Consider the following 282,870-nt stretch of genomic DNA (forward strand, 5'->3'; position numbering starts at 1 on the left):
TCGACTAATTAATGAGTTTATATTGCTAGGTTGTTTGCTAGCATTTGGAGAAGGTTGGCCCGGCCAATAACCACCATGCTTTTCAACACTCAGCTCAGCAAGGCCTGGAGTGGTGGCAAATTGATATTTTATGGTACATAATTACGTTTCTTGAAGTTGTTGGTTTGGCAACAGACGTTAAGCTCCCAACTGAAATCCAGAAAAAAACTAAAAGCTTTATAAATCTCGGTGCTATGGAGGGGTCGACCTTTTGTTATCAATCAAAAGTGAAATAAATAAAAATTCAATAGATTTTGTCATCATTTAGTCTATTGGTAAGGCAATGACAAAGAATCCAATTAAAATTGAGATTGATGCGCAATCGGACGCCCATTGTGCGTCGGATTTGAGTCTCGTTTTGGTCAGAATTAATGTTTGTTTTGTCCGAAAAAAGTCGACGGAATTAAGGTTTTTCGTCGGAAATAATTGTATTTCCGACCACACTTTTGGTCGTAATATCTATTTCCGACGACGTAGTTTCGACCACTCATTTTGTTGTCGGAAAATTTTTTCCTATGACATATTTTCGACCAAAAACTTCGTTGGAATAAATATTTCCGACTAACTACGTACTTTTGTTGGGAATTAGTATTTGAGTATTTCCGATTACATATTTGCTTTATGGGAATTAATAATCATTACAGTCTATACAAATGACTTTTACCGATGAATAATTGTTGTCACAAACGGCTCACCTCTTGTGGGAATAAATATAGTAAATGAAATTACATTTGATTTTAATTATTAGAATTTTTTCACAAATTGAATATTTATTTTCTGGAACTTGAAGAACTAAATAAATGTAGTGAAGATTTGAATAATTGATTGAATGCAAACTACATAGTCTTAATACATAGATAAAAAACATCATCCATGACATTAGAATAGTACGAGAGAAAATACTAACCTAAAAACAAATAATAAAAGATTACATTTGTCAAACATGTCTAAGCAAACTAATTGCCACCTAAAAGCCCAATACCTACTGAAGTTAGTAACTAGAATCTCCACTTAAGCATGATTGAATAAACAAAGACAAACCTATTGTCTTCATTTCTTCCCCTTAAACTTTGCAACTGCATTCCTCAATGTCTCGTCCTATAGCCAATCCAACATGTTGCAAATTACTATAATATCTCACAGGAGGTATGAAAAAGAAAACAAATACAGCATGTTTAACAGTACATATAAAATGGGTCAGTGCTAGGCATTGTAAACATAATTAAACTTAGCATGAAAAACATATGCAATTTCAATAATGGAAGAGGTGGCACGTTCCGACAAAAATTGACTGACTTTAAACATACCTCTTTCCATAAATCTCTGCATTCATGCCATAGCCTTTTTCTCCTTTGGCAGGGCCTCTACCTTTCCTCTTGGTAGCCTCAGTTTCCAGCCCTTCCACCTCTTTGTCACCATGTGTTGATTCATTGGGAATGTCTTCAGACTGTGAACGTGTGGAAGACTCGAGATGTAAAGTGCTTGCTGCCCTTTTATGTCCTTTTCCTTTCTTTGGCATGACTGCAATATAATATGAAGATACACACGAAATTATATTGAGTAATATTGAACTGTAGGCATAAATATCAACCATGACTTAAAAGTCTGCTACATAGCGGCAAAACCTGCCCAAATGGTCCCAATTTTTGCTTCTGTACTAGTAGTTCAGCCAAATATCTGCTATTATACCAGCTGAGTATAAATGATCAAGACAATGTAAACAACAGTGGATAAGAACACCACCAAAAAAAAAAAAAACACACACACACACACAGAAAAGCACTAGCAAAGCCAACAACAAAAAAAATATACTAAATAACAGCAACACTACAATTTGAGAAGATAGCAACTAACCAATCTCTGAATACCTAGGAAATTGATGCCTATAAGGACTCCCAGAATTGAACTCTATCGACAAATTACGCTCCTCCCTCACATCTAACCAGAATACACTGGTAGGGAATTATTTCCAACTTTGTCAACATTCAACAAGCAGAAATTAAAGTAATAAGATTTAGGATGGCTAGATTACTTCTATGTTAGATGACTTAACGACTAACATTAATTCTAAACTTCACTTCTCCCCTGCTACAAAACAATATCACCAAAATCCCAAATTCCAATCAACAAACTAGAAACACAAACACAACAGATATATAACAAAAACCCTCAAACAGTATCCCCTAAAACCAAATAGCCATTTTCTCTAAGTTATGAGAAAGATAAGCTCTAAGCATACAAGGAAGTCAAGTGAAGCCTTAGATTTTGGTTAAAAGAGAATTTTCCGTTGAAGTCTAAGATAGGATTGCTGGTAATTGTCAAATACGTGTTGCAAAGAAAAGATAACTCACTTACCTCAAATCCTAAACAAGACCAATCATAGAATCGATGCAAGGCTCTTGTACTATTGCTCAACTGCCAAACTTCTTTCAATTTTTGTTTCCGAGCAGATCTGGAATGGAGGCACACCTGTAAAGAAAGACCAAGAGGATTAGAGCTTACATTAACCAGAAGATATAGAAGAATAAGACGTGCTGAGACAGAATAAGAGGAAAAAAGGAGAATTACGCGAGAGAGAGAGAGTGATGGGCAATGGAAGAGAAGCCGTGAAATTTTAGATCTTTTAGGTTTATTGGAGTTTCATCGCTGGGGGTAGTAGAAGAGTAGCGTGTAGAGGCTCCACAATTTTAGGGATATGGGCAGGATGATCAAATATTTGAGGCAAAGGAAAGAATTTTAGTGGCGGCAAACTTAAATTATTTTTTTTTTTTAAATATTTATTTATTTTTAATACAAATTTCAAACCCCAAACCCTAAATCCTAAATTCCTAATTGTTATTTTGTATTTTTTCTTAGGTATTGTGTATTGTGAACTAGGATATTTTAGACGGTGATTTATGGACTTTGCAGGTACGTGTAGTCCAGTTATATGATTACTTATATCAAACAAGTTTAATTGCATAGAATAATATCCACTTATTCAGGATATCTTGTCGGGAATAAGATATCTTGTTCAGGAGTAGATGTTATGTCGAGGAAGAAATATCGTATCAAGGAGCAGATATATAAGTTGGCAATGCAAGGAAGTGTTGAGAAACACATATCTTGACAAGTTAGAATAGGAACCATATATGTTGTGTAGAAGTGAATATCTAGTCTAAGAGCATATATATGATTGAGGAGCAAATATCGCATCTAGGAGGGAATATCTCGTCAAGAAGCATATATCCTGTTGAGGAAGAAATATTGTGTCTAGGGGGAACTATCTCGTCCAAAAGCATATATCTTGTCTAGGAAGGTACCTTTCTCGTCTAGGAACAAATATCTTGTTAAGGAACAGATATCCTGGTGAGGAAGAAATATCGTGTCTAGGGGGAAATATCTCGTCCAAAAGCATATATCTTGTCTAGGAGGGTACCCTTCTCGTCTAGGAACAAATATTTTGTTAAGGAACAAATATCCTGTTGAGGAAGAAATATTGTGTCTAGGGGGAACTATCTCGTCCAAAAGCATATATTTTGTCTAGGAGGGTACTTTTCTTGTCTAGGAACAAATACGTGTTAAGGAACAGATATGACTCAACCATTGCAAGACAAGACTCAATTATCTATCTTCTCACTTCCGGGTAAAACTATTGGCACATGTGTATTGACAGTAATGACTGAAGAGCTTCATCATGCTGCCACCCATTATGTCCTGACAAATTGTGATGAGTGTTTGCCTTTTATTGAGTACATAATCCTATCACCATAAGTACTTAAATTTATATATGTATGTGATATTAATTAATTTATAAGGTGTTCTACGTGCAGAGAACATAAGGACATTCTTCGTATACAACATGGTGATGATCGGGTGGATGAGTTGCACAAAAAAAATTTGTGGAATGGTTTTCTAAGAAGGTAATCACCATTTTGATTTGAGATATAACTGTTAATAGCTATATATATTTAATATTTTTTTATTAAAAAGTATTACATTCTTCACATGCAGATCCAACAATTGTATGTAGATGGAAAAGTGAGCGCTCAAATGCGTTCTTTGGCCCAACGTCCTGGAAAGCAAGCTGTCTACTACAAAGGTTACAATATCCATGGATTTCGGTTCCATACTGTACAACATGACGTGACGAAGAAAACACAAAATAGTGGCGTTATGGTCAAAGGAGAGAACCAAATTAATTGTGTGCCTTGGTATGGAACCCTTACAGACGTCGTTGAGCTCTGGTATACAAATCACAATAAAGTTGTCTTGTTTCACTGTAATTGGTTTGACATAGCTACCAAAGGCAAAGGTTATAAGGAAGATCGTTATGGCATACTAAGTGTCAACAATAAGGGTAAGTTGAATACCCAAGAGCCATTTGTGCTGGCATCCCAAGCAACCCAAGTTTATTATGTTGAAGGAATAAAAAACAGTGCTTGGAGTGTCGTGGTGGAAACCAAACCTAGAAATGTTTTTGAAATGCCTACTGATGAAGAGGAACCGTATCAAGAAGAAGAATCTTAGACGAGTCACACATATGCAAATCGTAACGAGGAAGAAGATAATGAAGAATGAGGTATTGTGCTTCAAGTCCCTACTGATGATTTGAATGTGTATATTCTCTTTTTTCACATATAAGTCAACAAAATAACGAATTGCTTTGTGATTGCAGTACTGTCCATTTGGCAAGGTTGAAGTCTAGACATCTGAAACTGCTGGCAAAATTTAGGCCTATTAATGTGCATTGTAATGTATATGTTGGTGTTCACATAAATTTGAATTGTATCTCTTTGTTGTTTTGTGTTCCTTGGGAGTGGTTTTGGTCTAGTCCCCCTTCCATTTGTATTTTTTTTTTATCAATAAAATTTCTAATAAGGGCGAAGAGTTAGCTCTTATTTCGCTTCTTAAAAAAAAATAAAAAAGGATTACTACTTACTATTTACTTTTTTACTATTATATGACCTTTCTAATAGTGGCTATACTTTCTAATGTCGGCCTCTACCGCCGCCGCTCTGTCCCACCGTCGGACCACCAGAGGATGACGACATCCAACTCCACGATCCCAACCCCTCTGGGCTTTGCCAGTTTTGTTCGTCAGATGTCCGGGAAGCTCTCCACGCCGGAATAGGGTCTGGGATCGCCGGTTTTGTTTGTCAGATGTCCGGGAAGCTCCGAAGCTCCACACCTGAATCGGGTCTGGGCTTCGCCGGTCTTGTTTGTCAGATGTCCGGGAAGCAACGAAGCTCCTCGCCGGAATCGGATCTGGGCTTCGCTTGCAGGTCTCGGACGACGTCAAAACTGAGGTCTATTGGGGGGCAATAGACAGATTATTGTCCCCCAATAATTTCTTAACAGTGGTTAATTAATCACTGAAATTAGAGTTTTGATAAGTCTTATATTGTTTTGAGTTTATTAAAGTACAATAATCTGTCAATGATAGAAACTGGTGATTTTTGGGGTGGTCTATTGGGAGGCAATAGACAGATTATTGCCCTGCAATAATGTCTTAACTGTGGTTCATTTATTACAGGTCATTTCAACAAAAAGCTGCTAGATTCATTAACCAAAATAATTAGGTTTATTGGGTGGTCATAAAAAGTTTATTGCCCCCCAATAATTTTTTTATAGATGGTCAGAAGTAACTCAGTTTGGTTTTAAATTAGTTTACAAAAGTACAGGTATTCAAATTCAATACTTGGTGAATTTAAGTCCCCAAACAATCAGGTTATGAGCGCCCATTTTGGCACAACGACCACAACGAATTGGCTTTTTTTTCACACTCTCCACTTGACTTGAACCGCTTCACCCTAGGCCTCCCGGGTGGCCTCTTAACAAGAATAAATGCACCTAACAACAAAAGGATCACCCATATTCCTGCAAAAAATAACAAAACAAATATATTATTGCCCCGCAATAAACAGATTATTGCCCCCCATTAATATATCATAAATACCAAAACACATTAGAAGCAGTCTTTAAACACAAAGGAAAATATCACTGAACACAATTATAGAGACTTTATAACAATTAAGACACATTATTGCCTCCCAATAGGAAGATTATTGCCCCCCCCCCCCCCAATAATCTCGACTCCGGTTGACGATTTTGCCCACAATTCCAGTCATTTTGCAACAATTCTGGTTGACCATTTGCCTTCACACTGATTTGACTCCGATTGCAACGACTCCGGTTGCAGCCCGGGACCGGAGATACAATCAAGTTGCGATTTCCGTGATGATCAGTCGCCGGCGAGAGAGACAGAAGCAAATCGAAGACATACCCGATTCTACTGGCGGTCGTCGATTCCTTCAGAAGGTCTAACCCGGCCTCGCCAAGCTTCTTAGCGACGAGGACCGTCAGCTTGGCGTCGAGCCTGGCTGCGAAGAGCACGGCGACGAGTTTCGGCGCGGCGATGGTGAGAGCCGGCGTCGTGGGCGACCAGCTGGAGGGATGGAGAGAGGGAGAGAGAGATCCGACGTCGTCTAGAGAGAGAGATAGAGAAATCGGTGAGGGGGAGAGAGAGAGACTGAGAGGAGAGAGATTGATCAGGGCAAAACAGTCCAAAAATATGAAGAAAACAGGTCCAACTCTTAGTGTTTTGGGTAAGTGGGGTTTAAAAATAAAAATTGTTGTGTAAGTGGGCAATCTCTTAGATTGTTTGGGTAAATGGGGTTAATTAACCCCAAAATTGGGTAAATGATCATTTCCCCTATTTTTTTTTATCTAATAAATTTCTTCATTTGCCATAATATTTTCTTTGAATGGACGATGATTGGCTGACAAATTATGTTGATAATAAAAAGAATTACAATGTAAACAAAGTGAGTTGCATGAAAAAAAAGTATCATATGGGTGACACGACAACTGATATCGAACAATCTCAGTTATGACTATACAAAATGAATGATCCATTTCTGGAAAGAATTAAGAGCAAAAAAGTTGGCAGCGATCTTACGTACTGAAATCTAAAACAATGAATGGCGTAAATGATATGATACTTGGTCGATCTGGTGGAGACATAATAGTAAAACGGTGTGACTGCATGCCTGACACAGGAAGAAAGTACGTGAAGCAATAATAATCCATGCATGTGGTGTGATGATATATGCAGAAGGATCTGGGTAGGCAATTATGGAGTTCTCTGCATGCATGCATGATCAGTCTATATATAGTACGGATCGATGGAGTAACTGACTAACTACCAACCATAACTAATCTGACAATGCAATGTGAATAATGAGCCACCAGTATTCCCAGATGAGGAACATGATTGAGGCCGGTGGTCTCAGATCGACTCTCAGCCAGGCGCATCACCTAAAAAGAGAAAACATATTGACTGACCTCACTTTTTAAATTTCTTTGTTTTTTCATGGTTAATGAATACTGGGCTCATTCCCTAAAAGCACTGTTTATTAGGGAAAGAACATTAAATTTAGTCACCAGAAAAGTACAATGTTACCAGAAATTGGTTGATAGATGGATCATCGCGCGTGATAATTTAAGGAGGACGTACTAAGTACTAGCTAACCACAAGTATCAATCAAAGGAGGAAATAAATCCCTATGAAGTTTTTTTTTCTTTTCTCTTTTCTTCCTGTTAAACATTGTTGCATTATTAGTTGGTACTACTTCCTATTTTTCAACAAGAAATCTTCGTTATCCTGCAGTTAAAATGCTTCTATAAAGCTCAAAATGAAACTGAATAGTTAATCTAAGAAACGAAAGGAAAATGTTGAGGAAGACAAAATCTTCACCCCATCTCTCTCTCTCTCTCTCTCTCTCTCTCTCTCTCTCTCTCTCTCTCTCTCTCTCTGTTATATATCCTTCTTTTAAAGAATACACTAGGCAGGTAAATGCCTATTTGATTGTAGGGAGAAGAATTTCTCGGAGGTAAGTCAAGTTGTAGATGATTGTAAGGAGTATTTGGATGTTTTTCAATCAATTAGAATTCGGTAAATAGTGTATCAGATAGGCTTGTTCACCTTGCTAGTAGTGGTTCTATTGATGATGTTTGGTTAGATGAGACACCTGCAATCATTCAGGATACGAGGATTATTGTGGGTGTTTTTCTGTAGCTCGGGGTTCAGGTTTTATATCCCCCTGATGCAAAATTCTACTATTAATATAATAAATGGAACCGGACGTGGAGCTGAGCCTCCCAGCTAGACTGGGTTCCAATTTCCAAACCCCTTCTAAAAAAAAAAAAAGATAAGATAATAGAAACCGATGATTAATTGAGCATAATAGAAACCGATGATTAATTGAGCATTAATAAAAATAAGAGTGAGGGGGCAAAATGTTTGGAACATTGCAGTTACATACTACTGAAATTTATAGAGATATAAATTTATCTTTTGAAATATCTACGTAAACTTAATTTATCTTTTGAAATATCCACGTAAACTTAAAGATGATCATCATTGCTCACGCCAACTCCTATCACCAAGAAAATTGAACTTGTTGAGAGTCATTGGTTCAACTATGTATAAACAAGCAATTTAGCCCTCAGAATTATCAAACTCATTTATCACATTGTACAAGGAAAGTGATAAAGCTAGCAGCCTAGCTAGAGGAAATGAACGGTGCAAAAATCAAGTGGGTTTCAAATGTCATATATTACTTTATATTTTGGTCTACATGTGTAACAACACTGTCAAAGAGGACAAAAATGAGTCAGCTTGTGATGCCCTCCTACACGTACGAGTGCACAAGCTAGGGCCAAACAAAGACTCTTTTTCTGTCTTTTTCATGTCTGGTTGTTTTGTACCTTTGTGTACAAGTTACCTAAACTTTTGTTTGTTTAGTACTGATCGACCCTTCTCCTTTTGACCCAGATTGGCATCCTCCTCTTCATTCTTACAGTGGGGAAGTTTACAATTGTGTCATCCTCAGCCACCCAACTGCATATAAATTATAGAACAAAATTTAATATTCCAACCTCTTGACTCTTGTAAAATATTGTGAGAAGCAGGAAAAGAAGAAAAGAAAAAAGAACAGATTTAAATAACAGCAAATGGTTTTTCTTGGTATTCATGGGAGAAGAGCAATGTTGAAACTATAAAACTTGGTACTGTAATTAAGCCTTGATTATTACGATTAATATGGGAAACAAGTACTAGTCTTATGTAGAGAAATCTTGCAAAATTCAAAGCCAAGTGAAGTGGGTGGATAAAGAACGTACTAGACAAATTGAGGGATAAGATATCTCTCAGTTCCCTTGGGTATGGGGAATTTGATATATTATACATAGGAAGAGGTGACCTCAAATTGAGTGATTGAAAATTAATCAATCTGGTGAATCACATGTGCACTAAAACTTGGGAGTTAGGTCTAGGGAACATCATCTGTTCCCTCAGAATTAGGGCACCTGCATTCTGTCTTTTTCTCACACATGGATGGATACCCATGTGTGAAGCCAATCACATTTTGCTGATAGCAAAGAAGGGTTGGAAGTATCTTTAGTATGTAAAGGTGAATAACAGAAAAAGGCTGAAAACAAATTTCCCATAGATGCAAAAACATCTAAAATTTAGTTAATGGCACTACTTAAGAAGACTAGAAGAGTGACTCTGATATTTGTATATACCTGAACTGAGTGATAAAGTGGTGTAGGAAGATGGAAGCTTCCAGCCTAGCCAAGTCAAGCCCAGGACAAAGTCTTTGTCCACCTCCAAAAGGAGTGAAGTTACAGCTGCTTATGTCTTTGTCCTAAAGATCAGTACCCTCAAATTAATCCATTACTCAAAAATCAAAGAGAAAAGTAAGAACAAGTTGAAGATATATAGTACGGTGAACTGGTGATCAATTAATCCTTACTTGCCATCTCCATGGATTGAAGTCATAAGCCCCATCATAGTTATTCTCATCAAGATGCACTGATCTAAAGTATGTGAAGACACACCACCCCTTTGGTATTTGATAGCCTTTTATCTCAACATCTTTCATGGCCTTCCTCATCACCCCATTTATGATGTTTCCCATCCTTAGAGTTTCTGTAATCACCTGAATACATAATTACAAGTGTAAAGAACAGATTACATAAATGGACTCTGATAAGTTTTTGAAGACTGTTCATTTGAGGTGTGTGTATAAATAATTTACTTACATTATGTGTAAATGGTAAGGATAAGTAATCACTCCAACACAATGGCACTCCAAGCTGCTCTTTGAGTGTTTTTAACTCCATGTTCTCCTTCTGAGTTCATCAAGATTTCAATTGTTAAAAGACCACAGCCAATTTGATCATCAAAATTTGGGGTACTAATCAGTATGGAATTGTTTAGTGTTTTTCCTCTAGCAGATTAGAACATAAAGTATGATTCTGCATACTATTATTGTCATATGTGCTTCTTAATTTCATCATCATGGTGAAGACATATACCATAGTGAGGACAAACGAACCAAAATGGAGCAGCACATATCTTAGAATTCTACTTTCCCCTAGAAACCTATGAGGCTAGGACAGCCACAAGTGGAACGTAAATCTACTTAAACGACAACGAAAACAAAATTGGCACAGATAAAAGTAGTCAAAGAGTTGGACTTGATTGTCACAAAGTTCCAAAAAGTTCAAAAGTGGGCTGGTTTATTTAATAGTATTTATGCGGCTGATCAACCCAAATAAGTTTATACTAATGTACCACTAGGATATTTGACTCATGACCATGAATTTGTAATTTCATTTGAAAAGTATCAGTGTGATATTCCTGAATCTGATATATGTAATGCAATGGGAAGATTATCCTAAAAGTTCGAAAATCAACTTTAAGTACTAGTACTTCTGGATGTTCGTGTACCGTTAACTGTTGAAGAGCAGTGGGGGAATCTGAAAGGTATTTGATTGCAAGAGTCATAAGAAGTGGTACTGAATCCTCTCCTGGTATCATCATATCAATCATGTTATCTGCAATAAGATCATCTGTTAATTGATCACTTGTGTCATTGAGCAAAACATCCACCACATCTTGGGAAACATTGGAGATCCCACTCTCCTTTTTAGCTTGTATAATTTTCTGGACTAGCTTGACCATTTTCTTCTTGGCCTGAAATTAGGATGGCAAAAATCATCATTACAACAATGTTATAAATTAGTAAGAAGTTTAACCACAGGCAATGTTATTCACACTCACATATACAGAATAATAAAATCTAGAATTTGGAGTGCGTAATGACTTTTTGAGAGCGTGAATAACAACGACCCTGTTGATAGTTAACTCGCCTGTAATGATCTGTAAAGTCTACTTCCAGGAATATTGATGGGTATAGACATGAGGCCAGCAATGAATTCTTGGAACTGTTTCTTTAGAAACTCCATGTCCTCACCAGGATCCAGACTAATCAATGCTTTGACAAGTACTTGAAATGCAATCTGGGGATAAAAAGGACATGAGTCTTGGTAACTTTTGTAAAGGAAGTAAAAACATCATGATTATGAATCTCATTCTGCAGACAATATGATTCAAGCAAAATTACTATGAACCCCCTTGACAACTGGTTAGCTTTCTCATTAGCAAATCATATTCTTCAAATAATTAACCTAAGTAGAAGCCACAGATAAAATTCAAACATCAATGATTCCTTTGATCACAAAGAGAGGAAGAGAGAGAAAGAGACTTGTTCAAATTTTAACCAAGTGTTTAATGGGGCACTTACTTAACCATAAAACTTTTTGAGATAGAAGAGAAGAAGCCATCCTTTTCAAAAAAAAAAAAAAAAAGAGAAGAGAAGAAGCCACATACATACAAGAGAGATGGCATCTTTTGATTTTTCTTCTGTCTATTGAAACTCTTCTCAAAAAGTCATCTTGAACTTGGATGAATGAAGCAAATTTCACACTTTCAAGATAAAATTCTCTCCAGTAGAGCTGGGAAAGAGAGAGATGAGGTACTTACATTTTTGGTTTCATCTTGAATGAAAATGGGAAGGTCATCTCTCCAAGTTGCCATTGATTCTTGGACATACTTCTGCATGTCTCTGGTGATTTGAGCTTTGAGGTGTGGAGACTTAAAGAAAGCTCCTATGAGTCCATGGATTCTTCTTTGCAAGCTTCCATTGATGAGCAATATAGAAGACTTCCCCATCAACTCTGTGAGAGATTTTGGGTAAGATGGAACAAAAGCCTTAGCATCACTTTGCAGAACAAACTTACTCACTTCTGCATCTGTTGAAACAATAGTTGGACTCCCAAATATGTGTGATTTAAACACCTTTCCATACCTAGAAACACTCCAAATAAGCTCAAAAAGTAAAGTAGCTGCAACATGAAGCTGATAATTTAATCATCACTGAAAAATGCTTATTGGGTTTGTTCTTTGCTATGTATACAACAAACCCAATAAAGCATATTCATTAGTTCAACCATAAACATGAGTTGCATGCTAATAAAAGAAGCTAACTCAGCTATATGCTCTGCATGAAAATCAGACAAAGTAAAATTGCTTTTATCAATAATTTGAGAACTTACCTATGGCGACGTTTATTCACGAAGCTCTCGGGGCAATCAGAGTAAGCACAAGACACAAACTCAATGGTTTCGCCGAGAAACGGCCATCCAAGAGTGCCTAAAGGAAGTGAGAGTCTTCTGTGTTTTGATGATCTGATATTGAAACAGACTGGACTAAACCTGAAGTAGTTTCTGGAGAGAATTAGTACTGTGGACAAGAATATGGTAGTACTACAGACTAGTACAATCAGCAACAAATTGTCCATTTTGGAAATGAAGTACGCTCTTTTCTCTATATATAAGCTAGCTTTGCTGCCTTAAATAATATTCCTAATCATGGTTGTGATTGCAGAAGAATGAATGTGCATGTGTACGTGCAACGGTGCACGCGTGTGCTGGAGAGAGAGAGAGAGAGAGAGAGAGAGAGAGAGAGAGAGAGAGAGAGAGAATGTTTAACAAAGAATAAAATTGTTTTGGGAGATATGCATAATCTAGGCTTTGAACCTATAAGAATTAAGACGGATTTTCTCTGGCAACTATATAAGTTGTTAAAGTTACCTGGAGACTTCTCACACGAGTTGATTTTGGACTTCACCCAGTTAGAAAGTTTATATCCAGGCCAGCTTTCTGAGTTGGTCTGACTAATCATAGCAAGTGCTTTGATTTTTTTATTTTTAAGTACATCTATTTCATATTTAGTGATATTAAAAGAAGATATTAAAGTAGGGAAAATTCAAACTCAAGACATGGAATGTAAATGCACTTAAGTTCATAACCACTAGAGTTGCAAACTTCCGTCATGACACTGTTTAAATCAGAAAGGTCTTACTATGGGAGAAGTCCTATAGAGCTTTGTGTCTTAATCTATGTCAATCCTGGCCTAGCTAACTCATTTCCTTACCCTCCCTCACTAATTCAAACTAATCCAAGTGCTTTAAGCGGTGGTCAATTTTGCTTGAACCACTTGAAACATTAATGTTATAGGTTGGCTTACAAGGTGCCGACGCAAGGAGCCAGCAGAAAATATTTTTATCTTTATTTTATTCTACCAGTAGTTTTCTCTGTGATGCAAGTAGCAGAAAGAACTCAAAATTGCTTCATGACTATCATGATAAGCTTACAATATATGTACATATAGAAATCAATTAGGAGAGAAGTCCCCACAAGTCCATGATTGATCTTGTGGATTTGAGACAGGCCCCCCTATGCAGAAGGCTCAGCTGGGTGGCCTCGTGCGCTCATGTGAGACTCTTTAGTAACTCCAACCACACTACTCCATCATCATCATCATCATTCTCTCTCTGTGTAAAACTACAAACTAGCTAGGCCAACCTCTCAAGTCTCATTCATTCCCATCCTTCCTCTCATTTTATATGGTAGGGGCCTAGAAGCCACATGTGCTTTGCCCTCGTCTCTTTAACAAAAATAATCTTTCATTAATCATTATATAAATCCCTAGCCTCTTCATGAAAGATGTTGAGTATACCAGTATAGGCAATGCTGTCTTTTTCTGTAATGACTAAACTGTCTTAAACACAAGAAAGGGTCCTCAAATGTGATGAAAATGAGAGAGTAAAAACTGATGGACCTCTATTTTTGGTGCAGAACTTATGAACAAACAAGCCATATAACCATGTGACCATAAGGGGAAAAAAAAAATGCTAATACGATCCTATATTGTTTTTCCAACTCTCTTGCATTTCTTGAGGTATACATGACTCTTGTTGAAAGATGCATGCATAGAACAGTCGTTTTGTCGGTGTTACTTTTTTCTGCTAACCTTCAAAATTGTTCAATAATAGTTGGATTGTTAAGCATTTTTTGGTATGAACCCATCCTTTTAGGCTTTAGCTTTCTAAATCTCCCTTGACTGTTGCTTAACGATATCAAATTCTAATGATGGCTATTCTCGCCCATGTTTTCTATGCAGCCTTGCTTTATTTCCTATGTCCAAACTACCTAACTTGTGATTATCTTGCAGATTCAATATTTTAGTAAGGTTTCAATCATCATTCTGTATGTAAACTAATGCATACTTTAGCCACAGACAATCATTTGATCAAATTGTTCTGCTAATAATCCGCTCCCTCATTAATTTTCCACTCTATCTTTCAGAATCTAAGAGGATATTTTAGATATGTTTGTTTATCCTCTAAAGCTATGGAGTTTAGAGATCTTTTGAAGTATATTGTATATTCTGCAGTAGTCTACGTGTATGCTTCTAGCAAACAAAATTTGATTGGAGATTGAAAAGTACTGTATTAACTTAATCCTTGATTTACTTGGTTGGGTATGGAAGGGCTTGCATTGTATGGCTACTTTCTTAATATGCACATTTAGTGCTTCCATCTCCTTCTGGAAGGTCTTCATACGCATTAGGCGACTTAAGTTATAAAGATGTTCACATCCAATGTTTGTAAAGGAAAAAAATAAGAACCAAAAAAGGCCAGAGAAAAATGCTATACTTTTGTTCCAGTGAAAATATTGTATAGCATGAGACGAACAAAAATGACAAGGAGAGAGATGGTATTTGTCAGCATTGCTGAGCTTCCTTGTTAGAAAGGAAGGGAGAATTATGCAGTAAGCTTCACTTCAGAAGAAGACTTGGCATAGTGAAAAAAAAAATCATTCATTTCCAATACAGTATATGCAGACTATAAGTTTGTTTTGTTTACCTTCACCTTTCAATCATAGTGAATTGGTTTCCTAAAATGTTCTTGGCTCATTTTGTTATGGTCGAGTCTCAGATCTCAAAGTCATATGTGTATATTCAAGGTTCAGAAGGAGAACAATATAGTTGCATGTCAGAGGACTTCAATATAACATAGCCAGGTCAATAAGAGTTTCAAACTTTCATCAAATGAAAACGACAACTAAATTTGTGCAGACATGATCCATTTTAAGACAATCCCACAAAATGAGTAGAAACAAAGAACGACTTGAGAACCCTTGTTTTGTGGTAGTTTTCCTTTTTGAAAACAAAGCTTTAACAATTAGATTCTTGGAAGAGATTTTGCTCTGATAAACTGTTTCAGAAGGGCTTTCTCCTCATCAATCCGCTTCTTCTCTTCAGGATCCTTTGGTTTAACCTTTCTTTTTTCTTCCAGAATCCACTTGAAAACTTCGCGTTGTTGATCCTCTGAGATTGGTTCTCGCAATTTCACAGGCTCTGTGATGGTTGGCGGGGGTAGGGGTTTCTCAGTAGTAGGAGTTGTTTGGGCAACAGTTGAAACTGCAGTAGTAACTTCTTCCTCCACAACTATCTCTTTCTTTTTCGTCCGCATGAACAAGTAAGCTGCAAATTAAGTGCACTACATCAAACTAAGAATCAAATTGTCCAGGATGGAGTCCATCACTGATTACTATAATTATGCAAGAAAAAAGCAAATAAGGTATGGCAGCATTCCTCTAAACAAAATCTTAAATATGCTTCTTTTGAACTTGTTCATTAACAACCATGCCAGACACACATCCTGTGTCCATACCTACAAGTGCTGGTGTAATGCAAATTCTATGTACCCACTTAACCCCACTTATAAGAAAGCGAGATAACCATCCCTAATTTGTTGCAAACAGGAGCAGAGAATGCAGCGGGTTCAGAATTTTACCAACTGAAACATGAACATACTGGCAAATCACAACGTCTTTGTCATATGGTACAACATATGAAAAGGGGAAAAGAGAAGTTATACTCATCCAATTTATTATAAGTTTACACTCATACAGGTTCCTTTAGATAAAATTCATGATGCAGGTTGTTTTCTTCTACTTTCTTTCCTTGTTTTGTGGGGGAACAGATTGAGAAAGATTCTCCCTGGTATACCTCCACACATATCAATTAATGCAGGAAATAGGAAGCCTGGAAACTTAATTCTTATACATACTCGAAATAAGGATACAAAGAATGATTGATTTGTCAACATAAACATGCTTAACCATAAACAATATAAACCCCAAAGGACTAACCTTAAGAAGTAATTATAGATCTTCCCCTTGATCAATCTATGGATGCAACCTCTTTATGGAACCAAGATAGCTTGGTGATTGATAAAGCAGACCTAAGACTAGCTTTACTTGGTAGCCAAGTAGATAGGCAACCAATCCACTTTAAACAACAATTCATTGTTAGATTAGGATTACCGGACTCACATTACACTACTTACTCTGCAATTAATGTGTTGGGCTTAATTAAACAATGTATTGTCCAAATAATTCTTACATAACAAACATCAAAGTCGGTTTCAAGCTACTGATATCGAACTGAATACATTCATTTACTCTGTGTACATATTGATACAAAAATACACATTTCTGAATACAAAAGGAACAATGGGAAAGCAGCAATCGTATTTTGATGAGGTATCTTCCTCTCTAAGCTATCGTCATAATGTTTGTTTGGAATATGTCCCTTAACATCAATGCCAGGAACAAATCCCACACCCCCAAGTTTTAGGGTAATACACATTCCATATACCCATTTAGATTGTTAGCTCTAGGGTTAAAAGAATCATCCCTAACCTGTTGCGAATAAAAGCAGATAAGGCAAACTGTAACTCAACATTTGTTTGAAGTCAACAGAGATTACGATCTAACAACAAGACCTTCTGTGCTGGTCGAGCAAACAAAGATATTTGGATTCTTTTTTTTTTTTAAATAAACAAAATTTTATTAAACACAACTTACACAAGTAGGACAGTACAAAGTAGGGGTGTCCACTGATGCTTCATCAATAGAACAGCTAAACAAAACATCTCATAAGAAAACTTTGAAAAAGAGGATACAGACAACTAAGAGGCAACAGCCATCCAGTCCAATGAAATAGCATACAAAGAATTATCTCGAACCCAAGAGAAATTGATGCCCAAAGCCAAAGGATGAAGCTGTAATATCTACAAAACTTGAGCATATGTGAAAGTCAGGGATGGCACAGAAAGCCCTCCCTTTTCCAAAACAAAAATAGACATCCAGCACTAACTCAAAATATAACTCCTTGAACTAACCCTTGCAAAATCCCAACATTAGTTCCACAACCTAGTGTATTCTTTTTGGACACAACAATTGATCTGACATATTTATTTGCTGTGACACTTCTCTCATATCTCTTACCACTCCCTTTCAAGTCTGTCCCCTTACACACACACACACACACACACACACACACACATATATATATATATAGAGAGAGAGAGAGAGAGAGAGAATATTCATGATGAGATCTCTAGCACAACAGTAACAGTACAACCACAAGTATCATATGTACCTTGCAACTTTTAAATTGTTTATATATTTATGTAGCATTTTCCCAATAAGTTCAACATTAATCATCCATCATATAATGATAACTTTTTTTCCTATCGAAAATTTGAAGCTTAAGTGGGAAGCTACCACAGTATCAAGTATGGACATTTTAAACTTCACCCTCCAGAATATTTTCAAAAATAAAAAAAGATTGAAGAATTCTTGTAGTGAACTAGAGAAGTTAAACTCCTACTGCAACACAATAACATCATGCCCACTTTGTTCTGTCCACATAAGCAACAATCTAAGTAGACCCTTTAACAGCCCCAGTCCCCTTTGAGCATTAATAACTATACAGGGGGAACTGTACAGAGTTTATTATAAAAAATTTAACATCCAAAAGTAACCTATTTATACCAAGTTAAAGATAAACTACGGTACTGAAAACATCTCTTATCATATAGTACAAAATGTGAAAAGGGGAAAAGGTTTAAGAAAAGTCAGATTCGCCAAAGCTATTTGAAGTTTATGGTTATACACACCATTTACTTAATACAATCGAGAGGCACTTGCCTACAATGGTAGATATGCTCCGCTATAGAGGGTGAAACTTCTTCATTTACTTTATCTATTAGATTGAGAAATTGGTTACTACTGTCTATAAGTCATTGTAGGAAGTAGGAATTGTGGCAAAAATACTGCGTAACTCAGTAGAGTAGTTACACATTTTGATTGTAATTAGTGTATGGTGACCACTTAATACAAGTGGACAGTCTATAATCCCACATACAGCTCAAAGCACATGGATACTAATCACAAATTAAATTTGGACAAAATGTCCAAACATCGAAAAGATTCTAGCTTTTCGATGCGAAACAATTGGATCATGAGCAACACAGATAATCAAAGTTAATATGCTTAGAGCTGCCGACTTATACCCCAGAAGAAAAAAGAAAGAAAAAAAGAAAAAAGTTGTTGAGTAAAATATATAGAGAAACCTCCAACGCCGAGATTGACAGTCAAGAGCAAAGGCCAGAGAAACTTGTAACGGCGAGCAAACGACTCTTTGGGGAGCTGCGGCGGTGGCGGTGGCGGAGTGGAGGACTGAGAAGAGGGCATTGTTGATGATGCTGAAGCAAAAATCTGTTGATCTTGAAACTGTTTCAGGTGTGCTGTTTGTTTCCACCAAAACCCAATTAAACAATGATTCAATTCAATAATGAATAGGATGATGGGAATTGAGGTACCTTTCTTGGGTTTGTTGGTGTAGAGCTTCGGACCTTCGCTCATTCTCGCTGCTTTTACCTCTTCTTCAACTCCGACTTGGGTTACTGTTTCTGGGTTTAACCACTGCAATCGGGTTACGGGCCGGGTTGGAAACGGTTCCGGTTTTAGTTCATTTCCCGGGTCTATATATTCTTTTCTAAAAAATTTTTAGTCACCCCAACGTATGGCCTAGGGTATGTCATTGGTGCAATATTGACCTTTGGTCAATATTTCAGTCAACGTAACCAACCACCAAACTGATATTCTGAATTTGCGATTCTCGACAACTCCACAAACATCAAAGATGTCAGTTAATCCAATGAAACCCAACTTTTAGTTCAAGACCGACAGGCAATTCTCAAATTTGTAGTGTCAAGTTAACCAAATTGTAGTCAGTCAATGAAAGTTAAATATAGCCGGACTAAGAAAGAAGAGAAAGAGAGGAAAATGAAGGACGTGATGATCAATGCGCCGGTGTCAATAATACTTATCACCAATGGTCAGGAAGGCCAAATCGAGGACCAAACCAGTTCGAAACTGCCCATGTTACTAGGTGTAGTTTTGGATTTTGGGTGCCGAAATGTCACCCCAACGTATAACTCTTTCCATCAACCACAATTCTACTCGCCTAAGGAATAGTTTTAAGGAATTGCGATGAACAAATGGATCTCAACATGTTATAAATTCAAAATTTGAAATCGTAACAACTTAAATTTATGCATGCATTTATTTAAACCGACAGATCTACTTGCCCCTTATAATCCCTTAGGTGAGCAACTTTACCATCCAACATGTTTTTTTTTTTTTTGGACAACAATTAACTTCTTGTTATTTGGTGTTGCATTGAGTGTGCTCGAGATAGAAGTTCCGTATATCGTCATGACCGCCACTTAATCATAAAAATTATTCACACTTCAGACCATTCAGATAGAACTTTTAAATGTCATAACACAAGACACATTCTACTCAAATATTTTATTTTGATTTAATCCTTTGAAAGTTATAGCTGAGGCAGCCACTTCCTTATTCAAATCAGAAAGATTTAGTCCGTAAAAGTTCTATATAACTCATATGAGTAGGACACCCACTTCCTGATTCGTATCAAAATGAAAGAAAAATTAAAGATCACTAAATCCCTATTACATCAAGTTTAAAGATCGATCTGATATTTTTATGCCCATAAGTTATTGCAATAACTTGTCCATTTACCATCTTCATTTCAGGGAGTTTTCAATATCTACCACAAAGCGATACTTGATATCCTTGTTTATGAGCCTCTCAATAGCTTCATTCACATACTGAATTGGAACAACTTCTATGTTTGGGTATATCTTGTGAGCGGCACAAAAGTTTAGCATTTCTTGAATCTGTTTTGTACCACCTGCTGCGCTACCGGTAATTGATCTCTTACCTGATCACAAAATTACCTCAACTCCATGAATAAAACTCTTATGTGAAATTTAAAATGAAAAATTATATATATGAACTATTTATGTAAAATGAAATGCTAGAATAAGTACCCATAATAAGGTTTAAAGGGCTCAATTTGAGTTCACTTGGGGCACCCACAAGGACTAGAACACCAGCAGTCTTCAATAGCGGCATGTACAAGTCAATTAGGTAATCCCCAGATGCCGTGTCAATGATAAAGTCAAGTGACTTAGCCTGCGCCTGCATTAAAGAAAACGACTTTTTAGTATTGAAATTGTCAATTGGTTTTGTGTTGGAGTTTATTTTGTTGTCAAAGTGATTCTACCTTCATTTGGTCTTGGTTGGATGATATGACGAAATTGTCTGCTCCAAGCAGAGTCAGAGCTTCGTCTTTCTTTGACATGCTTGTGCTGAAAACAGTTACCTTGAGTCCCAAAGCCTTGCCGAATTTCACAGCCATGTGACCAAGACCACCAAGGCCGATCACGCCTAGGGATTTCCCAGGTTGGTTCATCTTATGGTCCATCATGGGAGAGTAAACAGTAATGCCAGCACAAAGCAGTGGGGCTGCTGAAGCCAATGGATAGTCCTCTGGTATTTTGAAGCAGTACCTTTAGTTCAGGAACAAACTAAAAGTTTACTAAATACAATTGCTCCCCATCGGATAAATGACTATAGAAAGCATCGGCCGGAAATGTAGATCAACTCAGTTAGTAATACTTACCTTTCGTGGACAACAGTGAAAGTGGAGAACCCTCCATGGGTGATGGTGCCATTGTAATCAAAACGGTTATAAGTAAGTACTGGTCCCTTATCACAGTAAACTTCTTGGCCATCGTTACAATACTCGCAATCTCTACATGAGTTGGTATAAGTTCCAACCCCAACATGGTCTCCAACTTTGAAGCGATGAACATTTGGACCAACCTCTTGCACAATGCCAACAATCTCATGTCTGTTTATAAATTGAAGTATAATCGATTAATATTACTAGATAAGAACTCAAATAAACCACTTGAATATATATATATGTATGACATATACTATTGTACTTACCCAGGCACCATAGGATAGGTTGCATCTCCATGTTTGTTCCTTGGCCAAACGACCTCAGCATAGCAAACTCCACAATGTGTGATCTTTATGGAAACATCGTCGGCTTGAACATTCCTGATGAAAAAGTGATGCAATCTTAGCTACCCAATTAACATATTATCGAGCGAGCAATGCAGTACAATGTTTGAATGCTGATCGATCTTTAAATAATCGTGTTTTTTTTTTTTCAGGGTTTATAACAAGCTTTGTACGTAGCAGCATTTTCAAACCAATAAAGACTTGCTCTTGTCACAGCATTTGGTGACCATATTGGGCGATCCTAGGCTAGGCCCTAGCAGTAGTACTCTTAAGATTGATCGAGGTTTGAGCATACATGCATACCTTCGATTAAATTTATAAGGCGATAGGACTCCGGAAGCATCTCTTGCGGCCCATCCCAAGCAGTTCCCATTTCCATTTGCTGCACTAATTTCGGAGCTCATTTTGTTTCAGTTGCGAGCAAATTGGATAGATCGAAGTAGTAAAAAGAAGACAAAGAAGGCTCAGATTCACCAAAACTCAGATGAGGGAGATATAAGCAGGTGTAAGTTGTGAGACGTCTATTTCTGATTTATGTCTATTTGTAGGGACGTAGATCGACCAGGTAGTACTTAGAACAGAGGATTACGCAAGAGCATACGTATGCGATGAACTGATGACTTGATGCACCCAGCGTACGCAGTGATGTCTAATCCTTGCGACTATTTACCATTAGATAATGAATAATATTGACCCCAGAGTCCCAGACAACGATATGGATAGATTATTGATTATTCTGCCACATTTCAACGGATCAAGGTAAATAACTAAAGAATCAGTCTCATAATGCCCATGAACAGTCGGTCAAACATTTCTCCGATGAAAGAAGTCTTTCTTTCTAAGATGTATGTCCCAAAGTTAGATTTTCGTTATCGTTTACTAATTGTTATATAATAATAAAAAAATATTTACTGTAAAAACAAAATCAACAAGTATCATTGATAGGTTAGTCTCTTCTTTTTCCCAATCTTCCACTACTTTTGCTACGCTTTTGATGATTATTTGGGCTACATGGAGGAATCGGAATGCAAAAGTGTGGGATGGGGATGTTAAACCTGCCTTCGAAGTGGTACCCATTACTCTAGGTTGGTGGGAGGAATATAAGGCAGTTCATGCTTCAATAAAGGAACCAAGACCGGTAAGGCACGAGCTGTGGACGAAGCCTCCTGTGGGTTTGGTGAAACTTAATGTTGACGCTGCATTTGATAATGTTACAGGTTGTACTGGGGTGGGTGGGATCTTTCGAGATTCCAGTGGCTCTTTCCTAGGAGGATTCAGGCACTCTGTCTCGGTTTCAAACTCAGCTAGGCATGGGGAGCTCCTTGCTTTGCTGTATGGGGTCAAGCTGGCAGTTACCCATCATTTTGTTCCCCTGATGGTGGAAACAGATTGCCAAGATCTGGTCAATGTGATTGGGAGCTCAAGCTTAACCTGGACTGAGCTGGGTTTCTTGGTGCATGATCTTGAGGGGTTGTTGAAGGTTTGCTTCAAATGCCCAGGTTCGTTATGTTCACCGTAGTGCAAACAGGGTTGCTCATACCCTCGCTCAAGAGGCCAAACATGGTTCTTTTTCTTTGAATTATTTCAACGTAACCAACCACCAAACTGATATTCTGATTTTACGATTCTCGACAACTCCACAAACATCAAAGATGTCAGTTAATCCAATGAAACCCAACTTTTAGTTCAAGACCGACAGGCAATTCTCAAATTTGTAGTGTCAAGTTAACCAAATTGTAGTCAGTCAATGAAAGTTAAATATAGCCGGACTAAGAGCAACTCCAACAGCTTCCCCATATTTTGATTTTTCCCTATTTTAGGGAAAAATGAGCCTCTTTTGCTCCAACAGATTCCTTAAAACCATCCCTATTTTAGAGATAAAGAGGAAAGAGAAAACCAAATTCCCTAAATTTACAGCAATCTCTAAAATTTAAGGAAGAATTATGGAGATTTTAGAGATTGCTATAAAATAGGGAATCTGTTGGAGTTGGAGAAGAAAAAAAGGCTAAAGTTTTGACTTTTGCTTCCCTATAGTACAGAAATGATAGGGAAGCTGTTGGAGTTGCTCTAAGAAAGAAGAGAAATGGAGGAAAATGAAGGACATGATGATCAATGTGCCGGTGTCAATAATACTTATCACCAATGGTCAGGAAGGCCAAATCGAGGACCAAACCAATTCGAAACTGCCCATGTTGCTAGGTGTAGTTTTGGATTTTGGGTGCGGAAATGTCACCCCAACGTATAACTCTTTCCATCAACCACAATTCTACTCGCCTAAGGAATAGTTTTAAGGAATTGTGATGAACAAATGGATCTCAACATGTTATAAATTCAAAAATTGAAATCATAACAACTTAAATTTATGCATGCATTTATTTAAACCGACAGATCTACTTGCCCCTTACAATCCCTTAGGTGAGCAACTTTACCATCCAACATGTTTTTTTTTTTTGGACAACAATTAACTTCTTGTTATTTGGTGTTGCATTGCGTGTGCTCGAGATAGAAGTTTCGTATATCATCATGACCGCCACTTAATCATAAAAATTATTCAGATTTCAGACCATTCAGATAGAACTTTTAAATGTCATAACACAAGACACATTCTACTCAAATATTTTATTTTGATTTAATCCTTTCAAAGTTATAGAAGAGGCAGCCACTTTCTTATTCAAATCAGAAAGATTCAGTCCTTAAAAGTTTTATATAACTCATATGAGTAGGACACCCACAACCTGATTCGTATCAAAATGAAAGAAAAATTAAAGATCACTAAATCCCTATTACATCAAGTTTAAAGATCGATCTGATAATACACCAAACAGACAAAAAAACCCTAGTACTCGAAGGCGCCGCACGCATACAAGCTTGGTCGAGATTTAGCCGAGTTCCTCTCGTCCGATGGCTTTCATCATCGGCATGGGGCTTGCCTCGTCGTCGTTGGGAGGCTGCCGGACGGGTGATGGTGGTCTACGATTCTCTGGCTTCTAGGATTTGCAGTAACCCGAAGTCGACAACGGGATCTGGTTTTTGTAACGTCCCGTATCTTAAATTACCAATTTACAAGTTAGTTGGACGGTAAACGACCGTTATTTTCACTTTTACTGTCGTTTAAGTACTTTTAGTGGCCCTAAAAGTTGACTTTTTGATCGGGCCAAAATTTGAGAAAATTTCCTTCATGAAAGTTGTAGAGGACGTTAACTCGAGCGCGTGCATATGTGGTGCGTAAAAATTGGAGTTCGGATGTGAAAGTTATAAGCGAAATAGTAAAGTTACTGTTTATTGGTAGAAAGTATAAATTTGAATTTTTACTGTTGGGGGCCGGTAACTTTCTTTTCCTCTCTCTCTCCTCCTCCCCGTGCTTTCCTCTCTCTTTCGGCGATCTGCAGCTCCGGCCTTCTCTCTTTTTCCGGCCACCTGGTGGTGCAAGCTTGGTGTCAGTAGACTCGCCTCCTCCCCCTTGTTGCATATGTGGTGGTGTTTTGCAGAGATTTGGCCGGAGGAGCTCGATTTGGAGCCAAGAAGATTACTGTAGCAGTTATCATTTCCGGCGATATCTTCCGATTCCGGCCGTCTCCGGCCACCAAACCGGCGTCGAAGGAGCGGTTTTTCCCAAGGATCATGTTGCCCCTAGCCTTGAGCCACGATTTGCAGTGTGGAGGTCGAATCGAAGGTTTGAAATTCCGAGTTACTATTCACAATTCGGGTTCAAACTTCTCTTTAATTGTTGAGGTACTTCCGCTCATTTTCTAACTTGGTCACAGTTGAAAGAATTAATGGGTGTGTTGAGAAGGTGCTACTGCCAAATTTTGGTGGCCATCGGAGATGGTGGCGGTGGCGGCGGCGCCGCCACTGTGGGCGGTGGTAGCGGTGGCTAGGGTAGCTTTTTAATTTAAATTTTTGGCTAGTTAAATTCTATAATTATCATAGAGCTTGTATGTGAAGTTTGGTGAATTTTGGAGAAGCTTGGAATTAATTATGAATTTTTGAAGTTTAGGATTTCGATTATCGAATTACGAGAATCCGACCGTCGGATATCTCTCGGTTCTGCTTTGGAACCTTTAAATTAACGAATTGGTATTAGTGGTATAAATTGGGCTGAATCCGAGGAGAATGGGAGATGTAATTTATGAGGAATTGAGTTTAGGAATTATATTAAATTGTTGAATAATTATTCACGGAATATAATCGTGTACAGGATGTCGTACCGAGCCCTGGCTCGATGAAGGAACTCGTATACGTGATCGTCGGAATAGTACTGTGAGTGGACTTTTGTTTTTAAGTAATTGATGCATGCATTATTTCTTAAAGTATGCTCTATTTATTCATCAATTTACATTTCGAGTATGAGATTATAAATTGATTTCGTATTATCTCATATAAATACTTTCATTATTGATTCGTTTCCGAAATTGCTTTTGATTTATAATCTTAATGGTGAATTATCTTATTTCCGAGGTTATTTCCGGAATTATTCTCTAATTATATTTTATTTCGATTTGAGACTTTTAAAGGAGTTTCGAAATGGGATTTCGATGGAATTATTTCTTGTTTATTTATTCGATCTTTGGTTTTGGCATTGGGAATGCCTTAGTAATGATTTCGGTTTGAGAATTGTGATTTTGTTTGATCTCGCTTTTCTACTATTGATTTGGAGATACTTTTGGCGTGTGGGACACGTCGTTGGAAATTCTTTTATGAGAGATGGGGGAAGCCTTATGTATTTTGGATTTACTGGATTTTCGGTTATGTTTCCCTGTGCCATACTGAGGGGTGATTTTATCATGCTAGCATTGATTTTCCGCCTTTGTGGCGCGGTGATGGGATCACCGTAGCCCTTCCGCCTTTGTGGCGCAGGTTACTGTCTCTGTGACAGTAATTCTGTAGCCCAGTATCCTATCGCTACACTTAGTGGCGTAAGGGTATATTACGGGAGTTATGGGAGTTCTTTAGCCTGGGAGGCTATCACCCAACCAAGCCTGAGTGGCTTATTCGTATGGCTATCATCTTCCCCTACTTATACTATTTTTGACTAGCGGGGACTAGTCTGAGTTTTCTTAACCAGCGGGGCTGGACTTATATTTTCGAGTATTGAAATTTCAATCTTTTACTCTGTTGTTGTGACTAGCGGGGCTAGTCGGTTTTCTGGAGTTTAACGTTTTTCGGGTTATTTTCTTAAGTGTTTTATAAATGTTGCATGCATCCGGATTCTTTTTATATATCGAAAAATGTGGGAAAGTATGAAGTTTTATTTTGTTTTATTCATATTAAATTATTTATTTTTGTCCACTCACGCTAACGTGTTTTTTTTTCAATTACTTTCCCCTGGGCCCTTCGGTTTCAAATGCCCAGTTTGCAGGCGAAATTAGTTGAGGTCGGGCGTACATTGGAGTTGAGGCATAGTCAACAGCCTAGCTTCCGCGGTTGCCTTTGAGTTAGGTTGTCATTATTTACCTTTCTATTAGAATTGCTCTGATTACCTATGGGATTTATGTTTTTCAAGTTGAGGTTTGTGTTTTGTGAATTGGAGATTGGTGTTGAGTTGGGGAGCAGGGTGGCTCCAGAAGTATAAGGATGATTTGATTTAGAAGTGTAAATGTTTTCTATAGGTTTTGGGTAGCTCATTTTAGGGGAAGTTCCGCCAAATTTTTGGTCGAATTTCTTCTAAGGTGGGCCCCGCAGGGCCACTTCGGATTTCAGGGTGAAATCCGGGGTGGGTCCTGTCAGTTGGTATCAGAGCATTAGGTTGTAGATTCTGTAGACTCGTTTCTATTCTGTTACCTTATATGCTAGGTGTTGCCCAGTACCTCCCGAGTGATGGCCCGACTGCAGCGGTTCCCCATCGTGTACTCTTCGGTGCTGTGGTATTCATCAAGTGTGTAAGGTACATGTCTAGTGGGTATTTCCTTCAAGTACTATGCCTCGTGTACGCCGACCTCATAGGAACTTCACTGTGTATCGGATTGTCTTCATGTCTTATACTTGTCCGGTTGTGGTAGGGTAATAGCACTCTACCTGGTTGTGTTGTGCTATGAAATGTGATTCGAGGAAATGTTGAGAGTAACTTTTCCTCGATGTCAACGGATTATTGGAACATGGTTTAGGGTACGAGACCGGAGTTTGATGGTGTGTTTCATTTCTGGAAATGAGCAACTACGGTTTGACCTATCTTTAGAGACTGTAATTAATTCAAAATCATGATTGTTGGTGGAAATAGAATCGGTAATTATGGTGGTTCTGTTTGGAACCAAGTTTAAGCAAACGTGTGTTGTGAGGTGATTGATTGTAGAGCAGTTTATAAAATACTTTGGGAAGTTGATGGGAGGTCCCTTGAGAATCTTAGTGCAAGAAACCGATTGTAGGTAAATCTGGACTGGAATTTCTTCAATTGGACAATTTATGTGGGAATTGTGAACGTATTACCTTTTGGTAGACAGCGGAGGAAAATTGAATAAATATTCTGAGTTGTATAGCTGGATGCCATGTTTTCTAGTGACTGTGGTCACTGAGGATGGTAAATAAGGAGTGGAGGTGATAACAGTGGATAGGAGATTATAAGTGGAACGAGTCATTTTGGGTTGTTGACTTGACTGAAACAATTGATAGCTTTGTTTGGATTAGAAGAATGTGAATTCTAGATACTTTGATTTATAATTGGCCAAATGTATGGGAAAACGGATAAAAAGTGGGTTTTTGAAGCTAATATGTGGTGGAAGTTTGAGGAATCGAGGAAATGATTAAAGTTTTACTATAAAGTTATGACTTCGGTCCATATTTCTAACTAGTAGAATTAGAATCAACCTTTAGTATGTAATATCGTGCCAACAGGTGTCCTTTTATTTATATGTTTATTGAGATGGTGGAATGTAATATCAGAGATTTTTTTTTTTAAGATGACATCGCCAGATATTTGTAGTATTTCGAGTGGGATTACTTTATGATACGGAATGTAATTCGAGTTTTGATTAGTGAAGTCTTGGAGATTAATTGCGATATGTTTTGGTGGAACTTTTGATCGACAGTTTGGTAGTGACTTTATAAGCATTGTTAGTAGAGTAACTTTATGGAAATAAGTTTTCTAGTTGGTTCCGGAAATATTTGAAGTTAAAGAATTGACCAGTTTGTTTAATTATATTGGGTGAAGCAAATTGAGGTTGGCATAAAAGTGTTTGCATATCTCAAGATCGAACTATGTGCATAAATTGAGGGGGACTAAATCTTAAGTGCCAAAACATTCCTCGAGATTATGTTCCATTTTGAGCTAAGCAGTTTTATATTAGAAATATCAACTGAATTTGAAGACCTCGGTTTCTTACTCACGAGAGCCTAAGTTTTTAAATTTCGTGGGATTGTGTTTCGTCCAGTGTTCTCTTAAAAAGGGTTTTTCCTTGTAGAATTGTGAAATTTCTGAATATTGATTGGACCATTGGAAGGTCAAAGCAAAGTTTGATTATTAGAAAGGTGAATTTGCAGACTTCTAGCTTTCTATTCGAATGTAATGGGAATATAAAAATTTTATGCAAAAAGGGGAAAAGTGGTTCGTTTCTGTTCCATAAGGTTTTATCCTTTCTGATCTCGTGGATTTGAAAAATTGGCAGTTTGAGAAATTATAGGTCCGCAGTAGTTGCATAACAATTGATTGAATTTGATAAGCTGCTGTCTACATTTAATTTGAAAAAGGAGTAATTTATGCAGAAAATTTTTGATCTCATTGTTTCTTATGAGATTCTATTAAAGGAACTAAGATGAGGCTTGAGATATTTGGACGTAATAATTGTTCGTGTGGTATGGTAATTGAGGTTGTCGATGTAACTAGAATTTTTGTTAAATAAGTATTATTAGGAGAGTGGATCTTTAACCACCTTATTTTTTTGTCAGCTCAGTAATAGACGGTTGTTGCCAAAAAATGTCAATTTTAAGTCAAGGATGAAGGGATGACTATGTTTAAGTAGTCTGTAGTTGGTTGTTGGATTAATACAATTTGAAAACACAAAGAAAAGGGTGGAACGCTATGGTAGCAGCATTCGTACAAGAATTTAAGCCTGATTGGAAACGTCGCACTCAAAGAGTATTGTCTTAAGATAGCCGAAGAAACTATTTGAATAGGAACTTATCGGTCTAATCAAAGTTATCCTACGTTACTTTTGACAATTGTGGGATATTTACGTAAACGACATTTGACTAGAAATCTAGGCACAAACGGACAAAATGAAAGTGTGGTCCTGTGGTGGTTAAGGAAATTGGTAGTTTTAGACTTGTGGGGTATCTGCGAATATCTTATGGTGTTTTATTAGCGGCTAGACTTTCCCACAAACCCCTATACGAATTGAGAACGTATTAAATGTGGGTCAATGTATTTTCACGACGTTGTTAGTGAACGGGTTAGATCTTCCCCGTACGAGTTATATGAGAATTCTGTGAATGCTACTGTTCCAACCGAATGGTTTGTGATGCTGATACCTTGCGTCATGGCTATTGGCGGACACGAAATTCTTGACGCCGAAATTCATGTATTTGTGAGATTGTGTTGCTACGTTATTAGGCAAGACAAGTGCTTCGACTTGAGTGTTGTTAATTTGGGGTTATAAGCATGTTTTATTCTTGTTTGTGTTGTTGGGTTTGCCGGAGATTCTATTGATTGTTAAAGTAGTTGATTTGAGGTTGTAAAAGAAAACTTAACTAGAGGAAGAGTCGACAAGTTTTGAAATTCCGACAACATCACGAATGGGGGTAAACTTTTCTTGTGGGATGGTTAAGTTCAGCGGGGTTACTATGGAATCGATTGAATTATTGTGACGGACAAGGTTTCAGATTACGAATTGTTTATTTCAAGTATTGAAATTCTTTTCTAGTTGATTAATTCTTGAACCAGATTTGGAGTATTAATTAGTGTTGGAAACCTTGTAGTCCATTAAAGAATCTGGTATATACAGAGTTGGGAACTTTCAACAATGTTGTATCTGTAATGATGTAGTTGTGAGGTTTTGTCATACAGTTGGGTGGAAATATCCTATGTAGGGCTAGTGGAGATCATCAGAGTTTTGTTGATTGCCGATTTGAGGTTACGAAAAGGAAAGTTTAATTTAAGGGAAGAGTGATAAGTTTCGAGATTGTGATATTTTTGAATTAATTGCTGTGCTGTTTATGTTCTAATCGGCATGAAATTTCGAGGGCGAAATTTTTATAAGGAGGGGAGAATGTAACGTCCCGTATCTTAAATTACCAATTTACAAGTTAGTTGGACGGTAAACGACCGTTATTTTCACTTTTACTGTCGTTTAAGTACTTTTAGTGGCCCTAAAAGTTGACTTTTTGATCGGGCCAAAATTTGAGAAAATTTCCTTCATGAAAGTTGTAGAGGACGTTAACTCGAGCGCGTGCATATGTGGTGCGTAAAAATTGGAGTTCGGATGTGAAAGTTATAAGCGAAATAGTAAAGTTACTGTTTATTGGTAGAAAGTATAAATTTGAATTTTTACTGTTGGGGGCCGGTAACTTTCTTTTCCTCTCTCTCTCCTCCTCCCCGTGCTTTCCTCTCTCTTTCGGCGATCTGCAGCTCCGGCCTTCTCTCTTTTTCCGGCCACCTGGTGGTGCAAGCTTGGTGTCAGTAGACTCGCCTCCTCCCCCTTGTTGCATATGTGGTGGTGTTTTGCAGAGATTTGGCCGGAGGAGCTCGATTTGGAGCCAAGAAGATTACTGTAGCAGTTATCATTTCCGGCGATATCTTCCGATTCCGGCCGTCTCCGGCCACCAAACCGGCGTCGAAGGAGCGGTTTTTCCCAAGGATCATGTTGCCCCTAGCCTTGAGCCACGATTTGCAGTGTGGAGGTCGAATCGAAGGTTTGAAATTCCGAGTTACTATTCACAATTCGGGTTCAAACTTCTCTTTAATTGTTGAGGTACTTCCGCTCATTTTCTAACTTGGTCACAGTTGAAAGAATTAATGGGTGTGTTGAGAAGGTGCTACTGCCAAATTTTGGTGGCCATCGGAGATGGTGGCGGTGGCGGCGGCGCCGCCACTGTGGGCGGTGGTAGCGGTGGCTAGGGTAGCTTTTTAATTTAAATTTTTGGCTAGTTAAATTCTATAATTATCATAGAGCTTGTATGTGAAGTTTGGTGAATTTTGGAGAAGCTTGGAATTAATTATGAATTTTTGAAGTTTAGGATTTCGATTATCGAATTACGAGAATCCGACCGTCAGATATCTCTCGGTTCTGCTTTGGAACCTTTAAATTAACGAATTGGTATTAGTGGTATAAATTGGGCTGAATCCGAGGAGAATGGGAGATGTAATTTATGAGGAATTGAGTTTAGGAATTATATTAAATTGTTGAATAATTATTCACGGAATATAATCGTGTACAGGATGTCGTACCGAGCCCTGGCTCGATGAAGGAACTCGTATACGTGATCGTCGGAATAGTACTGTGAGTGGACTTTTGTTTTTAAGTAATTGATGCATGCATTATTTCTTAAAGTATGCTCTATTTATTCATCAATTTACATTTCGAGTATGAGATTATAAATTGATTTCGTATTATCTCATATAAATACTTTCATTATTGATTCGTTTCCGAAATTGCTTTTGATTTATAATCTTAATGGTGAATTATCTTATTTCCGAGGTTATTTCCGGAATTATTCTCTAATTATATTTTATTTCGATTTGAGACTTTTAAAGGAGTTTCGAAATGGGATTTCGATGGAATTATTTCTTGTTTATTTATTCGATCTTTGGTTTTGGCATTGGGAATGCCTTAGTAATGATTTCGGTTTGAGAATTGTGATTTTGTTTGATCTCGCTTTTCTACTATTGATTTGGAGATACTTTTGGCGTGTGGGACACGTCGTTGGAAATTCTTTTATGAGAGATGGGGGAAGCCTTATGTATTTTGGATTTACTGGATTTTCGGTTATGTTTCCCTGTGCCATACTGAGGGGTGATTTTATCATGCTAGCATTGATTTTCCGCCTTTGTGGCGCGGTGATGGGATCACCGTAGCCCTTCCGCCTTTGTGGCGCAGGTTACTGTCTCTGTGACAGTAATTCTGTAGCCCAGTATCCTATCGCTACACTTAGTGGCGTAAGGGTATATTACGGGAGTTATGGGAGTTCTTTAGCCTGGGAGGCTATCACCCAACCAAGCCTGAGTGGCTTATTCGTATGGCTATCATCTTCCCCTACTTATACTATTTTTGACTAGCGGGGACTAGTCTGAGTTTTCTTAACCAGCGGGGCTGGACTTATATTTTCGAGTATTGAAATTTCAATCTTTTACTCTGTTGTTGTGACTAGCGGGGCTAGTCGGTTTTCTGGAGTTTAACGTTTTTCGGGTTATTTTCTTAAGTGTTTTATAAATGTTGCATGCATCCGGATTCTTTTTATATATCGAAAAATGTGGGAAAGTATGAAGTTTTATTTTGTTTTATTCATATTAAATTATTTATTTTTGTCCACTCACGCTAACGTGTTTTTTTTTCAATTACTTTCCCCTGGGCCCTTCGGTTTCAAATGCCCAGTTTGCAGGCGAAATTAGTTGAGGTCGGGCGTACATTGGAGTTGAGGCATAGTCAACAGCCTAGCTTCCGCGGTTGCCTTTGAGTTAGGTTGTCATTATTTACCTTTCTATTAGAATTGCTCTGATTACCTATGGGATTTATGTTTTTCAAGTTGAGGTTTGTGTTTTGTGAATTGGAGATTGGTGTTGAGTTGGGGAGCAGGGTGGCTCCAGAAGTATAAGGATGATTTGATTTAGAAGTGTAAATGTTTTCTATAGGTTTTGGGTAGCTCATTTTAGGGGAAGTTCCGCCAAATTTTTGGTCGAATTTCTTCTAAGGTGGGCCCCGCAGGGCCACTTCGGATTTCAGGGTGAAATCCGGGGTGGGTCCTGTCAGTTGGTATCAGAGCATTAGGTTGTAGATTCTGTAGACTCGTTTCTATTCTGTTACCTTATATGCTAGGTGTTGCCCAGTACCTCCCGAGTGATGGCCCGACTGCAGCGGTTCCCCATCGTGTACTCTTCGGTGCTGTGGTATTCATCAAGTGTGTAAGGTACATGTCTAGTGGGTATTTCCTTCAAGTACTATGCCTCGTGTACGCCGACCTCATAGGAACTTCACTGTGTATCGGATTGTCTTCATGTCTTATACTTGTCCGGTTGTGGTAGGGTAATAGCACTCTACCTGGTTGTGTTGTGCTATGAAATGTGATTCGAGGAAATGTTGAGAGTAACTTTTCCTCGATGTCAACGGATTATTGGAACATGGTTTAGGGTACGAGACCGGAGTTTGATGGTGTGTTTCATTTCTGGAAATGAGCAACTACGGTTTGACCTATCTTTAGAGACTGTAATTAATTCAAAATCATGATTGTTGGTGGAAATAGAATCGGTAATTATGGTGGTTCTGTTTGGAACCAAGTTTAAGCAAACGTGTGTTGTGAGGTGATTGATTGTAGAGCAGTTTATAAAATACTTTGGGAAGTTGATGGGAGGTCCCTTGAGAATCTTAGTGCAAGAAACCGATTGTAGGTAAATCTGGACTGGAATTTCTTCAATTGGACAATTTATGTGGGAATTGTGAACGTATTACCTTTTGGTAGACAGCGGAGGAAAATTGAATAAATATTCTGAGTTGTATAGCTGGATGCCATGTTTTCTAGTGACTGTGGTCACTGAGGATGGTAAATAAGGAGTGGAGGTGATAACAGTGGATAGGAGATTATAAGTGGAACGAGTCATTTTGGGTTGTTGACTTGACTGAAACAATTGATAGCTTTGTTTGGATTAGAAGAATGTGAATTCTAGATACTTTGATTTATAATTGGCCAAATGTATGGGAAAACGGATAAAAAGTGGGTTTTTGAAGCTAATATGTGGTGGAAGTTTGAGGAATCGAGGAAATGATTAAAGTTTTACTATAAAGTTATGACTTCGGTCCATATTTCTAACTAGTAGAATTAGAATCAACCTTTAGTATGTAATATCGTGCCAACAGGTGTCCTTTTATTTATATGTTTATTGAGATGGTGGAATGTAATATCAGAGATTTTTTTTTTTAAGATGACATCGCCAGATATTTGTAGTATTTCGAGTGGGATTACTTTATGATACGGAATGTAATTCGAGTTTTGATTAGTGAAGTCTTGGAGATTAATTGCGATATGTTTTGGTGGAACTTTTGATCGACAGTTTGGTAGTGACTTTATAAGCATTGTTAGTAGAGTAACTTTATGGAAATAAGTTTTCTAGTTGGTTCCGGAAATATTTGAAGTTAAAGAATTGACCAGTTTGTTTAATTATATTGGGTGAAGCAAATTGAGGTTGGCATAAAAGTGTTTGCATATCTCAAGATCGAACTATGTGCATAAATTGAGGGGGACTAAATCTTAAGTGCCAAAACATTCCTCGAGATTATGTTCCATTTTGAGCTAAGCAGTTTTATATTAGAAATATCAACTGAATTTGAAGACCTCGGTTTCTTACTCACGAGAGCCTAAGTTTTTAAATTTCGTGGGATTGTGTTTCGTCCAGTGTTCTCTTAAAAAGGGTTTTTCCTTGTAGAATTGTGAAATTTCTGAATATTGATTGGACCATTGGAAGGTCAAAGCAAAGTTTGATTATTAGAAAGGTGAATTTGCAGACTTCTAGCTTTCTATTCGAATGTAATGGGAATATAAAAATTTTATGCAAAAAGGGGAAAAGTGGTTCGTTTCTGTTCCATAAGGTTTTATCCTTTCTGATCTCGTGGATTTGAAAAATTGGCAGTTTGAGAAATTATAGGTCCGCAGTAGTTGCATAACAATTGATTGAATTTGATAAGCTGCTGTCTACATTTAATTTGAAAAAGGAGTAATTTATGCAGAAAATTTTTGATCTCATTGTTTCTTATGAGATTCTATTAAAGGAACTAAGATGAGGCTTGAGATATTTGGACGTAATAATTGTTCGTGTGGTATGGTAATTGAGGTTGTCGATGTAACTAGAATTTTTGTTAAATAAGTATTATTAGGAGAGTGGATCTTTAACCACCTTATTTTTTTGTCAGCTCAGTAATAGACGGTTGTTGCCAAAAAATGTCAATTTTAAGTCAAGGATGAAGGGATGACTATGTTTAAGTAGTCTGTAGTTGGTTGTTGGATTAATACAATTTGAAAACACAAAGAAAAGGGTGGAACGCTATGGTAGCAGCATTCGTACAAGAATTTAAGCCTGATTGGAAACGTCGCACTCAAAGAGTATTGTCTTAAGATAGCCGAAGAAACTATTTGAATAGGAACTTATCGGTCTAATCAAAGTTATCCTACGTTACTTTTGACAATTGTGGGATATTTACGTAAACGACATTTGACTAGAAATCTAGGCACAAACGGACAAAATGAAAGTGTGGTCCTGTGGTGGTTAAGGAAATTGGTAGTTTTAGACTTGTGGGGTATCTGCGAATATCTTATGGTGTTTTATTAGCGGCTAGACTTTCCCACAAACCCCTATACGAATTGAGAACGTATTAAATGTGGGTCAATGTATTTTCACGACGTTGTTAGTGAACGGGTTAGATCTTCCCCGTACGAGTTATATGAGAATTCTGTGAATGCTACTGTTCCAACCGAATGGTTTGTGATGCTGATACCTTGCGTCATGGCTATTGGCGGACACGAAATTCTTGACGCCGAAATTCATGTATTTGTGAGATTGTGTTGCTACGTTATTAGGCAAGACAAGTGCTTCGACTTGAGTGTTGTTAATTTGGGGTTATAAGCATGTTTTATTCTTGTTTGTGTTGTTGGGTTTGCCGGAGATTCTATTGATTGTTAAAGTAGTTGATTTGAGGTTGTAAAAGAAAACTTAACTAGAGGAAGAGTCGACAAGTTTTGAAATTCCGACAACATCACGAATGGGGGTAAACTTTTCTTGTGGGATGGTTAAGTTCAGCGGGGTTACTATGGAATCGATTGAATTATTGTGACGGACAAGGTTTCAGATTACGAATTGTTTATTTCAAGTATTGAAATTCTTTTCTAGTTGATTAATTCTTGAACCAGATTTGGAGTATTAATTAGTGTTGGAAACCTTGTAGTCCATTAAAGAATCTGGTATATACAGAGTTGGGAACTTTCAACAATGTTGTATCTGTAATGATGTAGTTGTGAGGTTTTGTCATACAGTTGGGTGGAAATATCCTATGTAGGGCTAGTGGAGATCATCAGAGTTTTGTTGATTGCCGATTTGAGGTTACGAAAAGGAAAGTTTAATTTAAGGGAAGAGTGACAAGTTTCGAGATTGTGATATTTTTGAATTAATTGCTGTGCTGTTTATGTTCTAATCGGCATGAAATTTCGAGGGCGAAATTTTTATAAGGAGGGGAGAATGTAACGTCCCGTATCTTAAATTACCAATTTACAAGTTAGTTGGACGGTAAACGACCGTTATTTTCACTTTTACTGTCGTTTAAGTACTTTTAGTGGCCCTAAAAGTTGACTTTTTGATCGGGCCAAAATTTGAGAAAATTTCCTTCATGAAAGTTGTAGAGGACGTTAACTCGAGCGCGTGCATATGTGGTGCGTAAAAATTGGAGTTCGGATGTGAAAGTTATAAGCGAAATAGTAAAGTTACTGTTTATTGGTAGAAAGTATAAATTTGAATTTTTACTGTTGGGGGCCGGTAACTTTCTTTTCCTCTCTCTCTCCTCCTCCCCGTGCTTTCCTCTCTCTTTCGGCGATCTGCAGCTCCGGCCTTCTCTCTTTTTCCGGCCACCTGGTGGTGCAAGCTTGGTGTCAGTAGACTCGCCTCCTCCCCCTTGTTGCATATGTGGTGGTGTTTTGCAGAGATTTGGCCGGAGGAGCTCGATTTGGAGCCAAGAAGATTACTGTAGCAGTTATCATTTCCGGCGATATCTTCCGATTCCGGCCGTCTCCGGCCACCAAACCGGCGTCGAAGGAGCGGTTTTTCCCAAGGATCATGTTGCCCCTAGCCTTGAGCCACGATTTGCAGTGTGGAGGTCGAATCGAAGGTTTGAAATTCCGAGTTACTATTCACAATTCGGGTTCAAACTTCTCTTTAATTGTTGAGGTACTTCCGCTCATTTTCTAACTTGGTCACAGTTGAAAGAATTAATGGGTGTGTTGAGAAGGTGCTACTGCCAAATTTTGGTGGCCATCGGAGATGGTGGCGGTGGCGGCGGCGCCGCCACTGTGGGCGGTGGTAGCGGTGGCTAGGGTAGCTTTTTAATTTAAATTTTTGGCTAGTTAAATTCTATAATTATCATAGAGCTTGTATGTGAAGTTTGGTGAATTTTGGAGAAGCTTGGAATTAATTATGAATTTTTGAAGTTTAGGATTTCGATTATCGAATTACGAGAATCCGACCGTCGGATATCTCTCGGTTCTGCTTTGGAACCTTTAAATTAACGAATTGGTATTAGTGGTATAAATTGGGCTGAATCCGAGGAGAATGGGAGATGTAATTTATGAGGAATTGAGTTTAGGAATTATATTAAATTGTTGAATAATTATTCACGGAATATAATCGTGTACAGGATGTCGTACCGAGCCCTGGCTCGATGAAGGAACTCGTATACGTGATCGTCGGAATAGTACTGTGAGTGGACTTTTGTTTTTAAGTAATTGATGCATGCATTATTTCTTAAAGTATGCTCTATTTATTCATCAATTTACATTTCGAGTATGAGATTATAAATTGATTTCGTATTATCTCATATAAATACTTTCATTATTGATTCGTTTCCGAAATTGCTTTTGATTTATAATCTTAATGGTGAATTATCTTATTTCCGAGGTTATTTCCGGAATTATTCTCTAATTATATTTTATTTCGATTTGAGACTTTTAAAGGAGTTTCGAAATGGGATTTCGATGGAATTATTTCTTGTTTATTTATTCGATCTTTGGTTTTGGCATTGGGAATGCCTTAGTAATGATTTCGGTTTGAGAATTGTGATTTTGTTTGATCTCGCTTTTCTACTATTGATTTGGAGATACTTTTGGCGTGTGGGACACGTCGTTGGAAATTCTTTTATGAGAGATGGGGGAAGCCTTATGTATTTTGGATTTACTGGATTTTCGGTTATGTTTCCCTGTGCCATACTGAGGGGTGATTTTATCATGCTAGCATTGATTTTCCGCCTTTGTGGCGCGGTGATGGGATCACCGTAGCCCTTCCGCCTTTGTGGCGCAGGTTACTGTCTCTGTGACAGTAATTCTGTAGCCCAGTATCCTATCGCTACACTTAGTGGCGTAAGGGTATATTACGGGAGTTATGGGAGTTCTTTAGCCTGGGAGGCTATCACCCAACCAAGCCTGAGTGGCTTATTCGTATGGCTATCATCTTCCCCTACTTATACTATTTTTGACTAGCGGGGACTAGTCTGAGTTTTCTTAACCAGCGGGGCTGGACTTATATTTTCGAGTATTGAAATTTCAATCTTTTACTCTGTTGTTGTGACTAGCGGGGCTAGTCGGTTTTCTGGAGTTTAACGTTTTTCGGGTTATTTTCTTAAGTGTTTTATAAATGTTGCATGCATCCGGATTCTTTTTATATATCGAAAAATGTGGGAAAGTATGAAGTTTTATTTTGTTTTATTCATATTAAATTATTTATTTTTGTCCACTCACGCTAACGTGTTTTTTTTCAATTACTTTCCCCTGGGCCCTTCGGTTTCAAATGCCCAGTTTGCAGGCGAAATTAGTTGAGGTCGGGCGTACATTGGAGTTGAGGCATAGTCAACAGCCTAGCTTCCGCGGTTGCCTTTGAGTTAGGTTGTCATTATTTACCTTTCTATTAGAATTGCTCTGATTACCTATGGGATTTATGTTTTTCAAGTTGAGGTTTGTGTTTTGTGAATTGGAGATTGGTGTTGAGTTGGGGAGCAGGGTGGCTCCAGAAGTATAAGGATGATTTGATTTAGAAGTGTAAATGTTTTCTATAGGTTTTGGGTAGCCCATTTTAGGGGAAGTTCCGCCAAATTTTTGGTCGAATTTCTTCTAAGGTGGGCCCCGCAGGGCCACTTCGGATTTCAGGGTGAAATCCGGGGTGGGTCCTGTCAGTTTTCGTTCTGGTTTGAAGCCTCTCTGTGACTTGGGCAGTCGTGGGTTTCCGGTTCAAAGGGCGGCGCGAGCTGGCTTTGGATCCAGGCGGCGACGCAGCATCATTGACAGGGTGCGGTTGATCTTTCTAGGGCATCGGGGATCAGTTTCCGCTTTGGATCGGGTCTGGTGCTTTCGGGGTTCGTTGATGGCCTCTCAGTGGTGGCAACGTATTGTTGGCGGGGTTCCTTGAAGCTGGGCGGCGACGACATGATTGGCTGATTGCGACATGGCGTGGAGGCGATGGCTGCTTGCGGTGTGTGCGCGTCGATCTGAGCGTAGGGAGGTGGAGGTGGAATGAGCTGGGCCAGCTGTTGGGCCTAGGGTGCTGTTTCTTCCTTGGGCTAGTTGGACTGTTCTTTAGTTTTATTTTATTTTTTCACCTTGTTCTAGAACCCTAGGTTAGTACTCTCTAAGTTTGTTAGGGAATTACGAACTTTCGTGCCTCTAGCAAATCCTCTAGAGTGGTAACGACGGAGGATTCTCGAGATAAGGGCTTAGGAAAGTTTTAGGCTTTCCTGGTCTTCTTGCCTATTACTCGAAATCTGGTCTTCTACTACTTTCATCTCAAGTTTTCTCTAGTTGTACACTAATTGAAGTCTCTAGGCGACTAGGTTTACTATTCAATGAGAGGTTAGTAGTGAGGCTTTGATTTCTTGTAGTTAGGCTCAATAAGTGAGCACATGTGTTAACAGTGAAGGTCACCTGTCTTTTGCTTGGCGGCTTGTGCCATCTAGACTCTTGGTAATTGACAGCATTTGATGTACGTGCCTTCTGGCCATGGAATTACTTATCTATTTTCTCAAAAATAAAGATCGGTCTGATATTTTTATGCCCATAAGTTATTGCAATAACTTGTCCATTTACCATCTTCTTTTTTTTGGCTCAAAAAGAGGGATAAGAGAGGCAAAGAAACCTCCTTACCACCCCCATGTTAATAAAGAAAAAATAGATACAAAAAGAGGGGGACGAAGCCAAAACCTCCATAGTAGAACACACCAAACATTAAAGAACAACTAGCTAAGGAAAACAAAATTGTGGAAGACCTAAACAGTCACTATTGCAAGTCGAAACAATGAATGGAGGAGTCACGTCCCACCAAACTAAGCTTGTTAAAGTAGTAACCATGATTTGCCAAGATGTCAGCAACTCTGTTACCTTCACGAAAGATATGTGAGGACCGGAAATGCATCTGAGAAATGTGGTGCAAGCAATTCATCCACTCTACTCTAAGTTGTCATGGCACCAAATGAGGAGAGCGAAGAAAATTAAGAATAATGGAAGAATCCACTTCTAGCCATATATGCTTCCAATCCACTTCTCTTTTCATCTAAATGATATTCCCCATTTACCATCTTCATTTCAGGGAGTTTTCAATATCTACCACAAAGCGATACTTGATATCCTTGTTTATGAGCCTCTCAATAGCCTCATTCACATACTGAATTGGAACAACTTCTATGTTTGGGTATATCTTGTGAGCGGCACAAAAGTTTATCATTTCTTGAATCTGTTTTGTACCACCTGCTGCGCTACCGGTAATTGATCTCTTACCTGATCACAAAATTACCTCAACTCCATGAATAAAACTCTTATGTGAAATTTAAAATGAAAAATTATATATATGAACTATTTATGTAAAATGAAATGCTAGAATAAGTATCCATAATAAGGCTTAGAGGGCTCAATTTGATTTCACTTGGGGCACCCACGAGGACTAGAACACCAGCAGTCTTCAGTAGTGACATGTACTCGTCGAATGGGTGATCACCAGATGCTGTGTCAATGATAAAGTCAAGTGACTTAGCTAGTGCCTGCATTAAAGAAAACAATTTTTATATATAGAAATTGTCAATTGATTTTGTATTGGAGTTTATTTTGCTGTCAAAGTGATTCTACCTTCATTTGGTCTTGGTTGGATGATATGACGAAATTGTCTGCTCCAAGCAGAGTCAGAGCTTCGTCTTTCTTTGACATACTTGTGCTGAAAACAGTTACCTTGAGTCCCAAAGCCTTGCCGAATTTCACAGCCATGTGACCAAGACCGCCAAGGCCGATCACGCCTAGGGATTTCCCAGGTTGGTTCATCTTATGGTCCATCATGGGAGAGTAAACAGTACTGCCAGCACAAAGCAGTGGTGCTGCTGAAGCCAATGGATAGTCCTCTGGTATTTTGAAGCAGTACCTTTAGTTCAGGAACAAACTAAAAGTTTACTAAATACAATTGCTCCCCATCGGATAAATGGCTATATAAAGCATCGGCCGGAAATGTAGATCAACTTAGTTAGTAATACTTACCTTTCGTGGACAACAGTGAAAGTGGAGAACCCTCCATGGGTGATGGTGCCATTGTAATCAAAACGGTTATAAGTAAGTACTACTCCCTTATCACAGTAAACTTCTTGGCCATCGTTACAATACTCGCAATCTCTACATGAGTTGGTATAAGGTCCAACCCCAACATGGTCTCCAACTTTGAAGCGATGAACATTTGGACCAACCTCTTGCACAATGCCAACAATCTCATGTCTGTTTATAAATTGAAGTATAATCGATTAATATTACTAGATAAGAACTCAAATAAACCACTTGAATATATATATATGTATGACATATAGTATTGAACTTACCCAGGCACCATAGGATAGGTTGCATCTCCATGTTTGTTCCTTGGACAAATGACCTCAGCATAGCAAACTCCACAATGTGTGATCTTTATGGAAACATCGTCGGCTTGAACATTCCTGATTAAAAAGTGATGCAATCTTAGCTACCCAATTAACATATTATCGAGCGAGCAATGCAGTACAATGTTTGAATGCTGATCGATCTTTAAATAATCGTGTTTTTTTTTTTCAGGGTTTATAACAAGCTTTGTACGTAGCAGCATTTTCAAACCAATAAAGACTTGCTCTTGTCACAGCATTTGGTGAACATATTGGGCGATCCTAGGCTAGGCCCTAGCAGTAGTACTCTTAAGATTGATCGAGATTTGAGCATACATGCATACCTTCGATTAAATTTATAAGGCGATAGGACTCCGGAAGCATCTCTTGCGGCCCATCCCAAGCAGTTCCCATTTCCATTTGCTGCACTAATTTCGGAGCTCATTTTGTTTCAGTTGCGAGCAAATTGGATAGATCGAAGTAGTAAAAAGAAGACAAAGAAGGCTCAGATTCACCAAAACTCAGATGAGGGAGATATAAGCAGGTGTAAGTTGTGAGACGTCTATTTGTAGGGACGTAGATCGACCAGGTAGTACTTAGAACAGAGGATTACGCAAGAGCATACGTATGCGATGAACTGAAGACTTGATGAAGTGATGTCTAATCCTTGCGCACTATTTACCATTAGATAATGAATAATATATTGACCCCAGAGTCCCAGACAACGATATGGATAGATTATTTGAGGAGATGGAGTGGTGGGTGTGGTGGAACTTGGAAGCCTTGATTATTTGAGGAGTTGAAGATTGACGAGGCTTTCAGTTTTGTGAGTGTTGTCCATTTGCTGATAAAGTGATGAACAACTGATCATGTACATCGTTTATTAAAAAATATACATTCTTTCCAAAAGGATCTGTAGAACTAATGATCCTTCTTGTGCTCAAAGCCTTGATCTTTTCTGAGTTTAATGATCCTTCTGAACTGTAGAACAGAAGGAAAAGAAGCACAAACAGCGAAGGAAAAGAAGCACAAACAGAGAGAGAAAGGAAAGAAACAAAGTGCTGTGAGGAAAAAAAAAACCTTTAAATTCACTTCTGCACAAATTTCTTTGGAAAAAAAAAAAAAAGATTAAATTGATTAACGATATTTGTACGTCTACATTCTAGTCAGGCACTCAATACAAGTTTCCGTGTTTTCTGAACAGAATACAATGTCATTGCCATGTTGGAGGAGATGGTTACTGGATTTTACTCTAAACAGATGTCAAGCTCATAACCACAAATCATTAATCAACTCCACGGACGACCACCACCATAACCCCTACCACGATCTCGAAAACCCCCATGACCTGGTCAATTACAAGTCGCAACAAAATGGTTAGTTATCTCAATCAAGACACAACAGGAAGTTGATTCATTGAAATACTGTGAGTGGACTTTTGTTTTTAAGTAATTGATGCATGCATTATTTCTTAAAGTATGCTCTATTTATTCATCAATTTACATTTCGAGTATGAGATTATAAATTGATTTCGTATTATCTCATATAAATACTTTCATTATTGATTCGTTTCCGAAATTGCTTTTGATTTATAATCTTAATGGTGAATTATCTTATTTCCGAGGTTATTTCCGGAATTATTCTCTAATTATATTTTATTTCGATTTGAGACTTTTAAAGGAGTTTCGAAATGGGATTTCGATGGAATTATTTCTTGTTTATTTATTCGATCTTTGGTTTTGGCATTGGGAATGCCTTAGTAATGATTTCGGTTTGAGAATTGTGATTTTGTTTGATCTCGCTTTTCTACTATTGATTTGGAGATACTTTTGGCGTGTGGGACACGTCGTTGGAAATTCTTTTATGAGAGATGGGGGAAGCCTTATGTATTTTGGATTTACTGGATTTTCGGTTATGTTTCCCTGTGCCATACTGAGGGGTGATTTTATCATGCTAGCATTGATTTTCCGCCTTTGTGGCGCGGTGATGGGATCACCGTAGCCCTTCCGCCTTTGTGGCGCAGGTTACTGTCTCTGTGACAGTAATTCTGTAGCCCAGTATCCTATCGCTACACTTAGTGGCGTAAGGGTATATTACGGGAGTTATGGGAGTTCTTTAGCCTGGGAGGCTATCACCCAACCAAGCCTGAGTGGCTTATTCGTATGGCTATCATCTTCCCCTACTTATACTATTTTTGACTAGCGGGGACTAGTCTGAGTTTTCTTAACCAGCGGGGCTGGACTTATATTTTCGAGTATTGAAATTTCAATCTTTTACTCTGTTGTTGTGACTAGCGGGGCTAGTCGGTTTTCTGGAGTTTAACGTTTTTCGGGTTATTTTCTTAAGTGTTTTATAAATGTTGCATGCATCCGGATTCTTTTTATATATCGAAAAATGTGGGAAAGTATGAAGTTTTATTTTGTTTTATTCATATTAAATTATTTATTTTTGTCCACTCACGCTAACGTGTTTTTTTTCAATTACTTTCCCCTGGGCCCTTCGGTTTCAAATGCCCAGTTTGCAGGCGAAATTAGTTGAGGTCGGGCGTACATTGGAGTTGAGGCATAGTCAACAGCCTAGCTTCCGCGGTTGCCTTTGAGTTAGGTTGTCATTATTTACCTTTCTATTAGAATTGCTCTGATTACCTATGGGATTTATGTTTTTCAAGTTGAGGTTTGTGTTTTGTGAATTGGAGATTGGTGTTGAGTTGGGGAGCAGGGTGGCTCCAGAAGTATAAGGATGATTTGATTTAGAAGTGTAAATGTTTTCTATAGGTTTTGGGTAGCCCATTTTAGGGGAAGTTCCGCCAAATTTTTGGTCGAATTTCTTCTAAGGTGGGCCCCGCAGGGCCACTTCGGATTTCAGGGTGAAATCCGGGGTGGGTCCTGTCAGTTTTCGTTCTGGTTTGAAGCCTCTCTGTGACTTGGGCAGTCGTGGGTTTCCGGTTCAAAGGGCGGCGCGAGCTGGCTTTGGATCCAGGCGGCGACGCAGCATCATTGACAGGGTGCGGTTGATCTTTCTAGGGCATCGGGGATCAGTTTCCGCTTTGGATCGGGTCTGGTGCTTTCGGGGTTCGTTGATGGCCTCTCAGTGGTGGCAACGTATTGTTGGCGGGGTTCCTTGAAGCTGGGCGGCGACGACATGATTGGCTGATTGCGACATGGCGTGGAGGCGATGGCTGCTTGCGGTGTGTGCGCGTCGATCTGAGCGTAGGGAGGTGGAGGTGGAATGAGCTGGGCCAGCTGTTGGGCCTAGGGTGCTGTTTCTTCCTTGGGCTAGTTGGACTGTTCTTTAGTTTTATTTTATTTTTTCACCTTGTTCTAGAACCCTAGGTTAGTACTCTCTAAGTTTGTTAGGGAATTACGAACTTTCGTGCCTCTAGCAAATCCTCTAGAGTGGTAACGACGGAGGATTCTCGAGATAAGGGCTTAGGAAAGTTTTAGGCTTTCCTGGTCTTCTTGCCTATTACTCGAAATCTGGTCTTCTACTACTTTCATCTCAAGTTTTCTCTAGTTGTACACTAATTGAAGTCTCTAGGCGACTAGGTTTACTATTCAATGAGAGGTTAGTAGTGAGGCTTTGATTTCTTGTAGTTAGGCTCAATAAGTGAGCACATGTGTTAACAGTGAAGGTCACCTGTCTTTTGCTTGGCGGCTTGTGCCATCTAGACTCTTGGTAATTGACAGCATTTGATGTACGTGCCTTCTGGCCATGGAATTACTTATCTATTTTCTCAAAAATAAAGATCGGTCTGATATTTTTATGCCCATAAGTTATTGCAATAACTTGTCCATTTACCATCTTCTTTTTTTTGGCTCAAAAAGAGGGATAAGAGAGGCAAAGAAACCTCCTTACCACCCCCATGTTAATAAAGAAAAAATAGATACAAAAAGAGGGGGACGAAGCCAAAACCTCCATAGTAGAACACACCAAACATTAAAGAACAACTAGCTAAGGAAAACAAAATTGTGGAAGACCTAAACAGTCACTATTGCAAGTCGAAACAATGAATGGAGGAGTCACGTCCCACCAAACTAAGCTTGTTAAAGTAGTAACCATGATTTGCCAAGATGTCAGCAACTCTGTTACCTTCACGAAAGATATGTGAGGACCGGAAATGCATCTGAGAAATGTGGTGCAAGCAATTCATCCACTCTACTCTAAGTTGTCATGGCACCAAATGAGGAGAGCGAAGAAAATTAAGAATAATGGAAGAATCCACTTCTAGCCATATATGCTTCCAATCCACTTCTCTTTTCATCTAAATGATATTCCCCATTTACCATCTTCATTTCAGGGAGTTTTCAATATCTACCACAAAGCGATACTTGATATCCTTGTTTATGAGCCTCTCAATAGCCTCATTCACATACTGAATTGGAACAACTTCTATGTTTGGGTATATCTTGTGAGCGGCACAAAAGTTTATCATTTCTTGAATCTGTTTTGTACCACCTGCTGCGCTACCGGTAATTGATCTCTTACCTGATCACAAAATTACCTCAACTCCATGAATAAAACTCTTATGTGAAATTTAAAATGAAAAATTATATATATGAACTATTTATGTAAAATGAAATGCTAGAATAAGTACCCATAATAAGGCTTAGAGGGCTCAATTTGATTTCACTTGGGGCACCCACGAGGACTAGAACACCAGCAGTCTTCAGTAGTGACATGTACTCGTCGAATGGGTGATCACCAGATGCTGTGTCAATGATAAAGTCAAGTGACTTAGCTAGTGCCTGCATTAAAGAAAACAATTTTTATATATAGAAATTGTCAATTGATTTTGTATTGGAGTTTATTTTGCTGTCAAAGTGATTCTACCTTCATTTGGTCTTGGTTGGATGATATGACGAAATTGTCTGCTCCAAGCAGAGTCAGAGCTTCGTCTTTCTTTGACATACTTGTGCTGAAAACAGTTACCTTGAGTCCCAAAGCCTTGCCGAATTTCACAGCCATGTGACCAAGACCGCCAAGGCCGATCACGCCTAGGGATTTCCCAGGTTGGTTCATCTTATGGTCCATCATGGGAGAGTAAACAGTACTGCCAGCACAAAGCAGTGGTGCTGCTGAAGCCAATGGATAGTCCTCTGGTATTTTGAAGCAGTACCTTTAGTTCAGGAACAAACTAAAAGTTTACTAAATACAATTGCTCCCCATCGGATAAATGGCTATATAAAGCATCGGCCGGAAATGTAGATCAACTTAGTTAGTAATACTTACCTTTCGTGGACAACAGTGAAAGTGGAGAACCCTCCATGGGTGATGGTGCCATTGTAATCAAAACGGTTATAAGTAAGTACTACTCCCTTATCACAGTAAACTTCTTGGCCATCGTTACAATACTCGCAATCTCTACATGAGTTGGTATAAGGTCCAACCCCAACATGGTCTCCAACTTTGAAGCGATGAACATTTGGACCAACCTCTTGCACAATGCCAACAATCTCATGTCTGTTTATAAATTGAAGTATAATCGATTAATATTACTAGATAAGAACTCAAATAAACCACTTGAATATATATATATGTATGACATATAGTATTGAACTTACCCAGGCACCATAGGATAGGTTGCATCTCCATGTTTGTTCCTTGGACAAATGACCTCAGCATAGCAAACTCCACAATGTGTGATCTTTATGGAAACATCGTCGGCTTGAACATTCCTGATTAAAAAGTGATGCAATCTTAGCTACCCAATTAACATATTATCGAGCGAGCAATGCAGTACAATGTTTGAATGCTGATCGATCTTTAAATAATCGTGTTTTTTTTTTTCAGGGTTTATAACAAGCTTTGTACGTAGCAGCATTTTCAAACCAATAAAGACTTGCTCTTGTCACAGCATTTGGTGAACATATTGGGCGATCCTAGGCTAGGCCCTAGCAGTAGTACTCTTAAGATTGATCGAGATTTGAGCATACATGCATACCTTCGATTAAATTTATAAGGCGATAGGACTCCGGAAGCATCTCTTGCGGCCCATCCCAAGCAGTTCCCATTTCCATTTGCTGCACTAATTTCGGAGCTCATTTTGTTTCAGTTGCGAGCAAATTGGATAGATCGAAGTAGTAAAAAGAAGACAAAGAAGGCTCAGATTCACCAAAACTCAGATGAGGGAGATATAAGCAGGTGTAAGTTGTGAGACGTCTATTTGTAGGGACGTAGATCGACCAGGTAGTACTTAGAACAGAGGATTACGCAAGAGCATACGTATGCGATGAACTGAAGACTTGATGAAGTGATGTCTAATCCTTGCGCACTATTTACCATTAGATAATGAATAATATATTGACCCCAGAGTCCCAGACAACGATATGGATAGATTATTTGAGGAGATGGAGTGGTGGGTGTGGTGGAACTTGGAAGCCTTGATTATTTGAGGAGTTGAAGATTGACGAGGCTTTCAGTTTTGTGAGTGTTGTCCATTTGCTGATAAAGTGATGAACAACTGATCATGTACATCGTTTATTAAAAAATATACATTCTTTCCAAAAGGATCTGTAGAACTAATGATCCTTCTTGTGCTCAAAGCCTTGATCTTTTCTGAGTTTAATGATCCTTCTGAACTGTAGAACAGAAGGAAAAGAAGCACAAACAGCGAAGGAAAAGAAGCACAAACAGAGAGAGAAAGGAAAGAAACAAAGTGCTGTGAGGAAAAAAAAAACCTTTAAATTCACTTCTGCACAAATTTCTTTGGAAAAAAAAAAAAAAAGATTAAATTGATTAACGATATTTGTACGTCTACATTCTAGTCAGGCACTCAATACAAGTTTCCGTGTTTTCTGAACAGAATACAATGTCATTGCCATGTTGGAGGAGATGGTTACTGGATTTTACTCTAAACAGATGTCAAGCTCATAACCACAAATCATTAATCAACTCCACGGACGACCACCACCATAACCCCTACCACGATCTCGAAAACCCCCATGACCTGGTCAATTACAAGTCGCAACAAAATGGTTAGTTATCTCAATCAAGACACAACAGGAAGTTGATTCATTGAAATACTCGTTCAAAACTTAAAAGGATTAAATACAAATGGCTTTCTACAACACAAACACTATGTAAAACATATTGGAGAAGGTCAAGTTTAGTAGAATGAGCCATATGTTTGCACTTATTATTCCCAAAATCCTATTTAGACATTGACATCCAATGTATAGATACCCTATTCATCAAAAGGGCATATCCACCGTTCTGTGCAACAAAAAAATTGTCAACAATAATTTTATCTAGTGTTCAGACTAACTGACCTGAAGGGGGAGGAGGAGCACCACGCCCCATTGCTGCCAAATCAGGACTGACCTTCTGTCCGGCTTCTTCAAGTAAGCTAATCAGTTCCTTTGCAAATCTAGCATTAGCAGCTGTAAAGAATGTGTACGCTGTTCCTTTTGCCCCAGCTCTTCCAGTTCGGCCAATGCGGTGAACATAATCCTCAAGGGATCCCGGAAAATCATAATTAATTACATATTTCACATCCTTCACATCTGCAACCAAATCAAAGATGACGCCAACAGATTAGAAACAAAGGTGTAGGCATATTGGTTAAATACATTCAAGAAATTTTGCTAGATCAACACACCTATGAACCCCAAAGTTAGCAGTTTTTCCTATCAAAGCCAAAGGCAAATCCGATGCCCGCCAAAACCTTACCTGACTCAAAGGAAAACAATTATTTACTCAAATTCTGAGCACAGATGATTACCAACCTTGGAGGGTAAGCACTTCCCCCGTGAGCAAAAATCAGCAGTATCCAGCCAGATTTGCAGGGTAATTGTTTTTTGAAAAGAATAATAAAAATTATGGTAATAGGACATTCATATTGATAAGTTTCCTCATAGAACAGATCAATGGGACAGGAAAGGACCCAATACAGTCTGAAATTTGGTAAAGATGCTTCAAATATGGAGTGGATAACCTTCATAACTCAAGAAATAATATTCTTCTTGGAGTGGATCTCACCGTCTCATAATATTATGGTGAGAAAGTTGGGAAAGAATTGAAAAAGGAATTGATTTTCTCAATAGATAAGTAACAAAAGAAATAAATGGCTGGAAACCCATAGATGACGGAGCAGATAGGGTAGATAAATAAAATACCAAACCAGTGCGAACAAAAGAGAGTTTAGTATAACAAGAAAAGATAGAACATAGAAATTGCCAAATGAAATAATGCCCATGGGGCCATTGCTGACAAAAATGACACTGCAAAATGCTGTCTACGAATATGGCCTTCATTTTCCTGAATCAATATCAGGAAATGTGATTTTGAAAAGGAAGGAAAGTAAATTTAGTAAATTAATGAAGCCTTCAACTGTGAAAAGAGATTGAATATGCTAAATTCCTGTTCAAATTAAATGGCAATACTAATGTGTATGATCAAGCAAATAACTCTTAGAGCATAGCCAAATAAGAATTCCTGCCAAGCATTCTCACAAGCTAAAAAGAAATTCCTTCCCATACCTAGACCACGAGCAGCGACATCTGTTGCAGTCATTATGGGGCTTTTGCCAGCTTTAAACTCAGAGAGGACCCAATCCCTTTCTGCTTGACTTTTGTCTCCATGAATGGAGAGGGCGGGCCAACCATCCATGCGAAGCTGCCGAGTGATCTGATCGCAACCTTTCTTAGTATCCATGAATATCAGTATTCTGCTGCCATCCATAATATCCTCCAGCAACTTTACCAATCTGGAAAAGTGAAATGAATCAGAAAGGTAACGTAAGCACATGGCAGAAAGACTAACACGTTGAAAGTACAGAAACCATGAATGTGCCATACTTGTTATATTTCTGATTTTCAGTAATGATGTCAACAATTTGGCGAATTGAGTGGTTGGCTTTCAGATCTGGAGAACCTATTATTACCTGTTCAACATCCAAAAAGAAGTAAGAATGTACTCCCAACAGTAAAGTTCAAATAATAAAATAGAGAGATTAGGCATTTAGCAACTACAATTTCAGCCAGCAATATAACTGAAACCCGACAAAATGATGTAAAAATGTGAAGATTGTCCTAATAGATGAAGGTCACTTTGGTAGTAAGAGTAAGATAGTGTACTTTGTATGCATTGTAAAGGAACTGCCTCGCCAGTTGTTCAACCTCCTTCGGCCATGTAGCACTCCAGTATAATGTTTGACGGTCTGGGCGAATCTGTATTGAAGAAAACATTAGACAATAATGACAACTTTCAACTGAACATAAACTTGAGAGCGAGCGAGATGCATGAGAAAAATCCATTGTCGCTGACTTTCATAAACAATTCATGGGCACCTTACACCCCTTGTCAAACCGATTTGAAATGACCGGCTACTTGTGTTGCCTATAAACTAAACTTCATTGATTCTTCAGCCTACCAAGCTTCTTCAGTGGGTAATAATTAAATCACTTATTACAAGTCAGTAGAAGAGTCAGTCTTCCTTAAGCAAAGTGCAAATGGCAATCCAGGACCTAACTAGTTCATATGCAATTCTCTTATCAAATACTTGCATATTGGTTTACTGGGAATAAAAAGATTCACAATATTGACAGGTAATATGAACCAAACTTTCTAGATGAAGCAGCTTCCTAGCACCAGTAAGTTACACTACTATAAGCATATACACATGGTCGAGTTGGTGTGGTGCTCAAGAAACTTAGAGAAATAAAATGCTGAAGTTTTCAACTTGGGTCACGGTAACAATACCTATCAAAACTAGTATGATTAAGATAAGGAGATTAATCATCATTGTCATTATTATAATTTATGGCCTTCCAAGACTCAAGTAGGATTCCTATCTTAAATAGAAATTCAAATATAAGTATATAACCTAATAAGCTCAACTTACAAACCAAGACTTCTGGAGACAAAGTTTAGAATCTGTTTTCTAAGTAACCACGATACCGAAGGCTTCACTTTAGAACTGCTAAAGAATTCATGTGATCTTTAAAAGGCAACCACTAATGTCTCCAGCTTTTAAACATACCAAAATTCTAGTAAAAAGCAAGTATGAAGACAACCAACCAAAGGCAAAACAAAAGACTTCACAAGGGGGCCAAACTAAGTGAAAAGATCTTCATAATATAGAAACAAAGCATTGTAGTCACATTCAAGTAATAGTAAAATCTCAAACCTGAGAAACAATCTTTCGTATCTGAGGCTCAAACCCCATGTCTAGCATCCGATCAGCCTCATCCAACACAAGATATGTGACCCTTCGCAAGTTTGTATTATGCGACTCTAACATATCAATCAACCTTCCCGGTGTAGCAATTACAATTTCAACTCCTGAGCCAAAACATTAATGACATCAACAAGAAGACAAAGCAATTACTAAAACAAGATATCCTGTTCAATTCACCACCTACAACAATAACTAATTAGTCATCTTACATGTAACCAATGCCTATAACAGAATATCAAGTACAATATGCAATACATGAAATTCATTGTTAAAGTATCAGAATGATAATACGAAGTCAACATAGTTCACCACCACCACCTACCTTTCTGCAGATCACGAACTTGAGGTCCCTTCGGAACTCCACCATAGATGCATGTGCTTTTAATTTTTGAAGATGCACCAAATTTAGTAGACTCTTGTTGGATTTGAACGGCAAGTTCACGGGTAGGAGCTAAAACTAATACTATCGGGCCGTCTCCAGGGGCTGCATGGACAATATAAAGTTACAAAGGCAGTACCAATAGCCAAATCTAAATCAAAGCTCAAAAAAATTATCACAGAACTTAAACATCTTAAAGATCGCATACTCACATAGAATTGGCTGGGCATTGACATGGACAATTGCAGGCAGCAGGTAAGCTAATGTCTTTCCTGATCCTGTTTCAGCAATACCAATAAGATCACGTCCCTTCAAAGCCATTGGCCATCCTTGAGCTTGAATTGGTGTAGGTTCAACAAATCCAGCTTTTGTGATTTCTTGCATGACATACTCTGTTATCAAGAGGAACCATTTCGTTAATTAGAATTTAGTACAACAACTTTACCAATATTCCAAAAGAACATTTTTCTTTTAAAAGAGACAGTTTTATTAGACAAAAGAAAGAGAGAATATAAGTGAACAAGATCTGCACACAAGATCAAAAGCAGCAGAAATTAAAAAATAAAAAACAAATAAGAACCTAGCACAAGCCAAGAAACCCACAAAAAAACCTGAAAGAAAAGTAAAGTCCCTATGATGCTACTGCTTTCCAGTCTGGCACAATAAAAAAACAAGCTGTAATAATTAATGACTCAGGCACCAAATCCCAAAGAGCTGACCAATATCTTGCTCTCTTTCAAAGCTCTTCCACCCCTGCACCTAAATAGGCTTCAAATTTTGTTCTATTTCTTTCATTTATAGCACCCAAATTACAGCCAGCCAACACAACCTGCTGCCCCAGAGCACTGTTGGCCTTCTTCCCTTTCCAAAACTAGAACGGTTTTGACAAAACAAAGATGAAGTCCAAGCTGGGGACTCCCAAGACACCCCAGCCTCCCCATATAATTTCTGCCTAAGATAAAAAGTTACTTCACTCTGCACAACCACATGATTCACAGTCTCTCCGTTCAATTTGCACCTCACACTCCAGTGAGGAGAGAGAAGAATTTGGCCTCCAATGGTCAAGCCTCTCGCAGGTTTCACCCTTTCATGCGCCACCAACCAGCCTAAAACCTTGACCTTTGGAGGAACCTTGGCATTCCAGGTTAAAGTTTGCCAGATGGAATTTGGTTCAGAACTATCCTCATCCTGGTGGAAGGAGTTGCAAGAGAAAGGCACCAGAAGCTTCCAACTTCCATCTCCTCTCTTACCTTCTGGAACTCCCCAAACTCACTCTTTCTACCAGCACCAGCAAATCCGATGCTTCCTTTGGGAAAATATCTGAAGTTCAGAACTATCGTCATTTGAATTCCTCCTGAAACCAAAGTTCTAATTGGCTGGGAAGGTGTTTGGAATGGCTAGACTTTCTATCGAGGTGTTACGGAATCTTGATAATGTGGAAAGTCTTGGGAAGGCCTGATTTAAACACCCTACTATCCTCCCAAAATCTCACTCTTGCCTCATTGCCACTGCAAGCTGAAAACACTCATAAAAAATTGGTTCATCCCAGCAGAAATGTCCTTCCAAGGGTTCTAGTCGATCATTCTAATAACCAGGTTATATCCCAGCCACTTTAATGGTAACCATATTACGTGCCGCGAAGATTCTCTTTCAGAGAAAATATCCAGAGTCATTTTCCAGCAATGAGGTAACCCTTGCCACTATAATCCTGATCTCCAAACCTCCTTTCTCCTTAATTTTGGAAGAGAAGCTCCACCTCATGAGGTGATCCTTCTGCCCTTCACCTCCTTCCCATAAGAAATTGATCATCAAACCCTCCAACCTCTTCGCCACGCTGACTGGAATTGGGAAAGAGACAAATAGTAGGTGGGTAGACTACAGAGAACAGCCGGAATCAAAGTCAAACGAAACCCCAAAAAAAAAAAAAAAAAAATAGAAAGCCTTCTTCCAACCTTCCAGTCTCTTCTCAACTCTCTCTATCGCACGCTTCTAAATCAAGGTGGTATATTACAGGCTAACTTCCTATCCTACATCCCAATATTGCTGCCAACTTTCCACTTTGCCACTTTCTGAGTTTATTTCTACTAAAGAGCACATAACTTTATTTATTTTAGAACTGATAGCAAGCAAGCGAAAACTCTGTATAACCAAATATAAATTAGCACAGTTCTGAAATCAGATGGTATCATCACCAAATTGTAGTCAAGCATCAACATTTTCCCTCCCTACACAGACCATCAATAGTACTGCAATCCTTGTGCCCCCTCCATTGATCTGCTTAGAACAGCTACCACAAGAATAAAGAAAAAAGGAGACAATGAATCGTCTAGTCTCAAACCTCTAGTGGCACCAAATTTCCATCTTGATCTTCCATTGATCACCACCAATTCATTTTCTCCACTGGACTCCAAAACCTTTTCTTTTTCTTTTTTTTCGAAACGCAATCCAAAACATTTGACTCAACATGGTCATAGGCTTTCTCAAATTCAATTTTGAAGACTAGGTCCTCTCTCCAATTTAGCTCTCTCATGTAAGAAATAGTGCCTTCCAGCACCTCCAGTAAACTCCAAGCCAAAACTTTGGCAATGATCTTGTACAAGCTTGTTGTCAAACTCTGAAGTCTGCAACATTAGGAAATATGTATTCTTTAGAACGAGATAAATACATGATTCTTTTGTATCTCTGTTTATTATTCCATCTGTATAGAATTCTTCAAAAGTTCAATAGCTCACCTCTTACCACTTCCCAATTTCTCTGCAGGACTGCCATAGAAAAGTCATCTAGACAAAGAGATTCATCCTTATTAAAGTCCAACTGCTATTTTACTTCTTCTTCGAAGGGCCTCTCCAGCCACTTCGCTTTTTTCTTCACTAATCTCATTCCAACTGAGGCCTTTCAAAGCCCATTCACTTCATTATTACTCAAATAAAGATTGTCATTAATACTGATAATTTCCTTCTCTGCCAGAGTCTCGTCTTCCATGACAATGCCATTGTCGTCTTCTAGTTTTTATATGGTTCATTTTTACTTCTGCCATTGACAACTCTGTTTCACAATCTTGTACTGTGTCCCCTTATTTAGCCCAAACTGATTTAGTTCTCTACCTCCAAAATTATTCATTCTCCAAGCTCTTCCAATCTCCCCTTAAAATTTCGCTACAACTCCTATCAGCCTCCTCTGCATCTAACTCCTTCATTAAATCCTCCACCTGCTATTCTCCTTCCCAACATCACCAGACATCTCATTTACCTTTTTGTTTCTCTCAAACACCTTAAGTATCTCGTAAAGTGGCCTTCCCACTCTTGGCAATCTTCTTCTCCCACTACTTCATAAAGCTTTCTTCAAAGATATAATCAAGTATAAACAGACCAGGACCCCATCAAAATTACTTGTATCCAACAAAACCGGGCAATGATCTAAAGTTACTTTATCAAGGGCTAATTCCTTACATTTGGAAAACTATCCTAACAGACCAAAGAATGTAGAATCTATCCAAAAGCCGACTAATCGATATTTCATCTCATTATGGAAATATGATGTTAGATTGTTAGGTAGAAAATTATAGTAATGTGGCTGGCACATCAACAACTGAGAATTGGAAAGTATAGCACAATTTCTCTCAAGTCTCAACAGAGCTACACTAAGTTCCACTTTCTATTTGAAAAAAATAAATAAATACAGATTTCTGGGAAGACCTAAGACTTGGAACCTACTATAGCATGCATTTGAATGAATCAATAAAAATCCAAAAGAACAAAGAAAACATACCGGGAAACCCAATGTCACGGAAGCTCTTGATGGGCTTTGGAACATCGCGGCCTTCAACAGTAATTTCCCTCCGTTTCCTATACTCCTCAACCTCCCTCTCCGTCATTCCCTCCACTTCAGGTGACTCCACATAGAAATTCTTCTCAAAAGGCGTCAAGCCATCCAAATCCAACTTCCTCGGCGACTCAGCCCCTTCATAATCCTTCCTGCTTGATGAAGACCGGGCTGAACCACCGTAGCCGGTCGCCCCACCAAAGCCCGAATCACTAAAACAGCACAAATTTTCAATCCCCGGTCAATTTCAAGAAAAACCATTTCCATATAATAATGCAATCAAGTAAACATTTGTCAGCCTTGACTTGTATAATTGTAGAACTAAGAGTAAAATCAACATAAGAACATTGAATTGAAGGGAATGAAGCTCGAATTGAATGTCCCCAATCCAATCAAAACTCAAAGAGCAACCAATTAAAGTCGTAAACCACATAATTATCACTTAGCGAACTAAAACCAAAGCAATACGAAATCAAAGTAAGGCACACAAAAATTAAACTCATCCACGTAAAATTGAAAAGTACCTTCTCCGGTCACGGTAGGAAGTGGGGTCGCCGGAGCGGCTGTCGTAGCGGCTCATGATGGGTGGGTGGGTGGTTACTGTGCGTCACCGTCGGGTGAGATTAGTAGGAAGAAATTTGAGGGTTTTAGAAGAGCAGCTGAGTTTACGAATTAGGAAGGAAGAAGGGCCAAAGCGAGAGCGCTCTCTCTAATTCTCTGCAGCTCAATAGGACTAGAAGAATCCGACTGGTTTGATGGACCAATAACCAGCAGACAAGTGTACGCTGCTCCGAGACTTTTTTTTTTTTTGGAAAGAGTCACTCTATTTTTACTTGTTCGATCTTTTTGGTCACTCATTTTTTAAATATATCATTTTGAAATGGGGAATATCGTGCGAAATTAGGTTACTAGTTGGGTATGGAGAGCAAAAAATGTGAGCAGTGGTGAAAAGGATGAATTTAAAACTGTAAATGTTTGGAGTCAAATTTGGAGTGTCTGAATTTCAAATAAAGTCAAGTTATTTCTTTGGCGAGCTTGTCATTCCTTCTTACCCTATGCTAAATGTCTATGGAGATGCCATATTAGTTCCAATGCAAGTTGTGGAAGGTTGGGGGGGGGGAAGCTGAAGAAACCATATTGCATTGTCTTAGGGGTTGTGCTTAGGTGAGTGAAATTCACATTCATTTTTTTCCTTTTTGATTGAAATTCTTACAAAAATACAAAACTAAGTTACTAAAGACAAAAATTTAAGTTACTAAAAAAAGAAACATGAAGTATGAATTTCACTCCCCTTGTGTTTATGCTAAACAAATCTGGAAACTTACTTGGCTGCACTATATTTATAAAGACTGGAAAGAGGTGTGTTTTACAAGGGATCTATTTGTTCATGTTGCTGCTACTTGTAGTGTTAAGGAGCTAGAGTTTTTTGTTGTCATTATGTGGTGGATTTGTATAGAGCGAAATAATGTTGTGCATAATAAACCAGTGCTTGAGCCACAGGTCATTATTATTAGAGCTACTGAATGGCTTGAAGATCAATGGCAAAGTTGGGAGGGAAACTATATGAACACAGCAACCCAGCCCAATCACACTACCAGTGCAAGTGCAGAGAAGAGGCACTAAGCACCACTTGCTCGACAATGGGTAAGATTACTTTTCGATAGAGCTTGTGACTTGAAAACACTGTGGTGAGTTGGGGAGCAGTTGTTAGCAATGAACATCAAGCTCTTGTGAGTGCATTAGTTGTCCATGTAAGAGCCTCTATTAGTCCTTTAACCACTGAGGCACTAGCCCTATTGAGTAGTTTGCGTTATTGTAAGGAATTGGCTGGGGGATGACAGAAATGAATAATTGGATAACATCAACTATATTTTTGTTGTAAATATTATCAATATGTGTCTGTCCACGTATATTCTCATTTGTTATGTCTTTAGAATGTAAACTCTACTCCAATATAAAGGAGTCCAAAAAGAATGAATAAGATACCTCTCTACATGTCCTTCTATCTATCTCTCTATATTCTCTATTTCTTACCAACATAAGTTTCTAGTTTATAACACGTTATCAGCATGCTTTTGCTCTTATTTCTTTTTCCTCTTAAACTCCATGATGATCCACAAGCCTTATGGTGCAACATAGTTGCCTATAACCAAGGCTAACGATCTATGAGTTTTTCTCTCATTCTCAACGAACTGCTTCATATATCTATGTTATTTCTTATATTATCGCATAACAGATATATGTATTTCATGTTTATCTTCTTTGTTCCTATTACATATGAACATCAATTTTTTTATGCGGTCATATAATTTAAACAAATTTTTTTTAATGTATAATTCATATAATTTACTATATTAACAGTAGATTTATTTTATCAGCATTATATGTATTAAGTAGTAGTACTTTTTGTGTCTCATGTGGTAGATGGTCAAGAAGTCTGTAATTGTAGAGTGACCAAGTTTTCTTAAATTGAATTTTTCTACAATTCTTCTTCAAGGTACTATATTGACTGAGATTTGATTAGACTCTTTGGAATTGATTTAGTCTTTGGTGCACACTTCAGTGATTACTAGCTATGTCTGGTTAAAATAATATTCTTGTCATAGTGAATTCTATAGATGCACAAGTGAGAGATTGTAAGACTGAATTTGGACATCAATATAATTCATATTAAACATGACAACTTAATATTAATTACAGAATAAGTAATCTGAGATCAAATATAATTCTTACTCCTTGTTTAATTGCATTTGTGTTATGAATCACACAAATATGATAGGTAGTCTAAGTATCTTGGAAACCAAGCAATAAAGATCGGATATGCTATGCTGAAGAACTAGATGGAAGGTTGGAAGCAAGAGTGGAAAGGAGAATGAATATGTTACTATGTTAGACTAATTTTATTTACACTGAGCTTGTGGCCTTAATCAAATCTTTATGTATTAGATTTACTACTATTGAACTGGTGTTGGATTGATGTTTTGTGGAATTAGTACACCTACTGATTCTAGTGTTAATTTGAATTAATTTGGAGTTAAATTCTTAATGTTGTTGAAAGAAAAATGAGCGAGGCAAAATACAACAATATTTACTATTTACTGGGTGACATCTTTGAAAGAAAGAAGAATACATGAGCATCAACGTTGTCATGATCGAGTGACACATAACTATAAGTAGTGCACCATTTTCGACATGAAACTCTTCCTATTAGGGGTGGGTTCGCGTAACCGAAAACCGAAAAAAACCGAGCCGAAAGCCGAACCGCCACCGAAAAATACCGAACCGAACAAAAACCGCACTGAAATGAAAAAACTGAACTGAACTGAACCGGTTCGGTTCGGTTTTCGGTTTATGGGTGTCAAAAACTGCAGAAAACCGAACCGAACCGAAGTCAGCCTAAACGACGTCGTTTTTGCATTTAACTCAGAAACCCTAGTGGCCGCCATATATAAAGCTAAATCCCTCGGTCAATCTTCAGTCTCTCTCTCTCGAGGTTCTCTTCAGCCTCTCTCACATTGCTCGCACAGCGATAAACATCTCAAACTGAGATTAACTTCTACCCAAACCCTAATTATGTGAACCCTCTCATTCTAGTCGTTCTCTCTTCCATCGTTCTCTCTACCATTCTAAGCAGCCATGGGCATCACTGCGTTGCTCCGATCTCGACATCGTGACCTCGCTTCAGCCCCGCTTTGTGCCTACTGATCTGTATGTTTGACTTCTTATCTCAGATTCTCTCCAACTTTTCATCTTTTTTAATCATATCAATGTTTAGATCTGCTTTGGGTTTATTTGTCACTGATTATTTGTGTATGTTGTTGTGATTAGAGAAAATTGAATCGATATGGGTGATGTCATGATATTTGAGTTGCTGGTATGATTTCAAGCTTTTTTAGTTTCAAATCTCTCTGCTCTTGAATTCTTGATGCTGGGTTTATGTTTGGGTTTATTTTATCTTAATTTCGTGGCTATTGTACAAGTTCGTGAACAAGGCTGGATGATTGGAATGAGGGAAAGCTATGTGTAATGGTGGAACTATATAACATAAATAATTGGAGGATGTTTACAAGATCCAGTAACTTTGTTATTTGGTTCAGCTTTATTTTCTTTAGTTGCCAACCTCTATATAAATCATCAAATTATATGCATCTCTGGAAATCAATTATATGTCCATAGTATGATTTTTCTGAGTTTCTTTCTTATATTTTTCCTTAAATTTTGTCAGGAGGAATGCTTGCAGAAACTACAAAGCCGGATAGATGTTGCTATGACTTTTTTTATTGTACTTTGATGATGCCCAGTAGGTGCATGTCTAGAAAGAATTGAATAGGTAAAATAGTCTTTGATTGAAAGGCTTGACAACTAAATAGTCCTTTGTGTCTGACCACATGTTAGTAGTTTTGCTATTTGGTTGTGTAGACTAGTTGTCTAGATTTGATCGATAATTTGCATTCTTTTGGTTATATATGTTTATCTGCAGGACTTGGATCCAGTGACCTCAAGGATTGAATATCATTGCACAACAGCTGGTACATCCTAATCTAGTTCGTAGTCTGTTTAGCAAAGTTTCTGATGATGATGAGCTAAACTGGTTTCAAACTCTCCTAAGAAACTTGTCTGTTAGTTGGTTGTATGATAAAGCTAGTTAAGAAGACTCTGTTTTAATTTGGAATCTAACTGGATTGTGCTAAAAATTGGGGTCTAAACTAATTTGTATGGTTGTGTTGTATGCAAAAAAAATCCCAGATTGCTTTTGAAACTGATGATGTATACGGAAGTGCTTGCTGCTCAGCTTTTTCTAGACCGAGATGGTTGGAAAACTGTAAGTCTTCACTTGTGTACTTGCTGGTTGCTGCTTAGCTTTTTCTTTAGTTTTTTATTTTGACTTCTTCTTTAGTTCTTCTATTGTAGGAGCATGTCTATCTGGCTCTGATGATGTAGATTTGAACCATCCCAATCATAAAGTTTCTGAGGTAATATTTCCCTCATTTAATTATTTGTGTTCTGGGTTTTCAAGAAGCAAATTTGTACCAAGCTCTTATAGCTCTTAAAGTATGTCAGTATCAATTTCTTTTTTGTCTAATGTAAGTGGGCTGAAGCATTTTTGTCTCACTTTGCAGGCAACAAGAACCAATTATCAAAACTTATATTCCTTCTCCAGCTGTTTTGGAGGATATATTTCTAGATAACGTTTTTAGTTTTTTTTTTTTTTTGCTCCATATCGAAAAGGCTCCAATGGCCTTGATTTTTTCTATATTGGAAAGGCTCCAATAGCCTTGATTTTTAGTTTCCTGGTCTCCAATGTAATTTATGCAAGGAGCCTAAAAGGCTAGTTAAAATAGAAAAAGAACCGTTAAATGGACCTTTGAAAAAAAAAAACATTTGTATTAAATAATTTTTATTTGAGAAAATAAACCGAATTAGGCCGAACTGAACCGAACCGACCGGTCCGGTTCGGTTTTCGGTGTTGAACTCTGAAAAATGTAAAACGGAACCGAACCGAACTGAAGTTTTGTGTGGTTCGGTTCTCGGTTTTGGCCTAAACTGAACCAAATTGAACCGAACCCACCCCTACTTCCTAGTTCCTACCCATCTCTTAATACCCGGTTTTGGAATGGAGTATCCCTTAAAATCCTCAACTGGTCGTTGAATATTAATTGACAAATTAGAACGCGACTCTCCTCGGAAGCAGTATTTGTGGCATACATCCATCGCACTTGTATTGCCAAATTGGCCAAATCAACTGACAAAGAGGTATAGGGATCAAAGCGCTTATTCCAGTATCCCTCTCATATTCATTAACATAGTCCAAATATGTATCTCTGACTTGGATACCTTATACTTGAGAACTTAAAGTGAACTTTATATCACAATGTACCCTTCACTTTGAAAACTTTGAAAGTGTATTTCGCCTAATAAGGTGACTACTTTAGTATATGAAGGGTTGAGGTGAACTCATTTTATTGAATAAGCTTTTACTGCGTTGTTCTTTGTAATGGGTTACATCTTTATATCTTGACTGTTTTACTAGTGTATTGGAATGTGATGATGATATATGTACATGTGTTTTACTTACGTATAGCTTCACACTATAAACAAAAAAGAAAGCTAAGAGTTCTTACTAGACTCATTCACACTATGTATTTATCAAAACATGAGAATTTTTTTTTTGAAAAAAAAGAAACGTGAATACACAACTGGTAGTATTACAACTAAGAATGTATACAACTATTCCGTAAGTCAAATTCAAGACTTTCTACTTACAAATTAAGTAAGCATGATGCCACTAGCTAGACCAAATGCTACTAGGCATAAGAAACTATATTTTTAAGAAGGGAAAAATTTAACAACAGTACACGACAATGGGTCCATTCCAAATTTTGGTGAATTTACTTTCGGAAATATCAAAACGGTACATGACTTTCAAATCCCAACACAGGACTGGTGCATGTCGTTACATCCACCGTTAGTCGAGGTCGGAGCTTTTCCCCAAAGAAGATGGTTGCGGAGATGAATTTCTCCACCAAAATAAATCCCATTCTGGGTTTATTTCACTATCTGGTGACAGAGTGCCAATGATCTTGATGAATTATTTCACCAAAATTTAAATCTCAAATCTGGGTTTGGTGGAATTATTTCTATTACTTGGGTTTGTCACGGTGAAGGTAGGGACAAAGGAACTAGCTTGCAATTGAAATTGGGTCGTTTTAGTATTCAATCAATCCTTAGTTTGCAACATTCAATATAGAAAATCGTATTTGAAAACATGGTTGTTATGTTTCTGGGTTTCAATGAATTTGAGGGGGGGGGGGGGGGGGGGGGGGTCACTAGAAGGACAACAAGAAGAAGGAAGAGAGAGGTGAAAATACTAAATTACCCTTTGAAAAACTAATAATTACATAAGGTTAACGGTGTTATTGACGCCAAGTACCAAAATTGGGTCAGGATTTGAAAGTCATGTACCATTTTGATATTTCCGAAAGTAAATTCACCAAAATTCGGAGTGGCCGCATTGTCCTGTACTGTTGTTAAAATTTTCCCTTTTAAGAATAGATGAAGAATGGAAATGAGAGCAAGAAAAAATGACACTGCACTTCGTTCATGCTGTGATTTCTAAGAATGATGATATATGTTGTAAACAAAAACAAAAAATTGTCCTTTCAGTTGTGGATGTCAAAAATGAACCAAGAATTGAATAACATATAAAATTATTTGATTAAAAGAAAATTTAGTATCATGCAGCTAGTAGGCCATGGTCAACGAGGCTGGTAGGGCAGTATGGCCAGAAAAAGAGACGCAGAGGGAGGAAGGAACAGAAAGGGATTCAAATTTGCTCACCACTAATACTTTGGTGTTGATACCACCACTCCATATAAAACTGTCATGTGTTATAAAACATAATTATAGTTAATCATGATGTTTTATTAAACAAATAAATTTTAAGTATTAAATTAATTCTACATGACGTGGCAAGTTTTAATTAGGTGGTGATATCACCACAAAATAAAAATGGTGAGCAAATTTGAATCCAACAGAAAGTTGATTGGTTACTAATTTGAATTTTAGGAAAACTTAAGGGGTTGTGTCATTATGACACTAGTGAACCGCCTAGTCGCAGATCGATCCGCAACGCCTTAACCTTCACCATTATCCCTAAAACTCTGTCTTTCTTGTTGTCACCTTGCCTTTGCTGCTATTGTGGCCGCCTCTTTATTTGCCATCTCATCTCTTCCTCATCATTATCCGGCTCTATTTATATGTTTCTATTTTTGTTAGAGCAACTCCAACAGATTCCCTATATTTTGATTTTTCTCTACTTTAGGGAAAAATAAGCATCTTTTGCTCCAACAGATTCCCTATTTTAGGAAAAGTGAGGAAAGAGAAAACCAAATTCCCTATATTTACAGCAAACTCTAAAATTTTAAGGAAGAATATATGAAGATTTTAGAGATTGTTGTAAAATAGAGAATCTATTGGAGACTTGGAGTTGGAGAAGAAAAAGAGATGGGCTAAATACAAATTACTACCCTGTGGTTTAGGTACAAAATCAATTCAGTCTCTGAACTTCTAATTTCATCAAAAACACCCCTGCACTTTCAATTTTGATCTAATAGGTCCAATTTGTTAGTTTTCCGACAATTGAGTTATTTAACTTGTTAATGTGGCTTATGTGGCCTATGTTTTATGATGTGGTGTCGAGGTGGTCTGCATAGTCAATTTAGGAGTGAGTCCTACTATTAAAAATAAATAGTTTTTCAACAAATAATCCAACTACAACTTGAACCCATAACAGAATATTAATGAATTGGACCTATTAGATCAAAATTGAAAGTGCAGGGGTGTTTTTGATGAAATTAGAAGTCCAGAGACTGAATTGATTTTGGACCTAAACCACAGGGTACTAACTAGTATTTAGCCCAAAAGAGATTAAAGCTTTGACTTTTGCTTCCATATAATACAGAAATTATAGGGAATCTGTTGGAGTTGCTCTTAGTAACTTCCCTTTGTTATGTGGGTACGTATGTCATTAAATTCTATCAACATGCAGTCTCATGCTCCCATGTTTCACCCTTAATAAAAATTAGCTAGCATGGCTTTTCAAATCATTTTTTTTTGCTTTTCAAATCATTACTACCAGCCCCTTAACATGTGCTCCGCACATGTCAATTGGCTTTTATTTTTTAAATTAAAAATGTTAAAGCAATTTATGTCCTGATTTTGGGGAAACTTCGACTTTTTTCATATTACAATTTCTATTTGAATAGTCTATTGACTATCTTATCCTCATATATAAATAATTTATTTATTAATATCTATATTATGTGAGGGCATATATGGATATTTAATCGAATTGGCTTAATCTATACTATTATTAAGAGAAGAGAGCTTGCTCTCCAAAACTGAATTTTTTTACTAATTTAACCTTTATATATTAAAAAACTATGAAATATAATTAATCAATTGGGATAATATAGTAAATTGTAAAATAGAAAACAAAAGAATAAAAATAAAAAAATAGCAGAAAATGTGGTAGTTGTACGAAAAGTTTTCCCACTACCTTTAACTTCTCTCCACACATATAGTGAGTGAGCCCTGCTAGTTATATAAGATCTTATAAGGGATGCCACATTAACTAGCCATGCATGTATGTAAAGGATGCCATAAAAAGCAATATTATGTGAGCGTCTTCCCGAGCCAATTGGAACGTTTAAATTTGAACAACTATTCCAATCCGGCGCATGAGTATGGGAACTAGAAATTAATAAATTAGCAACTAATGGGCGCAGTAGCCAAAGGGTTAACGACGTGTGCCTTGTAAATTGTTTCACGTTCATAATTGCTATTGGGGCCTTCAATTTAGCATACCGTTCTGGACGAGTTGTTTAGATACTATATACGGCGATGGCTATCTATATTAATATTAGGAGGCTTCCCGTATCATTTTTTGCATAGTCTCGACTACTGGGCTGCTGGCTCTTTGCTTATTGCCATGGCTATTGGCTACTCTTAATTAAATCTGATCAAGGTAGTAAAATGCTTTACAAGTTCTCTGTAATTTCTTTCGTATATATACATAATTTCTTGCCTTGCCTTATTTTGTTGCAGGGGTTTTGAGATCATTTCCACAAAACCAACTCAGTACTCTCTAAACATACAGTTTTTTAGTTCATTGGTAAGTTTTGGTGCTGACGGGTTGATCGATAGATTCAAATCAGGCGACTTTGAATCTGGAGGATGGATACAAATGGTAATTACTATATGGGCTAAATACTGGTTACTACCCTGTGGTTTAGATCCAAAATCAATTCAGTCCCTAGACTTCTAATTTCATCAAAAACACCCCTGTACTTTCAATTTTAATCTAATAGGTCCAATTCTTTAATCTTCTGTTATGGGTTCCAGTTATAATTGGGTTATTTGTTTAAAAACTTTTTATTTGATAGATTTCTAATAGTGGGACTCACTCCTAAACTGACTATGCATACTACCTCAACACCACATCGTAAAACATAGGCCCTATATGAGCCACGTCAGCAAGTTAACGGACTCAATTAAAGGAAAGCTAACAGATTGGACCTATTAGATCAAAATTGAAAGTGCAGGGGTGTTTTTGATGAAATTAGAAGTTCAAGGACTGAATTGATTTTGGACCCAAACTACAGGGTAGTAATTAGTATTTAGCCCTTACTATATTATCATCTTTTTTTTTTTTAAGATGTACAGATATACCATTACAATAAAGGCAATTAAAAAATTTGAAGGCAATTTTATATTGCCATATCAACATTCGTTCTTGTGATGCAGAACTCTACAGACTAAAAGAAAATGCAATCAGAGAAAGGAGATTCTCCAGAACATCACTAATCGAATAACCCTCCTCCTGCTTTCTTCATCAAGTTCTTAATCTGCTTCACTGAAAGTCCAATGTCTTGTAAACCATCAAGACTCTTGAAGGGCTCAGGAGTTTCTTCACGGCAATCAAGCATACATGTTGCTCTTTTCTCTACAATTCCCTTTAATCTTTTCAAATGTTCTTTGCTAGCGGTGTTTAAGAAGCTAAGATAATCTTGAACAAGAGATTGCTTGACACCAGTACTGCAGGCACTCAACGTTTCCCAAGGGCTGTTGACATTTGCAACCTCCCATCTGTCATAGTGTTTTATTAGCTGATTGGCAACTGGGGTCTTCGGTTTCGCGATGTTGTTGACATTTGCAACCTCCCAACTATCACTGTGGCTTATATCCTGACTGGCAACTAGGGCGTTTGGTTCCATGCTGTCAGTACAGAGTAGGCCTGGGCACGGGCCGGGACCGCATGTCAATTTGCTAGGCCCGAGACCAAGCTTATTCAGGCTGGGCTCAAATAACGTTTTTCAGTTATAGGGACCATGAAGGCCCGGACCGTTCAGTCCCGGGGCGGTCCTGCCGGGTTTTCGGGCCCAAAAGTCTAATTTTGATTACCTTCATTTTCTCCACAGTTTCATCATGTTCTGGGTTTAGAAGAACATCATACACATCACAAACTAAGCTACAAAATGAAGAGAATAACATCCAAACTTCATAGCTTCTTCAAAGTTACAAACAAATGAAGTTTCAAAGTTTAAGTTCGAACCATATGAATGAAGAACTAAGAAGTGAAGTTCACAAAAGTTCAAAGTTTAAATACAACAACCAACTGAAGAATTGGAGTTTCAAACAGATCAAAGTTACAAAACAAATAAAATTCCAAATCAAATAGCAAATAATGAAATAATGTTACGAACCAAGTAAACAAATAAGTAAATGACATTAATTTGCTTCCAAGCGTCCAGCTGCTGCAAGCAAATGGTGTCCAGCAAACAAGCTTCATCCTACAACCATTTCACATTATGCAGATCACATTATTAGTCTACAACAAATCACATTAAAAGCTTACAACGGAAGAAGTTATTGGTAGAAAAACTAACAAGCTGATCACAACAGAGAAACTAGCAAGCTGATGCAAAGAAGTTCGAGTTAAATACAAGATCACATTAAAAGTTCCATTGCAAGCATAGATCACAATGCACAGCAAAATGCACTCAAATGCATTAGGCACACAGTTATATCATTACTCTAACAAATGCATTAGGCACACAAGCAAGCACATATCACATATACTTAAGTTACTCCTTTCCAACAATGTCTAAGTTTCCAGTAATACCTAAGTTTCCAACAGATATCAAAATTGAAAAACCAATTAAAGCTGCAGAAAAAAAAAAAAAAAAAAAAAAACAACAACAATTCCTTGAAACTGATTAAAGTAGAGAAGAAGGAAAAAACAACACATAGAGAAGAAGCTTCGGGGTTCGAAATGGAAAACTGAAGGGGATTTGGTTTCAAGTTAGCAATCGAAGAAGGCCAGAAGGGATTGAGGGCTAGGGATTACTGGGTTTCTGGAAATTGGAAAAGGGTCGGTACTCGTTCGAATTCGAAATCGGGAAAGCTATGAATCGATTGAGGGCTAAGGGAAATTCTAGTTAGGGGGATTGGGTTTTGAAGTTTGTAATCGAAGAAGGCCAGAAGGGATTGAGGGCTAGGGATTGCTGGGTTTCTGGAAATCGGGAAAAACTAGGTACTCGTTCGAATTCGAAATCAAGAATGCTAGGGATCGATTAAGGGCTAAGGGAAATTCTAGTGGGTTCGAACTGCTAATGGAAACTAGCAAAATTGAAGGGTTTTTGTTACAAAGGGATTCGAAGAACTGAAACGAAGGGTGCAGATGCTAGATTTCCAGTTAAGGAAAGGGTCGGGGTTGCAGAAGAAGGCTGCGACTTTTAAGTTTTGAATGTTGACTGAAGTCAAGGGTCTTAGTGAAGACAATATGCGTAGGGATGTAGGATTATTACTCTTCGGGCTTTTCTTCGGGCTTTCAAGCTTATGAATATTAGGGCCCGGGATCGGCCCGTTTAAACACAAATGGTCCGGGCTTTATTTTTTTGTGTTTTTTTTCCCTCAAAGCCCGGCCCGGACCTGAAGGTCCGGATCGATTCGGTCCAGATTTTCGGGCTAAAATTCCCAGGCCTAGTACAGAGGAAGTTTTTGGATGAAGTATCTTTCTCCTCTGGCATCTTTAAGCCCAATGGAGTGGAAGAACAAAGTGATTTCATTTTTAATGCCAATTATTGTAATCGTTCACTGATTGGGGGTGATGCACCTTCATTGTCTGGGAAGTTATTGTTTTCCTTCTCGATGTCATTAACTTCTTCAACTAAAGCCAATGCATATTTGCTACTGCTATTGTCACTAGGATTAACTTCCTCAGTAGGGCCATCACCATTCACAGAAACATCCTTTTCTGCAATTGAAGTATCTTCCGCATGCTTTGGATCATCCACTAGTAAATACTCCTTTTCTTCATTTAAAGAATGTTCTGCATGCTTTGGATCATCTGATAATAACTCGTCCTTTTCCAAGATAAAGGTAGGTGCTATGGGATTCAAAGCATCTGATGATAGATTCTCAATTTTAAGTTGCTCAGTTCCTTCAGTAACATTTGAAATGGTATCTTCCTTCTCAGCTATAGAAGTTTCAATTGTTGTGACAATACCTGAGATAGCACTTGCCTCCATCGATTTGGTCAAACGCCTTCTTTCATCAAATAGTTTCCTTCCTTTCAATGCAGAAGTCGGGCTACTATTTGCTTTCTTGCAAGAAAGAGGCCCATTAACTTTCTTCTCAGAAAGAGGCACTCGGGAGACTGTTTCTTTCTTTGCTTTAGAACTGGATATATGGCCCTTATCTGATGAACGCACTTCTGATCTTGTCAGACCTTTACTTTTCTTTGTTGAGCCTGTGACAGCCTAATTGGTGTTTTGAGATGAGCGAGACACCAAGCTTACCATGTAAATGGAATCTTGGCAAAATGACGGTTTCAAGCAAATGATCATCAAAACTCTACTCATCCCTCCCAGGGAGTCTTGCAATAAGTGTGTGAGTTTGCATGTTTTCCCGATAAGGCACATGGTTTCCATTGGAACTCACTGCATTAACAACATCATGGCTTAGATTGACTTATTGATTTTTCTGCTTTCAACATGATTACCACAATCAATGCTCTTCCTTCTTGTATCTTCATAACCTGCTATGTCAATGAAGTTGAAGTTGCTGACTTGAAGGCTATCTGAATTTTCACTTCAAGATGATACATAGACTATCAATCCCTTGTGGCACCTACGAGAAGTTCAGTTGGTCCCTTTGGTGCTGGTTTACGGAAAGCACACCCACTAACATACAGTTTGCTGAATTTCGACATGGACTTCATAGACACCTGAGAAAGTCCTTTACGCCGATTGTTTCCTTGAGTGTCTCCCAGTACCAAAACTTCTGGGCGTGATGGAGCCAATATATCATAAATGTGGTCTTGATAAACCTCATACGAGGATATAGTAATTGAATAGTCATTTTTTTCAGCCATTGAAATAACTTCATCGATTGCCAGTGTTGCCAAACCTGGTTTCTCACTCGAACCCTAAAGTAAGCTAGTCTTTACAGTACCTCTAGCTCCGAAAGCAATGATAGTAGCATTACAACCCTCATGAATTCCAGGAATTAAAGGCTTTACTTCTCGCGAAAAAAATTAGGCCGTTATCCTCATTTTGGTCATGGGAATAGACCAAGTCATAGGACTCTTTCCGGCTTGCAGATTGGTCTCTTAAGGAGAGAGTGACACTCTCCGAAGCCTCTCCGGCGGGCGGGCTTATTTACTGGGATCCACGACACCGCACCGAAAAGCTTGGCCGCCAGATCTGCATAGCTGCCGATCTTTGCCACTAGTCGGACCTTTTGCGATGTGTTGGAGGGTCGTTTTGGTATTTTGGTGAGGTCGGGTTTTTTTTTAGGAAAAAATATTGTTTTAGTCACTTAACTTTCGCTTGATTGACACTTTGGTCACTCATGTTTATAAAATCTAACTTTAGTCACCCAACTTTAACTCCGACTATCACTTTAGTCCGCCAGTGAATTTTTTCGATAAAAAAAGTCACATGACACCTAACATGCCATTTTTAAGGGTTATTTTCGTCCTATAATTTCAGAAAATTTCAACCTATTTTCAAATCAAAGGTCTCACATCTCTTCAACATCTTAAAATAACCCTTGAAAAATGGCATGAGAGGCGTCATGTGACTTTTTTATTGGAAAAATTCACCGGTGGACTAAAGTGATAGTCGGAGTTAAATTTGAGTGACTAAAGTGAGATTTCATAAACATGAGTGACCAAAGTGTCAATCAAGCGAAAGTTGAGTGATTAAAACTATATTTTTTCCTTTTTTTTTTTATAATATCGTCTTTGTTTCTTCTTAATTATTTACTTCTACTTACATAGTTACATAGTATAATGCATACGTTATAATTTTCCTTTTTCTCTCAGGAAACTTGTGCTCCACCCAAAAGGAAATAAATGCAAGGGTGTGACTGATCACGTATCTCTCTACTTGGCAATTGTTGGAGCGGATTCACGTACTTCCGACTGGTTGGGAAGTATATGTTAATTTCAGATTGTTTTTGCTTGATCAGACTAGAGCCACATAGTTCTACAAGGTTTGCATTGTTCTTGCATTGATCAACTATTTATGATCTTGAAACGTGCAAAGTGCATGGTCAATCTGCTGATTCCATTTTCACTTTGTTTTTCTTTAGATGCTAATAGAAGGGAAAAATGTTTTCATGGGATGATGCTTGAATCAGGATCTATCTGTGTGAATGATATTTGCTCTCTTTTCAATGGATATATTGTTGGCGGGACCAGTGTGTTTGGAGCTGAGGTATTTGTATGTAAAGAGAGAAGAACAGGCAAAGGAGAGTGTCTGTCAATAATTACTGACTACTCCTCCAGAAGTACCATGTGGATACTTGATGACCTCTCAAACTTAGATGCTGAATTTTATGAATCAAAACCATTCAACGCTGGAGGTCAAAATTGGTATCTTTCTCAATTCCTATGTATATAATTATCTATCAAATTATGATATATTTTGAGTTCTAATTTAGTTAGTTTGCAAATATAATTATTTAACAATATGTTGATTGCAGGAAATTGAGGCTCTATCCAAATGGAAAAGCCGAAAAGGTGATGGAGTGGGCGTGTTCTCTCTCTCTTTTTGGTTTTAGCTGATCCCACACATCTTCCTCCCGTTTCAAAGGTATATATATGCTGAATTCGAGTTGAGCTTTTGGAATCGAAGTTTCTGTAAACATCGTAACTGGTTCAGTGCCTGCAACCATGAAGAAGGTTCGGCAAAGTTCAGTTCACTTAAAAATATCAGACAGCCTGGATGTTTGCTTGATGATACTGGCATTTTGAAGCCAGAGTTACTGTCCGTGCAGTTGTTAATACTCTTTAATCTTGTATTTCTTGTTTAATCTTTGTTGTGGTGTAATTTCATACCTTAAGCTACTTGCATTATCAGAATAAAGGGTTGCAGACTATTGTCCACTGTCCATTTAACAAAGATCAGACAGCCTGATTTTTTGGTTGATGATACTTGCACTTTTAAAGTTAATGTTTCTATCTGTACGTGCTGTTGTTCATGCTTCTTAATCTAGTTTAATCTTTGTTGGGGTGTAACTTCTTACCTTGTGTAAAACCAATTTGCATTATCAGAATGCCGTGATGACTGTTGTCCACTATCCATCTAGAATGAAAATTCTGGTCTGCAAGAAAATAATCCTTTCCTTTTAATGTGTTTAACACTAGTGCAGAGGCACAAGAATTTAGCCTTTTATGTCTGCTTCTGAATTGTGTCAAATAGACCACATGACTTGTAATATATGTTAGATCAAAAGTGGACTCATCACAAGTTATCCTAGAGTAACTAGGAAACCATCAAAGCATTAAATCGAATACAACATGGATCTGGAAAAGAATCAACCTAGATATCTAATGTGATAGTGTATTTATCATTGGATTAGGAATTTATTAATTGGACCACAAGAAAGTCCTAAACTGTGATGCATTAGGAATCTAAGATACAAGTCTTGTTCCATAAGGAAAACCTTTATGGGAGGATTCCTAGGACTTGAACTTATATAAATAAGAGGTTAGGGTCCCTGTTATCACCACCGTCTACAAGCATTGTGTTCTGCCCATTCAGAAGCTACAGTTGGTGAATGCTAGAAGACTTCGACCTCGACTTGTTCTTTTGTTTCTGCAGCTGCAACAATGGCCTCAACTTATGATGTCAATGGTATGTTTAAAGTTAATAATGAACATGTAATTGTGTGAGCTTGTTTGTAAATTAGTTTTACAATATAATCATAAGTTGCCTAAGTTGTATGGTTAGTTATGGGCTCATTAATTAAGGTGGATTATGCTTGCTTGTCTGTCAATAGTTTAATAAGAATGCCCAGCAGCCCAGTACCATCAATCCCTCTCATTTTTCAGAAAAAAAAAAAAAAGGAAAAAAGAAGCATCATTCCCCTCCTTTGGCTCACCAGTCACCGGCTTAAGGGCCTATTGCTCTCTAGTAGCTGCAACAATAAGCATGCAACTTCTATCTGAGGCAAAGTTGGAGAACACATTAATTATGAAAGAAACAGTGAAATAAAACAGAATTACAGATGTCTGCTGAAGGGGAGAAGGAAGTCTGTGCACTAGGCTGCCAAGATGCGGAATTAAACATTCATCAACATACTAGAGATTAATGATTCTGTAGATTGTGGTATTCTTGTCAAATTTCAGTTCCCTCCAACAAATCAAAGGAACAAGTATTGAAAGATTGAAAGCATATATGCGAATGAATAAAGTCTGATCCTCGCCTTTTGAAAGATTGGATTGTTTTCAGCTGCCAGTTACATTGCTGAAGCAGAGTGATCTATTAAGAAAACCGATATGTGAGACGCACTGGCCGCACTTGCATGTGTTTTTTTGTGGCATTAAAACTCCTCCCTATAAAAAGACATCCTGATATGTGATTCCCTCCATTTGTATCTTCTGATGCTAAGCTTTAATGCCATGTTCAAGCAATAACCGACCTACATCACAACAGTTTCTGTTCGGTTACCAAGACCCCATTCTAGATTAGATTTTGTTTTTTTTTTCTTTTCTGTTTTTTTTTGGCAAAGCAAGACCCCATTTTACTAACTAAGACTCGAATCTAATCCCGCTTATTGTGTTAATAATATAGGTGGTGTTCACCCGGTCAGTAACCGAATAAGAGTTAATAATTTAGGTCGTTCCGAAAGAGTTAATAATTTAGGTCTTTCCGAAAGAGTTAGGATTGTATCGGTGGTGTTCATCCGGTCAGTAACCGAATAAGAAATTATACGACCCTTGTATTTAGTTATTTACACATTAGTTGCATCTCAGATTTTGTTTTCTCTCTCTTTGATACACTAGTGAACCACCTAGTTGCAGAAAATGAAAATCCAAATCGATCCGCAACGCCTTAACCTTCACCATTATGGCATTATCCCTAAACTTCTGTTCTTCTTGCCGCTGTCTCGCCTCCGTTGCAGTTGCCGTGCCATTCCTCATTTTCTTCAAATTCCTCTGTCACCGGTATCATGGTTTCCAAGAGGAATATATGTCCTGTTCAGATGGAGTTGTTCCTCTGAGAGATCTTACTGTAATCATGGAGGCTATACCTATGTGTGTAGGAAAGAGAGAAGTGGATTGGTTATTTGAATTTTGGGAAGTAGTGAGGGGACACGAAATGAACACCAGGAATACGAACCATTACATAATTACGCGCCTTAATATTTTATTTTTAACCAACTTACCGTCTTTGCTCTCTTACCTTTTTCTCCGTCAACAGTTACGTCGCTCTGGTATTCCAAACACACCTCTCTGTCTTCTTCTATATATGTATATACACCACCATTCACACACAGTCACCGGAAACCACCATCAAATCTCAATACACAGGTCTTTCTCTGTCCCTCTCTTTGTTTTGTGTGTTCTGTCTTTTGGGTTTGACTATAAGTGTGATTATTTTTTTATGATTATATTATATTTGAATAAACTTACTGATCAAGAAAAGCTTAAGATCACTGATAACTCTGTTTTCCTCTTGAGAAAGGCGAGAGACTGTGGTGATTACATGTGTTTTATCTTGTTCATCTTCTCCTCGTCACTTTCATATAGTGGTATTTTTCATTTTATTTATTTATTTTCTTCTGGAAAGCTTTTTTTCATTTTATTTTAAACAATGAAAACGTCACAATCCTTCTTCTTTTTTCAACTATTGACAAAACCGAACATTTCTCCACTTTGGCTTTTGTACAAAGCGTGCCGCTTTCCCAATTCCGTTTCTTGAACTCCAAGTCTCTCTGTCTCCTCTGAAAGATAGATAATATATATGTGATGAGGACTAGTAGATCACATACATTTTTTTTTTATTACTGGATTGCAGGTTTGTTTAGATTGGCGAAATAGTACTTCATATAACAGTCAGATGGGTGATCAGTGTTGTTATCTTCTAATTCTGCTAATTTTAGCATTGGCTTCAGCAAAGTCTCACTCATGGAGTTGGTTCCCTTCTTCAGAAGAGACTCAATCTACTGATGAGAACCCTTCTATTAGTGGAACTTCAGTTGGCAGGTTTTCCATGGAAGGTCATAATGATGACCCCAAGGCAATCAGACTTGTTGAAGATGCAGAGAAGAAGTTGGCAGGTCCAAACTCTTGTTGGCAAAATGCTTATCGGCATCTCTTTTCGGGCTGCTCGGAGGTCCATGCCGTTGAAGCGAAGCGCTCAAGATTTGCTTGGCATCTGAGTGATTGCTTTCAGAAGGACTCTGCAAGGCCTCCTTTTCCTTCATGTGACCCGAAATCTGCAATGTTTAAATGCTTGAAAACTTTGAACGATGATCAGCACAAGGTGTATTTGGAATTCTACCTCGAAACCAACTCAATATGCCATCAGTTGCAGTTAAGTATTGTAAATCTCTCAAGTAAAATGACTGGATTGTTTGTCTTTCTGTTCCTTCATAGAAGCTGACAAGAACTTCGTTTTTCTTTTCATTGCTAGGGCTCGCGCATTTAAGTTTGAAACAGAGAGAATTGTGAATGAACTTAAAAATTCAGCTCAGTATGCAGAAGGCAAGTTGGAATTAATTGAAGAAAAGGCAGAGCATCTACTGCAGGGGTCAAATCAAATATCTGATTCTTTGAATTCAATTGATCTTCGAACACAGCAAGTTGCTCAGACTGCACAGAATGTGGAAGATCATATAGATGTGGTGTTGAAGCATTCCGCAGCAGTTTATGAGCAATCAAGGAAAATCCAAGATTCTCAATCTGAGCTGCAAGAAGGACAAGTAGAAATGAAGAAAAATTTGAAGGAAGGAATGGCAATGTTGCAGGATTCATACAGCCATTTGGGACAAGAAATCGATAACTTAAAAAATGAAGCTGTTGAAATTGAAAAAGAGATAACCAAAGTCGGAGACCAAATGTCGTCTAGGATGGAGAATCTGCAAGTCAAAGCAGATGACATTGGGAATATGGCAGGGCTCTCTTTGGACAAGCAAAAGCAGCTTCTAGATGGACAAACAACAGCTCTCAAGGAGCTCGACTTTTTAACCAAATTTCAATCCGAGGCACTAGAAGAGAGCAGGTAACAAATTAAGAACAAACTGTGAACTTAAGTCTGCAAAATATGTAGAATCAGTGAGGCTGATTCATTAATAAATTGCAGGAAAACCCTACAACGGTTAACTGAATATGGTCACAGACAACAAGAAGAGCTTCTTCAGAAGCAACTCCAGCTTCAAAAAGTTCATGATCACCTGATGGAAAACTCAAAGTCAATGTTGGAGTTACAGGTTTGTAAAGCTTTCGATTTCTTACTAATGAGATTTGTTTCAACTGGTATTAATTCTCATTTGGACTCTCATTTTTTCTCATAGGAATCTTTTGAATCAAAGCAAGCCAGCATGTTCGCCGCATTAGACAGGCTATTGGCTTTGCACAATGCTATGCTGCTTGAATCACGGTTGATCAAAGCTTTCTTTATTTACTCTATATCAATCTTTGTTATCTACATGTTCACAAGCACAAAGCGAACATACACAGTTAGACCTCGGCTATATATCGGTACATACACTGTCTTACTACAAAAAATAAAACTACAGAAACATATCAAGTTCATAAACTTATATTTAGTTTGTATTTGTAATTTTCTTCACAGGGCTGTGTTTGACTCTCTTAGTAGAAGTAGCAATACTTCGGCTCACAGGGCATGATATTGAACAGCAAACATGGAAGATAAACCTTCTCAGGTCTCTTTTTGCAGCGACTGCTTTAGTTCAGCTAATGCATGCAATTTTCACATACAGGTATGAGCAATGGCGAAAACTATGACATTTCAGGTCAACTTTGCATCATATATGTTATATCTAAAAGGATGGCTTTCAAACTATGCAGGGACTATGAAGTATTGAATCATCAACTATTGCATACATTGATTGAGAAGGTTAATGGCATTCAGAGATACCAGAAGTTCTCTTGGGATGAAGATAGTGATTTGAACTGGTCCTCTTGGCTGGACAGCAACTTACCAGAAGATGAAGACTGTTCTGAAGACCCTGACTACTTAGTTCCCGAACAAGTTGGGGACAATTTAATCACAGCTTCAAGTATCAAAGAATATGATCTCCGTCAACGTCTTCATTGAAAACTTTCCTACACCAAGTTAGCAAATATATATATACATGTATTGCAATTTTAGCATTTGTTTGAACTCATATTTTTACTTAAGCAGAACAAGTACTTGACCTGCATTGCTATTTTAAAGTGAGATCAAGACACCAGTTATATTATGACTTGTGCTTATTAATGATATTAACAAAGGAGAAAATAAGTGCTTAATAAGCAGGAGTAAAAGATATGATGTAAGGAATAAAGGTTGTGATCGTGCCATTGATGGAGGTGACTTGATCAAGATAATGGTTCTTCTATTCAAAATCTTAATAGAAGATGAGAGTGATATATTACGATTTGAAATTGCATGATCATAATTTTTCAAAATTTGCTTAGGTCTTGTTGTTTGTTTCGATTTAGCTAGATAATAGTACATTGTATTGCTACCTCAGTTTCATCAATGTTTGTGCTAAATGCCATATTTGTACTCTCAGCTTCTTAGTTTACTAACATAATTTTCTTTTTGACCGAAACTGATACTACCTATGTACGAAGTCATGGGTTCGAGTCACCATGAGGGCAGGAGTGAAACCCTTTGATCCTCTTTTGACATAAAGAAGAAAAAAAAAAAAAAACCTGATACTACCAAAAGCGCTGAGTCAATGAAATCCATTTCCTCCAAATCTATTGCCTCCTAAAGATTGTAGGCCTCAGCAGGATGCCCCAGTTTTCAGCCAGGGTCTGAAAAGCGGGTTTGGAGGAGTTGTGGGTACCAAAACAACAAAAAGAAGCAAGCTGATAAAATAACATTTCATTTTCATTTTCATTTTCTTTGGGATACTTTATAGTTAAGATGACCCTCAATAAGAAAATGAGTAACAAATTGAGGTCATTGATCATTAGTTGATGCAAAGCCATTAATCCTGGTGTGGTTCTGCTTATTAACTGTCTGGAAGATGAACCTAAGGCTACCCTATTTCTCATCTTTTGGAAATGGAGATAGCAAACTGAGTTTATGATATGCAAACATGTACTATTAAAAATTCATGCCGTGGACTCCTTTAGGAATATGTTTTTGTATGTGACTTTCCTGTTTAGTGTCTACTACAACTCTAGTTAGTTGCAATTTTTTATATGATAAATTTTGTGAACTGATTTATCCATATGTAAGTTTTTAGACCTTGGTGTAGCATCAAATGATAAATATTTTTCAATTTAATTGTGCAGGGAATATTAATTCCCGCAGACATTGAGAAGGATTTTATCTTCTGTGAATGCTGTAAAGAGTGTTCTGGATTCTTTCTCTAGTTAACCAAGATCCTGCATCCAATTTTCTTTGGCTCATGGATGACAGCAAGGGTAACCGAGATCAATCTTCTCTCCTAGTTGTGAAGACCCACTTTTGTATTTGTACTCCCAAGTAGATGGAAGTATGGAACTTGTAAGTAGAAACTAGTCCTCTGCTCCAACTTCCTTTCAAGTGGTGATGTGCAGTCTTTCCCCTTTCTAAGAGAGTAGATGGTGCAGTAATTGTGTCGACATGTATGTTTTTCTGTGGTGATCGCCGGGGTAGGTGCAACTCATTTGTTTTTGGATCTTAATGGTAAATGTTTATACAGGGGGAGTGAATCAACAATTGTGATCTGAGGAAGTTAGGATCAGTTTTGCATCCAAATTATTATAAAATTAGCATATCCTTAAGGAGTGTAATGTCATGGGATCTTTTGAATCAAAAGAATTATACTGTAGGTGTTGATTCGTTATAAACAAATGACTTCAAATAAAGAAAGCCAAAAGCTCTCTCTTTTTCCTGAGCTACATGGGGTGTTACAGATTGATTGTAATGAAGGTACGTCAATTATTACTTGGTTGGCCTCTTGTTTTGATATTCTATCTAAAAAGAATGTGGCTCTATTGCTTATAGTTGGATGGTTTGTTTGGAAAGAGCGCAATCTGAGAGTGTGGTCAAATCAGTTTGTCTCTTTGACTTACTTACGGTTTCAGATTAGATCATATGACATGTTGTTTCAATCTACTTTGGCTACACCACGTAGTACTGTTTTGAGGGGTAGGGCAGTTTGGTCACCGCCTCCTTCCAGCTGGCTTAAGGCCAACTGTGATGGAGCCTTTGATTTCTCCTCCAAATCTGGTGGAGTAGGAGTGGTTCTTCGTGATGCTATGGGGGATATTGTTGGTGGAATTTGTTTAAAGGTCAACTTTGTTGCCTCTCCAGATATTGTTGAGGCCATGGCTTGTAGGGCTGCTTGTTCCCTAGCAGTACAGTGTCTTCTTTCTCCTATTATGGTTGAGACAGATTGTCAGAGTAAAGTTTCTGCTATTGAGGCTGAGGGGAAGGAGACGTTCTTCCTTAAGACATGTGTATCGTGAAGCTAATATGACTGCCCATAATTTAGCTAAACTAGCTTTACATTCTTCTTATAATCTTTCATGGAGTGGGCTTGTCCCTCCTGTTATTAGAAGCTTTGTGGCTTCTCATTGTACTCTTTGATTGAGTAATACAATTCGGTTGTCTTTCCCTTCAAACAAAAAAAAAAAAGGCCAAAAGGTTATTTCATGTTTGATTATAGTAAAAGGCCAAAAGGTTATTTCATGTTTGATTATAGTTTGGATGGGCGTCAAGTTTCAACGTGAATATACTGATCGATTTTAATTATGAACATAAATTTCATTTCTCTTGTTGGCATGAATTTGAAATTGAAAGTACACATACCTTCAATATGATAACAAATTAGAAAATGTAATATATAAGAAGGTTTAAATCATCTCAAAAGAGTTATATGGACATATGTTGCATCAAATTTAATAGAGATATTTGAGGAAACTAACAAAATATTTATGAAAGCTTCCATTTTCAATCTCTCTCAGAGAGTAAAGTTTTCAACTTGTGTAGTCACACTAAGGGCTTGTCCGGTAACGTTTTTAAAAATGATTTTTCAAAAACCGATTTTGAAAATGAAAACGAGAAAACAAGATTGGATTTTTGAGATCCGAAAATGTGTCCGGTAGTTTATTCCGAAAACAATTTTAAGACCTTCATATAATAGACCAAACAAATGCAAGAGCGACGTGAGAATATGGAAGAAGAGAGCACATTCTTTTTTTTCTTTTTTTTGGAAAATATATCTCCGTGTTTTCTAAAATATGAGAATGAAAAGGTGAAAACGTCTATTTGTTGTTTTCCTGTTTTACGAGTAAAATTGCTCAATTATTTTCAATTTTTATTTTCTACATTTTTAAAAACAGACCAACGAACGCATTTTCAAGCAATTTTCATTTTATAAAATGAAAAAGATGACTTGAAAACGTTACCGAACGCCACCTAAGCCTCCAAGTTTTGGAGGACTCCGATCTGGTAATTAGCTAATATGTACATATATAAGAAAATGTTAAAAGCAAATCATGTGGAGCACTTATTCAAGTTGGCAAAACTTCTTATTGTGGTTTTTGGTTGTGGGTTTGAACTGTTGGATTCACTTGTTGCTCTTTTTCTTTCTTCTTTTTTTGCCTCCCTCTTTATCATCAAAGTTTTCCTTTGTCAATTTCTGCAGCACTAAACTTGTTATAATAATTTATTTCAAAAAAAAAAAATTTGTTATAATAATTTGATGGATATCACAATTAATAAGAGTTTATTACAATTTTCACTCTAGGCCTCCAAAATCTGATGAGGACTGTTCTGCCCTTAATATATAAAGTATTTCTCTATAGCACACAATAGAGACATATCAGACGTAAAGCCGAAAAAGAAGGGGGTCATGCAATAACAGAGTCTCTTCCATGAAAACATTGATTGATGATAAGGCCTATCCAATTCGATCAGCACTTACTATGCAGATGAAAAATCTATGGTGTTAGAATGATGACTTGGTTGCATGAGAAATAAGCAAAAAAGTGTCTAATATCTGGAATAGATATTATCATAGGGGGGTGAAATTTGCACACCCTCAATTACAAACCACACACCCTTGCATTTTTTTAATAATATTTCATCTCACATATTTTTGAACTTCCTAAAATGCCCTCGAAATCAGATTTTCTGTTTTTTTTTTCTTTTTGAGTCTTCTCTCTCTCTCTCTCTCTCTCTCTCTCTCTCTCTCTAATGAACTCTCAAACTCATCTCTCTGAGACTGAAACCCAGAAACCAGATCTAGCGACCAACACCCCAAATTGCTGTAAAAGTGTAAAGCCTCCTCCATCGATGTACTTGCTTCGACGTCGTCTTAGTCTAAGATGCCTCTATCACCTGCCCCTACTGAGACATAGGATTCCTCGAAGAGATAGAGACGACGCCGTTGTCGCCGACTCATCACCACCATCGGTTCCCAGCTTCTTAGAGACGAGCAACGATCTCTGTCCACGCCGATCTGAGTCTCTGAGTCGAAGAGGAAGACGACGACGTTTGGGATCCTAACTGCCAGAACGGGCAGAGAGAGAAGAGGTTGTCGTCGGAGCACTTTGCTGCCGTCTTGGTGGTGGCTGTTAGGAAGCGGAAAATGGCAATAACCAAACTGATTGGCTTCGGTTCGGTTCCTCAATTGTTCCAGAAATTTTTAGCGTCAAACCCGAACCGATTTCATAAAATGATTTCGGTGACAAGGTCTGCTTTGTATCCAGAAATAATGTTCCCATGTAAATTATAACTTGTAGGTGTCAAGACTAGCAATTTCCAGTTGACATGTTCTCTTTTGGGACCTGGGATATTGCAGAACTTGTAAAATCTGGGATCGAACTTTTGAGCTTTGGTTTTTTCTTGCATATCTTTATTGCAGACCTTGTCGTGGTTTTGGAGGGGGGAGGAGGGAGGAGGGAGGGAGAGAGAGAGAGAGGACTCCAAAAAAAAAAAAAATCTGATTTTGAGGGCATTTTAGGAAGCTCAAAAATATGTGAAATGAAATATTATTAAAAAAATGCAAGGGTGTGTGGTTTGTAATTAGGGGTGTGCAAATTTCACCCCCTCATATTATTCAGACAAAAGTACCTAGCTAGGGCCATGCATGCTCTTTTCAAAGGGACAAGCTTAAATTTACATGTACATTATCCTCCTGCCATCGATCCCAGCCTCTTAAACTAATTCATATATAAATGATTTTATTGCTTAATACATGGTAGTTAGTTCGATTAGCTAATTAGGCATTAGCAGTGTTGATAATTAAGTGGGGATAGAGTAAGAAACTAATCTCTAAGTAGGGTACGTAGATTCTGCTCGACTGCTCGTATCTCTACTCCCATGCTTGGCAAACAAATATACATTCATACAATCATGCTCCTTTCTTCCGAGAAAACATAGGAACGGCGAATTTCACCAATAATTTTTTTTTTTTTTTTTGGGTAAGGGAAGTTTTATTCATACCTCCCAAGATGGTATTTGGACCTCCAACAATTTTTGGAAGTTTTTAAATCCAACTTTACCCTTCTAAAAAATGAACAAAATGAAAAATTAAATAAAATCTGCACCTTCTCTTCTCCCCCCTTTCCCCTCCCTCATTCTCTTACATACATGAGGATTATTGGGCAACTTTGATTAAGGTAGAATGTTAAAAATTGCAAACTCGAATAAAGGACAAAAAATACAATTGAGAAAATAATGATCGAAAAGCAATTTCTATTTCCTATTCTTTTTGTTTCTTTCTAGTTTGGCTTAATTGCTTCACTTATGGAGTTGATCGTTAATTGTTATCTTGGTCTCTTTTTATGATTTTTTTTTTTTTGCTAGAGTAGACTATGTTGCTAGCCTGATTTGGGTTTGGGGAAATTGATTTTGATAATAGTCCTCCTGTGGTATTGTAAATTGCACGATTTATTAAGAAATAGAATGAAGTTCATAAGAGTATCCAAGCTTACAAGGTGAATTGATGTAGAACGAATGGCGATCCGAATTGAAGAACAGCTCGATCGTGGAAAAGAAGGAAAACCCGGTTTGCTGCAACTTTGGCATTCGGTATCAAAATTGTGATTGCTATACCTTTCCGGAAAAGGAACGACGCCAGGAACAAAACTCGTCGCTCTGTTGCGCTGTGTGGGCTTTTTCGGGCTTTCGGGGTCGTTTAGGGCCTCAAAACTGCAATTTACTATTTTTCAGAATTTTCGGTTTTCTAGTTTGTTTTGGATTTGTTTTGTTTTTACCTGTGAGCTTTAGGGTTTCATTGTTAGTCGTCTTAGGGTTTCTTTTCTCATATATAAGCAACCTTAAACGGCTGCAGAACCTATCTTTTATCATATTATCAATTAAATTGAGAGTTTTCTCATTTATTTCTAGTGGACTCCAGAATTCTTGTTTAGGTTTATTGCTTGTAAACCTAGGGTTACTTTCCGACTGCGTCAGGTGGTATTAGAGCAGGTATTCCCTGTCTCTCCTATTTACCTTAGTAGCAATGGGTGATGTTACAAGAGCGGATCTTGATGCTCTTACCGCTTCTCTTACCGCAGCGTTTACCACTGCCATCAACACCGTGAACAACTCCGTGAATAATCAGATTGGAGAAATTTGTGGAATGTTGGGAGGGAGGAATAACAACAACAACAATCAGAATACAGGCGGGGAAGGAGGCCAGCGAGTTAGGGCTCCACGTGGTGATGTTGTTGAGAATAATTCAGAATCTGATTCTGAAGAAGAAATTGTGCAACCTGAACAACCAATACAAGCTTATTAGGATTACAAGGTCAAGGCTGAAATTCCTTTCTTTTCAGGCAACTTGGGCGTGGAAGATTATCTGGATTGGCAGCTTCAGGTGGACAGATTCTTTGAGATTATGGAGGTGCCTAAACACAAGCAGGTTAAGCATATTGCCTGGCGATTGAAGAGTACTGCTGCAGTTTGGTGGGATAAGTTGCAGAGTACTCAGAAGAAGCAGAGGAAGCAGGGGGTTAAAACATGGCGAAGAATGAAACAGGTTATGATGGAGAGATTCTTGTCGGATGATTATGAGCAGATTATGTACAGGTTGTATATTGATTGTGTCCAGGGTACTAGGACTATGGCTGAGTACACCGTTCAGTTCTTACGTTATTCAGAGCGTAATGAACTAGGAGAAACTGAAAGTCAGAAGGTGGCTCGCTATATCAGTAGGCTGAAGTCTTCCATTCAAGAGAAAATTGGGTTGCAAACTGTGTGGACTGTGACAGAAGCTACAAGCCTAGCATTGAAAGCAGAAATATTAGAGAAGCCTTCACGAGCTTCTTCTTTCCAGAGATATACCTACCAAAGAAGCACATAATTGGTGAACGCCTCAACTGACAAGGGTAAAGCCATACAGCAGAATACAGGGAGTGCTCCTAGGGCTTCCAATCCTCCAATTACATGCATATATCCTAAGTTGGCCACCAAAGAACATAAACATGCAAAAGTTTTCGGTAATCCAAAATCAATCAAGCAATCTCACATAAGCAACATAGAAATCAACATAAAGAAATCACAACTTTATTTCAAAACATATAAATGGGCTTTAAACTTTGTCATTAACGTCATGTTAATTAGAATTCATAACTCTACAAATCAAACAAAGGAAAACAAAAGAAGGTATGAAATACACCATGAAAGATGAATGACAAAGCCTTGAGACGAAGAACTTGAAGATCCTTGAAAGCAAGCAATCTTCTAGGGATGACACAAGGGTGGATGACAGCTAGGATCTTGATGTATTGCATGACTTCTCCTCCTCCTTGGTTGTGACGCAGAGCTTCTGAAGACTAGAGAATGGAGAGAATTTTTTGTGTGTGAAAAGAATGAAAGAATTGGTGTGTGAAGTGGTCTCAATGATGCTCCTATTTATAGGAGGATGACAACTTGGTCTCCAAGCCTTTAAGATTGATCCACACAGCATTAGCCAATCAGATAATTCCACATCATCCTTCCCATGTCATCCAACCAATAAGAAGCCTTCAAATTAGCACCTTGATTCTAGGGAGATTATTTTTGCATTAATTACATGATTATTTTCTGATTTATCTCCTCAATTTCGGCCAAGGATGGAGTGTGGAGCTCAAGGAATGTATCTGGACCTGTTTTCAACCTTTTTGTTTGTTGTAATCCCTTGAATTTCTCCAGGATAAGTTCAAAACGTCACCTTCTTGAATCTTTTTTTATTTTCACGGAAAATCATGTATTTATCCCCAAAAATTACTCATTTTACCTCCAAGACCCCTATAATATCTAGGGTTCTTCATTTTGCCGAAAATTCCCAAGTATTCTAGAAGATTCTTGAGTTTTGAGTCATCTTGAAGCCACATGGTCTCCTAGTGCCCTCAGGTTTCCTAGCCTCATCAGGATTTCCTGGCTGGACCAGGAAAACTCCATTTCTTCATTTCTTGCATCCCTTATGCCTTGCCTTTATCATCTCCAACGTCTCACATCCTTCTCATGTGTCTTTAAGCTCATTTCCTTGTCATTTTCTCCGATGTACTTAGAAAATAGAAACTAAATTAAAATTTATTTACTTAAGGAAATAACTAAGTAAAATATGAGGAAATAACTATTAAAACATCGCATTAAAATGCTCCTATCATCACCTTTCTCATTAGTTTATATTGCTGTTCCTCGACATGTGGTTGATTTGATGAAGCTTCCTAAGGTTCCTGGTGTTAGTGTTGCTGCTGAGGGCATGGCTAGAGATGTGCAGGCCATTAGAGAATATGTTAAGGCCAAGTTGGCAGAAACTAATGTCAAGTATAAAGCTGCAGTTGACAAGCATCGAAGAGTTAAAGTGTTCCAAGAGGGCGATGATGTGATGATGTTTCTGAGGTATGAGAGGTTTCCTGTTGGTACCTACAACAAGCTGAAGCCAAGAAAATATGGTACTTTTAAGGTGCTGAAGAATATCAACGACAATGCTTATGTAGTTGCACTTCCTGATTCCATGGGCATTTCTAACACCTTTAATGTTGCTAATCTGCATAAGTTTCGTGAAGATGTTGTTCTTTATCCTGAAGAGAACTCGGGGTCAAGTTCTTCGGAGGTGGAGGAGACTGATGTAGAACGAATGGCGATTCGAATTGAAGAACAGCTCGATCGTGGAAAAGGAGGAAAACCCGGTTTGCTGCAACTTTGGTATTCGGTGTCCGAATCGTGATTGCTATACCTTTTCGGAAAAGGAACGACGCCAAGAACAAAACTCGTCGCTTTGTTGCGACGTGTGGGCTTTTTCGTGCTTTCGGGGTAGTTTAGGGCCTCAAAACTGAAATTTACTATTTTTCTGAATTTTCGGTTTTCTAGTTTGTTTTGGATTTGTTTTGTTTTTACCCGTGGGCTTTAGGGTTTTATTGTTAGTCGCCCTAGGGTTTCTTTTTCTCATATATAAGCAACTTTAAACGGCTGCAGAACCTATCTTTTATCATATTATCAATCAAATTGAGAGTTTTCTCATTTATCTCTGGTGGACTCCAGAATTCTTGTTTAGGTTTATTGCTTGTAAACCTAGGGTTACTTTCCGACTGCGTCATGAATGGTGTTAAGTCATGACTATGAACTGAGTTTTTTTTTTTTTTTTTTTTTTTTTTTGATCGGGTTAGTTGTTAGTAACTCACACACCCATGCAGTGTTAAGTCATGACTATGAACTGAGTTTTGAGTGATGAAAAAAAATATATTACTAGCAGATTTGTATTGGAAAAAATTGTGTGGATACAAAAAGTGCAATATTGGAAGTTTTGTGTAAATTTTAGAATGAGAGGTCCAAATACCAATTCAAGAGGTATGAATAAAAATTCCCTTTGGGTAACCAAGAAAAAAGTAAACAGGTACCAAGTTGGGTGTACTATCTGAAAAATTATTCCGTTGCTTTAGGCGTATATACCAATCATATAGTCTTGGAAATTAAGGATCTGCCCTACCAAATCCAAAGATCAACGTACATCTGATAGTCTTGCCTTAATTAATACTTTGTCTGCTTTTCATTTAGATCAATTAGGTGTTGATCGTACAAGAGGATTTAGGTTGTGATCTTTTCTTTTGTATTAAGAAAAAAAAGAAGGTGCCGCAGCAATTGGTATATGACTCCATTTATAGTTTTATACCTAGCTAGCCATTTCATCCCTAATGTGCAGCTTCAAGTTTATGTGGCAAACTCATCCATAAGAACTAGGATTATTTTTCAGGTACTATATAAACATGTGTAAATCATCTATCAAATTAAAGAAAACTTACACGTTGCTCAAATCTCCTTCTAGCAAGCCAAGCTAAGCTAGGATGATATCAAACTGTTTATGTGGATTAAATTTGTGTGTTGTCTCATGGTCCCATTCTCCCATTCCTTATGTGGATGCGTCACCCTCGTATAGTCATATATGATTGTGCAAATTCTTTTCATTTTTCATCTTCATCTTTTTTCCTCGAGTTAAATCCAAAAAATCACTTATTAAAATAAAATGCTCAAGTAAAAGTTCTGTTTCAACGAAAACTCACCAATTGAAAATGTGAGTGAAATTCACATTCCCTAATTTGTAATCTACACTCTCAATTTTCTTATTTAGTCAAAATTTTCATAAAAAGACAAAATTTAAGTTATTAAAGATAAAATTTAGGGGCTGTGACCAGTTACCCATTTTTAGCCCAAAAAATGCCCACTTACTCCACCAAGAGTTTTTTAACCCCATTTACCCAATCTTACATCGATTGACATTTTAGCCCCTGTTAATTAAATTAAAACCCATCCATCTCTTATCAGTCTCTCTCTCCTTCCCAAACTCTCTCTCTCTCCCCCCGATCTCCACCTCCACTCTCTCTCTCTCTCTCTCTCTCTCTCTCTCTCTCTCTCTCTCTCTCTCTCTCTCTCCTCCCCATGATCTCCACCTCCGGTCTGTCTCTCTCTCTCTGATCGCCGCGCCGGAGATGCAGTCCAAATCTGAACACGACGATGAAGCTCCAGTCGGCGATCCAACGTTCTCGTCGCCGTTCGATTGATCGGCGATCCAGCCACTCCAACGTCCTCGTCGCAGTTCATCGGCAATGTGTCTACTGCCCCTAAACCCTAAACTTAACACGAAGACATTATTTGGGGGCAGTAATGTGTCTACTGCCCCCCACTAAACCATTATTACTGCCCCCCACTAAACCATTAAAACTTGCCCCAGTTTTGTGAAGGGTTCTGACTTCGTATGAAGACATTATTTGGGGGCAGTAATGTGTCTACTGCCCCCCACTAAACCATTAAAACTTGCACCAGTTAAGTGAAGGGTTCTGACTTCGTATGAAGACATTATTTGGGGGCAGTAATGTGTCTACTGCCCCCCACTAAACCATTAAAACTTGCACCAGTTTCAAGGATTCACAGTGTATTGCACTTTATCACAAACAAATCAACAAGAGATGATTACTGTCTCCTAAGAAAGACATTATTGGGTGGCACTAATGTGTCTACTGCCCCCCAATAGACCATCAAACATTACACCGCTTCCTATGTTTCGCAGATTATACAAGTTATTCACACTCAAAACAACAGATAATGTCTAAAAACCCACATTATGAGGGTCAATATTCTGTCTACTGCCCCCCACTAGACTGACACAAACAACACAATTTTTTTCATTTATCAACTACTGCAATTTAACACTACATTTACTTTGGAATAGCAGTTTTCAGTCCGTCAATAAATAAAGCAGTCATCATTGGCCCCCAATACAAAGTCTACTGGGGGGCACTAATGTTACAACTTTTATGGTTATGACTGCACAATAGCAGATAGCCATTTTCAGTCCGTCGTCGATTCCTTCAGAAGGTCAACCCCGGCCTCGCCGAGCTTCTCAGCGACGAGGACCGTCGGCTTGGCGTCGAGCCTGGCAGCGGAGAGCACGACGACGAGTTTCGGCGCGGCGATGGCTAGAGCAGGCGTCGTGGGCGACCTGCCGGAGGGATGGAGGGAGGGAGAGAGAGATCCGACGTCTTCTGGAGAGAGAGAGAGAGAGAGAGAGAGAGAGAGAGAGAGAGAGAGAGAGAGAGAGAGAGAGAGAGAGAGAGATAGAGAAATCGGTGAGGGGGGAGGAGAGAGAAATCGGTGAGGGGGAGAGAGAGAGAGAGAGAGAGAGAGAGAGAGAAACTGAGAGTAGAGAGATTGAAGGAGAGGGCAAAAAAGTCCCAAAAATTAATAAAAAGAATTAATTGGGTAAAGGGGAAATAATCCCTTAGAGTGTTTTGGGTAAATGGGGTTTAAAAACTCTTAGTCGGGCAAGTGGGCACATTTTAAGCTAAAATTGGGTAAATGAGCATTTTCCCTAAAATTTATGTTGCCAAATAAAGAAAGAGAGAGTATTGATTGTAAAATAGAGAATGTTAATTTCACTCTCATGTCATCGAAAAGTGTGGTAGAATATATATATATATATATATATATATATATGTGTGTGTGTGTGTGTGTGTGTGTGTTGAAGGCCCTTCCACTAAAGGATCCATTTTTTTGTCTTTTATAGGGGTAAGGCATTAAACTAATTTTTTGATCACATTTTTACATCTCAACCGTTCAGTTTTTAGGTCCTAATATGTAGATCACTTCTGCAAATTTTCAGCCAAATTGATTATCGTTAAAGCATTCAAAATGACGATTTAAGTTTGACAGATTTGGTTCGTCCATTGATTTAATTTAATTTGATACCTTAACGATCACCGATTTGGCTTAAAATTTACATAAATGATCTACACATTAGGACCTAAAAACTATACGGTTGAGATGTCGAAATGTGATAAAAAAAAAAAAAAACTTTAATGCCTTATCTCTATAAAAGACCAAAAAAAGAAATCTCTTAGAGCAAGTGCACCCGTAGTCAAGAAAAGGCAAAGTCGAGAAGTCAAGAATTCGACCAGTCAAGTTACTATTCACTGCCACTGGACATGGGTTTACACCCGTTGTTTTTCTTGCCCGGTCAACACTGTTCATTATTATATAATTTTAGGGGGTCTCGAAAATCGACTTTTTACACATACATAATTTGGGAAAACTTCCTTCATGAAAGTTATAGAGATCGTCGATACGATCTCGTGCATACGTGGAACGCAATATTCGGAGTTCGTATGAATTTATTATGAATTTTTGAAATCTGAAAATTTTCCATAAATAGCAAAACAAAAAAATTTCTATTTTGTTTAAAAGGATCTTAAATTTTCAGTTTTTCATTTCCCCCCCTCCAGTTCTCTCTCTCGCAGCTGCACCAGACGAAGGTCCGACCCGACCCGGATTTTTCTCCGTCCTCTGGCCAAGGACCCGGCCCCCCCCCCCTCGAGGTCGCCTCACCTCGTCCGGCCGCTTCGTCGCCTCAGCCCGCCCAGACGCTGCCCCCAGGTGGAGATCGAAGCAACCCCAGGCGGGTATGCTTGCTGTTGCTGCTTCAGTTTCTGCTGCTGCTGCCCCCGAGGTTGCCTGACCTCTTCTCTCTCCTCCTCCTGTCACCCACGTTTGGGTGTGGGTCGAGCTGGCACAAGCCTTGGCTGGGCAAGGAAAATGTCATGGGTATGACTATTTTCTTGGCTGTAGTCAAGAAGGGGTGGGTTTTGCCCGGTCAAAAAACCAACGGTGCAAGTAAGGAAATTGAGAGCAAGGTCACCACATCAGATTTTTCTTGACTATGACTATGACTATGACCTCCGGTGGACTTGCTCTTAGTAGAAGGACCCTTTTATATATATATATTCCAAATTTAGGTTTTGGCATTTGTGATTCGTATGTGTCCGGTGTCCCCATCCAAGGATTTGACATTGAAATAGTACGTTATTCACATGTTGGCAATTCTTTGTAGAAATGTACAATAAAAATAATGATTCCAAGAATTTCTTATGTCATTGTATTCCTTACTAGTCTTGCATTCTTTGTCCAATTGTCCGGCTACAATTAATAGCAGCATTTCTGTCATTCTAAGTTTCTAACACTTGTTATTTGGTAATTCTTAATCTCGTACAAGTCAAATCTTTTTCTTTTGACAATGAAATTTCATTGAAACTGTAACAAGGCAAGGCAGCAGAGATTACAAGTCAAGATAGAGAACATCTCATAATCTCTCAGAAAAAAACAGAACTTGCACCTAATTAATAAGGGTTTAGACCCGTACAAGTCGATCTTATTGGTAACTAATAATTGAACTCATATGTATAGTAGATTGATCAGCCTCCACAACAAAACTCAAAACAGATCGAGCTCAAGTAGTGATCCATGGGCCTCGTGCACGAGATGTATTATGCAAATGGATTGGTAATTAATCAAAATACAGCTATAGTTGAGATGAAAAACAACCAGACCCTAGAGTAGCCTAGGAGATAAATTATTGTATAATTTCGGATCACTATATGTTTCTAGTCTCCGGACTAATGTATCGGTATATATGATAAAAATTTATCATTGATTGGTTCTCTCTTAAATTTTTTTTTTATCTTGTATTTTAACTTCTCTAAAGTGTCATGATCATATCGGTTCGGACAACCAAAATTATATAATAATAATAAATGAGCTTATACATGCATGCTGTTTATGATGGATCAATAACAATAATCAAAACTGGCCGGCACGGGTCTATTTTAAAGGGCTCACAGCTAATTCTTGATCATCATCTATAAGGAGAGGCTAGAGATGGAGTTGCTTGCTTGATCACAATAAGAGTGATTCTTGCGTGGGGCAGCCGCACCGCCACGTGGTGCGGCAGGTCAATCATTCCCCTAGCAGGGGGTATTTTGGGTATTTCACATTTAAAAATCAGGGACAATTTCGGAATAAAGAAAAAAAATTCTGAGATTTAATTGGACAGCCGCACCGTACACATGGTGCGGCTACCCGCACCTAAGAATTGGTCTCACAATAATTGCCATCTCTACTCTCTAGCCAGCCTTCTCTGACAATTAAAAGATATGATGAAGGTTTAATTTGGTGGCCGGTGTAAAGTGTAAACGAGGCCACAATTCAAGATGCTTTCAGTTTCCGAATATATTGACTTTTGCACCTTAAATTGGACCCATCCCATCTATCAGTGCACATTGCATCACGGGTATTCGTCGCATCAATTTTCCAGATCTTTATGCATGGTTATGTAAGGAAAAAAGATTCCTTGTGAAAATTGAAATTGGTATTTATATTCAATAGTAGATTTGACAAAATGTCGATTGATTTTACATTTGCATTATTGTTCAATCGTTAATTTTTTAAGGAAAGCTGCGTTTGTCAATTGCAAAACCTAGCAGTGATTGGCCAAGAGAACTTGATCGCGTCGAATCCCATTTGCATGCATGTACAATACATAAAGGTTTATGAATGAATTGTTGGCGTGAGTCACTCTCTATAATTGTAGGAATTGTTGTATGATTAGGATTGTATAGTTAAGGAGAATTTTATGTAGTTAAGAGGGAGAATATTACAGTGTAATTAGTTTCCTATTAGGATTGTGTATACTTTGTATATGTACTCCGTCTTTGGAGAATATTTTCTCAAACTTCCTCTTTGCTTTTGTTCTGTTTGACTTGGTATCAGAGCTGAGATCCGTCTGGACTCTGTTCGTTTGTTTCCGCTGCAAATTTGTCTTTGTACTTTTTAAGAGTTTGTCTTTTGTCTTCGTGCTCTGTTCCTTTTGCTCTAAAACCCTAAAATTTGCAACACCTTGCCATTAGCCTCTCCTTTCTTAGCTGTGTCAAAGTTTGTGATTTTGTGTTACTGTTTGAAGAATAAGAATGGCAGATTTGCCCCTTAGTTCGTTGTTCAATGGAGGAAAAGAGGGCTCTCCGCCTCTCCTTCCGCCCCTCATGATGTTGTGATTGTTCAAAACATCAACAATCAAGGGTATCAACCAAGTCAGAATTATAACAGAGGACCAGTTTCATTCAACAGTCAGGTGAATTGCAACTATTGTAAAACTATTGGCCACTACAAGAGTCAATGCCCCAAATTGCTAAGACTTAACTCTAATAACTCTAGTTGGAAAGGGAATAACATTGGTCATAAAAGCAAGGCGGCAATCCAACCGGTGCAGGTGCAAGGACCTGATTTCTATGGCATGGAGGGCCAAGATCAAACTATAGGTAATGTTTCCCTAGCTCAGGAAAATCGAGGTAAAATTGGTGTTGCTTTAAATGTTTCTGGCTTTACTAGTAGTAATACATGGATAATTGACTCAGGTGCGTCTAGTCATATGACCTATGATAAGTCTTTCTTTATTAAGTTGTCATCCTCATCCATAACACATGTCTCTAATGCCAATGGTGAGTCTTTCCCGGTCTTAGGAATTGGGTCTGTCCAGGTTACACCTTCCATTACTCTTCATAATGTTCTCTTTGTACCAACGTTGTCTCATCATCTCTTATCTATGTCTCAGTTGAATACACAAAACAAATGTTCTGTAACCTTTTATCCTATGTATGTCATCTTTTAGGATCTGTGCACTCGGGTGATAATTGGCAAGGGAGACCTAAGGGAAAGACTGTTTCACTTGGATTGCATGTTCGCATGACAGACACAAGCATCGCCAAGTCTGCAAAACACTGTTGTCCTAACATTGAGTTCTGATCGGTTGAATGAGTTGCGATTGTGGCATCACCGTTTAGGTCATCCATCCTTTAGAGTTATGAAGAAGTCCATGCCCTCTCTGTTTTTGGGGAATAAATGAGTCTAGCTTGCATTGTGAGACTTGTGCTGTAGCTAAGAGTCATAGGTCTAGCTATCCTTCCAGTTTTCATTCTAGTACAATGCCATTTGAATTGATTCATTCGAATTTATGGGGACCTTCCAAACATTCAACCCTTTATGGAATGTGTTATTTTGTTTTATTCATTGATGATTTCACAAGATTTACTTGGGTTGTTTTACTTAAGTCAAAAGATGCAGTCTTCTCTGCCTTTACAACTTTTCATAATCTTGTCCGTACCCAATATGATGCTTCTATTAAGATATTTCGGTCTGATAATGGGGGGGGGGGGGGGGGGGGAGTTTGTTAATCATTCATTTTGTGATTACTTCCAATCTCATGGAATTGTTCACCAAACCACTTGCCCACAAACACTAGAACAGAATAAGGTCTCTGAGCGGAAAAATCGTCATTTGTTAGACATGAGTTGTGCCCTTCTCCTTAGTGCCAATATGACTAAATACCTTTGGGGAGAGGTAGTGTTGTGTGCCTCCCATCTTATTAATCGTCTCCCATCTTCCTCTCTTCAAGGTCTTATTCCATTTGAGGTATTGTCTAGTTATGTCTCTATCCCATCTCTTAATACCATTCTTGCTCGTGTCTTTGGTGTGTAGCTTATGTCCATCTTTATAAGAACTAATTAACATTCCAAGTTAGATGCAAGGGCTCTCAAGTGTGTCTTTGTCAAGTATGGGACTCAGCAGAAAGGATACAAGTGTTATCATCCTCCCTCTAAACTATTTTATGTCACTATGGATGTGACATTCAGTGAGGATACATGTTATTTTCCACCTTCTATGACTCATAATCAAGGGGAGCAGGGTGTTTTTTATGAAGGACAGTACCAAAAAGGGCCAACGATCGATCGCTTTATCTCAACCGATCGATCGTTTAGTGAAGAGGAAATGTCCAGTGGCCTAGAAACCAACGACACTCCTGCAGAAACAGAAAAGTCAATTGCCAAACATAGCATTGCGAGTTCTGAAACAGAAAAGGCAATTGCTAAATCGTCTACCCTTCGCCATGCAACTGCCAAACAGAGCATTGTGAATTCCGAAACAAAAAAAGACAATTGACGAATCACCTACCCTTCAAGAAGAAACTCCTAATCATTCAGTCTCTCCCTCTCCATCAGTGGTCTCCCCTATTCAATCTTCATCTGAGGTACGTAGTAGTTTACCTTTGTCCCATAACCCAACTTTTTCTAATAGTGTTACTCCTTTAACTGATTCTACACATGTTCAAACACGAGTCTTACCAGAACGGTCCAATTGTGGCTAGCCTGCCAAGAAATATGAACCAAGTTTGTGTGCTAAGACCAAATATCCTGTAACTAATTATGTGTCTACTCATAGGTTGTCTAAACCATATGTAGCCTTTGTGAATCAATTATCTTCTGTGTCACTTCCTAGTAAAGTGCAGGATGAAATGAAGGACAAGAAGTGGGCAAAAGCAATGGCTGTGGAGATGGATGCACTTGAGAAAAATCAAACGTGGGAGTTAGTATCACTACCTCCTGGAAAGAAAATAGTTGGGTGCCGATAGGTGTATACAGTGAAGCACAATTCAGATGGTTCAGTGGACAGATATAAGGCAAGGCTAGTAGCGAAGGGTTATACCCAGAAGTATGGTGTGGACTATGATGAAACTTTTGCACCAGTAGCAAAGATCAATACAATCTGGGTACTTCTGTCTCTAGCAGCTAATCTTGATTGACCTCTGCAACAATTTGATGTTAAAAATGTCTTCTTGCATGGTGATTTGAATGAAGAAGTATACATGGACTTGCCTCAGGGATATGGTACTTCCACTGGAGTCAAGGTAGTGTGTCGTTTAAGGAAGTCCCTATATGACCTCAAACAATCTCCAAGAGCTTGGTTTGGTCGATTCACAACATTCATGAGGAGGATTGGGTACAGGCAAAGCAATTCAGATCATACCCTATTCCTTAAGCTTCAGAAGGGTAAAGTTACAGCAATATTTCTTGGGAATTGAAGTTACTAGAGGAAAAGATTGTATTATGTTAAGCCAGAGAAAGTATGTCCTTGACTTATTAACAGAGACGGGTATGTTCGATTGCCAACCAGCTGACACACCCATTGAACAGAACCATCGGTTAGCTGAGTATCCAGATCAAATACCCACGAATAAGGCAAGGTATCAGAGGTTAGTTGGAAGATTAATTTATTTGTCACACACTAGACCAGACTTAGTTTATGCAATTAGTGTTGTGAGTCAGTTCATGCATAATCCTAGTAAGGCTCATATGGAAACTGTAGTTCGGATCTTGAGGTACTTGAGTCTGCTCCTGGAAGGGGGTTGGTGTTTTCTAAGTATAGGCATTTGGATATTTTGGGGTATACATATGCAGACTGGGCAGGTTGTATAACTGATCGACAGTCCACTGCCGAATACTTTATGTTTTTAGGTGGGAATTTAGTTACTTGGAAGAGTAAGAAGCAGAAGGTGGTGGCCCGTTCTAGTGCTGAAGCAGAATACAGAGGAATGGCTCGTGGAGTTTGTGAGATGTTGTGGTTAAGGCACTTGTTGGGGGATTTGGGGTTCAAGCAGAAGAAAGCCATGCCCTTGTTCTGTGATAACAAAGTTGCAGTTGAAATTGCTCATAATCCTGTCCAACATGATCGAACAAAACATGTGGAGGTTGATAGACACTTCATCAAAGAGAAGCTGGATCAAAAAATCATCTTTTTTCCCTTCGTACCTACTGAGGAGCAGTTGGTTGACATTCTTACAAAGGCAGTCTCTAGTAAGGTGTTTTATGACTCATTTGACAAGTTGGGCATCCGTGACCTGTATGCTCCAACTTGAGGGGGAGTGTTGGTGTGAGTCACTCTCCATAATTGTAGGAATTGTAGTATAATTAGGATTATATAGTTAAGGAGAATATTATGTAGTTAAGGGGGAGAATATTACGGTGTAATTAGTTTCCTATTAAGATTGTGTATACTTTGTATATGTACTCCGTCTTTGGAGAAGATCAATATATCAAAAATTCTCAAACTTCCTCTTTGTCTATGTTCTGTTTGACTTGAATGACTACAAATTAAAGCTAGCTAGGGTTCGATTTTATAATACAACTCTGAAGACCAATGTGTTGAATGAATGGTCCTCAAAACAGTAATACTATACACGAATTCATACGTTGCTAGCTTCCGATTGACTTTAATTAAAACGAATAAGTGATCGAGCACATGAAAACCCTAACCCTAATCCAGGAATGCAATCTTGCGTTCTAATAAATCCAATGCCAATGCATGCTGTAGGCCTCATCATATGGCCCTTGGGCCCTAAGCCCGCCCGGCCCTTCCATTAGGGCGGGCCGGCCCGACCCCTTTTTATTTAGGGTAGGGTATGGGTCACACAAATAAAGCCCGGCCCTACCCTACGGCCCGGCCCGATTGAGCCCGTAAGGGCTAGGCCCGGCCCTAAAGTTTATATTTTATTTTTGTTATTTTCTATTACATGTGTTATATGTATAAAACTATGGAAGTGTAGAAAATTATTTCAATCTGCCATATTAGGAAATGAGTCTTTTAAATTGAGCCATATTTTGAGAAGAAAAAAATAATTTTTTTTTAAGAATTAACCGTTAATTCGGCAAAAACGCCGCCGTCTTAATATAATCTTATGGGTATTTTAATATTTACCAATAATTACTGTTAACTAATTAACTGTAATAATTACAAAGCTATTATTTCAAATTGGACAATATATTCATGTAATACCAATTTTGAAATAAATCAAGTAATCAACATAACTAAAAATAATCAATTGGTCGAGTTGAAACCATTTTACCAATGTAATGTTAACTTCTTAATGAGCAAAATAGGGGACGAAATGAAATTTTTTAAAATACACCGCTGGATGTTATTTTCATATGAATATATGTTAGTGGTAGAAATTTCAGCAATTTCCGCCTTCGTTTGGACCTCGATCTACCCGGTCAACTCAATACCCTAAATAGAACATAAAACAAATATGCTCTTAACCGGTCCTTGGCAATTCACTTTTTTCGATCTTTCAGCTCCCACACTCTCATGGGTAGGGGGTCTACTTATGGATGTCAAAATTCCGCAACGTTTGTCCGCGCATGGTGCCGCTCCCCTTAGGGAAGTTTGCTTGTGCAAAGCGTTGACCGCTCCGTTAGGTGCCTTATTCACGGCAGATCGGCCTAATTTCTTTACACAATACCTATCACTATTGTATAAACATATAAGAATTTTCCGATTGATCGATTTTCGTTTCAAAATTTTTGGATCGCACATAATTCTTATATGCCTATTAATGTAGTATAACTAGTTTATTAGGCTTGTTATCCTCCATGAGCAAAATGGGGGACGAAATGGAATTTTTTAAAATGAACCGCTGGATGTTGTTTTCATATGAATATATGTTAGTGGTATAAATTTCAACAATTTCCACATTCGGTTGGACCTCGATCTACCCGGTCAACTCAATAACCTAAATAGAACATAAAACAAATATGCTCTTAACCGGTCCTTGGCAATTCACTTTTTTCGATCTTTCAGATCCCACACTCTCATGGGTAGGGGGTCTACTTATGGATGTCAAAATTCCGCAACGTTTGTCCGCGCATGGTGTCGCTCCCCTTAGGGAAGTTTGCTTGTGCAAAGCGTTGACCGCTCCGTTAGGTGCCTTATTCACGGCGGATCGGCCTAATTTCTTTACACAATACCTATCACTATTGTATAAACATATAATAATTTTCCGATTGATCGATTTTCATTTCAAAATTTTTGGATCGCACATAATCCTTATATGTCTTGTAATGTAGTATAACTAGTTTATTAGGCTTGTTACCCTCCATGAGCAAAATGGGGGACGAAATGGAATTTTTTAAAATGAACCGCTGGATGTTGTTTGCATATGAATATATGTTAGTGGTAGAAATTTCAACAATTTCCGCATTCGGTTGGACCTCGATCTACCCGGTCAACTCAATACCCTAAATAGAACATAAAACAAATATGCTCTTAACCGGTCCTTGGCAATTCACTTTTTTCGATCTTTCAGCTCCCACACTCTCATGAGTAGGAGGTCTACTTACGGATGTCAAAATTCCGCAACGTTTGTCCGCGCATGGTGCCGCTCCCCTTAGGGAAGTTTGCTTGTGCAAAGCGTTGACCGCTACGTTGGGCGCCTTATTCATGGCAGATCGGCCTAATTTTTTTACACAATACCTATCAATGTTGTATAAACATATGAGAATTTTCAGATTGGTCGATTTCCATTTCAAAATTTTTGGATCGCACATAATCCTTATATGCCTATTAATGTAGTATAACTCGTTTATTAGGCTTGTTATCCTCCATGAGCAAAATGGGGGACGAAATGGAATTTTTTAAAATGCACCGTTGGATGTCGTCCGTATATGAATATATGGTAGTGGTAAAAATTTCAGTGACTTCCACCTTCGGTGTGTGTATTAAATATGTTCAATAAAAAACAATGAGTCTTTTATTACCAATATATACCATTAAGCCATATTTTGAGAAGAAAAAAATAATGTTTTTTTTTTGTTAAACAAAATAAGGCCCTTTTTTGGCCCATTTCGGCCCTATTTGGCCCTATTTGAGGGCCGGCCCGACCCGGCCCTTTCGGCCCTAACGGATAGGGCTTTTCGGACGGGTAAGGGTTAGCATATTTAAACCCTGGCCCGACCCTACCCTACCCGGCCCTAAATTTTGTTGACTTTGACTAGGCCCGGCCCGGCCCGACCCTAAGCCCTAAAATTTAGGGTAGGGCCGGCCCTAGCCTGGCCCATGATGACCCCTAGCATGCTGGATCTTTGTAGGAGAGAGACCCCTATAGGCTATAGTTAAGGCTAAGCTAGGGCATTTGACCCTAAATTAGTAAATTTGGTCTTGCTTTAATTATAGGCCGCATACATACATGTCTTGGGTTCCTAGTACGTAATTCGGTACAATGGAAAAGCCAAAAGACAGTGGCGGTAAACTGAGAAAGAGAAATATACAATGATGCTCTGCCGATTAAAAGACATAGTTTCATCTGAAAAACAGTATTAAGATATTTCTTTCACGAATAGGAAGATAAGGCCTATATCTAGGTATTCAATACAATTGGGAACGTAGATGAAATACCTATGGTGTTCGATCATATTGCTAAGTTAATATGCTAACTTGGTTTGCATGAAAGAAATAACAGTGTCTTTCATCGAAGCCTATATATATATTTATATATCTATACTGTTATTATTTTTTTTTTTTTTTTGAATAAAGGGTGGTGCGGCTGCCCTCAAGCCTTCATTAATAAAACTGTCGAATACAAGGGGGGTGAAGGAATTGTGTCCTAAAACAATCATTTTGATGTAATTATTATTGTAATTATTATTAATCAAAAGGGCAAGTTTATTGTTCATTGCTTATATTTAATATTGATTGAACAAGGTCCAAGGAATATGAGTTAAAGAGAAAGTAATCTAAAGAGTTAGATGTGTGAGACCTTTACTCTTTCACACTCTTATCCTAAAAGGTTCCTAGTCATAGGATTATCACTTGGACATTGATAATCCGGAAAGACTAGCACATACTATGTATGCTCAATATGGAGGATGATATGTCTCTTGTCATTTGTGTAGAGACACTAATACAAGTATGTGGGTGCTCTTAACTTAAAGAGTACACTGAACGCGATCATTAGAGTTCTTGTATGGAGTCTTACTTACATGTCAAACTTGAACTCTAAATTGCAATAATACAAATTAGTCCTTTGACCTGAGACACCATAGTTGTCTTATGAGTGAATGGATTATCTCTTGATGATGCAATAATATTGTGTCCCTTAATAGATATAATAGATGCATTCATTGGTATAATCAATTCGGTCATGGAGACATGTGAGTGTACAACAAGGAATCTCTATCCTTAAGTAAATAAGGTGTATGTTCAAAGATGTGATTCAATGAGTCTTTGGCCAAAGCATTGAATGAGATTAAAAAGGAGTTTTTAATCACATTCTAAGAATCACATAAGAATGAAAATCACATTAGGGGATTGACATATCAATTCCATACCCCGATGATGTGATTTAGAACATAGTGTTAGAGAAGGACCGTATTGTATTGTAATTCCAATTGAATAGGTTCTTTGTCATTCTACATTAACTAGGGTAGTCATGATATGTTGCAAGACGTCACTCATGACTTGTGAAGTCCCCGAGGATTAATAAACATTTATAATCCTAATAACAAGGGAGAATCAAAAATGGAGTTTTTGATTCGTAAACAAAATAGAATGGTTTCTATAAACTTCACTGCCTTGTTAATTAGAACCTAAGAGATCGCACACCATATAAGTGGATCCTTGAGATTGTATATGAAGAAGATTAAACAAGAGTTGGTTATGACCAAATAATTAATTAGATTTATTATTTGGACATAATTAGGTTTTTCGGGTAAAACCGAACCTATTGGGCCTAAACGATTGTCGGGCTTTTCGTGTGGACTTGGGCTTCACTAAATGAGATTTAAATGAAAGCCCAAGACACATTTTTAGTGCCCAATAACAAGTATGGACCAGCCAAAATATTGGCTTTATGAAAGTCAATATTTTCTTTTAGTAATTGGAGTTATTTCCTATTATATAAAAGTGAAAGCATGGACAAAGAGAATAAGTGTGTCTCCACACTATTATTTTCAGATTTGAGAGAGAGAGAGAAAGAGTTCTTTCTTGGTCCATTACAAAATTAAAGGAAAGAAGAACACTTGCATAATTTCTTCTTTTCTTTCATCTTTCTTCATCTCTTGATTCACTTGGTGAAGATCCTTAGAGGCCATATCCTTTTGTGGCTTTACTTGTTACATCAAAGAGAAGATTACAAGCACAAGAAGGAGTACAAGAAGGAGTTCTTAATCCAAGGTGCTTCAAGGTGGAGGAAACACACACAAGGAGAGATCAAGGAGAGGAACTTTGGTGGTTCACTTGGATCGGATTAAAATCACGCTCCAAGGGTGAGTAGAACATAAACTCCCTCTTTGTTCTTCCTTACTATGCATGCTATGTTTATATACATATCACAATAAGCCAAGATCATGGGTTAAAGGAATGGATTTTATGTTTAGTTAGTAGTTTAATGGTTAAACTAATTCCGCACTAATTAAAAAGTTTTGAAATCCATCCATTCCTTCAATTGGTATCAGAGCCATTGGCTTAATTTTGATATGTTATAAACATGGCTAAGTATGTTGGTTGATGTGATTTTTTTAAGCTTAGAGTAATATGTAATTTAGATCATAAAATTTGCTTTATCATAAAAGTTATGAAGCATGTGATGTAAGGTAGATTTTATGATAGCTAGAAAAAGTTTTCTGGAAATTACATGTAAGAAGTGGTTTAAGTTTTATGAAACTTTGATGCATATGAGATATGTATTAAGGGATTCTATATGTTTCTTAATTAAGGTGTTAATCTTAGAAACATATTAGATTATATATGCCTTAGGGTATGCATGATTTTTGGCTTCAAAGATGAAGTAAACAAATGTTCAATGGAAGAACACAAAACTGGAATTTTATTTCCAGCTTTGGAACATGTCTAAACTAGTTATGAACTAGCTAATTTTTCATGGTGTTTGCTTTCACTTTTGATCCATAAATTCATGAATTGAAATATACCTAATAGTTAATGATGATATAAAATCATTTCCATGTTTCCCTCACCAAATAGTTGGTAGAGTTAGTCATCTTTACTATTAGTTTCTCTAAATTACTCACCAAAAGTTGGAATGAGATAAAAGACATGTTTCCCTAAATTATGAGATAAAAGACATGTCTCCCTAAATCACTCACCAAAAGTTGGTGAATCATGATGTAAAACATCATCCCCTAAATCACTCACCAAAAGTTGGTGATGCATGATGTAAAACATCATCCCCTAAATCACTCATCAAAAGTGATGTGAGACATCATCCCCTAAATTACTCACCAAAAGTTAGTGATGCATGATGTAAGACATCATCATCCCCTAAATCACTCAACTAATTTACTTGCATTAAATTAAAGTAATTTAGTGGTTAACTTATTTTGATTGAGTTAATTATGCTTGTTTAATTAACCTTATTAATCTTGGTTAATTAAAGGATGATTATGGACTATTGCCTAATATAATTGAGCATGAGATTGGCCGACTATTCATTTTGAATGAATGTGGTTATGTAATTAAAGTAGTTAATTCATTTGGGTTATGTAATTAATTTAGTTAATTCATTTGGTTGTGTAACTAAGTAGCTTATTTAATTTATTCAAGTTTGATTAAATTTAAATGGGAGCTTGTATGCCCCTTATCCACTCTTGTAATCGAAGATGGAGGCACATGAGGATGATTCAAAGAAGAAGTTTGAAGTCATCTAGCCTTGAAAGAAGTTCAAGTGCAAAGTGTAATAGCTTAACTTAGTTATTTAATTTTCGTAATCGTTACGCGTAATTAAAATCAACCACCCAAACATGACCTTGATCCAACATATTGGCTCATGTTGGATCGAACAACAAGTCCATAATCATCCTATGTGACCTATTATAATTGCATGTTCGTTGCACTTGATCAAGTAATTTTATACTTCCCATGATTCCATTTGAAAAATGTTTTTGATGAAATCAAATTGTTTTTCCGAAAAACAATTAAGTGGGAGTATTTTATTATAGATCAAGTATAATGAAAATGTGATTGCATTAGGATCAAAGCAAATGCAATGTGATTGTTATTAATGAGATTATTAAAGATGAGACTTTAAAATTCCCTCAAAGTGATATTAAGTTGAAAAACGAAGAAGACATTATGAATGCTTCTTTGTGGCCTTCCAACATTGTAATCTCCTATTAGATGTTCTTACATGTGAATATCATTCCGAACGGGGGTATTTCTTGCTAGGAGCATTAAAAAGAGGTTATTCAACATTTGATGTTGTAAGGTAGGGACAAATCTTGGTCAATATTCTATTATGATGAGATTTAATTTTTGATCCCTATACTTACATGAGATGATGGGTATAGCTTAACTAGAGTAATTTATCAATATCCTATTATGGTGAGACTTACTTACTTTAGAGGCCAAAGTTATGGATATTCACATTTGATGTGATTGGATAAGAGTATCCTCTCATGGAAATTAAGTTGACCTATAGTTCTATTATGATGCGGTTGGCTTAATGAAAATGAGTCTTCCATACTCACTAAGAGTTTTAATTTATACTCTCGAATTCCTTGAGGGATTTGGAATTTGTTAAAATAGTGAGAGGGTGCCATTTGATTCTTAAGACCCAAGTCACTTGGTTTAAAATCAATCTCACTTCTTTTTCTTTTATTTTATGTTATGTAGACTGCAATATGTCAGGACATCCTATCACCAAAATTCTCAATGAAAATCGTCTTGAGGGCCCAAACTTTAATGACTGGTTCCGCAATTTGAAAATTGTATTGACATTCGATAAGATCGCTTATGTCTTACAAAATGCACCCCCTCACACTCCTTTGGCTCAAGATGCAACCGATGAGCAACGTGTTGCTTATCAAAAGCATAAGGATGATGACACTCAAGCTAAATGTGTTATGTTTGCATCCATGAACTCACAACTTCAGAAGCAACATGAGAATATGGATAGCGCCAGTTCTATATTACTCCATCTCACTGAATTGTTTGGTGAGAGAAATAGAAATGTGCGATTCACAGCTGTCAATGAGCTTGTTAAGACAAAGCATGTGAGGGGTGCTCCTGTGCATCAACATGGTCTAAAAATGATAGGCCTTATTGAGCAAATTCAACACCTTGGATTTGCACTTGATGCGGAGCTAGCTCAAGATCTTCTTCTATCCTCCCTAGATGATTCATTTTCTCAGTTCATAATGAACTATAATATGCAACAAATGGATCATACTCTTTCTGATCTTCTCAATATGCTGGTATCAGCTGAGAAGCAAATCAAGAAAGAGAGTGGGAGTGTGGCCATTGTCGCTTCTTCTTCCAAGTCCAAAGGCAAGGGAAAAGGGAAGAAGAAACAAGTGGCAAAGCCTAAAGGAGCAGTCCAAAAGAAGAAGAAGAAGGAACAAAAGGAACCAAAAGGTGTTTGTTTCTTTTGCAACAAGGATGGGCATTGGAAGAGGAATTGCAAAGCTTATCTTGCATCCTTGAAGAACCAGTCTTCAACAGCAGGTATGATCAATGTGATTGAATCAATACTTACAGTTAATAATACTTCCACTTGGATAATTGATTCAGGTGCATCTCACCATGTTTGCACTTCGTTGCAGGACCTAGTGGGAGCAAGGAAGCTTAAAGCTGGAGAAATTTCCCTACGTGTAGGAAATGGCACAAGAGTTGATGCCAAAGCCGTGGGGACTTATATTTTGAAGTTACCATCAGGAGATACATTGGAGTTAAATAATTGTCTTTATCTTCCTATATGTATAAAGAACCTTATCTCCATCTCCATGCTTTTGAAGGATGGTTATAGAGTAGTTTTTGATAAACTAAGTGGTTTTGTATCTATTAATGAACGCATGATATGTCATGCTAATATTATTGATGGTCTCTTTCATCTAGCTTTAGATGGTAGTATTAACTGTATGAAGGAAAATGCTTTGGGATCTAAGAGAACTCGAGAAACGGTTAACCCCATTAAGATGTGGCACCTTAAGCTTGGTCATATTAGCCAAGATAGAATTCACAAATTATCCAAAAATGGATATTTAGAGTCGTTAGGATCTGATCCTATGCCTACTTGTGAGTCTTGTCTAAAAGGAAAAATGACTAAGTCATATTATGGTGGACAAAGAACAAGAGTTAAAGAACTCTTAGGCCTAATACATACCGATGTATGTGGTCCCATGTCCACTATTAGTAAAGGTGGATTCTCATACTTCATAACCTTTACCGATGACTACTCTCGGTTTGGTTATATATACCTTATGAAGCACAAATCTGAAGCCTTTGAAAAGTTCAAAGAATTTAAGAATGAAGTTGAGAAACAGACCGACAGAAGTATTAAGGCTCTAAGATCTGATCGAGGAGGCGAATACTTAAGCAATGAGTTTATTGATTATCTCAAACAAGAAGGCATTGTTTCTTCACTAGCTCCTCCTGGAACACCACAACTCAATGGTGTCTCTGAAAGGAGAAATCGAACTTTGTTGGACATGGTTCGTTCCATGATGAGCTATACTGATTTACCTATATCCTTTTGGGGATATGCACTTCAAACAGCAATTTATTTGTTGAATAGAGTGCCTTCCAAGTCCGTCCCTCTTACACCAAATGAGATGTGGCATGGGAAGAAACCAAGTCTCAATCATATTAAGATTTGGGGTTGTCCAGCTTATGTCAAAAGACTAGAAGCAGGCAAGCTTGAAGCTAGATCAAGCAAGTGTTTATTTGTGGGATATCCTAAAGATAGTTTAGGATATTATTTCTATCAACCTGAAGAACAAAAGGTGTTTGTTAGCAGGAATGCCACTTTCCTTGAAAGGGACTATGTCCTTGATGGAAATGTTGAGCAAATGGTAGAACTCAAGGAAGTGTCCAACAAGCCACAAACTAACACTTCATTTCCCGTTGAACAACTTCCTGAACCAACTATAACACAAACTCCAAGAATATCTAGTAGGATCCGGATACCTCCCATGAGGTATGGTTTGTGTCATAAAAGCCTTGGGGAGTTAAATCTCCTTGGTGACAATGAAAACCTGCATGATCCTTCTAGTTATAATGAAGCAATGTCAAACGTTGACTCAAAGAAATGGCAAGAAGCCATGGAATCCGAGATTGACTCTATGTATACCAATCAAGTCTGGACTCTCGTTGACCCTCCACCTGGTATTAGACCAATTGGAAACAAATGGGTCTTCAAGAAAAAGATAGGCTCAGATGGTAAAATAGAAACCTACAAAGCTAGGTTGGTGGCAAAGGGCTATAAGCAAAGAGAGGGCATTGACTATGAAGATACGTTCTCTCCTGTTGCCATGGTTAAATCCATTCGGATATTATTTGCTATAGCTGCTCACTATGATTATGAGATATGGCAAATGGACGTAAAGACTGCCTTTCTGAATGGCAACCTTGAGGAAGAGCTTTATATGGATCAACCTGAAGGCTTTGCGTCTAAAGATGACATTCATAAAGTGTGTAAGCTTCATAGGTCCATCTATGGACTCAAGCAAGCTTCAAGGAGTTGGAACATCCGTTTTGATGATGCAGTCAAATCTTTTGGTTTCACACAAAACATGGATGAACCTTGTGTTTACAAGAAGGTCAGTGGGAATGCTGTTGTGTTCCTTGTACTTTATGTAGATGACATCCTACTCTTTGGGAATGATGTAGGAATGTTATCTTCAATTAAAGTTTGGTTGTCCAAGACCTTCCTTATGAAGGATCTTGGAGAAGCTGCCTATGTACTAGGAATAAAGATCTATAGAGACAGATCAAAAAGATTAATTGGATTATCTCAATCCTTGTACATAGACAAAGTGCTGAATAGATTTCACATGGAACAATCTAGGAAGGGTTTTCTGCCTGTCAGACATGGCATTCACCTTTCTAAGAAAATGTGCCCACAAACGATTGAGGAAGTGCAAAAGATGAGCAAGATCCCATATGCATCTGCAATAGGGAGCCTCATGTATGCGATGCTATGCACAAGACCTGATATCAGTTTTGGCGTAAGCATAACTAGTCGATATCAGTCCAATCCAGGTTTAGAACACTGGAATGCTGTTAAGAATATCCTTAAGTACTTGAGAAGGACTAAAGATTTATTCCTCGTTTATGGAGGTGGTGATTTGCAATCAGAGTTGCAAGTGGAAGCATACACAGACTCAGATTTTCAATCTGATGTGAATGACAGAAAATCCACATCAGGGTTTGTCTTCACCTTGAATGGAGGTGCAGTAAATTGGAGAAGCTGCAAACAAAGTGTTACTGCAGATTCCACTACTGAGGCAGAATACATTGCAGCTGCAGAGGCTGCAAAGGAAGCAGTTTGGATGAAAAAGTTCATCACTGAACTTGATGTTGTTCCTACCATTGAGTCACCGATTCCACTTTTCTGTGACAACAATGGGGCAATTGCTCAAGCCAAGGAACCAAGGTCTCATCAAAAATCCAAACACATCGAAAGACGTTTCCATATCATAAGGGAGATTGTTAATCGTGGAGACGTTAACATTCTCAAAGTAGCATCTGTTGATAACATATCAGATCCATTCACTAAGCCTTTATCACAAGCAAAGCTAGAACAACATCTTGAGAAGATGGGTGTACGTTTCATGGCTGATTGGGTTTAGTACAAGTGGGAGATTGAAGGAATTGTGTCCTAAAACAATCATTTTGATGTAATTATTATTGTAATTATTATTAATCAAAAGGGCAAGTTTATTGTTCATTGCTTATATTTAATATTGATTGAACAAGGTCCAAGGAATATGAGTTAAAGAGAAAGTAATCTAAAGAGTTAGATGTGTGAGACCTTTACTCTTTCACACTCTTATCCTAAAAGGTTCCTAGTCATAGGATTATCACTTGGACATTGATAATCCGGAAAGACTAGCACATACTATGTATGCTCAATATGGAGGATGATATGTCTCTTGTCATTTGTGTAGAGACACTAATACAAGTATGTGGGTGCTCTTAACTTAAAGAGTACACTGAACGCGATCATTAGAGTTCTTGTATGGAGTCTTACTTACATGTCAAACTTGAACTCTAAATTGCAATAATACAAATTAGTCCTTTGACCTGAGACACCATAGTTGTCTTATGAGTGAATGGATTATCTCTTGATGATGCAATAATATTGTGTCCCTTAATAGATATAATAGATGCATTCATTGGTATAATCAATTCGGTCATGGAGACATGTGAGTGTACAACAAGGAATCTCTATCCTTAAGTAAATAAGGTGTATGTTCAAAGATGTGATTCAATGAGTCTTTGGCCAAAGCATTGAATGAGATTAAAAAGGAGTTTTTAATCACATTCTAAGAATCACATAAGAATAAAAATCACATTAGGGGATTGACATATCAATTCCATACCCCGATGATGTGATTTAGAACATAGTGTTAGAGAAGGACCGTATTGTATTGTAATTCCAATTGAATAGGTTCTTTGTCATTCTACATTAACTAGGGTAGTCATGATATGTTGCAAGACGTCACTCATGACTTGTGAAGTCCCCGAGGATTAATAAACATTTATAATCCTAATAACAAGGGAGAATCAAAAATGGAGTTTTTGATTCGTAAACAAAATAGAATGGTTTCTATAAACTTCACTGCCTTGTTAATTAGAACCTAAGAGATCGCACACCATATAAGTGGATCCTTGAGATTGTATATGAAGAAGATTAAACAAGAGTTGGTTATGACCAAATAATTAATTAGATTTATTATTTGGACATAATTAGGTTTTTCGGGTAAAACCGAACCTATTGGGCCTAAACGATTGTCGGGCTTTTCGTGTGGACTTGGGCTTCACTAAATGAGATTTAAATGAAAGCCCAAGACACATTTTTAGTGCCCAATAACAAGTATGGACCAGCCAAAATATTGGCTTTATGAAAGTCAATATTTTCTTTTAGTAATTGGAGTTATTTCCTATTATATAAAAGTGAAAGCATGGACAAAGAGAATAAGTGTGTCTCCACACTATTATTTTCAGATTTGAGAGAGAGAGAGAAAGAGTTCTTTCTTGGTCCATTACAAAATTAAAGGAAAGAAGAACACTTGCATAATTTCTTCTTTTCTTTCATCTTTCTTCATCTCTTGATTCACTTGGTGAAGATCCTTAGAGGCCATATCCTTTTGTGGCTTTACTTGTTACATCAAAGAGAAGATTACAAGCACAAGAAGGAGTACAAGAAGGAGTTCTTAATCCAAGGTGCTTCAAGGTGGAGGAAACACACACAAGGAGAGATCAAGGAGAGGAACTTTGGTGGTTCACTTGGATCGGATTAAAATCACGCTCCAAGGGTGAGTAGAACATAAACTCCCTCTTTGTTCTTCCTTACTATGCATGCTATGTTTATATACATATCACAATAAGCCAAGATCATGGGTTAAAGGAATGGATTTTATGTTTAGTTAGTAGTTTAATGGTTAAACTAATTCCGCACTAATTAAAAAGTTTTGAAATCCATCCATTCCTTCAGGGGGGACAATGAACCAAAACCCCTGATTACAATATGCAACTAGAGAACATCCTGAAATACTATCATGACTTTCTACTTAACAATTGTATTCAACAAAGCACCAACTAGCAAAGAGCGCACTACTGGCGACTCTATTTGCTTTGACATAGGTCCCACAACGGAAAGATAACTTGATCTGCAACTCGATTACAGCTTAGCATAATTTCCATACACACAGCTTTCCCATCATGTTGCCACTGGAAAGTACATCCAGTGACACTTAGTTTCACCCTGCCACTAGGAGGCAACGACCATTTGACCAAACAAGGAACTCGCCGCCTACCTAGGGCAGACCAGGCACACAAAAAGTGCAGTCCGGGACCAAGCCCACGTCGCCCTATCAAATAGTGATAGGGACTTATTACCGGCATCAAGCCACATTTAATTAAAACTAACAAGTAATAAAACATAACATAAAACATAAAATAATAAAAGTATGGGTCCTGAGCCAAAGCCCAGGCCCAACAACCACTAGGCCCAGCAAGGAAGGAGCACAGGTTCAACCCAATCAAACAACACCACGATCCAACCAGCGCTGCCACTGCCACCACCACGTCACCATCACCGCACCTCCGCCTGGCCACGATCTCCAACCAAAACCCAGCCACCGGAACAATCCGCCTTGCCACGATCTCCAACCAACACCCAGCCACGATCTCTAACATGAACCCACGTAGCCAACACCCTGGCAGAGAAAACGCAGCCTCATAACCACAGATCGATGGCGTAGCTTCAGCCACGGCGACCGGAATTCTCCATCTCCTCCCTCTGATCCGCCTGTCCCCAGCCATCCCTTGCCAAGCCCAGCAATCTATCCCACCATCGAACACACCCAACCTCATATCAGATCGGATCCGATCGAGATCGAATGGGTCAGTACCAACAACGGCCACCACTCTCACCACGACAACAGAGGAAGGATATCAGACCATTACAGCCCACAGTGGCCCGTCCGACGACGACGTCCAAGGGACGCGCCGCCGGACGGAGCATGCTCTCTCTTACAGACGACAGGCGCGTGTAGCGCTTTCTCTACAGATGCGTTCTCTACGTCCTTCCAATCAAACTGGGAATCTATCTATACTATTATTAAGAGAAGAGGCTTTGTTAGTCAAAACTGAATATTTTGACAGATTTAACCTTGAAAGATTAAAAAACTTTGAAAATAAATTAAATCACAAGGATAAATAGGACAATTATAAAATAGATTTTTATTAAGAAAATTAAAAAGAAATGATTCCACAACCCCCACTTTTCTCTCCCACTATTTTCTCTCTGCAATAACTACCAGTGAATTTATTTCTTCTACAATAACTATCCATCTTTTTTTTTTTTAAACGAAAAATTTTCGTACACATGCAGAGCATGTGATTGCAGACTAGTTATTATTAAAAGAAGAGGCTTTGCTAGTTGGTGCTTGTTAGAATACATGTTTTTTGTAGAGATTTCTGATATTATTTCGGGAATTACTCTAGATGCTTATTGTAATCAGGGGTTTAGACTCAATGTCCTCCCCTTGTATTTGACAGTTTCATTAATCAAGGCTTGAGGGCAACCGCACCAGCTCTTTATTAAAAAAAAAAAAAAGACTTTGTTAGCCAAAACTGAAAATTTTAATAGATTTAACCCTGAAAGATTAAAAAACTTTGAGAATAAATTAAATTACAAAGATAAATAGGACAATTATAAAATAGATTTTTATTAAGAAAATTAAAAAAAAAATGATTCCACAACCCCCACTTTTCTCTCCCATTATTTTCTCTCTGCAATAACTACCACTATATCTATTTTTTCTGCAATAACTACCCACTTTTTTATTTTATTTTTTTAACAACGAAATTTTTTTCGTTGATTGCAGACTAGTATATCATTATGATAAGAGGAGGATATTTCAATATGGATAAGCTTAAGTTTACATGTCATCGATCCCTATCTTAGTTCAATTAGTTTCAATAATAGGTACAGCAGTATTTGTAATGAACCATTGATAGCTCTATGTCTACCTTTGAGCACGCATCTTGGACCTTCAATTCTTAATTAATTGTACAAAAACATGTGAACAAATCATAAAGTGCACAAAGGAAAAGAAGTTTAATTATTTGAAAATAATTGTAACTATATATATATATATATATATATATATATATATATATATATATATATATATATATATATATATATATATACTAGCATTTCTCTACACATGCTCTGCATGTATATGTATTTTTCTTTTCAGAAAAAAAAGAAAAGAAAATTGATGAAAACAGTTATTGCAGAGAGAGGCTAGTGGAAGAGAAAAGTGGAATTTGTGGGATCTATTTTGTTTATTTTTTTTAATAAAAATATAATTTGCAATTGTCATAATGGCCCTTGTGATTTAATTAATTCTCAAAGTATTTTAATGTTTTAGGGTCATTTTTGTCAAAATTTTAATTTTTGCTAACAAAGCCTCTTCTCTTAATATTAGTATATATATATATATATATATATATATATATATATATATATATATATATATATATATATATAACCTTGCTCAGGTGCGGATATCCGCACTTAAGCAAAAAGGTACGGATTTCCAGTTTTTTCCCACTTTTCTATCGCACATTCACATCTTAACCGTTCAGTTTTTAGGTCCTAATGTATAGATCACTTCTGCAAATTTTCTGCCAATTTGATAATTGTTAAGGAATCCAAAACTGCAATTTACACGAACGGACCAAATCTGTCAAACCGGAACCGTTCGTGTTTATAATGGTAAATTACAGTTTTGGATGCCTTAACGATAATCAAATTGGCTGAAAATATGGAGAAGTGATGTATACATTAGGACCTAAAAACTGAACGGTTAAGATGTGAATGTGTGATCGAAAAGTGGGTAAAAACCGGAAATCTGTACCTAAGCAAAAAGTGCGGATATCCGCACATGAGAAGCCATGGATATATATATATATATATGTGTGTGTGTGTGTGTGTGTGTGTTAAATATATATATATATATATATATATATAATTATTCTCAGGTGCAGACGTCCGTACCGAATTTTCGGTACGGATTTCCTGTTTTCGACCACTTTCCGGATATATTTTTACATCTTAACCGTTCAGTTTTTAGGCCCTAGTGTATAGATCACCTCTACAAAATTTCAGCCAATTTGGTGATCGTTAAGCCATCCAAAACTGCATTTTATACGAACGGACCGAATCTGTAGAACCGGAACCGTTCGAATTTATAATGGTAAATTGCAGTTTTTGATGCCTTAACGATCACCAAATTGGCTGAAATTTTGCAGAGGTGATCTATACACTAGGACCTAAAAACTGAACGGTTAAGATGTAAAAATGTGGCCGGAAAGTGGTCAAAAACAGGAAATCCGTACCGTCCGCTCGGTACGGACGTCCGCACCTGAGACGGACTGTGTATATATATATATATACAGCAAGGATCTGAAGAGGACGTCCGTGAAGTTGGAAAGTGGCGGACGATGCGTGTCAGCCACCGATCAACTTAATTTCCATGCGGGTCCCACCCACATCATCTTCTCCGTCTCTCGGTTCAATTAGTCAACACTCCTCTGTCTCTAACTCTTCCAGTTTTCTAAACACATAGAACTTGCTCTTGATCTTGATCCTCCTCTGTCTCTCCAAAAACTGGAAACAGATTGATTATAAATTGTATCTCCAATCTCCAATCCTCAGTATTCATATATCACCATAGCACTCTAGTGTTGCTGCTAATCTCTCATTCCCCAAAGAAACCCGCCAACCACCGCTGTCTCAAGCTCCACTCCAACTTCACATTCACTCCTCCCTTCCACCATTCTCATAATCCCATCCCCTTCGACCCTCTCATCTGCTCTAATCTTTAAACATCTACAAGTATGGAATAGTGTTCTATTAGTATTGGAGACTCAAATTTGTCGTAACTAATGTAAAGCTTTCATCAAGAATTCTTTTTTCTTTTTAATTGAATCACAGTCAAGCAAACCCAGATAGTTTTATAAATCCAAACATGAATTTCTAATTAAGAGAATTGAACCCAGAAATTGATGCCCAGAAAGAAGGAAACTATGTATTTGAGAAACTGATGCCCAGATAACTTCTTGATTTTGAGATAGAAGAGTGAAATTCAAAAAGATAGAAGTTCATTACCAAACTACCGACCCATCAAAAGAGAAAAAAGAAAAAATTTCTTCTATGTCGAGCTTTGTCGGTGAGATACAACCATGGAAACGCAATGGTAGAAGGGATTGAAATTTAAAATTTGAGATGGGTCTGGTTTTTTTGTCGCTCCGCCTCCGGAAAAAGACCAGGGTCGAACCGGCCACCATGTGGGTGAAGCTATCCCCCCTCGGCTGGATGCAATATTTTGAGTCGAGAAATGTTTTGAGAACCACCGACACAACGTCCTGGCACGAGTTGGACTCGTTCTGGATCCTAGCTTCAAGAGAGATAGAGAAGATGATGTGGTGGGCCCCGCATATAAGCCCAGCTCATTGAATTCTTTAAACCAACCAACGCCTGACACGTATTTCGTCTGCAACTTTCCAACTTCACGGACGTCCTCTTCAGATCCTTGTTGTATATATATATATATATACAGATCATATCCAGAGCGGAGCTCCGCTTTGAAAATTAACTTGTGAAGTTCGAGTTTTGGGTCACTTTTCGGTCGCATATCCACATCTCGACCGTTCAGTTTTTAGGTACTAGTGTATAGATCGTCTCTGCAAATTTTCAGCCAAAATGATGATCGTTAAGGCATTGATAATTGCCTTAAAGCTAGTACGGTTCAGGTTGACAGATTCAGTCCATCCATTGGTTTAAGCGAGTTAGATACCTTAACAATCATCAATTTGACTGAAAATTTGCAGGATGATCTATACACTAGTACCTAAAAACTGAACGGTCGAGATGTGGATATGCAACCAAAAAGTGGCCCAAAACTCTAACTTCACACGTTAATTTCAAAGCGGAGCTCCGCTCTGGATTGGATCTGTATATATATATATATATATATATATATATATATATATATCTGAGAAAATTAAAAATATCTTTATTTGAGTTATTTGAGAAAATTAAAAATATCTTTATCAAAGTACATGTTGAATTTATTCAGTGGAACGTGATGACTTTTTCTTTCCTATTATACAGTCGTCAAGAACTTCAAAGTAGTAGTGAAAAATACCAATCAACTTGAGTCAAGTATATATTATCACAAAGATGGTTGCTTTAGTTAACCATGCAGTAGGGAGTGTGTGTGAACATCGTCCAGCAAGTTGGAAGGGGCTTAGTAACTGTGAAGCCGTACTGTGAATGTAATTCAAATAATTCAATACGGTCAAGCTATCTGATGAAAATTTAAGCGAACAAAGAACTGAGTATCGATCACTATCAGTGCATTGCTATTACTTTGTCAACAAGTTAACAATCAGTCCAATTGAAAAAACAAATTAAGGCTGAAAGAGAAAGGGATCATGGATGCATATAAATGCAGAGATAGTCTCTCTTCCATAAACATAAATGATCGATGATATGATAAGGCCTATCCAATTCAATCAGGCATATATGAAAAATCTATGGTGTTTAAATGGATAAATTGCTGATGACTTGGTTGCATGAGGAGTAAGCAAAGAAGTGTCTGATATCGATCTGATCGAAACTGGATATAATCAAATTATTGAGAAAAAAGCAGATATAGCTAAGGCCATGCATGTTCTTCTCAATATGGATAAGCTTGTATTCACTTGTCATTCTCACGCCATCGAACGCAATTATTTTTTTGATTAAACGGAAACATTTCTTAATCATTGATTCATATATATAGTACTAGTGGTTAGCTAGTTCAATTAGCTAGCTAGCTTCAATAATTAACTAATTAATGATACAGATTAGCTAGTTAGGAGTGTTGATAATTAAGTGATCGATGTAGAGTAAGGGAGAAGGAACCAAACTATATTCGGCTTTGATGATAATGAAAGGCATGAACTTTTATAGTAAGGCAGTGGTCCAAGGATTTGATAATTGTTTGGACCCTATCAATTTGTTCCTGATAAGGGGAAAAGAATCTGGACGGGTCGAGCTAGCCCCTTACAATCACATAGGCCTTAATTATTAATTTGTATTGAACTTTTGCTACCTTAATTAATCACCTTCTACAAGGACCCAATTAGCTACTGGTGCATTCTCTAAAAAAAAAAAAAAAAACTACTGGTGATTTTGTTAAAGGGATATATTTTTTTTCTTATTATGTTATCAAATTGACATTACATTTTTGGGTGGAGGGTTGCCCACAATCTACTGCCTACTAGGGCATCTTTGGCTTTGAAATTAAGGATATGAAGGGGAGATGAGATGTTTACTGTGCTCTTTTCTTTGGGAAGACTTGAGACATGTTTTATGTCAATGCCCTCTAGCTCAATCTATTTGGACTGCTCCTCATTTCTTGTTTAATATTGATACTTCTAATCCTTTGAATGTAAATGACTGGTTATTGGACAAGGCGAGCACTCTGTCTTCTTCTGATTTTGATAAGCTGCTAGCTAGTTCTCATGTGAAGCTTATGGCGAAACCGCAAAGACCAATTGTGGAATAGTCACCACATAATAGGTCCTACGCTAGTGGCTTCCGCCATGAGTTGGTTGGAGGAGTTTAATCAAGTTCGTGCTACTGGGAAGCCTGCCTCTTTGAGAATGAAGTGTTCAAGGAACCGGTTTTGGTGCCCACCGCCTTCCGGTGTCATCAAAATGAACACGGATGGCGCCTTCCTTAATGGTATTTGCCATGGAGGTGTTGGTGGTGTATTGTGTGACGAGCAAAGTAGTTTTTTGGCTGCTTTCTCAGGTAAAGTGCAGTTCATTACGTCACCCCTTCATGTTGAGTTACTAGCTATCAAGCATGGTATGCAGACGCTTCAACAGTTGGGAGCGACAAAAGTAGAAATTGAAAGTGATTGTCTTGTTGCTGTACAATCTGTTACTAATCAGATTGGTGACCATTCTCTACTAAGTAACCTAGTAGATGACATCAAGGATTTATGTAAGTCCTTTCATTTCATTGAATTGCTTCATGTAAATAGGCAAGCAAACTCTGTTACTCATAGGTTGGCTAGCCTTGGTTTTGAATCCTCTATTCAGACAGAGTGGTTCACTTCTGCTCCGACTATTATCTCGGATGCCCTATTGTATTATCTAAATCATATTTGATGAATAAAGTCTTTGTTCTTTCAATATATATATGATAGTCTGGTATATTTATCACGGGCTATGAGAAAAAATTAAAATAGTAGATTGAAGCAGCAAAATAACTAAATCAGTATTTTTCTAGGTGTAAAATCCAATTTAGTTTATATATAATCACATCGAAACATATAATTAGTCTCCCCTGTATATGTTACCTTTCTTTAGGCCTACATATAGTGATCGTCTGATCGATCCCTGTCATCCTGGAGATTAAGGATTTGGCCTACCAAATCTGAACATTAAAACGTTGACTACCACGGCTTGGTATATCCGTATATGTGACTCATTAGCTAGCTAGCCATTTCATCTCGATCTATTCGATCCCTAATACGTACAGATAGCTTCAAGTTTATGTGGCAAACTCATCCATAAGAAGAAGCAGTGCTCCATCTTGTGAGTAAATTTAACCTTATATAGATTTTATCCTTTCTTTTTGGTAACTGGAAAAAAATCTATAAGCTTCTCGTCTTCTATATATCTCATTTAACTTCAATATCCTTCCAGTTAGGATGATGTCAAACTGTTCCGATGGATTATATTTGTGTTCCTGGTCCCATTTCTTCAGTTGATGCGTCTTCCATCAAGTAAAGAAAATCCAAATTTGTAGCAGCCTAGCAGGCAATTTAAATGGTCACAATTCTCTGTCCAAATGTACAATGATCCCAAGAAATTCTTCTTTTGTTGGTTCATATTGGTTGTATTGGTCACTATTTTCACAAACTGATAAAAGATTTTCATAATTAATCACGTACGAGTCTCATTCCTAAGAATTGAGATATAGTCATATAGAACACAAAACAGCAAGTAGTGATCGACGAGCCTCGTGCATGTGATGTGTTATGTAAATGCTTAAATGGAATTAGTGTAGGTGATTAATCAACGATGCAATCATATATAGTTGAAGTGAAAGATGACCCGGACTCTAGCAACTTGAGCTCCTTAGCTGGCTTTTACATGCTGTTTATGGCGGTGCTATAACAATGACAAAAAAAGTGGGGTCGATTTTTATAATTCTCACAGCTAAATAGCTAACCATAATTATCGATATAATTATGTAGATGGATTTCTTGCTTTCTTAATCACAATTTATAATTGTCTCGCACCATACATGTCTTATTTTCTTGAATTTAAGTAATGAATTAAATTGAGATCTCTCATTTACAAACAAAAAAAATTCATGTTATTAAACTAAATGATCGTGAATAGATGAGTTCAATATCCAAACTCAATAATATCAACTTCTACATATCACATGAGCCGTACATATTTTACGAATGGTCAAATACATATTGAATCATTTGTTGTTTCTCCCTACACTGATGTGATAATATTGCCGATCGAGGTTCAATTTACTTTACATTCTACTGATGAAATTATATAAAATGAAATCCCTCATCGTCAATTACATGACGTGGCAGTCAACTTGATCATAATGTGATGCTAATTTAATCGTATTCATGTATATATAGCATGATTATGATTTTAGAAATCTAGTTAATTAAGAATTAATTAGTAATGTGCATGCATGCACTTTTTAATAATAGGGATTGGGTGAAGAAGGTCTTTCAAATGTTAGACAGGTCGAGATCGAATATACAAATCACTTGATCGAGATCGATCATAGTCCTTAGTCCTTACATATAATGTCACTCTAGTCTCTAGGATTCGACTTTATGAATAAGAATTCTATAATAGAACGCTACCATGATTGATGAGTTAAATGAATGATCATCCTCATCGATCAACTCAATAATACCCTTATAATAAATCGCTTAATTTTGCTGCAAAGCTTTATTTAATGAAGAAGTGAGCTCACGAAAACCTAATCCAGCAAAACCCTATTAGTACTCATGCATTCTAAAAAATCTAGTGTCAATGCCCAATGCCAATCTTTGTAAGAGGGAGGGAGACCCTTGCATTAGATCTTCGTAGGAGTGAGACCCACGCTCTAGGGCATTTGACCCTTAAATAGTTAAATTAGATTTGTATATTGCGAACAATTATAAAATTATTATAAGTATAGGATCAATGTAAAAGGACCATACAGAGTTGTGAGTTGAGAGACAGGCCTCACTAGCTACTAGCTAACCATACAGCTGTGAAGAAATCAAATCATACAGAGGACAGAGACATGCAATTACCAGCAACCACCACATTGAATATGCAATTACTTTGCCTTTAACTATGCACAAGCCTTTCGACGCATGTACGGATGCGACTTACACCCACTGAGTTGAGATCATTTGAATGATGTACGTCCAGCTGTCGACTGCATAATTTCATATGCCACATCTTTGCTTAATCTTAACGTCCGATAAATAAAAGAGAGGATTCAAGATCGAAATAGAATTGTTTTAGTTTCTGTTATTTGATTATTTATTATTAATGAACTTGATGTTTATTTGCAAGAAAAATTAAAATTAAAGTCAGACAGAAAATATTTAATCATTAAAAGAGACCACACTTCATCATTAACTTATGAGACGTCTTCATACTAAATAAATGTTAAATTGAATATGACAATAGAGAAGTTATGAAATCATAATGTAACATTGTACATCACATCGGCCGCCATGTTATTTAGATCTCATATATGTTGTAATACATATCCTAATGCTCAATGATGTAACTGAGATTTAGTTGTTTTTTTGTTTTTTTTGTTTTTCGTTTTGCTCTTTTTGCAGATTACAAGAAATAACGACAAAAAAAAAAAAGACAACTTAAAAGCCATTGAGACATCCACCCCCAATTAATGATCAAAATAAAATTCGGAAGAAGCAAGAGGTAAGGAACACAGATGTATTCACCGAGTGACGTAAGCTGAAACTTGGATTTTAGTTGGATTAGAAAACTTTGTACCAAACTTTCTGAAAACAGTGTGTGGGATCCAATTAAGCTGCTTAATTGAAACTAGTGGAGCGTGAAGTTCTGCTATTAGTATAAATGTCCACTTGGGTTTCCGATTGTGTGAAAAAGAAGTGGTTTCAAATTGCAAAGGCTTTTTGTTTTTGATAGACAGACAGAGATTGTTCTCTGCTTCGCATTGAATCAAAACAACTACAAATCCCCCTAACCACTCGACCTACCTCGATCAACTTTAGTTCTCTTTTCACACTCAAACCAATTCATTAATTCATTGAACGTAGTAAGCAACATACATCTTTATCTTTTTATACGCTGTCTTATAATTGAGTGTACGCATTATTTACTGGATACACGTAGATTTCATGAAGGAGACGAAATATAGGGCATTGTCTATTTACGGTTTTCAATTTTTCTAACATATATATATATATATGTGATCGAGCTAGTTATATGATCTTGATTTAGTCATATTAAAATTACCGGATCAATAAGTTATCCTAAATCCTTTTCTCATGTTACGTACATATTAATATTAATTATATAATTTACTGGATCTGTATTGACTAGTCGGATTTACAAAATTTATCGTAGTACGTATTTAAAGCCGTTTATTGGTTGACATTTTAATCACGTAACATGCACTACATGCCAAACGACAATTTTGTTGTATATATGGTGTGCTGTAAACATAGAAATAAATAAGTCTAGGACAATTGCAAAATTATGAATATGCATTGTTAAATTTTCTTTATAGTTTCCTCATTCATCACTATTTATTATGATTTAGTTTTCTAACCCAAAACTCAAGAAGTTCACTCCGGTATTTTGCGTTACTAGGGTTTCTGGTTCAGGGGACGCACTCTAAATACAGTCATTGGAATTGTTCACCTTGGTCGGCATGTTTTCTTTCACAAAAAGTAACTAACTAACTAACAAATGCCGATTCCGAATTTCAAAAACTGAAACCGCGCAATTCGGTACAGTGGAAAAGCTGTCTCAGAAAGATCAGTAAACATAGCTCTGCTTTCGCTTTCGCTTTCGCTTTGTGCTTCTGCTCCTGCCAAAAGACATGGTTTCATTATTCATGGAAGCTAGGTAAGGTAAAGTAAACTGGTAAAGTAGGTGTCATACGTGGGAATGAGCCAAAAGATAAATTGAATGTGAAGGCAGGTTTTGGGTTGAGTAGGTAGTCAGGTTACGTATGCATAAATAAGTTGCCCAGAATTGAAAGAACCAGATTGGTCATCTTCTTGGCGAACTTCACATGCTGAAACCCTAAAAATTAATATGGCCGGTAAAGGTCATTTTCTCTCACTTTTCTCTCATTTATTTATATTGACGAATTGAATACTTTGAATCACGTACGCAATCATTATTAATTGGCCAGCAAAAATGTTTCAGACAGTTAATTACTAATTACAATATAAGATTTCCAATTAGGCTACAATGTCAAAATACATTATTTTGTATGAATTGTAAAATGCCTCTCATATGCTTATTAAGTTAGCGTATTGGGTGAGCTTACAGTTTCTCATAACTATCATCAATGCAATGTCGAGTTGACTGGCTACTGTCTCTCCGGTTTAAAATGATGACTACGTTTGCATCTGACGGAGGGTCAGATGCCCCCGTTGTTCTGATAATTATTGATAATACTAAATAATTTTTTTTTGCAAGCTAATTAGCAAGTGCCACCACGTGTATAACCAAAACGATTTTATTATGAGTTTTAACTTAAACTTTTTATCACTCATTCAATAATTTGAGTTGAAAAAGAATTGTACGTTAGATATATTTTCTTATATGTATTATGTTTAAATATTATTTAGAGCGTATATATAAGGAGTATGCTTATCCTAAATATTGTGGAGAATATATAGATGCCTAATTTAATTTCACGTCCCCTACTTGATCATATTCTGAACTAGCAATGATTAAAAAAGATTAGCATCATTTGCCAATAGCCACACCCTAATTGGAAAAGGCCCTTTTGGGTTGGGTGGCTAAACACTAGTGTTATTAGTCGGTTGGGGGATCATGAACACCCATAATGGGCATTACACTTGCAAGCAAGTTAACTCTCCCTTGCAAGATATGCTATATATCCCTTTTCCACTTTAATGTCCTTGACTAAATATATCAGCATTTCTAACTAGCTCACTTTCACGATGCTTCAGCTTCAATAAGCAATACCCTTACTTTGTTTTTCATTTTTTAAAATATCTGGAAAAGGCTTCACATTTTGCGGTACGTGGTATATCTAATCTAATAGAAACTGGAAATAGGCAATTTCTGCATCATCCGAGTGTCCCATATGCTTGAACTCTTCTGCATAATATATTCCATTCTGCATCTTAGATATATGAAAAATAATTCATAATTGCAAACATAATCAGAAATGGGGACTATATTTTAATCTAGCACATATACGAAACAGCGTTCTTGTTTATTTTTATACCCAACAAATCTAATGCATGTGATTCTCTTCCATAGCATCACCACAGCTAAGATGCAAACAGGGATCACAACAAAAATAATTGAACCCCTTTCCTGGTTGAAAAACAAAGCACAGATCCTTCCAATTACGGGAAGTGAAATTTCAGAGATACCCTTCACTTATTGAAGCAGAATCTGACACTCCAAGTCTCCAACAGCAAAATTGCCATTTTGATTAGCCTGAGATATTTAGTATAGCTAGCTAGCTTTAGTAAAAACCCCTAGTAATGATTTGGGTTTAGACAATGTTGGAAATATTGGGAGGTGGATATTTGGTAGGTGCTTGTAATAAACAAATAATGCATTGCTGATGAATTGTGTTGGTGGGAGAGTGGGGAGGGAGTGCATGCAAGTGTTTTCTTTATGGGACCTTGCTTTAATTATAGGACACTCTTAACAGAAATACTAATAGATACAAATTACAGATATACAAGATCCTTTGTATACAAAAGCTCTTTGGACCTCCTAGCTTTTCTTTTTCCCTTTGGCTGGCTTTCTCCTCCCGGCAAGTAAACTATTTCTATTCCTTTTTAATATCTGAAAGTGAGAGTTTTCGTGGTTTTACGCGTATGAAGATTTGGGTTCGTTATTTCTTTGAGATTTTGAAGGAGGATTGAACTTAACCCTGGAATCATGATCATGCACACTAGAAAGTCTTAATGTGATTGCAACCTGTACACATTTGGAGGCATGGAGCTCCACTTTTGTTACATTTGGCTTCCATTTGTTGTTGAGTGGATTAGAAGACAAACTAGTTGTTTGGTTAAAAGAAAAAGGCTTCTTAAGACGAGGATTGATGGGTACGTATGGTGTGCTCTAGCTAGCATTCAAATGACTGCTATTGATTAATGTTAGACTTATGACGAGGTTAACACTTAAATCGATGGTTGTCAAATTTTTTTTTTTTTTTCAAAATGTTCATGAAAATGCCAAGCGGTATATATAACCAAGTGGCAAATGTTAGGAATTTAGAGTTAATTACTATACTGTGAGTTTATGGTAATTCTTGATCAAATTCTGGATGGAGCTCAAAATTTGAGAAATTAAACTAAATTCTTTCATTGAACAAGATTAGCAAGAATTATTACATGTTTCTTGATTAGTTTCTTGTTAGATCTAATTGATGTTTGATTCTAGTGGATCTTTCCGTCGACGTCTTCATATTAATATATGAAAGAAGGAAAGTGGTTCATACGGACTGGTTGGTACTTGGTAGTTGCAGTTCAAGCAAATCTACTTATAGAAGTTGTAGACTTCCTCAACTCTTGCAATCGAATATTGCTTTATCACATTAGTTTTAAATTAACTCCAGCTTTGTATATCATACGTACGTTAATATTTTTCATTTTGAGAACTCATTATTTATGCTGATATCGGGAGTCGCTATCCATAAATTCAGAGGATGTGGTTCTCTGTTCCGGTACCTACCAAGACAGAAATAGGTCAGGAGGAGACCGGAGTTGCCAGCATATAACCCTCCGATGCCTAAGTCAGTATCTCTGTAAGATAAGGGTAGGGTCACGGTGTGGAGTTAAATAGTAAACTTATTTGATTGGGAAGTATTTTTCCCTTTTTATAGGAGACCTTGGGTTGTGTGCCCAAATAAGTTTCGATGTCAGAGTATGTCCTCACATATGCTGAAAGCCTTATAACCAGTTTCAGTGTTATTCTGCACCCACATCTTGCCTGTCACCGGGGGTGGCTCCGGTCGACATGGGTGCTGACAATTCGTCTAACTCTGTATGGGGAGCTCTGTCGTCTTTCTGGTCGGCCAAGAGATGGTCTCTGGTGGCTATTCAGCCGTGTATTTTCGGTGTTTGCACTATATACACATGTGATATAAACACTCATGTTACCATTTTGAGGTTTAATTTCATGCTGTAACTAGAAAAAAAAAAGTCATCATTAAAGTAAATAAGGCTTTCATTAGATTAGAGTAAGTTCTTATTTTAGTAATTAAGTCATAAAAGTGATACGTAATTCTATGTTAACATATTGTAGAATTTCCTTACACGATTATTTATTTATTTATTTATTTTTATCGAGATCACATGGTTCCTCAAATGCTTCCTAGGCCCAAAGATTAATCCGTGCCGGGTGATCATGTCAAAACGCTTCCTCTCCCCCTGGCCACCAAGAATAGATTGAGATTTAATTCCAATCAGTGTCGGCAGGATTCGAACTTGGGTGTGGGGGTTCTACACCTAGAGGCTCTTACCAACTCGACCACCTGTGGTGTTTCCTTACACGAACTATGAATTACGTAACTCAATTAACCACAACAGTCGTGAATGAATTATGATCTTTATTAATTTGAGTTCTGTTGTGATCAATTGAGAGCCGTGTTTGACAATTTCATTTAACTATGAACCATCTCGGACTAGACTATGTATTGTAATTGATAAAATTATTTGATAGTTTGCATATTACTCTTTCTTATTACCTTGGAGGAGATCAATATGCTTGATCAATCCTATACTAGGACAATTTTAAGTTCATTTAAAGTTTTAGAATATATTTTCTGACCTCCTTTCCTTCAAAAAAAAAAGTTTTAGAATATAGTCTCACCATTCAAAATGGTGTGGGTGACCCAGAATTCACGGTGATTGCATTTATTAACCGTTGGATCGAATTTAGTGTGATTTATTGGTTCACGCGTTTTCTATGCAGCTGGTCTCCCCTCAAATTTTACACAAACACAACACAAATATTGCGGTCGAATAATTTAGAACCTACCGTCTGGGGATTCGTTGAGAATCTTTGTGCTATTTTACAATGAAAAGTTGAAAACCAAAAACACAGTAAAAATGTCCCCAGGTTTAACCTTAATCCCTTTTTTTTTTTTTTGTTCTGGGACTGAGATTGACAGACCTCTAAATCCAAATTACTTAAACTTTTCTACTTACTAAATTCGCTTAACAAATAATTTCCCAGGAAATTCAATTGGTCCATTGGAGAATAAAGCTTCTTTGGGGGGACAGTGATGCCAAAATGTGGGTCCCAAGGGCCTTTGAAATTGGGTCCCAAACTGGACCCACTGTCAGACCTTCCCGTACCTCAGTGTTTATATAAGCAGCTGCAAAGCATCTTCTATTTTGCACAAACATAAAACCATCGAGTCCACACTCAACAACACTGTAGTGGGTTCTAAACTCTAGTCTGAAAAACCCAACTCTGCTCTTTTTCTCTCTCCCTTTCTTTCAATTTACCTCCCATTTTTTTTTTTTTTTTTCCCCTAGAGAGAAAAAAGGCAGGACACCCACCCCCAGCTGGGTTTCCTTTGTCCCTCTCAATCAAAAGGAAGCATATAATAAAGTGGCAAAGGAAGAATATAGCAAAAAGGTCATTGCTTTGGTGGAGCTAAGTAATTAAGAGGGTGGAAAGCTTGCTGCTTTGGGCTGCTGCTGATGTTATCATGGGTTTGAGGCTTGTAATGTGGAATGTGGTAGCCCTGCTGGTGCTCTTGTGTTCTTGTTTCTCTTCTGTTAAAGCCTCTGTTTATTATGATTCCAAGTCTATTGTCATCAATGGCCAGAGGAGGATCCTCATTTCTGGATCTATTCACTACCCAAGAAGCACCCCTGAGGTATTTGTACTAAATGTGCTTCATGGGCCTCTCTAAAGTTTCAGTCTTTACATCTTCTTGCTCTCCTTATTTGCTTTGCTGCAGCTGGGTCATCTTCTCTGTTTGTAAATTACTTCATTATATATATATATATATATATATTTTTGGGGTTTAGTTTGTTTTATCAAGTGTTGGGATTTTTGGGTTTGTTGCAGATGTGGCCAGATCTTATTCAGAAAGCCAAGAAAGGAGGCTTGGATGTGATTCAGACTTATGTTTTCTGGAATGGGCATGAACCTTCACCTGGCAAAGTAATTCTCACAGTGGCAACTTCTGTTTTTGATGCTTTGCTTTCTGCCCATGCAATTAAGCAGGTTGCCATTTTTGCTTATTTGGTTTTTATTCTTGTGCAGTACTATTTTGGGGACAACTATGATCTGGTCAAATTTATCAAGCTGGTACAGCAGGCAGGCCTTTATGTTCATCTCAGGATTGGTCCTTATGTTTGTGCTGAGTGGAACTTTGGGTAAATTCCCTCTATGAAATATTCCTAAAAACAGTAATATGGGAAATATAGTTTAAAAGTTCTGGTTTTGAAGCAAAATTTCTTGTTTCAATTTGCAGGGGGTTTCCTGTTTGGCTGAAGTACATTCCTGGTATCCAATTCAGAACAGATAATGGACCTTTCAAGGTTCGCATCATCATCCATCTTTTTGGTCATTTCATTTCATTGATTTATTTACACTTACATCCAAATTCTGATTCCTGAGTTACATTTTGAAGGATCAAATGCAAAGATTCACTACAAAGATTGTAAACATGATGAAAGCAGAAAGGTTGTTCGAGTCTCACGGTGGTCCAATCATTCTATCCCAGGTAGCTAATCCAATCTGCAGCTTTAAATTTTCCCATGAATTCTTTTTTTACTCTAATTTTCTCTAATGTGTCATTCTTTCGATAAATGGAGCTAGTGAACTGAGAGAAATATCTTTTACTATCAACCTGTTGACAGATTGAAAATGAGTATGGACCCATGGAATACGAAATTGGTGCACCAGGTAAAGCCTACACTGACTGGGCAGCTCAAATGGCTGTGGGACTAAACACTGGTGTCCCCTGGGTCATGTGCAAACAAGATGATGCCCCTGATCCTGTTGTAAGTGTCCCCCTGACTTTTATCTTTCTTCACCTAATACTTGTCATGTTCTGGAATCCATTTGTGGATGGCGTTCATGTTATCTTCCGTCTTCTTAGTGGGGTTGCTACTCAATAGTGTGTCTTTTTAGAGATTGTCATGGTAGACATGAATAATGATTCCTCATTGCACATGGTTGATATTTTCTTTATCTCTCTCTCTCCTGTTGGTCATATTGTCATTGCTTTTAACTTTTCATAGAGGTTTTGTTTTGTAATGATTGAATGATGGCCATGTCTTTTTGTTCAACTATGTTCCTGTCCTTTTCAGCTTGGATTAGTAGGGCTGTAGGTAAACATTACTAAAGCCTGTTCTCATATTGGAGATCTGGAGGACTGGAGATGCATTTGATTTATATTTTGTAACCTGATTTGAGAGTCATGTTTGTGGTTAAATTTTTCAGCTATTAAGAACATGTTTTGTTATTTGCCTTGGTTGGTGTGGCTTGTTATCTTGGTTCTTTATTTATTTTTTGTTTCCTAATGATTTGTTTGTCTCAACAGATTAACGCTTGCAATGGCTTCTATTGTGACTACTTCTCTCCAAACAAGGCTTATAAACCAAAGATGTGGACTGAAGCCTGGACTGGATGGTAAGTTATTGAAGCTTGTGGCCTATAATAAGAATCAGTACGTGTACTAGTAGTAGTTATAACCTACTCAAGGTTTAGGTTGATAAATGGCTCATAGGTTTCTTCTGGCTATACTTACTCTGTTTCTGCAGGTTTACTGAGTTTGGAGGTGCAGTTCCTTACCGACCAGCTGAGGATTTGGCATTTTCAGTTGCGAAGTTTATACAAAAGGGTGGATCATTCATTAACTATTATATGGTAAGGTTATATTATAGAAGTTACTAAGTTAAATCAGATTCCTGAACATCTCAATAAATGTAATTGGATGTTTTTATGATTCCAGTACCATGGAGGAACAAATTTTGGGCGAACTGCTGGTGGTCCTTTCATCGCTACTAGTTATGATTACGATGCTCCTCTGGATGAATATGGTACGCACAAAGCATTTTGGATGGGATATGTTACCCTGTCATTCATGTATCCTTTGTCTGGCAAATGATCAATCTTTGGACATTGCTTTAGTTGGAAAATCATTTCTAATTTGTTGAATGTTAGTCTATAATATAAGCTTCCCACATCAAGGGCCGTAAAGCTAACCCTCATCATCTCTCACATCTTTCTTTTCCTTAAAGTAATTAAAGGTCATTTCGATGTAGTAACTGTAATTCTATAAATAACTATTATTTTACTTGAACATGAACATTCATAGCTCTTTCTCTATGCAGGACTGTTGAGGCAACCTAAATGGGGCCATTTGAAAGATTTGCATAGAGCAATAAAGTTGTGCGAACCAGCTCTAGTTTCTAGTGATCCTACTGTAACACCACTTGGACGTTATCAAGAGGTAAGCTACTTGTGATACTCTGAAACTTATTATCTTTTGTTCTTTATTTTTGTTCTTTTACATTGACTCTGAAGGTAACAGCTTCTGGTTAAATTATCACCTTATAGGCTCATGTATTCAAATCAAATTCTGGAGCTTGTGCCGCATTTCTTGCAAATTACAACCAAAGATCATTTGCAAAAGTGGCATTTGGGAACATGCATTACAACCTGCCTCCTTGGTCTATTAGCATTCTTCCTGACTGCAAGAACACAGTTTATAATACTGCAAGGGTGAGGGAAAAGCTTTTGATAAATTGATTATGTTCTCCAAATTTTCCACTCAGTTGTCGAGATTTATTAGAAGCTCCAAATTTATGAATGCTAACTTGACAAATAATTATCTTTTGTAAATTATATAAACAAGTCCTGTATGTGGCAAGAGAATCTTCTCAAAACCGTTTAAGTAGTTAGTCGAAGTTAGACCACCATATACATGATATTGCTTGGTACCAATTTTAGATTTTCCCTTCTTGGAATTCAGTCAATAATGTCTTGCCTTGTTTACCATGTGACAGATTGGTGCGCAAAGTGCACGGATGAAGATGCCCCGTGTTCCTATTCATGGAGGATTCTCTTGGCAGGCTTACAATGACGAAAGTGCCACGTATAGTGACACTTCATTTACCACAGCCGGATTATTGGAGCAGATAAATACCACTAGAGATGCCACTGATTATTTGTGGTACATGACAGAGTGAGTATTATATTACCCAACCAGTCGTTTTGATGAACTTTGTTTTAAGGAAATTACCCTCGACTGATTCATACCATTGATTATCTTCCCTTTGCAGTGTTGAGATTGATCCCAATGAGTACTTTTTAAGAAGTGGAAATTATCCTGTACTCACAGTCTTATCAGCTGGTCATGCTTTGCGTGTTTTCATCAACGGTCAACTTGCAGGTAGGCAACAGATTGATTTATAGTGTTTCTGGCCATGCTACTTAAAGAGAGTGTACCAGTTATACTCTGTACTAAACAATGAATTGCATAAAGTGAATTGTGATCTATAAATTTATATGGCACACATGCTTTGAACTACGGTATACCTTTATGCTACAAGTTCAGTTTTCACCCTTCATCTTGTTTTCAAACACAACATAGTAAGCAACATGTGTAATGTCTAATACAGCTAATTTATCGCTTGATCACTATTTAATATTCCCCAATAACATTTTATTACCAACTTGTTCTCAGGAACTGCTTATGGAAGTTTAGAAACCCCAAAACTAACATTTAATCAAGGTGTGAATTTGAGAGCTGGTAGCAACCAAATTGCTCTTCTCAGCATTGCTGTTGGTCTGCCGGTTAGTTTCCTCCTCCTCTCTCTCTCTCTCTCTCTCTCTCTGTAACTTGCTCACATACTCACAACCCCAATGCATTTTGACTCTGTATTCTGTGATTTGTGTTCAGAACGTTGGGCCACATTTTGAGACATGGAATGCTGGCATTCTTGGCCCAGTCATATTAAATGGTCTTAATGAGGGAAGGAGGGACTTGTCATGGCAGAAATGGTCTTATAAGGTATGTTGTCACATTCCACTTTGCCTTCCCTTATGTTCCTGGTATGTAAGAGATTTATTAATTGCATTTTCTGAATCAGATTGGGCTTAAAGGAGAAGCTTTGAGTCTTCATTCGCTGAGTGGGAGTTCCTCAGTAGAGTGGACTCAGGGGTCTTTTGTGGCACAAAGGCAGCCTCTTACATGGTACAAAGTGAGTATTCAACTGAGACTTGTTTCTTAGTTTCTGGAGTTTACAACATAAACCATATTAAAATCTGTCCTTTTTGTAATGGTTCCAGACGACTTTCAATAGACCAGCTGGAAATTCGCCATTGGCTTTAGATATGGGCAGCATGGGCAAAGGCCAAGTATGGATAAATGGCCAGAGTATTGGCCGTTATTGGCCTGCTTATAAAGCATCTGGTACTTGTGGCGAATGTAACTACGCCGGAACATTTAGTGAGAAGAAATGCTTAAGTAACTGTGGGGAGGCTTCCCAGAGATGGTAAGTAAAAACAAACTTGAGTTTTGAGCTGTGTTTATGCATACTTAGAGTTACTGACAAAATGGTTAATGTTAATAACTTCAGGTATCATGTTCCTCGTTCATGGCTGAACCCAGCAGGCAATTTGTTGGTTGTGTTAGAAGAGTGGGGTGGCGATCCAAATGGGATATTTTTGGTCAGAAGGGAAGTAGATAGTATATGTGCTGATATTTATGAGTGGCAACCAAATCTTATGAGTTGGCAGATGCAAGTCTCAGGAAGGGTCAATAAACCTCTAAGGCCTAAAGCTCATTTGTCATGTGGCCCTGGGCAGAAAATCTCATCAATAAAGTTTGCTAGCTTCGGAACGCCAGTAGGGGTTTGTGGAAGCTTCCGGGAAGGGGGCTGTCATGCTCACAAGTCTTATGATGCTTTTCAAAGGGTATACTATCTTGCTCAACTATTGTCATCTTTTTCTTTCCATGTAACTGGTAAATATAATAGCATCTATATATGCCGTGGAACTTCCTTTCTTCTTTTGAGTTTGATGATTCAAATTATCAGCTCTTTCCAGCAAGTCCTCGGTCATATTAGCAAATCTGTTGTTATTTATGATCCAAGTCAACAAAGATGGTCAAGCTTTGGCTACATGGCCTCAGTTGTTTCAGAAGAATCTGAAAACCTTGAACATTATACCAAATAACTTTTGGCCTCTTCGTAGCTCATTTTAATGTTCTTATTCTTGTTTTTGTACTCCTAGCCTCTCTTTTTCCGCTCCTGCCTGAATATTAAAGAATGACTTTATTCTTGCAGAGTTGCATTGGACAGAACTCATGCTCAGTTACTGTATCACCTGAGAATTTTGGAGGGGATCCATGTCCAAATGTCATGAAGAAACTCTCTGTGGAGGCCATTTGCAGCTAATGATTCCGAGTCTCAAATACAAGAATGGAGGTCCTAATATTGATTTCTTCACACCGTTACAACACAGCAATTTCGGTTAATTATCATTCGGTAAGTTAAAATCTGCGCACACAAGATCAGCGCAACCATTCAATTTTGGCTTCTCCTAGGTGAAGTTGTACAAATATACAACACACCACATGGTTGAAAGCCTATAAGAGATTGTGATGATTGTGGGAGAGTCTGGATATAAGCTTTATGTACATACTATCCTCTGATTCAATGGTTCCATGCAAGCTACAAAAGATGTGGAATCAAGGCGTGGTGGATCGGAGGCACATCGAGATGATACTAATTTTGAGTCCATGTGCAACTGCTTAGTAATAGTTAGTATGGAAGCATCTGGTTTCCAAGTAATTTAAATAGTTCAATTTCGAGTTCAGAAGCAATTGCTTCATTGCTTTATTATTATTGTAATTTGTAAGAAAGTTTTCAATGGTAATAGTATCAACTTATTATCAAACTCTCTGGCATGGGTGCTTGCTTGCTTAGTTGCTTACCTGGTGCTGTCTGAAAGTTTCATTCCAATTCACAGGTCACAACCACACCCTTCTTTGAATAATCAAAATATGTACCAAGTAATCCAATTTTGTAGTCTTGCACGATTATTTTTTTTAACCGGAGCCGGCCAACCCACAAGAGCGCCGTTCCTCACTGTAACTTAAAACTTATTAATAACATCGACAGGGAATATATATCATAAATGTTGTATATATTGTTCGAGTTTATCATTTTACTTGAACTTGAGATCCTAGGTCAACTAGTTTGATTTGCTAGCTGCGCTATTGCAACCATTGCTAATACATATATCAACTTTTTCAAGTCATGTAGGCTTGGCAAATGAGCGGGTTGGGCAGGTTTTAACGGTTGCGATCTTAACTAATTATAAAGGGTTGATGAGTTCGTGGGTTATCTGTTAAAATTGTTATTTTTATTAAATTCTTTGTCAATCCATTACCCATTAAGATCCATTAACAAAAAAATAGCCATTGAAACCCGTTATGATCCACTAACAAAAAATTACTTTTATTTGATCTTCTTCATTTTTTTAAAACTGTTTTCCAACTCATTACCCATTGAAACTCTTTTTCATTGTTGCTTTGGAAATCAACAAATTTAAAGCAAAATAGCAAATCATTACATGAAACTATCAAAAGTTAATACATAATAGATTCAAAATTCTCATAGTCATGAAATTGAAATTGAAATTGAAATATAAATATACAAGTACTCCAAATCCATAAATGAACATAGATCCACTAAAACCATTGATTAAAAAAGTTTGTTTGTCCTTTTGATTGAGATGGGTGAAGAAACTGAAATTAAAAAGATATTCAGTTGGTCGCTTTGTCAGTCCAATGTTAAATCCAACACTTCTTTAATAAGTTGCACCAAATCAGTTTGGTCTTGATCTAAAATATACAAAAAGAAAGAAAGGCAAATTAAAATGAAAAGTGTTGTAAATGATAATGACTATTCATGCAATATGTATTGCTTAATGTATGCGATTGACATACTTGTAATGTATGCGATTGACATACTTGTAATGTGCGATTGACAAACTCGTAATGTGCGATTGATTAGTATAGCTATTATGTTTTGCCGTTTGTATACATGATGTAACCCTATATAAATCTCATGCTGAGATGAATACAATACAACAATTTTTCCAATTCTCTACAACACGTTATCAGCACGATACTCTAACCCAAGCCCTAGCCAGAAAAAAAACCCTTCCTAGCAGCCTCCGCTCATTCGCCTACAACCTGCTGCAGTCCTGCAGCCTCACCGTAGCCCCAAGTCCCTGTTGTTGCCCGCCATCTTCCGCAAGCCTCACCACCCTGCCCAGCTCGCTTGTTGCACCCGCGCTACAGCCTACCGTCCTGCAGCCTTGCCCAGCGCGCATCCACACTGCAGCTTGCCTACCGTGCCGCTGCACATCCACACTGCACCCAGCCACGCACCTGCCGGCGACGCGCCCCCGCGCTCCTGTCACACACCCAGCGTGCCCGTGCGCCTGCAATCCTTGCACGATGCCCCCGCAGCAGCTAGCCTCCGCTGCCTTTGCACAGCAGCCCCCGCCACGCACCTGCAGCCCCTACGCACCCGTAGCCCCTGCAGTCTGCCCCTGCAGCAGCAACTCCCAAACGCAGCAGTCCAGAAGCAGCAGCAACTCCTGCTGTCGAAAAAAAAGAAAAAAAAACCCAGAAAACAGAAGGAGGAAGAAGAAGACGCGTAGAAGAAGGAGGGAGAAGGAGTGGGCCCAGAAGAAGAAAAGAAAGAAAAGAAGAAAAAAAAAAAAAGGAAGCAGGCCTGGGCCGCGGAAAAAAAGAAGAAAAAAAAGAAAAGGAAGGGAGAAGGGCAGCCCACCAATTGCCAATTTCCGACCAGATTCCGGCAATCCTAATTTAGCTACACGCCTGCATCAACACACGCGTGTATAAAGAATCGTGAAGTAAAGCTTCAAATTACCAAGTAAGTTTTTACGATTAAAGTTCCTACTTTATTGTATTTTAAATTCATTTTATTTTCTGCAGAATTTTTGGAATATATTAACATGATTTTGAGTATTTAATAAAGTGGAATTGTGGGGATTCACGCTTAACGAACTAAGAGCGTTCGTATGAACTAAGAGTGTTCATAATGCTCAGACTAAAAGCGTCCTTAAGCATCAAATTGTGACCATATTAAAACATTATTGTTTGGTCTAATCCAAAAGAGATTCTTGGAAATTGATTTCTTGGTAGCATAGCTCGGAAATCTTATTATTTTAGTTTTCGTGGAAGTTTAGCTCCAAAACTAATATATATTCTCTTCTTATTTTCAGGATGTCGAATGAACCTAGACTCGACTTTCCCAAGCTTGACTCAACAGGCTCGGATTACCACAGTTGGGTAACCGATATTGAGAACCACCTCACTTCAAAGGGAATATTACCCATAATCCAGGCACCTAACCCGGATCGTGTGTTCGTGCGAACACCTACAAAGCATGCTCAAGCAATTATCTTGATGCGACGCCATATGGACAAGGCACTCAGATTGGAGTATATGTCAATCAAGGATGCAAGAGAGCTATGGGTAGCGCTAGAAGAGCGCTTTGGCAATGTCCAAGATTCCCTCCTCCCTGACTTGAAGGTTCAATGGAACAATCTGCGCTTTGTTGATTTCAAGTCTGTTGCTGAATATAATTCAGAAGCTCTTCGCCTACATTCCATGTTGAGGTTTTGTGGACAACCTGTCACAGAACAAGAGCTAATTAAGAAAACTCTCTCCACCTTCCCCGTTTCAGCCATTGTGGTATCAAAGCAATACCGCACTGAAGTTAATGCTGGACGGATCACGAGATTTCATCAGCTTATCAATCTCATATCTGTAGCTGAGAAACATGATAACATACTCGTGAGAAATTATAATTCAAGGCCCATTGGAACTAAGAGCGTTTATGAGGCGAATTATAATGCACCCAAAAGAGGGCGCAATGAGTGAAACCCTAAGAATAAGGGATATGAGGGACGTATGGGTCCATATAACCGCCCTAACCAGGAAGGAAACCGCAAGTTTGGTGCGGATACACGTGGTGGCAATGCCACATGTGGGAGAGGGGGTCGTGGCAACCCTGGCCGTGGTGGTGGCGCCATGGCCCGTGGTGGTGGCACCATGGGTTGTGGTGGAGGCACCAACCCTCCTAGGGAACACCCACAACGTGCACCTCAATTAAAGGGAGGCAACCACAATGATGTGTGTCATCGATGTGGATCAAGTGAGCATTGGTTCAGGCAATGCAAGACAAGCGAGTAACTAGCTGCAAGATACAGGGCATACAGGGACCTGAGGGAGCAAGAAGTGTACCTTGCAGAAGAAGAAGTAAATGGTGGAGACGTCCATCTCACCATAGAGGACTTCACAGCTGACGATGAAGTGCACAAAGATGCCGCAGACTTTGATTAGATTAGTCCTTTTATTTTCCAACAATTTTTGTAATGGCAATATGCCTTAGTCAATAAATGACAATTGTATTAAACTCTTTCTTATGTGGTGCACCCAATGAAATATGATGTCTAGGAAAGTCATTGAGATTAATGGTACTTAAGAGAGCCTCGCTCCACCAACATCTCTCTCTACTTTCCTGGTCATATTTGATTGGAGTTACCAAACGGATAGAGTGACTACAATGTGTCTTAGTTTGATTTTATTTTGGATTAGACTTTTTGGGACCTTTGATGTAATCATTGGCTATCTTTATTAATAAAGTATCGTATTATTATTCGATGTCATGGACATGTTTTAATTTCAAACTTTATTATTTTTCAGTATGTTTCCTGGAGAGTTGGAATGCCTTGTTGATAGTGGCACCACACATACTATATTGCGACATAGGCAACTATTTCTATGGATGACGCCTAGTCGATCTTCTGTGACTACGATGGCTGGACCATCACAATTGATTCATGGTTGAGGACCAGCTCAATTTATGTTGCCAAATGGCACAAATATTAATGTCACCGAAGATGGTTAATGTTGCTAAGGAAAATATTCCATTCTTACAAAGAATCCAAGGTGATACTTGTGGACCTATTCAACCAACTTGCGGACCATTTAGATATTTTATGGTGTTGGTTGATGCATCGACACGATGGTCACATATCATGCTATTGTCCACAAGAAATGCTGCATTTGCTAAACTCCTAGCACAAATCATTAAATTAAGGGCTCACCACCCTGATCATCCCATTAAGTCAATTCGTCTTGACAATGCTGGAGAGTTTACATCAAAAACGTTTGATGACTATTGCATGTCCATGGGGATTGAGGATGAACACCCTGTTCCTCATGTTCACACCCAAAATGGGCTCGCAGAAGCTACCATTAAAAGACTTCAAATGGTCGCTAGAGCATTGGTTATGCGCACCAATCTCCCTGTTTCTGCTTGGGGCTATCCAATATTGCATGCAGCTATGCTCATTCGTCTGAGGCCTACTGCCACCAACCCTTTTCTGCGTCCTAGATGGTTATTGGATATGAGCCTGATGTCTCACACTTACGCATATTTGGGTGTACAGTTTATGTGCCAATTGCGCCGCCACAGCGCACCAAAATGGGTCCTCAAAGACGATTAGGCATTTATGTTGGATATGACTCTCCAACCATTATCCGCTACTTAGAACCCTTGACATGCGATCTATTTACCGCTAGATTTGCGGATTGTCACGTTGATGAGACAGTCTTCCCGTCGTTAGGGGGAGATAGGAACAATAATGTTCAATAGGAACGACATGAATTGTCGTGGTCTGTCCCCACTTTGTCTCATCTTGATCCCCGAACTGCACAGTCCTAAATTGAAGTGCGGAGAATTCTCGATCTTCATAACGTAGCAGACTCTATGCCTGTTGCGTTTTCTGATATCGCTAAAGTGACAAGATCACATATACCTGCTGCAAACGTGCCTGCAAGGATTGATGTCCCTAAAAATCAGGGACATGGCGCCACCCCTAGGGGTATTGGGCATGGCGCCGCCACCACTAATAGTGATGGCAATGTGGCTCAGACCGGGCTCCCAGCAAGGAAACGTGGGAGGCCCAAAGGTTCGATGGATTCTCGCCTGAGAAAGAAAGCGAGTTTGGCACAAAAAGATCTATTAATCATCGACATAAATAACCCGTCTCATGAAGATATTTCGGATTATGGTTATGTCCAAGAGACATCATTGGGGGACGCTCCAATGTTAGAACCAATTCCAGGGAATAGGGAGATCTTCATGAATTACACTAGTGTATATGAGACGTTGAATAGAGATTCTATTATCCTTGATGATGTGTTTGCATATTCTATTGCTCAAGGAATTATAGAACAAGATGATATCGAACCTTGCTCCGTTGAAGAATGTCAACGAAGAGCAGATTGGCCTAAATGGAAAGATGCGATCCAGGTTGAATTGGATTCACTAACAAAGAGACAGGTATTTGGGCCTATAATGCTGACACCCCCAAGTATAAAGCATGTTGGCCATAAATGGGTCTTTGTTAGAAAGTGTAATGAGAAAAATGAGGTTGTTAGATACAAAGCCCGCCTTGTGGCGCAAAGTTTCTCACAACGCCCTGGAATCGACTACGTGGAGACATATTATCCCGTAATGGACGTTATAACGTTCCGCTACCTTGTCAGTTTGATAGTTTCCGAAAAACTTGACATGCAGCTTATGAATGTGGTTACATCATATCTCTATGGGGATCTAGATTCAGAGATATATATGAAGGTTCCAGATGGACTTCAATTACCTAAGTCAAGTGGCTCTAAACCATGGAGTGCGTTTTCAATAAGATTGAGACGCTCACTATATGGATTGAAACAATCCAGACGGATGTGGTATAACCATCTAAGTGACTACTTGATTGAGAAGGGATATGAGAACAATGAAATATGCCTATGCGTGTTTATAAAAAGGACAAGTTCCGGATTTGTAATTGTAGCAGTTTATGTCGATGACATGAACCTAATTGGAACTCTAGATGAGTTAAAGGAAACTACTAAGTACTTGAAATCCGAATTTGAGATGAAAGATCTTAGGAAAACATGGTTTTGCCTCGGACTAGAACTCGAGCACCGTAGTGATGGGATTATGATCCATCAGTCAGCATATACTCAAAAATTATTAAGGCGCTTTAATGAAGATAAAGCAAAGCCTGTAAGTACTCCTATGATCGATCGTAGTCTTGAGCCTGAAAAAGATATGTTTCGTCCAAGGGATGAGGACGGAGACTTATTAGAGGCTGAAGTGCCCTATCTAAGTGCAATAGGCGCATTATTGTACTTAGCTCAATGCACAAGACCAGACATCTCGTTCGCAGTGAACTTGTTAGCTCGACACAGTTCTGCGCCAACACGCCGCCATTGGATTGGCATAAAGACAATCTTTCGATACTTGAGAGGTACGATTGATATGGGTTTGTTCTATCCCTATAGAGAGAAAAGAAATAACGGAAGTGTGGGATCGGACTCCACAAGGCAAAACGCCACCTTCAGTGCTCCTCCTCCCCTCCATCAAAATGACAACGATGTCTTGATGAGTTTTGCTGATACAGGGTATCTCTCTGACCCTCACAAAGGTCGCTCCCAAACGGGTTATGTCTTTACCATGGGAAGCACTACGATATCTTGAAAGTCTACAAATCAGACCCTTGTTGCTACTTCCTCGAATCATGCAGACATTATCGCTCTACATGAAGCCGTGCGAGAATGCATATGGCTAAGGTCTGTAGTTAGACACATTCGAGGAACTTGTGGTTTGAAGTCTACCACAGATAAACCTACATGCATTTATGAAGATAATGCAGCTTGTATTGAGCAAATGAAGTTAGGTTTCATCAAGGGCGACAACACCAAGCATATATCGCCTAAGTTCTTTTACAATTAGCAACAACAAACACTTCTAAATATTGAAGTGAATCAAATCCGTTTAGAGGATAATGTAGCGGACTTGTTTACCAAGTCGTTACCTAAATCCACTTTCGAGAAACATGTTAAGAGCATCAGATTAAGAAAGTTATCCGAACTCCTATAATTGTAGAAATCAGGGGGAGACCTTGACATCAGGGGGAGGTATGATGTCTACATGTTCGATCTCGAAGAGTGAAGGGCGTGTTGTGCTCTTTTTGCCCTTCGACCAGGGTTATTTTTGTCTCACATGGTTTTTGTTACCTGGCAAGGTTTTTAGTGAGTCAACGATCAAAGCGTCATCACCAAGTTTGAGCGGCACAAGGGGGAGTGTTGAAGGATGTCGACTACTCCACATTCACGCGCGTTGTGCTCTTTTTCTCCTTCGACCAAAGTTGTTTTTTCCACAGGGTTTTTATTACTTGGCAAGGTTTTTGACGAGGCAACTTCGAAGCGCATAGCAGAGGCAACACTATTGATATGGAATATCCAAGGGGGAGTGTTGTAAATGATAATGACTATTCATGCAATAAGTATTGCTTAATGTATGCAATTGACATACTCGTAATGTATGCGATTGACATACTTGTAATGTGCGATTGACATACTTGTAATGTGCGATTGACAGTATAACTATTATGTTTTGCCGTTTGTATACATGATGTAACCCTATATAAACCTCATGGTGAGATGAATACAATACAACATTTTTTGTAATTCTCTACAACAAAAAAGATATTCACATGATGAAAACATAAGAAATTAATACAATAACCAAGTGATAGAGTGTTTACATTTCTTACTGAACATTCAATCTCGAGTACATAACAATGCTTGAACGGTACAAAGAAGCAAGCTAGCTAGCTAGCTCATGTGGTCCAAATATCAAACAGTGAACTAGTAACATACTACTCACTACAATGAATCAAGTTTAATTGATAGTATCTAATTCATAGGCATAATGTACCTAGATGCAAACCTCTGTTTGATATGATTAATCAACCTGTGTATTCATCTGCATCCTTATATGCTTAATTGAAACCCATTTATTTGTATATGGCAGCCCTTAGCTCTAAAACAGTGGTCACCCATCCTTGTATGCTCTGAAAAGTCAGGACAGTCCTTGGCTCTAAAACAGTGGTCACACTCAAACCCATGCATGCCTTCTGATAATCCGAGTAAAAACTTTCACAAGGTGAATCAAGGGATTCTTTTATTGATATCAACAATACAACATGATAGCTACAAGCCTACAAGCAACTATAATGTAATAAAAAACAGTACTATAGCTATAAGCAAGTAGAAGACTAATAATGTCTATACCTCAAAATTGATATCTTCACCTTCAATTTGAGAAGAAACTCTCATCCATGGGTTTCGGGATTAGACCACTTTCCCACATACACATCAAATAGGAAGACAAAAGGTCAGTAAAATGCTTCAATTCTAAAGAATTTACATCATAAAAATTGTTATAGGCCTACTCTACATGACTCGTGTAATCATGTACCCTAACTCGAAAAACACCTATAAATCCCGATAACCCTGATAACATACACAAACTTGTGAATCTAAATGCCGATCTATAACATCATGCGGAAGAGGTCGAAAAGAGGAAAACCCTATTTACTCATAAATATCGCAAGATACCTAATTTTTTTTTTTTTTTTTTGAGAAATGAGTGAAAGATATTTAATCTCCCAATACATTGTATACGAGATTAACCAATCCATGGTCACCAAATGAGAATACTTATTTGGGGTACAAATACTACGAAGACTAGGCACAGGTGTGGCAGAGCTTGTTATGGGAGTTACAACACGACACCCCTATCTTCCTCCATATGAAAGCAAAGTGTGAGACTTGAAAGTGATTAAAGATAACTCAAGCTTCAAACTTGAAACTTGAAACCAACCAGCAGCAACAGCGTACTTCTAGCAACCTCTTCTGGAGTTTCCCTCGCTTTGAATCCAAAACCCCCCACTTTACCCCAACGACACAACTCACCAATCACAAACAAAGCTTCCATCTTTTCTCCTAAAGCCTCTGTCTTTCTCTCTCTCTCTCTCTATGTCTTCGTGAATGACGCGTTTTCATGGCGGCTTTATCCAATTCGGGTTCTGAGATTTCACCAAACGCAACACACCCATGTCCAATCTGGGCCTTTTCGTCTTCCTCTTCACTTTCTTCATCGCCATCCCTTTCTTTGTTTTCGTAAAGCTGAGGAAAACAGAGCACAAGCAACAGACCCAGAATGACCTGTTTGAACTAAAGCGGTTTCTGTCCGAGACTTTGGCCGAGACCACTCAGGTAGGCAATGAAAATGACCCGACCCATTTGGCCCAAAAAGGGTCGGGCTCGGAGGACGAGGAGAGGGAAGGGTCCGGCGGCAATGAGAAAGTGAAAAAGAAGAGGAGGGCCAAGAAGAAGAATACATCACATTTGGAACAAGATGGCGGTGGTGGGGAGGATATGAGTGAGAAAGGGAATTCGGGTCCTCAGATCAAGGCTGATGTGGTGTGTTTCTACCCGTTTACGTCATCCACTAGTGCTACACAAAGAAAGATCAAGAAACAATATGATGAGCTTATGAAGTGTAATGCATCCAAGAAATTGACGCTCTCTCAGGTATTTTAAAATGGTTATAATAGCCTTGTGAGACGAGGTATGCATATAGAGTATTAATGTATGTGGTTTGAGTTGTTGGTATTGTCTTGCTGCTGACTTGTTCATGATGATGATGATATGTAATGGTACATATTGAATTTAGGCTGTTAGTACTTCTCCTGTTGAGGTACATTTGAAAAATGTGGGAGATGTACTTTCATGTTTAAGCTATCAGATTGTGTTAGATAATTGTTTTGTCAAATAAGTTGGCAAGTTGTATAAAGAGGAGCATGTATCTGAGCTCCATAAAGGCACTCCATGATACTTCTTTTGCCTTTGTTTTTCTAAGTAGTTGAGTTAACTTGTTCAAAAGGTTGAGTTAAGCATCAAGAGTGCTAGCCTCAGATTTGGTTGTTCTGTTATATAAGTATAGACTGTATAGGATTAACTTTAGTAATAATTTTATATGCTTAAGCACAAAGAGGTGTGTGGCATCACCAGTGTGAAAGGGAGATCATAGATAGTTCTTACATGTGAAACAATAATGAGACCATGTTTCTTATTTTTTTATACTGTTGGGAGGTTAGGGTGTTGTGAGTTGCTTGATTTGTCCCAATGAACTTGACTTTTGATTTGATGAGTGGGCAGTTCTTGAAAATAGTCCAAGTCCAAGCTTGGAAATGACCTTTGTTTTGATGTTGTTTTTATTAGATGTCCCAAGGAATCATTTGTTTCCGGCATTATGTGATTGTTGGCAGACTTCAGATTATAGTTTATACCTTAAGCTCACATTGAGTCCAACCTTTGAGGTAGAAATGAGCCTACTGAAGTTTAGTAGTTACCAAAAGGACTAGCTTGGTTTCACTTTTTAACTGTGCTAAATGACTTCAGGATATCAGTTCTGGAATTAATGCCTAAACATGTATGATATATCAGGCTATCAGCATCTCTGTTCCTTACAAAATTTATTTGTTTCTGCACTGTAAATCTTAATCTATTCTTGTATAAGAATCGGTTAGATAACTTGAGCCTAAGAGGGTTTGCCTCTTCAGGTCATCTTATTGTCCTTTAGTCTCTGAAAATGTCTTCATCTCTAGAGCTTGCTTGAGAATGAACGAAGTTAGATGTTTGTGTTCTTGACAGTACTATATGAGCAAGATTTTGAACTTTTCTGTTTGTAATTGTTAGAAGTGTCTCATCATAACCTTTGTGATTTCTGGTTTCTACTCGCAAGAAAAATATGGTACATTTGAGATAAATTAGAAAGAGGCAGATAGCCGAAAATCCATGATATTGCTCTTTGTTATTCTCCGGTTTTAATTAATTGTGCATATATTCCAAACTTCTTAAGTTCAGATTTGCGACTAGTCAAACACATCCAATTTACAGTTCAATGATAGAAAGATAGTTAAGTAACATGCAGAATCACCTACAATGATATAATTGTTTTTGTTTTCTCATATGCAGGTTGGACAGTTTGCTACTTGCTTAGTTGAGGCTAGAAATGAGCTACAGCACAAGTATGTTCTCAAACTATTTTCAAGAAGCTTAACTTTCTCCTTGTTTTTTATTTTCAGTATCACGCGTGTAACATGGACTGTAATTGTTTTAATATTGCATCACCTTTCCCTTTTTTATCAGGGCTGATGCCATTCAGCGTAAATTCACAATAAGAAAGGCTTTACTATACAAGGCAGATAGATCTTCTTTTGACCGCCTTCGTAAACAGGTTGGCTGGCTGACCAAAATGATTTTGAAATTTGGTAGTTAAGATTGTTATCCAAGTACTTGGGTTATCTATCAAGAGGATTTATGCGTTGATATTTCAGATATGCAAGCTAGAATTAGAACAGAAGAGACTGGAAGAGGATGCATCTGTCTACAATTGGCTCCAACAACAGCTTAAGCTTTCACCAGCATACAAGAAGGTATCAATATAACCCTTTCTCTATAGTTTAAGATAAAAGATTTTAGACATCTCTCCAGGTCATGCCATTGATGATGTTGGTCTGATTTAAATTCATGTCCTAATTCTCTTAGAAGTCATGACCGAAGAAGTTTGGAAGTTTTTTATTTTATATTTTCTTTATATGGGATGAAACCTGGTCTTCACAATTTTGTAAAACTTGTGTCTCCTCAACAAAAGAAAATTGATATTTAATTGAAGTGTCACTCTTCTTATAAGATAATCTGATGATTGTTTCTCCTTTATCATGAAAGATGCTTGAAACTAGTGCCTGCACGGAGTTGAAGACCAAATCGAGAGAGCAAATGGAGAGTAAAGATGTGGAGTTTACTGGAATTTCATTTGAAGATTTCCTGGCACAAGAAAAGAAGGATTCATTCTGGTTGGTGGCTAATTTTTAATCCTTTCTTCTTTTCCCAATATATCCGTATCCTTTTGCTTTGGCGTGACTCTGTAATAATATCACATTGTAAAATCATATGCAGGCAGAAAAACATGAAATCAAGATCATGCTCAAGCTGATGACAGTGATTCCAACTTCGCTGTGGTCCTTGTGGTTGACACTTTACTGGGCATCGGAATATATATTCACAAAGTCATGCATATTGCTGTTTCTCTTTTTACTTTTTCTTTTTTAGAGGATAGATAGTCATGGATTTCACCTAACATGAATGTGTATACAAGGATTTTGACAGATTATACACTTATAAGCTCCTGGTTTGCCTCAGATAAAAAAAAAAAAAAAAAAAAAAGCTCCTGGCTTGCCAAATTTTTGTACCCTACCATTTCCCTTTGTTGATTGAGAATATATACAGTAACATTATACCATGTCAAAAGAAACTAGAAACCTTTTTTTTTTTTTTTTTTTTTTTCGCAAGCATGAAAAGCTACCCCATGGTCACATGGTGCAAGTTTAGTAAAACAAGGTTTGATATGGAGAACTGGGGATGGAAGTTCTACTAAATTTTGATAATTGGTCTGGCTGTGGGATATCATAATTTAGCCACCGATCCTAGTTATATTAATGCAGATAATTGGTTTGCCTTACTTGCCTGCCGCAGTTGTTGATCACATCCTCAGAACTACTGATTAACGATCTATTGCAAAATTTTCTTACTGACTCCTTGTCTGAAAATGGAAGGAGGTTTAGCAGCTTCATATACCCAAAAAGCTACAAATCTTTTCTTAAGAGTCTTCAGAAATGAGCACAGATGGAAAGAAAGCTAACTAAAGATCCTAGTTGTCATTTCTGTGAGGGTCATCAGGAGATGTACTTCGCCTACTGTGTGATTTTTCTAGAGCTCAACATGTTTGGAAGTGATGGCAGGCACTTTCTTTGTAGACTGGGAACCTTAAGCCGAGTTCCTATATATAAAATTGAGTTCTAAGAAATTTTTTATTAGTTTATTTGTGGGGAATATAAATGATGGAATTGTAATTTCAGCATTTAAAATTTGAAATTGTTCGATCCAAACATCCGGAGTAATATGATTTGTTTATGCTTAATTTTATTTGGATGTTTATGGATACAGCATATGCTTATTTTTTTACCCTGTGTATTTACCCCATTGAATGACGGACACATGATAATTGATCACGACAAAATGATCCCTTGATTAATAATAGTTGGCAACGATTTGGCTTCAATTTCAGAAAGAAGAAAATAATAATTTGTGTGTGTTCTACTTGGTATAGTTGTATGTACTAATGTACAGGACTAAGAGTAATGACCATGGCGTGCAAAGGTAAAAAGAAGAGAAGATGTAAGAGGTTGTAGTTTAGCTTAGAACAGAAAAGCTTACAAACTCTTATTAGGAACAGAAAACAACAAGCTTACTCCAGAATGACCAAACAAAAAAAAAAACAAGTTTGAAGTAAAACTACTTAAATTCCCCCTGGTATTTCCGTATACAAGCAACAATCATTTTGTCAGTGAAGTGGAAATATTTCTTCCTCCAAGACTTGCTGATGATCAAACTCCCACAAACTCCCCAGAACCCCATAACGAAACCGATCACCATGCTGATGATGAAACCCCACATTTTAAAGCCAGCGTCTTCTCCACCTTCACTCGGACCCTGAGGAGTTCCGCCATTGACTTGGCAATCAGGCAACGGATAACCACAAAGAGCGGCATTGCCTTCATATATTGATGGATCAACCAGGCTGTTAAACTGGTTGCCTGTTGGGATTGTCCCAGACAAGTTGTTGTATGAGAGGTTTAGATGATTCAAGAATGTCAATGAAACCATACTCTGTGGAATGGAACCTGAAAGCTGGTTTAGTGACAAATCAAGAGTTTCTATTGACTCCATGCGCCCAATCCTTGATGGAATTACTCCTGTCAGATGATTCATGGATAAATTCAAGGTCCACAACTTTATCAGGCTCGTGAGCTCCCTCGGCATCTCACCTGATAAGTTATTGTTTGAGAGATCTAGGCTATTAACAAGATAGAGAGTGGGATCGAAGTCTTGCACTCTTCCTTTTGCCACTACCTTCAACTTTCCCTGGTAAAGGTATGATGTATCTTTATCTGAGAATAAAGATGTTTTCAAGCCACTCAAGTTACCAACACAGCGGGGAATATGACCAGACAGGTTATTGTGTGAGAGGTCCAATATGTGAAGATTGGAAAGGCCACACAAGTTTGAAGGAATGCTTCCGGTGAATGAGTTGGAACTCAAGCGTAAAATCAACAAAGAGAGCATGCTTTCTCCTATCCACGCCGGAATGTTTCCAAAGAACTTATTTTCCCCAAGATCAAGACTCTTCATGCCAGTGCAGTTTCTCAATGAAGGAAGTTCGCCTGACAAGTTGTTACTAGAGAGAATCAAGTACAAGAGTGAACCAAGAGAATCCATGGATCTTGGAATTGTACCAGAGAGGCTGTTGTTTGACATATCTACAATATACAAGAATGGTATATTGTTCCAGAAATGAGGAATTTCACCAGACAAGTAATTATTTGAGAGAACCATGGTTGTCAGTAGGCTTAGATTACCTAAAGACAGGGGAATGCTTCCACTCAAACCGTTCCTAGAGATGTCTAAATCTGACAAGGAGGGCATCACATCACCAATGTTCGAAGGAATTGGCCCTGAAAAGAAATTATCCCTGAGGTCCAGCGATGTAATGTTTGATGACCAAAGTGGGAGGGGCCCCTCAAACAGGTTTGAACTCAAATCAACAGTAGCAGGATAGCTGAACCTTAGCGAGTTAGGCACCTTGCCGCTTAGTTGATTGTAAGCAACATCTAGTTCATCTAATAACAAATCTAACTGCCAAAACCAATCTGGTATGGTATCTACAATCTTATCATTATTGAGGACCACCGTGACAAGCTCAGTCTGATTTCGAAGCCATGCAGGAAATTTGGGACCCAGTTGGCATGATCTAAGGTTCAAGTATCTCAATTTGAAAGGAGGTATCCAATTAGAACTAATGTTGAAAACTAGGGAAATGTTTGGGGAGGCTTTCTGGATTGACACGTCTTTTAAGCTTCGAAGTTTCAGAAAATGAGCTTCTGTTACAACACCTTCCCATGTGTTTTCAGAGAGATCTACTGCAACGAGTGATGAGAGCTGCCCAAAACTTTCTGGGATGACTCCACCCAGTTTATTTCTTGCAAGGTAAAATTCCTCCAAAGATGTCAAGTTTCCAATAGATTCTGGGATAGAACCCTGAAATGAGTTGGACCACAACGTGAGGTGTCTTAACTTCTTAAGAAGTCCCAATGAATTAGGCAAATTTCCTGTCAGACTGTTATAACCTAAATCCAACCTCTCTAAGCTGCTGTTTGTGCATGTAGACAAACTATCAATGAACTCAGTTATCTCACCAGTAACTTTGTTGATTGAAAGTTCAAGAGACTGCAAATTGCATAGCATTCCCAAGTTTCTCGGCAACTGACCTCCGATGTCTGAATTCTCTGACAAATCAAGGTTCTTCAGATGAGTCAAACTACTCCCGAGTGTTTCTGGAAGTTCTCCATTGAGATTGTTCATACTTAGGTCAAGGCTGACTAGTTCAGTCAGATTGAACAACCAGGGAGAAAGTGTGGAGTTGAAACCATTGGCAGAGAGGCCAAGAACCAAAAGTGATGTGAAATTGATATGAGGAAGAGTAGGTGGAAGGATGGAAAGTCCACAACCAGGCAAATGCAATTCAAGAAGTGAAGGGAGCATATTAACAGTGGGAAGCCAATATGGTGCAGCCTTGGTAAGGTTTGCTCCTCCCAAGTTAAGAAACTGTAAGGAAGAAAGACTGGAAAGCCATCTGAGATCACTCTCAGCAGCATTATTACCGAGATCAAGATGAAGCAATTTTGAAAGGTTTCCAAGATTGGCGGGAATTACTCCACCAAATGATGCACCAGATAGATTGAGATATGTTATTTTTTCTAGTGATCCAATGAAACTTGGAAGTTCTAGACCTCCAAAGTTATTCATGCTCAAATCCAAGTAAACCAAATCTTTCAAAACAAGCAATGAAGGATTGATCTCACCTCCTAAAGCATGGAGTGTTCCATCATCACTCTCCGAAACATCTACATACGGGTTGCGAAGATTAAGGCTGTCCACGCGTCCAGTTGTCTTGTTGCAGCCTATACCTCTCCATTTGCAGCAATCTACTCCAACCCAAGATGAAAGCCGGTCTGAAGGATCAGCGAGTCCCTCTCTGAGCTTCAGAAGGGCTTTCCTCTCGATATCCATGCAACCTACATTAGCGTCTGCATGGCAGAAACCAAGTGTGACTGTGTCAAGGTATGAGGTTCCTGACAGTAGTAAAAGTGAAAGAAGCAAGAACGATGCAGTACTGTGTTCCATGCTTCTTGCGTTCTTATGATGGTATTTAGACTAAAAAGATATCTATGCAAATATTCAAAAGAGTCCTATATATACAGAACCAATGCAATTCATTAGTCAATGTGATGCCGACCCTCACCCAGACATTGGAAATACGATATATATAACCTGGGGACATTTTCAACCTTAGGAATCAAATATACATTTTCGACCCATATGTTTGTCTTGTTCATAATAAGTAATAACATTCAAATGGAAAATAGGTCTATTAGTCAATGAAAACAAGGCTACACTGTACAGAGCACAGACCAGACCCTCGACATCCCAATCCTGGCTATATTGCTTTGAAATTTCCGAACTTTTACAAATTGCATACGAGGGCATTATGATGCCACTAACATCACAATGTTTAAATACTGCAATTTGACCGATTCAAGCAACCGAACCATAATTAGGACATAAGTGTAATACACCATAATTCAAAAGTTGAGTCAGTAGCAGGAGTTGCATAAACAAATCTCCTTGGTGCTTCTGTATCACAATCTATTTCACTTGCCACAGCCCAATTAGGATCACTTATCTATGATCAATCATCCGTGCCGAAGTAACGATCACCAAATTCACCCAACCCTGGTATGACACGAAATTCTTCATTGAGGGCAACATCAATCTCTGAAGTGACGATCTTCAAGGATGGAAATCGTTTGTAAACACAATGAATTCCCTCAGGAGCCTAAAGCAGAATAAAATAGTGGTAAATCAGCGTAGTTCATATCGTAAATACTAATACGTAATCAGCAAGCATCAAGAAGTACTCACAGATATAAGGTTTAAGAATATTATATGCGATTCAGGAACCCCCTTCTGTATGAGTAGTTCAATAGCCTGGTTAGCAGAGTTACCTACAAGTCACTCAGATTGGTATGGCATTTCAATCATCAGCAAGTATACATGTTTAAATATGCTTCTATTAAGATAGGCCATATTTTGGGCAATTAGAATACAAAGTTTTCTTAATCACCAACTACTTTTCCTCAGTACATGCAGAGAGCAAAGATGGAGAACCAAGCTTATAGAAACTTAATGGAATTACCTGTAGCAAGTACAGGGTCTAGAAGCAGGACATGACGCTCTGAAATATCCTTGGGGAGCTTCTCATATATAAGCTGCTTGAGGTGGAATAACTCAATTATACAGAAGTTTTATCAAATTTGAGAAAGGAATGCTTAGTTCTTGGCAAAGTCATTCCTACTTCATAAACATAATGTCACCTGTTTGCCATCGTCTCCATCACGATGAATCAAGATCTTCCCAATTTTTATTCCTTTGCAACATGCACGTAATGCATTTTCCATGCTCTCACCACTAACCATAACAAACAAGAAATGGTTGTTGGTATGTGCAAACAAGAGATCAAGATACATAAAGGATATAAACATTTATTATTATCTTCCAGAGCACCTAGAAAAGCGCTGAAATAGAATTGGATACATCACAATTCTACAGAAAAAAGATGGTAACCAACCCAGTTACCCAGGTATTCAAGTGCACAGGTCTGATTGCCACATAATTGTAACTTCTGAAAATCAATACCTGATTTAGAGCTCACCTTCGAACAATTGAAACTCCACATAATTTCTTGCAGAAATCAACCCCAGTATACACAGATCCTGAAATACAAGAAAAGACCAAATTTAAGGACATGCAGATTATTCCTTCTGCAGAACATGTCTAAATGTGCAGAGACAAAAGTAGACACAACATCCCATGAAAGACCAGACAGAAATATAAGCTGCCACTATCTGTCAGTGACCAAACATGTATGAAGCTTCATAGCCGGTGATTCATATAGAGATGCACATAAATACAAGTAATAAGAAGAGGGTGGCAGAACATAATGGGCACACCTGGTGGAGTTATTACTTGTTTCTCTGTGAATGGCAAATGACCAAGGCCATGCTCCACAACCTAGAGACCACATCAAAGTATAAGAACATAGAAGCTGAACTACAGTATAAATGAAACTTGAGTAAGGCGTGAAACAAAAATTACCAGACGAATTAGGCGATCCGAATAAAATACAAAATCATGCTTTGATATTTCTCGGTCTCGAATCAGTGTATGCATGCCTCTAATCTGTAATATGAGAACAACTAGATTAAGGTCTATGAAATGTGATTGTGAAATCATTTCAGAGCTAAAAATTACAAGTTTAGAGTTTGGCATGCCTAAATTATAGAAATGTTCCAAAAAAAAAAAAAAATAACAACGAAGACTAATTTAATCATCTAGTATTGAGTCAGTCACAAAAAAACATTTACTATTAAGAGTCTGGAGTCAAAGATGCAAGAAGCTCAGGAAACAAGGTTTAGCAAGGTTTCTTACTTTTATGCTCTAGCAGATCAGCAGTAATTAACTTTTACTAGTGTCCCAAGTCAAAGCCAACATACAAAGTTTTGACTCCCAAAAAAAAAAAAAGGGGGTGAAGAATATGCTTACAACACCAAATAACATAAAACAGAAGGCATACCTGAAATGTGGACTGTATAACGTACACATTAGGATATATTTTGCAAAGATCATGCTGACCAAGCTTTGTCCGAATATGTTGTACAATTAAATCAATAGCAACATGGTTATCGCCTCCCCGGGGAATGATCACATCAGCGTACTTCTTTGAGGGGAGAACAAAATCATCAAAAGCAGGCTTGACAAACTTGGCATACTGCATGATAAGCATAACGCTCTCGATGTGATTTTTCAAATTGAAAGATCACTATAGTCATACTCTTCTCTAACAAAACTCAACAGGAAACATGGTTATGTATTCCCAATCTTATGAACTGAGCGATGCACCAAGTAGTCTTGTACAAAGAGATTGTTCAAGAGTGGGGCCTTACCTGCTCAAGAACAGAGTCAATATCCCTGCCCCTCTCAACAGTGTCTCGTCTTATTCTACGAGCAAGTCTGACATCAGCATCTGAAGGGCAAACAAGGAGACAGCACACATTCAGAGAGCACACATACAAAGAGATTCTTTACTTATTTAATTTTTCAAAATGAAAAAAGAGAAATGAAAAGGTGAGGCTGATTTTGAGTAGTGCATATAGCTTTTGGCATAGCCATTCACATTTCTTTTCAGAAGTTTTAAAAATAAAAGGTTAGGGTAGATGAGATACTAAAGAAAACTTGTACTACTTTTATAAAAGGAATTTATTTATTTATTTATTTTTGTAAAAACCTACAAGCTGATAAGAGTATTATTTGAAATTTGAAAAAAAAAAAAAAAACAATGAAGATATTCTATATGGCTTGGCTAAGAATAAAAAGTATCATTAACCATCCAAGCGCCTATGCCACCATGGTTTCTATTAAGCAGTAGTTTACAAATTAGCAACCTTAACATCAGTAGGCAGTATGAGAACTTACAAGTCAGCTCTGGAGTTCCGCGCATTTTCTTAACCAGGTTTCATAAATATATTTATATATTTTCTTTTCATATTTGATTGCAGAAGCAAATCTTTCTAGACTCTATAAAACCATGTAATTTGACATATCAAGACCACATGGTGTGAGAACCTAAATAAGGATGCCATGCAAAAGTGCAAAACATAGCTAATTATGAAAAGTGACAGAAGAAACTAGACTGAGGAGATCAAACCTGTGTCGACAAAGATCTTCATGTTCATCAAATTACGGACGCGCTGGTCATGGAAAACGAGAATCCCCTCCAAGATTATGACATCAGAAGCATTCACCTGACAAAAAAGTAAACAAAATGCATCCAGAGGTCAAAGAGATGTGCATTCACAGGTCACTATTAGCAATAGAAACTATAACAACAACCAATTTTAGAAGCAAAAGAAGCTCTATACCTGCCGAAAAGTATCAGAACAGCGTCGATGTATCTTAAAATCATAAATTGGAACATGGACAGACTGCCCGCACTTCAGCTTTTGAACACATTCTAACATCTGTTCGGTGTCAAATGCATCTACAAAAACAAAACGGAACCATGAGATACTGAAATAGAATTTTAGCACAACAAATAGTCTACTTCCACTTGAGAGTAATTAAGTTGGATTTATAGTGATTACCAGGATGATCAAAATTATACTCATGGACTCGTTCAGACTCCTCAGGTGTCAAACCACGGTAAAATGAATCCTATAAAAAAAAAAGTGACCAAATCAAACAAGTGTTGTTCAGAATTTATAGTGAAGGTAATCAATTGGAGGCAGAAAATGCAGAGTAATGAGAGCACTGAACCTGATTGACAAGAACGACGCGATGATCGTGAAGCTGCTGGATGATCATGTCGCACACAGTGGTCTTGCCGGAAGCCGTACCTCCAGAAACACCTACTCGAATCAATCAATCAATCAAATGCAGTAGCAGACAGACTGAATCAAATGCTGAATTGCGAAGAGAGAGAGAGAGAGTACCGATGACGAAGGGCTGCTTGGCGGCGTTGGAGTCGGCTAGGTTTGAAGAATCCGCGGCAGGCAAATGTGATGAAGGCGAAGAAGATAAGAGGCCGTCGAGTCGGAGGCCCGAGAAGTGGGGCCCGGACGCTCTCTCCATCCGGTAGTCAACGGTGGTCTTCGTCTCCTCCTGCATGGTGGAGTCTCTCTCTCTCTCTCTCTCTCTCTCTCTCTCTCTATGTGTGGCCGTGTTTGACACACACGAATCAGACTGGAGAAGGTTTATATACACAGCGCCACCACCGCAACTATATCCTGTTAAACAAACGCGGCCTTTTCAGTATCGGAATCACAAAAACGGTGCCGTTTTTGTCACGATCGATCCGCGCGCCTAAGATTTCTTTTTGGTCCTCTATTTTTCTCTTCTTGGTACAAAAATGTTCAATTCGAGGAATGTGCTTTGCAGGGTCCAGATTCTTTTTCCGTGGTCCTTTTTTTTCAATACGTGAAAATACTAAATCTGATTTTACCTTGCTCGCTTTTTTTTGAAAGGTACTTCCTCATTTATAGGAGGGTAATTTTGTTCTGCTGCTCATTTGATTCGACTTTGGAGGAAAGAGCGTTGTTAGATAGAGGAGACCGTTATTTAGCATCTTGGCATGGAGTGAATTTTTGGTCTCGTTTTGGTTCGCAGGTTTGTCTTTGAAGGTTAAATGCTTAGGTATGTTAATTTCCTACATAGTATCAAGTATCATGTTAACTTCCTTGAACATGTGATGCTTTAGCTTCAAATGCTGAGCAAAACGAGAATGAGGACTAGTATATAATTTGCGTCCATTGGTTAAGATGATAGTTTCATTTTCACTTTGCTGTACTTGATAAGGTCATGGAATCACTTCTTCGGTCATTCCTCTAGTTGCAGCAAGCTTACTAAGTTCATCTGGTCAATACTAGCTATATAGTACTACGAAAAATTAGTGCATCTAAACTTCTAACAGTCATGTAACCTCAACTTCAAGGTAATTGTTATAAAATGCCAGCAGTTGCAACAATAACTTGCTTTCCAACAAACCAACGGTGAGTTCGATCAGTTTGGACTTGGGGACTCGGAGTGGAATGACACAATGTGAAGTGAACTTCTATAATGGAACCAAATGGTGGAAGGATGAGTGAGATTTCAAAATCTCAAATTACTTCTTCTCCTCATAGAAATAGGTCATGATCTATATATAGAGAATCATACATAAACAAAACATAAAAAGAGTTCTTCATTTTTGTGATGACACTAGTAGTTTTCTTACAGATATATATGGTAACTTTTAAGCATCATAAGCACAAGCAGTTCATGTAGATATCATAATATTCACTGGATGGTATATTACTTATGCAGTGGGGTAAGAGGCTGCCATAGCAATACCACACAGACCTTCCTGTGCAGCAACATCTCTTTGCATTCTTATGTACCCTTCTTCACCCCATTGTGCGCCCCATGAGTTCTTGACCAACCAATACTTAGTCCCATCATCACTGACTCCATAACCAACAGCAGTAACACCATGGTCTAAGCTTGTTCCACAAGTTCCTGTGAAAACACCACTTGAATAGAATTGGAAATCAGATCCACTAGCATCAATGGCAACAAAAATGGGTTGATTAGCGACGACCTTAAGAAGGGCATTTTCACTATTTGCAGGCACATCTTCGTGACCAGTTATTGAGGCTGCATGGCTTGCTTCCTTCTGGGCATTGCATGTACCATCAACACCAGTGTAGGGGTAATTAGCCTCAGTACTAAGTCCATGATTTTGATTGATGAACTCAAATGCATTGTCCATCAAGCCACCCTCACAACCTTGGTCTTCACCATTCACATCACAGTCAACCAGCTCTTGCTTGGACAAAGAGATTAGTTTACCTGTAGTAAGTTGAGTGATTCCTTCCATGGCTGCCACTGCTGAGAAAGCCCAACAGCATCCTGTATATAGATATGACAAATTCTTACTAGTTAGACTAGTATTCTTTTATACTAAAAAAATGGTAGTTGTTTTATCATCTATAAATAATAATGTTCTAGCTAGATGCTTAAATAATTACGTACCACATTGGCCTTGATCCTTGACTGGGGTTACAGCTCCTTTCTGTCTCCAGTCTACAGTAGCTGGCACAGTAACTTTTTCATACTTGAAAGAAGTGGTCTTTCTGGAACATTCATGACCCTTGAATCGATTTCTCAAGGCAATGAATTCTTCATTTGTAAGGTCTGCAAATTGATTGACACTTAATTTGTAAGGTTTGCTTGCATCATTGTTGGATGATTCTACAAATGCTACATTTTCCTTAAATATTAGGAAGCGCTTCTCCTTCTCGTTGATCACTTCATAGACACGTCCATAACGAGCCATCCATTGCTCGTATCTCCCATACATTGATGCATCTTGGAGAGTGCGAGAAGTGGCTTCAGAAGACCAAGCCCCAAACATCACGAGGATCAAAGCGAAACATAGACATTTTCCGAGGTTGGTGAATTCCATGGTTAGCTAGGATATGATGAAGTAAATGAACTAATGAGCAGGTATATATACAATGAAATGGCAGACTGCTCAATTTATATAGAGATCAGAGAATGGAACTTGCTGTATTATCTCTGTGCCCGAAAAGTTGATCTGCCATAGTTGTGCTCCATAAAATGTTCTGATATGGACTGTTGCTCTTAATATATAATTTGCCCGAAAAGTGAATTTTTGGTCTCGTTTTGGTTCGCAGGTTTGTCTTTGAAGGTTAAATGCTTAGGTATGTTAATTTCCTACATAGTATCAAGTATCATGTTAACTTCCTTGAACATGTGATGCTTTAGCTTCAAATGCTGAGCAAAACGAGAATGAGGACTAGTATATAATTTGCGTCCATTGGTTAAGATGATAGTTTCATTTTCACTTTGCTGTACTTGATAAGGTCATGGAATCACTTCTTCGGTCATTCCTCTAGTTGCAGCAAGCTTACTAAGTTCATCTGGTCAATACTAGCTATATAGTACTACGAAAAATTAGTGCATCTAAACTTCTAACAGTCATGTAACCTCAACTTCAAGGTAATTGTTATAAAATGCCAGCAGTTGCAACAATAACTTGCTTTCCAACAAACCAACGGTGAGTTCGATCAGTTTGGACTTGGGGACTCGGAGTGGAATGACACAATGTGAAGTGAACTTCTATAATGGAACCAAATGGTGGAAGGATGAGTGAGATTTCAAAATCTCAAATTACTTCTTCTCCTCATAGAAATAGGTCATGATCTATATATAGAGAATCATACATAAACAAAACATAAAAAGAGTTCTTCATTTTTGTGATGACACTAGTAGTTTTCTTACAGATATATATGGTAACTTTTAAGCATCATAAGCACAAGCAGTTCATGTAGATATCATAATATTCACTGGATGGTATATTACTTATGCAGTGGGGTAGGAGGCTGCCATAGCAATACCACACAGACCTTCCTGTGCAGCAACATCTCTTTGCATTCTTATGTACCCTTCTTCACCCCATTGTGCGCCCCATGAGTTCTTGACCAACCAATACTTAGTCCCATCATCACTGACTCCATAACCAACAGCAGTAACACCATGGTCTAAGCTTGTTCCACAAGTTCCTGTGAAAACACCACTTGAATAGAATTGGAAATCAGATCCACTAGCATCAATGGCAACAAAAATGGGTTGATTAGCGACGACCTTAAGAAGGGCATTTTCACTATTTGCAGGCACATCTTCGTGACCAGTTATTGAGGCTGCATGGCTTGCTTCCTTCTGGGCATTGCATGTACCATCAACACCAGTGTAGGGGTAATTAGCCTCAGTACTAAGTCCATGATTTTGATTGATGAACTCAAATGCATTGTCCATCAAGCCACCCTCACAACCTTGGTCTTCACCATTCACATCACAGTCAACCAGCTCTTGCTTGGACAAAGAGATTAGTTTACCTGTAGTAAGTTGAGTGATTCCTTCCATGGCTGCCACTGCTGAGAAAGCCCAACAGCATCCTGTATATAGATATGACAAATTCTTACTAGTTAGACTAGTATTCTTTTATACTAAAAAAATGGTAGTTGTTTTATCATCTATAAATAATAATGTTCTAGCTAGATGCTTAAATAATTACGTACCACATTGGCCTTGATCCTTGACTGGGGTTACAGCTCCTTTCTGTCTCCAGTCTACAGTAGCTGGCACAGTAACTTTTTCATACTTGAAAGAAGTGGTCTTTCTGGAACATTCATGACCCTTGAATCGATTTCTCAAGGCAATGAATTCTTCATTTGTAAGGTCTGCAAATTGATTGACACTTAATTTGTAAGGTTTGCTTGCATCATTGTTGGATGATTCTACAAATGCTACATTTTCCTTAAATATTAGGAAGCGCTTCTCCTTCTCGTTGATCACTTCATAGACACGTCCATAACGAGCCATCCATTGCTCGTATCTCCCATACATTGATGCATCTTGGAGAGTGCGAGAAGTGGCTTCAGAAGACCAAGCCCCAAACATCACGAGGATCAAAGCGAAACATAGACATTTTCCGAGGTTGGTGAATTCCATGGTTAGCTAGGATATGATGAAGTAAATGAACTAATGAGCAGGTATATATACAATGAAATGGCAGACTGCTCAATTTATATAGAGATCAGAGAATGGAACTTGCTGTATTATCTCTGTGCCCGAAAAGTTGATCTGCCATAGTTGTGCTCCATAAAATGTTCTGATATGGACTGTTGCTCTTAATATATAATTTGCCCGAAAAGTGAATTTTTGGTCTCGTTTTGGTTCGCAGGTTTGTCTTTGAAGGTTAAATGCTTAGGTATGTTAATTTCCTACATAGTATCAAGTATCATGTTAACTTCCTTGAACATGTGATGCTTTAGCTTCAAATGCTGAGCAAAACGAGAATGAGGACTAGTATATAATTTGCGTCCATTGGTTAAGATGATAGTTTCATTTTCACTTTGCTGTACTTGATAAGGTCATGGAATCACTTCTTCGGTCATTCCTCTAGTTGCAGCAAGCTTACTAAGTTCATCTGGTCAATACTAGCTATATAGTACTACGAAAAATTAGTGCATCTAAACTTCTAACAGTCATGTAACCTCAACTTCAAGGTAATTGTTATAAAATGCCAGCAGTTGCAACAATAACTTGCTTTCCAACAAACCAACGGTGAGTTCGATCAGTTTGGACTTGGGGACTCGGAGTGGAATGACACAATGTGAAGTGAACTTCTATAATGGAACCAAATGGTGGAAGGATGAGTGAGATTTCAAAATCTCAAATTACTTCTTCTCCTCATAGAAATAGGTCATGATCTATATATAGAGAATCATACATAAACAAAACATAAAAAGAGTTCTTCATTTTTGTGATGACACTAGTAGTTTTCTTACAGATATATATGGTAACTTTTAAGCATCATAAGCACAAGCAGTTCATGTAGATATCATAATATTCACTGGATGGTATATTACTTATGCAGTGGGGTAGGAGGCTGCCATAGCAATACCACACAGACCTTCCTGTGCAGCAACATCTCTTTGCATTCTTATGTACCCTTCTTCACCCCATTGTGCGCCCCATGAGTTCTTGACCAACCAATACTTAGGCTTAGTTTGGGATTGATTTTGAAACTGCTTTTGGGGCTGCTTCTGCTTTTGAACTTATGGGATGGTGTTTGGTAAAGTTCTCTAGAAGTTGCTTTTGGGCCAAATGGCTTCTCCCAAAAGCTGATACTGAGTAGCCACAAATCGTAGCTTTGAAGCTGCTTCTATGAAAAACACGGAGCAACAGTGCAAGATTAACGAATTATACCAAATTTCCAATTCTGTCCCCATCCTTTTCTGAAAATTACATCGAGCATATAGAGTTAGCTTAGGCAACAGATGCATTCTCAGGCTCTCAGCCACCTTCGCCTCTCTGAAATTCCCAAGCGAGCCCGAATGGCCGGACAACCTGGAGGAGCTCCGAGTACTTACTCGCCGTCCTCCACAGCCCGGAAAGCCAAGCCACTCATCTTCCGAAACGACGACGTTGACTAGGTCCGAACCGATGGCCGTGAATTCCACCAATGCAGACCTGCATGTAAGCCCTTCTCTCTCTTTCACCCAAAAGTTCCTTCCTTTATTCTCTCATTGTTAAATTCTCTTGCTTTGGTTTTTAGTTTGATTTATTAGTACTTTTCCATGTCGAATTGGACTTATTCAATTGATTTCAGCTCACCTCATGTGGGATTTTTCAATTTTAGCAACTATTTTGGACGCAAAGAACTGAGCTTGCAGTTTTAGTTTGATTTTGAATTGTGTCAATGTGTTTAAAGCTTTCTTAGTACTAGGCTATATTTGCTGTTGAATGTCGAGTTGCTTGACCATTATAAGGGGTCTAAGTTTTTGTGTGTTTAGATGATTGATGGTATGTGGGGAGATGTGTTTTACTAAGCCCGGAAGAAATGTATGCTTGAAGCTCTTATGAATATGAAGTTTTGGTTGATAATGTGGACTAGGGAGAGAGAAATAGCACGCATTTTCGGTTGATAATGATGATCAACCTTCCTTGATAGAATTTCAATGCATATTTATAAGCTGTCGATGTTTGAGGTGTTCCTAGATTAAATTGAATTTCGGTAGGCTCTTCATGTTTATGAGCTCTTTACAAATATGTGGTCGTGGACCATGTTCCTTGTTGATTTTCTCCAATATACAAGATCACTGCCACTGGCTAGATACTTGTATACAAAGGTGCTGCATTTGTCCCCAAAATTATGATATGTACTGTAACATCCCGTATCTTAATTCACCGGTTTACTAATCATTAGGACGGTAAACGACATTTACTATCACTTTTACTGTCGTTTCAGTACTTTTAGAGGGCCATAAAATATGACTTTTTGTTCGGGTCAAAATTTGAGAAAATGTTCTTCATGGAAGTTGTAGAGGACGTTAAACCGAGCGCGTGCATATGTGGTATGTAAAAATCGGAGTTCGTATACGAAAGTTATGGCCAAAATACTAAAGTTACTGTTCATAGTAAGTTTCTATAAATAGCCGAGTTACTGTGGTAAGTTTCCATTTTCGGAAACTTACCGAGCCTCTCCCTTCTCTCTCCCCGATTCTCTCTTCCTCTCCGACCTCTTCACCTTCTTCCGGCCATAACTCCTCCATCCGGCGACGGATTTTGACGTGTAAGATGTCGTTGGAAAGCTCTCTTCCTTCTCTTCATTTCTGGGTTCGTTTCGTAGCTTAATATGAACTGTGGAAGGTGCAGCAACGAGAAGAAGAGGACGGTCACTGTAGCAGTTTTGAGTCAACGCCGATATTTTCCGATTCCGGCAGTCTCCGGCCACCAAATTGACGTCGAAGGTTCGGTTTTTGACATAGATCATTTCGCCTAACGTCTTTCATTTCAATTTGTAGTGTAGAGGTCGAATTAACAATTTCAATTTCTAGGGTTCTTGGAATTTCTGGAAAATTTTCACCGGCCAAATTGGAGCTCTTCCAGGTAAAATTGCAACTTGTTGTAGTTGAGAAAGAGGTTGGGTTTGTTGAGTAGATGGTGCTGCCAAATTTTGGTGGCCATCGGAGGTGGTTGCCGCCGGCGCGTGGGGTCCACGCGCTTCCACTGTTGGTGGCGCGTGGAGGCGTGTAGGGCAGTGTTTTAATTTCAGTTTTTAGCCCATTAAATTGTAGAATTGTTGTAGAGCTTGTATGTGAAGTTTGGTGAATTTTGGAGGGGTTTGGAATTATTTGTGAATTTCCGAAGTTTGAAGTTTTGTGATTGAATTGTGGGAAATCCGGCCGTCGGATTTCCTTCGTTTTCGTTGTGGGATATATAAATTGAGGAATTGGTGTTGTGGAAGAGATTTGGGTTGAATTTGAGAAGTAATGGAGATAGGGATTTTCGGGTTTCGTTTAGGTTCGTAATTATTTTATCGGATTGTCGTTTACGGAAATATAATTGTGTACAGGGCAATGCCGCGAGCTACGGTTAAATGAAGGAACTCGTTTGCGTGGTCGCCCAATAGTACTGTGAGTGGACTTTTGTTTTTAAGTAAATGATGCATGCATTTATTTTGAAATTATTGGTTTATTTAATTATCGTTTTATTTATCGACCATGATATTTTGTCTTGGATTATAATTTGACATTGATTTTTCATGAGTTTCGGATATGAACTTATTATGCTTGGATTTGGATTTATGAGTTGTTTTTGAGAATATGAATTGATTTTCAGAAATTGATTATAATTATTATTTGAAATTCTGATATTGTGATTTTCAATGAATTCTTTTCCGAGGTGATTTTCGGAATTTCATATTTATTTTTCATTCACCGATTTGAGATCTCCGAAAGATTTTCGAAATGAGATTTTGATGGAATTATTTCTTGTTTGTTTATCGACTTTCGGTTTTGGCATTGGGAATGCCTCGATGATGATTTTGGAATTGGTTTTGTTTCGAATCATGATGATACTCTTGGCGTGTGGGACACGTCGTTGGAAATTCATTTGCGAGAGTTGGGGAAGCCTTATGTATTTATGGATTTACTTGGTTTTCGGTTATGTTTCCCTGTGCCATACTGAGGGGTGATTTTATCATGCTAGCATTGATTTTCCGCCTTTGTGGCGCGGTGATGGGATCACCGTAGCCCTTCCGCCTTTGTGGCGCAGGTTACTGTCTCTGTGACAGTAATTCTGTAGCCCAGTATCCTATCGCTACACTTAGTGGCGTAAAGGTATATTACGGGAGTTATGGGAGTTCTTTAGCCTGGGAGGCTATCACCCAAGCCTGAGTGGCTTATTCGTATGACTATCATCTTCCCCTACTCATTATATTATTGCTGGGCTAGCGGGGTCTAGTCCGATTCCCTTAACCAGCGGGGCTGGTCTTATTTTCTTGAGTATCAGAGTTCTTTCCTCTTTGCTTGGTTGTGGCTAGCGGGGCTAGTCGGTTTTCTTGAGCTGAACTAAAGCTGTGTTTCTTTAAATTGTTGCATGCATCGGGATTTTTAAAGAAATAAATGTGGGAAAGTATGAAATACATTTGGTTTTAATTTGTTTATTTTTGTCCACTCACGCTAACGTGTTTTTCAATACTTTTCCCCTGGGCCCTTCGGTTTCAAATGCCCAGTTTGCAGGCGAAATTAGTTGAGGTCGGGCGTACATGGAGTCGAGGCATAGCCAACAGCATTGCTTCCGCGTACTCATTCTATTTCTGTTTTCTTTGTTACCTAGTGGATTAATATTGCTCTGATAACCTATGGGATTAATATTGTTTTTGGGTTGAGACTGATATTTGTGAAATTGGAGTTGTGATTTGGGGAGCAGATGGCTCCAGAAGATTAAGGATGGATGATTTAGAAGTGTAAATGTTTTCCTACAGGTTTTGGGTAGCCTACTTTTAGGGGAAGTTTCGCCAAATTTTTGGTAGAATCTCTTCTAAAGTGGGCCCCGCAGGGCCACTTCGGATTTCAGGGTGAAATCTGGGGCGGGTCCTGTCATGTACTGATACTTTCTTGGTATTCCTTAGACTCAAGTTTGGCGTCCTTAGAAAATTGTCTTGGCTTTTCAGTTGGACAATTGTGTCGTATATATAAGAGTTCCACAACTTCCCTTTGTTACATTGAGTGCAATAATGTAATTAGATAGCAAAAGAAGTATAATCTTCATGAGCAATTCTATTGAAGAGAGAAGACTTTTAAGAATAGAACGGAGATATGTCAACGATTTAATGTTAGCACTAGCAGTGCATATCAGTCAGTGATTATGTTGTTAGTTGTGTCATAAACGACCTAATATGATTCAAGTTGAGTGCAAGGCAGTAATATTACTATTTTGCTTGCTAATGAACTATTTCCTTTCAGTTGCAGGTGATCTTCCTGTAGTAATATCATGTGCTAGTCTTGCCCTAGCAGATGCAGGGATAATGATGTATGACCTTGTCGCCTCAGTCTCTGTGGTATTCATCTAGCCCAATCTTTTTTACTTTCTCTTGACATTAAGCAGAGAACAAAGATTTGGCTTGTTATTTAGTTTGCAAACATGAAGTTTGTTCTTGCATAACAAGTGAAGATAGTTATTGCTACTATGGCTCTTCATAACTACATAAGAAGATATGCTCAACGAGATCTTGATTTTGATGAAAGTGGAAATTACTCAAGTGAAGAGACTACTGAAGAGATGGAGGACAATGAACATGAAGGAGATGGTCCGGGAAGACAAGAAATGAAGGTGTTAAGAAATACAATTGCACAAAGTCTAATGAATGCATATACTTAGCATTTAGTTGCAAAATTCAAGTAACTTTAATATATTTTGTGTAATGGTTCCCGTTGAACTATGGTCGGGAAATTAATCCAAATATTCTGGACTTATTTTGTGTAATAGTAGAATATAATATGCATATTTAAGAGTTTAAAGTAAATCTTTTATTCGGTCCAAGCAAGAGTACAAGGATAATACATGAGCAATTCTTTGGTTTGGTATGGTTACATAATGAAAAAACAATATTATCTATCTTAATAGCATATCTTAACATGTATGACCATTTTAGTAATTATACCCAACTAAAGCACTTTTGCCTTCCAACTTACCAAACACTCATAAATTGCTTTTCATTCTCACAACACTTTTAAAATTAGTTTACCAAACACTCAGCAGCTTCTTCTCACAGCAAGTTTGGAAGTTCTTCCTCTCACAGCAAGTTCGGAAGTGCTTCTTCTCACAGCACAGCAATCCCAAACTAAGCCTTAGTCCCATCATCACTGACTCCATAACCAACAACAATAACACCATGGTCTAGGCTTGCTCCACAAGTTCCTGTGAAAGCACCACTTGAATAGAATTGGAAATCAGATCCACTAGCATCAATGGCAACAGAAATGGGTTGATTAGCGACGACCTTAAGAAGGGCATTTTCACTATTTGCAGGCACATCTTCGTGACCAGTTATTGAGGCTGCATGGCTTGCTTCCTTCTGGGCATTGCATGTACCATCAACACTAGTGTAGGGGTAATTAGCCTCAGTACTAAGTCCATGATTTTGATTGATGAACTCAAATGCATTGTCCATCAAGCCACCCTCACAACCTTGGTCTTCACCATTCATATCACAGTCAACCAGCTCTTGCTCGGACAAAGAGATTAGTTTACCTGTAGTAAGTTGAGTGATTCCTTCCATGGCTGCCACTGCTGAGAAAGCCCAACAGCATCCTGTATATAGATATGACAAATTCTTACTAGTTAGACTAGTATTCTTTTATACTAAAAAAATGGTAGTTGTTTTATCATCTATAAATAATAATGTTCTAGCTAGATGCTTAAATAATTACGTACCACATTGGCCTTGATCCTTGACTGGGGTTACAACTCATTTCTGTCTCCAGTCTACAGTAGCTGGCACAGTAACTTTTTCATACTTGAAAGAAGTGGTCTTTCTGGAACATTCATGACCCTTGAATCGATTTCTCAAGGCAATGAATTCTTCATTTGTAAGGTCTGCAAATTGATTGACACTTAATTTGTAAGGTTTGCTTGCATCATTGTTGGATGATTCTACAAATGCTACATTCTCCTTAAATATTAGGAAGCACTTCTCCTTCTCGTTGATCACTTCATAGACACGTCCATAACGAGCCATCCATTGCTCGTATCTCCCATACATTGATGCATCTTGGAGTGTGCAAGAAGTGGCTTCAGAAGACCAAGCCCCAAACATCACGAGGATCAAAGCGAAACATAGACATTTTCCGAGGTTGGTGAACTCCATGGTTAGCTAGGATATGATGAAGTAAATGAACTAATGAGCAGGTATATATACAATGAAATGGCAGACTGCTCAATTTATATAGAGATCAGAGAACGGAACTTGCTGTATTATCTCCGTGCCCGAAAAGTTGATATGCCATAGTTGTGCTCCATAAAATGTTCTGATATGGACTCTTGCTCTTAATATATAATTTGATGTCACGACAAGTCAGTAGCCAAATCTAATATTTGGTTACTTCTTTCTCGTACAAAATGCTAGTCTTTTGTTTAGTTGCGACGGTTTAGCATTACAAAAGTTCGACCAAGACTTCCTCCTGGTTCAATTTGCATTACAAATTTTAGCATTATAATATAAATATTTCAAGTGAATCTAACATTTGCAGCTAGTAGACTAGCATATATCTGCATGCATGGATTTTACCTAACTTGAATGTGCCAATTTTTGTACCTTAGGATATCCCTTAGTTGAATTAGTTGTTAATGATTATCTATATTGTATCTAGATACAGGCATTAAAACATATATCCCTAAGAGAAACTAGAAACATGTTTGGAAGCATGAGAAGTTACCACATGAGTTGCCATATTACATGATCTGGGTACATAAATACCACAACACAGATTTGGCCGTAAGGAACATGAAGTTCTACACTACGCCTCCCAAATTCACATCTTATTGAGTCCTGCATGGTCATGCACTGCCCATCATGCACCTCCTTTTCTTCTTTCTTCAGACACCTTCAACAATAACAGCTTAATGTTTGAAGAAATTGATTTTCCATTGATTTGTGCAATTGCACTCTTTACAATATATAGCAGTATACATGATTACATTTACAGAAAGCATTCAACTGTAATTACAACAATATCAAGCTGCTCAATCCTAGCCTTGTAATTGATGCTAAACTCTAGCCATAACAGATCCTTGACAATAGCAATATCAAGCTGGAGATAAATCAATTAATGGCGGAGACTTGGTTGTTGTAACTGAAGCTTGATTGGAGGAAGAATCTGTGGTTCTAACATCCTCCCTCAAACTTGAGGGTCCTGGACTCACAAGTTTTCTTGACAGCAAGGAATGGCGATGCTTATGTAATGGCTTGGTGAGCAGATCAGCTGATTGATCTACGGAAGGAATGAAGCAGACCCTATGGCTCCCAATGGCAACCTTTTCCCGGACATAGTGATAATCAAGTTCTATGTGTTTTGTGCGAGCATGAAAGATAGGATTGGAAGCCATGTATGTTGTGCTCAAATGATCACAATGCAATAACAATGGAAACTGAATATGAGCACCAAGTTTATAGAGAAGATAGCCTAACCACATCGTGTCAGCACAAGCGTGAGCAAGGGAGCGGTACTCACTCTCTGCGCAGGAGCGGGCTATGGTGGGCTGCTTTTTAGAGCACCAAGAGATGAGATTTGAGCCAAGGTACACGAGATAACCAGTGGTTGGACAACCAGCCCAATCAGCATCCGAATAGGCTGAGAGATTAACAGGCTGACGCTGAGGTGTAAAGAGTAATCCATGTCCAAGAGTGCCCTTAACATATCGGAGAATGCATTTGGTAGCAGTGAGATGTGGTACACATGGCTGACTCATGAACTGAGACACCAAGTTTACCGCAAATGCAATGTCAGGATGTGTTATAGTAAGATACTGTAATGATCCAACCAATTCCCGAAAAGTTGTAGGATGTTCAAGAAGTGGTCCATCAGTAGCAGTAAGATCAGACTTGGCAGACAGTGGTGTACTGACAGGCTTGCTCAACAAAAGATCGTGCTTAGAGAGAATATCATGAGCATATTTAAGCTGATTTATTTGTAGTCCATGCGGATGAGTAGTAACCTGTAAACCAAGAAAATAATGAAGGGGACCTAGGTCCTTGATGTCAAAACCTTGCCCAAGACACTGTATAAAGCTCTGAAGACGACGGTCATTACTCCCAATCACCACAATATCATCAACATATAAGAGAAAATAGATAATATGTGAACCATGGTGATAAATAAAGAGAGATGGGTCTGTAAGACTCTGAGTGAAACCAGCAGATAATAGAAATGTACTCATACGATGGAACCAAGCACGCGGTGCTTGTTTCAACCCATAAAGTGCTTTGTTAAGTTTGCAAACATGGTAGGGTTTTAAAGGATCAACAAAGCCAGGAGGTTGTACCATGAACACATCTTCCTTAAGAATGCCATGAAGGAAGGCATGATTGACATCCAATTGTCTGAGAGGCCAACTTCGGGAAACAACAATAGTAATCACAGTACGAATAGTTGCAGGCTTAATAACAGGACTAAATGTTTCATCATAATCGATACCTTGTTGTTGATGGAAGCCTTTGGCAACAAGACGAGCCTTGTACCTTTCAACAGAGCCATCTGATTTCCTCTTGATACGGAAGACCCATTTGCAACCTACTGCATTTTGAGAAGGAGAGGGTGGCACAAGGGTCCATGTGTTGTTTTTGAGCAGTGCATTGATTTCTTCTATCATGGCCTGATGCCATCTTGATTTTTGGGAAGCCTGGGAGTAACAGGTGGGTTCAGCAAGTTCAACCAAGGAGATGAGAGCTCGAGGTATAGGATAGCGAACCGTGCCATCAGTCCGTTGTCGGGGCTAAACAATCCCGTCACGGAGACGGGTCACCATGCTGTGATGGGGATGAGCTGTTGCGGGGGGTTGAGCCGCGTCAGGTGCGGGTGCTGGCGGTGGCAGAGGAGCGTTGGGTTGTGCAATGGGAGCTGGCGCGACTTGGGTCGTGGAGGAAGGACGGAGAAGTGGAGGCTCGGATGAGGGACCGGCGGAGGAGGACGCGACTAGGGTCGCAGAGTCTGGAGTTGTGACATAAGATGCGACCGGATTCGTTGGGGCTGGAACGGACTGATTCGCCGTCGTAGAACGGCGATAAGCGTACTATTAGATGGGACGAGCAGGGGAAGACTGTGGGAGCACGGGCTCAGAAGGAATGGCGTCGGTCGGAGGGGACGTTGGCATAGTGGAGATGGGAGTTGAAAAGTCAACTCGGTCAGAATGAGAAGGAATTTGTCCATTGGGAGAAGGAGGCTGAGATGGTCCAATGTCAGATGGGGATGACAATGGGCTCGGCAAGTGGGCCTGCGGAGGAACTGGGCTAGACAATAGCATAAAATCTAGCGGATTAGCGGTAGTTTGGACCTGTGAATCTTTAAACGGAAAAGAATTTTCGTTAAATAAAACATGACGGGACACATAGAGTCGACCTGTTTAGGGATGAAGACACCTATAGCCCTTATGATTAGAGATGTATCCTAAAAAGACATACTCGACACTTTTACTGGACAGTTTATTGGAAATATAGGAACCTAAATGCGGAAAACAAGAGCAACCAAAGACACGGAGAGAGGAGTAGGATGGAGAAGTGCCATAAAGTCGAAAATGAGGAGTAGACCAATTGAGGACAAGAGTAGGAAGTAAATTAATAATATGAACAGAGGTTAAAGCTGCTTCTACCCATAAATTTTGAGAAACCCCAGATGTAAGGAGAAGAGTACAGGTCATGGTGGCAGTGTTTGCGTTCAACGAGGCCATTTTGTTGCGGTGTATGTGGACATGAGAATCTTTGTTGTATTCCCAAAGACTTGCAAAAATGAGAAAAGGCAGTATTCACATATTTTGTACCATTATCACTCTGAAGAAATTTAATAGCCCCATTAAAAATATTCCGAATCATGGCAACAAGAGTTTGAAAATGTGATAGAACCTCATTTTTGCGGCGCATTGGATATACCCATGTATAGCGTGAGAATTCATCAATGAACACAACATAGTATTTAAAGCCACTGACTGACAACACAGGAGACATCCACACATCACTATGAATAATATGAAAAAGTTCATAAGCAAGTACATTATTGGATGGAAAAGGTAATTGGTGTGATTTGCTAAGTGCACAATCACGACAAAAAGTATGAAACTGAGAAGGAAAACCAATAGTTGACTTTAGAGAATCTAAGACAGCAGCAGAAGGATGGCCCAGACGATTATGCCAGAGAGAGGAATGAACGGTTGTGAGAGTATAAGGAATTGTTGGGTCGAACGACAAAAGAAGGAGATATAGCCCATCTTTACAAGGGCCTTGAAACAGGTGACAACCAGTGTGTAAGCAATGAATTTGATAAAAATCAGGAGCAAATAAGAAAAAGACAAGATTATCCTTAGCGAAGTGAGTAACAGATAAGAGATTTTTACGAATGGAAGGTATACACAAGCCATTTTCTAAGGAGAATTTAGAATGGCCTACAGAGAAAGGAAGGTTACCAGAATGAGTGACAGGCATAGAATCACCATTACCCATATAAACGTTATAAGGACCACCATAAGGCTGAGAATTTTGAAGTGGCACTGGCGTCATGTGATGAGTAGCGCCAGTATTAGGATACCAATTGGGATCACCCAAAAAATGTGCACCGGCAAAGGGAGGAGCAATGGTTGGGCCAACGAAACGATCTGGACACTAAGAGAGATGATGCTGATTTGTGTGACAATTCAGACACCACTGTGGACTTGGGCCTAAAAGCCCATTCTGTCAATTAGGACGTGCTGGCCATGAAGAAGAAGAAGACCCGTGTTGGGAAAACACGGACTGCGATGACAAAGTGGGGAAAGGGCGAGATGCACCTCCACGACGGCGCTGGTAGTGGCCACCGTCGGTGAAGGCTCGCCGACCGTCAAGGTGCAGCGGAGGACTACGGGATTGGAGATCCGTGCCAGATCGGGACTGGGCTTCGACGGTGGAGCCACGAGGCTGGGTGTTAAAGGCAGAACCGTGATGAAACAAGGTCGAAGCAGGAGAATAAGAGGAATGGACATTTTGCTGGGCTTCGAAGGCTAAGATCCTTGCACGAAAATCAGAAAAATCAGGGAGTGTAGACTGGGTAAGCGCCGTACGCAGCATGAGGTATTCTTGACCAAGGCCATAGAGTGTGGCGACGACAAGATCGGCATCAGTAATTGACTTTGCTTGTTGGAGATACGAATCAACAATTTGGGTGCCCTTTTGGAGATCGAATAGCTGAAGCTTGAGACTTGTAGCACTGGCAACAGATTTCTGAGCAAAATGGCGAGACAAGCAGTCCCAGATGGATTTGGAAGTGTCGAATCCAACGGTAAGACGGGCAATGTTTTCAGTTAAAGAAGTATTGAGAATGCTCACAATTTGTTGATCAACTGTTACCCATTTGGCAAGCTCAGGATTGGAAATAGTCTTAGCCGGAGTGTCTTTGGTGTCAGGAATGGTGATGGTGGCATCAGCCTGTTGAATGGTTCCATCCACATAGCCCCAGAGATTTGCACCACGGAGGTAAGGTTTGATCTGTCGTAGTCATACTAAGTAATTGGTTTCATTAAGTTTGATGAACTGAGAAGTGTTTTGGGTAGGGGTAGGGGTCTTGGAAGAGGATGAAGTAGCCATGGATGACAAGAAAGAAGACACAAAAGGAAGAGGAGGAAAGGAAGTACAGGTTAGGATCCGAGACCTAGTCTGATACCATGAAGAAATTAATTTTCCATTGATTTGTGTAATTGCACTCTTTACAATATATAGTAGTATACATGGTTACATTTACAGAAAGCATTCAACTGTAATTACAACAATATCAAGCTGCTCAATCCTAGCCTTGTAACTGATGCTAAACTCTAGCCATAACAGATCCTTGACAATAACAATATCAAGCTGGAGATAAATCAATTAATGGCGGAGACTTGGTTGTTGTAACTGAAGCTTGATTGGAGGAAGAATCTGTGGTTCTAACAATGTTGCAGTGCTTGAGGTTCAGAACGCCGTGAGATCATGCTGGTTGTAGATCAAAAGCCTTTTAAGTATTCTGTTTGTTGTTGCACCAGTAGCTTAATAGCTTCCCAGGGATTCAAATTGACAAACGTTCCACAGTTTCTGATTCTCCACAAATCCGATGAAACAAAGGTTGATTGGGCCATCTTCAATAGAATCCAGCTCTTCAAATTTTTCAGTATCTAGCACTCCACAAATCTCCACCTTCACTTAATTACCCTACAACAAGTTGAAGAGGGCTTGCAAACCAGTACAAGCTAGCAAATTCATATCTAAGTAGTCTTGCAGCCTCCACAAATAAACTTGATTATCTTGTATTGACGCTTCTAATTTGCACCAAAAGTTTTCTTTAGGTCTTCATATCACTTCTTGAGTTTCTTCACCCCTTCATTTGCTACCTAGCATACAACTAGCATCCAGGGACTGAGCAACTCTATAACCAGACTCCACAGTATATCAGCTAAACTTTTAAAACAGCCAAACAAGCAGCCTACGTACCATCACCTCCTTGCTTACTGATAGATATGGTAAATATAGCATCTGCAGCTGGCATGGATACAATGTTCAGGTAGCTCAGGATGAGGAGCTGCATTTACTAAAAGTATGAATAGGGGTCAAGTTTTGAGTTTGCCTCAAGAACAATACAATTCCAAAAATACTTCCCTTGCAGTGTCTTTGAATAACATATATACTTTCCAAATGAAACAGTAGCCTTGTGGAAGCATTTCTAAACTATAACAAGTTAGATCCTTAAATTCCAATCCATGCATGTTTCTCTTAACCGATGCCATAACGAATGCACTGCAGACTTCCCATTTGAACCTCAACACCAGAACCATGAAAAGACCATGTTAAGAGGACTTCCACACAAGCACCCTGAAGCTAGAAGCAGGACAATGCATTGGTTGGAAGAGCCAGTGCCATAGCCTTTAAGAGGACTTCATTGCTTATAGTTGCTAATAAATTTCTTCGCACCCTCGAATTTCTTGAACAACAGCTCTCTTGGAAGAGCCAAAATTTTCTCCAATTATTTCTTATATTTTCTTAGCACATGACTTATCCCTTACTTTTAAGCCAATGCTGCTTAAGCTAGGGTAGCAATGCACAAACTGTTTGTTATAGGGAAATCTGTTGAATGTGACAGTCATTGATTTATTGTTCTCCATGCATGCTAGATTTACCAAGCTGTATTGGTAGTTTGGTACAAGCTGTGACATCCTCCGTCCCCATTTATGCATGCATGCAAACAACTAAACTTCTTTCCGGGACTTGTCTTAGTATTGATAGGCTTAACAGTAATTTACTATGGCGTGTTATTGAGAATAAGAAGAAAATCAACCTAACAAGTTGGGATACTGTGTATAAGCCCAAGAGTAAGGGAGGTTTAAGATGTGCTTGCTAAAGCAAGCTGCAGAAAGGGTTAAAGCTACTAGTAAGGCTGCTGTGCAGAGGAATCACTGTTAAAATGCTCTCTTGGTGGAAAGCTAGCACTCAAAATTTTAAGCTTAATGTTGATGGCGCAAGAACTTTCTAGGGCTTGATTGGTGTTGTAGTGTGGATTTATGGCTTTTTGTATAATGAAGGAACTAGAGAGATGCTTCAACCTTCACTTAAAGGCTTGGGGTTTATTCACCGAGTTGAAGCTTGCTCATGAGCTTCATATTTTAAGGCTGTAAGTTGATACTGATTCTGTGATTTTGTTCTATGTTATTCAGAGTGAAGATAGCGGTCATCATCTTGTTGGCATCTTGATTAGTAATTTTTAAGCTTGTAATGCAGAAAATTCGGCTACTTGCATTTTCAACATGCATGTGCATATAGCTTATTGCATAAGAATATGTTGGATGAAAGCTATCCTGCATATCAATGTGTGGATTAAGGGCTGCAGACCACTTGAAATTTGCCAACATTAATATGAAAGACTTAAAATGGAAAATCTACTATCATAAATATACTATAAGCGTTCAATGAGAGAAACTACAAAAAAGTAAAGGAACACTTGGATGGCCAACAGTTTGGCAAAGATTGGGGTTAGTATAGTGCATGATGATCTTCCAGAATTTTTTTTTAACAGACTTGGAGAAAATTAGCAGCCATATATTCCTTACAAACTATCAAGTATCATGTTAATTTCCTTACACATGTGATGCTTTATCTTCAAGTGCTGAGCAAAACGAGAATTAGCACTTTGATGTACTTGATAGGTCATGCAATTACTCCTTCAGTCATTCCTCAATGCAGCAAGCTTACTAAACTCTCTAGTCAATGTAAAGCTATACTATGAAAAATTAGTGCATCTAAACTTCTAATAGTCATGTAACCTCAACTTCTGGATATTGTTTTAAAATGCCAGCAGTTGCAACAATAACTTGTTTTCTAACAAACCAACAATGAGTTCAGTTTGGACTCAGAACTCGGAGTGGAATGACACAATGTGACAGAAAGTGAACTTCTATAAGCGAACGAAATGGTTGAAGGATGAGTGAGATTTCAAAATCTCAAATTACTTCTTCTCCTTTTAAAAATAGGTCATCTTTAGATATCTATAGAGAAACTAAACGTAAAAAGAGTTCTTTGTTGAAGGAAATCGATTTTTGTGTGCCTAATCAAACTAGGATTAGTTCTATGATTGTAATAGGAGAGAAGGTTATAGAATTCCTAGTCTTATTCGGAATAGTACGAACCTTAACTCATCAATCTCTCCCATAGTATGATTGTAATAGGAGAGAAGGTTGTATCATTAGAACATGTACTTTGTAATCCCTATATATAGGGCTCCTATTCTCAATAATGGAATACACAATTCTCTCATCAATCTTTCTCGAATTCTATCATTCTTAAACATGTTATCAGCACGAACCTTAACTCTGAAATAAAACCCAAAAACTGAAAAACTCCTTCACCAATTAGCCTCGCGGCCCCTAGCCCGAGCTAACCTAGCCGCCACCACAACCTGCCCCGCGCGCGCCCCTGCGTCCTCTGCTGCCTGCCTGCGCTCCCGTGCGCCTGCAGCCTTGTGTCGCTGCGCTGCTGCCCCTGCAACATCACCGCAAGACTGCTAGTTACACTAGCCTTCGAACCGCACACCAATAAGCCATCCTCCGCGTTCCTACCTTCGGCAGCCCACGCAAACGACCCTCTTCACAGCTGTTGCACATCACCGACCCCCCTAGTCCTCTCGTTGATGCCAACTCGACCTACATCATCTCCAAGTTCAAGATTTCAAGGTCCAAACAAACAAGTTTTTAAGATTAAAGTTCCCGCTTTCTGTATTTACTTTCTTATCCTTTTTCTCGGGGACTTGCAACCTCCCTTCTTCTACATCCCACCTTTCTTATAACGTGGGTTTGATTTTTTGAAAAGCGGAATCGTGGGGATTCATGCTATAAATGAACGAAGAGCGTTCGTAAGACTTCGGACTAAGAGCGTCCATAAGCATCGATTTATGACCATATAAACATCATTGTTTCGGTCTAATCCAAATATTATTGGAAATCGATTTCTTGGTAGCATAGTTCGGAAATCTTATTATTTATTAGTTGTCGTGGAAGCTTTGACTCCGAAACTAATCTACTTCTTCTTCTTGCTTTCAGGATGTCGAAACCGAAGCTTGACTTTCCTATGCTTGATTCAACTGGCTCGGAATACCACAGTTGAGTCACGGATGTTGAGAACCATCTCACTTCAAAAGGGATCCTACCCGTAATTCAGGCACCAAACCCTGCGCTTATAGTCGAGCGTACGGCTACGAATAATGCCACCGCCTCATCTTGATGAGACGCCACATGGATAAATCACTCTGATTGGAATACATGGCGATCAAGGATGCTAGAGAATTATGGGTTGTGCTAGAAGAGCGCTTTGGTAATGTCCAGGATTCCCTCCTCCCCGACTTGAAGGTTCAATGGAGCAATCTACGATTCGCCGACTTCAAGTCCGTCGCTGAATATAATTCAGAAGCTCTACGCCTCAAAACCATGTTGGGGTTCTGTGGACAACCCATCACAGAGCAAGAGCTAATTGAGAAAACTCTCTCCACCTTCCCCGTCTCAGCAATTTTGGCATCAAAGCAATACAGAGATGAGTACAATGCTGGACGGATCACGAGGTTTCATTAGCTAATTAATGTCATGTCTATAGCTGAAAAACATGATAACATCCTCGTGAAGAATTATAATTCAAGACCAGTCGGAACTAAGAGTGTTCAAGAGGTGAATTATAATAATGCACCCAAAGGAGGGCGCAAAGAGCGGAACCCTAAAATTAAGGGACAAAAAGGATGTTTTGGTCCATATAACCACCCTACAAAGGAAGGTAACCGCCAAAATAGAGCGGGAACACGTGGCAACAATGGCCAACGTGGGAGAGGAGGACACAAGGCTGCCAGCCATAGAGGTGGTGCCATCGTCTAACAAGGACGTCAATCCCGTCCTCGTGCGCAAGATGCAACTCAATTCAAGGGAGGAAATCACAATGATGCATGCCATAGATGTGGATCTATTGAACATTGGTTCAAACAATGCAATCCAAGCAACAAATTGGCTGCACATTATAAAGCATATAGAGAAGCAAGAGAGCAAGAGGCACATTTTGCCGATGAAGAAGAAGATGATGGTGATGATACCAACGCTAATCTCACCATAGCGGACTTCAAATCTGACAAAGTAGTGCACAAGGATGCCGCAGATTTTGATTAGTGTAGTCCTTTATTTTTCCAAGAATTATGTAATGGCAAATATGCCTTAATCAATAAAATGACTTATTGTATTTACTCTTTCTCACTAGGTTCATCCACGAGTAATTGTGATGTCTAGGAAAGGTTTGAACTGAGAGAACGGTTTTAAAAGTGAGCACTGCTCCACCAAAATCTCGCCTTACCTTACCTGGTCACAACCAAATTGGAGTTACCAAACGGATTGAGTGACTACAATTTGTCTAAAGTTTGATTTTTATTTTGGATTAGATTTTGGTCAAGAAACTTTGATGTAATCATTGACTATTATTAATAAAGTCTCGATTTACTTTATTCAATGTCTTGGACATATTTTAATTTCGAACTTTATTATTTTTCAGTATGTTTCCCGGAGAGCTAGAATGTCTCGTGGATAGTGCAACTACACATACAATCCTTCAAAATAGGCAATTATTCCTATGGATGACACCTACTCGATCTTCTGTGACTACAATGGCTGGATCATCTCAATTGATTCATGGTAGAGGACCAGCCCAATTTATGTTGCCAAATGGCACAAATATAAATGTCTCTGAAGCTCTTTATGCTCCTAGGGCTGGAAGAACTCTATTGAGCTTTAAAGATATAAGAGCCAATGGTTTTCATGTGGAAACACATTGTGAGAATGAACAAGAGTTCCTTTGCATTACCTCTAATGACTACGGACATAAAAGAGTCGTAGAGAAACTTATGTGTCGTTCTAGTGGGTTGTATGCAACCACTATTCGAATCATTGAATCCAATCATGTTATGAGAGATGATTTATGGGATTCTGACACATATAGGCTTTGGCATGACCGCTTGGACATCCAAGTCGTGATATGATGATCCGTATTTTAAAGACTTCACACGGACATCCATTATTCAAAACGAAAAGAAGTAAAACTTGAATTTTGGACCAGGATGGAGCACCTGCGCCTCACGGCGCTGTCCCCCTGCGGCTCAAGAATGGCCTTGACGCCATCTATTCTCCCTTGACTCCAAATTCTACTTCTAAAGTCAATTGTGACTTCGTGGCTCAACCAAAATCCTCATTGGTTGTTTCTAAAGCCCATCATTCATTCTGCAAAGCCTGCTCTTTAGCAAATTAGGATCGAGACCATCCTATGCAAAGGACACTAAAGAAAATATACAATTCTTACAAAAAATCCAAGGTGATATTTGTGGACCTATTCAACCACCATGTCATGCTTTTGTCCAAAAGGAACCCTGCATTTGCTAAACTCCTAGCTCAAATTATTAAGTTAAGGGCTCACCACCCTGATCATCTTATTAAGTCTATAAGATTTGACAATGCTGGGGAGTTTACATAAAAAACTTTTGATGATTATTGCATGTCCATTGGGATTGAAGTTGAACATCAAGTTCCTCATGTTCACACCCAAAATGGTCTCGCAGAAGCCGCCATTAAACGACTACAAATGGTTGCCAGAGCATTGGTAATGTGCACCAATCTCCCTATTTCTGCTTGGGGCTATGCAATATTGCATGCAGCTGTGCTTATTTGTCTGAGGCCCACTACCACTCAACCTTTTTCTGCATCCCAGATGGTGACTGGGTATGAACCTGATATCTCACACTTACGCATATTTGGGTGTGCAGTTTATGTGTCAATTGCGTCGCCACAACGCACCAAAATGGGTCCCCAAAGACGATTAGGCCTTTATGTTGGATATGACTCTCCAACTATTATCCGCTACTTAGAACCTTTGACAAGCGATCTCTTTACTGCTAGATTTGCGGATTGTCACTTTGATGAGACAGTCTTCCCGTCGTTAGGGGGAGATAAGAACATAAATGTTCAACAGGAACGATAGGAATTGTCGTGGTCTGTCCCCACTTTGTCTCATCTTGATCCCCCAACCGCACAGTCCGAAATTGAAGTGCGGAGAATTCTCAATCTTCAAAACATAACAGAATTGATGCCTGATGCGTTTTCTGATATTGCTAAAGTGACGAGATCACACATACCTGCTGCAAACGTGCCTGCAAGGATTGATGTCCCTAAAATTAGAGGACATGACGCCATACCCAAAGGAAGTGAACACAGCGCTGCCATTCCCTATATGGGTTACGCAGTGGCTAAGGCCGGGCTCCCTGCCAAGAAGCGCGGGAGGCCCAAAGGTTCGATGGATTCTCGCCCAAGAAAGAAAGCGAGTTTGGCACAAAATAATCCATTAATCATCGATGTGAATAATCCATCTCATGAGAATATTCCGGATTATGGTTATGTCCAAGAGACATCATTGGGGGACGCTCTAATGTCAGAACCAATTCCAAAGAATAGGGAGATGTCCATGAATTACACTAGTGTACATGAGATGATGGATAGAAATTCTATTGCTATTGATGATGCATTTGCATATCATGTTGCAAAAGGAATCATAGAATATGACGATATCGAACCTCGCTCTGTTGAAGAATGTCAACGAAGAGCGGATTGGCCTAAATGGAAGGATGCGATCCAGGCTGAATTAGATTCACTAGCAAAGAGACAGATATTTGGGCCTATAACGCAGACACGCCGAGATGTAAATCCTGTTGGCCATAAATGGGTCTTTGTTAGAAAGCGTAATGAGAAAAATGAGGTGGTTAGATATAAAGCCCGCCTTGTGGCGCAAGGTTTCTCACAACGTCCTGGAATCGACTATGAGGAGACATATTCTCCCGTAATAGACGTTATAACGTTCCGCTACCTTGTCAGTTTGGTCGTTTCCGAAAAACTTGACATGCAGCTTATGGATGTGGTTATTTAAATTACAAATTTTACATCCAAACAAACAGAATTTATAATTGATATGGGAAATATAAATGATGGAATTGTAATTTCAGCATTTAAAATTTGAAATTGTTCTATCCAAACATCCGGAGTAATATGATTTGTTTATGCTTAATTTTATTTGGATGTTTATGGATACAGCATGCTTATTTTTTTACGTGTGTATTTACCCCATTGAATGACGGACACATGATAATTGATCACGACAAAATGATCCCTTGATTAATAATAGTTGGCAACGATTTGGCTTCAATTTCAGAAAGAAGAAAATAATAATTTGTGTGTGTTCTACTTGGTATAGTTGTATGTACTAATGTACAGGACTAAGAGTAATGACCATGGCGTGCAAAGGTAAAAAGAAGAGAAGATGTAAGAGGTTGTAGTTTAGCTTAGAACAGAAAAGCTTACAAACTCTTATTAGGAACAGAAAACAACAAGCTTACTCCAGAATGACCAAACAAAAAAAAAAACAAGTTTGAAGTAAAACTACTTAAATTTCCTGTGCCCCCTGGTATTTCCGTATACAAGCAACAATCATTTTGTCAGTAAACTGGAAATATGTCTTCCTCCAAGACTTGCTGATGACCAAACTCCCACAAACTCCCCAGAACCCCATAACGAAACCGATCACCATGCTGATGATGAAACCCCACATTTCAAAGGCTTTGTCTTCTCCACCTCCCATTGGACCCTGAGGAGTTCCACCATTGACTTGGCAATCAGGCAACGGATAACCACAAAGAGCGGTATTGCCTTCATATATTGATGGATCAACCAGGCTGTTAAACTGGTTGCCTGTTGGGATTGTCCCAGACAAGTTGTTGTATGAGAGGTTTAGATGATTCAAGAATGTCAATGAAACCATACTCTGTGGAATGGAACCTGAAAGCTGGTTTACTGACAAATCAAGAGTTTCTAGCGACTCCAAGCTCCCAATCCTTGATGGCATTACTCCTGTCAGATGATTCATGGATAAATTCAAGGTCCACAACTTTATCAGGCTCGTGAGCTCCCTCGGCATCTCACCTGATAAGTTATTGTTTGAGAGATCTAGGCTATTAACAAGATAGAGAGTGGGATCGAAGTCTTGCACTCTTCCTTTTGCCACTACCTTCAACTTTCCCTGGTAAAGGTATGATGTATCTTTATCTGAGAATAAAGATGTTTTCAAGCCACTCAAGTTACCAACACAGCGGGGAATATGACCAGACAGGTTATTGTGTGAGAGGTCCAATATGTGAAGATTGGAAAGGCCACACAAGTTTGAAGGAATGCTTCCGGTGAATGAGTTGGAACTCAAGCGTAAAATCAACAAAGAGAGCATGCTTTCTCCTATCCACGCCGGAATGTTTCCAAAGAACTTATTTTCCCCAAGATCAAGACTCTTCATGCCAGTGCAGTTTCTCAATGAAGGAAGTTCGCCTGACAAGTTGTTACTAGAGAGAATCAAGTACAAGAGTGAACCAAGAGAATCCATGGATCTTGGAATTGTACCAGAGAGGCTGTTGTTTGACATATCTACAATATACAAGAATGGTATATTGTTCCAGAAATGAGGAATTTCACCAGACAAGTAATTATTTGAGAGAACCATGGTTGTCAGTAGGCTTAGATTACCTAAAGACAGGGGAATGCTTCCACTCAAACCGTTCCTAGAGATGTCTAAATCTGACAAGGACGGCATCACATCACCAATGTTTGAAGGAATTGGCCCTGAAAACAAATTATCCCTGAGGTAGAGCGTTGTAATGTTTCTTGACCAAAGTGGGAGGGGGCCCTCAAACATGTTTGCACTCAAATCAGCATTAGCAGGATAGCTGAAACTTAGCGAGTTGGGCACCTTGCCGCCTAGTTGATTGTAAGCAACATCTAGTTCATCCAATAACAAATCTAACTGCCAAAACCAATCTGGTATGGTATCTGCAATCTTAGCATTATTGAGGACCACCGTGACAAGCTCAGTCTGATTTCTAAGCCATGCAGGAAATTTGGGACCCAATTGACATGATCTAAGGTTCAAGTATCTCAATTTGAAAGGAGGTATCCATTTAGAACTAATGTTGAAAACTAGGGAAATGTTTGGGGAGGCTTTCTGGATTGACACATCTTTTAAGCTTCGAAGTTTCAGAAAATGAGCTTCTGTTACAACACCTTCCCATGTGTTTTCAGAGAGATCTACTGCAACGAGTGATGAGAGCTGCCCAAAACTTTCTGGGATGACTCCACCCAGTTTATTTCTTGCAAGGTAAAATTCCTCCAAAGATGTCAAGTTTCCAATAGATTCTGGGATAGAACCCTGAAATGAGTTGGACCACAACGTGAGGTGTCTTAACTTCTTAAGAAGTCCCAATGAATTAGGCAAATTTCCTGTCAGACTGTTATAACCTAAATCCAACCTCTCTAAGCTGCTGTTTGTGCATGTAGACAAACTATCAATGAACTCAGTTATCTCACCAGTAACTTTGTTGATTGAAAGTTCAAGAGACTGCAAATTGCATAGCATTCCCAAGTTTCTCGGCAACTGACCTCCGATATCTGAATTCTCTGACAAATCAAGGTTCTTCAGATGAGTCAAACTACTCCCGAGTGTTTCTGGAAGTTCTCCATTGAGATTGTTCATACTTAGGTCAAGGCTGACTAGTTCAGTCAGATTGAACAACCAGGGAGAAAGTGTGGAGTTGAAACCATTGGCAGAGAGGCCAAGAACCAAAAGTGATGTGAAATTGATATGAGGAAGAGTAGGTGGAAGGATGGAAAGTCCACAACCAGGCAAATGCAATTCAAGAAGTGAAGGGAGCATATTAACAGTGGGAAGCCAATATGGTGCAGCCTTGGTAAGGTATGCTCCTCCCAAGTTAAGAAACTGTAAGGAAGAAAGACTGGAAAGCCATCTGAGATCACTCTCAGCAGCATTATTACCGAGATCAAGATGAAGCAATTTTGAAAGGTTTCCAAGATTGGCGGGAATTACTCCACCAAATGATGCACCAGATAGATTGAGATATGTTATTTTTTCTAGTGATCCAATGAAACTTGGAAGTTCTAGACCTCCAAAGTTATTCATGCTCAAATCCAAGTAAACCAAATCTTTCAAAACAAGCAATGAAGGATTGATCTCACCTCCTAAAGCATGCAGTGTTCCATCATCACTCTCCGAAACATCTACATACGGGTTGCGAAGATTAAGGCTGTCCACGCGTCCAGTTGTCTTGTTGCAGCCTATACCTCTCCATTTGCAGCAATCTACTCCAACCCAAGATGAAAGCCGGTCTGAAGGATCAGTGAGTCCCTCTCTGAGCTTTAGAAGGGCTTTCCTCTCGATATCCATGCAACCCACATTAGGATCTGCATTGCAGAAACCAAGTGTGACTCTGTCAAGGTATGAAGTTCCTGACAGTAGTAAAAATGAAAGGAGGAGGAACAATGCAGTACTGTGTCCCATGCTTCTTGAGTTCTTATGATATGCAATGGAAAATGGTATATAGACTAGAAAGATATCTTCGCAAATATATACAGAACCAACGCAATTCATAGTGGAGAAAATGATTAGAATTCAGATGATTACAGGGGACTTCCAAACCATTGACTGACGCTGACATTCACCATAAAAAATTGACACCATGGTCGAATTCCAAGGCTTTGGAAGTTCTATTCATTGGCGAATAGTCAAGTAGAGCCAATCGTGTAAGACCTAATTTATGGAACCTGCCAATATGCAAAGACTTCCAAGTCAATGTGATGCCGACCCTTACCCAGACCCTGGAAATACGATATATATTTATGACCTGGGGACATTTTCAACCTTCGGAATCAAATATACATTTTCGACCCAAATACGACCTCGAGTATGTTTGTCTGGTTCATAATAAGTAATAACATTCAAATGGAAACTAGGTCTATTAGTCAATGGAAACAAGGCTATACTGTACGGAGCACAGACCAGACCCTAGACATCCCATTCCTGGCTATATTGCTTTGAAATTTCCATACTTTTACAAATTGCATACGAGGGCATTTTGATGCCAATGACATCACAATGTTTAAATACTGCAATTTGACCGATTCAAGCAACCAAACCGTAATTAGGACGTAAGTGTAATACAGTCCATAATTTGAAAGTTGAAGACAAGTCGGCAGCAGGAGTTGCATAAACAAATCTGTTTCTGTATAACAATCTATTTGACTTGCCACAGCCCAATTAGGATCACTTATCTATGATCAATCATCCGTGCCGAAGTAACGATCACCAAATTCCCCCAACCCTAGCTGGTATGACACGAAATTCTTCATTGAGGATGGAAATCGTTTGTAAACACAATGAATTCCTTCAGGAGCCTAAAGCAGAATAAGATAGTGGTAAATCAGCGTAGTCATAACGTAAATACTAATATGTAATCAGCAAGCATCAAGAAGTACTCACAGATATAAGGTTTAAGAATATTATATGCGATTCAGGAACCCCCTTCTGTATGACTAGTTCAATAGCCTGGTTAGCAGAGTTACCTACAAGTCACTCAGATTGGTATGGCATTTTAATCATCAGCAAGTATACTTGTTTAAATATGCTTCTATTAAGATAGGCCATATTTTTGGCAATTAGAATACAAAGTTTTCTAACATCACCAACGACTTTTCCTCATGAAGAAAAGTAGTTGGTGATTAAGAAAACTTTGTATTCTAATTGCCCAAAATATGGACCATCTTAACTTTGCACTTTGTGAAACGGGATGGCAATAAAGTTGCCCACCGTTTAGCAAAAGAAGCCTTAAAACTTATTCAGCCTTTCCTTTGTTTAGAGTCGGGGTCTTTATGGCTCCATGAGTGTGTCAATATGGACTTTCAGTGTATGCATGCCTCTAATCTGTAATATGAGAACAACTAGATTAAGGTCTATGAAATGTGATTGTGAAATCATTTCAGAGCTAAAAATTCAAGTTTAGAGTTTGGCATGCCTAAATTATAGAAATGTTCCAAAAAAAATTTTAAAAAAAAATAACGAAGACTAATTTAAACATCTAGTATTGAGTCAGTCACAAAAAAACATTTACAATTAAGAGTCTGGAGTCAAAGATGCAAGAAGCTCAGGAAACAAGGTTTAGCAAGGTTTCTTACTTTTATGCTCTAGCAGATCAGCAGTAATTAACTTTTACTAGTGTCCCAAGTCAAAGCCAACATACAAAGTTTTGACTCCCAAAAAAAAAAAAAGGGGGGTGAAGAATATGCTTACAACACCAAATAACATAAAACAGAAGGCATACCTGAAATGTGGACTCTATAACGTACACATTAGGATATATTTTGCAAAGATCATGCTGACCAAGCTTTGTCCGAATATGTTGTACAATTAAATCAATAGCAACATGGTTATCGCCTCCCCGGGGAATGATCATCACACATCAGCGTACTTCTTTGAGGGGAGAACAAAATCATCAAAAGCAGGCTTGACAAACTTGGCATACTGCATGATAAGCATAACGCTCTCGATGTGATTTTTCAAATTGAAAGATCACTATAGTCATACTCTTCTCTAACAAAACTCAACAGGAAACATGGTTATGTATTCCCAATCTTATGAACTGAGCGATGCACCAAGTAGTCTTGTACAAAGAGATTGTTCAAGAGTGCGGCCTTACCTGCTCAAGAACAGAGTCAATATCCCTGCCCCTCTCAACAGTGTCTCGTCTTATTCTACGAGCAAGTCTTGTAAGAAAAAGAAAGTGTCAAAACATGAAAACATAACTTCCTATAGCAACTGATCAGATTATTAAATCAACAAGAACCATAATGACAAAATCTGCATATTCAATTTCTGGAGAAATTGTTCTATAGGATCAAAATGTATTCTGAGTTCATTAATATAAACAGATTCACATGATTAAGATAATAACTATGTCAAATACAAGATTGTTATTAATCAGTAACATGAATCATAAACAAGGAACATAATCTGCAGCAAAGCAGGAATTTAAACTTAAAACAGAATTTAAAAGAACATGTAATACTAACACGATAATGATGAAGTGCCTGTGTCCATTGCTCTTCTCCAAGATCCACCCTTTAGTCTCAATTTTGTGATGGGACAAAAGAATATGAGTTATGGTGTTCTTGCAGGGATCAATACAGACTGACAATCCCTTTATATCAGCAAAACAGTTGAGACAGTTTCTTCCATCAAGAAACTGTCAAATAACATCTTTATTTGTCTGATAAGGATTGATATGGATGATCACACAATTTGAATTTCAAATTCAAAACAGATTGCATTAAATAAAATCATTTTCGATTACTACTTTATTTAACTCACTGATGTTACAAACTGAACTCCAAAACTCCTCACAATGTCAACTTAACAGAAAAAGCTGATGTCTAGTTCAATAAGGTCTTACAATCTCCCACTGAACTAGATATCATGCAAAATCAACTTACATTGAGTTGTTTTCTTAATTGTGCACAAGAGTTCAAGAACATCATCTGTTTCTCAAAGTCCTGTCAATTTTGCTAAACTGCATTGAACTACAGAAAATTATAATGAATTGGAAAATCATTAGTCTTCTATGATCACAATGCAGCAAGTAAAATTACATGAAACTACCTCAAGTATGATCTTGTACATGTTTACTTTATTTACAGTAATCGATTTGTAAAACATGTTTGATCCAAAATTAATTTCAACTAGATAAAGAGCTGTATTAACTTACTGATTATATCAGTATCAAGTTTTTCTGCATATGTATATATTCACTGATTTAGTATATCAGTATCAGGCTCCTTATATGTACATGGTTCTGCATATGTACATGTTCTACCTATACAGCAACCAAATGTTGAAACCTAATTTTATTCAAATGATAGAATTCAAATGATGACTTCATAAATGACTGACTGACTGTTCATTCATCTAATATATATAGCAAATTATGAAACCAAATGTTTGATGTAGAATTTCTTTGGAAATTAGGATCAAATTTAATTTTAAGTTTCATAATTCTAAACTGATGAAACTGAAGACAGTTTTATTGCTATCTAGCTATATAAGACCATTTTGATAGCATTTCTCATATGCAAAATGCAACTGAATTCATTCTATACATTTCATCGATGTAGTTGATCTTTTAGGATCTTCATATATGAGGCCACTTTGACAGCACACCACATATGAAGTCTTCAAAATCAATTCCAGAAACTTTAAACATGCATATCCATCATTTAGCATTTGAAAATAATATGGAAAACATAAACATGCACTGAGATGAATACAAATGTAATCTTCATATGAAATATAAGGTCCTCTATTGAATTCAAAGTGCTATAAGAGTCTGCCTTTGGCTAAACTTAGTAAGCTGATATCAGAAATTTCTGTGACTGACTCCTGATTTTGGAAATTCATAACTAATCCCAGAAAATTCCGTTTTGGGTGAATCCAATTCCAAATGACTCTTTAAGATGTCTACTAAAACTCTTTAGAAGAAACCGACCTCAAATTCCCAGTATATTAGTACAGTTTTGCAAAAGTAAGTGACTGAGTTGAAAATTTCAAAAAATCTGAAAGTGGCTAAAATCTCCTTCTTTGGCCAAAAAACTTGTTTTTTTTTTTTTTTTTTTATCACCCAATTTCCAACCAATAAAAGCACTGTGATTTCTAAGCAATTTTCTAAGGCTATTGCTTGGATTGAAAGCACATCAATTAAACAAGTAAACACTTATATATATATATATATATATATATATATATATATATATATATATATATATATATATATATATATATATATATATCGCAACCGAGACAATTAAAATAGAAACAACATTTGTCAAGATATGTCATGCAAATCATGCAGATATAATTTACTATGAAATTTGGTTAATTCTGAGTATGCCGTTATACAGATCAACACATGCTAGATAATTAAGATGACTATGCCAAATAGAAGAGTGTAAATCAACAGCAACATGAATCAAGGCCAAAATATAATATGCAGCAAATTAAATATTAAAGCGAGAAGACAAATAATGCATAAGCTTATCTGCAGAATTAATTCAAAGCTTATACATATGTATTTTAAATTCAGGTCACACTTCATGTACTTGTACTGCATTTACACAGCATATAAATTCCAAGTGTTGTCAAGTTCCATAATTAAGCTGCAATGCTTATAATCTCCCACTGAACTTGACACTACCTGAATAGATATATTACCAGATAGTACTCCACTCAACATAATCAGCTTGAAATGTTGAAGTGGTGAACAAGGACTGCTTATTTCTTTCCCAAGAAATTGCTCCCCCAATCTTCTATATATAAGCATATCTGCATATGGTTGTCTCATTGTAATCAATGCCTTCTTTATGCTTAAATCCATTGCAACTAAATGAGTAACAAATCTAGCATCGAAATGATAGATGATATGACATATGTAGTAGAGGTCACTGAGGGATGGCAAAACAGTAGCAATAATCCCCAATATTCTGTCCAATCCAATGCACTTCTTCTCATCACTCATGACAAGAATAACAACTTCTTCTCATCACTCATGACAAGAATAACTACGAGACCAAAGAAGTATTCTATTCTTCCTGATTAGCTTTAGCTTGTCAAACATACTTATAAACGAGTCTTTTGATGCTGAACTTGCACTTGACTGAGTAGTACCATCAGATTTTTTTCTTTCTTTCTATAACACAGCTCTGTGTCCTTGAAAATTGAGCCTCCATTGTCACAATTCAAATCTTGTTCTGCCTTGGTTTTGTTTGTTTATGAGCCACACAAATGTAGCGTAGACATGCGTTTAGTTTATACTTCCAGGATACCCTAAACTTTCTCACTCCAATTTTTCCATTTCTCTTCATTATTGCTTCCTCTTTATCGCTTGGTTCTCTGTTCCTTGGCTTCATACTTACACTGGATCTGCCACATTTCTTGGCTCCTGCCTTTTCTCAGTACATCTTCCTTTTCTGCCTCATGGCCCTTTTCTTTTGTATGTTGGATTGAATTGCACATCCTCTGCATATGGAGACTTTTGCCAACTGTTGAGTGTTATTATATATATCCTAAACTTCCATCCAACCTTCTGAAACAGGGAATTGATTGAACCTTGTTATGCTTCTCCATGATGTAGACTCTTGTATCTGCTTTACAATTAATTTTGCAGGTGGTTCCTCCCTCAACATATGATCAAAATCTTGGATTCCTAGATGCAGTTCTATACCACATTTCCATTTCTTAAGCTCAATTCATTGAGTAACTAAATCTGATTGATACTCATAAGAAAATGCATGGATGTAATGCAATTCAATCTAAGTCAGTCATACTAGTGTTGTAAAAATGAAATTATGCACTAGAAATATATGTCCCAAATGTTAATTCAAATTTTGAACAACATTTTAATGAAGTGCAAATACATAGACCAACAAACTATGATATTTTCAAGAAGTTGGTATCATTTGTGATACACTTATCTCTGATATCATCTGAATGTTTAATGACCTGTATATGCAACTCAAGTAACCAAATGTTTGAATGCTAGTTTCTTTGGAAACCAGAATCAAATTTATTTTAAGTTGGTTTGAGTTTTTGTTTTCTGTTAATAAATGGATTAATTCATCAGCTTGCACAACAGTCACTTTGATGACAAGTACAATGTGCATGAACTATCCAGAAAACATTGCAGAATGCATATGAATTTGTATTTGTGGCTACTTTGGCAGCATGCAAAATACAATGAAATATATGCAGCAATTGATGGGACTTCCCATTATTCACATCAGTAAGAAGCAATCCTGCAATTAGTTCTGCAGATGACAATTATAAATAGAACAACTATTATGATATAATTTGAATATTACAGAATTCATGAAGAGGATTACTCTTTGTGTAAGTAACTTTTAGCAAATCAGGAAAGTGAGATACACAGTAAGAGAATATATAATTCATGTGCAGCAATATCAAGAGTGTGTTCTCAGGATCACATATTGAGTAATTTCTGAAAATATTCTATTTGACAAATCTGCAAGATCATTGTTGTGTATCATCTTGCAGATAAGTATCATAGATAAAGCATGATGATCTTATTGATTCTGCAGTGCAATTTGAGAATCATAACTTAAATATCCAAAAGCACTACTCATGCACAAGTCAAACAAAGTTGAATTGCAGTAAGGATTCTAATTCAAGAAACTATTGTGCAGCAATATGTAAAGATGATCATGAGAATTAAACAAAAACGAATAACATAACAATCTTAATTTGAGCATAGTAGGCTCTGATACCAATTGTAAGAAAAAGAAAGTGTCAAAACATGAAAACATAACTTCATATAGCAACTGATCAGATTATTAAATCAACAAGAACCATAATGACAAAATCTGCATATTCAATTTCTGGAGAAATTGTTCTATAGGATCAAAATGTATTCTGAGTTCATTAATATAAACAGATTCACATGATTAAGATAATAACTATGTCAAATACAAGATTGTTATTAATCAGTAACATGAATCATAAACAAGGAACATAATCTGCAGCAAAGCAGGAATTTAAACTTAAAACAGAATTTAAAAGAACATGTAATACTAACACGATAATGATGAAGTGCCTGTGTCCATTGCTCTTCTCCAAGATCCAACCTTTAGTCTCAATTTTGTGATGGGACAAAAGAATATGAGTTATGGTGTTCTTGCAGGGATCAATACAGACTGACAATCCCTTTATATCAGCAAAACAGTTGAGACAGTTTCTTCCATCAAGAAACTGTCAAATAACCTCTTTATTTGTCTGATAAAGATTGATATGGATGATCACACAATTTGAATTTCAAATTCAAAACAGATTGCATTAAATAAAATCATTTTCGATTACTACTTTATTTAACTCACTGATGTTACAAACTGAACTCCAAAACTCCTCACAATGTCAACTTAACAGAAAAAGCTGATGTCTAGTTCAATAAGGTCTTACAAGTCTGACATCAGCATCTGAAGGGCAAACAAGGAGACAGCACACATTCAGAGAGCACACATACAAAGAGATTCTTTACTTATTTATATTTTTCAAAATAAAAAAAGAGAAATGAAAAGGTTAGGCTGATTTTGAGTAGTGCATATAGCTTTTGGCATAGCCATTCACATATTTTTATTTTCGTTTCAGAAGTTTTAAAAATAAAAGGTTAGGGTAGATGAGATACTAAAGAAAATGTGTACTACTTTTATAAAAGGAATTTTTTTTTTATTATTATATATATATTTTTTTTTGTAAAAACCTACAAGCTGATAAGAGTATTATTTGAAATTTGAAAAAAAATAAAAATAAAAAAAACAATGAAGATATTCTATATGGCTTGGCTAAGAATAAAAAGTATCATTAACCATCCAAGCGCCTATGCCACCATGGTTTCTATTAGGCAGTAGTTTACAAATTAGCAACCTTAACATCGATAGGCAGTATGAGAACTTACAAGTCAGCTCTGGAGTTCCATGCCTTTTCTTATCCAGGTTTCATAAATATATTTATATATTTTCTTTTCATATTTGATTGCAGAAGCAAATCTTTCTAGACTCTATAAAACCATGTAATTTGACATATCAAGACCACATGGTACGTGTGAGAACCTAAATAAGGATGCCATGCAAAAGTGCAAAAAACATAGCTAATTATGAAAAGTGACAGAAGAAACTAGACTGAGGAAATCAAACCTGTTCATCAAATTATGGACGCGCTGGTCATGGAAAACCAGAATTCCCTCCAAGATGATGACATCAGAAGTATTCACCTGACAAAGAAGTAAACAAAATGCATCCACAGGTGAATATTAGCAAGGCAACAACAACCAATTTTAGAAGCAAAAGAAGCTCTATACCTGCCGAAAAGTATCAGAACAGCGTCGATGTATCTTAAAATCATAAATTGGAACATGGACAGACTGCCCGCACTTCAGCTTTTGAACACATTCTAACATCTGTTCGGTGTCAAATGCATCTACAGAAACAAAACGGAACCGTCATATATACTTTAGCACAAAAAAAAAACAGAACAGCCTACTTCCACTCGAGAGTTGATTAAGTTGGATTTATTGTGAATAGTATGCAGTAATTACCAGGATGATCAAAATTATACTCATGGACTCGTTCAGACTCCTCAGGTGTCAAACCACGGTAAAATGAATCCTATAAAAAAAAGTTACCAAATCAAACAAGTGTTGTTCAGAATTTATAATGAAGGTAATCAATTGGAGGCAGAAAATGCAAAGTAATCAGAACAGTGAACCTGATTGACAAGAACGACGCGTTGATCGTGAAGCTGCTGGATGATCATGTCGCACACAGTGGTCTTACCGGAAGCCGTACCTCCAGAAACACCTACTCGAATCAATCAATCAAATGCAGTAGCAGAGAGACCGAATCAAATGCTGAATTGCGAAGAGAGAGAGAGAGAGTACCGATGACGAAGGGCTGCTTGGCGGCGTTGGAGTCGGGTAGGTCGGCGGCGGCGGCAGAAGAGCGAAGCGAAAGAGGCGAAGGTGATGAAGGCGAAGAATGCGAAGAAGATAAGAGGCCGTTGAGTCGGAGCCCCCACAAGTGGGGCCCGGAGGCTCTCTCCATCCGGTAGTAGACGGCGCTCATCATCTCCTCCGGTATATTTCTTATGAGGGTTAACTTCTGTAAATAAAATATTCAGTTCTAAAAAAAAACACTATTGCGAAAGGTTGGTGATGGCTGTTCAATGAGGATTTATTCGGGTTTCTGGGCTACCTACTAGAATTCCTTTAGTCATTTATTCCTACCCATAAGGGTAAGTTGGTTGTTTCTCAAAAAAAGGGGTAAGTTGGTTGATGTCTATGGATGGGAATTAGAAGTTTAGAACCTGGAATTGCTTTCCAACTGTTTTACTACTGAGAATAAAGCAACCTCAATTCTTTCCATCCCTATTCCCAATTCTCATATATATGATTCCTTATAAACTATCAAGTATCATGTTAATTTCCTTACACATGTGATGCCTTAGCTTCAAATGCTGAGCAAAACGAGAACGAGCACTTTGATGTACTTGATAGGTCTCCTTCAGTCATTCCTCAAATGCAGCAAGCTTACTGAACTCTCTGGTCAATACAAAGCTATACTATATATGAAAAATTAGTGCATCTAAACTTCTAAATAGTCATGTAACCTCAACTTCTGGATCTTGTTTTAAAATGCCAGCAGTTGTAACAATAACTTGTTTTCTAACAAACCAATTAACTAGTGAGTTCAGTTTGGACTCAGAACGTACTCGGAGTGAAATGACACAATGTGACAGAAAGTGAACTTCTATAAGGGAACGAAATGGTGGAAGGATGAGTGAGATTTCAAAATTTTATCCTTGTAAAAAATATAGGTCATCTATAGAGATTTATAGAGAAACTAAACATAAAAAGAGTTCTTCACTTTTGTATTAATGAAACTTAAATGGTAGGGTTTTCTAACAGATGTGGTAGCTTTTAAGCATTATAAGCACAAGCAGTTCATGTACATATCATAATATTCACTTGTTGGTATATTTATGCAGTGGGATAAGAGGCTACCATAGCAATACCACACAGACCTTCCTTCTCAGCAACATCTCTTTGCATTCTTATGTACCCTTCTTCACCCCATTGTGCCCCCCATGAGTTCTTAACCAACCAATACTTGGTCCCATCATCGCTGACGCCATAACCTACTGCGGTAACATCATGGTTTAGCATCAATGGCAGACCGCTTGTTCCGCAAGTTCCTGTGAAAACACCACTTGAATAGAATTGGAAATCCGGACTACTAGCATCAATGGCAACGGAAATGGGTTGATTAGCGACGGCCTTAAGAAGGGCACTTTCACTATTTGCAGGCACATCTTCGTGACCAGTTATCGAGGTTGCATGGCTTGCTTCCTTTTGGGCATTGCATGTACGTACCATCAACACAGGTGTAGGGGTAATTAGCCTCAGTACTAAGTCCATGATTTTTATCGATGAACTCAAAGGCATTGTCCATCAAGCCACCCTCACAACCTTGGTCTCCACCATTCACATCACAATCAACCAGCTCTTGCTCAGACAAAGAGATTAGTTTACCTGTTGAAAGTTGAGTGATTCCTTCCATGGCTGCCACAGCTGAGAAAGCCCAACAAGATCCTGTATATAGATATGACAAATTAGTACAAGTTAGACTAGTAATCTTTCATACTATAAAAATGGTAATTGTTTTTTTATGGGAAAATCATCCAAACAGTGTCTGAACTGTGGTCGACTATTAACTTTCGTTCCTACATTTTGGGAAATATCAAAGGGTTATTGATCAAAAGCACCAAAATGAGCCAAAGTTATCTCACTTACCCCAACAATAGATTTTTATTCCCTGTTACCTAATTTAACATAGAAAGACAATTTTGCCCTCAGTTAAATTAATAAACTACACATATGCCTACGATCTCTCTCGCTCCCCTCTCTCTCCTCCGATCTGAAACTCTCTCTCTCTCTCTCTCTCTACCTCTGGCAGGTGTCGATTCGCTCCCCGATCTCCAACGTCGGCTGCAGCTTGCCGGTGAGCTCGATCGCATCCAACAACTGTCAAGCTGACAACGACGATCAGACAACGTCGTTGATGGCCTCTTGGACGCCTCACCGGCGCGGCTCGACTCTTGCCCGGATTCCTCTGCAGCTCGCCCAAGCTCGGCCCCGTCCAACCGCCGTCGCGCTGACAACTACGACTAGACGACGTCTTCGATGGCCTCCTGGACGCCTCGCCGTCTCCTTGGCGTCGCCGATGGCCTCATGGACGCTGCCGGTGCTCGACCCAGGCTGTGGCAGAGGAGATTGGTGATTGGGTGCCCAGAGCTTTTCTCTGGGTGCCCAAATCAATTTCTAGTTTTTTTTTTTTAAGTAATGGGACAGAAGGAAAAAAAAAAATTTTGAATGTCTATTGCTCCTAATAGACGTCTATTGGGGGGCAATAGACGTTTTTTAATTTATATAATCTCTTCATTTTTTTTCTTTAATCAAAGTTTTATTTGTCTAATTTTAGGAATATTAGTTCTCATTTCGGCAACCGAAAGTTCTACTGGGGGGCAGTAGACGTCTATTGGGGGGCAATACATGGCTGATAGACGTCTATTGCCCCTCTATTGGGAGGTAATAGATGTTTATTGGGGGCAATAAACCTTTCCAGTGAGGTTTTCATAAAAGTCCAATGAGCGGTGGCCAGTGACAGGAATCGGCGGCCGGTGACCGGGCTCCGGCGAAGTCTCCTATGGTTTCTCTCTCTTCCATTTTTTTTCTCTCTCTAAGTAACAATGGGGTGAGAGTAAAAGTATTAAAAAAAATAATAAAACAAAAATAAAATCTGAATAGGGTATTAGGGAAGACCTCCTTAGAGTGTTTTGGGTAAGAGAGAATTAAAAAAACTTAATGGGGTAAGTGGGAAAAAAAATCTCTAAAAATGGAGTAAATGGACAAAAACCCATTATAATAGTATCTGAGGATTTAAGCCCAACCCAATATTCATATCTAGGAACAGTAAAAACGTTAACTCCGTTATCTTTTCAAGGATATTTTTGTCCCTTCACTTGAACCCAATGAATCCGGATCCTCTCCTTGGCAAAGAAATCTCCTTGTTTCTCTTTGACTATAATTCTAGACCATTGATTTAATATCTAGGGGCTATCATACTAACACATCGGCAAAAAACCCTACAAGCTCATTTACTATTACTTTTAGCTTCTTAATTATGCCAACCCCCCTCTCTCTCTCAATTCTCTTCTTCAACCAAAAAAATCTGAACTTCTTCGGTAGCCCACCCCGATATATTCTTCATCTTTGAGCTCTATAGTTATTTGTTATGAATAGGATTGGGAGTATAATTCATCAATTAAATTCACTGCAGCAAGATGGAAATCGATTTGGTTGGAGGAAGAATGTTCTTCGACATCGATTGCGGTATTGGAATTCTGGATTATTGCTCTTGATAGCGTCAAGCTTTTGGGCATAAACAAGGAAATGTTGATACCTTTTTTAATCGCGCAAAAGCATGAAAAGAATTCCATCCGGCCTGTGATTTTTCAAATTCTAATTAATCATGTCATCATCAATTTGGGAGGAAGCCTATTAGGACTAAAAAATAAATTAAAGAACAAAAGAACTGAACAAATGGGGCAAAGCCATATTCAATGGCAGAAAAAGTGAAACTTTCAGAGATCAAAAAAGGAGAATTCCAAAATGGTCACTCAACTATGACTCATTCGACACTTTGGTCACTCAATTTTCAAATATATCACTTTGGTCACTTAACTATTATTCTGTCAATTACTTTAATCACCTAAGGGGCATTTTATCTCACTTTAATCACTTCTCCCAATCATTAGACTCAATTTTTCACAAAAGCCCTAGCGCCGCGAGATAGCACCTACACCACAAAAGTTTTCCTGTCCGGCGGCGGCCATGGGTAGCGGCATCGCCGCGTCCCGGTGCTGGCTGCCGGACGGGTACTCAATTGCCCGGGCAGAGGTCTGAAGAGAAGGGTGTTGGGCTTGGGTTTCTGGCAGGATGGATGGCGTCGGTTTTTGGGCAACATCTCTCAACGTTCCCTGCGGTCGTTTTCTTGTGCAGCTCTGCATCGGGGCGCGGATATCCAGATCTGGCGGGTGGGTGTGGAGTGTTTTGGCGGCGTTGTGGCTCGTGGGGCTCCGGGCAGGGCGCTGCACGTCAGAGGCTCGTGAGGCTCGGTGCAACTGGGGCTGGTGGCGACGCGCGACGGCGCGTTCTCTCGTGGGCAGCTCTTGGCGAGGCTAGTGGTCTTGGTTTCGTCGTGGAGCTCGTTGGCGGCGGAACAGCGCCGACGTTGTACAGGCGGCTGAGGGCGTGGTGATGATGTGGTCTGGGCCCGGGTCAACCTTTCTGTTGGGCCGGAGTTGGGCCTCTTTCTTATGGGGCTAGCCTATTGGGCTTTCTAATTTGGGCTAGGGTTTGCCCTCAGCCCATTCCTATGTTTTTTAGTTTGTCTAAATTACAATAATTCCTTGTATCAGGAAACTATGCACCGATGTGCACTCTATGTCTCTTTAGCGTCTCTGGAGTAGTACCGAAGGAGGATATCCGCTATCTCTACGTATTTGAATGTATAATGAGTAGGACTATATGTACGTACCACTTGTGGGTACTACCACTAACTTCTTGTCTGTCTCTAAATGACAGCGAAAAGGTATGTAACGGCCTATTCTGGCTTGTGATGAATATATTGCCGCCCGTTTTTGGGTTTGATTCAAAAAAAAAAAAAAAAAAAACTCAATTTTTCACAATTGGTTGGACGAAAATATCATTAATATTGTGGCAAATAATTTTTTTTTAATGAAAAAAATTAACGAAGTGACTAAAGTGAATAACAGAATTAAAGTTGAGTGACCAAAGTGATATATTTAAAAGGTGAGTGACCAAAGTGTCAAATAAGTAAAAGTTGAGTGATCATTTGTGATATTCTCCCGATCAAAAATAAAAGAGAGAGAGGAAGGCGGTGAGAAACGATGAAGAGATGAAAAAGAGAGAGAAAATCATGATCATGATCGATATTAGTTGCTAAAAGAAGATGAACCCAAATAAAATTGAAAGAGAGAGAGAACCCAGTTATTAAATTGGATAGAAATTGCAGATGAACCCAGATCAAATTGAGAGATAGAGAGAGAGAGTTGTGAACGGGCACTCTTCTTCTTCTTACAACAAACAATTAAAACCACCCTTCAGCTAGTAATAATTCATTAGCATCAATTGTCAAAGCAAAAACTCCAAAACTAGTCCACCCAATTAAAAAATTATTAGCCACCATGCCCACCCATCAGTAGCCCAGATTCCAGCAATTAATATCCCCTACCAATCCAATTCAATTAATTATTATCCTCATATGCATAAACCAAACTTGCATTCCCACCCACCACTCAACCTCCGACCACCCAAAGATAAACCTCACAGCAGCCATCACCACCATCTGAGAAGAAAAGAAAACCGGTCAGTGCATCACCACACCATGGCCCGTCCGACGAGGCAAGAAGCCACCGTCGTAGCGGAGGCGCTGCAGGACAACCCCATACGTCCAGCTCCTCGACATCTCCCACACCACAGCTCTTCGCCGTCTTCGACGAAATTAAAGTTCTGGAGATCGATTTAGGGGAAAAGGATTAGGGTTCAAGTGAAGGGACAAAAATACCATTGAAAAGTTAACTTAACGTTTTTACTGTTCCTAGGTATGAAAATTGGGTCGGGCTTAAATCTTTGATACTATTTTGACATTTCCCAAAACATAGGTACGAAAGTTAATAGTCGAGCAAATTCAGGTACTGTTTAGATGATTCCCTTTTTTTATCTATAAATAAACATTAGCTAGATGCTCAATTACGTACCACATTGGCCTTGATCCTTGATTGGGGTTACAGCTCCTTTCTGTCTCCAGTCCACAGTAGCTGGCACAGTAACGTTTTCATACTTGAAAGATGTGGTCTTTGTGGAACATTCATGCCCCTTGAATCGATTTCTAGAGGCAATGAATTCTTCATTTGTAAGGTCTGCAAATTGATTGACACTTAATTTGTAAGGTTTGCTTGCATCATTGTTGGATGATTCTACAAATGCTACATTTTCCTTGAATATCTGGAAGCGCTTCTCCTTTTCGTTGATCTCGTTATAGACACATCCATAATGATCCATCTATTGCTCGTATCTCCCATACATTGATGCATCTTGGAGAGTGCGAGAAGTGGCTTCTGACGACCAAGCTCCAAACATCACGAGGATCAAAGCCAAACAAAGACATTTTCCGAGGTTGGTGAACTCCATGGTAAGCTAGGATATGATGAAATAAATGAACTAATGAGCAGGTGTACAATGAAATGGTAGTCTCTACTCAGTTTATTTATATAGAGAAGAGAATGGCCTTGCTGTATTATCTCCGTGCCCGAAAAGTTGATCTGCAATAGTTGTTCCCCATAAAATGTTCTGATATGGACTCATTGCCTCTAAATATAATTTGTTGTCGTTAGTAGCCAAATCTAATATAAGTGGTTACTTCTTTCTCATACAAAATGCTAATCTTTTGTTTAATAGCGAAGGTTTAATATTATAGAAGTCAGACCACGACTTCCTCCAGTTTAACTCGTATGCAAAAGTTGAAAGCTAGTTCTTAGCTAAATTACATACTGGCCTGCAGTAATTATGAAGAGAAAAAATGCATGAAAAGATGCAATGTTGATATCCTTTGGTAACTACGTTTTCGGATGTTCTTGTCTTTTCCTTTGTAAGGCTTACTACAGATGATACCTTCTGGCTTCTGGCATAGTGAGCAAGACAACTATTTGAGAATGGTATGCTTATTTTTTGACTAAATGTATAGACATAAGTACTTTTTCTTTTCTTTTCTGTACGAATGAAAATTGGTTGCTCTTTTGTTTCAAATTAACTCACTAGTAGCATCTGAGCACCTACCAACCAATGCGGCTTTTCTGCAGAAGATCACCTGGCTATAGAAGTACTTGAAAACACACAAAAATTTCACTTTTACGTGGCATTATATTGTCAAAGTTGATAGTGTACATTACTTTTTCTTCTCTTACTATAGTAAAAGAAAAGCTCAAGGTATCAGTACTGTTGTAGCTCATCAGTTGCAACCATGTCTCCAGCAGAGAAAAACTATTTGTATACAGAGGCAGAGATACATGGTGATTAAGATTAAATATTGGGAGGCTTGACCTGCTAGGTTGTCGTGCGTGCGCCCGAGGAATGATGGACCCTGGTCAAATGGATGACCTGGGCTCGGCTTTTGGCGTCTGGGCTCGCTCTGCTGGGGCTTGCCTAGAGTTTCAGGCCTGAGCTGCGACTTGGGTTTATGGCTGCGACCACTGGGCTTGAGTTTCTGGCTTAGCCTCATCTAATATACAACATTATAATAATAGAAATAAATTTAACATACATCATTTAAATCATAAACTAAAATAAATTAGAGTTTTTCTATTGAAACCTCTAAATTTACTCATTTGACCTTTATGCTCCTATCAAATTTTCAAATATATTTTTTTTTTTGACTTTGTCAAGGGGAACCCAAAAGCTTCCTAGGCCCAAGATAAACCCCTTCAGTTCATGTGAAATGCGCCAACTGTGCATTGCAGCACAGTGTCTCGCCACTTTGACAGCTTCGGAGTTCGAACCTAGGTTGGGGAGCACACCCAACTAGGCAATAACTACTAGGCCACTTGCAGTGGTTAAATTTTCAAATATTAAATTTACTCATTAAACCTCATTAAAGTTCCTCAAATAACCACACTCATATAATTTACAAACAAACTAAGATCTTTATAATAAAAAACTTAGTCATTTCAATGACTTAATTACTTTATAAATCTTAATTACATCTTCATTCCTTAATCAGACAACATAAATTTCTTATCCAATAAAAAAAAATCAAACACAAGGTATTAATGAGTTTTAAAAATTAATAAAAATAAAATAACATGAGCTATTATGTGATTTTTTTTTATTTACTTTTTCTTTTTTAGCTGTGCAAAAAAAAAAAAAAAAAGATTAATAATTTTTTCTTAATGTTTCTCTATTTTCTGTACCTCATGATTAATTATTTAAATATTTATTTATTTATTTTTATTTGCTAGCTCTGTTTTTCTTTTCTTCTTTTTGCAAATATAATGGATAGATATGACCAATTTATTTTGTTCTCCCTGACCAATATGCGTTCAATATGCATATCATACATTTTTATCTTAATCATAGTTTTATTTCTTATTAAATATATATGAATGCTTTAATGAACATGTAGTGAAATTGGAAAATGAAAATAAATAGGGAAAATAATAAAGAATGCAATCTAATATTATTGAATTGGAAAGTCTAGAGAAAATAAATATAACAATTTTTTTTGTATAATTATTGTCCTTAATAGTCATTTTATAGCAGGTTATATATGTCATTTAATAATTCATAATAGAGTGAGGTCAAATGAGCAGATTTGGAGGTCCTAATAGAAACTCTCAATAAATTAAGTTATAAGGGAAATAACTTAAATTATAATGAAAATAATTTAAATGTAACTGACATAACTATGCTAAAATTTGTGTTTAATGAACCAATAAAATAAATTAAGTTATAACAGAAATAACTTTCATTATAATTTAAAGGGAAAAATTCACCAACGGTGTCTGGACACTTAGGAGACTTTCAAAATGATACTTGAACTTACAAAGTTATCAATGTGATACCTGGACTCATTTTTTCGTATCAACGTCATACCTACGATCAAGTTCTGTCACGACTCCATCAGTTTGAGTCACGTGCGATGCATGTGAGGCCGAAAATGAGGGTAAAAAAGACTTTTCCACTCCATCAAAATCCTAAATGAATAAATTCAAAATTAAAAATAAAAACAGAGTAATTTATTATATTTAAAATAAAAGATGATTAAACTTTTTCTTATTCATCTTCTCAAACCCAGCAAAAAATTTTCATGATCAAAATCTCAATCCGATAAGTATGAACCTAACATTTCTTCATGTTCATCTTCTCAAACCCAGCAAAAAAACAAAACAAATCCCAATTGTTCATGTTCTTGATTGGTGGCAGTCTGCCTCAATTGGTGGCAACGCCAGCAGTTGCGGAGAGGACCGAAGAAGCGGGCCGAGCATTCGATCCAGGAGGAAACCCGCTGCCTTATCAGGTTCCGCCGCGAGATGGATGGCCTCTTCAACACCTCCAAGTCCAACAGAGAAAGCACGAAGACTTGGATTGCATCACAACCAAAACAATCACAGATGTATCAGATCGAATTAACAAAAAATTCCATTCCTCCTTTGAAATCGCCTCAACAACATCAATGCAGACCTGTTGTGAAATGGGCAATGAAGAAGAAGAACCAAAATTCCATTCCATTCCTTTTCGTCACCACCCAAACCCACACCTCCACCAAAACTCGAATTCAAACTCAAAACCCATTAAGTACAACAAAAATACCAGCAAGTAATGATATAGACGATCTCTCCGTCCTCCTCCTTCCTCGATCTCGACTCCCCCTTTGAGTACTGTCGAAGTTTACAGAGAACCCAATCCAAATCCAAATCCAAATCTCAATCCCAATCCCAATCCAAATTTCAATTTCAATTTCGTCCTCCAAAATGAAGGACAGAGTCTGAAATCAAGGAGTACAGAGGTGTTGTTGCGGGAGGAATCGGCGAGCGAAGTCAGTCTTTTTAGAGAGTGGTTGATCGAGGGGAGAGGAAGAAGACGAGAGGTGGAGGGGTGAAAAAAATTAATTAAAAAAGTGGAGGTGGTTGCAGGTGCGGATGGTGTGGAGGTGGTGTTGCATGTCGGGAACGACGAAGAGGGGCGGTGTGGGATTGGAGCTGTGATTTGAGAGTGGAAGGCTGGCGAGGTCTGAGTTTCTGATCAATGGTGTATACAAGGGGGTCGGAGGAGAGAAGGAGTGGGGTGGTGGCTAAGCTGTCGGCGGCGACGGCAGGGATGAACTTGGATGAGCAGGGGAAGAACTCCGAAGAAGAAACCTAAAAAGAAGAAGAAGAAAGAAAGAAATAAAGAAAGAAAGGAAGAAAGAAAGAGAAAAAGAAAAAAAAAATTGAGGGTAATTCGATCTTTTTGTCTTCATTAAGTGACTCACGTGCGGGGCACGTGTAAAATTTAACGGTTCCGTGACGGAAATTGGTCGTAGGTATGACGTTGATACTAAAAAATGAGTCCAGGTATCACATTGATAACTTTGTAAGTTCAGGTATCATTCTGAAAGTCTCCTAAGTGTTCAGACACCGTTGGTGAATTTTTCCCTAATTTAAATGTAATTGACATAACTATGCTAAAATTTGTGTTTAATGAACCAATAAATGACAGTCGGGCAGCGATCCCAATAGACTTGGATTCAAATCCCAGTAAAGCGTAACGCAATGACGTATAATAACAGTAGTGTATTAGTTATATGTGACATGCGTGTTTCGCTTGCTCTTGATTCGAAACTCATTTGAATCTCGATATTGCATTTCGGTCATTGGACTTATTTTAGAAAATATTACTTGGTGCAGATCCGATGAATCTTTTGTTTGTGCAAAGCTAAAAAGCTTAGGGGGGTGTATTCAATTCAGATTTTAAATGATTCTAATTGATTTTTTATAATCCGTGGATTCTACAGAATCCACGGATTATTTTAACTCCACACACGGATTTAAACAGAGTTTAATGTATTGTATTAGCAGAATTTGTTTAGATTTCACAAGTGCATGGATTGTCCTTATAACAATAATTGGAATAAAGAACATAATAGAATACTATAATTTTTTGGACAAACATAATACAATAATTCATAATAATATCACATAAGACGTCATAACATTGCAAGTCACAATTTATAATCGAGTGTTGCTATTGAGACCTCCAAATTTGCTCACTTGACCTCACTCTATTATGAATTATTAAATGACATATATAACCTACTATAAAATGACTATTAAGGACAATAATTATACCAAACAAATATTACATTGATTTTCTATAGACTTTCCAATTCAATAATATTAGATTGCATTCTTTATTATTTTCCTTATCTATTTTAATTTTTCAATTTCACTACATACTCATTAAAGCATTTATATATATTTAATAAGAATTAAAACTATGATTATGTGACATAAAAATATATGATATACATGTTGAACGCATATTGGTGAGGGAAAACAAAACAAATCATATTATGACCTAAATCTAAGTCTATCCATTATATTTACAAAAAAAATAAAAAAATAAAAAATGAGCTAGCAATTTTTTTAAATCAAATGTTTAAATAATTAATCATGAGGTACATAAAATAAACATTAAGAAAAAATGATTAATCTTCATATTTTTTTGCAGAGCTAAAACAGAAAAAAAAAAAGTTAAAAAAAAAAACCACAAAATAGTTCATATTATTTTCTTGTGGATTAAAAATTAATTTTTAAAACTCAATACCTTGTGTTTAGGGTTTAGGGACCACAAATTACTGGTCCCCCCTTTAACTTTTGGTGCGTCGACAGTTCAGTCCCTGTTATTTCAATTTTAACAGATAACTCCCCAAACATTCAAATTTCACACAATTTGATCCAAAATTACCATTTTACCCCTCACTTATTTTTTTTTGTTTTTTTTTTATTCTTCTCTCTCTCTCTTTTATACATATGTATATATGTGTGTGTGTGTGTGTATGTATATATATTTTTTACTCTTCTCTCTCTTTATATATATATATATAAAGAGAGAGAAGAATAAAATACACACACACACACACACACACATATATATATATATGTATGTGTGTGTGTGTGTCTGTGTGTGTGAGTATATATGTATGTATATGTGTGTATATTTTTATTCTTCTCTCTCTCTTTTTATATATATTTATATGTATATATGTGTGTGTACATATACATATGCAGATATATATCTACATATATATAGATATGTATATGTGTATATGCAGATATATATATATATATATATATATATATATATATATATATATATATATATATATATATATTATGTATGTATATGTATGTATACATATATATCTAATGTGTTTATGTATTTGGTAAGTCTATATACTATGTTTATGTTTCATATTATAAAAAAAAATTCACAACTTTTATATATCTAATGTGTGTGTGTATATCTATATATATATATATATATATGTATGTATATGTATATGTAGATATATAAATATATGTATAATTTTATACATATGTGTGTGTGTATATATAATGTACATGTGTGTGTGTGTGTGTATATATATGTATGTATGTATGTATGTATATGTATATATGTGTGTGTGTGTGTATTAGATATATAAAAAAGAAGAAGTGAGGGGTAAAATGGTCATTTTGGACCAAATTGTGTGAAATTTGAATGTGTGGGGAGTTATCTGTTAAAATTGGAATAGCAGGGACTGAACTGTCGAATCCTAAAAAGTTAAAGGAGGGACCAGTAATTTCCCCTTTTTTTTATGTTGTCTGATTAAAGAATGGATATGTAATTAAGATTTATAGAGTAATTAATTCATTGAATTACTAAGTTTTAATTTTAAAGATAATAGTTTGTTTGCAACTTATATGAGTGAGGTTATTTGAGGAAATTCAGTGAGGTTTAGTAAGTAAATTTAGTATTAGAAAATTTGATAGGAGGTGTAAAAAGCATAGGAGGTCAAGTGAGTAAATTTGGAGGTTCTAATAGAAAAACTCTTTATAATCCTCCCATCTTGTGAAATATCCATTTTGATCGCTCTTGAGGAGACATATTCAAGAATCCATCTTTTTTTGTTTTGGTATCAAGCAACTCAAGAGCCTTGAAATCGGTAGCTTCATCCAAGTTTGAGATCTCCTTGATAGCATCCCAAATTTTACTTTGTCGCTCTCTGGAGAAAAGACAATGCAGAAATTTGAAAGAGAAGAAAAATAGGGTGTAAATAAATGAAAAAGAATTCACTAAGCTATACCTTATTATGGTAAAAGCTAGCAAATAATATCTTTATTTGTGTAATTACAAGAATACCCATCAATAGATAACCATCATCTTTTGGATAACCATCTACAACAATTTGGAGTTTCCCCCAAGTCTTTTGTCCACATTTTTCTTAAGCTCTTGCTCTGCTATCTGATTGCCGACAAGTTTTGTAGTACTTATTGGCAATGGCCACATACACATTTGTGACATATTTGGGCCAAAGGACACATGTGTGTGTCTATTACCCATTGCCACGCTGCAGCCACATATTTTTGGGTCAGTGTGCTGTAGAGGGGTTGCTTTCTCCTTAATTGTCTCAGTTTTGTTGTGCGTGGCTTCTTTTGCAATTCTGACATGGTGGGACCAACTGGTAGGAATCAGAGTTTCAATTGCTTCTTCTTCTTTTTTTTTTTTTTCCGGTCAACAATTGCTTCTATTCATGGTCCAGTATCGAGTCCTATTGCTTCTTTGCAGTTCCGAAATTGAAATTGATTAGATTCTTGATATTATTCATTTTTTTTTCAACTTTCTGGGGATGGATGGCTGAAATCAAGTTGGTGAGTACATGGGGAAGCAAATAGAGCAGCTTCAGTCTGCAATTGACTTGGCCGAAATATGAAAACAGAGGCAATCCATGTTTAAAGCTTGAATCTTTTGAGTGTCCAGGTCCATAGATCAAGTTAGTGTTGAAGAAACAAACAAGGAACAGAACTCACCGATACCAGGATCTCAATGATGATCTTCTTGGGTTCAATCACTGCCATGGTTTCAGCCTCCTACTCAGTGCTGAAATTGGGGATCTTGGATTAGAGATGATATATAGGCATAGACCCATACAAAATTCAATCAATAAGCCATAACCGGAAAACCATAGACAACAAAAATCATCCAATTTTTCTCCCGCATATATATCGAATAGAGCCATCAAAGAAAATAAAATAACAAACACTAAAATGGTACTTGATTGTGTTGTCGCTGGAGCTTCTCCATGGTCTCGGGTTGAAGCACGAGGAACGAGTTTTAATGGTCGATGGCTTCTTTCATCCGAGGTGATTCGCAACCTCGCTCTCCACGAACACAGTATGAAATCTCTTCAAATAATCCCTTGCTGCAAAGAAAAACCACAATCGCATAAGAAATCACAATCCCTAATTCAAAAATAGAGGGTAGGTTAAATTGATAGACCAGAGTTGAATCTGATAGGGGGATCCGGGATCTATTCCTTACGATTCAGACTATCCAGGTTAATTGATCATGGTGAATATGGAGTAGTAAGACGAGAGAGAGAGAGAGAGAGAGAGAGAGAGAGAGAGAGAGACTAGAGAAAGAGATGGTTTATTTTTCCAGAAGAAGAGAAAGAGATAAGAGTCTGAGAGGCTGAAAATATGGGTGTTGATCAATTAAAGGTGTGGAGTGTGGTCATCCCTGTTCGTGACGTGATCAAAGAGAAAAAAGAAGGGATAATGAGATAAAAATTCGGTAAGATTAGGGCCTACAGAAAAGAAAACCCAAATAAATATTAAATAATTGGTTTGAATCAAAAAATAAAAAGAAAAAATATTAAATATTTGTGCTTGTAGGTGGAGGATATAGACACCAACATTGGATATAGCGGTGGGTATGAGGTCCATATCCACAATTTTTTAATTATGTGGCAATACGTGTGTGGCCTTTGCCCACATGTGTTGTGGTGTGTGCTCAGAAAGACGAGTACAATAACTACAGCACTTATTTCTGAATTTCTACGATAAAGATGCCGAACGACCCATTTCGAAGTCATTCTCAGTTTAATGGTGTAACAATATCACAATCCAATGGAGAACATCACTGCTACCGATATGTTGTTTCAATTCACAATAAGTAACTTATTTTATAGTGGTAATTAAACACCAATACAGTACTGCGTTCACTAAACACCTAAGATCTTTCAAGCTTCAATCTTGGAGAGGCAAGAACGTAAAGTCCCCCATCAATATGGAGGTTGATCATGGTCCTGTAGCTGACTTCTGTTTTCTTTTCGCTTAGCTTGAATATGTAGTTGCCTAAAAGCACAGCAGAAAAGATCTTCATCTCCCTATAAGCAAATTCTTTTCCTAGGCAAATTCTGGGACCAGCCTGTACGTGTAACAGAATTATTCCCATGTTTTACGTAGAGTTTTATCCAGCAAACCCAAAAACGTGCTTTTCTCTGTGTTTCAATTAAAACTTCTAGATTGAGATCTGAGTAACATCAATATATACTATATTTACCTGGAAGACCGTGAATTTGAAAGGGCTTTCTGGCTGGAAAATGCCATTTTCATCAAGCCATCTCTCTGGCCGAAACTCTTCTGCATCATCACCCCATAGATACTTCATCCTGCCCATGGCATAAGGTTGGTATACCACCATTTCCCCTTTTTTGACACTAAATCCATCTGGCCAGGTATCATCAGAAAAACAAACCTTTGCATTCTACAAATGACAGCAACACACAAACTCGTTACAAAGTAATATAAGCAATTCAAACTATGAAAATGCAGGAACAAGTCTTTTTTATTTATTTCTTTTTTTTTTTAGGCTTAGCATCGAGTAATGGCTGTAATGCTTGTATATCATAATCATGCATCACATTCAATTGATATATATATTACCACTGGAACTGCAGGGTAAAGTCTGAGTGTCTCGGTCAAAGCTGCATGGAGATATTGCATTTTGTCGAGGACTTCTTCAGTAAGGCTGGCTGCAAGCTCATCCATACTTGAATTATCTTTCATATTGGTTGCTTCTCTAACCTCCTGTGAAATCTTTTCTTGTATACGAGGATACTTGCAGAGCATATAAAAAAGCCAAGAAAGAGCAGTAGCCACAGTATCTTTCCCGGCAATAATAAAATTGACTCCCATGTCTTTAATATACTTTGGATTGGTCTCTTTCATTTCCAAAAGCCTTGAAATAAAGTCTCTTTTCTTTAGCTGCACTCATCAGACAACATATTGTCAATGATAAAAAGCTAAATTAATTAAGCCTAAACAAATAGATGGGCTAGAAGATGACTCACGGGTAGATTATCTTCTGACTGATGGAGCGCATCCATCTTGCTTTTGATTAATGTATACATAAATTGATCTATCACTTTGATATGATTCTTTAGCACTGCTTCAGAACCAATGTTTAAGAACCGCTTGATCTTCCAGAAGAAATCAACGTATCGATAAAGGATAAATTCGTTTACTTCATTAAAGACATAGGAAAACCGGATACCTTCTTCATTGGTTCCACCCATGGTGTCAAGGTCGATACCAAGAAAAATCCTGACGATTGAGTCTAAGGAGGATTTCATAAACAAATCCTTCCAACAAAAACAAAGATTAGAATATTGGTAAAACAAATCAAATAACAAGGCTCTGTGATAATTGAAGCATCGCAGACTTACTTGGATTTCTATTGCTTGGTCAAAGGTTATAGCTTCAGAAATTATCCGAGCAAGTTTTACTGCATTGGTTCTGAAGACTTGCAGGCTGAAGTCTCTCATTATTTTGGTTGAGAATTCATAGCTTGATAACTTCCTTTGATGCTGCCAGCTTTCCCCATCCACAGTAAAAATACTATCCCCTGCAATATCTGACAAAATGCTGTGGTGGTACAAGCCCTGCAGGAGGCCCAAAAGTGGAACTAACTGATTAGATAATAGCGGTAATTTATACCTTTAATGCCACATATTTCACTTTTATTAACACAAGTTTTCGGAAAAGCAGATGAAAATGGTTCAGAAGCACGTACACTAGATTAGTATCTTTTTAGGACAATACTTATAGTCTTATACCTTACTCGATCAAGCAAGCTCTTCTAGTTGCTGACAGTTTAATGAGACATACAATTTATTCAAAGATTCCTTCAGAAAAATATATAACATACCTTGCCATAATTTACAAAGTTCGTTTTGAGCATGTATTCAACATTTGCAGGATCTGAGGTGTAAACCTCACTTCTGAAAAAGCCAAGCAACCTGTAAGTTGTATATTTGCATGCAAGCTCAGTCATGTAATGGTGCAGCCGAGAGAAGTTGATCAGTTGGTTTAAGACAGTTCCAGCAACAGGATGATATCTCTTTCTCTTCTCACATAATCTTCGGGCATGGGGTCTAACCATAAACATAGCTAAAAGAATTGCTGCTAAACTTATAGATATAGGATGCAATGAAATGGAAAGAAAATCCATGACGCTCATGGACTAATATCGAATACTTGGGCTTTTTGCTGTATATATAGGATTTGGCTCCTCTAAAGCTAGTAATTAACCGTGAAGTTAGGTACGTAAGTTTCATAAAAATCTAGATCATATAAATACTTCAGTGGCTTAGATTACACCACATCACTAAAGAGTATATTCGGATTGGAAAATGACTGTTGGCCTCAATGAGGCCTAACATTTGGGAAAATTTCTCTAAGATTTGTGACTTCAATCCTAAGTATCATGTTATCTCACCTACACACATCACTTAGGGTGTGGCTATTGCCACCCTACTAACTACTTTGTTCACCCCACATTATCTTCTCACTCTACATGTATTTTTGTAATTTCAAGTTTACTTAATTCACCCATTTACAGTATCCAAAATACCATTTTCCAATATAGAGTTTAACTCGAATTCTTTTTCTATTTGGTCTCCTCCGAGTCTCGAATTCTTTTTTTGTTAGCATAACATGAGAATGATTGAAGATGATGAATGCTAAGAAAGCATTAATAAGGTTTAATGGTGAATGAAGAGATTAAGAATGTCTGTAAGGTGTAATAAGAGAAATAAATTGTAATTTTTAATTAGATATTGTCCTTTATTGTAATTTTATATTATGGCATTTTAGTCTTTTAATAAATCAGCAACTTGTAGGGTAAATAAATTAGTTAGTAGGGTGGCAATAGCCGCACCATTTGCCAAATTATGCCATGTAATACTTGAAAAAAAAAAAAGACAATCATATCCTATTTTGGCTTTTTTAAAAAAATATATTTTGGCTTTTTTTTTTCTTTTTTTTCTTTTCAATACACTCATGCTTAGATTTAAACAACCATTTTTTTGTTCTTCAATCAAGAATAGAAAATATTTCATGTAATTAGATCAATAGATTTGCAATACATTCGATCGATAGATTTGCATAACATATGTATATGAATTCGAAATTTGTTGGGTTCTTGCAAATTATGAAAATATAATATACAAAATACATATTCATCAGAATATATATATATATTTTGAACATTAGATTTGAGGGGAGTCTTTCTAATGAGAACCACTAAAATGAGAACTAATTAATGACTTTTTAATCAACGGTTTGAGAGACCAACTTTTCGATTACATTACGGCAAATCAACCGTTAAATATTTATATATGCATAAGTAGATCACTTATGAAAATTTTCTTCCAAATTGCTAATCGTTAAGGTACCGAACTAGATCAAATCAATTGACGAATCAAATATGTCAAACATGAACCGTGCATGTTCATAACTGATAAATCACTATTATGAATGTCTTAACGATTTTCAATTTGGTTGAAAAAATTGCATAAATAATCTACACATAAATATCTAAACATCTAACTGTTGATTTGCGGAAATGTGATAGACAAGTGGGTCTAACACAAAAGTCTTAACTAGTCATCATTTTAGTGGTCCTCATTAGAAGGGATCCCTAGATTTGAGTTTATTATATTTTGTTTGTTTGTTTTCTTATATGTAGATTGTAGAATTTTTTTTTTTTTTTTTTATGGGAAAGACGACAAGCTTTATTAAGTGAAACTGAGGAGTACATAGATCGATGCAAATGCATCGACAGGATGCACAAGCGCATCTAATATTGAGAAGTAACCAAGGTATGAATAATGGCTTTCGAACATGACTAGAAGCCGAAAAGCCAAGAATTGCACTGCATATATCAATTTAGCAACAAAACTGTAGTAGTAACCGTAACCAGGATCGTAATCGTAACTTGGGAGATACACCTCAAAAGAGCGAGGTGAGGCTTCCTAGAGTACGAAGGCGACCAAGGGTGTCAAAAACTTGGACGTTAGCAATAGAATTCTCAAGACCAAAAAGCATGAAACCGAGTCTCCAACCCAAAATTGAACTAGAACCCGGATTAAGCAACAACCACATGGGTCCCAAACGCAAGCCCAAGAGTGCGCAAGCCTAGGGAAAGACCACACACTAGCAGAGCCCAACAAACAAGCCCAAGCCCAAGCCCAGGCCCAATGAAAAATATTTTGGGCACCCAGGCCACCCAATCTCATACTCCCAACCTACCGCCGCCGCCACCTGACCCTTACCATTAGAACACCGGAGGTAGAGGGTCGACCACCATTAGAAGGGGCGGCCTGCAGGAGTGACATGGCACGCCACTTAGAGACCAGTTGTAGAAGTCTACTAGCCCAGACGAACCTAACAAGCCGGATCGGATCCGGTCTCCAGCCAGCGATATACGCCGTCAATCCTCCTTCGTCCTCGGCTCAATCGCAACAATGCCTTCTGCCCCGCAAAAGAGAAGAGGCAGTTCTAGGATCCCACATACGAATCGCCACACACAAACCATATGAGGAAAACCTCATTCGGCGAGAGTTCTTCGAGCCCAGACCAAACTCACCTCGAACATCGCCGCGATCTGAATAGCCCTTCAGCAAGAAACGAATGCCACAACCTATAGGTTGAACAGAGGGGAAGAATGAAGTCCAGGAGGACGACAGATATGCTTCACGAGGGGTAGGAGACTCATCAGAGACCGTGAATTTCAACGAGCAAAACCCTAGGCTAGGGTTTTCCGCCGCCAGGAGAGAGAGGAGAGCTCTCATCATTTCTCTTTTTTTTTTTATGTAGATTGTAGATGATAATGAATGACTGCTACTAACATGGAATATTTTCTTACCTCTTAATTTAGACATACGTATGCTGGTGTGATGGGGAGGTTGACGGAGTGGAGGGACAGTCAGCGTGTGCTCAGTGTGGTGGATATGCCACCAGCGGTGGAACACTGACGGTTACGCTTGCGAGATGGCAGCGTGGTGACTCAGATAATCAGCGCTCTTTGCTTAGGCTGGATGGTTTGTGGGCCTAGGCTCGGGCTTAGGCTCAGGTCTCACACTATTTTTATTTTATGGTTTATAGCTCTTTATTTTTAATTAAACGTGGTATTATGCAGGCAATAAGTCCCTATTACTATATAGTAGGGCGATGTAGGCTTGGTCCTGGTATGCACATTCAGTGTGCCTTTATCTGGCTTAGCGAGGCGGCGAACCATTTTCAAATGGATGCAACCTTTTAGTAGCAAGATGAAATGGAGTGTCGCGGGAATTGTTTCCGTGCGGCAACATGGTGGGAAAACTGCGCTATTTATAATGATGTTTCTTCGTGATAGAGTAATGTTTTCATTATGAGTAGCCAGTTGTGCACTCTTTGCTAATTGGTGCTTGGTAGAATATATAAATGGGTTAATTACAGTTTACCCCCCTGAGGTTTGGGGGTGTCATCATTTCACCCCCTCTACTTTTAATTTTGACTTTTTACCCCCTAAACTTTCCAATTTCAATCAGCCGTGTCCAAATTCTCTTATTCCGTCCAAATTTGACGTTATGTCTGACCCTTGAGGGCTAAAATGGTCATTTCAACATAAAATAATAATAAAAAATTAAATAAATTTTTTTTTCTTTCTGTTTTTTTTTTTAAAAGAGTTTTTTTTTTTTTGTCTTCAACCTATACACCACAAGTTATAATAGATTTATAAAAACAAAACAAAAAAACTCTAGGTGGGTGAAATCCGCTCGCTGGTCTACAATATTTGTGATATATCTCCGATAAAGTGAATAATTTTATTATATATCCCCAATAAAGTGAAGAAATATTTGTAAAAAATAATTTTACACTTTATCTGTAAATAAATATCTGTATATCTCCAATAAAGTGAAGAAATATCTGTGTAAAATCATTTTTGGTCTACATATTTGTGATATATCTCCAATAACTTGAAGAATTTTAGGATATATCCCCAATAAAGTGAAGAAATATTTGTACATCCCCAATAAAGTGAAGAAATATCTGTGTAAAATCATTTTTTACAGATATTTATTTACAGATAAAGTGTAAAATTATTTTTTACAGATATTTCTTCACTTTATTAGGGATATATCCTAAATTCTTCACTTTATCGAAGATATATCACAAATATCGTTGACCAGCGAGCGGCTTTCAACCACCTAGAGTATTTTTTTTGTTTTTATAAACCTATTATAACTTGTGGTGTTTAGGTTGAAGACCAAAAAAAAAAACGAAGAAACAGAAAAAGAAAAGAAAACTAAAAAACAGAAAGAAAAAAAATTTAATTTTTTTAATTTTATTTTTATTTTTTTATGTTGAAATGACCATTTTAACCCTCAAGGGTCAGACTTAACATCCAATTTGGATGGAATAGGAGAAATTGGACACGGCTGATTGAAATTGGAAAGTTTAGGGGGTAAAAAGTCAAAATTAAAAGTAGAGGGGGTGAAATGATGACACCCCCAAACCTCAGGGAGTAAACTGTAATTAACCCTATATAAATTTAGTGGAGAGTCTTGGTATTATTTCAAGATGTTCTCTTTATGCTTATTGTAATCTGGGGTTCATGCTCTACATCCCCCCTTGTATTCTGCAGTTTCATTAATCAAGGCTTGAGGGCAGCCACACCAGCCCCATTTCAAAAAATAAAAAATAAAAAATTTGGATGTATTTTCCAAATTCAATTATTAATACTATTTTTTTGGACGAAATTAATTAATATTTAGAAAGAAAAGTTAATGTCTATTTCTTGTCACCTAATTCAATGAATTAATGCGATTTGGAAAGAAAATTTATAAAAAAAAAATTAATTAAATGAAGAAAAATATTGGTCAAATAATCTGTAGACATATCCCTTAAATTAGTATATAATTAATGTCTGTTATTAACACACAATAATTTTTTCGTTACCTAATTAATTTCATTAACGTCATTGATTCACCCCATAAAATCTAGAAGGAAATATAAAATGGTAAAATTGGTGTTGCAAGATTATGACTTGGCAAGATATATTATGTAGAATTAAAAATAAAAATGTGCACTTACTTATATGGCATGACACCTAAGATTAAGGCCGGCCACACAATTAGGCCTCATTAAAGCCCCCTATCATTGTCCTATTCGGATTTATAGGAAAAAAAAAAAATCTAAACCTGATGGATTTAATCAATTAGCTATATGAACAGATAGATTTATCTTGTGATCGTATGCCTCTCCTGTAATTTTGATATTATTAAGCATTTCTTCTTTAGTTCCTTGTATCTTTGTGACACAAATTTGCATCCACCAAAATCTCAAATACAGAAGGTGAAGCCCGAGTGTGTTCAGAAAAAATGATGGAATTTAATTGAAAGTGAGGATTTCATAATTCCTAAAAGGCAATTCCCATGTTTGGCATTATCAAATTGGAAATTTTAAATTTCCTTGTGGAAAAAAAAGAAGGAACTCATTGTTTAAATTCTTCACTTCAATTTCCACCAAAATAGGTGTCATTTACAAATTCCTTTGCAGTATTCAATTTTCATTTTCAAAACAAGGCTTTTTTCTATTTTTTTTATTTGTTTTAAACTTTCTTAATTTGTTACACATTTCAAATCCTAAAGAGATACAACCACAATAGAAATTGCAATTAATGGAATTTTAGATTGATGGAGTTAAAGATTCCATCATTTATAAATTCCTACAGATTTCATAATTTTCTCATCCAAACGTACCAATATTGAATTAAAGATGAAAAGTATCTAATATGCACTCTCTTCTTCTGAATCTATGTAAAGCCCAAATTTCCAGATTTTTTTATTATTACAAGAATTGTTCCATCAAAAGAGAGGGATTTATTTGATCTCTTTATGCATGTGGCTGCTGTTGTTAAAGAAAATGAACTGGAATGGTTTGGAATCATTGCTTGGCAGCTTTGGCATAAGAGAAATAGTAGAGTGCATGGTACATGTGCGCTGGGAGCAGAGAACTTAATTGAGAAAGCAAGTTGTTGGTGGGAGGGCTTGGATATAGGTGTCAAAGATGAATTAATGGGTGAGGCCATGCATGGGAGGAGTGTGGACGTGCATGGAGTGATGGGTGGGGCTAGTGAAAGGAGGCAACAGTGGGCCAAGCCTATGAGAGGTCAGAGGTGTAATCAAGTTGAATTTTAATGGCGCGCTTAAGCTTGATCAAGGAATTTATGGTACGGGTGCTATGTGTCGAGATAAGAATGGTGACTGTATTGGAGTGCTGGCTATTCCGGGTGTTGGTTTTGTAAGTCCATTAACCTGTGAGTTTCTAGCTCTTGTCAATGGGTTGCATTTTTGTATTCAAGCAGGCTTTACGTGTCTGGAAATTGAAGGTGATGCCCAAAATGTCTTCACGGCGTTAAACTCTAACCAAGATGACCTCAGCTCGGATGGAGTTCTCGTTGATGAAGCAAAAGTACTTTTGAGTCAGTTTCAGTCCTGTAGTTGGGGTTATATCCCTAGAGAGTGTAATAAGGCTGCCCACTATGTGGCAAGAACCTCGCTTTCTCTACATTTCCCTACTTATTGGTGGAGGATGGTGCCAGAGTGGCTTAATTCAATTTTAGTTCAAGAGTCAAGTAGTTGAGTATGTGTAAATTGAGTGTGATACTCTTCCCATCCGACTTATGGGGGGTTTAATGAGGCCACTATATACTCCTTGATGTAATTTTCTTGATAATGAATGACTCATCCTTCTTATCAAAAAAAAAAAAAAAAGGATTGTTCCATCAGTAATTAAGTATACAATTTAAGATGATTTGCAAATAAGAAACAAAAACAACAACAACAACAAAAAAAACTTAAGAAGAGTCGCCTCCCTTTCTCTCTGTTAGGGTTAGGGTTAGGATTTATTTGCTTCTTTCTTTCGACGTAACCATGATTTCTGTTGATGCCATGGCTGCTAGACTAGCCTCATCTCTTGTTATCGCTGAGGGAAAGAAACAGGTTGATCTCCAGCCTACACAAGGCCAAGGCTTACGACAATCAGAGGTTTTTATGGTGGGGAAATTGCTCACTGCTCGGGACTTCAAAGTTAGATCCTTTCTAGGGATGTTCTGCAATGCTTGGCAGATCAATGGATCTCTGCAGGTGGAGGAGGCAGAGGGCCAAAGGGTTTTGTTCACTTTGTCTAACCCTACTGACTGGGTTCGTATCTGGAAGGGTGCTCTATGGGGGTACAACCATGCACCGATGGAGCTGGCCTGCTATGACGGCGTGATGCCGGGGGAAAAGGTCCCTCTGACCATGGCATCATACTGGATAATTCTTCAAGGTATTCCTCCTACTTTTAGGTCAGAAAGAGTGATGACTATGATTGGCTACACTCTTGGGGATTTTCAGGAGATTGACAAGATCGGGAAGAAGGTGGGAACTAGGGCTGGGTTCGGTACGGTACCGGACCTTCAAGCGCAAAACCACCTATCGTACCAAAGCTTATTGGTACACAAAATGAGCTACCATTACCGGCCACAAAAGTCGGTATACCAACTTCTCGATATCGGTTGGTTGGGCCTCCAACCGAGTTTAAGATTGGGCCAGCTTTTAGCTATGGCCCAAATGAAAATTTTAAAGCCCAAACATGTCAGCAATAGAATATCACAGACTCAAAGAGGCCAAAACAGATGCAATTGAATTAATCAATTGATTCAATTCCCATCCGGCCAAATATCGTTAATTCATTATTTCAAAACAGATACAATAAGCAAAGTCCAAAACAGCTCGAACAAAGAATCATTGAATCAGAAACACAACTACACAAGTCTAAAAAAATCAAACAGCTCCAAGAAATCAAACTTCGAAACTGTGATATTCAAACAGCTCCAAAACTTCGAAACTCCAAAAAATCAAGAGTGAAGAGTTGAAGAATCACTGAGCTTGAAGAATCATCGACTCCAAAACCCAGAACCAAATCCAAATTCCATAAATAAAGCTTGAAGAATCACCAAGCTTCGAGGTTGATGAATCAAGAATCACCGAGCTTGAACCCATAAATCGAACCGAAAATTTCTGCTTTGCCACTAACTGCATGTAAAACCCAGAAATGAGATATTGTGAGAGTCAGAAATTCAATTGAAAATTGAAATACTAAAAACCAGAAATTCCACATACCACTTTTGGCTTTTGGCTTTTGTACTGAACCCAGAAACCCAGAGGCTTTTGCTACCTCGATTCCAATCACCGAGCTGGAAGGTGCTACTGAAATCCCATCATGGCCGGAGAGAGGCTAAGAATCGAGGGCCCGTGCCGGAGAGATTGGAGAGACGACGTTTCTTTGAAGGGTTCGATAGGCTCAGAGCCTCACTCAGTCTCAAGAGGCCAAGAGGGACTGAGGGAGTGACCGAGATAGAGGCTGAGGGATTAGGGATTAGGTTTTGGAAAGTTTTAATCAAACGGTTGTTAGTTAATATGAAATAAAACTGAAGAAAATCAATGGCTATGATTGATAATATAAGAAATATTTAAAATAAATAAATATTATATTATATACATGGTACGGTACGGTATACCGTATTTCTGTAAGATTCAGTACCAATACCGTACCAATTACGCCATGTCGGTTCGGTTGTACCGTACCACAAAGTCGGTAACCGAAAGTGTTGGTAACCGAACAACTTGGTTCGGGATGGACGTGGTTGGCTGGTTTGTCTCGGCTGATTTTGCCACCCCTAGTGGGAACGCTTTGCATTTGGGAGGAAATTCCGTTGAACTAGCCGCTACCTTTTAAGCGGTGGTATTGTGTAGAAGACGAGGTAGAATTTTTGTGTAAATTTAAGTATGACAAATTGTTTAGTTGTTGTTCCATCTATGGGTTGGTGACACACATCGGTTTGCCTTGCTCGGGGCCGGCATTGGAGGAAGATGATGATGGGGTAGAGAGGACTGTTTTGGGGGGCACAAACTACAGCTGCAGCGCCGACGATTTTGGCTGGTGATCTGCAATTGCATTTGGGGTCAACTGCTTCCAGTTCGGGGATGTCTACTGCCAGTGTCTCGGGCTTGCATGCTAGGGTTTTGGCGTATAGCCAAACCCTAGTTTTCAAGACTCATATTCCAAATCCAATTTCAGTACCACCATTGAGTTCTTTCTTGGCTAAACCTCAGTGTCAGGTGGTGATTCGAGAGCTACAAGAAACTGCTATAACACCGAAAAGGATTTCTGGTAAGCGTAGAGGTCGTTCTGATGAAGGGGTAACCATCTCCCCAAAGACACTAAAACTTAGCTTGGCGGGGGGTAAGCGTAATTTGAACTTGGAGCCGGAAAGCCTTGGTTTGGTCTCTCTGCTGGAGGAAGGCAGTTCTGGGAGTGGAAAGAGGAAGTATGGACACCCTGCTGGCAGTAGGAACAAGTTGCCATATGGGGAGAAGAAGAAAGGTACAGCGAATGATGAGGCTGTGAAAGTGAAGAAATCTTCCAAGAAGGACAAGGTGAAGATTGCAACTGCTGGTATGAGCTCCAACTCGAAAGGGAAGGAGCTAGTTATTTACTAATTTTATTTCTGTTGGGTATGAGCCTGTGTGAGTTTGGACAAGCTTCTATGAGTTTTCTATGACGTTTCTAGTTTTTAGTTTGTATCACAATTGCGTGATTGGAAAGGTAGTGCTAGTTGAATGATTTCCTTCCGTAGGAGGTGAGGTTTGTTCTATTCTTGTATACGCTCGCTTAATTGTGAGCGTCCTAGAGATTCTTAAGAGTTTGCTTTGGATTAGATAGGTAGTTCGGATTTCTTGCCGAATGGCTTATGTAAACTTTATAGACTTTAGCCTTTGGCTGTTGATTTAATGCATTCAACTTCTATTTCAAAAAACAAAAACAAAGGTCAGATGACACTGATTCCTTGCCCATTCGGTAAACCCATCGCTAAATGAGAAAACAATCAAGGAACTAAATAGAATAAGACTGAAGCAACAGGATGACTGGCCTATTAACATCTGAAATAAAGAGGAGATAATAGTAGGTTATAAAACAATTTCAGAACGGTGAGGAGAGGCTTTGAAAAATTGTATATAGATGACGATCGAGGTCTAATTCAAGTTGTTGAAGTACATGGTCTAGATTTTATGAGTTATACGTAACTCCATAGTTACTAATTTTAGAGGAGTCGGATCTAAATTAACACTATGATGTAGATATAAATATATATTGAGGTCTGCTCACCTAAGAGACTATGAGAGGACAAGTGAATCTAATGGTTGAAAAAAAAATACACAGTTTTAAGTTGTTATCATTTCAAGTTTTAAATTTAATACATATGGTTGATATGTAATTGTCCTCACAGTCCCTTAAATCTATCCCTTAGGTATACACACACACATCTGTGTGTGTTGCTCTGGTTAAAAGAAACAAATATCTTATGTAGAGATGTGTATGTGCCACATGCAACTGTCATTTGGTCGAAAAGTAAGGGTCCAAGCAATTGAACAATCAAGGTGGTTGGTTTATTAAGATAGAAGTACACGTGTAAAGCCAAGTATCAATAAAAAAATAAGAAATTTATGGGATAAAAATGACTGGAGGTCTAAATGCTAAATTAAAAAATATGGATAGCAGCACCCAATAAAATAAGATCGAAACAACATGATTATTTACCAATTAATATATGGAATAAAGAGGAGATAACAGTAGATTGTAAAAAATAATTTCAGAACCGTGATATGAGGTTTGAAAGATTGTATATAGATGACGTGGTTTAATTGAAGTTGTTGAAGTACATGGTCTAGATTTTTTTGAATTATACCCAACTCCATAGTTACTAATTTTAGAGGAGTCGGACCCGAATTAACGCTGTGATGTAGACATAAATATATAATGAGGTATGCTCACCTAAGTGTTTTCAATGGAATATGAGGGACAAGCGAGTCTGTTGGTAAAAAAAAAAAATATTGTTTTATGTTGTTATAATTTCATATTTTTAAATTCAATTTATATAGTTGAGATGTATTTGTCCTTCATAGTCCCTTAAAACTGTCATTTAGGAGAGCAAAACTGCACATATATGTGTGTGCGCGCGCGCGCCACGTGCCGCCTGTCATATGGTCGAAACTTAAGGGTTTAAGCAATTCAACAGGTGAGTATTAATAAAAGAGGTTTTTACCATTAAGGTTAAGTTAGTCAATTAAATTAGGCTGCGGCTATTGTTACCCTACTAACTACTTTCTTCACCCTAAATTCTCTTCTCACCCTACATATATATTTTTTTATTTTAAGTTTACTTAGTTCACCCATTTATAGTACTCAAAATACCCTTTTCCAATGGTATAAGGGTTTAACTCGTATTCTTTTTCTATTAGCATAGCATGATTTAATAAGATATTGTCATTTATTGTAATTTTATATTAGGGTATTTTAGTCTTTCAATAAATCGAAAACTTGTAAGGTGAAGAAAGTAGTTAGTAGGGTAGCAATAGCCGCACCCTTAAATTATCATGAGCATGATGCAAATACTGGAAATCCGTGCGGTCACCTTAAAACTGCGGAAAGGAATTCAAATTCTAATTAAACATTCAAGTTACGATATATTACGAGATTGCCACTGTATTTATTCAAGTTGTTATTAATTACGAGATTGCCACCACATCAAAATATTTCGTTATGATATTGCTATTGACTGTCAGTAGTAATATTGAACTTTATCTGCTAGCAAATATAAATCTCTATAAATTAATATTAAACAGCAGCCAATGAAAATGAAGAAGATGAATTGTCGAGTGAGCCCTAGAAGCTTGTACTATCATATTCAACAAATATATAATACTACTGAGGGTTAGTATATTTGTCACATTACTACTAAAAGTCAATATACTTATTGGCGTTGCATCTAAGAATCTGTATACTTGTCATTAGAGGTGGCAAACGGGCCACTAAGCACGAGCACGGCACGGGCCCGGCACGCTTAAAAGCGGCCCGGCACGGCCCAAGCCCGTTAGTGGCCCGGCACGACCCGAGCACGTTAGAATAACGGGTCGAGCTGAGCCTAAGAATATTAGCCCATTGGCCCGGCACGGCCCGAGCACTACATATTGTGGGCCGGCCCGTTACAAACACAAAATTTCATTTTGTTTTTAAAAATATTAAAAAACTACAATGATGAGATTTGAATATGAGACCTTTTTATTTAAAATCTCATGACAATTCCACCAATGCTTTCTTTTATATTGTCAAAATAATGAAACGAAACATTATATCATTGTTTTGACATAAGTATTTTTTCTAAATATTAAATATATGTTTATTAATAAAGACTAATCTCATAATAATACAACTATAGAATGAAGGAAAGAATAATAGATACTAAATCTTCATTATATTAATAAAGATTAATCTCACAATAATATACTAAAAACAATATATTTTGAGTTTTTTTTTCTTTCTTTCTTATAGTGGAATATAAAAAATTATTAGAAATCTAATCTTAAAAAGTTAAGATTAAGAAAAACGTTGTAGAACTTAATTTATTTTAATTTTCTAAATAGTTAAATAAAATCCTTTCAAAAAAATAGTTAAATAAAATTAATTTTTATTTGTTCAAATTAAGATTTTAAAATCGTGCTTTATAGTGGGTAGGCACGAGCACGGCCCGTTATTGACCCGGCACGAGCACAGCCCGGCACGATATGGGCTCGGGCCATGGGCCGGGCCGGGCTTAATGTTTAAGTAAATGGGCCGGCACGAACCCGACACGATAATAAATGGGCCGGCCCAAGCACGGCACGAAGCACGACTAGGCCCGCTTAAAATGGGCCGGGCCGGCCCGTTTGCCACCTCTACTTGTCATTGATATTCACAGTTAGTAATTGACATTTTTATTGGATAAGTCTATTTACAAACATTGCTATTGACCATAAGTCCATAAGTGTACTTACAACATTTGCTACTGACCATCAGTATATATACTTACAACATTTGCTACTGACCGTCAGTACTTACTGAAAAGTAATAACAAACACTATAAAGAAGTTGAATTAATCTAATCAAAGCTCTAATTGTAAATTGAACTAAGATTTTATAGAATTTACAATACCAAAGTTTCATTTATTATAAAAATGTTAGTAAATTACTACAATTTCCTCACAAATGAACTTAAAATAGATATTATAAGTTTTCCAACTATGTCGTCCCAAAAGACCACATTAAACAGCTTCACCCATGTTCTCGAAACCTCAAAAAGCAGTCTTCATCTTGATATATAACAGAAGCATAATCATGAAGTGAGTACCTCAATAAGAACACATTCACAAATGTTATTGACCTTCAGTAACAAATAACAAGATGAACAATATTAAGGGAAAAAAGAATAGTGTATGTAAGTATCCTAAAACTCAATTAATCACACTAAAATTAAATGCGTCAAACATAAGTACAGACTCCATGTCAATTCCACCATTTGACATATAATATTAATCAAGAACTCTAGAGCCTAGGAATCAATTGGAAGGATTCGGCTTCAAAATTTCTCAGTGATAAAGAAATGTATATATCTCCTCTTATAGCATGAAATCAATATGCATAAGAAATTGACTCTAACTAAATAGAAAAATAGGAATTACTCATTTCAAATCCTTACAATTGCAGATCCTCATCTCCTCTCTCTCTCTCTCTCTCTCTCTCTCTCTCTCAATGAACCAAATCTAACCAGATCGGCGGATCTATCAATGATATAAGAAGGGTACCTCTGTCAATTCCAATCTAATAAAATAATAATAAAAATAAAAGAAGTTGACCGCAAGGGCTATCTAGGCAATCCGCATGGGAATCGATTAATGGGCCACTGCGCATGGTAAATAGTTGGCTAGGTTTGTAGTTATTGGTAATTTGCTATTAATAAAAAGTAAATGCAAGACGATTGAGGTTGATGTAAAATATATCAGCAATACTTAGAAATCTTTTCTCGCTAACCATAGTACATCATTCATCATTGTACACTATACAGTGATGAAGATAAGTAGGCACTTGAACACCGCCGTGGTCTTTTCATGTGCCACGCGCCAACCGCATTAGATCGAATCGTTAGGGTTTGAGAAATTGAACAATCAAGGTGGTTGGATTATTCTGAGAGGGGTACACGTGTAAGGCTAATTATTAATAAATAAATAAAATGCAGGATGCATGATTGAAGTAGTAGTAGTCATATGGTAGTTGTGTCTCTGTAGATGACAATTTGTTCACTTTGATAGAAAGTGGATCTCCCTGTCAAAAAGAAGACAAATATGAGCGGAACAAATGGTGATAAGCTCCCAGTACCCAATGAGAAGTAAGGAAACGTAACAAATGATTGAGTTCTAAAGTAACAATACGTTCAATTTAAATGAAGGCTAGCTAATAGATGCATCATATATTTAAAATCAAACTTTGGCCAATTCAATGTCACATGAGTTTAAGGACAGGTGTACACATCCTCATTTACAGAATATCACAACATGGATGCTTTTAATTTAATTATAGTAGCAATTGAAGCAATAAGAACAAATGAGAAACCAGGAAACTAAAGTATTTGATTTCAGATAGATCTAGAATTCTTACTTTACAACAGCAAACTTAACACTTGAAATTGGTCAGCACGAATATGAGAGACTTAAAATGGACAACCTACGTACTATAAGAAACGGACTAACAGTATTCAAATGAGAGAAAATACTAAAAGCAACAAAACACTTGGATGGCCAAATAGTTTGGCAAAGATAGTGTTCCAGCATCTAAAATCTCATGTTATTTCCCCTAGACATGTGATGCTTGGCTTCAAATGCCAACAAGACAGGAAACTCATAGAGCAAAACGAGAATGAGTATTAGTATATACTCTACCTCCATTGGTTAAAATGATTGTTCATTTTCACTTTGATGTACTTGATAGGTCGTGCAATTACTCTTTCCTCTAGATGCAGCAAGCTTGCTAAACTCTGGTCATACAAAGCTACACCATGAAAAATTAGTACATCCAAACTTTCTAACAATTTTGGAAATATAACCTCAACTTCTGGATTTTGTTATAAAATACCAGCATTTGCAACAAACCAACAGTTTAGTTAAGACTGAGGACTTGGAGTGGAATGACACAGTAGGACAAAAAGTGAACTTCTATATTAATGGAACCAAATGGTGGAAGCATGAGTGATATTTTGAAATAGGTAATTTATAGAGACAACCAAACATAAAAGGAATTCATCATTTTTGTATGGGAAAATGGTCCGTATGGTGCCTAACGTTTGCCTCCTTATAATTTTTGGTACCTCACTTTTGAAAATTATCAATATGGTACCTGAGGTTCTTTGCCCGACCGATGATTGGTATATATGGTCGTTACCTCCGTTACAGAGCAATTCAAAATTGAAACGGGGGAGGGTACATTCGTCCTTTCGTTTGTGTCAGTTTAATCTAGGCCGTTTTCCATAAGTTTCACTCACTCTGAACCTCTCTCTCTCTCTCTCTCTCCCTCTCTCTCCCCGAATCTCTGAATTGTCGCTCTCTGTTTCACTTATATACAGAGATTTGATCGATTCTCTAAATCCAAACAGAGAAAGCCAAGATCTGTACCATGGTAGGTAGATTGTGTAGATACTTTTGAATTGATGGGGATCCACCGCACTACTCAGGTAAAACAAATGGTTCCCCTCTCGAAAAATTTATTCCTTTTTACTCGAATCGGCTGGAATCCTATGTATTGTTTATGGCTTTGGTATTGTCTAGACTTGGGGTGTTCGATGTGTTTTGTTTTTTGGGGTTTTTGTCTGGGTCTGCAATTTTAAATTAGCGTTTTGTCTCTTTGATGTCAGGGATGAAGTGGTTAGGGAGGTTAAATGAATTGGATGAAAAATGGTGACTGATTTGGGGCTGGTTGGTGAGGGTTCTTAAATTCCAGCAGTAGGGGTTCTAGACATAAATGAAGAGGGCTGGGTTTGGTGCTTGTTTGGTGACCCTCATAACTATTTAATGAATGAGACTAATTGAATTTTTTTGCTGCTACTTTGTGTGTGTGCATTGTGTGTAACATTGTGAACAAGATGACAACTTCAGGGAATAGCTAGGTTAACTGAAAAAACTTAGTAAAATAACATGTTGAATTTACCATTGCAGATCTCAATCTTTTCACTATGAGGATTCATCATGGAGGGAGATTTCATAGTGAGAATGGCCTAAATAGGATTTACAGAGAGGGCCAATTGTGCTTTGTTGATGGAGTAGACCCGGACAAGGTGTTTTTGACAGGGATACACCACTGGACTTATGATTTGGGGTACCAGATGGGGCCAACTCAATTCTGGTTTAGAATTCCTGGCAGTGAGGAGGGAACTAGGTATCTGCCTATATGTATTGATCAAGAGGCAGTTGAGATGTGTCACTAAGTATCTCCAAGGTCCAAGTATCTGGACTTGTACATAGTTTGTACAAGTGAAAGGAGGATTTTTACTGTTAGAGAGCTTGATCAGTTTGAAGCAAATCTTAACCATGTTTTGTTCATTGGCTGGTGGATTGAAGATGTGGAAGAATGGCCTCATGTTACAACTGATGATGAAGAGGAAGAAGGGTCTTTAGGGGCTGAGGACATGTGTGATGCTCAAGAGCCTATTTTTGTGGACTTGGATGACATAGGTGATGAGCCCAGGACTGAAACAATCAATGCAAATGGGCCTGACCAAGGTGTGGATGGACATGAGCTTCAAAAACATGATGCACATGGGCCTGAGTAAAATGAGGATGGACATAGGCCCAATGTTAATGATGTTGAGGCATCCATGACTGAGGCAGAAGTGGAAAGAGTAAAAGAGAAGGGTAAAGCTATGGTACGTTCAAGAAGAAGACACTCCACCTGCAAAGAAGAATAAGGGCAGAAAAAGGAAAAAGGTGCAGAGGAGATATGCTACTAGGTCTGGAGATGAGAGTTCAAGGAGGCAATGTGATCCTGATGTGGATGTCTCCTCTGAAAGCACAACAAACTCTAAAGACTCAGATTTTGAAGGCATAGTCGATTCAAATTATGACCTGAACAGTGAAGATGATGATGTGGAATTTTAGCATAATGTAGATGGTGACAGTAGCAGAAAAAAAGTTTGATGAGATGGGGTTCGAGGGGGATATATCTGATGAAGCTGGGAGTGATTTTGAAGGATTACATAGTCTGCATAGATTCTTAGGTGATGAGGATGAAGACAAAGGGAAGTTCCCTGTTAAGTGCAAGAGAAGATACAGTGAATGGAGGGAGTTCAGGCATAAGCAGGACATGAAGAAACCTACTTTTGAGTTGGGAATGGAGTTTCCAAACTCCAAGGTGTTTAAGAGTGTAACTAGGAAGCATGCAGTTCAAACAAGAAAGGAGATTAGGTTTCCAACAAACACAAGACACAAGGTAATTTTCTTATTTATACCAGTAATTTTTTATTGTGTTAATTAAAGTTACATTCCACTTAATCTGACTGTATTGTTTCCATTATACTTTGACACAGGTGTTGGCAAGGTGCAAGACATCTCCTGGTTGCCCTTGGATATTATTCACTGAGTTGAAGCTTGCATGCAAAGGCGCTTCATATTGTTAGTACTTTGGTCAGGCATGAGTAATTATCTTATTGCATAAGAATATGTTCAAGATATCTTGCATATCAATATGTGGTTTAGAAGCTGCAGACCACTTGAATTTGGTCAGCAAGAATATGATAGATTTAAATTGGACAACCTACTATAAGAAACTGACTAAAAGTATTCAAATGAGAGAAAATACTAAAAGGAACAAAAGACATGGATGGCCAACATAGTTTGGTAAAGACAGTGTTCCTGCATCTGAAATCTCATGTTATTTCCCATAGACATGTGATGCTTGGCTTCAAATGCCAAAAAGACAGGAAACTCAAACTCACAGACCAAAACGAGAATGAGCATTAGTATATAGTTTACCCCTCCATTGGTTATATGATCATTCATTTTCACTTTGATGTACTTGATAGGTCTTGCAATTACTCCTTCCTCTAGATGCAGCAAGCTTACTGAACTCTCTAGTCAATACAAAGCTATACTATGAAAAATTAGTGCATCCAAACTTTCTAACGGTTTCTCTCATTGGTTAGAAATATAACATCAACTTCCGGATCTTGTTATAAAATGCCAGCATTTGCAACAAACCAACAGCGAGTTCAGTCAGGCGTCAGGACTCAGTGTGGAATGACACAGTAGGACAGAAAGTGAACTTCTATAATGGAACCAAATGGTGGAAGCATATGACTGAGATTTTGAAATCTCAAATAGTCAAATTACTTCTTCTCCTAATAGAAATATGTAATTTATAGACATATAGACAAACCAAACATAAAGGGAGTTCTTCATTTCTATATTAATGAAACTTAGTAGTTTTCTTATAGATATGGCTTTTTAAGTATTATAAGTACAAGCAGTTCATGTACAATTCATAAGACACCTAGAAGGATAGTAGCTAGCATTGATTTCACTTGATGGTATATTCTTATGCAGTGGGGTAAGAGGCTGCCATAGCAATACCACACAGACCTTCCTGTGCAGCAACATCTCTTTGCATTCTTATGTACCCTTCTTCACCCCATTGGGCCCCCCATGAGTTCTTAACCAACCAATACTTAGTCCCATCATCAATGACGCCATAACCAACAGCAGTAACACCATGGTCTAGGCTTGTTCCACAAGTTCCTGTGAAAACACCACTTGAATAGAATTGGAAATCAGAACCACTAGCATCAATGGCAACGGAAATGGGTTGATTAGCTACAGCCTTAAGAAGGGCACTTTCACTATTTGCAGGCACATCTTCGTGACCAGTTATCGAGGCTCCATGGCTTGCTTCCTTCTGGGCATTGCATGTACCATCAACACCGGTATAGGGGTAATTAGCCTCAGTATTAAGTCCGTGATTTTGATTGATGAACTCAAAGGCATTGTCCATCAAGCCACCCTCACAACCTTGGTCTTCACCATTCACATCACAGTCAACCAGCTCTTGCTCGGACAAAGAAATAAGTTTACCTGTAGTAAGTTGAGTGATTCCTTCCATGGCTGCCACTGCTGAAAATGCCCAACAGCATCCTGTATATAGATATGACAAATTCTTACTAGTTAGACTAGTATACTTTAATGCTAAAAAAATGGTAGTTGTCTTTTCATCTATAAATAACAATGAGCTAGCTAGATGCTTAATTACGTACCACATTGGCCTTGGTCCTTGATTGGGGTTACAGCTCCTTTCTGTCTCCAGTCCACAGTAGCTGGCACAGTAACGTTTTCATACTTGAAAGAAGTGGTCTTTGTGGAACATTCATGCCCCTTGAATCGATTTCTCAAAGCAATGAATTCTTCATTTGTAAGGTCTGCAAATTGATTGACACTTAATTTGTAAGGTTTGCTTGCATCATTGTTGGATGATTCTACAAATGCTACATTTTCCTTAAATATTTGGAAGCGCTTCTCCTTCTCGTTGATCTCTTCATAGACACGTCCATAACCAGCCATCCATTGCTCGTATCTCCCATACATTGATGCATCTTGGAGTGTGCGAGAAGTGGCTTCAGAAGACCAAGCTCCATATATCAAGAGGATCAAAGCGAAACATAGACATTTTCCGAGGTTGGTGAACTCCATGGTAAGCTAGGATATGATGAAGTAAATGAACTAATGAGCAGGTATACAATGAAATGGCAGACTGCTCAATTTATATAGATATCAGAGAATGGGATTGCTGTATTATCTCTGTGCCCGAAAAGTTGATCTGCCATAATTGTACCCCATAAAATGTTGTGATATGGACTCATTGCCTCTGAATATAATTTGATGTCACGACAAGTCAGTAGCCAAATCTAATATATGTGGTTACTTCTTTCTCATACAAAATGCTAATCTTTTATTTGATAGCGAAGGTTTAATATTACAGAAGTCAGACCAAGACTTCCTCCGGTTTAACTTGTATGCAAAAGTTGAAAGCTCTTAGCTGAATTACAGACCTGCAGTAATTATGAAGAGACCAAATGCATGAAAAGATGCAATATTGATATCCTTTGGTAACTACGGTTTCGAATGTTCTTGTCTTTTCCTTTGTAAGGCTTACTACAGATGATACCTTCTGGCATATGTGAGGAAGACAACTATTTGAGAATGTTATGCTTATTTCAAGACTAAAATGTATAGACGTAAGTAGTCTTTTCTGTACAAGTGAAAATTGGTTGCTCGTGTTTCAAATTAACTAACTGGTAGCATCTGAGCCCCTACCAACCAATGTGGCTTTTCTGCAGAAGATCACCTGGCTATAGTAGTACTTGAAAACACAAAAATTTCACTTTAACGTGGCATTATATTGTCAAAGTTAATAGAGTACATTACTTTTTCCTCTCTTACTCGAGTAGAAGTATCAGTATGGTTAGCTCATCAGTTGCAACCGTGTCTCCAGAGGAAAACTATCTGTATACAGAGGCAGAGAAGCTGGTGATTATATGGCAGGTCCACTGCACCACTCGCGATAGACTCACATTCCTCAAGCGTTTCTGCATCAATCTCCAATCTCTGCTAATTTCTGTAAGTAATGGTGGGTTAACCTGTACCTATTAAATCTCGCCTCAATCTATCAATTTGTCGACTGAAAATTGCTTCCTCAACTTCAAAATGATCTTTTGATCCCTCCTCGACTTTTCTTTAAGGTCAAAATCGCTGAGCTATCGACTCACTGTTTCCATCAATACATCATGTCAGCAAATTTTCTTCTCATCCATCAATGCTTCCACCTTCATTTACTTTGTGATTCAGTGTCTACCGTACCCCCTTTGTTCTCTTTCCGAGTTAAATGGATGTGATTGGGAAAAAAGAAAATGTTACGATCTCCTGGTGCTGAAGTTGTCATATGCAGCAGAAGACAATGAACATTTCACAGTTTAAGAGCTTCAATTGAAATAACTAAGGCTTCATAGAATCATAAGCGTGTAGAATGACAATGATATATAGAAGCAACAAGCTTAAACTAGTAACTACAGTTCACAACAAAACAAAAAGAAACACTGCTATGCTACAATAAACAGAATAAAAGGTTTTGGTGAGGTTCGGAAAATGACCCTTTTATCATGGTATTGTGAAAGCCAATGTTCATACCCTTTTGCTTCCTCATGCAGGACTGATTTCTCATCTTTCATTCAACCTTTGACATCAATCTTTAGATCAGTCAATCTTCACAGAGGCGTAAATCTTCCGAACAAACCAGAAGCATGCATAGAAACCAATAGTTCCGGTCAAGACAAAGAAAGCATACGAAACGATCAACATGTACCCAAAGTAAAGGATGCCTGAAACAAACTTAGTGATCTCCAACTTGGTAAAAAAGTAGAAGGCAGAGTAGAGGAGAAGGTAAAGGGCAGACGAGCCTGCGGTCAGGTATGATCTCCACCACCAGTGGTAATCTTCACTGCACAACTGGAAGTAGCAGAGCACCATCGTTATCTCCGCACAAGTGATTAAAAGGATGACAAAAACGATGAAAAGGAACCCGAATATGTAATAGAACTGGTTCAGCCAAATTGATGTCAAGATAAAGAACAGCTCAATGAAAACAGCTCCAAATGGAAGGATGCCTCCAATAAGTATTGAGAAGACTGGTTTCATATACCATGCCTGTTCTGGTACCTGCCGTGGAATTTTGTTAGTCTTTACAGGGTCTTCAACAGCTGGCTTTTTGAACCCTAAATAACTACCCACAAAGACCAAAGGCACAGAAATTCCAAACCATAAGCAAACCAAAGCAATCATTGTCCCAAAGGGCACGGCTCCAGAAGATTTCTCCCCCCAAATTAGGGCATTTAGCACAAAGAAGACAGCAAACAGAATTCCTGGGAACATAAATGCAGTCTTCAAAGTATTCCTCTTCCACTCTGTACCCTTGAACATCTTGTACAATCGTGCAGAAGAATAACCGGCAAATAAGCCCATGAAAACCCACAACAAAACCATGGCCGTCATAAGACCCCCTCGGTTGGAAGGAGACAGGAAGCCAAGCAAAGCAAATATCATAGTTACAAGTGTCATTCCAAAGATCTGAACCCCTGTACCAACGTAGACACAAAGTAAATTGGAATTGATTGGGGCCCTGAAAACATCTCCATTCACAAGTTTCCATCCAGTTTCTTCTTGAGCCTCATCTTGCGTGTCCAACTGATTATAGTTGGCGATATCTCTGTACAAAGTCCTCATCATGATCATAGCCACCATACCAGATAAAAAGAGGACAATCATCAAAGAGTTTATAATTGAGAACCAGTGGATCTGATCGTCATTCATGAGGAGGTACGTGTCCCAACGAGATGCCCATTTGATTTCACTTTCCTTGAGAGAGCAGAGAGAGAGCATAAATTTATAAGTTTGTAACACAAAAGAAGAAAGAAAAGCAGTCAATAGTTTTTTTTTTTAACGTACCTTAAAGGAAACATCAAATGTGAATACAATCTCCTTATCTTTGTCAACTTCTTGTGGAACAGTGCTTCCAGGAGGTAAATTTTTTGTGTCTTTATTGCATGTTACCAACTGAGTATTTTGCTCATCCCATTCCTTATATTCATGATTGATACTGTAGACAAGAGGCATATAAGAAAACTACAGAATCAAAATAGAGCTATCTATTAAAGAATAGAAAGAAAATGAACCATATGGGAAATGACAATGATTTAAGTATGAACTACATTGAATTACATAATTGTCTCTGTACATAACTTTTGTTTTTCGCCAAATTTACATACTACTATCCGAGGCAACAACTTTCAAATAGGAGAAGAAAACATAAAACCGCAAGAATTGAAGATAAATAGCAGAATGCACGTAACAGAGGCGTGTGTGTGTTGTGGGGGGGGGGGGGGGGGGGGGGAGGCAATAACATAAATACTTCTAAAGGAGTGAAGTGTAAAGATGAGGAGTGCAAAAATCAATCCCCTACTAGAAGTATGCCATTTTTTTTTCTTTTACTATCAACAATATTACAGCATTTCTACCTTCCTAACATACAAAACCTATACTCAATGGAGCTCAAGTAAGTATATCTATACTATATTTAAGAGAAGAGGTATTCTCAACCATAACTGATTTTTTTGACGTATATACCCTTTTTATATTAAAAAAATTAGACATCAATTTATTCAGGAAGGAAAATAAAGTCAATTATTCATAAAAGAAAAGGAAAAGGAAAACAGAATAGAAAAATAACAACAAAACATCCCACGTTTTTTTCCATTCTGCTACTGGTTTTAACTCCACACACATAATGTGTGGGGCCCTATCAGTTAAAAGAGAAATGCAACAAACTGACAAGACAAGGGAGAAAAGAGAAAAAAGATATGGTACCTGTTTGGAGTAACCTCGAACCCAACAATTCGGGCAGAGTCAGTCTCAGGATCTTTGTGATACATAACTCTGAAGCTCAAGTGATTGTTGATAAAATACTTCTCCTCTTTACTCTGTAAAACAAATGACGAGTATAAGACAAGTAAATAGGTACACTTCAACTTTACCAACTGCTCGAAGGTATACCCCAGCATAATTTCCCTTGAACCCAACACTGAATCCATGTTCGTAAGTTGTAGACGGACTTCCATCCCGCCTTTGTCTGAGGACAGCAACTGGAAGGTTATCCAAAATCCTGCAGTCCAGTTCAGAAGTCAACATGAAACTACCAAGCAACATAAACTGATAATTGGCTTTTCTTTAAATGAGGTGAGCAGGGGAGAGAGATGGAGTCACATAAATCTAGAGCAGACAATTCATATAGGAATAAGAATTCAGAAAACAAACAGAAAAAGGAAAGAAATAACTTGAAATCACAAACTTGGCAAATCCTAGCATGGATCTTTACTTACATTTGTACTCGGTATTTATCATTAATTTTTTCCTTAAAATTTCTTGCAGATTCAGCATCAAGCTTTACTCGACAAGCTACTACACAGGATTGCTCCTCCCTCATTTTGAACTGGGAAAAAAAAAAATTAACAGAGGTTTTATAAATGAAGTCAAATAAACGAGACTGACATTATGGTTTTATGTATGTACTAACTGGATACCAAAGGTCAAAAGGGTTATAAGTGCTCACAGAATATACAGAATTTTCAATGCGATCACCACGAAGAACCTCCCCCAGATTTTCTGCACTGTTTAAAATCTCTTTGGGCTTACAATAATTTAAGTAGTAGTAGTCATATGGGAGTTGTGTCTTTGTAGATGACAATTTGTTCACTTTGATAGAAAGTGGATCTCCCTGTCAAAAAGAAGACATGCACAGAACAAATGTGGTTAAGCTCCCAGTACTCAATGAGAAGTAAGAAAACAGAACAAACGATTGAGTTCTGAAGCAATAATGCATTCAATTTAAATGAAGGCTAATAGATATATTTAAAATCAAACTTGGCCAATTCAATGTCACATCGAGTTTAGAGACATCCTCATTTACAGAAGAAGGCCTACAGTTCTCCAATGAGTTTGAGCAGAAGCTAATTGTAGTAAACATGACTAATGATTGTAAAAGGTAGAAAATCAGATCTTCTGAAAGACAACAAAAATACTAAAGATCACAACTGATGGATAGCTCGCACTTGATGAATGTTCTGGCATCATTATTAAGAGAAACACAGAAGAAACCATTTAATTTAGCAAACACTCGCACAACATTCACAGAGCTGCTGCAATTTTAGCTACATCATTTGAGGCAAAACATTGTAGAAATATTCACCACGGAACACATACGCCTCTCATCATCACACTTGTACACAATCACACCAATATATTTCAGAATAAAATACAATACTTTGAGACAAACGTCTTACAAATCTTCAAAGTACCTCACTTTTCAGATTCAATACTCTAAAAACTTGATCACTTCAAAAAGCTTATCACTTTCACTTGTAGGAAACACAAAAGTGTTGTAATCCTACAGAGATCTATCTAAACTCTAAACCAGCTAACATCAACTGCGTGCTCAAAATTCCAATACAAACCCAAAAAGCACAAATTCCAATGTCACAGATCCAACAAAAACCCCAACCAGATCAAACCCAAAACCGCAGATCCAACCCAGTATCAGTCCAAACAGAGACGAACCCACAACGATTCAGCGCCATAACAACACCAACCAAGTAAGTAGAGCCTAAAAGGGTCAACGAATTCGAACCCAGAATACAAAACAACAAACCAATTTGGAGAGAGAGAACGTACAGTGTGGAAATCGCGGGGAGCAACGCCGGGGAGATAGAAGCTGTGGGCTGCGGAGGAGATGAGGAGGAGCACGGTGGTTATTAACAAGGACGAACGGCCGGAGATCCGGCGACCCATCTTCGTCGTCTTCTTCTTGTGGTTCGATTTCAGAGATGGAGAGATAGGACTGAGACAAAACTCGTATTCTATTTCCACTTCTTCATTGATCGACTAGGATCGTATTTTCTAATTTCTAGGGGTGTGTTTGTATATATACTCCATCACTTTTTTCGTAAAAAAAAAATGATAACTTTACCATGTCCAAACGTTTGCGTTACATTTTTTCAGGAGTATCACATTGTACGAAAATAAATCAATTCCAATATCCAAACTATGAAAAAATCACAAAATATCCTATTTTACTAATGATATTCGATTGGTGAGTCGGATGTGTGACCAGACATGAAGAATCACACGAATTTTACCGCCACGATCTCTTCATCTGCTTATACTAAAAGCGATATCTTCTAACCCAACTCGGACCAGCACTCATCGACAAGATCACATAATTGGGAGACTCAACTCCAAGACCCATGTTGTCCTCGCCATGCACGAATATTGCATCACATACCTACTTTGTACTGTCGATTTGGCTAAGTTAACCCCCTCCCCTCACCTTCGAGGGGTCGCAGCCACCCAGAAGGTATCCTAAATTTTATGTTGACAGTTGAAATCTTCCCTACTCGCAGGCATACTCAAGAATGAAGTATAATATGTTCCAAGATATGGTTATATCTAACCACTCGAGACCTAGAAGAATGTAACTTAATCTTTTTCTTTTTTCAAAACGATCGATTGACTCTTCTTAATGAAGCAAACTCTGATGGGTCACTTCCTCCACTTTAGAAGTAATGGCCGTTTTTAATGGAAACTTTAGGAAATTTGTTTTAATATAAAGTGTAGGACAAAGTTTGCATGACTGCGCAACCTGTCTCCGGATATAGACAATCAGAGTCAAGAGTTTCCAAGACCATATAATAAAACTGTCTCTTAATATTAAAGATGCTAATTCTCCTCCAAATGAAACCAGTTACAGTTATAGGAACATCACAACTAACCATTACAAGTACCCAACTAAACCAAGTTTTTCCTACTGTTTCTTGACTTCTTCAAATCGGACTACTAGTCTCACTAGGGACTGGATAATTAAAGATTAAAGAGAGTTGAATTAATTTCACACTATCTAGTGAATGAAGGAGAGACACATCAAGCAGGGCATGTCAACACGTGAGATTTGAACTTGTCAAGCTCGGCCAGCACCTCTTCCTCAGGCCTGTAAATCAAATCAATCATTCGCCATATCTGCATAATCAAAATTAGTCATCCATTAAAACCGGTCGTTGTATAGCAGAAACATTAGTGGATTTCTAGTTTCAAATTGCCGGTAATATAGAAGCATCCCAACAGAAAAAAGATAATGCATTTGTAACTCAGTTCTGGTTTTTGCCAGAGGAAAAAATTCAGCCTCTTCATGCAGTAAGATGACTTTTATTATTATTCTATTTCTTTTTTTTGCTCTTTGACAAAGTCATCTATACTGAATGAAATAGATGGATTCTACTTAAAATTATACACATCACGTTAACACTAGGGAAAAATGAACATATATGCCAAACTTGCTAGAAATTTTTTTATTACCTGGAGTGTACCGCCTCCTCCAGTACTTCCACAATCATCAGAAACACTTACTATTGTCCAGGGATCAGATGTATTCCAATGAAAATCAACAACCTTGTCCCTGACATATATAAGCCACAGTATATTACAGTAAATGTAAAGCAAACAAAGCAAGTAGCAATTAGGAAAATTGTGGCATATGATAATCTGTCAAGAGATGTCCTCCCAATCTTAAAAGGCCTCATACAAATAAAGTAAAACAGGTAAACAATGGCACAAAGTAGCAAGTGAAGGCCAATTGTAGCATCTGGTAATCTATGAAGATTCACCCTCCCAATGTTAATAAGTTCCTCGTACGAATTAAGTAAAACAGGTAGACACTGGTACACGCACAAGCATGGTAGGAGCTTCTTTTATAAAAAATAAAAAACAAAAAACAAAATAAATAAAAATAAAATTAATAATATATATATATATATATATATATATAATATATATAATTACAAAAAGAACAAACATTACAAAAAGAACAAACAAAACCTGCCTACCTATGACCAGCATGTCGGAAAAACAATCCTGCAGGAGGAGCATTTGGCAGCTTTGGTCCAACAGATTCTTGCTTCTTACCAATCTGAAAGGTAGACAAAACTATTTATACCTAGAACAAATGAAAGTTACAAATAAAAAACAAATCAACAATAGGACATCTATGATTCTATTATTTGTATGCTAAAGAATTGACTTCACAAAACAAAGCAAGCCACATTCATCAAAAGCAAGAACACAGAACCAGATACATTGCTCTTATCCTATTTTTATTCACCAGATGTTTACGGTTCCTGATTTTCTGTCATTAGGTTTGAGGTCTTTATTCACAATAACAAAATGCATGGCTTCACACCTTTTCATGATCCCAGATGTTCAAAAGGCCATCCTCAGCAGAACTTCCAAAGACAGAGGACTTGTCAGGAGACCACTGCAAAACCAAAAGCACAGAAAATATGAATATCATGAAGAATGTACTAGAAAGAAACAAGCAGGAAATAGATAACTGAACTAAGCAAAGCAAAAATTTCTTGCACCTGAACACAGAGAACAGCTTCATTGTGGCCCTCAAACTTATGAATGGGTGATCCAACTCCTCCAGAAGTGAGATTCCGGCGGTCAAACATACGAACAGTCTTATCGGCAGACCTAAAATGAAATATGTTAAACCTAACAGCACAACTTTCCATGTTGATGACAATATTTTTATTTAGATGAACAGACATAGAATATCAAACCAGCAACAAAGATCATGATCAAGACATCAATATATATAAACTTGCAAGTAAATTACTAAAGAGGCAAATACCCTGTAAGAATGAGATTGACATCATGAGGATTCCAATCTACACAATGAAGGTCAGCATCATGAGCTTTCTCAACCTGTTCAAATACATAAATGAATAGACACATGATTCAAATTTACCATGAACTGAAAAGTTACAGCTGACATGAGATAGTTTTGGAAGGGCAATTAGTGATATTAGTGTATGAGTGCATGAGAGAGTTGACATTCAATTTTGATACTGCCAGTCATATCGTGGATCTTGTGTGGAGACAAATCCAAAAGGCTAGCAAGGACCGTCACAACTGGTGTGTGTGTGTGTGTTAGAGAGAAAAACTTAAAGCAATCCAGGATTTGTGCAAGATAGATGTCACAATGGATTAATGAAGGAGAAAGGCAAACTATGGATGTTGAAGGAAAGAAGGAAAACCTTGACAACTGGACTATTGCCAGATCTAGCATCCCATAGTATGAGGCAAGAATCGTCGCCTACACTGCAGAACTCCTGCGCACTACAACACATGAATAACAAAAAATGGAAGAAAATATTAGAAAATTGAGGGAATACCAGCATCCTAAACTACTATATATTTTAAGAAGAGGAGACTTGGATGATTTCAGAGGGAAAAAAAAAATTATGGATGAAGTTCCAAGCTCTTGTAATAGTTACAGCTGTCGGTACATGAAAGGAAATGACTTATGGACTGGCAACAAAACAAGCTGGAGAACCATTAATTACACCTGATTCTTCATCGACACCTACCTAGATGGGCAGAACTGTACATCTTCAACAGTATCCTCATGCCCTTGATAGATACCTCGTGGCTCAACAGAAGGGCTGTCTGTGGGTTTGTCATTACTCCCACCAACCTTAGAGGCATGTTTAGCATTTGAACCACCAGATCCTGGAGACCTTGCAGACCCAGGATCTGATGCCAAAGACGAGATATGATCTTGAATACTCCACAAAATCACTGACTTGTCCTTCCCTGCCGCAAAAATATCCCATTCAGAAATATAAAGAAAGTAGGAATGCAGTTTGTGCAGGTTGTAGTTCATTCGTATGGGTCAAAAGCATGAGGAAAAAACAAGAAATTTAAATCAAAGGAACCAGTAATAATCTATGCAAACCCATTGATATAGGCTTCAGTTGAATACACTCTTTACATATTATTTCATTGGTATAAATAATTAAAGCAAGACTGAAATATATAACACTGAACAAGAAACTTTCCGACCTCCAGAGAGTACAAAGGGTTCCGAGGGGCACATAGCAAGTGCAAATTCAGCATTATCTTGATGTCCAGTCAATAGCTGCAAGATAATGTACTTTGATTCAGTAAGCACTTATAGTGAGAAAGAGAGAACGACAAATAAAGCTATTGGAATGTAGACATTCTCCGTTATGTATACGGTGATGATGATTATGGTGATATCAATAATCTATCAATATCCAAACACTTAAGAAGCTCATTAGTTGGTGAAGACTTAAAGTTTAACAATTGGAAATTTAAACAGGTAATCATGCCCCAAGTGAAAGTAAAACAATAGCTTACAAAAAAGGATGTAAGAATACACCAAATGTGCAATCTATAATAATTAATTTGCAGTAAAATAGTGCAAGCTTGAGAATAGTTTTCTGGTAAATAGTGCAGACCAGATCTGGGCGAGAATTTGTAGCTCCCAGGACAGCATGACGATTAGGTTGAGCCTCAATGTCCCAAATGAGAACCTGTTTACAAGCTTAAAAGCTTTATCTCGATGAAATTCATTCAAAATAAAATATTTAGCCAAAACACCCTTAAATACTTGATATCTTCCATTCAAAAGGATATAACATAATAAAGAATGCTTACATCAGGACTGTCAGTGTGTGTGGCCACAATCTTGCTATTCTGTGGGAGTTCCCTGATTCTGTTCACCTGCAAAATATAATCATAGATTCAGAATCCAAGCCCTTTATAGACGTAAAATTAGAAGAATTGTTTTGGAGATTGGCTCACACCAATTTGGTTTTGGAGGCAGGTGGGTAATAATTGGGTGTTAGCAGACAGTTTAACTAAGTCGACGATTTAATAAGGTGATAATGAGTTTGTAAGTATGTATTCATATATCATAACACATACCCAATTTGATTCATATTATCTTAGGCAAACTTGCAAGTAGGCATTCATAAATCATAACACATAACTAATTTGTTATTGTTTAGATTTAATGCAAAATTTATCATGAATGAATAATGATATGGATGATCATGCATAGACTAAAATTAGGGAATATCATTAACTTATATTTATTTCCATCAATGAATCAAATGCACAAGGCTAACCACCAAAATTGGATTTTCTATAGTTGAACTCACTTATTATTTAGAATGATCTCCTACACATCAATCCATGAGTCTCTGCAACTGGTTGAAACTTTGGCAATGTTCACCATATTTTCCATTACCAATATTACAGAATTGGTCTAAAATTTCAAATTTTAAGGTTATCAGCAATTGCATAAAGAGAAAAGTAAAATAAGTACAATTTTTCAGTGCAAGCAATCTCCTGCAGACTTATCAACAAGAAAAGACTGTAAACAAAGTTACTTTCGATGTATTGCATACCTCTCCAGGATGTATTATAGTTTTATACTTCTTTACAAAAGGAGAGCGTGCTTCTTCATTGAACTGCAAAGATCAAGCAAAATAGGCAGTCAACAAATGAGTAAAATTCACAGGGTATAATTTCAGGTAAATAACCAAAAAGGCATCAGTGAAAAGGAACATATTGATTATCATAATGATATTACCTGTGATATGTGCTCTGCAGCTGCAACCCTAGGTTTGACAACTTCACAGTTTGCAATGACAAGAGTATTTGGAACGCTTCCGTCGGTCTGACAAAAGTACAGGGGGAAGCAAAAACAAAGGGGATTTAAACAGACACAGCAAAAATGTAAAAGAGGATGATACAATAATACAAACCAAACAAGACGGTATGACATATGTGTAATGTGCTAACAAGTAATGACAATCAGCATTTATGAAAATGAATGATACATTGAATGACTGAATATATATGACATGAACTGAGTTAGTTTCCGAACACTGATTTTCACAATCAGATGCATCAGACTGACAGTTACCGAATCAGTTCACACTACGTCACTAACCGCCATCCAAAATCTAACAACTCAATAAGCAAGGTATAAACATGGCAATCGTGAAACGAAATTCCAAAAAAAATGTAAAAATTCCCCCTTCCAATCAAATAACAAAACAGAGTTTAGATGCTCAAAGAGGAAATCAACATTACCTGTTCAGAAAGATAAAGACGCTGACGGTTCTTGTAAGTAGCTTGGTCTAGCTGCGGTCCCCATCTACGGAAACAAAAACACTAATGGATCAGCTTCCACATAGTCAAAAGTTCTAACACAGATGAAGCACCTCAACATCAAACTAAGCTAATCCACTTCAACAAAGCTATCTCCTTTTTGCAACATTACGGCAAAACGCACACATATTCCACACAATCAAATCACCAACAAAACCCTTTCTCCCCAAGATTTGATTTTTCTTTTACCTAACCCGCATTTCCCCAAATTCAAACCAAAACGGAAGTAATTAATGCTGAGGAGTTGAAATTGTGCAAAATCGTAACACAAAGCCGAAATTTTTTTCAGAAATTCCATTACAGAACAAAAACCCTAGGGCTTAGAGATAGAGAGAGAGAGAGAGAAGTCGAGACCTGCAGGAGAGAGAAGGCCAGACGAGATTGTGGTTGGCGAGCCAGTCGTAGAGCACAGGCACCAGCGACTTCCACTGCGTGTAACGGTCGTTCACCGACGGCTCCGTAACTTTGCCTTTCATCTTCTTCTTCTTCTTCACTCTCGCTCTCTCTAGCTCTGTGGGGCTCTGAAAATCACAGGGGCTGTGTCGTCCTCTTCTTTGTTTTCCCGCCTCTCCTCTCCTGTGTATTGTGGGTGGGTCAGAGTGACTGAGGCTCTGTCTCTATCCTCTTGATTGTGTACTGACCCTGACCCAGTTTGGGTGGGTTTGTTGCTTTGCTATTTGTTTTATTATATCTCCGGTTTTGCAGTTTTACCCTCGGCTACGTCATCAGACTTAATTTTTTTTTTTTTTCCTTTTTTTAATATCAAGGATGCTCCAAATTCCGCACTCTCTTGAAGTTGGTGATACACCAGAAAGGAAAGAAGGCAAATCTCGGTTACACGGGTCAGCCCTCCAACTTGTGCAGCACGTTAGTCAAGGCTCACAGAGCTGGTGGGGGATTCGATCGGCTGATGTATGACTTTTACGGATCATCTCAACGATCGTCCTGTCAGCTAAACTTTATCAGCACCAAGAGGGCTGAGTATTTTTGGTGTTGATGAGAATCAAACTTAATTGCAGCCAAACCAAGTTACCAACCCACAATTGCATCAGAATCATGAGCGCCTTAATATAGTGTTTTTTTTTTTTAAAGAGAGATTTTTTATACAAATAAAGAGTTATACAATTGTCAAGTAAGAGAATGTATTGAGTGCAGCCGCCATGCTACGTAGCATGGTGCGCTCGTCAACCAAAATATTTTATTTTAAATTTCATATATATACTACACTTGCAATTTTCTTGTAAATTTTCGAAAACACCCCCTACTCACCCCCTAATTGGGGTGCTATACCACAAATGTGGCGCGATAACCGTATTGAAGACCAAGTAATAAGCTTGGACCATATTGTTACCATTGTTGGTTATGGTAATGATGGAACTAAGTATTGGTTAGTGAGGTACTCATTAGGAAGGGGCACAATAAGGTGAAGAATGGTACATAATAATAATAGAAAGAGATGTTGATGCCGGCATGAGAGTCGAGGGTTGCTTTGTTCTCAATTTTTTCTTGGGTTTATCCCACTTCTAGGGCTATATGTCTGTTTCTCGACTTTCCGTTGTGTTCTTGGTCTCCCTAGCTTCCACTCTTTATCTCAACCAACCTTCAGTTGCGTCTTCCTTTTCCTTCATCCCCTTCCTTCCTTCCTTTGTTTCTCCTCCACTCTCTCCACCTTTTCCTGATTCTCATGATCTCAACCTTAGAAAGTCTTCTTACCCCATCGACTTACCGGCATGTACAACCATTTCTACCGTTACTCTTTGGAGTGTTACCTTGGCAGCGTTAGCCAGAATGGCTATCCATATATGATCTCCACCAATACGCTACATCTCATCGCTGATAAACTCTGCCGTCCACAATTCTTTTGTTAGTTTCCGGTGGTTTTTTTTTTTTTGGCTACACGATGACAATTATAGAGATGTTTTGTACGTGTATCTCTTGGTGGTGGTTCTCGATCTTTACAACATGTTCATGTTGACAGTTGTATGGATTGGTTGTTTTATAGCGGTGCCAATATGGCAGCTTCTTTGCATCGGATAATGGTTGTTTTGCTCTAATGGCATGTTTGGGCTTTATTGTCTTATTTTGCTTGTTTGTACTTTCCTTTACGGGGATCTTATTGTAATCTATTTTTTCGTTTAACAAAATTGGTAACTTTTTCCATACATCCATAAATACCTAATCCACACCTTTTTTTTTTTTTTTTGGAAACACACCCCTTATTTAATACCCCACTCATTTGATTTCTTATTTGAACATTTTATTAAATGCACCACTCAAACTACTATTTCATAACTTCGTTAGACATAATGTGTGTTGATCTCAAAATTATCAATGCATAGCTTAATAGTTGTTAGAGGTATTAATAAAATTAATCATATTAACCTTATGAGAATTATTATATTTATATGAATATAAAAAAAATTTGTTTAAAAAAGAAAAAGAAAAATAGGATTAAACAAAATTAAAATAGAGTAATTCCATGTTGATTAAACAATAACTTGATAACATTAATTGGTAATTGACTTCAAAGTTGATTAAACAAACACTTACTGTGTTAGATTGTTGATCCAATATCTTAGAAAACTACTTGACTCGAGTTTTTCCAAATAATAAATGTCCTCATCTACAATAACGGATGATTGTAAAATACACAGCAACATTATTCTCATGTTCTCACTTCTTTGGATAGCATCATATATTACGCTATAATTTTATTGCCTCATCTGATCATAACCCAGTATGATCAAGCTATTATGTTTCCGAATGATGGTATGAAACCCATTTTTTATGCTAACGAACATTCAACCAAAAGAAGAGCATGCATGCAACCTTCAAAAATGTTCTCAAAACATGTATAAGCAAGCATCACCTATCAGATATGAGAAAAAATACGTATCAGCACACGTATTTTTAAACACTTGGGATATGACAATTTGAGAGTTTTTATTTCAAACAAACATGTCAGTATGTGATTAAATAGTTGCGGAGCTACTTACAAATGTATTTAACTTGAAAAAAGACCGAATTTTAAAGGTGAAGAGAAAGAGAAAGGGAAAGGAAAAGTCAATCAACTTTTTTCATTAGAGAAAAATTATTTTGTTAATCTTCCTTATGATGCCTACACTAATCTTCCTTATGAAACTCAAGCTACAGTTCCGCTATCTGGTCGAAACCGAGGAGGTTCTCTAACATCTAACCAACATAAGGTTTTTTTTACAATTCTACAAAACGTGGTATGTATAACAATAACATTTTTAGTTAATATTTACTACATATAAAAAAAATGTTCTCTACGGCATCACACGGGTTCATTATCTAGTACTTGACTTTAAAGTTGATAAAACAAACATCCGTTGTGTTAGATTGTTGATCCAATATCTCATAAAACTACTTAACTTGAATTTTTCTAAATAATAAATGCCCTGATCTCCAAGAACGGGCGACTATAATTCTAGGCAAATAAAACTATACATATATATTTGTGATCTATAATTTTAGTTTTTATGATTTGATAGCTTCTCCAAGCCAAGAAGGTTGCTATGATTATAATTTTACCTTTTAATTTCATTTTAAATTTTGATTAGAGCAAATGCACCCCAAGAGTCAATAGGCAAAGGCAAAAGGCAAGGTCTTGCCTCCTATTTGTGCAAAGGCAAAAGACAAAAGGCAATTGCACCCCAAGAGTCAAAAGGCAAAAGGCTAAACCATGCATATGCCGTTCTTTTGGGTGAGATATAGCCGTTGGAGAAGCATGTGATGTTTGAATATTTAATCCCACCATGTTTAACTACAGCCATTACCCTACATGTGAGGCCCATGTGCCATTTTGGTCGACCAAGTCAAAGTCCAAGCCTTGCCATTGGGCTTGGTCGGGAAGGCAGCTGATCGTCCAATAATTTTGCGGTGCATTGCAGCTTTGTCATTTTTTGCCATTTTGGCTGGTCTTGGACGTCCAAGATCAGTGCGGTGCATTTGCTCTTAGGTAAAGATGGCTTCTAACTCAAAGCTTCAACAGAGAAAAAACTGTGTTAAGTGAATTGCCAGATGAAGTTCTTTGTCATATACTTTCCTTTACTGGAACAAAATGTGTTGTGAGAACCAACATTTTGTCTAAAAGATGAAGGAACATATGGTCAATGTTCCTAATCTAGACTTCGACGACGAAAATATGAATGATGAGCTCGGTGTCATGACATTTGTCAATCATATACTTTTCTTACATAACTTATTAGACATTAACAAGCTTCGTCTTTGTTGTCGCGTTGATGATTTCTCTAACATTGCGAGATGGATTTATACTGCTCTTTGGTGTAATGTTGTTAAAGCTGATCTTTCTATTTTATCAGAGGGAAACAAAATTTTTGAGCTAACCAATATACCTTTCACTAGCAAAACATTGAAGGCTTTGACCCTAAGGTCAAATTTTATTTGACCGTCCTATTGCATTTTGTTTCCCAAGCCGCAAGTTCTCCATATTTATCATTCAAACATTGAGTCGATGATGAGTTTTTTTGTACTTGAATATCTGACTATAGATGGAACCATAGGAGATAAGGAATTGAAATTGGACATCATTACACCAAAGTTGAAGACATTAACAGTAAGTTTGTGCACTGAAACTGAAGCTGAAAGTGATAGTAAAAGTGAGGATAAAGGCAATGAAGATGAAAATAAAGATCATGATGTCATTGGTGGGCGCATTTTCTATATCAAAGCCCCAAAGCTAAAAATGTATAGTGACACCATTCTCATGTTCACACTTCTTTGAATAGCATCATATATTACCCCAAAATCTTATAGCTTCATCCGGTCATACCCTAGTACGATCAAGCTATTATGTTTCTGAATGATGATATGAACCCCAATTTTATTTTTAACACACATTCAACCAAAAGCAGAGCATGTATGCGACCTTTAAATTGTTCACAGTACACGTACAAGCAATCATCACTTATCAGATATGAAAAAAATATGTACTATAACACATATTTTCAAACACTTGGATGTGACAATTTAAAAGTGTTTATTTAAAAGAAAATGTCATTAGACAGGTTTCAGAGCTCTTTACGAGTTATATAACTCGAAAAAATACCAAATTTATGTGATTTATTTTAAAGGTGTAGAGAAAGTGAAAGTCAATCAACTTTTTTCATTAAATATTGTTTAATTTGTTACTCTTCCATGTAATGTCCGCACTAAATCCACATGGGATACTCTTTTACAAATTAACATGGGTGCAAATGAGAACGTTTGGGAGATAGAAGAAGTTAGTCCTTATGGTCCTTACACAAAGATTTATTATAGCAAATGCGATAATAAATCGTTTGCCAATATAAAAGACTTAGACTTTGCCAATATGGAAGACTTAGACTTTGTGGAGATTGCCAACCTCGTCTTTCTTAAGTACAACGGGGAGAAAAATGGTGTTTTTAAAAAATTGTCTTTTGATTATGTTGATATGAGTATGTGATTAGAAAGGTTGGCAGCCATACTACATGAAAAGTTTAGTAATTATGACACTCTAATTTTCACACCCGTAATTAAAGTTATTAGAATGGTAACAAGGGCTCGCCCATATTCGAGTAAAGTTGGACCCAAAGATTGTGATTGTGTTAATATGGCATACCGAGTTATTGCTGACCATATTAGCTAGAGGTATTCGCTTTGTCATTGTAGCCGGTACCAATCCAAATATTCATAGTCTTCGTGGCCATGTGCTAAACACTGTGAATCGTGACGTCTCTTATGGAAGAGAATTCTTGAGAGATCATAAAAAATTTCTATCGACACTTTTGTATAATTTGATCCGGAGAGTATTTCCGGAGTTGGCAAAAGACAAAGATAGAATTAAGAAAATTGTGTGGGAATTAGAGAAATAGTATCTAAGATTTCACTACATGAGATTGATGAGACTATTGAATTACATAATTATCCAAAATGATTTAGAAATTAATATCAACTTTTGATGAGTTGCTTGATGAGTTTGATTTACCCATATCAACTTTTGTCAATCACCTCAGGCTCATGGTCGGTGCGATTTTATAAAAATCAATCAACACCCAGACTCATGGTGGAATCTCAATTCTTTCTCGACTTCCTGGATGAGAACTTTTGCAATACCCTCTCTATGCACAGCGTTGTCAATCATCCGATTTTTTTTTAACAAGGAATAATGGATTTTTTATAGGTCAAAAAGTATAATTGATGTGTGTAGATTTCACAACTCTAAATATGATCGTTTACTCATTATAAGGGCATTATAATATGTCATTCGTGATAGAAATGCATCCCGTTGTTGAACACTTACTCTTAACTAATGATATCTGCCACGTGATACGATTGTTAACCATAACACTGAGGATAAGATATAACAAACATTTCAGCCAACTCCAGGTGGTGATAGGGAAACATACACATATGATGCAATGTCGCTTAATCATTCTATCTGGTTCGTCTCCAACCGTCATGGCATCAAGGTTACTTAGATGGATTTCATTCTTATTTCGGCCACCATGGATTATGTGGGGTGGACATTTTGCTATATTTTTAGCTTCTTTACGCCAGGGAATGCCCATGAATCTCTTTCTAGTGAGGGTAAGGACAATCCACCTCAAGCTGAAATTTTAGATGGTGTGTTTGAGAATTGAACCCATGACTTTTACAATGTTGGAATTATAATTTACCAACAGGTCACAGCTCACCGACTGCATGTTCAATTCCAGCCACCCCATCAGGCATTTCCTTTTTGAGTAAAACATATATGTTTCTTGTATGATCAAAATAGGAAAGGTCTTCTGCTTCTTGACTGATCGGCAAATGGATTTTTCCATAACCACATTCGCCCCATTTGTTGGACCAACAGTTCTTGAAACGAAGGTAAGACAGTCTCTTATTTGTGATGTCGTAACCGGTCAATGCAATTGCATGACCCTTTTGCCCATTGTATCCACAGTCAGCACACCAAAAAGGTGTCCTCGTTTCTATATTACCAAAAAAGGTGTGGTCATTATATATTTTAAGCATAACATTATAATGCACATAAGCTTAATGATATAAAGAAGTTACTGAATTTACCTGTATTGCAAGTACGGCAATATAGTGTCCTGGGTCTTTCATTCATATATGCTGTCTTTATGCCAGCCTGTGTAATAATTCATCCTCTGTATTTGACAATAGTGATGTGCACATCAATACCACCAACTGCTGGACCTTTGTTGACTGCCATTAGTATGTGTTTCTTCCCCCACATTTCCGTATATCTTCGGATCAATCTTTCAGCTTTCTTTGTCTGAAAAAAAAAAAAAAAACAAAAAACAAAAAGAATATGACATAACAAATTGAAACATTTGATGATATAATGTGTTGTGTATGATAGTAGAAATGCTTACTCATTGAGATAATCTTCTTCTTTTATCAAGCCGTGCTTCTTAACAAAGTTGAGTGCATCCTCCATAATTGTGAATTTGTATCCTTTCTCCTTTGATTCTCCTACAAAATGATTTACATAGAATTTTACCTTCCTCTCTTTGTGGAGTAGGGTCAGTCCCTGCATAGCTTCTGCAATGGCAATGGAGGTGCAGCAATTCTTGTATTGGGGCTACAAGAACAAAAAAAATGAAATTATACTATATATTCTCAAGCTTGCAGAACTAAGAGTTTTGGCAGGTTAGTTATAATTCAATGCACATGAATTGGTAATAAGTTTGTGCGAATATAATTTCAGTTTTAGGAAATTGTCTTAGTTGATCAGAAACTTCGATATATGTACAAACTTAACTCTACCGACACTCGCAACAAAGTCTGATTCCCACTAAAATATGTTTCAAATCAAAAGGCGCGCTAAGCTAGGTCTGAATATAACAAATTCTGCTAGGAAAAAACTCAAATTGCTAAAATAGTTCATGGGAACGGATTCTATGCACCGACGGTGCAACAACACTAACATAAAATAATATTATTTTAATGTTGAAGTTCAATCTCAGCCATTCATACCAACTAGCCATCTATTCTTACTAACTTTTTATTCATGGTCAACATAAATGTTAAGTTTGACTAAATCAAAAAAAAAAAATCGTTAACTGAGGTAAAAACGCAAGCTATTAAAGTGGGGTAAATAAAGTCCGCGACCGAAGGAATGAGTCACAAAGTGAATTGTAAGCCCCAACTTGAACTTAACGAGCATTTTTACGGACTAGCCTGCTTCCCATCTTGTCGCCCCGATACGTTTTGATGGGAATCCACTAAGAACGGCCTTAGAACCCTAATCCCCGGTTAAAAGAAAAAGAAGGAGGAATTTGGGCAAGATTCATAAGTGGGCAGATAAAAAAATTATTTTTGGAAAGGCAAAGCGCTTTCTTTTAAGAATGCATCTGGTTCCATCTTTCTTGTTTATGTAATCAATGTAATTGATATTTATGTATTTAATGTTTGTCGTTCAAAAAAAAAAAAAAACAAAAAACTGGATACTCCTCTTAACTAAGTTTCAAAAATAGCTTGCGGACGAGGAAGTGAAAGACCAAACTACAACAGTAAGTCAAAAATAATCTTTGCACTTATGTATTCATTGCATTTGTTTATTAGCAAATCATTTTTGTAAAAGCAACATAAGAGAAAGGATACAGATTCACGAAAATGGAAGATGCACTTGATTTTGTTAAAAAGCAAGGTTTGATACAAGAAGAGGATCATCCCCATGGAGTAAGTATTCCTAGTATCAAACACATTATAATCATCAAATGTTTAAATTTGTTTTTTTTTGTTTTTTCTCTTTTTTCAGACAAAGAAAGCAGAAAGATTCAAGATTCGGAGCTATACGAAAGTGTGGGGGGAAAAGTACATACTTATGGTTGTCAGCAAAGGTCCAGTAGTTGGTGGTCTTCATTTGCATAGCGCTATTGACAAGTACAAAGGCGGAATTATAACAAAGGCTAACATAAAGAGAGCTAATATGAATGAAAGACGCAAGAAGAATTATTGCTATACTTGCAAACGAGTTAAATTCAGTAACTTCTTTCTAACATTAAGCTTACGTGCATTATAATATTATGCTTAAAATATATATATGACCACACCTTTTTGGTGTGCTAACTGCGGATACAATGGGAAAGGGGACCATGCAGTTGCATTAACCAGATAAAACATCAGAGATAAGAGTTTCTCTTACCTTCATTTCAAGAATTCCTGGTCCGACAAATGGGGCGAATGTGGTTATGGAAAAATTCATTTGCCGATTAGTCAAGAAGCAGAAGACCTTTCCTATTTTGATCGAACAAAAAACGTATATGTTTCACTCGAAAATGAAATGCCTAATGGGGTGGCTTGAATTGAACGTGCAGCATGGGTTCTCGACCTTAAATGAGCAACACTCAGAATAGACAAATGTTTCAAAACTTGAAAGAGCAACAACCTTGACCTGGTCATGTAATCATCAATAACACATTGCCACATGTTTAACACATTGCCCCCGGTTGTAGTGGTCCCCTTCGGGGTTGTGTGGGTGCTTAGGCATCCCTTTCAGACCATTGCAGAGGAGCTAATATCGCCTAATCCTCGTTAGTTTATGAAAAAAAAAAATGTTTAACTCTTGGATAGTCTTCCCCACAAAACATCTACATGTCTTAAATTATCTGTGAAAAAAATGAGATCTTACAGTAAATTTTGCGTAGTGGAGTTTGTTAGGAAATTAATCCCCCGTCACGCAAGTACTATTAGGAAAGATAGAAAGAAGAAATAAGCAAGCCAAGAAGACAACAAGATTTAATGAGGTTCGGCCAATATCCTTACCTACGTCCTCGGAGAGTTTCACCTTCACTAATAAGAGATTTACACAAGTACAAGATTACACTGCTCAAATTTATGCACAACTCGAGCACTCAAGTTTATACCCAACCTGAGCTCTTGTATCCAACCGGATACCCCTTGTACACCCTCTCTCAACCTAGAAGATTACTCTACCCCAAGAGCTATACACACTCTTGAACACAACTTACTTTGCTTCTATACACGAAGACCCTTAGAGTTGCTCTTAACCTCTCCTTACTTGCCTCCACACAAGTTTGCTCTTGCCTTTTTCAAATGACTTACCATGCTGCCAATTTATAGGCAGCTATCATACATGTGAAAAGACAAAGCCTTTTTCTTCCTTCCTATTGCAGATTGCAGCAGTCACCTCCATCTTCAAAGATTGCTACCAACATACATGTGCAGCACCTATTCAAGTTGCAGCAGCAGCCACCTCTATTTTTCAAATATTGCTGCCACCTCCAAGCTATGCGTATAGGTTTGTTTCTTGCCTTTCAAACTTTGCAACACCAACTTTGAATTACTCCAACCTTCAAAGTCTTGCTGCCATCTTCATCTTCAACATTTGTTGCACCAAATTCAACAGTTGTTTGCTGCATCATGTTCTAGTTGCATGTGAATGAACACCCAAGTCAATACTTGCTGCATCACACTCTCCTCCAAGGAGGGACTAACCTAACAGAGTTTCCTTGCGGGCTTCAGGCTTCAGAACAGAGTCCCATATATGGTGTAAAGATTGGAAAGGAATTACAGAACAGAGATCAAATAAATACAAAATAATAAATAAAGTATAACCATATCAGTCACCTTCTGATGTCTTATCTGATAACCGGTTCTCAAATTTCCAAAGGCTTCTGCAAACAAAAGGGACAGCCACACTACCAAAAACTCAACCCAGGCTAGCTGCAAAAAGCTTTATACCAGGAATCAAACCAATGTAAAGACACCAAAAGATGAATATCAAGTACAAAGAAAATTGCACCATGTCGAGTGATGCAAAAACACCAGAAGAGAAAAACGAACCCTTGTCTTATGACAGATGATGAACATCAAAGTTGGTTTACGTGGACTAACCAATCACATCATCACCTGTCATCAAATTCAAGAATAAAGTTCAATATGCCAGTCTGAGGAAATTGGGGGCTACTTCTTACATACAAAATATAGGGAGAAAATACCTAGATCACAGTCTTTAGGATAGGCTTATTTGCAGCTTGCTCACAGCAAATATCATGGCACCACCTAAATACAAATTGCCAGAAAGATTTACTCAAATGGAGAATGAAAGATACAAAAGCCAAAAGTTATTACTATCAGAAGTTCACAACCCTGCTACAACAAATAATACATATCGCCAAACTCACATCTTAATGAGCACTATATCTGAAACAAAAAGGGCAAAGAGGACACTCTGCTTTTCAAATGCTGCATAAACAAACAACCATATAATAAGCAGCAAGGTATTATATTTTCTTCCAGCATTTGCCTCAACCCTAAGATCTGAATTTAAACGTTTGCATGTCACCTTGTCAGGGAGTTCCATGATATATGTACATCAATAAACATAATTCCCCAATTGAGTAGATGATTGGGACAAGGGTGCGATATCACTCAAGGGGATTCACCATGTTCTAGGGCGGACGTCCCAACTGCCCCAAGAACCATAAACTAACTCAAGTTTGCATCTTGCAGTGTCTAAAAATATCACACCAAGTGTACCTAAGCAACATCCCAGATTCACAACCAAAACAAAACAAAAACTCCCACAAAGACTAATCACCTTGCACCAATTTAAAAGAACAAATGGAAATTGACAATAATTACGATTTCATGACAGTACTATTACTTGAACCATTATTCTTTCATACATGAATAATAAGTATCTAAAAGTAAACATAAATCGATGAACCAGAGAGAGAAAGAGATGGATACCTGGCCTTTGAAGCTGTAGCTTCCAGGGATTGACGAAAGCCATGAATCACCAAAAGCTCCTCCCTCTGCACTGCGATCAGATTCTGCACAGGCGCGAGCGGTGACAGTTGACGACAGTGATACTTGAACATGTTGATCAGTTGGTACCAAACACAACATAATCTCACGTTTAGAGAGTGGATTTCTAATAGGATTTGATATCTATACCAAGCACCCTAGAATCCTACTCAATTAAGCATCTAATAAAATCTTTGAAAATCGTTGGAATTTTGAATACCAGCAGATTTGATAGGACTTCTTAAAACTTTCGTTAAATACCACAAGATTTTAAAGAACTTTTTAAAATCTTAATTGAATACTACAAGATTTTAAAAGAATTTTAAAATACAAACAATCCAATAGACTCATTATTGAATACACCACCCTTACTGTTGTTATGACGGAGGACATGAAAGTTGTGTTGAATTTGAATGTTGAGGTACCAATGTGATAATTTTCAAGTTTGAGGTACCAAAATGATGAATGAACTTTATTTTGAATACTATTTAAAAAGTTTTCTAAATCAAAATTGAAATTGATCGATGGTAATGGTACTCGAAATCGAAATTGAAATTGCCCTAAAAAAATTAGAGGGAAATACATCATCCTAATCTATAACCCCATGACCCAAACATTTTCTTCAATGACCTCATTACCAATTTATATAACTTAATTTTGACGAGAACCATAATCTTTATAGGAATGTTGGTTTAATAATGATAAAACATTCGTACCAACAAATAATATATATCAGTAGGTTGAGCATGTAACTTGAAAGATTAATTATGATTAAATCAGTGCGATCTAATTTATTAATGGGTTTGAATTGCCGAAAGTGGCACTGTGGACGGCTACGAGCTGGCCGTGTCCCCACAGCGCTGCAAATCAAACCGTCGTTTTCTTTTTGCCGTTTTTTTCCTATTATTTTTCGTTGTGAAATGACAGTGGAGCCCACATGGGAGTGGGTCGGTGAAGGAATGTGTGCTGTCTGCTACGTGACCGAAACGAACCGTTTCAAATGTTAAACTCTCTCACCTCTAGGTCATGCACCCAATCAAATTCTGCCAAGTCATCATGCAGCTTAGATTTGCTACGTTCAATTTGCAGCAAATCAAACTAGAATTTGTTCATAAAAAGTGGCAATGAAATTTCTTTTTTTCCTAATACCTTCTTCTTCGTTTAGTGACATCTATCTAAGCTTTGTATAATCCAAAATCAAAAGTAATAAATAATTTTAAATTGTATATGCCAAAACCAAAAGTAGTAAATAATTTGAAATTAGATATTTCTAATATTTTCAAAATTTATGCTTATCGTGTATTAGTCATCCATATTTATTTACAGATAAAGGATTTTGATTTTGGCTGTTGCTTTAGTCAGAGACTTGGAAATCTAATGGAGGGAGTGCAAAACCATGAATTTAAACCCTAAATGAGGCCATATATATCTTCATCAAAAAAATAAAAACATACTTAACAAAATATAAAATAAAAACATAAACTAAAATGTGTCAAATATTTTTTTATCTAGTAACATAAGTTTTTTATTTGTTAATGGAAAGTCGTAAAATCAATTCATGAAATATTAGGTATTGTTAATGTAATAATAATAATAAAAAAAACACATAGATACAAAAATGAGAGTAAAATGTGTCATAGCAAATAGTTTTCTTTTGTAGAAATTGATGTAATGCAAAAAAGGAACTGAGTTTAGAGAAGAAAGTGAGGGTAAAAAACGTGGTAAAAAAAAAAAAATTCCTTTTTTACCTATTAAAAGAAAATGATTTCCCGAAACCAAAAAGTAAAATAAAGGGAGCAAGAAAGACAGTCACGCCCACTTTTTAAGAACAAAAAGAATAAAAAAGGAAGATCAAAGATCAATCTCTCTCCTTTGAGATCGGTCTCTTCTTTCTTCTCTCTCTCTCTCCCTCTCTAAACCGATCTCTCTTCTTCTCCTCACGCATTTCCAAGCTCTGGGAATTCAATCTCCCCCACAAAAATATGGGTACTTTCCTCATTCCTCTGATTCATCAGATTCATATAATAAATATTAACACCATTACGTTTTTATATATGTTCTTGTTTTGATTTTCGGTTTTTTTTTTTTTTTTTTTTTTGTTGCGTTACGTACCTGATGTTGCCATCAATTTCGAAACTTGAGATTGATGACGACACTAACGGCGGCAATGCGGAAACGGGTTTTGTGTGTAACTGTTCATTGAATTTTATTGACTGTGATGATCATGGCATTTATTTGGCTCAGTTTGATGTTAATTTTGGGGGTTGGAGATTTTAGGTTAAAGCTGTTTGCTTTAGATTTAGGATTGAAATATTCAAAAGAAAACAAATGGGAGAAGTGCCATTGATGTTTAGCTTGAGACTATGGGATGAATCGATGGCTTTCGGGAGGGTGATAAGATTGTTTGGGTTAGTTCAGGTTAGTTGTGGAAACCCAACACCAAATGTAAATAGTTCCGGCGATTTGATGGCTTGTTAAGTGTATTTTGCAACGTACTTGGTGCTGAATATCAATGGGAGTTTTTTTTTTTTCACATTTGTTTTCCTTTTGCAATTTTGTCTTGGTGTTGAAGATGTTTCTGTAGAGCATTTAGATGATGAGGTGTTTGGTGTCTTTTTATTGAAGTCGATGAGAAAATGATGGGTTTTCAAGATTTCAGCTTTTTATTAAATACCAAATATGATGATGTGAATAAACTAACGTAATCTGTTCATGTGCTAAGTGAACTTCTTGTTAAGATTCTATGGCACATGATGTGCTTTTTGAATCCATTGTTTTTGTGCCTTCTCTAACATATGATACTTTCTTGTCCAGCAAAGAGTGAGCAGTGCTGCTCTACTCAGCTTATTGATGGAGACGGATCATTCAATGACACTGGAATCGAACAGTTTATAAAGGAGGTGAAATTGGGAGAATGTGGACTCTCCTATGCAGTAGTCTCCATTATGGGCCCTCAAAGTAGTGGTATGTATTCTCATGTCTTCAGGCTTGTTAGTTTTTCATTCTTCAAAGTACATTTTGGTTGAATTTTACGTATGATGAGATGCGTTAGAGCCTTAAATAAAACTCTTTATGAATAAGAAATTTTAATGAGATGGAGAAAGGTTTACAAGGCATGCTATCATATCTATATATCTTAAGCATCTTTCTCCATTCTGCCCTACAGTGCCTATTCCATAGTGTTGTCTCTTCCTTTCTTCCTTTTTTTTTCTTTTTAAATTTTTTTTTTTTAATAATTTTTTTTAATTGTACAGATGCATCAGTAATAATAGCTTATTAAGCCCATGAGGATATAATACATTGAAGTTTCTCACTCTCTCTGTCTGTTGTCTCTTTCTCTGATCTGGCCAGGAAAGAGCACACTACTAAATAATTTGTTTGCTACCAACTTCAAGGAGATGGATGCTTTTAGAGGAAGGCAAGTTCGCATAATGCTCAATGTTATGTTTTTATAGTAGTGATCAGTTTACGAAGAGACGTGTTTAATTTTTATACTATTTTTTCCAGGTCTCAGACAACAAAAGGTATTTGGTTGGCAAAATGTGCTGGTATTGAGCCTTGTACTCTTGTAATGGATTTGGAGGGTACAGATGGGAGAGAACGAGGAGAGGTGATTTCGACGCCTGCTTTTAGTTTTCATCAAATTCCATATCATAGCTTTTTGTCATACTTGATCCTGTTCATTACCCCTACATATGAATTCACTGCTGGAAAAAAAATTTACATGTTGCATGCATTCTGTGTCTGGTCTTCTGCCCCACTGCCCCCTAATAGCCCAAGGAATGTAGAAAGTTACTTTATATATGTGTGTGAATTTACACACACACACACACACACACACACACAAAATGGTGAATCCCCTGGAGTGTTATCACACCCTTGTCCCAATCATCCATTCAATTGGGGAATTATGTTTAATGATGCCCATATATTATGGAATTCCCTGACAGGTGACATGTAAAATTTTCCATATCGAGTAATTTTAAATCACACAATGATTTTTGTTAAAAAAATTCTTAAGATGTTACGTAACAATAGAAATTATAAGATTACATTACGCGGATTATCCAATGATCTTTGTCTTTATTCACTGTCTTTTTACATTTTTCTGAAATGCATGATTCTATCAAGGTTTTCAAGGTTATGTTTAAGTGGAAATTTGGGGTATGATTCAACCCTTTTGATTTAGATCTAAGAACTCTAAAATCAGATCTTAGGGTTAAGGCAGGTGCTGGAAGAAAAGATAATATCTTGCTGCTTATTACTTGGTTGTTTGTTTATAGGATGATACGGCATTCGAGAAGCAGAGTGCCCTCTTTGCCCTTGCTGTTTCAGATATAGTTCTCATTAACATGTGAGTTTTATTTTCCCTAAATAGTTTCTGGCGATATGTATTCCTTGTTCATATGTTTCATTAGTAATAATGCTTTGGATTTGTATCTTGCATTCTCCGTATGAGTAAATCTCTAGCAATTTTTATTTAGGTGGTGCCATGATATTGGCCGTGAGCAAGCCGCAAATAAGCCTCTCCTAAAGACTGTGTTCCAGGTATTTTCTCCCTACATTTTATATGTAAGAAGTAGCCCCAAATTTCTTCAGACTGGTTTATTGAACTTTATGCTTGAATTTGCTAACAGGTGATGATGCGATTGTTTAGTCCACGTAAAACAACTCTGATGTTCGTCATCCGTGATAAGACAAGGGTTCGTTTTTCTCTTCTGGTGTTTTTGCATTACTTGACATGGCGCAATTTTCTTTGTACTTGATACTCATCTTTTGGTGTCTTTTACACTGGTTTTCCTGGTATAAAGCTTTTTGCAGCCTGGGTTGAGTTTTTGATAGTTTGCTTAAACCTTTTGTTTGCAGACACCTTTAGAGAATTTAGAACCAGTTCTTAGAGAAGACATTCAGAAGGTGACTGATTTGGTCCTACTTTATTTATTATTTTCGTATTTTGTTTGTTCTCTAACGCCTCTCCAACCTTTACTCCAGATATGGGACTCTGTTCCGAAGCCTGAAGCCCACAAGGATACTCCACTAAGCGAATTTTTTAATGTAAGATCTCACTTCTTTCACAAATAAGTTAAGACATGTAGATATTTTGCTGGGAAGACTATTCAAAAGTTAAACATGTGACTGTGCTATTGATGATTACATGACCAGGTCGAGGTTGTTGCTCTTTCAAGTTATGAAGAAAAAGAAGAGCAATTTAAAGAGCAGGTATGCATTTGTTCGTGTTTATATGGGGACACCATGAAGATTTTTTTCTATTTTTCTGTCATGGCCTTCTTCACTAGTTCAGATTAACCCTTTGCTTGTAGGATACAAATAGCCTATTTCGATATCTGTGTATGTACCTACCTTTCATAACTTTGCCTAGGTTTTCTTTCACCTCTCTCTGTCTCTATCTGTCCACCCCCCCCCCCCCCCCCCCCCCCCCCGGTTTTTTTTTTTTACCTCTGTCAACAGCAATCTTATTTTCATTTTAGAATGGCAGAGCATAAAAGGCATCTTGTGCAGGATTTGTCTTCAGCTAACTTTTGGTTTTTTGTTTGAATTTCTCAGAAATTCTAACTCTTTATTATTATTATTTTTTTTGGAACTTATGATTATAAATTAAGGTCGCTAGCTTGAGGCAGAAATTCTTTCATTCCATTGCCCCTGGTGGACTTGCTGGAGATAGACGGGGGGTAGTTCCTGCTTCAGGGTTTTCTTTTAGTGCACAGCAGATATGGAGAGTCATCAAAGAAAACAGAGATCTTGATCTTCCTGCCCACAAGGTAACTCTGAACATAATATATTTTACTTGTGCCATTCATGTCATATGTGTATTATTTCAAATAAGTCAATCCATTATCATCCCTTGTAGGTCATGGTGGCAACTGTACGTTGTGAAGAGATTGCCAACGAGAAGCATGCTGCTTTTGTAGGAAATGAGGTACGTTTTTCATATATCTCCAAATTGCCATCTCAAAATGACAAAATCTAGTTGACAATTTAACTTCAGTGGGCCTTAAATTTCGTCATTATCACAGGAGTGGAGTCAGTTTGAGCAGGACGTTCAATTGGGCCCTATTCCTGGCTTTGGGAAGAAGCTCAGTTCAATCATTGATACGTGTTTATCAGGGTAAGTATCTATCATCTTGATTTCAGAATGTTAAAGCTACAGGACATGGTTTGATCTGGTGAGAGATGAGCTCTTTAAATTAACTTGTGAAGATCCTCCTAACTGCTTATTATGCATTTTGGTGATATATATACAGTTCACGTTCATTCATAGGAGTTTTATACTTCTGATAGTTTAGCATTGTTTTCTTTCCAACAGCCCCCTTGGAATGGTGGCTATCTAGTGTAGTACATGTTATTCATAATTTGGTATATAGCTACGACCTTGACAAAAGATGGAAATGCTGCTCACAGATGGTTATAATGGAAAGGGGAAACTATCTCAATAAAAGAAGAAAAAAGGGGAAAAGGACAAATGGGGATTAGCTGATATGTCATTTATCTTTAGATTTTTGGTGAAACTCAACTCTTTTAGGACATAAGTACCCTCTTAAGAAGTTCAAACTTGTGTGAATTGACTCTTTTTTCCGTGTAGATCTACTTTCGTTTGGATTTCTTTTGGTTATAGTTTATTTTTTATAAAGTTGATCTTCAGAGTGCAGCTCAAAAGAAAAACTGCATTGGCAGACTAACAGTTAAGATAAGTTCAAAAAAGAAAAAGTGGAGAGCAGTTATAACAGCCATGTTTACGTCAACACTCTTTTGTTTTTCTGCGTTTTTCTTTGTACTTCATTGTTCATTTTATTTACCATTCTATCCTTTACATGGTAATTGATTTCTTTTAAGACTTTTATTTAAAGAAGGACAATTGGTGGGATTTGAAAATTTAACATCAAGCATTGTTTGCCAATTGCTTTCAATTGATTTGAGGAAATTGAGGTTTATGGTATCTATTGTCTACAAGTATACCTTTTGACTTGTATGGTTGAATAGTTCTTTGTGTTTCATTTGTTAACTTGGTTACTTTTACAATTAGGTATGATGAAGAAGCTACATACTTTGATGAAGGTGTCAGATCTGGGAAGCGCAAGCAGCTTGAAGAAAAATTGCTTCAAGTAATTAATCTCTCTCTCTCTCACACAAACACCCACCCCCCCCCCCCCCCTTTTCTCTAGGATCCCTCCATCTTTCCTTGTGCTTCAGATGGCTGAGACAGAGCAATTTGCCGTGATTTTGCAGTTTGGACTTTTAGAAATAATTTCCATATAGCAATTAAAGATCAAGTTATGTTCACAGTTAGGTTGATTGTGGTTATTTCTGTCTTATCTCATCCTTAAACCCGCTATGCATGTCAAATAATTGAATACATTCACATTCTACAGGGAGGCCTTAATAGTGCAGCAAAGTTGCCAAATTGATTTTACATATCGTGTCCCTTTTTGATATCATCAAGTCGCTGAATTTTAATTATCAATTTGCTTTTTATATCTTTCTTCTTCTTTTTCTGATTCTTTGCCTGTTTTCCTAGCATGTCCAACCTGCATGTCAAATAATTGAATACATTCACATTCTACAGGGAGGCCTTAATAGTGCAGCAAAGTTGCCAAATTGATTTTACATATCGTGTCCCTTTTTGATATCATCAAGTCGCTGAATTTTAATTATCAATTTGCTTTTTATATCTTTCTTCTTCTTTTTCTGATTCTTTGCCTGTTTTCCTAGCATGTCCAACCTGCATTCCAAGCTTTGCTGGGACACTTAAGATCTGGTACTCTGGATAAGTTCAAGGAAGCATTTGATAAGGCCTTGGATGGCGGGCAGGGTTTTTCTGTGGCTGCACATAATTGCAGTGAATCTTTCATGGCTCAATTTGATGAAGGATGTGCAGGTATGGTTTGAGAATGCCATTAGCAAAAATAGAAAACTAAAGTATAGGATACAATACGAGAGAAGCCTTTGAATCCATGATGCAAAGAATACACAAGTCTCAAGACAATCTGACAACTATTATTGTATCACTCCTTAAGAGTCTTGAGGCGCATGTTAAGGACAAGTTGAGTGAAAGTAGCCTTCTATGAATCAATGTGTTCTAAGGGCGAGGCACATAACAGATTCTTTAAATTAGTTTCATTCATGATTTTTTTTTTCATAATATATTTTTTTTCCATTTTTGAACATATATGTAATAGAACACATTGCTTTTGCAGATGCTGTTATCCAACAAGCAGATTGGGACACATATAAAGTAAGAGATAAACTTAAACGTGATATAGATGCTCACATTGCTTCAGTTCGTGATGCTAAGCTATCCGAAATTACGACCCTTTATGAGGTATAATGGCATATTTTGTACAGTTCCTCTTGTGAAATTATTGGTGTGAGTGATAATTCTAAACCTAAGCAAGAATTTGACTGCTAGTAGTGTGTATATGCTACTTTTTGTGGTGGTTGGTTGGTTGGTTACATTGTAGTGGATAGAATGTAGTTTGGAGAAACGTTTCCTCAATGATTCCAAGTCTCTTTATGTTTATTGTTGACTAAATTGTCCTGCAAACCTGGCTGAAGTTGTAACCTTATTTGCAGGCAAAATTGAAGGAGGCCCTATCTGGACCCGTGGAAGCGCTACTTGATGGAGCTAATAGTGAGACTTGGCCTGCAATAAGGAAACTTTTCAAGCGCGAGACTGAATCAGCTGTCTCTGGGTTCTCTAGTGCACTTTCTGGTTTTGATATGGATAAACAAACCAAGGATAAAATTCTTGCAAGTCTAGAGGCATATTCAAGAGGTGTAGTGGAAGCAAAAACAAAGGAAGAGGCTGGAAGGGTTTTGATCCGTATGAAGGACAGGTAGGAAATGGTCAAATACTGATATATGATCGTATTTTGTTCAATTGGATTTTAACTTTCCAAAAATTTTGAACACTTTTGCCATAATTCAGATTATTTAAATTGCCTACAGGTTTGCAACGCTATTTAGCCACGACTCTGATTCGATGCCACGTGTATGGACTGGGAAGGAAGACATCAGAGCAATTACCAAGACTGCTCGTTCTGCAGTATGGCAAAAAAATTCAATATTATAACATTATGTTACTACTTCACTGTGGGCATTTGACATGAAGCATTGTTAACTATATTCTTCACTTTTTCAGTCCCTGAAATTGCTTTCTGTTATGGCTGCAATTCGGTTGGATGATGGTGATGCTGATAATATTGAGAAAACTTTATCTCTTGCCTTGGTGGATGGCAGAAATGCTGCTCCCAAAGATAAGAGTATCACAACGGTTGACCCATTGGCCTCTAGCACTTGGCAAGAGGTGACTTTTCTTCTGTGGAATCTTTATATGAATGGCAGTGTTTGGTCCTTTGGAAAGTCCTAGTTATTTCAAACCTTAATGAACTGCGTATCATGCAATGCACTTAAAAACAACACAACATACCTACATATATCTGTTTAAAAATAGGTTGCTCAGGAATCAGAGGTTACACCAATATGAACTTGATGTGGAAATTAGTTTATGTGATCTTTGCTGCTTGTGGTAGAGTTAGGTGTATATCTACATACACCTTCCTCTGTTTGTCATGGGCTCATTCTGTTGTTCCACTGGTAGCCTATTATTCATATCTAAGCACTAAGTAGCTTTTGTAACTTCCCCCTTTCTATACAGGTTTCATCATCAAAGACATTGATCACACCTGTACAGTGCAAATCTTTGTGGAAGCAATTCAAGTCAGAGACTGAGTACAGTGTTTCTCAGGCTATTGCTGCCCAGGTATAATCAATCATCTCTCTCTCTCTCTCTCTCTCTCTCTCTCTCACATCTCATCTCATCTCATCTCATGTGTTGCTATGTTGCTAGATTTTGTTTAATATGTACTGTAAGGGTAAAGTTTCTCCCAGAAGACTTGTGTACAGAATCCTGTTTGTTGACTGAGACTTTCTAGTATATTTTTAGCTGCTTTGGCGAGTTGATGCATCCAGTGTTGCTATCGCTGTGCGTAAATGATTACTGTTTATTGCATTTATCAGAATATAGGTTTTGTATATCATGGTTGAGATGATCACATTGAAATGGTTATCGTATGAATATCCTTATTAAATCTGTCTTCATTAGATTAAGATTCCCTTAATTATCTACTGATACTCATGCCTAGTTCATTCCACATGCTGTTTTACTTTTCAGGAAGCCAACAAGCGTAATAACAATTGGCTACCACCTCCTTGGGCTATTCTTGCCTTGGTTGTCCTCGGATTTAATGAATTCATGACACTCTTAAGGTATATACTTTTCTTGTACGAAGTATAGAGGAAGTTGTTGGTGTTTATCTATACTTATCTATTTTTGTACCTTAATGGCAGAAATCCTTTGTATCTGCTGGTCATCTTTGTTGGCTTTTTACTCCTTAAAGCACTATGGGTGCAGCTAGACATCTCGGCTGAATTCCGCAATGGCGCTGTGAGTGCCAAACTTTGTTCTAATTGTTTATTGTTCTCGTCCTACCTAATCTATTTGATTTGCTTACATGATGGTTTCAAAATAGAAGTTAGATATTCAGTTTTGGTCTATCCTAAGCTATCTAAATAAGTAAATATACAAAATTACACCTTTAGAGTGGAAATGTCTTAGAAAGAAGAAAATTATAGTTGGATTATGAGAGTGCTAGTCACTTATATAGCTCTAGAGTAGCAACAAAAATCAGTTATGAAAGAGTTGTTTCCCAATGTAGTATTGAAAGTTTTAATTTGTCATATAATTTGAACTTTGAAGAGTGTTTGGGCCAGTTTGTCATGCTGAAGTAGTTACACTGTAATAGGTGGCTTAATGATATTTAGTTAATTGTTTGAGTATGGACTCGGGTTATAGGTTCTCAAATATGAGAAATTGTAAAAGGTTTTACTAGAGTTGCACTAATAATGGTTAGCTAATGTGGCTACAGCTTCCGGGACTTCTCTCTTTGTCCACCAAGTTGGTGCCAACTATCATGAACATGATGAAGAGATTAGCAGATGAAGGGGCAGCAGCTGCTGCAGATAACAATCCTCAAAGAAACCCTGCAGTAGCATCAAAAGGCATAAGCAATGGAGCAAATGCTAGCAGTTCCATGTCAACTACTGCCTCGTCGGGAGTGACGGAATCTGAATACTCTAGTCCTTCAAAACAAGAATAGTTCGGCTCTGGTGAATATATAATATCTTCTGTTTTACGATGTGGTATTCTGGGAATTTATGTAAGGATGCTACCCACATATTATCTACGTACATCAGATCTGTGATCCTGTTTGCATACTGTTACAAGAATGTAACAGTAATAGTTTTGAAGGCATCAATTTTTGAGTTAGTGCCGCATAGAGGGGGCTCTTTGTTGTGATGAAGCCCCATTAAATTGCATTTACAGTCTAGGTGTTTTAGCTTTGGTTTTACCCACGGATCTTTAAGTTTATGATATTGATGTCTGTTTCTTTTTTTATTTTTTTTTATTTAATTTGTTTTTTATTTGAATCATTTTGTATTGCAAGATTTGGCAACATGTTTTGCCTGTATATCAAAAAAAAAAAATGATATTGATGTCTGTTGTTTATATTGATTTGAATCATTTTTGTATTGCAAAATATGGCAACATGTTTTGCCTGTATGTCAAACAAATAGCTGGTACGACCACTATCAATTGGGGTTTATTTTTTATTTTTTACGACGTACTTGGTCACTCTCATAGTTTACAATTTTGGCACAATGTCATGAATAAAGAAAAAAGTATCAAAAGCAAGAGAAATACGGGGAGATCCTTAATTAATTTAAGTGTCTCCTATGAAATCAACATGGGTGGTAATTGGATGCTAAAATGTTGTGACTTGGACTGGGTTTTTCTGGGTTCTTCCTTCGATTCTTCTGGAATCAATTTCTATTCCAAGGAAGCTAATCCCCACAAAATGAAGCTCTGCTAAAGAGCTTTAGCAAGTTATGGATTAATTTCACGATTTGTCTTGTTAATGATGATTTTGTTAATGATGATGATCTGAACAAAAATGGACCAAGGGGTACGGCGTTAATTGTTGTCAAGTTAGTGTCCAGGTGTCGAATTCCAGAACTTTGTTTTGTTACCTTAATAGTTTGCTTCTTTCTTCTCCTGAGATTGGAGAATCATCAGATTTTCCAGATTATTGATTTGATCTGATTTTGGTTTTTAAATCAAATTCCAGAGTTTTGTTTTGTTACCTTAAAGATTGCTTATTTCATCTCTTGATATTGGAGAATCATGACATTTAGAATTGTCATGATTCTCCTTCGTTAAAGAATAATTCTTATTAAGGCATTCACAATTGAAAATTGGCCGGATTATTATCATCTTGATCTAAGAACTTTGCCTGGCTAACATTATATTCATTTGATTTGCCTGTTACCATTGATTGGCAACCAGTTTGTAGTTCACATAACTTTAATAGTTTGTCTTTTCGGTTCAGATTTCAATTAATAAAATTGAAAGCTTTGGTTCTCTGTGGGTTTGTGTGATGCATGCCACCTAACCCTAGGTGTGATGCCTACAAACCCTACTGTGTGATGCTAGTAGTTTTATCCCGTTACTTTCTTGATTCCCTAACCATTTTTTTTCTTCATCAAATCCTTACTGTTCCTTGAACAATCGGATTCCACTGCCCTTAAAATCCTTGAATCTACCGACAAACCCTTGTTTCACAGTATCTCCCTTATTTATACTTTGAGAAGAAATTAGTGTTTTCACTTCCTGCATTTTTTTCCCACACAGATTCTGCATCGGTAATAGTTGCTTATGGGCATATGACATGATAAAGTTTTTTATTCTCTCTCTGTCTCTGATCTGGCCAGGAAAAAGCACAATATATAATTTGTTTGCCACCAACTTCAGGAAGATGGATGCTTTTAGAGGAATGCAAGTTCTCATAGTGCTCAATGTGATGTTTTTCTTTTAGTGATCAGTACTACGAAGAGACATGCCTGAAACAAGAAAAGGTATTTGGTTGGCAAAATGTGCTGGTATTGAGCCTTGTACTCATCTAATAGATTTGGAAGTTACAGATGGGAGAGAACAAGGAGAGGTGATTTTGACTCCTGCTTTTACTTTTCATCAAATTTGATTTATGATAATGTGAGAAGCTTTTTATTATAACTAGCTCCTGTTCATTAGCCCCTAAGTATGGACTCATTGCTGAAAAAAAAAAAAAAATTTTTGCATGCATTCTGTGTATGATTTTCTGCATCCCACTGCCCCCTAATAACCGAAGGAAAGTCGTAAGTTACTTTATATATAATATACATACATACATACATACATACATACATACATATAGAGGATCAGAAGCGGACGTCCGCACTGCCCCAAAAGTGTGGACTTCGATGCTTTTGCTCCATTCAAGCGGCGACGGCGCGACGGGACTTGCTGGACGGAGGCCAGGGGTCAATCTTGACCTTCTTCTGGCTAGTGGACTCGCCGGCTACCAGTTTGCAGTCGCTGCCCAAAACCTTGTAGTTTTAGGTGAGCTCGCTGCCCAGAACCTTCGACCTCGATCACTGCCCAGAAGCAATCTGGGATGCCTCTGGCCTCCATCCGGCAAGATTCACGCCGCCGTCGGTGCTTGATTGCTGCAGAAGCATTGAAATCCGCACTTTTGGGGCAGCTGGGACGTCCGCCCTAGAACATGGTGAATCCCCTTGAGTGATATCACACCCTTGTCCCAATCATCTACTCAATTGGGGAATTATGTTTATTGATGTACATATATCATGGAACTCCCTGACAAGGTGACATGCAAACGTTTAAATTCAGATCTTAGGGTTGAGGCAAATGCTGGAAGAAAATATAATACCTTGCTGTTTATTATATGGTTGTTTGTTATGCAGCATTTGAAAAGCAGAGTGTCCTCTTTGCCATTTCTGTTTCAGATATAGTGCTCATTAAGATGTGAGTTTGGCGATATGTATTATTTGTTGTATCAGGGTTCTGAACTTCTGATAGTAATAGCTTTTTGCTTTTGTATCTTTCATTCTCCGTTTGAGTAAATCTTTCTGGCAATTTGTATTTAGGTGGTGCCATGATATTGGCTGTGAGCAAGCTGCAAATAAGCCTATCCTAAAGACTGTGATCCAGGTATTTTCTCCCTATATTTTGTATTAGCCCCCAATTTCTTCAGATTGGCATATTGAACTTTATTCTTGAATTTGCTGACAGGTGATGATGTGATTGGTTAGTCCACGTAAACCAACTTTGATGTTCGTCATCTGTCATAAGACAAGGGTTCGTTTTTCTCTTCTGGTGTTTTTGCATCACTCGAGATGGTGCAATTTTCTTTGTACTTGATATTCATCTTTTGGTGTCTTTACATTGGTTTGATTCTTGGTATAAAACTTTTTGCAGCTAGCCTGGATTGAGTTTTTGGTAGTGTGGTTGTCCCTTTTGTTTGCAGAAGCCTTTGGAAAATTGAGAACCGGTTATCAGAGAAGACATCAGAAGGTGACTGATATGGTTATACTTTATTTATTATTTTTGTATTTATTTGATCTCTGTTCTGTAATGCCTTTCCAATCTTTACACCATATATGAGACTCTGTTCTGAAGCCTGAAGCCCGCAAGAAAACTCTGTTAGGTTAGTCCCTCCTTGGAGGAGAGTGTGATGCAGCAAGTATTGACTTGGGTGTTCATTCACATGCAACTAGAACATGATGCAGCAAACAATTGTTGAATTTGGTGCAACAAATGTTGAAGATGAAGATGGCAGCAAGACTTTGAAGGTTGGAGTAATTCAAAGTTGGTGCTGCAAAGTTTGAAAGGCAAGAAACAAACCTATACGCATAGCTTGGAGGTGGCAGCAATATTTGAAAAATAGAGGTGGTTGCTGCTGCAACTTGAATAGGTGCTGCACATGTATGTTGGCAGCAATCTTTGAAGATGGAGGTGGCTGCTGCAATCTGCAATAGGAAGGAAGAAAAAGGCTTTGCCTTTTCACATGTATGATAGCTGCCTATAAATTGGCAGCATGGTAAGTCATTTGAAAAAGGCAAGAGCAAACTTGTGTGGAGGCAAGTAAGGAGAGGTTAAGAGAAACTCTAAGGGTCTTCGTGTATAGAAGCAAAGTGAGTTGTGTTCAAGAGTGTGTATAGCTCTTGGGGTAGAGTAATCTTCTAGGTTGAGAGAGGGTGTACAAGGGGTATCCGGTTAGATGCAAGGGCTCGGGTTGGGTATAAACTTGAGTGCTCGAGTTGTGCATAAATTTGAGCAGTGTAATCTTGTACTTGTGTAAATCTCTTATTAGTGAAGGTGAAACTCTCCGAGAATGTAGGCAAGGATATTGGCCGAACCTCGTTGAATCTTGTTATCTTCTTGGCTTGCTTATTTCTTCTTTCTATCTTTACTAATAGTACTTGCGTGACGGGGGATTAATTTCCTAACAAACTCCACTACGCAAATTTACTGTAAGATCTCATTTTTTTTCACAGATAATTTAAGACATGTAGATGTTTTGTGGGGAAGACTATCCAAGAGTTAAACATGTGGCAATGTGTTATTGATGATTACATGACCAAGTCAAGGTTGTTGCTCTTTCAAGTTATGAAACATTTGTCTATTTAGAGTGTTGCTCATTTAAGGTCGAGAACCCATGTTGCACGTTCAATTCTAGCCACCCCATTAGGCATTTCCTTTTCGAGTGAAACATATACGTTTCTTGTTCGATCAAAATAGGAGAGGTCTTCTGCTTCTTGATTGATCGGCAAATGAATTTTTGCATAACCACATTCACCCCATTTGTTGGACCACGAATTCTTGAAATGAAGGTAAGAGAAACTCTTATCTCTGATGTTGTATCCGGTTAATGCAACTACATGGTCCCATTTCCCATTGTATCCGCAGTTAGCACACCAAAAAGGTGTGGTCATATCTATATTACCAACAAAGTGTGGTCATATATGTTGTAGAGAATTGGAAAAATTGTATTGTATTGTATTCATCTCACCATGAGGTTTATATAGGGTTACATCATGTATACAAAAGGCAATACATAATAGCTATACTAATCACTCGCACATTACAAGTATGTCAATCACATACATTACGAGTATGTCAATCGCACATTACAAGTATGTCAATCGCATACATTAAGCAATACCTATTGCATGAATAGTCATTATCATTTACAACACTCCCCCTTGGATATTCCATGTCAATAGTGTTGCCTCTGCTATGCGCTTCTAAGTTCCCTCGTCAAAAACCTTGCCAAGTAATAAAAACCCTGTGGGAAAAAACAATCTTGGTCGAAGGAGAAAAAGAGCACAACGCGCGTGAATGTGGAGTAGTCGACATCCTTCAACAGTCCCCCTTGTGCCTCTCAAACTCAGTGATGACGCTTTGATCGTTGCCTCACTAAAAACCTTGCCAAGTAACAAAAACCCTGTGGGACAAAAATAACCCTGGTCGAAGGGCAAAAAGAGCACAACACGTCATTCACTCTTCGAGATTGAACATGTAGACATCATACCTCCCCCTGATGTCAAGGTCTCCCCCTGATTTCTACAATTATGGGAGTTCTGATAACTTTCTTAATCCGATGCTCTTCACATGTTTCTCGAAGGTGGATTTAGGTAACGACTTGGTAAACAAATCCGCTACATTATCCTCTGAACGGATTTGATTCACTTCAATATTAGAAGTGTTTGTTGTTGCTGATTGTAAAAGAACTTAGGCGATATATGCTTGGTGTTGTCGCCCTTGATGAAACCTAACGCCATTTGCTCAATACAAGCTGCATTATCTTCATAAATGCATGTAGGTTCATCTGTGGTAGACTTCAAACCACAAGTTCCTCGAATGTGTCTAACTACAGACCTTAGCCATATGCATTCTCGCACGGCTTCATGTAGAGCGATAATCTCTGCATGATTTGAGGAAGTAGCAACAAGGATCTGCTTTGTAGACCTCCAAGATATCACAGTGCTTCCCATGGTAAAGACATAACCCATTTGGGAGCGACATTTGTGAGGGTCAGAGAGATACCCTGCATCAGCAAAACCCATCAAGACATCGTTGTCATTTTGATGGAGGGGAGGAGGAGCACGGAAGGTGGCGTTTTGCCTTGTGGAGTCCGATCCCACACTTCCGTTATTTCTTTTCTCTCTGTAGGGATAGAACAAGCCCATATCAATTGTACCTCTCATGTATCGAAAGATTGTCTTTATGCCAATCCAATGGCGGCGTGTTGGCTCAGAACTGTGTCGAGCTAACAAGTTCACTGCGAATGAGATGTCCGGTCTTGTGCATTGAGCTAAGTACATAATGCGCCTATTGCACTTAGATAGGGCACTTCAGCCTCTAATAAGTCTTCGTCCTCATCCCTTGGACGAAACGAATCTTTTTCAGGCTCAAGACTACGACCGATCATGGGAGTACTCACAGGCTTTGCTTTATCTTCATTAAAACGCCTTAATAATTTTTGAGTATATGCTGACTGATGGATCATAATCCCATCACTACAGTGCTCGAGTTCTAGTCCGAGGCAAAACCGTGTTTTCCCAAGATCTTTCATCTCAAATTCGGATTTCAAGTACTTAGCAGTTTCCTTTAACTCATCTAGAGTTCCAATTAGGTTCATGTCATCGACATAAACTGCTATAATTGCAAATCCGGAACTTGTCGTTTTTATAAACATGCATGGGCATATTTCATTGTTCTCATATCCCTTCCCAATCAAGTAGTCACTTAGACGGTTATACCACATCCATCCGGATTGTTTCAATCCATATAGCAAGCGTCTCAATCTTATTGAAAACGCGCTCCGTGGTTTAGAGCCACTTGACTTGGGTAATTGAAGTCCATCTGGAACCTTCATATATATCTCTGAATCTAGATCCCCATATAGATATGCTGTAACCACTTCCATAAGCTGCATGTCAAGTTTTTCGGAAACTACCAAACTGACAAGTTAGCGGAACGTTATAACTTCCATTATGGGAGAATATGTCTCCTCGTAGTCGATTCCAGGGCGTTGTGAGAAACCTTGCGCCACAAGGCGGGTTTTGTATCTAACAACCTCATTTTTCTCATTACGCTTTCTAACAAAGACCCATTTATGGCCAACAGGCTTTATACTTGGGGGTGTCAGCGTTATAGGCCCAACTACGTGTCTCTTTGTTAGTGAATCCAATTCAACCTGGATCGCATCTTTCCATTTTGGCCAGTCTGCTCTTCGTTGACATTCTTCAATGGAGCGAGGTTCGATATCATTGTGTTCTATAATTCCTTGAGCAATAGAATATGCAAACACATCATCAAGGATAATAGAATCTCGATTCAACGTCTCATGTACACTAGTGTAATTCATGGAGATCTCCCTATTCCCTGGAATTGGTTCTAACATTGGAGCGTCCCCCAATGATGTCTCTTTGACATAACCATAATCCGGAATATCTTTATGAGACGGGTTATTTATGTTGATGATTAATGGATCTTTCTGTGCCAAACTCGCTTTCTTTCTCGGGCGAGAATCCATCGAACCTTTGGGCCTCCCACGTTTCCTTGCTGGGAGCTCGGCCTGAGCCACATTGCCATCACTATTAGTGGTGGCGGCGCCATGCCCAATACCCCTAGGGGTGGCGCCATGTCCATGATTTTTAGGGACATCAATCTTTGCAGACACGTTTGCAGCAGGTATATATGATCTTGTCACTTTTACGATATCAGAAAACGCATCAGGCATAGAGTCTGCTACGTTCTGAAGATCAAGAATTCTCGCACTTCAATTTCAAACTGTGCGGTTAGGGGATCAAGATGAGACAAAGTGGGGACAGACCACGACAATTCCTGTCGTTCCTGTTGAACATTATTGTTCCTATCTCCCCCTAACGATGGGAAGACTGTCTCATCAAAGTGACAATCCGCAAATCTAGCGGTAAATAGATCGCCTGTCAAGGTTCTAAGTAGCGAATAATGGTTGGAGAGTCATATCAAACATAAATGCCTAATCGTCTTTGAGGACCCATTTTGGTGCGCTGTGGCGGCGCAATTGGCACATAAACTGTGCACCCAAATATGCGTAAGTGTGAGACATCAGGCTCATATCCAGTAACCATCTGGGACGCAGAAAAGGGTTGAGTGGCAGTAGGCCTCAGACGAATGAGCACAGCTGCATGCAATATTGCATAGCCCCAAGCAGAAACAGGGATATTGGTGCGCATAACCAATGCTCTAGCGACCATTTGAAGTCTTTTAATAGCAGCTTCTGCGAGACCATTTTGGGTGTGAACATGAGGAACAGGGTGTTCAACCTCAATCCCAATGGACATGCAATAGTCATCAAACGTTTTTGATGTAAACTCTCCAGCATTGTCAAGACGAATTGACTTAATGGGATGATCAGGGTGGTGAGCCCTTAATTTAATGATTTGTGCTAGGAGTTTAGCAAATGCAGCATTTCTTGTGGACAATAGCATGACATGTGACCATCGTGTCGATGCATCAACCAACACCATAAAATATCTAAATGGTTCGCAAGTTGGTTGAATAGGTCCACAAATATCACCTTGGATTCTTTGTAAGAATGGAATATTTTCCTTAGTGTCCTTTGCATAGGATGGTCTCGATCCTAATTTTGCTAAAGAGCAGGCTTTTCAAAACGAAAGATGGGATTTAGAAGCAACCGGGGAAGTATCTGGTTGAGCCACGAAGTCACAATTGACTTTAGAAGTAGAAAAAGGAACCAAGGAGGTATTGGTGGCGTCAATACCACTTTTGGGCCGCAAGGGGTAAGCGGCGCCAACCCTACCTTGGATCGAATTTTGGTTCTGACTTCTTTTTGTTTTGAAAAATGGATGTCTGTGTGAAGTCTTTAATATACGGATCATCATATCACGACCTGGGTGTCCCAAACGGTCATGCCAAAGCCTATATGTGTCAGAATCTCATAAGTCATCTCTCATGATATGGTTGGATTCAATAATTTGAATAGTGGTTGCATACAACCCACTAGATCGACACATAAGTTTCTCTAATGCTCGTTTATGTCTGTAGTCATTAGAGGTGATGCAAAGGAACTCTTGTCAATTCTCACAATGTGTTTCCACATGAAAATCATTGGCTCTTATATCTTTAAAACTCAATAGGGTCCTTCTAGCCCTAGGAGCATATAGAGCTTCGGTGACATTAATACTTGTGCCATTTGGCAACATAAATTGAGCTGGTCCTCGACCATGAATCAATTGTGATGGTCCAGCCATCGTAGTCACAGAAGATCAACTAGGCGTCATCCATAGAAATAGTTGCCTATGTCGCAATATAGTATGTGTGGTGCCACTATCAACAAGGCATTCCAACTCTCCAGGAAACATACTGAAAAATAATAAAGTTCGGATTTAAAACATGTCCATGACATCGAATAATAATACGATACTTTATTAATAAAGATAGCCAATGATTACATCAAAGGTCCCAAAAAATCTAATCCAAAATAAAATCAAACTAAGACACATTGTAGTCACTCTATTCGTTTGGTAACTCCAATCAAATATGACCAGGAAAGTAGAGAGAGATGTTGGTGGAGCGAGGCTCTCTTAAGTACCATTAATCTCAATGACTTTCCTAGACATCATATTTCATTGGGTGCACCACATAAGAAAGGGTTTAATACAATTGTCATTTATTGACTAAGGCATATTGCCATTACAAAAATTCTCGGAAAATAAAAGGACTAATCTAATCAAAGTATGCGGCATCCTTGTGCACTTCATCGTCAGCTTTGAAGTCCTCTATGGTGAGATGGACGTCTCCACCATTTTCTTCTTCTTCTGCAAGGTACACTTCTTGCTCCCTTAGGTCCCTGTATGCCCTGTATCTTGCAGCTAGTTGCTCGCTTGCCTTGCATTGCCTGAACCAATGCTCACTTGATCCACATCGATGACACACATCATTGTGGTTGCCTCCCTTTAATTGAGGTGCACGTTGTGGGCGTTGTGGGCGTTCCCTAGGAGGGTTGGTGCCACCACCACGGGCCATAGCGCCACCACCACGGCCAGGGTTGCCACGACCCCCTCTCCCACGTGTGGCATTGCCACCACGTGTATCCGTACCAAACTTGCGGTTTCCTTCCTGATTAAGGCGGTTATATGGACCCATACGTCCTCATATCCCTTATTCTTAGGGTTCCGCTCCTTGCGCCCTCTTTTGGGTGCATTATAATTCGCCTCATGAACGCTCTTAGTTCCAATGGGCCTTGAATTATAATTCCTCACGAGTATGTTATCATGTTTCTCAGCTACAGATATGAGATTGATAAGCTGATGAAACCTCGTGATCCGTCCAGCATTGACTTCAGTGCGGTATTGCTTTGATACCACAATGGCTGAAACGGGGAAGGTGGAGAGAGTTTTCTGAATTAACTCTTGCTCTGTGACAGGTTGTCCACAAAACCTCAACATGGACTGTAGGCAAAGAGCTTCTGAATTATATTCAGCAACAGACTTGAAATCAGCAAACCGCAGATTGTTCCATTGAACCTTCAAGTCAGGGAGGAGGGAATCTTGGACATTGCCAAAGCGCTCTTCTAGCGCTACCTATAGCTCTCTTGCATCCTTGATCGACATATACTCCAATCTGAGTGCCTTGTCCATATGACGTCGCATCAAGATAACTGCTTGAGCATGCTTTGTAGGTGTTCGCACGAACACACGATCCGGGTTAGGTGCCTGGATTATGGGTAATATTCTCTTTCAAGTGAGGTGGTTCTCAACATCGGTTACCCAACTGTGGTAATCCGAGCCTGTTGAGTCAAGCATGGGAAAGTCGAGTCTAGGTTCATTCGACATCCTAAAAATAAGAAGAGAAGATATATATTAGTTTCGGAGCTAAACTTCCATGAAAACTAAAAGAATAAGATTTTCCGAGCTATGCTACCAAGAAATCAATTTCCAAGAATCTCTTTTGGATTAGACCAAACAATAATGTTTTAATATGGTCACAATTTGATGCTTACGGACGCTCTTAGTCCGAGCATTATGAACACTCTTAATTCATACGAACACACTTAGTTCATACGAACACTCTTAGTTCGTTTAGCGTGAATCCCCACAATTCCTCTTATTAAATAATCGAACTCATGTTCGTATATTGAAAATCCTGCAGAAAATAAAGGAATTTAAAAGATAAGAAAGCAGGAACTTTAATCTTTAAAACTTACTTGTTGAAATTTGGAGCAAATTCGCTTCTGAACAGCTCCCACTTCGTATGGTGTACAGGTCTCAAAACGACTCCAATAAGGCTGAAATTTGGAGGTCAGATAGAAGAGGCAGAGACGAACAACTTTGATGAAGGAATGATTTTTATCTGAGGTCCCTATCAAGACGTTTCGGGGCGTGCAAACAGGATGATCTGCACAGGAACGAGCATGCGTGCGACGATGCAGGGGCAGTAGGAGGCACACGGCTGCTCAAGGGCTGCAGGAGCAGCGCACGGTATGGCTAGCAAGGGCTAGGAGCTTGCGGCAGTTTTTGGTGAAAGAAATTTAGGGTTTTTTTTTTCTGGCTAGGGCTTGGGTTAGAGTATCGTGCTGATAACGTGTTGTAGAGAATTGGAAAAATTGTATTTTATTGTATTCATCTCACCATGAGGTTTATATATGGTTACATCATGTATACAAAAGGCAATACATAATAGCTATACTAATCACTCGCACATTACAAGTATGTCAATCGCATACATTACGAGTAGTATGTCAATCGCACATTACAAGTATGTTAATCGCACATTACAAGTATGTCAATCACATACATTATGCAATACCTATTGCATGAATAGTCATTATCATTTACAACAATATATATATATAGAGGCCCGATCAAGGGCGGACGTCCGCACTGTCGCTAAAGTGCGGACGTCGATGCAGCAGGCGGCGGCGGCGGCGCGGGCTGGCCGGAGGGAGGCCGGAGGCGTCCCAGACTTCTTCTGGGCGGAGTTCGAGGTCGGAGGAGGTCGGGCTTGCCGGTTTCTGGGCAGCCACCTCACCTGTAGTTGCAGGTTCTGTGCAGCACAGCAGAACCGTCGCCGGCGACTCCATCGGACCGCAGACCCCTCCGCACGACCCCCAGCATCCCTCCGGCAAGCCGCGCCGTCGCCGCTTGATCGAGGCCGGAGCAGCGACGTTCGCACTTTTTCTGGGTTGCGGACGTCCGCTCTCGAACGGATCCGTATATATATATATATATTAATGAAGCGGGGAGAGGACTAAGTGATTAACTCCTCATCCTTTCCCGAGATATTATTGAAAATAATAGAAAAGTACATATGGGACAGAGGACCAAGCCAAAGCTGTACCCAGAAATGAACAAGAGCCCTAAACAAATAGAACATTCCAGAAAATTCCACTACAAAAGAACCAACCCCTTCCCATGCAGACACACCCAAGCAAAGCCCATGCATAATAATCATCTGAATCTATAATCCCCTTGAGAGGTGAAGTCCCGTCCAAAAGAAGGGACCAAGAACTAGGGGAGAGAATGCCAACCATGACTCCCCTCATGTGCCGCGCCGAAGTTTGCCAACACGTCTGCCGGAACGTTTCCTTCACGAAAGATATGTGTAACCTTTATGTTCAAATGTCGCACAGCTGCCATGCCATTCAACCACTTGATACATAGCCTCCAAGGAACTAGAGCAGGATTAGCAAAATACCTTACCACCGCGAAAGAATCTGACTCTATCCAAAGGTATTGCCACTCCCTTAGCTTGGCAACCTGAATAGCCTCAAGGAATGCAAGCACTTCAGCATCTAAGGCACTAGAAACTCTCACTCTAGATGCGAAAGCATAAATGAAACCACCTTCACAGTCTCGAACAATCCCCCCAAAACCCGCAAGCTCCGGTCCACGAAATGAACCATTAGTGTTTATTTTTAACCAAGGAAGCGGTGGAGGTGACCAACACACAGCAATAAACCGGGGGGCTGTTGGTCTTAGTTGCGAAATTCTCAACAACTCAAAAATGGGCATAGATGAAGAGGAATTAGAGGAGGCAAACACTAGCCCAACAGACTCCTTTAGTGATAAGATAAAAAAATGCTTGATCGAGGTTAGCCAAAGAAAAGGAACCTGTCTCATGCCTCATTGTATTCCGTTCAGACCAAACACACCAAAGCAGATTGCAGAAAGCAATGCGCCAAAGAAGCCTCGGTGATTTAACAAAACTTGAAAGAAAAGCATTAGAGACAAGGTCAGGTAGAGAAGCTTGCTGGAGGGGAGCCAACTTGAACATTTGAAATAGCCACTGCCAAAGGTCCGAGATGACTCTACACTCCCAGAAGAGGTGAACCCAAGACTCTCCGCCCGCACCACACATGCTACATTTAGAACAAAGGTGCACCCCGCGACGCTGAAGAGCGTCACCAGTTAAAACTTTACGGTGGAGAATTTTACAAGTACAAATGCTCTTACGAGGCCGGATAGCCGGATGCCATATGATGGTGCCCCACTCCACAGAGGGAGGAAGAGGGAGAAGGGAATTATATGCCTCATTTGACGTTAACATACCCGATGAAGATTCAGCCCAAACCACCTGGTCAATTAACGGCTCATCTGGCAGCGTATGGGAAGTAAGCGAATCTGCAATTTCCGGAAAAACCTGAACAAAGATATCAGGTAGATCCCACTTACCGAGGACTATAAAATCACTAATCTTATTATCCAAATGCTCCAAAGATGAGGGGTCGATATTAAAGGCTGTCCTTAGAATGTCACCCATCCAATTGTCTTTCCAGAGTCTAATTGATTTACCATCCCCAATAATCCAACGAAGTTTAGAAAGGAGTGTTTGCCAAACCTGCTTCAGCCCAAGCCAAACGGACGACTTTTTATAGTAGGTACAAGGCTTCAGCCCATCCACTAGAAACCATTCATGTAGAACGATGGCAGATGGAGAGGATTTATAAACCACATCCCACCCTCTCTTGAGAAGAAGAGCTTGATTCAAAACAAACAAGTTTTTCAAGTTCAAGCCACCTTTGCTTTTAGGCCTACAAACTTGATCCCAAGCCACCAATGCAACTCCCTTCTTTAAAGGGTCACCTGTCCAAAAGAAATTTCGAATCCACTGTTGCACTTGCTTTAGGAGTGAACGAGGCCAAGAATAAACACAGAAGCTATGTATTAGAAGACCTTGTATTACTGAATCAATGAGTTGTAGTCTAGCAGCTTGAGAGAGCATCTTTCCCTTCCAAGCACTTAATTTACATCGAACCCTGTCTGCAATTGGCCTCAGAAAATCACTCTTTGGATAGCCTTGAAAGATGGGAACCCCAAGATACATGAAAGGCAACGACCCCAATTGTACACCCAAAATGTTTTGAATAGTGGAAGACCTTGAGATTGCATACCGTCCAAGAAAAAGGAGAGATTTTTCCTTGTTAACATACTGCCCTGAATTGGCTGCATACTCCTCCATAAAATCTGAAATAGCATGGAGGCCATGAGAGCTAGCCTGCATGAAAACCATTACGTCGTCTGCAAAGAAAACATGAGATGGGGTTGAGCAAGATCCGGGAGATGCCATGCAATCTAGATTATTCTGAGTTACGAGATGCGAAATGCCCCTACTAAGAACCTCCTCTACAAGACAGAAAAGAATAGGAGATAAGGGGTCCCCCTAACGCACACCTCGTGAGCAGGTAAAGAAGCCACAAGATTGACCATTGACTGAAATGGAAAGATGAGCTGAAGCAAGGATATTTTAAATCCAGTTCACAAACCCTAGGTCAAAGCCAAAATCTCGGAGAACCCGTAGAAGGAAGCTCCAATCAATAGTATCAAAGGCCTTGGCAATATCAAATTTAATTGCAATATTTCCGGACCTGCACTTATGATCAAGAAGATTCAAACACTCTGAAGTAAGGGTAATCGGGTCGACAATCGATCTACCTCGTATGAAAGCACTCTGGTTGGGGGAGACAATCCTCGAGGCAACTAGACCCAAGCGATCCGCCAATATCTTGGTGATAACCTTAAAAACAAAGTTAGCCAAAGTTATTGGCCTGTAATTAGATATACTCTCCGCTTCCAACTTCTTTGGAATTAGAATGATGAGATTAGAATTAAAGTGAGGAGGAATAAAGCCCAACTCAAAGAAGCTACGCACAGCAGCAATCACATCCCTAGAGACCACAGACCAGCAAGCCTTAAAAAATTCTCCCCCAAAACCATCCGGGTCAGGTGAGCTACTACTATCCATGGAATGAACTACCTGTGCCACCTCCTCGTCACAGGGAATACGAACTAGAGAGAAATTCTCATCTTCTGTAACCAAGTGAGGGATGGTCCTCTCCACCAACCCAGAATCAATAATGTTGTGATCCCTAGAAAACAAGTTTGTGTAGTGTTGCACAATGTAGTCCGCAATAGACTCTTGATCCTGCAAAGTAGTTTGTCCTGTCAATAAGGAGGTAATGGACTTGTTTAGACTCTGGACTTTAACCATGTTATGAAGAAAGGAAGTGTTGCGATCCCCATCCTTTAGCCACCTAATCCTTGACTTTTCTCTAAGTAGGGTATACTGCATGAACAGCTCAGACTGGAATGTGGCAAGAGCTTCATCTTCCCTTAAACACCGATCCTCAGAAGGCCCCATCAAATTAATTTCTGCCTGAACAATATCGAGGGCCTGTCTTGCCATGTTCACTCTTGCATGAATGTTCCCAAAGTGTGTCTTATTCCAACTCTTGAGCATAATCTTCAAAGCACTCAACTTAGAGCTTAGTATGAACAGTGGGCAACCATGAAATTGCAGAGCATTCCAAAACCCATCAACTAGTTGAATAAAGTTAGGATGATTGAGCCACATTCCCTGGAACTTAAAATGAGGACGAAAATTAAGAGCAAATCTTGAGAAGGACAACAAAATTGGACAATGGTCTGAAGTTGATTTAGTTAGAGTGCAGCATTCCAACTTTTGCCAAAAGTCCAACCAATTTAGGTTTCCCAAAGCTCTATCCAACCGAACCTCAGTTCGTCGATTAGTCCACGTAAAAGATAGACCCTTAGTAGGAATGTCAAGCAACCCGCACACCGTACACATTTGCTTGGTCAACTTGGTCATATATATATTTTAAGCATAATATTATAATGCATTCTTAAACAAGAAAGATGGAACCAGATGAATTCTTAAAAGAAAGCGCTTTGCCTTTCCAAACATAATTTCTTTTATCTGCCCACTTATGAATCTTGCCCAAATTCCTCCTTTTTTTTTTTTTTTACCCGGGGATTAGGGTTCTAAGGCCGTTCTTAGTGGATTCCCATCAAAACGTATCGGGGTGACAAGATGGGAAGCAGGCTAGTCCCCAAAAATGCTCGTTAAGTTCAAGTTGGGGCTTACAATTCACTTTGTGACTCATTCCTTCGGTCGCGGACTTTCTTTACCCCACTTTAATAGCTTGCGTTTTTACCTCAGTTAACGATTTTTTTTTTAGATTTAGTCAAACTTAACATTTATGTTGACCGTGAATAAAAAGTTAGTAAGAATAGATGGCTAGTTTGTATGAATGGCTGAGATTGAACTTCAACATTAAAATAATATTATTTTATGTCAGTGTTGTTGCACCGTCGGTGCATAGAATCCGTTCCCATGAACTATTTTAGCGATTTGAGTTTATTCCTAGCAGAATTTGTTATATTCAGACCTAGCTTACCGCCCCTTTTGATTTGAAACATATTTTAGTGGGAATCAGATTTTGTTGTGAGTGTCGGTAGAGTTAAGTTTGTACATATATCGAAGTTTCTGATCAACTAAGACAATTTCCTAAAACTGAAATTATATTCGCACAAACTTATTACCAATTCATGTGCATTGAATTATAACTAACTTGCCAAAACTCTTAGTTCTGCAAGCCTGAGAATATATAGTATAATTTCATTTTTTTTGTTCTTGTAGCCCCAATACAAGAATTGCTGCACCTACATTGCCATTGCAGAAGCTATGCAGGGACTGACCCTACTCCACAAAGAGAGGAAGGTAAAATTCTATGTAAATCATTTTGTAGGAGAATCAAAGGAGAAAGGATACAAATTCACAATTATGGAGGATGCACTCAACTTTGTTAAGAAGCACGGCTTGATAAAAGAAGAAGATTATCTCAATGGAGTAAGCATTTCTACTAACATACACAACACATTATATCATCAAATGTTTTAATTTGTTATATCATATTTTTTTTGTTTTTTTCTCGTTTTTTTTTTTTTTCAGACAAAGAAATCTGAAATATTGATCCAAAGCTATACGGAAGTGTGGGGGAAGAAACACATACTAATGGCAGTCAACAAAGGTCCAACAGTTGGTGGTATTGAGGTGCACAGCGCTATTGTCAAATATAGAGGATGAATTATTACAAAGGCTGGCATAAAGACAGCAGATATGAATGAAAGACCCAGGACACTATATTGCCGTACTTGCAATACAGGTAAATTCAGTAACTTCTTTCTATCATTAAGCTTATGTGCATTATAATGTTATGCTTAAAATATATAATGACCACACCTTTTTTGGTAATATAGAAATGAGGACACCTTTTTGGTGTGCTGACTGTGGATAAAATGGGCAAAAAGGCCATGCAGTTGCATTGACCGGTTACGACATCACAAATAAGAGACTGTCTTACCTTCGTTTCAAGAACTGTTGGTCCATCAAATGGGGCGAATGTGGTTATGGAAAAATCCATTTGCGATCAGTCAAGAAGCAAAAGACCTTTCCTATTTTGATCATACAAGAAACGTATATGTTTTACTCAAAAAGGAAATGCCTGATGGGGTGGCTGGAATTGAACATGCAGTCGGTGAGCTGTGACCTGTTGGTAAATTATAATTCCAACATTGTAAAGGTCATGGGTTCAATTCTCACTGACATATGTAAGGGTTGGGGTGGGCTAAGGGTTAAAAAAGAAAAAGAAAAAAAAAAGCAACACTCATAATAGACAAATATTTCATAACTTGAAAGAGTAACAACCTTGACCTGGTCATGTAATCATCAATAACACATTGCCACATGTTTACTATGGTAGGATTCAATCACTCAAAAGTGACAAGAAGTGGAAAATGAATTTGGAGAATACCGACCGTTGATTGAGAAGATTGAAATATTTCATGGTTGTTGTAAAAAACTAAACCAATTTTGTATTCATTTCGACTTCAATCCACTAGGTCAATTATATTTACCTTTATAGCCCCATATGTATATATCAAATTTCTCAAAGGGCAACCCTATCGAGACATACAAAATTGGAAAAATCGATCGTTAGATGGATGTTGTAAAAATTCAGCCAATTTCGTTCTCGTTTCGACTTCGATCCATTTGGTCAATTGAGTTTACCATTATAACCATATATTTATTAATTAGATGCTTCAAAGAGCAACTCCATCAAGTCATAAGAAACTGGAGAAAACGACCGTTGGATGAGATGATTGGAATATTTTTATGCGTGTTGTAAAAATTTAGCTAATTTCGTTCTCGTTTCGACTTCGATCCATTTGGTAAATTGAGTTTACCATTATAACCATATATTTATTAATTAGATGCTTCAAAGAGCAACTCCATCAAGTCATAAGAAACTGGAGAAAACGACCGTTGGATGAGATGATTGGAATGTTTTTATGCGTGTTGTAAAAATTCAGCCAATTTCGTTCTCGTTTCGACTTCGATCCATTTGGTCAATTGAGTTTACCATTATAACCATATATTTATTAATTAGATGCTTCAAAGAGCAACTCCATCAAGTCATAAGAAACTGGAGAAAACGACCGTTGGATGAGATGATTGGAATATTTTTATGCGTGTTGTAAAAAATCTAGCCAATTTCGTCGTAGTTTCGATTTCAAACCACTTACTTAACCAAAATAATCTATATAACCTCTTAGTTGACCGATGACATAACGACTACGAATCATGCCAATTTTTTCACAAGACGTATATAATTAAGTCATGGATATAGGTGAATGGTTGGCGGATCGGGAAAAGAAGTTACGAATGTGTAGTTACGGAATTTTAATTTGATGGGTATTTAGTGTTTAAGGTTGACCACGTTGATTGAGGTCTAAACGATGACAAAAGTATGTTAGTTTTTCTACCATAATCTTTTCTTCTCATCACGAGAATATCCAACAGTTGAATTTGTGAAATTAGATTTCCTCCACATTGTCGATTTTAGAGGGTATAATTTTCCATATAACTAATAAACAAGTTAAACTACATTAGTAGGCATATAAATTTTATAGTTAGTAAGTATATGCTTGAGAATAATCTCGTATATTTTTCTTGAATTGAACCTTTAATTTGTGGACTCCATAATTAAGCACATGACGCGTCGAGTTTATGAATTTTTTTTTGGAAGTTTTCTGACACGAAAGCTATTTATTGCAATTTTCGGAAGTTGCAGAATTATAAAAATTAATAAAAGTAAAAGAATTTTGAAGCAATCAATTTAGGTTATAGATCTCTTCATAGATTCATCTTAGCCGTTGAAACTTAGTTAAGTGAAGTATTCATTTTTTTTTCTACCACTAACAGAGGGTTAATGTATTGATACTTTCATGCATTGATTTTGGATATTATAATCAATTTGCTGCACTACCCCCTCTCTCTTGCTCACACTCAATTTTTTTATTCTTTTTCTTATTTCCATTTGCATAGGGTTGGTATTATCATATGGAATTGGGAGGACTAAGACCTGCCCGTTTCGCATTGGAAGAGTTCAACAAGATAAAGGTATCTATCTACCATATATCCTCATAAGTACAACTGGTAACATTAATTCCAGATTGCCATACAAGAAATTGAAGCTGCTCCTGTTTCTACATCAGCCCTTTGCGATTGTTTATTAGCAATTTCACACTAGCACTATGTACATTATCTGTGAAAGCAAAAAGGTTTATGCTTTGTTTTTTATGTTTTCCAAATGTATACGTCTCTGATATATTCTTACTCATTTCTTTTACTGATGCCATTCTTTCCTACAAATATCTGCTGATCAATGTTCCTACAATAATGTTTTCATTGTCAGTTTCTTTCTTACTAGTGAATTTAGTCTTTTAGACATAAAGATTAACAGGTTGCTTAACTAAATATTTCTTGTAGAAAGCCCAACTGCAGCTTTTGAGAGTGGTGGGACTCTGGATGAAGCCGCAGGGTT

General features: G+C 37.9%; 24 protein-coding genes, 9 long non-coding RNA genes and 3 pseudogenes across 54 annotated transcripts; 14 read left to right on the plus strand and 22 right to left on the minus strand.

Annotated features, from left to right (window-relative positions):
- Positions 1-971: 971 nt before the first annotated feature.
- Positions 972-2,881, minus strand: LOC133740680 (uncharacterized). The gene is made up of 4 exons (XR_009861373.1): positions 2,608-2,881; positions 2,395-2,508; positions 1,347-1,560; positions 972-1,137 (listed from the first exon to the last, which is right to left on the minus strand). It is a non-coding gene; the product is annotated as an uncharacterized LOC133740680 (long non-coding RNA).
- A 749-nt stretch (positions 2,882-3,630) lies between these two features.
- On the plus strand, positions 3,631-4,076 carry LOC133725268 (uncharacterized). The gene is made up of 3 exons (XR_009854324.1): positions 3,631-3,770; positions 3,852-3,941; positions 4,033-4,076. It is a non-coding gene; the product is annotated as an uncharacterized LOC133725268 (long non-coding RNA).
- A 4,543-nt stretch (positions 4,077-8,619) lies between these two features.
- Positions 8,620-12,925, minus strand: LOC133725389 (3-epi-6-deoxocathasterone 23-monooxygenase CYP90D1). Its single transcript, XM_062152636.1, has 8 exons — positions 12,487-12,925; positions 11,915-12,239; positions 11,242-11,391; positions 10,820-11,065; positions 10,129-10,218; positions 9,840-10,025; positions 9,610-9,731; positions 8,620-8,923 (listed from the first exon to the last, which is right to left on the minus strand). Exons 1-8 carry the CDS (start codon positions 12,729-12,731, stop codon positions 8,824-8,826), a joined length of 1,464 nt encoding a protein of 487 aa, XP_062008620.1. The 5' UTR covers positions 12,732-12,925; the 3' UTR covers positions 8,620-8,823.
- A 2,286-nt stretch (positions 12,926-15,211) lies between these two features.
- Positions 15,212-19,118, minus strand: LOC133725390 (uncharacterized). Its single transcript, XM_062152637.1, has 3 exons — positions 18,951-19,118; positions 18,702-18,875; positions 15,212-15,760 (listed from the first exon to the last, which is right to left on the minus strand). Exons 1-3 carry the CDS (start codon positions 18,991-18,993, stop codon positions 15,459-15,461), a joined length of 519 nt encoding a protein of 172 aa, XP_062008621.1. The 5' UTR covers positions 18,994-19,118; the 3' UTR covers positions 15,212-15,458.
- Positions 19,119-19,929: 811 nt separating this feature from the next.
- On the minus strand, positions 19,930-22,049 carry LOC133740693 (probable cinnamyl alcohol dehydrogenase 1). Its single transcript, XM_062168643.1, has 6 exons — positions 21,838-22,049; positions 21,457-21,570; positions 21,125-21,355; positions 20,726-21,011; positions 20,490-20,640; positions 19,930-20,380 (listed from the first exon to the last, which is right to left on the minus strand). Exons 1-6 carry the CDS (start codon positions 21,936-21,938, stop codon positions 20,184-20,186), a joined length of 1,080 nt encoding a protein of 359 aa, XP_062024627.1. The 5' UTR covers positions 21,939-22,049; the 3' UTR covers positions 19,930-20,183.
- Positions 22,050-22,528: 479 nt separating this feature from the next.
- LOC133730283 (uncharacterized) lies at positions 22,529-23,053 on the plus strand. The gene has a single exon (XM_062157908.1). The coding sequence runs from the start codon at positions 22,529-22,531 to the stop codon at positions 23,051-23,053; it is 525 nt and encodes a 174-aa protein (XP_062013892.1).
- A 1,576-nt stretch (positions 23,054-24,629) lies between these two features.
- On the plus strand, positions 24,630-28,872 carry LOC133740704 (uncharacterized). The gene is made up of 3 exons (XR_009861378.1): positions 24,630-25,266; positions 25,733-25,794; positions 26,887-28,872. It is a non-coding gene; the product is annotated as an uncharacterized LOC133740704 (long non-coding RNA).
- Positions 28,873-30,708: 1,836 nt separating this feature from the next.
- LOC133740711 (uncharacterized) lies at positions 30,709-35,039 on the plus strand. The gene is made up of 3 exons (XR_009861381.1): positions 30,709-31,433; positions 31,900-31,961; positions 33,054-35,039. It is a non-coding gene; the product is annotated as an uncharacterized LOC133740711 (long non-coding RNA).
- Positions 35,040-36,866: 1,827 nt separating this feature from the next.
- Positions 36,867-40,474, plus strand: LOC133725392 (uncharacterized). 2 transcript variants are annotated; one of them, XR_009854412.1, is made up of 4 exons: positions 36,867-37,600; positions 38,067-38,128; positions 39,220-39,306; positions 39,477-40,474. It is a non-coding gene; the product is annotated as an uncharacterized LOC133725392 (long non-coding RNA). The 2 variants fall into 2 exon arrangements; XR_009854411.1 differs by having other exon boundaries at positions 36,886-37,600; positions 39,220-40,474.
- A 226-nt stretch (positions 40,475-40,700) lies between these two features.
- LOC133725391 (probable cinnamyl alcohol dehydrogenase 1) lies at positions 40,701-43,355 on the minus strand. Its single transcript, XM_062152638.1, has 6 exons — positions 42,644-43,355; positions 42,264-42,377; positions 41,932-42,162; positions 41,533-41,818; positions 41,298-41,447; positions 40,701-41,188 (listed from the first exon to the last, which is right to left on the minus strand). The coding sequence occupies exons 1-6, from the start codon at positions 42,742-42,744 to the stop codon at positions 40,991-40,993; spliced, it is 1,080 nt and encodes a 359-aa protein (XP_062008622.1). The 5' UTR covers positions 42,745-43,355; the 3' UTR covers positions 40,701-40,990.
- Positions 43,356-43,761: 406 nt separating this feature from the next.
- LOC133725395 (uncharacterized) lies at positions 43,762-46,071 on the plus strand. Its single transcript, XR_009854413.1, has 2 exons — positions 43,762-44,903; positions 45,074-46,071. It is a non-coding gene; the product is annotated as an uncharacterized LOC133725395 (long non-coding RNA).
- Positions 46,072-46,297: 226 nt separating this feature from the next.
- LOC133725394 (probable cinnamyl alcohol dehydrogenase 1) lies at positions 46,298-48,899 on the minus strand. Its single transcript, XM_062152643.1, has 6 exons — positions 48,241-48,899; positions 47,861-47,974; positions 47,529-47,759; positions 47,130-47,415; positions 46,894-47,044; positions 46,298-46,784 (listed from the first exon to the last, which is right to left on the minus strand). Exons 1-6 carry the CDS (start codon positions 48,339-48,341, stop codon positions 46,588-46,590), a joined length of 1,080 nt encoding a protein of 359 aa, XP_062008627.1. The 5' UTR covers positions 48,342-48,899; the 3' UTR covers positions 46,298-46,587.
- A 112-nt stretch (positions 48,900-49,011) lies between these two features.
- Positions 49,012-57,390, minus strand: LOC133725393 (DEAD-box ATP-dependent RNA helicase 20). Of its 3 annotated transcripts, none has more exons than XM_062152640.1 (10): positions 57,202-57,390; positions 56,624-56,889; positions 53,068-53,247; positions 52,799-52,960; positions 52,426-52,580; positions 51,374-51,466; positions 51,095-51,180; positions 50,777-51,003; positions 49,568-49,801; positions 49,012-49,245 (listed from the first exon to the last, which is right to left on the minus strand). In XM_062152640.1, the coding sequence occupies exons 1-10, from the start codon at positions 57,255-57,257 to the stop codon at positions 49,187-49,189; spliced, it is 1,518 nt and encodes a 505-aa protein (XP_062008624.1). In that variant the 5' UTR covers positions 57,258-57,390; the 3' UTR covers positions 49,012-49,186. The 3 variants fall into 3 exon arrangements, with proteins under 3 accessions (XP_062008624.1, XP_062008626.1, XP_062008625.1); XM_062152642.1 differs by lacking the exon at positions 49,012-49,245 and adding an exon at positions 49,897-49,962 and having other exon boundaries at positions 49,663-49,801; XM_062152641.1 differs by lacking the exon at positions 49,012-49,245 and adding an exon at positions 49,897-49,967 and having other exon boundaries at positions 49,663-49,801.
- A 3,763-nt stretch (positions 57,391-61,153) lies between these two features.
- On the plus strand, positions 61,154-61,878 carry LOC133707772 (uncharacterized). Its single transcript, XR_009845274.1, has 2 exons — positions 61,154-61,206; positions 61,589-61,878. It is a non-coding gene; the product is annotated as an uncharacterized LOC133707772 (long non-coding RNA).
- A 7,440-nt stretch (positions 61,879-69,318) lies between these two features.
- LOC133730289 (kinesin-like protein KIN-10C) lies at positions 69,319-72,831 on the minus strand (annotated as a pseudogene).
- A 2,668-nt stretch (positions 72,832-75,499) lies between these two features.
- LOC133740717 (protein GAMETE EXPRESSED 1) lies at positions 75,500-77,959 on the plus strand. Its single transcript, XM_062168665.1, has 6 exons — positions 75,500-76,067; positions 76,168-76,755; positions 76,837-76,963; positions 77,048-77,234; positions 77,329-77,476; positions 77,565-77,959. The coding sequence occupies exons 1-6, from the start codon at positions 75,592-75,594 to the stop codon at positions 77,812-77,814; spliced, it is 1,776 nt and encodes a 591-aa protein (XP_062024649.1). The 5' UTR covers positions 75,500-75,591; the 3' UTR covers positions 77,815-77,959.
- A 1,591-nt stretch (positions 77,960-79,550) lies between these two features.
- On the plus strand, positions 79,551-80,168 carry LOC133730297 (uncharacterized). Its single transcript, XM_062157921.1, has one exon. It carries the CDS (start codon positions 79,551-79,553, stop codon positions 80,166-80,168), a length of 618 nt encoding a protein of 205 aa, XP_062013905.1.
- Positions 80,169-126,322: 46,154 nt separating this feature from the next.
- LOC133725396 (beta-galactosidase 1) lies at positions 126,323-132,846 on the plus strand. The gene is made up of 19 exons (XM_062152644.1): positions 126,323-126,805; positions 127,000-127,095; positions 127,198-127,310; positions 127,409-127,475; positions 127,568-127,660; positions 127,797-127,940; positions 128,483-128,571; positions 128,703-128,808; positions 128,894-128,981; positions 129,276-129,394; positions 129,502-129,666; positions 129,951-130,129; positions 130,227-130,336; positions 130,631-130,740; positions 130,847-130,957; positions 131,037-131,147; positions 131,236-131,441; positions 131,526-131,862; positions 132,234-132,846. The coding sequence occupies exons 1-19, from the start codon at positions 126,635-126,637 to the stop codon at positions 132,342-132,344; spliced, it is 2,526 nt and encodes an 841-aa protein (XP_062008628.1). The 5' UTR covers positions 126,323-126,634; the 3' UTR covers positions 132,345-132,846.
- Positions 132,847-141,612: 8,766 nt separating this feature from the next.
- Positions 141,613-145,010, plus strand: LOC133725400 (uncharacterized). The gene is made up of 6 exons (XM_062152648.1): positions 141,613-142,444; positions 143,891-143,943; positions 144,065-144,152; positions 144,253-144,351; positions 144,644-144,771; positions 144,875-145,010. The coding sequence occupies exons 1-6, from the start codon at positions 141,965-141,967 to the stop codon at positions 144,909-144,911; spliced, it is 885 nt and encodes a 294-aa protein (XP_062008632.1). The 5' UTR covers positions 141,613-141,964; the 3' UTR covers positions 144,912-145,010.
- Positions 145,011-146,230: 1,220 nt separating this feature from the next.
- Positions 146,231-149,312, minus strand: LOC133725397 (receptor-like protein EIX1). 2 transcript variants are annotated; one of them, XM_062152646.1, is made up of 2 exons: positions 148,897-149,312; positions 146,231-148,320 (listed from the first exon to the last, which is right to left on the minus strand). In XM_062152646.1, the coding sequence occupies exons 1-2, from the start codon at positions 149,216-149,218 to the stop codon at positions 146,270-146,272; spliced, it is 2,373 nt and encodes a 790-aa protein (XP_062008630.1). In that variant the 5' UTR covers positions 149,219-149,312; the 3' UTR covers positions 146,231-146,269. The 2 variants fall into 2 exon arrangements, with proteins under 2 accessions (XP_062008630.1, XP_062008629.1); XM_062152645.1 differs by having other exon boundaries at positions 146,231-149,312.
- Positions 149,313-149,513: 201 nt separating this feature from the next.
- LOC133725399 (uridine/cytidine kinase UKL1, chloroplastic-like) lies at positions 149,514-154,029 on the minus strand. Its single transcript, XM_062152647.1, has 14 exons — positions 153,643-154,029; positions 153,467-153,558; positions 153,295-153,364; positions 153,073-153,191; positions 152,859-152,955; positions 152,098-152,177; positions 151,728-151,922; positions 151,250-151,333; positions 151,105-151,165; positions 150,807-150,867; positions 150,469-150,562; positions 150,291-150,363; positions 150,017-150,099; positions 149,514-149,930 (listed from the first exon to the last, which is right to left on the minus strand). The coding sequence occupies exons 1-14, from the start codon at positions 153,815-153,817 to the stop codon at positions 149,784-149,786; spliced, it is 1,431 nt and encodes a 476-aa protein (XP_062008631.1). The 5' UTR covers positions 153,818-154,029; the 3' UTR covers positions 149,514-149,783.
- Positions 154,030-154,998: 969 nt separating this feature from the next.
- Positions 154,999-156,136, minus strand: LOC133740738 (senescence-specific cysteine protease SAG39-like). Its single transcript, XM_062168684.1, has 2 exons — positions 155,720-156,136; positions 154,999-155,596 (listed from the first exon to the last, which is right to left on the minus strand). Exons 1-2 carry the CDS (start codon positions 156,099-156,101, stop codon positions 155,004-155,006), a joined length of 975 nt encoding a protein of 324 aa, XP_062024668.1. The 5' UTR covers positions 156,102-156,136; the 3' UTR covers positions 154,999-155,003.
- A 936-nt stretch (positions 156,137-157,072) lies between these two features.
- Positions 157,073-157,665, minus strand: LOC133740746 (vignain-like). Its single transcript, XM_062168696.1, has one exon. The coding sequence runs from the start codon at positions 157,631-157,633 to the stop codon at positions 157,073-157,075; it is 561 nt and encodes a 186-aa protein (XP_062024680.1). The 5' UTR covers positions 157,634-157,665.
- A 115-nt stretch (positions 157,666-157,780) lies between these two features.
- Positions 157,781-158,221, minus strand: LOC133730304 (senescence-specific cysteine protease SAG39-like). The gene has a single exon (XM_062157925.1). It carries the CDS (start codon positions 158,219-158,221, stop codon positions 157,781-157,783), a length of 441 nt encoding a protein of 146 aa, XP_062013909.1.
- A 920-nt stretch (positions 158,222-159,141) lies between these two features.
- Positions 159,142-165,428, minus strand: LOC133725401 (senescence-specific cysteine protease SAG39-like; annotated as a pseudogene).
- LOC133725402 (uncharacterized) lies at positions 160,498-163,969 on the plus strand. Of its 3 annotated transcripts, none has more exons than XR_009854415.1 (6): positions 160,498-161,025; positions 161,113-161,164; positions 161,631-161,691; positions 162,792-162,860; positions 163,525-163,619; positions 163,733-163,969. It is a non-coding gene; the product is annotated as an uncharacterized LOC133725402 (long non-coding RNA). The 3 variants fall into 3 exon arrangements; XR_009854416.1 differs by having other exon boundaries at positions 163,807-163,969; XR_009854414.1 differs by having other exon boundaries at positions 160,500-161,025; positions 163,525-163,969.
- A 13,613-nt stretch (positions 165,429-179,041) lies between the features above and the next one.
- Positions 179,042-184,157, minus strand: LOC133725403 (receptor-like protein EIX1). 3 transcript variants are annotated; one of them, XM_062152651.1, is made up of 4 exons: positions 184,033-184,157; positions 183,522-183,635; positions 183,195-183,277; positions 179,042-183,109 (listed from the first exon to the last, which is right to left on the minus strand). In XM_062152651.1, the coding sequence occupies exon 4, from the start codon at positions 182,304-182,306 to the stop codon at positions 179,265-179,267; it is 3,042 nt and encodes a 1,013-aa protein (XP_062008635.1). In that variant the 5' UTR covers positions 182,307-183,109; positions 183,195-183,277; positions 183,522-183,635; positions 184,033-184,157; the 3' UTR covers positions 179,042-179,264. The 3 variants fall into 3 exon arrangements, with proteins under 3 accessions (XP_062008635.1, XP_062008636.1, XP_062008634.1); XM_062152652.1 differs by lacking the exon at positions 184,033-184,157 and having other exon boundaries at positions 179,042-181,318; positions 181,895-183,109; positions 183,195-184,021; XM_062152650.1 differs by lacking the exon at positions 184,033-184,157 and having other exon boundaries at positions 183,195-184,021.
- Positions 184,158-184,159: 2 nt separating this feature from the next.
- LOC133725404 (uridine/cytidine kinase UKL1, chloroplastic-like) lies at positions 184,160-191,684 on the minus strand. 3 transcript variants are annotated; one of them, XR_009854417.1, is made up of 8 exons: positions 191,206-191,684; positions 191,034-191,125; positions 190,864-190,933; positions 190,627-190,745; positions 190,463-190,539; positions 185,201-185,287; positions 184,408-184,474; positions 184,160-184,232 (listed from the first exon to the last, which is right to left on the minus strand). XR_009854417.1 is itself a non-coding variant. In XM_062152654.1 (6 exons), the coding sequence occupies exons 1-6, from the start codon at positions 191,390-191,392 to the stop codon at positions 189,739-189,741; spliced, it is 552 nt and encodes a 183-aa protein (XP_062008638.1). In that variant the 5' UTR covers positions 191,393-191,680; the 3' UTR covers positions 189,359-189,738. The 3 variants fall into 3 exon arrangements, 2 of the variants coding, with proteins under 2 accessions (XP_062008638.1, XP_062008637.1); XM_062152654.1 differs by lacking the exons at positions 184,160-184,232; positions 184,408-184,474; positions 185,201-185,287 and adding an exon at positions 189,359-189,745 and having other exon boundaries at positions 191,206-191,680; XM_062152653.1 differs by lacking the exons at positions 184,160-184,232; positions 184,408-184,474; positions 185,201-185,287 and having other exon boundaries at positions 189,359-190,539; positions 191,206-191,680.
- Positions 191,685-192,173: 489 nt separating this feature from the next.
- On the minus strand, positions 192,174-197,598 carry LOC133725406 (senescence-specific cysteine protease SAG39-like; annotated as a pseudogene).
- A 6,296-nt stretch (positions 197,599-203,894) lies between these two features.
- LOC133725405 (cytochrome P450 704C1-like) lies at positions 203,895-208,522 on the minus strand. Of its 9 annotated transcripts, none has more exons than XR_009854423.1 (8): positions 208,195-208,522; positions 207,713-207,928; positions 207,338-207,628; positions 206,931-207,251; positions 206,548-206,751; positions 205,258-206,412; positions 205,014-205,083; positions 203,895-204,208 (listed from the first exon to the last, which is right to left on the minus strand). XR_009854423.1 is itself a non-coding variant. In XM_062152656.1 (6 exons), the coding sequence occupies exons 1-6, from the start codon at positions 208,504-208,506 to the stop codon at positions 205,391-205,393; spliced, it is 1,359 nt and encodes a 452-aa protein (XP_062008640.1). In that variant the 5' UTR covers positions 208,507-208,522; the 3' UTR covers positions 204,257-205,390. The 9 variants fall into 9 exon arrangements, 2 of the variants coding, with proteins under 2 accessions (XP_062008640.1, XP_062008639.1); XR_009854420.1 differs by lacking the exon at positions 203,895-204,208 and having other exon boundaries at positions 204,257-205,083; positions 205,258-205,405; positions 205,525-206,412; XR_009854419.1 differs by lacking the exon at positions 203,895-204,208 and having other exon boundaries at positions 204,257-205,083; positions 205,258-205,405; positions 205,483-206,412.
- Positions 208,523-223,783: 15,261 nt separating this feature from the next.
- LOC133725409 (uncharacterized) lies at positions 223,784-226,523 on the plus strand. 2 transcript variants are annotated; one of them, XM_062152659.1, is made up of 3 exons: positions 223,784-223,956; positions 224,438-225,707; positions 225,805-226,520. In XM_062152659.1, the coding sequence occupies exons 2-3, from the start codon at positions 225,387-225,389 to the stop codon at positions 225,892-225,894; spliced, it is 411 nt and encodes a 136-aa protein (XP_062008643.1). In that variant the 5' UTR covers positions 223,784-223,956; positions 224,438-225,386; the 3' UTR covers positions 225,895-226,520. The 2 variants fall into 2 exon arrangements, with proteins under 2 accessions (XP_062008643.1, XP_062008644.1); XM_062152660.1 differs by having other exon boundaries at positions 223,784-225,707; positions 225,816-226,523.
- A 122-nt stretch (positions 226,524-226,645) lies between these two features.
- Positions 226,646-228,007, minus strand: LOC133725408 (senescence-specific cysteine protease SAG39-like). The gene is made up of 2 exons (XM_062152658.1): positions 227,524-228,007; positions 226,646-227,404 (listed from the first exon to the last, which is right to left on the minus strand). The coding sequence occupies exons 1-2, from the start codon at positions 227,954-227,956 to the stop codon at positions 226,812-226,814; spliced, it is 1,026 nt and encodes a 341-aa protein (XP_062008642.1). The 5' UTR covers positions 227,957-228,007; the 3' UTR covers positions 226,646-226,811.
- Positions 228,008-229,249: 1,242 nt separating this feature from the next.
- Positions 229,250-233,782, minus strand: LOC133725407 (transmembrane 9 superfamily member 7). Its single transcript, XM_062152657.1, has 7 exons — positions 233,543-233,782; positions 232,425-232,589; positions 232,195-232,304; positions 231,869-231,977; positions 231,683-231,795; positions 230,765-230,915; positions 229,250-230,674 (listed from the first exon to the last, which is right to left on the minus strand). Exons 1-7 carry the CDS (start codon positions 233,657-233,659, stop codon positions 229,517-229,519), a joined length of 1,923 nt encoding a protein of 640 aa, XP_062008641.1. The 5' UTR covers positions 233,660-233,782; the 3' UTR covers positions 229,250-229,516.
- A 774-nt stretch (positions 233,783-234,556) lies between these two features.
- LOC133740752 (WD-40 repeat-containing protein MSI4-like) lies at positions 234,557-240,559 on the minus strand. Its single transcript, XM_062168708.1, has 15 exons — positions 240,263-240,559; positions 239,831-239,894; positions 239,325-239,411; positions 239,140-239,202; positions 238,385-238,450; positions 238,186-238,260; positions 237,767-237,842; positions 237,292-237,517; positions 236,959-237,040; positions 236,553-236,626; positions 236,281-236,392; positions 236,100-236,174; positions 235,747-235,829; positions 235,220-235,319; positions 234,557-234,883 (listed from the first exon to the last, which is right to left on the minus strand). The coding sequence occupies exons 1-15, from the start codon at positions 240,382-240,384 to the stop codon at positions 234,788-234,790; spliced, it is 1,401 nt and encodes a 466-aa protein (XP_062024692.1). The 5' UTR covers positions 240,385-240,559; the 3' UTR covers positions 234,557-234,787.
- Positions 240,560-246,111: 5,552 nt separating this feature from the next.
- On the minus strand, positions 246,112-249,963 carry LOC133740761 (uncharacterized). 3 transcript variants are annotated; one of them, XR_009861395.1, is made up of 5 exons: positions 249,072-249,963; positions 248,749-248,799; positions 247,297-247,505; positions 246,983-247,196; positions 246,112-246,888 (listed from the first exon to the last, which is right to left on the minus strand). It is a non-coding gene; the product is annotated as an uncharacterized LOC133740761 (long non-coding RNA). The 3 variants fall into 3 exon arrangements; XR_009861398.1 differs by lacking the exon at positions 248,749-248,799 and having other exon boundaries at positions 246,113-246,888; XR_009861396.1 differs by lacking the exon at positions 248,749-248,799 and having other exon boundaries at positions 246,114-246,888; positions 249,692-249,963.
- A 3,555-nt stretch (positions 249,964-253,518) lies between these two features.
- On the plus strand, positions 253,519-263,282 carry LOC133725411 (protein ROOT HAIR DEFECTIVE 3-like). Its single transcript, XM_062152661.1, has 23 exons — positions 253,519-253,684; positions 254,513-254,662; positions 255,050-255,116; positions 255,206-255,308; positions 255,982-256,052; positions 256,183-256,246; positions 256,336-256,401; positions 256,565-256,612; positions 256,691-256,753; positions 256,862-256,918; positions 257,320-257,478; positions 257,568-257,636; positions 257,734-257,825; positions 258,741-258,819; positions 259,427-259,592; positions 259,912-260,036; positions 260,288-260,550; positions 260,663-260,759; positions 260,856-261,020; positions 261,372-261,476; positions 261,888-261,982; positions 262,064-262,160; positions 262,642-263,282. Exons 1-23 carry the CDS (start codon positions 253,681-253,683, stop codon positions 262,870-262,872), a joined length of 2,436 nt encoding a protein of 811 aa, XP_062008645.1. The 5' UTR covers positions 253,519-253,680; the 3' UTR covers positions 262,873-263,282.
- The last annotated feature ends 19,588 nt before the right edge of the window (positions 263,283-282,870 follow it).

Source organism: Rosa rugosa, chromosome 1 (genome assembly GCF_958449725.1).
Source record: "Rosa rugosa chromosome 1, drRosRugo1.1, whole genome shotgun sequence".
Classification (NCBI taxonomy): Eukaryota; Viridiplantae; Streptophyta; class Magnoliopsida; order Rosales; family Rosaceae; genus Rosa; species Rosa rugosa.

What these genes read in the sequence shown, in the direction of transcription:
- LOC133725393 (XM_062152640.1), bottom strand. Translation starts at nt 57,257, where the DNA reads ATGAGCCGCTACGACAGCCGCTCCGGCGACCCCACTTCCTACCGTGAC. An exon ending in TACGAAAGATTGTTTCTCAG is followed by an intron (nt 51,467 to 52,425) that starts GTTTGAGATTTT and finishes TCTTCAATACAG; the next exon opens with ATTCGCCCAGACCGTCAAAC. An exon ending in GAAAATCAGAAATATAACAA is followed by an intron (nt 51,004 to 51,094) that starts GTATGGCACATT and finishes TCACTTTTCCAG; the next exon opens with ATTGGTAAAGTTGCTGGAGG.
- LOC133725390 (XM_062152637.1), bottom strand. Translation starts at nt 18,993, where the DNA reads ATGAGCGAAGGTCCGAAGCTCTACACCAACAAACCCAAGAAAG. An exon ending in CACCAACAAACCCAAGAAAG is followed by an intron (nt 18,876 to 18,950) that starts GTACCTCAATTC and finishes GGAAACAAACAG; the next exon opens with CACACCTGAAACAGTTTCAA. An exon ending in TGTCAATCTCGGCGTTGGAG is followed by an intron (nt 15,761 to 18,701) that starts GTTTCTCTATAT and finishes CTTAATTTGCAG; the next exon opens with CTTACTTGTTCATGCGGACG.
- LOC133725407 (XM_062152657.1), bottom strand. Translation starts at nt 233,659, where the DNA reads ATGGGTCGCCGGATCTCCGGCCGTTCGTCCTTGTTAATAACCACCGTG. An exon ending in TTCGAGGTTACTCCAAACAG is followed by an intron (nt 230,916 to 231,682) that starts GTACCATATCTT and finishes TCTTGTCTACAG; the next exon opens with TATCAATCATGAATATAAGG. An exon ending in CATTTGATGTTTCCTTTAAG is followed by an intron (nt 230,675 to 230,764) that starts GTACGTTAAAAA and finishes TGCTCTCTCAAG; the next exon opens with GAAAGTGAAATCAAATGGGC.
- LOC133725411 (XM_062152661.1), top strand. An exon ending in AAGAGCAATTTAAAGAGCAG is followed by an intron (nt 256,919 to 257,319) that starts GTATGCATTTGT and finishes TTATAAATTAAG; the next exon opens with GTCGCTAGCTTGAGGCAGAA. An exon ending in CTCAGGCTATTGCTGCCCAG is followed by an intron (nt 261,477 to 261,887) that starts GTATAATCAATC and finishes TTTACTTTTCAG; the next exon opens with GAAGCCAACAAGCGTAATAA.
- LOC133730283 (XM_062157908.1), top strand. Translation starts at nt 22,529, where the DNA reads ATGATTATTTGGGCTACATGGAGGAATCGGAATGCAAAAGTGTGGGAT.
- LOC133725396 (XM_062152644.1), top strand. Translation starts at nt 126,635, where the DNA reads ATGGGTTTGAGGCTTGTAATGTGGAATGTGGTAGCCCTGCTGGTGCTC. An exon ending in TGTGCTGAGTGGAACTTTGG is followed by an intron (nt 127,311 to 127,408) that starts GTAAATTCCCTC and finishes TTCAATTTGCAG; the next exon opens with GGGGTTTCCTGTTTGGCTGA. An exon ending in GGGGAGGCTTCCCAGAGATG is followed by an intron (nt 131,442 to 131,525) that starts GTAAGTAAAAAC and finishes TAATAACTTCAG; the next exon opens with GTATCATGTTCCTCGTTCAT.
- LOC133740746 (XM_062168696.1), bottom strand. Translation starts at nt 157,633, where the DNA reads ATGGAAGGAATCACTCAACTTACTACAGGTAAACTAATCTCTTTGTCC.
- LOC133725397 (XM_062152645.1), bottom strand. Translation starts at nt 149,218, where the DNA reads ATGGAACACAGTACTGCATCGTTCTTGCTTCTTTCACTTTTACTACTG.
- LOC133725404 (XM_062152653.1), bottom strand. Translation starts at nt 191,392, where the DNA reads ATGATGAGCGCCGTCTACTACCGGATGGAGAGAGCCTCCGGGCCCCAC. An exon ending in GCGTCGTTCTTGTCAATCAG is followed by an intron (nt 190,934 to 191,033) that starts GTTCACTGTTCT and finishes TTTTTTTTATAG; the next exon opens with GATTCATTTTACCGTGGTTT. An exon ending in GTATAATTTTGATCATCCTG is followed by an intron (nt 190,746 to 190,863) that starts GTAATTACTGCA and finishes TTGTTTCTGTAG; the next exon opens with ATGCATTTGACACCGAACAG.
- LOC133725408 (XM_062152658.1), bottom strand. Translation starts at nt 227,956, where the DNA reads ATGGAGTTCACCAACCTCGGAAAATGTCTATGTTTCGCTTTGATCCTC. An exon ending in CAAGGACCAAGGCCAATGTG is followed by an intron (nt 227,405 to 227,523) that starts GTACGTAATTAA and finishes ATCTATATACAG; the next exon opens with GATGCTGTTGGGCATTTTCA.
- LOC133740752 (XM_062168708.1), bottom strand. Translation starts at nt 240,384, where the DNA reads ATGAAAGGCAAAGTTACGGAGCCGTCGGTGAACGACCGTTACACGCAG. An exon ending in CTATAATACATCCTGGAGAG is followed by an intron (nt 238,451 to 239,139) that starts GTATGCAATACA and finishes TATATTTTGCAG; the next exon opens with GTGAACAGAATCAGGGAACT. An exon ending in AAGCTGTTCTCTGTGTTCAG is followed by an intron (nt 236,175 to 236,280) that starts GTGCAAGAAATT and finishes TTGGTTTTGCAG; the next exon opens with TGGTCTCCTGACAAGTCCTC.
- LOC133740738 (XM_062168684.1), bottom strand. Translation starts at nt 156,101, where the DNA reads ATGTTTGGGGCTTGGTCTTCTGAAGCCACTTCTCGCACTCTCCAAGAT. An exon ending in CAAGGATCAAGGCCAATGTG is followed by an intron (nt 155,597 to 155,719) that starts GTACGTAATTAT and finishes ATCTATATACAG; the next exon opens with GATGCTGTTGGGCTTTCTCA.
- LOC133725399 (XM_062152647.1), bottom strand. Translation starts at nt 153,817, where the DNA reads ATGCAGGAGGAGACGAAGACCACCGTTGACTACCGGATGGAGAGAGCG. An exon ending in GCGTCGTTCTTGTCAATCAG is followed by an intron (nt 153,365 to 153,466) that starts GTTCAGTGCTCT and finishes TTTTTTTTATAG; the next exon opens with GATTCATTTTACCGTGGTTT. An exon ending in GTATAATTTTGATCATCCTG is followed by an intron (nt 153,192 to 153,294) that starts GTAATCACTATA and finishes TTGTTTTTGTAG; the next exon opens with ATGCATTTGACACCGAACAG.
- LOC133725405 (XM_062152655.1), bottom strand. Translation starts at nt 208,506, where the DNA reads ATGAGCGTCATGGATTTTCTTTCCATTTCATTGCATCCTATATCTATA. An exon ending in ACTTTGTAAATTATGGCAAG is followed by an intron (nt 207,929 to 208,194) that starts GTATGTTATATA and finishes GGCCTCCTGCAG; the next exon opens with GGCTTGTACCACCACAGCAT. An exon ending in ACCAAGCAATAGAAATCCAA is followed by an intron (nt 207,629 to 207,712) that starts GTAAGTCTGCGA and finishes TTTTGTTGGAAG; the next exon opens with GATTTGTTTATGAAATCCTC.
- LOC133730297 (XM_062157921.1), top strand. Translation starts at nt 79,551, where the DNA reads ATGACTTCAAATAAAGAAAGCCAAAAGCTCTCTCTTTTTCCTGAGCTA.
- LOC133725409 (XM_062152659.1), top strand. Translation starts at nt 225,387, where the DNA reads ATGGTGACAGTAGCAGAAAAAAAGTTTGATGAGATGGGGTTCGAGGGG. An exon ending in CAACAAACACAAGACACAAG is followed by an intron (nt 225,708 to 225,804) that starts GTAATTTTCTTA and finishes ACTTTGACACAG; the next exon opens with GTGTTGGCAAGGTGCAAGAC.
- LOC133725391 (XM_062152638.1), bottom strand. Translation starts at nt 42,744, where the DNA reads ATGAGCTCCGAAATTAGTGCAGCAAATGGAAATGGGAACTGCTTGGGA. An exon ending in CCAACCAAGACCAAATGAAG is followed by an intron (nt 41,448 to 41,532) that starts GTAGAATCACTT and finishes TCTTTAATGCAG; the next exon opens with GCACTAGCTAAGTCACTTGA. An exon ending in GCCCTCTAAGCCTTATTATG is followed by an intron (nt 41,189 to 41,297) that starts GATACTTATTCT and finishes ATTTTGTGATCA; the next exon opens with GGTAAGAGATCAATTACCGG.
- LOC133725403 (XM_062152651.1), bottom strand. Translation starts at nt 182,306, where the DNA reads ATGAATTGCGTTGGTTCTGTATATATTTGCGAAGATATCTTTCTAGTC.
- LOC133725389 (XM_062152636.1), bottom strand. Translation starts at nt 12,731, where the DNA reads ATGGACAATTTGTTGCTGATTGTACTAGTCTGTAGTACTACCATATTC. An exon ending in TTCAAGATGAAACCAAAAAT is followed by an intron (nt 11,392 to 11,914) that starts GTAAGTACCTCA and finishes TTTTATCCCCAG; the next exon opens with ATTGCATTTCAAGTACTTGT. An exon ending in GACTTTACAGATCATTACAG is followed by an intron (nt 11,066 to 11,241) that starts GCGAGTTAACTA and finishes TCCTAATTTCAG; the next exon opens with GCCAAGAAGAAAATGGTCAA.
- LOC133725400 (XM_062152648.1), top strand. Translation starts at nt 141,965, where the DNA reads ATGTCCAATCTGGGCCTTTTCGTCTTCCTCTTCACTTTCTTCATCGCC. An exon ending in AGAAATTGACGCTCTCTCAG is followed by an intron (nt 142,445 to 143,890) that starts GTATTTTAAAAT and finishes TCTCATATGCAG; the next exon opens with GTTGGACAGTTTGCTACTTG. An exon ending in TTTCACCAGCATACAAGAAG is followed by an intron (nt 144,352 to 144,643) that starts GTATCAATATAA and finishes TTATCATGAAAG; the next exon opens with ATGCTTGAAACTAGTGCCTG.
- LOC133730304 (XM_062157925.1), bottom strand. Translation starts at nt 158,221, where the DNA reads ATGGAATTCACCAACCTCGGAAAATGTCTATGTTTCGCTTTGATCCTC.
- LOC133740693 (XM_062168643.1), bottom strand. Translation starts at nt 21,938, where the DNA reads ATGAGCTCCGAAATTAGTGCAGCAAATGGAAATGGGAACTGCTTGGGA. An exon ending in ACCTATCCTATGGTGCCTGG is followed by an intron (nt 21,356 to 21,456) that starts GTAAGTACAATA and finishes ATTTATAAACAG; the next exon opens with ACATGAGATTGTTGGCATTG. An exon ending in CCAACCAAGACCAAATGAAG is followed by an intron (nt 20,641 to 20,725) that starts GTAGAATCACTT and finishes TCTTTAATGCAG; the next exon opens with GCGCAGGCTAAGTCACTTGA.
- LOC133740717 (XM_062168665.1), top strand. Translation starts at nt 75,592, where the DNA reads ATGGGTGATCAGTGTTGTTATCTTCTAATTCTGCTAATTTTAGCATTG. An exon ending in TCAATATGCCATCAGTTGCA is followed by an intron (nt 76,068 to 76,167) that starts GTTAAGTATTGT and finishes TTTCATTGCTAG; the next exon opens with GGCTCGCGCATTTAAGTTTG. An exon ending in TAGACCTCGGCTATATATCG is followed by an intron (nt 77,235 to 77,328) that starts GTACATACACTG and finishes TTTTCTTCACAG; the next exon opens with GGCTGTGTTTGACTCTCTTA.
- LOC133725394 (XM_062152643.1), bottom strand. Translation starts at nt 48,341, where the DNA reads ATGAGCTCCGAAATTAGTGCAGCAAATGGAAATGGGAACTGCTTGGGA. An exon ending in ACCTATCCTATGGTGCCTGG is followed by an intron (nt 47,760 to 47,860) that starts GTAAGTTCAATA and finishes ATTTATAAACAG; the next exon opens with ACATGAGATTGTTGGCATTG. An exon ending in CCCTCTAAGCCTTATTATGG is followed by an intron (nt 46,785 to 46,893) that starts GTACTTATTCTA and finishes TTTTGTGATCAG; the next exon opens with GTAAGAGATCAATTACCGGT.